The 288,358-nt window shown below is 41.4% G+C and overlaps 6 protein-coding genes across 15 annotated transcripts; 3 read left to right on the top strand and 3 right to left on the bottom strand.

The window, feature by feature from the left end:
• Positions 1–74,979: 74,979 nt before the first annotated feature.
• On the top strand, positions 74,980–86,214 carry LOC139944765 (E3 ubiquitin-protein ligase TRIM45-like). 2 transcript variants are annotated; one of them, XR_011787021.1, is made up of 5 exons: positions 74,980–75,104; positions 76,131–77,368; positions 78,145–78,230; positions 79,251–81,798; positions 81,947–86,214. XR_011787021.1 is itself a non-coding variant. In XM_071941870.1 (4 exons), the coding sequence occupies exons 2-4, from the start codon at positions 76,159–76,161 to the stop codon at positions 79,320–79,322; spliced, it is 1,368 nt and encodes a 455-aa protein (XP_071797971.1). In that variant the 5' UTR covers positions 74,980–75,104; positions 76,131–76,158; the 3' UTR covers positions 79,323–86,214. The 2 variants fall into 2 exon arrangements, 1 of the variants encoding a protein (XP_071797971.1); XM_071941870.1 differs by having other exon boundaries at positions 79,251–86,214.
• A 4-nt stretch (positions 86,215–86,218) lies between these two features.
• LOC139944764 (protein unc-80 homolog) lies at positions 86,219–210,795 on the bottom strand. 9 transcript variants are annotated; one of them, XM_071941860.1, is made up of 59 exons: positions 210,478–210,795; positions 207,093–207,141; positions 199,246–202,321; positions 175,394–175,573; positions 171,817–172,016; positions 170,894–171,039; positions 169,786–169,985; positions 167,959–168,092; positions 167,020–167,131; positions 166,344–166,540; positions 164,746–164,967; positions 163,984–164,119; positions 161,749–162,051; positions 161,242–161,349; positions 160,588–160,719; positions 157,981–158,097; positions 153,170–153,214; positions 149,717–149,916; positions 149,081–149,287; positions 148,442–148,663; positions 147,307–147,445; positions 146,566–146,747; positions 145,652–145,786; positions 141,955–141,996; positions 135,310–135,490; positions 130,334–130,495; positions 122,933–123,076; positions 121,651–121,751; positions 121,161–121,247; positions 120,543–120,695; positions 120,084–120,122; positions 116,149–116,208; positions 115,451–115,547; positions 114,696–114,817; positions 114,124–114,201; positions 113,170–113,280; positions 112,568–112,612; positions 111,674–111,858; positions 111,096–111,174; positions 110,499–110,549; positions 109,094–109,150; positions 108,274–108,381; positions 107,664–107,777; positions 106,832–106,989; positions 106,344–106,514; positions 105,092–105,308; positions 103,364–103,567; positions 102,502–102,597; positions 101,206–101,382; positions 97,711–97,734; positions 93,159–93,282; positions 91,878–92,120; positions 91,611–91,706; positions 91,352–91,440; positions 90,300–90,465; positions 88,895–89,020; positions 88,497–88,647; positions 87,518–87,735; positions 86,219–86,466 (listed from the first exon to the last, which is right to left on the bottom strand). In XM_071941860.1, exons 1-59 carry the CDS (start codon positions 210,567–210,569, stop codon positions 86,219–86,221), a joined length of 11,058 nt encoding a protein of 3,685 aa, XP_071797961.1. In that variant the 5' UTR covers positions 210,570–210,795. The 9 variants fall into 9 exon arrangements, with proteins under 9 accessions (XP_071797961.1, XP_071797962.1, XP_071797963.1 ...); XM_071941861.1 differs by having other exon boundaries at positions 106,344–106,511; XM_071941862.1 differs by having other exon boundaries at positions 167,959–168,077.
• A 962-nt stretch (positions 210,796–211,757) lies between these two features.
• On the bottom strand, positions 211,758–226,167 carry LOC139945058 (choline-phosphate cytidylyltransferase A-like). The gene is made up of 9 exons (XM_071942315.1): positions 225,977–226,167; positions 221,931–222,058; positions 221,587–221,685; positions 220,939–221,047; positions 219,932–220,048; positions 219,438–219,589; positions 218,423–218,650; positions 217,538–217,726; positions 211,758–216,510 (listed from the first exon to the last, which is right to left on the bottom strand). The coding sequence occupies exons 3-9, from the start codon at positions 221,674–221,676 to the stop codon at positions 216,334–216,336; spliced, it is 1,062 nt and encodes a 353-aa protein (XP_071798416.1). The 5' UTR covers positions 221,677–221,685; positions 221,931–222,058; positions 225,977–226,167; the 3' UTR covers positions 211,758–216,333.
• Positions 226,168–227,872: 1,705 nt separating this feature from the next.
• LOC139945369 (aristaless-related homeobox protein-like) lies at positions 227,873–232,585 on the top strand. The gene is made up of 3 exons (XM_071942718.1): positions 227,873–228,228; positions 230,600–230,645; positions 231,725–232,585. The coding sequence occupies exons 1-3, from the start codon at positions 227,873–227,875 to the stop codon at positions 232,292–232,294; spliced, it is 972 nt and encodes a 323-aa protein (XP_071798819.1). The 3' UTR covers positions 232,295–232,585.
• A 10,927-nt stretch (positions 232,586–243,512) lies between these two features.
• LOC139945023 (DNA polymerase alpha catalytic subunit-like) lies at positions 243,513–273,689 on the bottom strand. The gene is made up of 38 exons (XM_071942256.1): positions 273,605–273,689; positions 272,167–272,291; positions 271,674–271,770; positions 271,250–271,330; positions 270,219–270,265; positions 269,924–270,070; positions 269,540–269,595; positions 268,758–269,035; positions 267,498–267,624; positions 266,849–267,039; positions 265,671–265,783; positions 264,461–264,574; positions 263,877–263,951; positions 263,432–263,570; positions 262,655–262,809; positions 262,084–262,168; positions 261,084–261,145; positions 259,990–260,079; positions 259,179–259,295; positions 258,762–258,952; positions 258,391–258,520; positions 257,555–257,677; positions 256,558–256,660; positions 255,972–256,084; positions 254,943–255,089; positions 253,910–254,032; positions 253,280–253,312; positions 252,877–252,969; positions 252,280–252,368; positions 251,782–251,898; positions 251,379–251,511; positions 250,439–250,570; positions 249,501–249,675; positions 248,953–249,137; positions 248,269–248,400; positions 246,918–247,034; positions 246,003–246,096; positions 243,513–245,338 (listed from the first exon to the last, which is right to left on the bottom strand). Exons 1-38 carry the CDS (start codon positions 273,648–273,650, stop codon positions 245,175–245,177), a joined length of 4,539 nt encoding a protein of 1,512 aa, XP_071798357.1. The 5' UTR covers positions 273,651–273,689; the 3' UTR covers positions 243,513–245,174.
• A 294-nt stretch (positions 273,690–273,983) lies between these two features.
• LOC139945029 (emopamil-binding protein-like) lies at positions 273,984–278,806 on the top strand. The gene is made up of 5 exons (XM_071942266.1): positions 273,984–274,068; positions 275,866–276,058; positions 276,348–276,417; positions 276,939–277,121; positions 277,648–278,806. Exons 2-5 carry the CDS (start codon positions 275,888–275,890, stop codon positions 277,845–277,847), a joined length of 624 nt encoding a protein of 207 aa, XP_071798367.1. The 5' UTR covers positions 273,984–274,068; positions 275,866–275,887; the 3' UTR covers positions 277,848–278,806.
• The last annotated feature ends 9,552 nt before the right edge of the window (positions 278,807–288,358 follow it).

Raw genomic sequence — 288,358 nt, 5'->3', positions numbered from 1 at the left:
GGACATCTCTAGCAACTCTTAGCAACATCCCCAGTTGCCAATCCAGACATGGCCATGGCTCTGGCTACATCATCAACATGATAGGACAACTCTAGCAACTCTTAGCAACAGCCCAAATTGCCAGTCCAGACAAGGCCATGGCTCTGGCTTTATCATCAACATGACAGGACATCTCTAGCAACTCTTAGCAACAGCCCCAGTTGCCAATCCGGACATGGCCATGGCTCTGGCTACATCATCAACATGAAAAGGACATCTCTAGCAACTCTTAGAAACAGCCCCAGTTGCCAATCCGGACATGGCCATGGCTCTGGCTACATCATCAACATGACAGGACATCTCTAGCAACTCTTAGCAACAGCCCCAGTTGCCAATCCGGACATGGCCATGGCTCTGGCTACATCATCAACATGATAGGACATCTCTAGCAACTCTTAACCACAGCGACAACTGCCAATCCGGACATGACCATGGCTCTGGCTACATCATCAACATGATAGGACATCTCTAGCAACTCTTAGCAACAGCCCCAGTTGCCAATCCGGACATGGCCATGGCTCTGGCTACATCATAAACATGATAGGACCTCTCTAGCAACTCTCAGCAACATCCTTAGTTGCCAATCCAGACATGGCCATGGCTCTGGCTACATCATCAACATGATAGGACAACTCTAGCAACTCTTAGCAACAGCCCAAGTTGCCAGTCCAGACAAGGCCATGGCTCTGGCTACATCATCAACATGACAGGACATCTCTAGCAACTCTTAGCAACAGCCCCAGTTGCCAATCCGGACATGGCCATGGCTCTGGCTACATCATCAACATGATAGGACATCTCTAGCTACTCTTAGCAACAGCCCCAGTTGCCAATCCGGACATGGCCATGGCTCTGGCTACATCATCAACATGAAAAGGACATCTCTAGCAACTCTTAGAAACAGCCCCAGTTGCCAATACGGACATGGCCATGGCTCTGGCTACATCATCAACATGACAGGACATCTCTAGCAACTCTTAGCAACAGCCCCAGTTGCCAATCTGGCTACATGTTCAACATGACAGGACATGTCTAGCAACACTTAGCAACAGCCCCAATTGCCAATCCGGACATGGCCATGGCTCTGGCTACATCATAAACATGATAGGACATCTCTAGCAACTCTTAGCAACAGCCCCAGTTGCCAATCCGGACATGGCAATGGCTCTGGCTACATCATCAACATGATAGGACATCTCTAGCAACTCTTAACAACAGCCCCAGTTACCAATCCGGACATGGCCATGGCTCTGGCTACATCATCAACATGATAGGACATCTCTAGCAACTCTTAGCAACAGCCCCAGTTGCCAATCCGGACATGGCCATGGCTCTGGCTACATCATCAACATGAAAAGGACATCTCTAGCAACTCTTAGCAACAGCCCCAGTTGCCAATCCGGACATGGCCCTGGCTCTGGCTACATCATCAACATGATAGGACAACTCTAGCAACTCTTAGCAACAGCCCCAGTTGCCAATCCAGACATGGCCATGGCTCTGGCTACATCATCAACATGATAGGACATCTCTAGCAACTCTTAGCAACAGCCCTAGTCTCCAATCCGGACATGGCCGTGGCTCTGGCTACATCATCAACATGATAGGACATCTCTAGCAACTCTTAACCACAGCCACAACTGCCAATCCGGACATGGCCATGGCTCTGGCTACATCATCAACATGACAGGACATCTCTAGCAACTCTTAGCAACAGCCCCAGTTGCCAATCCGGACATGGCCATGGCTCTGGCTACATCATCAACATGATAGGACCTCTCTAGCAACTCTTAGCAACATCCCTAGTTGCCAATCCAGACATGGCCATGGCTCTGGCTACATAATCAACATGATAGGACAACTCTAGCAACTCTTAGCAACAGCCCAAGTTGCCAGTCCGGACATGGCCATGGCTCTGGCTACATCATCAACATGATAGGACATCTCCAGCAACTCTTAGCAACAGCCCCAGTTGCCAATCCGGACATGGCCATGGCTCTGGCTACATCATCAACATGAAAAGGACATCTCTAGCAACTCTTAGAAACAGCCCCAGTTGCCAATACGGACATGGCCATGGCTCTGGCTACATCATCAACATGACAGGACATCTCTAGCAACTCTTAGCAACAGCCCCAGTTGCCAATCCGGACATGGCCATGGCTCTGGCTACATTATCAACATGATAGGACATCTCTAGCAACTCTTAACCACAGCCACAACTGCCAATCCGGACATGGCCATGGCTCTGGCTACATCATCAACATGAAAAGGACATCTCTAGCAACTCTTAGCAACAGCCCCAGTTGCCAATCCGGACATGGCCATGGCTCTGGCTACATCATCAACATGATAGGACATCTCTAGCAACTCTTAGCAACAGCACCAGTTGCCAATCCGGACATGACCATGGCTCTGGCCACAACATCAACATGATAGGACAACTCTAGCAACTCTTAACAACAGCCACAACTGCCAATCCGGACATGGCCATGGCTCTGGCTACATCATCAACATGATAGGACATCTCTAGCAACTCTTAGCAACAGCACCAGTTGCCAATCTGGACAAGGCCATGGCTCTGGCCACATTATCAACGTGATAGGACAACTTTAGCAACTCTTAACCACAGCCACAACTGCCAATCCGGACATGGCCATGGCTCTGGCTACATCATCAACATGATAGGACATCTCTAGCAACTCTTAGCAACAGCCCCAGTTGCCAATCCGGACATGGCCATGGCTCTGGCTACATCATAAACATGATAGGACATCTCTAGCAACTCTTAACAACAGCTACAACTGCCAATCCGGACATGGCCATGGCTCTGGCTACATCATCAACATGAAAAGGACATTTCTAGCAACTCTTAGCAACAGCCCCAGTTGCCAATCCGGACATGGCCATGGCTCTGGCTACATCATCAACATGATAGGACAACTCTAGCAACTCTTAGCAACAGCCCCAGTTGCCAATCCAGACATGGCCATGGCTCTGGCTACATCATCAACATGACAGGACATCTCTAGCAACTCTTAGCAACAGCCCCAGTTGCCAATCCGGACATGGCCATGGCTCTGGCTACATCATCAACATGATAGGACATCTCTAGCAACTCTTAACCACAGCCACAACTGCCAATCCGGACATGGCCATGGCTCTGGCTACATCATCAACATGACAGGACATCTCTAGCAACTCTTAGCAACATCCCCAGTTGCCAATCCAGACATGGCCATGGCTCTGGCTACATCATCAACATGATAGGACAACTCTAGCAACTCTTAGCAACAGCCCAAATTGCCAGTCCAGACAAGGCCATGGCTCTGGCTATATCATCAACATGATAGGACATCTCTCTAGCAACTCTTAGCAACAGCCCCAGTTGCCAATCCGGACATGGCCATGGCTCTGGCTACATCATCAACATGACAGGACATCTCTAGCAACTCTTAGCAACAGCCCCAGTTGCCAATCCGGACATGGCCATGGCTCTGGCTACATCATCAACATGAAAAGGACATCTCTAGCAACTCTTAGAAACAGCCCCAGTTGCCAATCCGGACATGGCCATGGCTCTGGCTACATCATCAACATGACAGGACATCTCTAGCAACTCTTAGCAACAGCCCCAGTTGCCAATCCGGACATGGCCATGGCTCTGGCTACATCATCAACATGATAGGACATCTCTAGCAACTCTTAGCAACAGCACCAGTTGCCAATCCGGACATGGCCATGGCTCTGGCCACAACATCAACATGATAGGACAACTCTAGCAACTCTTAACAACAGCCACAACTGTCAATCCGGACATGGCCATGGCTCTGGCTACATCATCAACATGATAGGACATCTCTAGCAACTCTTAGCAACAGCACCAGTTGCCAATCTGGACAAGGCCATGGCTCTGGCCACATTATCAACGTGATAGGACAACTCTAGCAACTCTTAACCACAGCCACAACTGCCAATCCGGACATGGCCATGGCTCTGGCTACATCATCAACATGATAGGACATCTCTAGCAACTCTTAGCAACAGCCGTAGTTGCCAATCCGGACATGGCCATGGCTCTGGCTACATCATAAACATGATAGGACATCTCTAGCAACTCTTAACAACAGCTACAACTGCCAATCCGGACATGGCCATGGCTCTGGCTACATCATCAACATGAAAAGGACATCTCTAGCAACTCTTAGCAACAGCCCCAGTTGCCAATCCGGACATGGCCATGGCTCTGGCTACATCATCAACATGATAGGACAACTCTAGCAACTCTTAGCAACAGCCCCAGTTGCCAATCCAGACATGGCCATGGCTCTGGCTATATCATCAACATGACAGGACATCTCTAGCAACTCTTAGCAACAGCCCAAGTTGCCAATCCGGACATGGCCATGGCTCTGGCTACATCATCAACATGATAGGACATCTCTAGCAACTCTTAACCACAGCCACAACTGCCAATCCGGACATGGCCATGGCTCTGGCTACATTATCAACATGACAGGACATCTCTAGCAACTCTTAGCAACATCCCCAGTTGCCAATCCAGACATGGCCATGGCTCTGGCTACATCATCAACATGATAGGACAACTCTAGCAACTCTTAGCAACAGCCCAAATTGCCAGTCCAGACAAGGCCATGGCTCTGGCTTTATCATCAACATGACAGGACATCTCTAGCAACTCTTAGCAACAGCCCCAGTTGCCAATCCGGACATGGCCATGGCTCTGGCTACATCATCAACATGAAAAGGACATCTCTAGCAACTCTTAGAAACAGCCCCAGTTGCCAATCCGGACATGGCCATGGCTCTGGCTACATCATCAACATGACAGGACATCTCTAGCAACTCTTAGCAACAGCCCCAGTTGCCAATCCGGACATGGCCATGGCTCTGGCTACATCATCAACATGATAGGACATCTCTAGCAACTCTTAACCACAGCCACAACTGCCAATCCGGACATGACCATGGCTCTGGCTACATCATCAACATGATAGGACATCTCTAGCAACTCTTAGCAACAGCCCCAGTTGCCAATCCGGACATGGCCATGGCTCTGGCTACATCATAAACATGATAGGACATCTCTAGCAACTCTTAGCAACAGCCCCAGTTGCCAATCCGGACATGGCAATGGCTCTGGCTACATCATCAACATGATAGGACATCTCTAGCAACTCTTAGCAACAGCCCCAGTTACCAATCCGGACATGGCCATGGCTCTGGCTACATCATCAACATGAAAAGGACATCTCTAGCAACTCTTAGAAACAGCCCCAGTTGCCAATACTGACATGGCCATGGCTCTGGCTACATCATCAACATGACAGGACATCTCTAGCAACTCTTAGCAACAGCCCCAGTTGCCAATCTGGCTACATGTTTAACATGACAGGACATGTCTAGCAACACTTAGCAACAGCCCCAATTGCCAATCCGGACATGGCCATGGCTCTGGCTACATCATAAACATGATAGGACATCTCTAGCAACTCTTAGCAACAGCCCCAGTTGCCAATCCGGACATGGCAATGGCTCTGGCTACATCATCAACATGATAGGACATCTCTAGCATCTCTTAGCAACAGCCCCAGTTACCAATCCGGACATGGCCATGGCTCTGGCTACATCATCAACATGATAGGACATCTCTAGCAACTCTTAGCAACAGCCCCAGTTGCCAATCCGGACATGGCCATGGCTCTGGCTACATCATCAACATGAAAAGGACATCTCTAGCAACTCTTAGCAACAGCCCCAGTTGCCAATCCGGACATGGCCATGGCTCTGGCTACATCATCAACATGATAGGACAACTCTAGCAACTCTTAGCAACAGCCCCAGTTGCCAATCCAGACATGGCCATGGCTCTGGCTACATCATCAACATGATAGGACATCTCTAGCAACTCTTAGCAACAGCCCTAGTCTCCAATCCGGACATGGCCGTGGCTCTGGCTACATCATCAACATGATAGGACATCTCTAGCAACTCTTAACCACAGCCACAACTGCCAATCCGGACATGGCCATGGCTCTGGCTACATCATCAACATGACAGGACATCTCTAGCAACTCTTAGCAACAGCCCCAGTTGCCAATCCGGACATGGCCATGGCTCTGGCTACATCATCAACATGATAGGACAACTCTAGCAGCTCTTAGCAACAGCCCAAGTTGCCAGTCCAGACAAGGCCATGGCTCTGGCTACATCATCAACATGACAGGACATCTCTAGCAACTCTGAGCAACAGCCCCAGTTGCCAATCCGGACATGGCCATGGCTCTGGCTACATCATCAACATGATAGGACATCTCTAGCAACTCTTAGCAACAGCCCCAGTTGCCAATCCGGACATGGCCATGGCTCTGGCTACATCATCAACATGAAAAGGACATCTCTAGCAACTCTTAGAAACAGCCCCAGTTGCCAATACGGACATGGCCATGGCTCTGGCTACATCATCAACATGACAGGACATCTCTAGCAACTCTTAGCAACAGCCCCAGTTGCCAATCCGGACATGGCCATGGCTCTGGCTACATCATCAACATGATAGGACATCTCTAGCAACTCTTAACCACAGCCACAACTGCCAATCCGGACATGGCCATGGCTCTGGCTACATCATCAACATGAAAAGGACATCTCTAGCAACTCTTAGCAACAGCCCCAGTTGCCAATGCGGACATGGCCATGGCTCTGGCTACATCATCAACATGATAGGACATCTCTAGCAACTCTTAGCAACAGCACCAGTTGCCAATCCGGACATGACCATGGCTCTGGCCACAACATCAACATGATAGGACAACTCTAGCAACTCTTAACAACAGCCACAACTGCCAATCCGGACATGGCCATGGCTCTGGCTACATCATCAACATGATAGGACATCTCTAGCAACTCTTAGCAACAGCACCAGTTGCCAATCTGGACAAGGCCATGGCTCTGGCCACATTATCAACGTGATAGGACAACTCTAGCAACTCTTAACCACAGCCACAACTGCCAATCCGGACATGGCCATGGCTCTGGCTACATCATCAACATGATAGGACATCTCTAGCAACTCTTAGCAACAGCCCCAGTTGCCAATCCGGACATGGCCATGGCTCTGGCTACATCATCAACATGATAGGACAACTCTAGCAACTCTTAGCAACAGCCCAAGTTGCCAGTCCAGACAAGGCCATGGCTCTGGCTACATCATCAACATGACAGGACATCTCTAGCAACTCTGAGCAACAGCCCCAGTTGCCAATCCGGACATGGCCATGGCTCTGGCTACATCATCAACATGATAGGACATCTCTAGCAACTCTTAGCAACAGCCCCAGTTGCCAATCCGGACATGGCCATGGCTCTGGCTACATCATCAACATGAAAAGGACATCTCTAACAACTCTTAGAAACAGCCCCAGTTGCCAATACGGACATGGCCATGGCTCTGGCTACATCATCAACATGACAGGACATCTCTAGCAACTCTTAGCAACAGCCCCAGTTGCCAATCCGGACATGGCCATGGCTCTGGCTACATCATCAACATGATAGGACATCTCTAGCAACTCTTAGCAACAGCCCCAGTTGCCAATCCGGACATGGCCATGGCTCTGGCTACATCATCAACATGAAAAGGACATCTCTAGCAACTCTTAGAAACAGCCCCAGTTGCCAATACGGACATGGCCATGGCTCTGGCTACATCATCAACATGACAGGACATCTCTAGCAACTCTTAGCAACAGCCCCAGTTGCCAATCCGGACATGGCCATGGCTCTGGCTACATCATCAACATGATAGGACATCTCTAGCAACTCTTAACCACAGCCACAACTGCCAATCCGGACATGGCCATGGCTCTGGCTACATCATCAACATGAAAAGGACATCTCTAGCAACTCTTAGCAACAGCCCCAGTTGCCAATGCGGACATGGCCATGGCTCTGGCTACATCATCAACATGATAGGACAACTCTAGCAACTCTTAGCAACAGCCCAAGTTGCCAGTCCAGACAAGGCCATGGCTCTGGCTACATCATCAACATGACAGGACATCTCTAGCAACTCTGAGCAACAGCCCCAGTTGCCAATCCGGACATGGCCATGGCTCTGGCTACATCATCAACATGATAGGACATCTCTAGCAACTCTTAGCAACAGCCCCAGTTGCCAATCCGGACATGGCCATGGCTCTGGCTACATCATCAACATGAAAAGGACATCTCTAACAACTCTTAGAAACAGCCCCAGTTGCCAATACGGACATGGCCATGGCTCTGGCTACATCATCAACATGACAGGACATCTCTAGCAACTCTTAGCAACAGCCCCAGTTGCCAATCCGGACATGGCCATGGCTCTGGCTACATCATCAACATGATAGGACATCTCTAGCAACTCTTAGCAACAGCCCCAGTTGCCAATCCGGACATGGCCATGGCTCTGGCTACATCATCAACATGAAAAGGACATCTCTAGCAACTCTTAGAAACAGCCCCAGTTGCCAATACGGACATGGCCATGGCTCTGGCTACATCATCAACATGACAGGACATCTCTAGCAACTCTTAGCAACAGCTAGGTGCCAATCCGGACATGGCCATGGCTCTGGCTACATCATCAACATGATAGGACATCTCTAGCAACTCTTAACCACAGCCACAACTGCCAATCCGGACATGGCCATGGCTCTGGCTACATCATCAACATGAAAAGGACATCTCTAGCAACTCTTAGCAACAGCCCCAGTTGCCAATGCGGACATGGCCATGGCTCTGGCTACATCATCAACATGATAGGACATCTCTAGCAACTCTTAGCAACAGCACCAGTTGCCAATCCGGACATGACCATGGCTCTGGCCACAACATCAACATGATAGGACAACTCTAGCAACTCTTAACAACAGCCACAACTGCCAATCCGGACATGGCCATGGCTCTGGCTACATCATCAACATGATAGGACATCTCTAGCAACTCTTAGCAACAGCACCAGTTGCCAATCTGGACAAGGCCATGGCTCTGGCCACATTATCAACGTGATAGGACAACTCTAGCAACTCTTAACCACAGCCACAACTGCCAATCCGGACATGGCCATGGCTCTGGCTACATCATCAACATGATAGGACATCTCTAGCAACTCTTAGCAACAGCCCCAGTTGCCAATCCGGACATGGCCATGGCTCTGGCTACATCATAAACATGATAGGACATCTCTAGCAACTCTTAACAACAGCTACAACTGCCAATCCGGACATGGCCATGGCTCTGGCTACATCATCAACATGAAAAGGACATCTCTAGCAACTCTTAGCAACAGCCCCAGTTGCCAATCCGGACATGGCCATGGCTCTGGCTACATCATCAACATGATAGGACAACTCTAGCAACTCTTAGCAACAGCCCCAGTTGCCAATCCAGACATGGCCATGGCTCTGGCTACATCATCATCATGACAGGACATCTCTAGCAACTCTTAGCAACAGCCCCAGTTGCCAATCCGGACATGGCCATGGCTCTGGCTACATCATCAACATGATAGGACATCTCTAGCAACTCTTAACCACAGCCACAACTGCCAATCCGGACATGGCCATGGCTCTGGCTACATCATCAACATGACAGGACATCTCTAGCAACTCTTAGCAACATCCCCAGTTGCCAATCCAGACATGGCCATGGCTCTGGCTACATCATCAACATGATAGGACAACTCTAGCAACTCTTAGCAACAGCCCAAATTGCCAGTCCAGACAAGGCCATGGCTCTGGCTATATCATCAACATGATAGGACATCTCTCTAGCAACTCTTAGCAACAGCCCCAGTTGCCAATCCGGACATGGCCATGGCTCTGGCTACATCATCAACATGAAAAGGACATCTCTGGCAACTCTTAGAAACAGCCCCAGTTGCCAATCCGGACATGGCCATGGCTCTGGCTACATCATCAACATGACAGGACATCTCTAGCAACTCTTAGCAACAGCCCCAGTTGCCAATCCGGACATGGCCATGGCTCTGGCTACATCATCAACATGAAAAGGACATCTCTAGCAACTCTTAGAAACAGCCCCAGTTGCCAATCTGGACATGGCCATGGCTCTGGCTACATCATCAACATGACAGGACATCTCCAGCAACTCTTAGCAACAGCCCAAGTTGCCAATCCGGACATGGCCATGGCTCTGGCTACATCATCAACATGATAGGACATCTCTAGCAACTCTTAGCAACAGCCCCAGTTGCCAATCCGGACATGGCCATGGCTCTGGCTACATCATAAACATGATAGGACATCTCTAGCAACTCTTAACAACAGCTACAACTGCCAATCCGGACATGGCCATGGCTCTGGCTACATCATCAACATGAAAAGGACATCTCTAGCAACTCTTAGCAACAGCCCCAGTTGCCAATCCGGACATGGCCATGGCTCTGGCTACATCATCAACATGATAGGACAACTCTAGCAACTCTTAGCAACAGCCCCAGTTGCCAATCCGGACATGGCCATGGCTCTGGCTACATCATCAACATGATAGGACATCTCTAGCAACTCTTAACCACAGCCACAACTGCCAATCCGGACATGGCCATGGCTCTGGCTACATCATCAACATGATAGGACATCTCTAGCAACTCTTAGCAACAGCACCAGTTGCCAATCCGGACATGGCCATGGCTCTGGCCACAACATCAACATGATAGGACAACTCTAGCAACTCTTAACAACAGCCACAACTGTCAATCCGGACATGGCCATGGCTCTGGCTACATCATCAACATGATAGGACATCTCTAGCAACTCTTAGCAACAGCACCAGTTGCCAATCTGGACAAGGCCATGGCTCTGGCCACATTATCAACGTGATAGGACAACTCTAGCAACTCTTAACCACAGCCACAACTGCCAATCCGGACATGGCCATGGCTCTGGCTACATCATCAACATGATAGGACATCTCTAGCAACTCTTAGCAACAGCCGTAGTTGCCAATCCGGACATGGCCATGGCTCTGGCTACATCATAAACATGATAGGACATCTCTAGCAACTCTTAACAACAGCTACAACTGCCAATCCGGACATGGCCATGGCTCTGGCTACATCATCAACATGAAAAGGACATCTCTAGCAACTCTTAGCAACAGCCCCAGTTGCCAATCCGGACATGGCCATGGCTCTGGCTACATCATCAACATGATAGGACAACTCTAGCAACTCTTAGCAACAGCCCAAATTGCCAGTCCAGACAAGACCATGGCTCTGGCTTTATCATCAACATGACAGGACATCTCTAGCAACTCTTAGCAACAACCCCAGTTGCCAATCCGGACATGGCCATGGCTCTGGCTACATCATCAACATGAAAAGGACATCTCTAGCAACTCTTAGAAACAGCCCCAGTTGCCAATCCGGACATGGCCATGGCTCTGGCTACATCATCAACATGACAGGACATCTCTAGCAAGTCTTAGCAACAGCCCCAGTTGCCAATCCGGACATGGCCATGGCTCTGGCTACATCATCAACATGATAGGACATCTCTAGCAACTCTTAACCACAGCCACAACTGTCAATCCGGACATGGCCATGGCTCTGGCTACATCATCAACATGATAGGACATCTCTAGCAACTCTTAGCAACAGCACCAGTTGCCAATCTGGACAAGGCCATGGCTCTGGCCACATTATCAACGTGATAGGACAACTCTAGCAACTCTTAACCACAGCCACAACTGCCAATCCGGACATGGCCATGGCTCTGGCTACATCATCAACATGATAGGACATCTCTAGCAACTCTTAGCAACAGCCGTAGTTGCCAATCCGGACATGGCCATGGCTCTGGCTACATCATAAACATGATAGGACATCTCTAGCAACTCTTAACAACAGCTACAACTGCCAATCCGGACATGGCCATGGCTCTGGCTACATCATCAACATGAAAAGGACATCTCTAGCAACTCTTAGCAACAGCCCCAGTTGCAAATCCGGACATGGCCATGGCTCTGGCTACATCATCAACATGATAGGACAACTCTAGCAACTCTTAGCAACAGCCCAAATTGCCAGTCCAGACAAGACCATGGCTCTGGCTTTATCATCAACATGACAGGACATCTCTAGCAACTCTTAGCAACAACCCCAGTTGCCAATCCGGACATGGCCATGGCTCTGGCTACATCATCAACATGAAAAGGACATCTCTAGCAACTCTTAGAAACAGCCCCAGTTGCCAATCCGGACATGGCCATGGCTCTGGCTACATCATCAACATGACAGGACATCTCTAGCAACTCTTAGCAACAGCCCCAGTTGCCAATCCGGACATGGCCATGGCTCTGGCTACATCATCAACATGATAGGACATCTCTAGCAACTCTTAACCACAGCCACAACTGCCAATCCGGACATGACCATGGCTCTGGCTACATCATCAACATGATAGGACAACTCTAGCAACTCTTAGCAACAGCCCCAGTTGCCAATCCGGACATGGCCATGGCTCTGGCTACATCATAAACATGATAGGACATCTCTAGCAACTCTTAGCAACAGCCCCAGTTGCCAATCCGGACATGGCAATGGCTCTGGCTACATCATCAACATGATAGGACATCTCTAGCAACTCTTAGCAACAGCCCCAGTTACCAATCCGGACATGGCCATGGCTCTGGCTACATCATCAACATGATAGGACATCTCTAGCAACTCTTAGCAACAGCCCCAGTTGCCAATCCGGACATGGCCATGGCTCTGGCTACATCATCAACATGAAAAGGACATCTCTAGCAACTCTTAGCAACAGCCCCAGTTGCCAATCCGGACATGGCCATGGCTCTGGCTACATCATCAACATGATAGGACAACTCTAGCAACTCTTAGCAACAGCCCCAGTTGCCAATCCAGACATGGCCATGGCTCTGGCTACATCATCAACATGATAGGACATCTCTAGCAACTCTTAGCAACAGCCCTAGTCTCCAATCCGGACATGGCCGTGGCTCTGGCTACATCATCAACATGATAGGACATCTCTAGCAACTCTTAACCACAGCCACAACTGCCAATCCGGACATGGCCATGGCTCTGGCTACATCATCAACATGACAGGACATCTCTAGCAACTCTTAGCAACAGCCCCAGTTGCCAATCCGGACATGGCCATGGCTCTGGCTACATCATCAACATGATAGGACCTCTCTAGCAACTCTTAGCAACATCCTTAGTTGCCAATCCAGACATGGCCATGGCTCTGGCTACATCATCAACATGATAGGACAACTCTAGCAACTCTTAGCAACAGCCCAAGTTGCCAGTCCAGACAAGGCCATGGCTCTGGCTACATCATCAACATGACAGGACATCTCTAGCAACTCTTAGCAACAGCCCCAGTTGCCAATCCGGACATGGCCATGGCTCTGGCTACATCATCAACATGATAGGACATCTCTAGCAACTCTTAGCAACAGCCCCAGTTGCCAATCCGGACATGGCCATGGCTCTGGCTACATCATCAACATGAAAAGGACATCTCTAGCAACTCTTAGAAACAGCCCCAGTTGCCAATACGGACATGGCCATGGCTCTGGCTACATCATCAACATGACAGGACATCTCTAGCAACTCTTAGCAACAGCCCCAGTTGCCAATCTGGCTACATGTTCAACATGACAGGACATGTCTAGCAACACTTAGCAACAGCCCCAATTGCCAATCCGGATATGGCCATGGCTCTGGCTACATCATAAACATGATAGGACATCTCTAGCAACTCTTAGCAACAGCCCCAGTTGCCAATCCGGACATGGCAATGGCTCTGGCTACATCATCAACATGATAGGACATCTCTAGCAACTCTTAGCAACAGCCCCAGTTACCAATCCGGACATGGCCATGGCTCTGGCTACATCATCAACATGATAGGACATCTCTAGCAACTCTTAGCAACAGCCCCAGTTGCCAATCCGGACATGGCCATGGCTCTGGCTACATCATCAACATGAAAAGGACATCTCTAGCAACTCTTAGCAACAGCCCCAGTTGCCAATCCGGACATGGCCCTGGCTCTGGCTACATCATCAACATGATAGGACAACTCTAGCAACTCTTAGCAACAGCCCCAGTTGCCAATCCAGACATGGCCATGGCTCTGGCTACATCATCAACATGATAGGACATCTCTAGCAACTCTTAACCACAGCCACAACTGCCAATCCGGACATGGCCATGGCTCTGGCTACATCATAAACATGATAGGACATCTCTAGCAACTCTTAACAACAGCTACAACTGCCAATCCGGACATGGCCATGGCTCTGGCTACATCATCAACATGAAAAGGACATCTCTAGCAACTCTTAGCAACAGCCCCAGTTGCCAATCCGGACATGGCCATGGCTCTGGCTACATCATCAACATGATAGGACAACTCTAGCAACTCTTAGCAACAGCACCAGTTGCCAATCTGGACAAGGCCATGGCTCTGGCCACATTATCAACGTGATAGGACAACTCTAGCAACTCTTAACCACAGCCACAACTGCCAATCCGGACATGGCCATGGCTCTGGCTACATCATCAACATGATAGGACATCTCTAGCAACTCTTAGCAACAGCCGTAGTTGCCAATCCGGACATGGCCATGGCTCTGGCTACATCATAAACATGATAGGACATCTCTAGCAACTCTTAACAACAGCTACAACTGCCAATCCGGACATGGCCATGGCTCTGGCTACATCATCAACATGAAAAGGACATCTCTAGCAACTCTTAGCAACAGCCCCAGTTGCCAATCCGGACATGGCCATGGCTCTGGCTACAACATCAACATGATAGGACAACTCTAGCAACTCTTAGCAACAGCCCAAATTGCCAGTCCAGACAAGGCCATGGCTCTGGCTTTATCATCAACATGACAGGACATCTCTAGCAACTCTTAGCAACAACCCCAGTTGCCAATCCGGACATGGCCATGGCTCTGGCTACATCATCAACATGAAAAGGACATCTCTAGCAACTCTTAGAAACAGCCCCAGTTGCCAATCCGGACATGGCCATGGCTCTGGCTACATCATCAACATGACAGGACATCTCTAGCAACTCTTAGCAACAGCCCCAGTTGCCAATCCGGACATGGCCATGGCTCTGGCTACATCATCAACATGAAAAGGACATCTCTAGCAACTCTTAGCAACAGCCCCAGTTGCCAATCCGGACATGGCCATGGCTCTGGCTACATCATCAACATGATAGGACAACTCTAGCAACTCTTAGCAACAGCCCCAGTTGCCAATCCAGACATGGCCATGGCTCTGGCTACATCATCAACATGATAGGACATCTCTAGCAACTCTTAGCAACAGCCCTAGTCTCCAATCCGGACATGGCCGTGGCTCTGGCTACATCATCAACATGATAGGACATCTTTAGCAACTCTTAACCACAGCCACAACTGCCAATCCGGACATGGCCATGGCTCTGGCTACATCATCAACATGACAGGACATCTCTAGCAACTCTTAGCAACAGCCCCAGTTGCCAATCCGGACATGGCCATGGCTCTGGCTACATCATCAACATGATAGGACCTCTCTAGCAACTCTTAGCAACATCCTTAGTTGCCAATCCAGACATGGCCATGGCTCTGGCTACATCATCAACATGATAGGACAACTCTAGCAACTCTTAGCAACAGCCCAAAATGCCAGTCCAGACAAGGCCATGGCTCTGGCTACATCATCAACATGACAGGACATCTCTAGCAACTCTTAGCAACAGCCCCAGTTGCCAATCCGGACATGGCCATGGCTCTGGCTACATCATCAACATGATAGGACATCTCTAGCAACTCTTAGCAACAGCCCCAGTTGCCAATCCGGACATGGCCATGGCTCTGGCTACATCATCAACATGAAAAGGACATCTCTAGCAACTCTTAGAAACAGCCCCAGTTGCCAATACGGACATGGCCATGGCTCTGGCTACATCATCATCATGACAGGACATCTCTAGCAACTCTTAGCAACAGCCCCAGTTGCCAATCTGGCTACATGTTCAACATGACAGGACATGTCTAGCAACACTTAGCAACAGCCCCAATTGCCAATCCGGACATGGCCATGGCTCTGGCTACATCATAAACATGATAGGACATCTCTAGCAACTCTTAGCAACAGCCCCAGTTGCCAATCCGGACATGGCAATGGCTCTGGCTACATCATCAACATGATAGGACATCTCTAGCAACTCTTAGCAACAGCCCCAGTTACCAATCCGGACATGGCCATGGCTCTGGCTACATCATCAACATGATAGGACATCTCTAGCAACTCTTAGCAACAGCCCCAGTTGCCAATCCGGACATGGCCATGGCTCTGGCTACATCATCAACATGAAAAGGACATCTCTAGCAACTCTTAGCAACAGCCCCAGTTGCCAATCCGGACATGGCCCTGGCTCTGGCTACATCATCAACATGATAGGACAACTCTAGCAACTCTTAGCAACAGCCCCAGTTGCCAATCCAGACATGGCCATGGCTCTGGCTACATCATCAACATGATAGGACATCTCTAGCAACTCTTAGCAACATCCCTAGTTGCCAATCCAGACATGGCCATGGCTCTGGCTACATCATCAACATGATAGGACAACTCTAGCAACTCTTAGCAACAGCCCAAGTTGCCAGTCCAGACAAGGCCATGGCTCTGGCTACATCATCAACATGACAGGACATCTCTAGCAACTCTTAGCAACAGCCCCAGTTGCCAATCCGGACATGGCCATGGCTCTGGCTACATCATCAACATGATAGGACATCTCTAGCAACTCTTAGCAACAGCCCCAGTTGCCAATCCGGACATGGCCATGGCTCTGGCTACATCATCAACATGAAAAGGACATCTATAGCAACTCTTAGAAACAGCCCCAGTTGCCAATACGGACATGGCCATGGCTCTGGCTACATCATCAACATGACAGGACATCTCTAGCAACTCTTAGCAACAGCCCCAGTTGCCAATCCGGACATGGCCATGGCTCTGGCTACATCATCAACATGATAGGACATCTCTAGCAACTCTTAACCACAGCCACAACTGCCAATCCGGACATGGCCATGGCTCTGGCTACATCATCAACATGAAAAGGACATCTCTAGCAACTCTTAGCAACAGCCCCAGTTGCCAATCCGGACATGGCCATGGCTCTGGCTACATCATCAACATGATAGGACATCTCTAGCAACTCTTAGCAACAGCACCAGTTGCCAATCCGGACATGGCCATGGCTCTGGCTACATCATCAACATGAAAAGGACATCTCTAGCAACTCTTAGCAACAGCCCCAGTTGCCAATCCGGACATGGCCATGGCTCTGGCTACATCATCAACATGATAGGACATCTCTAGCAACTCTTAACCACAGCCACAACTGCCAATCCGGACATGGCCATGGCTCTGGCCACAACATCAACATGATAGGACAACTCTAGCAACTCTTAACAACAGCCACAACTGCCAATCCGGACATGGCCATGGCTCTGGCTACATCATCAACATGATAGGACATCTCTAGCAACTCTTAGCAACAGCACCAGTTGCCAATCTGGACAAGGCCATGGCTCTGGCCACATTATCAACGTGATAGGACAACTCTAGCAACTCTTAACCACAGCCACAACTGCCAATCCGGACATGGCCATGGCTCTGGCTACATCATCAACATGATAGGACATCTCTAGCAACTCTTAGCAACAGCCCCAGTTGCCAATCCGGACATGGCCATGGCTCTGGCTACATTATAAACATGATAGGACATCTCTAGCAACTCTTAACAACAGCTACAACTGCCAATCCGGACATGGCCATGGCTCTGGCTACATCATCAACATGAAAAGGACATCTCTAGCAACTCTTAGCAACAGCCCCAGTTGCCAATCCGGACATGGCCATGGCTCTGGCTACATCATCAACATGATAGGACAACTCTAGCAACTCTTAGCAACAGCCCCAGTTGCCAATCTAGACATGGCCATGGCTCTGGCTACATCATCAACATGACAGGACATCTCTAGCAACTCTTAGCAACAGCCCCAGTTGCCGATCCGGACATGGCCATGGCTCTGGCTACATCATCAACATGATAGGACATCTCTAGCAACTCTTACCACAGCCACAACTGCCAATCCGGACATGGCCATGGCTCTGGCTACATCATCAACATGACAGGACATCTCTAGCAACTCTTAGCAACATCCCCAGTTGCCAATCCAGACATGGCCATGGCTCTGGCTACATCATCAACATGATATGACAACTCTAGCAACTCTTAGCAACAGCCCAAATTGCCAGTCCAGACAAGGCCATGGCTCTGGCTATATCATCAACATGATAGGACATCTCTCTAGCAACTCTTAGCAACAGCCCCAGTTGCCAATCCGGACATGGCCATGGCTCTGGCTACATCATCAACATGACAGGACCTCTCTAGCAACTCTTAGCAACAGCCCCAGTTGCCAATCCGGACATGGCCATGGCTCTGGCTACATCATCAACATGACAGGACATCTCTAGCAACTCTTAGCAACAGCCCCAGTTGCCAATCCGGACATGGCCATGGCTCTGGCTACATCATCAACATGATAGGACATCTCTAGCAACTCTTAGCAACAGCACCAGTTGCCAATCCGGACATGGCCATGGCTCTGGCCACAACATCAACATGATAGGACAACTCTAGCAACTCTTTACAACAGCCACAACTGTCAATCCGGACATGGCCATGGCTCTGGCTACATCATCAACATGATAGGACATCTCTAGCAACTCTTAGCAACAGCACCAGTTGCCAATCTGGACAAGGCCATGGCTCTGGCCACATTATCAACGTGATATGACAACTCTAGCAACTCTTAACCACAGCCACAACTGCCAATCCGGACATGGCCATGGCTCTGGCTACATCATCAACATGATAGGACATCTCTAGCAACTCTTAGCAACAGCCGTAGTTGCCAATCCGGACATGGCCATGGCTCTGGCTACATCATAAACATGATAGGACATCTCTAGCAACTCTTAACAACAGCTACAACTGCCAATCCGGACATGGCCATGGCTCTGGCTACATCATCAACATGAAAAGGACATCTCTAGCAACTCTTAGCAACAGCCCCAGTTGCCAATCCGGACATGGCCATGGCTCTGGCTACATCATCAACATGATAGGACAACTCTAGCAACTCTTAGCAACAGCCCCAGTTGCCAATCCAGACATGGCCATGGCTCTGGCTACATCATCAACATGACAGGACATCTCTAGCAACTCTTAGCAACAGCCCAAGTTGCCAATCCGGACATGGCCATGGCTCTGGCTACATCATCAACATGATAGGACATCTCTAGCAACTCTTAACCACAGCCACAACTGCCAATCCGGACATGGCCATGGCTCTGGCTACATCATCAACATGACAGGACATCTCTAGCAACTCTTAGCAACATCCCCAGTTGCCAATCCAGACATGGCCATGGCTCTGGCTACATCATCAACATGATAGGACAACTCTAGCAACTCTTAGCAACAGCCCAAATTGCCAGTCCAGACAAGGCCATGGCTCTGGCTTTATCATCAACATGACAGGACATCTCTAGCAACTCTTAGCAACAGCCCCAGTTGCCAATCCGGACATGGCCATGGCTCTGGCTACATCATCAAAATGAAAAGGACATCTCTAGCAACTCTTAGAAACAGCCCCAGTTGCCAATCCGGACATGGCCATGGCTCTGGCTACATCATCAACATGACAGGACATCTCTAGCAACTCTTAGCAACAGCCCCAGTTGCCAATCCGGACATGGCCATGGCTCTGGCTACATCATCAACATGATAGGACATCTCTAGCAACTCTTAACCACAGCCACAACTGCCAATCCGGACATGACCATGGCTCTGGCTACATCATCAACATGATAGGACATCTCTAGCAACTCTTAGCAACAGCCCCAGTTGCCAATCCGGACATGGCCATGGCTCTGGCTACATCATAAACATGATAGGACATCTCTAGCAACTCTTAGCAACAGCCCCAGTTGCCAATCCGGACATGGCAATGGCTCTGGCTACATCATCAACATGATAGGACATCTCTAGCAACTCTTAGCAACAGCCCCAGTTACCAATCCGGACATGGCCATGGCTCTGGCTACATCATCAACATGATAGGACATCTCTAGCAACTCTTAGCAACAGCCCCAGTTGCCAATCCGGACATGGCCATGGCTCTGGCTACATCATCAACATGAAAAGGACATCTCTAGCAACTCTTAGCAACAGCCCCAGTTGCCAATCCGGACATGGCCATGGCTCTGGCTACATCATCAACATGATAGGACATCTCTAGCAACTCTTAGCAACAGCCCCAGTTGCCAATCCGGACATGGCCATGGCTCTGGCTACATCATCAACATGATAGGACATCTCTAGCAACTCTTAACCACAGCCACAACTGCCAATCCGGACATGACCATGGCTCTGGCTACATCATCAACATGATAGGACATCTCTAGCAAATCTTAGCAACAGCCCCAGTTGCCAATCCGGACATGGCCATGGCTCTGGCTACATCATAAACATGATAGGACATCTCTAGCAACTCTTAGCAACAGCCCCAGTTGCCAATCCGGACATGGCAATGGCTCTGGCTACATCATCAACATGATAGGACATCTCTAGCAACTCTTAGCAACAGCCCCAGTTACCAATCCGGACATGGCCATGGCTCTGGCTACATCATCAACATGATAGGACATCTCTAGCAACTCTTAGCAACAGCCCCAGTTGCCAATCCGGACATGGCCATGGCTCTGGCTACATCATCAACATGAAAAGGACATCTCTAGCAACTCTTAGCAACAGCCCCAGTTGCCAATCCGGACATGGCCATGGCTCTGGCTACATCATCAACATGATAGGACAACTCTAGCACCTCTTAGCAACAGCCCCAGTTGCCAATCCAGACATGGCCATGGCTCTGGCTACATCATCAACATGATAGGACATCTCTAGCAACTCTTAGCAACAGCCCTAGTCTCCAATCCGGACGTGGCCGTGGCTCTGGCTACATCATCAACATGATAGGACATCTCTAGCAACTCTTAACCACAGCCACAACTGCCAATCCGGACATGGCCATGGCTCTGGCTACATCATCAACATGACAGGACATCTCTAGCAACTCTTAGCAACAGCCCCAGTTGCCAATCCGGACATGGCCATGGCTCTGGCTACATCATCAACATGATAGGACCTCTCTAGCAACTCTTAGCAACATCCTTAGTTGCCAATCCAGACATGGCCATGGCTCTGGCTACAACATCAACATGATAGGACAACTCTAGCAACTCTTAGCAACAGCCCAAATTGCCAGTCCAGACAAGGCCATGGCTCTGGCTTTATCATCAACATGACAGGACATCTCTAGCAACTCTTAGCAACAACCCCAGTTGCCAATCCGGACATGGCCATGGCTCTGGCTACATCATCAACATGAAAAGGACATCTCTAGCAACTCTTAGAAACAGCCCCAGTTGCCAATCCGGACATGGCCATGGCTCTGGCTACATCATCAACATGACAGGACATCTCTAGCAACTCTTAGCAACAGCCCCAGTTGCCAATCCGGACATGGCCATGGCTCTGGCTACATCATCAACATGAAAAGGACATCTCTAGCAACTCTTAGCAACAGCCCCAGTTGCCAATCCGGACATGGCCATGGCTCTGGCTACATCATCAACATGATAGGACAACTCTAGCAACTCTTAGCAACAGCCCCAGTTGCCAATCCAGACATGGCCATGGCTCTGGCTACATCATCAACATGATAGGACATCTCTAGCAACTCTTAGCAACAGCCCTAGTCTCCAATCCGGACATGGCCGTGGCTCTGGCTACATCATCAACATGATAGGACATCTTTAGCAACTCTTAACCACAGCCACAACTGCCAATCCGGACATGGCCATGGCTCTGGCTACATCATCAACATGACAGGACATCTCTAGCAACTCTTAGCAACAGCCCCAGTTGCCAATCCGGACATGGCCATGGCTCTGGCTACATCATCAACATGATAGGACCTCTCTAGCAACTCTTAGCAACATCCTTAGTTGCCAATCCAGACATGGCCATGGCTCTGGCTACATCATCAACATGATAGGACAACTCTAGCAACTCTTAGCAACAGCCCAAAATGCCAGTCCAGACAAGGCCATGGCTCTGGCTACATCATCAACATGACAGGACATCTCTAGCAACTCTTAGCAACAGCCCCAGTTGCCAATCCGGACATGGCCATGGCTCTGGCTACATCATCAACATGATAGGACATCTCTAGCAACTCTTAGCAACAGCCCCAGTTGCCAATCCGGACATGGCCATGGCTCTGGCTACATCATCAACATGAAAAGGACATCTCTAGCAACTCTTAGAAACAGCCCCAGTTGCCAATACGGACATGGCCATGGCTCTGGCTACATCATCAACATGACAGGACATCTCTAGCAACTCTTAGCAACAGCCCCAGTTGCCAATCTGGCTACATGTTCAACATGACAGGACATGTCTAGCAACACTTAGCAACAGCCCCAATTGCCAATCCGGACATGGCCATGGCTCTGGCTACATCATAAACATGATAGGACATCTCTAGCAACTCTTAGCAACAGCCCCAGTTGCCAATCCGGACATGGCAATGGCTCTGGCTACATCATCAACATGATAGGACATCTCTAGCAACTCTTAGCAACAGCCCCAGTTACCAATCCGGACATGGCCATGGCTCTGGCTACATCATCAACATGATAGGACATCTCTAGCAACTCTTAGCAACAGCCCCAGTTGCCAATCCGGACATGGCCATGGCTCTGGCTACATCATCAACATGAAAAGGACATCTCTAGCAACTCTTAGCAACAGCCCCAGTTGCCAATCCGGACATGGCCCTGGCTCTGGCTACATCATCAACATGATAGGACAACTCTAGCAACTCTTAGCAACAGCCCCAGTTGCCAATCCAGACATGGCCATGGCTCTGGCTACATCATCAACATGATAGGACATCTCTAGCAACTCTTAGCAACATCCCTAGTTGCCAATCCAGACATGGCCATGGCTCTGGCTACATCATCAACATGATAGGACAACTCTAGCAACTCTTAGCAACAGCCCAAGTTGCCAGTCCAGACAAGGCCATGGCTCTGGCTACATCATCAACATGACAGGACATCTCTAGCAACTCTTAGCAACAGCCCCAGTTGCCAATCCGGACATGGCCATGGCTCTGGCTACATCATCAACATGATAGGACATCTCTAGCAACTCTTAGCAACAGCCCCAGTTGCCAATCCGGACATGGCCATGGCTCTGGCTACATCATCAACATGAAAAGGACATCTATAGCAACTCTTAGAAACAGCCCCAGTTGCCAATACGGACATGGCCATGGCTCTGGCTACATCATCAACATGACAGGACATCTCTAGCAACTCTTAGCAACAGCCCCAGTTGCCAATCCGGACATGGCCATGGCTCTGGCTACATCATCAACATGATAGGACATCTCTAGCAACTCTTAACCACAGCCACAACTGCCAATCCGGACATGGCCATGGCTCTGGCTACATCATCAACATGAAAAGGACATCTCTAGCAACTCTTAGCAACAGCCCCAGTTGCCAATCCGGACATGGCCATGGCTCTGGCTACATCATCAACATGATAGGACATCTCTAGCAACTCTTAGCAACAGCACCAGTTGCCAATCCGGACATGGCCATGGCTCTGGCTACATCATCAACATGAAAAGGACATCTCTAGCAACTCTTAGCAACAGCCCCAGTTGCCAATCCGGACATGGCCATGGCTCTGGCTACATCATCAACATGATAGGACATCTCTAGCAACTCTTAACCACAGCCACAACTGCCAATCCGGACATGGCCATGGCTCTGGCCACAACATCAACATGATAGGACAACTCTAGCAACTCTTAACAACAGCCACAACTGCCAATCCGGACATGGCCATGGCTCTGGCTACATCATCAACATGATAGGACATCTCTAGCAACTCTTAGCAACAGCACCAGTTGCCAATCTGGACAAGGCCATGGCTCTGGCCACATTATCAACGTGATAGGACAACTCTAGCAACTCTTAACCACAGCCACAACTGCCAATCCGGACATGGCCATGGCTCTGGCTACATCATCAACATGATAGGACATCTCTAGCAACTCTTAGCAACAGCCCCAGTTGCCAATCCGGACATGGCCATGGCTCTGGCTACATTATAAACATGATAGGACATCTCTAGCAACTCTTAACAACAGCTACAACTGCCAATCCGGACATGGCCATGGCTCTGGCTACATCATCAACATGAAAAGGACATCTCTAGCAACTCTTAGCAACAGCCCCAGTTGCCAATCCGGACATGGCCATGGCTCTGGCTACATCATCAACATGATAGGACAACTCTAGCAACTCTTAGCAACAGCCCCAGTTGCCAATCTAGACATGGCCATGGCTCTGGCTACATCATCAACATGACAGGACATCTCTAGCAACTCTTAGCAACAGCCCCAGTTGCCGATCCGGACATGGCCATGGCTCTGGCTACATCATCAACATGATAGGACATCTCTAGCAACTCTTACCACAGCCACAACTGCCAATCCGGACATGGCCATGGCTCTGGCTACATCATCAACATGACAGGACATCTCTAGCAACTCTTAGCAACAGCACCAGTTGCCAATCCGGACATGGCCATGGCTCTGGCCACAACATCAACATGATAGGACAACTCTAGCAACTCTTTACAACAGCCACAACTGTCAATCCGGACATGGCCATGGCTCTGGCTACATCATCAACATGATAGGACATCTCTAGCAACTCTTAGCAACAGCACCAGTTGCCAATCTGGACAAGGCCATGGCTCTGGCCACATTATCAACGTGATATGACAACTCTAGCAACTCTTAACCACAGCCACAACTGCCAATCCGGACATGGCCATGGCTCTGGCTACATCATCAACATGATAGGACATCTCTAGCAACTCTTAGCAACAGCCGTAGTTGCCAATCCGGACATGGCCATGGCTCTGGCTACATCATAAACATGATAGGACATCTCTAGCAACTCTTAACAACAGCTACAACTGCCAATCCGGACATGGCCATGGCTCTGGCTACATCATCAACATGAAAAGGACATCTCTAGCAACTCTTAGCAACAGCCCCAGTTGCCAATCCGGACATGGCCATGGCTCTGGCTACATCATCAACATGATAGGACAACTCTAGCAACTCTTAGCAACAGCCCCAGTTGCCAATCCAGACATGGCCATGGCTCTGGCTACATCATCAACATGACAGGACATCTCTAGCAACTCTTAGCAACAGCCCAAGTTGCCAATCCGGACATGGCCATGGCTCTGGCTACATCATCAACATGATAGGACATCTCTAGCAACTCTTAACCACAGCCACAACTGCCAATCCGGACATGGCCATGGCTCTGGCTACATCATCAACATGACAGGACATCTCTAGCAACTCTTAGCAACATCCCCAGTTGCCAATCCAGACATGGCCATGGCTCTGGCTACATCATCAACATGATAGGACAACTCTAGCAACTCTTAGCAACAGCCCAAATTGCCAGTCCAGACAAGGCCATGGCTCTGGCTTTATCATCAACATGACAGGACATCTCTAGCAACTCTTAGCAACAGCCCCAGTTGCCAATCCGGACATGGCCATGGCTCTGGCTACATCATCAAAATGAAAAGGACATCTCTAGCAACTCTTAGAAACAGCCCCAGTTGCCAATCCGGACATGGCCATGGCTCTGGCTACATCATCAACATGACAGGACATCTCTAGCAACTCTTAGCAACAGCCCCAGTTGCCAATCCGGACATGGCCATGGCTCTGGCTACATCATCAACATGATAGGACATCTCTAGCAACTCTTAACCACAGCCACAACTGCCAATCCGGACATGACCATGGCTCTGGCTACATCATCAACATGATAGGACATCTCTAGCAACTCTTAGCAACAGCCCCAGTTGCCAATCCGGACATGGCCATGGCTCTGGCTACATCATAAACATGATAGGACATCTCTAGCAACTCTTAGCAACAGCCCCAGTTGCCAATCCGGACATGGCAATGGCTCTGGCTACATCATCAACATGATAGGACATCTCTAGCAACTCTTAGCAACAGCCCCAGTTACCAATCCGGACATGGCCATGGCTCTGGCTACATCATCAACATGATAGGACATCTCTAGCAACTCTTAGCAACAGCCCCAGTTGCCAATCCGGACATGGCCATGGCTCTGGCTACATCATCAACATGAAAAGGACATCTCTAGCAACTCTTAGCAACAGCCCCAGTTGCCAATCCGGACATGGCCATGGCTCTGGCTACATCATCAACATGATAGGACATCTCTAGCAACTCTTAGCAACAGCCCCAGTTGCCAATCCGGACATGGCCATGGCTCTGGCTACATCATCAACATGATAGGACATCTCTAGCAACTCTTAACCACAGCCACAACTGCCAATCCGGACATGACCATGGCTCTGGCTACATCATCAACATGATAGGACATCTCTAGCAAATCTTAGCAACAGCCCCAGTTGCCAATCCGGACATGGCCATGGCTCTGGCTACATCATAAACATGATAGGACATCTCTAGCAACTCTTAGCAACAGCCCCAGTTGCCAATCCGGACATGGCAATGGCTCTGGCTACATCATCAACATGATAGGACATCTCTAGCAACTCTTAGCAACAGCCCCAGTTACCAATCCGGACATGGCCATGGCTCTGGCTACATCATCAACATGATAGGACATCTCTAGCAACTCTTAGCAACAGCCCCAGTTGCCAATCCGGACATGGCCATGGCTCTGGCTACATCATCAACATGAAAAGGACATCTCTAGCAACTCTTAGCAACAGCCCCAGTTGCCAATCCGGACATGGCCATGGCTCTGGCTACATCATCAACATGATAGGACAACTCTAGCACCTCTTAGCAACAGCCCCAGTTGCCAATCCAGACATGGCCATGGCTCTGGCTACATCATCAACATGATAGGACATCTCTAGCAACTCTTAGCAACAGCCCTAGTCTCCAATCCGGACGTGGCCGTGGCTCTGGCTACATCATCAACATGATAGGACATCTCTAGCAACTCTTAACCACAGCCACAACTGCCAATCCGGACATGGCCATGGCTCTGGCTACATCATCAACATGACAGGACATCTCTAGCAACTCTTAGCAACAGCCCCAGTTGCCAATCCGGACATGGCCATGGCTCTGGCTACATCATCAACATGATAGGACCTCTCTAGCAACTCTTAGCAACATCCTTAGTTGCCAATCCAGACATGGCCATGGCTCTGGCTACATCATCAACATGATAGGACAACTCTAGCAACTCTTAGCAACAGCCCAAGTTGCCAGTCCAGACAAGGCCATGGCTCTGGCTACATCATCAACATGACAGGACATCTCTAGCAACTCTTAGCAACAGCCCCAGTTGCCAATCCGGACATGGCCATGGCTCTGGCTACATCATCAACATGATAGGACATCTCTAGCAACTCTTAGCAACAGCCCCAGTTGCCAATCCGGACATGGCCATGGCTCTGGCTACATCATCAACATGAAAAGGACATCTCTAGCAACTCTTAGAAACAGCCCCAGTTGCCAATACGGACATGGCCATGGCTCTGGCTACATCATCAACATGACAGGACATCTCTAGCAACTCTTAGCAACAGCCCCAGTTGCCAATCTGGCTACATGTTCAACATGACAGGACATGTCTAGCAACACTTAGCAACAGCCCCAATTGCCAATCCGGACATGGCCATGGCTCTGGCTACATCATAAACATGATAGGACATCTCTAGCAACTCTTAGCAACAGCCCCAGTTGCCAATCCGGACATGGCAATGGCTCTGGCTACATCATCAACATGATAGGACATCTCTAGCAACTCTTAGCAACAGCCCCAGTTACCAATCCGGACATGGCCATGGCTCTGGCTACATCATCAACATGATAGGACATCTCTAGCAACTCTTAGCAACAGCCCCAGTTGCCAATCCGGACATGGCCATGGCTCTGGCTACATCATCAACATGAAAAGGACATCTCTAGCAACTCTTAGCAACAGCCCCAGTTGCCAATCCGGACATGGCCCTGGCTCTGGCTACATCATCAACATGATAGGACAACTCTAGCAACTCTTAGCAACAGCCCCAGTTGCCAATCCGGACATGGCCGTGGCTCTGGCTACATCATCAACATGATAGGACATCTCTAGCAACTCTTAACCACAGCCACAACTGCCAATCCGGACATGGCCATGGCTCTGGCTACATCATCAACATGACAGGACATCTCTAGCAACTCTTAGTAACAGCCCCAGTTGCCAATCCGGACATGGCCATGGCTCTGGCTACATCATCAACATGATAGGACCTCTCTAGCAACTCTTAGCAACATCCCTAGTTGCCAATCCAGACATGGCCATGGCTCTGGCTACATCATCAACATGATAGGACAACTCTAGCAACTCTTAGCAACAGCCCAAGTTGCCAGTCCAGACAAGGCCATGGCTCTGGCTACATCATCAACATGACAGGACATCTCTAGCAACTCTTAGCAACAGCCCCAGTTGCCAATCCGGACATGGCCATGGCTCTGGCTACATCATCAACATGATAGGACATCTCTAGCAACTCTTAGCAACAGCCCCAGTTGCCAATCCGGACATGGCCATGGCTCTGGCTACATCATCAACATGAAAAGGACATCTCTAGCAACTCTTAGAAACAGCCCCAGTTGCCAATACGGACATGGCCATGGCTCTGGCTACATCATCAACATGACAGGACATCTCTAGCAACTCTTAGCAACAGCCCCAGTTGCCAATCCGGACATGGCCATGGCTCTGGCTACATCATCAACATGATAGGACATCTCTAGCAACTCTTAACCACAGCCACAACTGCCAATCCGGACATGGCCATGGCTCTGGCTACATCATCAACATGAAAAGGACATCTCTAGCAACTCTTAGCAACAGCCCCAGTTGCCAATCCGGACATGGCCATGGCTCTGGCTACATCATCAACATGATAGGACATCTCTAGCAACTCTTAGCAACAGCACCAGTTGCCAATCCGGACATGACCATGGCTCTGGCCACAACATCAACATGATAGGACAACTCTAGCAACTCTTAACAACAGCCACAACTGCCAATCCGGACATGGCCATGGCTCTGGCTACATCATCAACATGATAGGACATCTCTAGCAACTCTTAGCAACAGCACCAGTTGCCAATCTGGACAAGGCCATGGCTCTGGCCACATTATCAACGTGATAGGACAACTCTAGCAACTCTTAACCACAGCCACAACTGCCAATCCGGACATGGCCATGGCTCTGGCTACATCATCAACATGATAGGACAACTCTAGCAACTCTTAGCAACAGCCCCAGTTGCCAATCCAGACATGGCCATGGCTCTGGCTACATCATCAACATGACAGGACATCTCTAGCAACTCTTAGCAACAGCCCCAGTTGCCAATCCGGACATGGCCATGGCTCTGGCTACATCATCAACATGATAGGACATCTCTAGCAACTCTTAACCACAGCCACAACTGCCAATCCGGACATGGCCATGGCTCTGGCTACATCATCAACATGACAGGACATCTCTAGCAACTCTTAGCAACATCCCCAGTTGCCAATCCAGACATGGCCATGGCTCTGGCTACATCATCAACATGATAGGACAACTCTAGCAACTCTTAGCAACAGCCCAAATTGCCAGTCCAGACAAGGCCATGGCTCTGGCTATATCATCAACATGATAGGACATCTCTCTAGCAACTCTTAGCAACAGCCCCAGTTGCCAATCCGTCTGGCTACATCATCAACATGATAGGACCTCTCTAGCAACTCTTAGCAACATCCCCAGTTGCCAATCCAGACATGGCCATGGCTCTGGCTATATCATCAACATGATAGGACAACTCTAGCAACTCTTAGCAACAGCCCAAGTTGCCAGTCCAGACAAGGCCATGGCTCTGGCTACATCATCAACATGACAGGACATCTCTAGCAACTCTTAGCAACAGCCCCAGTTGCCAATCCGGACATGGCCATGGCTCTGGCTACATCATCAACATGATAGGACATCTCTAGCAACTCTTAGCAACAGCCCCAGTTGCCAATCCGGACATGGCCATGGCTCTAGCTACATCATCAACATGAAAAGGACATCTCTAGCAACTATTAGAAACAGCCCCAGTTGCCAATACGGACATGGCCATGGCTCTGGCTACATCATCAACATGACAGGACATCTCTAGCAACTCTTAGCAACAGCCCCAGTTGCCAATCCGGACATGGCCATGGCTCTGGCTACATCATCAACATGATAGGACATCTCTAGCAACTCTTAACCACAGCCACAACTGCCAATCCGGACATGGCCATGGCTCTGGCTACATCATCAACATGATAGGACATCTCTAGCAACTCTTAGCAACAGCCCCAGTTGCCAATCCAGACATGGCCATGGCTCTGGCTACATCATCAACATGATAGGACAACTCTAGCAACTCTTAGCAACAGCCCAAGTTGCCAGTCCAGACAAGGCCATGGCTCTGGCTACATCATCAACATGACAGGACATCTCTAGCAACTCTTAGCAACAGCCCCAGTTGCCAATCCGGACATGGCCATGGCTCTGGCTACATCATCAACATGATAGGACATCTCTAGCAACTCTTAGCAACAGCCCCAGTTGCCAATCCGGACATGGCCATGGCTCTGGCTACATCATCAACATGAAAAGGACATCTCTAGCAACTCTTAGAAACAGCCCCAGTTGCCAATACGGACATGGCCATGGCTCTGGCTACATCATCAACATGACAGGACATCTCTAGCAACTCTTAGCAACAGCCCCAGTTGCCAATCTGGCTACATGTTCAACATGACAGGACATGTCTAGCAACACTTAGCAACAGCCCCAATTGCCAATCCGGACATGGCCATGGCTCTGGCTACATCATAAACATGATAGGACATCTCTAGCAACTCTTAGCAACAGCCCCAGTTGCCAATCCGGACATGGCAATGGCTCTGGCTACATCATCAACATGATAGGACATCTCTAGCAACTCTTAGCAACAGCCCCAGTTACCAATCCGGATATGGCCATGGCTCTGGCTACATCATCAACATGATAGGACATCTCTAGCAACTCTTAGCAACAGCCCCAGTTGCCAATCCGGACATGGCCATGGCTCTGGCTACATCATCAACATGAAAAGGACATCTCTAGCAACTCTTAGCAACAGCCCCAGTTGCCAATCCGGACATGGCCCTGGCTCTGGCTACATCATCAACATGATAGGACAACTCTAGCAACTCTTAGCAACAGCCCCAGTTGCCAATCCGGACATGGCCGTGGCTCTGGCTACATCATCAACATGATAGGACATCTCTAGCAACTCTTAACCACAGCCACAACTGCCAATCCGGACATGGCCATGGCTCTGGCTACATCATCAACATGACAGGACATCTCTAGCAACTCTTAGTAACAGCCCCAGTTGCCAATCCGGACATGGCCATGGCTCTGGCTACATCATCAACATGATAGGACCTCTCTAGCAACTCTTAGCAACATCCCTAGTTGCCAATCCAGACATGGCCATGGCTCTGGCTACATCATCAACATGATAGGACAACTCTAGCAACTCTTAGCAACAGCCCAAGTTGCCAGTCCAGACAAGGCCATGGCTCTGGCTACATCATCAACATGACAGGACATCTCTAGCAACTCTTAGCAACAGCCCCAGTTGCCAATCCGGACATGGCCATGGCTCTGGCTACATCATCAACATGATAGGACATCTCTAGCAACTCTTAGCAACAGCCCCAGTTGCCAATCCGGACATGGCCATGGCTCTGGCTACATCATCAACATGAAAAGGACATCTCTAGCAACTCTTAGAAACAGCCCCAGTTGCCAATACGGACATGGCCATGGCTCTGGCTACATCATCAACATGACAGGACATCTCTAGCAACTCTTAGCAACAGCCCCAGTTGCCAATCCGGACATGGCAATGGCTCTGGCTACATCATCAACATGATAGGACATCTCTAGCAACTCTTAACCACAGCCACAACTGCCAATCCGGACATGGCCATGGCTCTGGCTACATCATCAACATGAAAAGGACATCTCTAGCAACTCTTAGCAACAGCACCAGTTGCCAATCTGGACAAGGCCATGGCTCTGGCCACATTATCAACGTGATAGGACAACTCTAGCAACTCTTAACCACAGCCACAACTGCCAATCCGGACATGGCCATGGCTCTGGCTACATCATCAACATGATAGGACAACTCTAGCAACTCTTAGCAACAGCCCCAGTTGCCAATCCAGACATGGCCATGGCTCTGGCTACATCATCAACATGACAGGACATCTCTAGCAACTCTTAGCAACAGCCCCAGTTGCCAATCCGGACATGGCCATGGCTCTGGCTACATCATCAACATGATAGGACATCTCTAGCAACTCTTAACCACAGCCACAACTGCCAATCCGGACATGGCCATGGCTCTGGCTACATCATCAACATGACAGGACATCTCTAGCAACTCTTAGCAACATCCCCAGTTGCCAATCCAGACATGGCCATGGCTCTGGCTACATCATCAACATGATAGGACAACTCTAGCAACTCTTAGCAACAGCCCAAATTGCCAGTCCAGACAAGGCCATGGCTCTGGCTATATCATCAACATGATAGGACATCTCTCTAGCAACTCTTAGCAACAGCCCCAGTTGCCAATCCGTCTGGCTACATCATCAACATGATAGGACCTCTCTAGCAACTCTTAGCAACATCCCCAGTTGCCAATCCAGACATGGCCATGGCTCTGGCTATATCATCAACATGATAGGACAACTCTAGCAACTCTTAGCAACAGCCCAAGTTGCCAGTCCAGACAAGGCCATGGCTCTGGCTACATCATCAACATGACAGGACATCTCTAGCAACTCTTAGCAACAGCCCCAGTTGCCAATCCGGACATGGCCATGGCTCTGGCTACATCATCAACATGATAGGACATCTCTAGCAACTCTTAGCAACAGCCCCAGTTGCCAATCCGGACATGGCCATGGCTCTAGCTACATCATCAACATGAAAAGGACATCTCTAGCAACTATTAGAAACAGCCCCAGTTGCCAATACGGACATGGCCATGGCTCTGGCTACATCATCAACATGACAGGACATCTCTAGCAACTCTTAGCAACAGCCCCAGTTGCCAATCCGGACATGGCCATGGCTCTGGCTACATCATCAACATGATAGGACATCTCTAGCAACTCTTAACCACAGCCACAACTGCCAATCCGGACATGGCCATGGCTCTGGCTACATCATCAACATGATAGGACATCTCTAGCAACTCTTAGCAACAGCCCCAGTTGCCAATCCGGACATGGCCATGGCTCTGGCTACATCATCAACATGATAGGACATCTCTAGCAACTCTTAACCACAGCCACAACTGCCAATCCGGACATGACCATGGCTCTGGCTACATCATCAACATGATAGGACATCTCTAGCAACTCTTAGCAACAGCCCCAGTTGCCAATCCGGACATGGCCATGGCTCTGGCTACATCATAAACATGACAGGACATCTCTAGCAACTCTTAGCAACAGCCCCAGTTGCCAATCCGGACATGGCAATGGCTCTGGCTACATCATCAACTTGATAGGACATCTCTAGCAACTCTTAGCAACAGCCCCAGTTACCAATCCGGACATGGCCATGGCTCTGGCTACATCATCAACATGATAGGACATCTCTAGCAACTCTTAGCAACAGCACCAGTTGCCAATCCGGACATGGCCATGGCTCTGGCTACATCATCAACATGATAGGACATCTCTAGCAACTCTTAACCACAGCCACAACTGCCAATCCGGACATGGCCATGGCTCTGGCTACATCATCAACATGACAGGACATCTCTAGCAACTCTTAGCAACATCCCCAGTTGCCAATCCAGACATGGCCATGGCTTTGGCTACATCATCAACATGATAGGACAACTCTAGCAACTCTTAGCAACAGCCCAAATTGCCAGTCCAGACAAGGCCATGGCTCTGGCTATATCATCAACATGATAGGACATCTCTAGCAACTCTTAGCAACAGCCCCAGTTGCCAATCCGGACATGGCCATGGCTCTGGCTACATCATCAACATGAAAAGGACATCTCTAGCAACTCTTAGAAACAGCCCCAGTTGCCAATCCGGACATGGCCATGGCTCTGGCTACATCATCAACATGACAGGACATCTCTAGCAACTCTTAGCAACAGCCCCAGTTGCCAATCCGGACATGGCCATGGCTCTGGCTACATCATCAACATGATAGGACATCTCTAGCAACTCTTAACCACAGCCACAACTGCCAATCCGGACATGGCCATGGCTCTGGCTACATCATCAACATGATAGGACATTTCTAGCAACTCTTAGCAACAGCCCCAGTTGCCAATCCGGACATGGCCATGGCTCTGGCTACATCATCAACATGATAGGACATCTCTAGCAACTCTTAACCACAGCCACAACTGCCAATCCGGACATGACCATGGCTCTGGCTACATCATAAACATGATAGGACATCTCTAGCAACTCTTAGCAACAGCCCAGTTGCCAATCCGGACATGGCCATGGCTCTGGCTACATCATAAACATGATAGGACATCTCTAGCAACTCTTAGCAACAGCCCCAGTTGCCAATCCGGACATGGCAATGGCTCTGGCTACATCATCAACATGATAGGACATCTCTAGCAACTCTTAGCAACAGCCCCAGTTACCAATCCGGACATGGCCATGGCTCTGGCTACATCATCAATATGATAGGACATCTCTAGCAACTCTTAGCAACAGCCCCAGTTGCCAATCCGGACATGGCCATGGCTCTGGCTACATCATCAACATGAAAAGGACATCTTTAGCAACTCTTACCAACAGCTACAACTGCCAATCCGGACATGGCCATGGCTCTGGCTACATCATCAACATGAAAAGGACATCTCTAGCAACTCTTAGCAACAGCCCCAGTTGCCAATCCGGACATGGCCATGGCTCTGGCTACATCATCAACATGATAGGACAACTCTAGCAACTCTTAGCAACAGCCCCAGTTGCCAATCCAGACATGGCCATGGCTCTTGCTACATCATCAACATGATAGGACATCTCTAGCAACTCTTAGCAACAGCCCTAGTCTCCAATCCGGACATGGCCGTGGCTCTGGCTACATCATCAACATGATAGGACATCTCTAGCAACTCTTAACCACAGCCACAACTGCCAATCCGGACATGGCCATGGCTCTGGCTACATCATCAACATGACAGGACATCTCTAGCAACTCTTAGCTCTGGCTACATCATCAACATGATAGGACATCTCTAGCAACTCTTAGCAACAGCCCCAGTTACCAATCCGGACATGGCCATGGCTCTGGCTACATCATCAACATGATAGGACAACTCTAGCAACTCTTAGCAACAGCCCCAGTTGCCAATCCGGACATGGCCATGGCTCTGGCTACATCATCAACATGAAAAGGACATCTTTAGCAACTCTTACCAACAGCTACAACTGCCAATCCGGACATGGCCATGGCTCTGGCTACATCATCAACATGAAAAGGACATCTCTAGCAACTCTTAGCAACAGCCCCAGTTGCCAATCCGGACATGGCCATGGCTCTGGCTACATCATCAACATGATAGGACAACTCTAGCAACTCTTAGCAACAGCCCCAGTTGCCAATCCAGACATGGCCATGGCTCTGGCTACATCATCAACATGATAGGACATCTCTAGCAACTCTTAGCAACAGCCCTAGTCTCCAATCCGGACATGGCCGTGGCTCTGGCTACATCATCAACATGATAGGACATCTCTAGCAACTCTTAACCACAGCCACAACTGCCAATCAGGACATGGCCATGGCTCTGGCTACATCATCAACATGACAGGACATCTCTAGCAACTCTTAGCAACAGCCCCAGTTGCCAATCCGGACATGGCCATGGCTCTGGCTACATCATCAACATGATAGGACCTCTCTAGCAACTCTTAGCAACATCCCCAGTTGCCAATCCAGACATGGCCATGGCTCTGGCTACATCAGCAACATGATAGGACAACTCTAGCAACTCTTAGCAACAGCCCAAGTTGCCAGTCCAGACAAGGCCATGGCTCTGGCTACATCATCAACATGACAGGACATCTCTAGCAACTCTTAGCAACAGCCCCAGTTGCCAATCCGGACATGGCCATGGCTCTGGCTACATCATCAACATGATAGGACATCTCTAGCAACTCTTAGCAACAGCCCCAGTTGCCAATCCGGACATGGCCATGGCTCTGGCTTCATCATCAACATTAAAAAGGACATCTCTAGCAACTCTTAGAAACAGCCCCAGTTGCCAATACGGACATGGCCATGGCTCTGGCTACATCATCAACATGACAGGACATCTCTAGCAACTCTTAGCAACAGCCCCAGTTGCCAATCCGGACATGGCCATGGCTCTGGCTACATCATCAACATGATAGGACATCTCTAGCAACTCTTAACCACAGCCACAACTGCCAATCCGGACATGGCCATGGCTCTGGCTACATCATCAACATGATAGGACATCTCTAGCAACTCTTAGCAACAGCCCCAGTTGCCAATCCGGACATGGCCATGGCTCTGGCTACATCATCAACATGATAGGACATCTCTAGCAACTCTTAACCACAGCCACAACTGCTAATCTGGACATGACCATGGCTCTGGCTACATCATCAACATGATAGGACATCTCTAGCAACTCTTAGCAACAGCCCCAGTTGCCAATCCGGACATGGCCATGGCTCTGGCTACATCATGAACATGATAGGACATCTCTAGCAACTCTTAGCAACAGCCCCAGTTGCCAATCCGGACATGGCAATGGCTCTGGCTACATCATCAACATGATAGGACATCTCTAGCAACTCTTAGCAACAGCCCCAGTTACCAATCCGGACATGGCCATGGCTCGGGCTACATCATCAACATGATAGGACATCTCTAGCAACTCTTAACAACAGCTACAACTGCCAATCCGGACATGGCCATGGCTCTGGCTACATCATAAACATGATAGGACATCTCTAGCAACTCTTAACAACAGCCCCAGTTGCCGATCCGGACATGGCCATGGCTCTGGCTACATCATCAACATGATAGGACATCTCTAGCAACTCCTAGCAACAGCACCAGTTGCCAATCCGGACATGGCCATGGCTCTGGCCACAACATCAACATGATAGGACAACTCTAGCAACTCTTAACAACAGCCACAACTGCCAATCCGGACATGGCCATGGCTCTGGCTACATCATCAACATGATAGGACATCTCTAGCAACTCTTAGCAACAGCACCAGTTGCCAATCCGGACAAGGCCATGGCTCTGGCCACATTATCAACATGATAGGACAACTCTAGCAACTCTTAACAACAGCCACAACTGCCAATCCGGACATGGCCATGGCTCTGGCTACATCATCAACATGATAGGACATCTCTAACAACTCTTAGCAACAGCCCCAGTTGCCAATCCGGACATGGCCATGGCTCTGGTTACATCATCAACATGATAGGACATCTCTAGCAACTCTTAGCAACAGCCCCAGTTGCCAATCTGGCTACATGTTCAACATGACAGGACATGTCTAGCAACACTTAGCAACAGCCCCAATTGCCAATCCGGACATGGCCATGGCTCTGGCTACATCATCAACATGATAGAACATCTCTAGCAACTCTTAGCAACAGCCCCAGTTGCCAAACCGGACATGGCCATGGCTCTGGCTACATCATCAACATGATAGGACATCTCTAGCAACTCTTAGCAACAGCCCCAGTTGCCAATCCGGACATGGCCACGGCTCTGGCTACATCATCAACATGATAGGACATCTCTAGCAACTCTTAACAACAGCAACAACTGCCAATCCGGACATGGCCACGGCTCTGGCTACATCATCAACATGATAGGACATCTCTAGCAACTCTTAACAACAGCCACAACTGCCAATCCGGACATGGCCATGGCTCTGGCTACATCATCAACATGAAAAGGACATCTTTAGCAACTCTTAACCACAGCCAAAACTGCCAATCTGGACATGGCCATGGCTCTGGCTACATCATCAACATGAAAAGGACATCTCTAGCAACTCTTAGCAACAGCCCCAGTTGCCAATCCGGACATGGCCATGGCTCTGGCTACATCATCAACATGATAGGACATCTCTAGCAACTCTTAGCAACAGCACCAGTTGCCAATCCGGACATGGCCATGGCTGTGGCCACAACATCAACATGATAGGACAACTCTAGCAACTCTTAACAACAGCCACAACTGCCAATCCGGACATGGCCATGGCTCTGGCTACATCATCAACATGATAGGACATCTCTAGCAACTCTTAGCAACAGCACCAGTTGCCAATCTGGACAAGGCCATGGCTCTGGCCACATTATCAACGTGATAGGACAACTCTAGCAACTCTTAACCACAGCCACAACTGCCAATCCGGACATGGCCATGGCTCTGGCTACATCATCAACATGATAGGACATCTCTAGCAACTCTTAGCAACAGCCCCAGTTGCCAATCCGGACATGGCCATGGCTCTGGCTACATCATAAACATGATAGGACATCTCTAGCAACTCTTAACAACAGCTACAACTGCCAATCCGGACATGGCCATGGCTCTGGCTACATCATAAACATGAAAAGGACATCTCTAGCAACTCTTAGCAACAGCCCCAGTTGCCAATCCGGACATGGCCATGGCTCTGGCTACATCATCAACATGATATGACAACTCTAGCAACTCTTAGCAACAGCCCCAGTTGCCAATCCAGACATGGCCATGGCTCTGGCTACATCATCAACATGATAGGACAACTCTAGCAACTCTTAACAACAGCCACAACTGCCAATCCGGACATGGCCATGGCTCTGGCTACATCATCAACATGATAGGACATCTCTAGCAACTCTTAGCAACAGCACCAGTTGCCAATCTGGACAAGGCCATGGCTCTGGCCACATTATCAACGTGATAGGACAACTCTAGCAACTCTTAACCACAGCCACAACTGCCAATCCGGACATGGCCATGGCTCTGGCTACATCATCAACATGATAGGACATCTCTAGCAACTCTTAGCAACAGCCCCAGTTGCCAATCCGGACATGGCCATGGCTCTGGCTACATCATAAACATGATAGGACATCTCTAGCAACTCTTAACAACAGCTACAACTGCCAATCCGGACATGGCCATGGCTCTGGCTACATCATAAACATGAAAAGGACATCTCTAGCAACTCTTAGCAACAGCCCCAGTTGCCAATCCGGACATGGCCATGGCTCTGGCTACATCATCAACATGATATGACAACTCTAGCAACTCTTAGCAACAGCCCCAGTTGCCAATCCAGACATGGCCATGGCTCTGGCTACATCATCAACATGACAGGACATCTCTAGCAACTCTTAGCAACAGCCCCAGTTGCATATCCGGACATGGCCATGGCTCTGGCTACATCATCAACATGATAGGACATCTCTAGCAACTCTTAGCAACAGCCCCAGTTGCCAATCCGGACATGGCCATGGCTCTGGCTACATCATCATCATGATATGACAACTCTAGCAACTCTTAGCAACAACCCCAGTTGCCAATCCAGACATGGCCATGGCTCTGGCTACATCATCAACATGACAGGACATCTCTAGCAACTCTTAGCAACAGCCCCAGTTGCCAATCCGGACATGGCCATGGCTCTGGCTACATCATCAACATGATAGGACATCTCTAGCAACTCTTAACCACAGCCACAACTGCCAATCCGGACATGGCCATGGCTCTGGCTACATCATCAACATGATAGGACATCTCTAGCAACTCTTAGCAACAGCCCCAGTTGCCAATCCGGACATGGCCATGGCTCTGGCTACATCATCAACATGATAGGACATCTCTAGCAAGTCTTAACCACAGCCACAACTGCCAATCCGGACATGACCATGGCTCTGGCTACATCATCAACATGATAGGACATCTCTAGCAACTCTTAGCAACAGCCCCAGTTGCCAATCCGGACATGGCCATGGCTCTGGCTACATCATGAACATGATAGGACATCTCTAGCAACTCTTAGCAACAGCACCAGTTGCCAATCCGGACATGGCCATGGCTGTGGCCACAACATCAACATGATAGGACAACTCTAGCAACTCTTAACAACAGCCACAACTGCCAATCCGGACATGGCCATGGCTCTGGCTACATCATCAACATGATAGGACATCTCTAGCAACTCTTAGCAACAGCACCAGTTGCCAATCTGGACAAGGCCATGGCTCTGGCCACATTATCAACGTGATAGGACAACTCTAGCAACTCTTAACCACAGCCACAACTGCCAATCCGGACATGGCCATGGCTCTGGCTACATCATCAACATGATAGGACATCTCTAGCAACTCTTAGCAACAGCCCCAGTTGCCAATCCGGACATGGCCATGGCTCTGGCTACATCATAAACATGATAGGACATCTCTAGCAACTCTTAACAACAGCTACAACTGCCAATCCGGACATGGCCATGGCTCTGGCTACATCATAAACATGAAAAGGACATCTCTAGCAACTCTTAGCAACAGCCCCAGTTGCCAATCCGGACATGGCCATGGCTCTGGCTACATCATCAACATGATATGACAACTCTAGTAACTCTTAGCAACAGCCCCAGTTGCCAATCCAGACATGGCCATGGCTCTGGCTACATCATCAACATGACAGGACATCTCTAGCAACTCTTAGCAACAGCCCCAGTTGCATATCCGGACATGGCCATGGCTCTGGCTACATCATCAACATGATAGGACATCTCTAGCAACTCTTAGCAACAGCCCCAGTTGCCAATCCGGACATGGCTATGGCTCTGGCTACATCATCATCATGATATGACAACTCTAGCAACTCTTAGCAACAACCCCAGTTGCCAATCCAGACATGGCCATGGCTCTGGCTACATCATCAACATGACAGGACATCTCTAGCAACTCTTAGCAACAGCCCCAGTTGCATATCCGGACATGGCCATGGCTCTGGCTACATCATCAACATGATAGGACATCTCTAGCAACTCTTAGCAACAACCCCAGTTGCCAATCCAGACATGGCCATGGCTCTGGCTACATCATCAACATGACAGGACATCTCTAGCAACTCTTAGCAACAGCCCCAGTTGCATATCCGGACATGGCCATGGCTCTGGCTACATCATCAACATGATAGGACATCTCTAGCAACTCTTAGCAACAGCCCCAGTTGCCAATCCGGACATGGCCATGGCTCTGGCTACATCATCATCATGATATGACAACTCTAGCAACTCTTAGCAACAACCCCAGTTGCCAATCCGGACATGGCCATGGCTCTGGCTACATCATCAACATGACAGGACATCTCTAGCAACTCTTAGCAACAGCCCCAGTTGCCAATCCGGACATGGCCATGGCTCTGGCTACATCATCAACATGAAAAGGACATCTCTAGCAACTCTTAACCACAGCCACAACTGCCAATCCGGACATGGCCATGGCTCTGGCTACATCATCAACATGATAGGACATCTCTAGCAACTCTTAGCAACAGCCCCAGTTGCCAATCCGGACATGGCCATGGCTCTGGCTACATCATCAACATGATAGGACATCTCTAGCAAGTCTTAACCACAGCCACAACTGCCAATCCGGACATGACCATGGCTCTGGCTACATCATCAACATGATAGGACATCTCTAGCAACTCTTAGCAACAGCTCCAGTTGCCAATCCGGACATGGCCATGGCTCTGGCTACATCATGAACATGATAGGACATCTCTAGCAACTCTTAGCAACAGCACCAGTTGCCAATCCGGACATGGCCATGGCTCTGGCCAAAACATCAACATGATAGGACAACTCTAGCAACTCTTAACAACAGCCACAACTGCCAATCCGGACATGGCCATGGCTCTGGCTACATCATCAACATGATAGAACATCTCTAGCAACTCTTAGCAACAGCCCCAGTTGCCAAACCGGACATGGCCATGGCTCTGGCTACATCATCAACATGATAGGACATCTCTAGCAACTCTTAGCAACAGCCCCAAATGCCAATCCGGACATGGCCATGGCTCTGGCTACATCATCATCATGATAGGACATCTTTAGCAACTCTTAACCACAGCCAAAACTGCCTATCCGGACATGGCCATGGCTCTGGCTACATCATCAACATGAAAAGGACATCTCTAGCAACTCTTAGCAACAGCCCCAGTTGCCAATCCAGACATGGCCATGGCTCTGGCTACATCATCAACATGATAGGACATCTCTAGCAACTCTTAACCACAGCCACAACTGCCAATCCGGACATGGCCATGGCTCTGGCTACATCATCAACATGAAAAGGACATCTCTAGCAACTCTTAGCAACAGCCCCAGTTGCCAATCCGGACATGGCCATGGCTCTGGAATCCGGACATGGCCATGGCTCTGGCTACATCATCAACATGATAGGACAACTCTAGCAACTCTTAGCAACAGCCCCAGTTGCCAATCCAGATATGCCAATGGCTCTGGCTACATCATCAACAGGACAGGACATCTCTAGCAACTCTTAGCAACAGCCCCAGTTGCCAATCCGGACATGGCCATGGCTCTGGCTACATCATCAACATGATAGGACATCTCTAGCAACTCTTAGCAACAGCCCCAGTTGCCAATCCGGACATGGTCATGGCTCTGGCTACATCATCAACATGATAGGACATCTCTAGCAACTCTTAGCAACAGCCCCAGTTGCCAATCCGGACATGGTCATGGCTGTGGCTACATCATCAACATGATAGGACATCTCTAGCAACTCTTAGCAACAGCCCCAGTTGCCAATCCGGACAGGGCCATGGCTCTGGCTACATCATCAACATGATAGTACATCTCTAGCAACTCTTAGCAACAGCCCAAGTCTCCAATCCGGACATGGCCATTGCTCTGGCTACATCATCAACATGATAGGACATCTCTAGCAACTCTTAACAACAGCTACAACTGCCAATCCGGACATGGCCATGGCTCTGGCTACATCATCAACATGAAAAGGACATCTCTAGCAACTCTTAGCAACAGCCCCAGTTGCCAATCCGGACATGGCCATGGCTCTGGCTACATCATCAACATGATAGGACAACTCTAGCAACTCTTAGCAACAGCCCCAGTTGCCAATCCAGACATGGCCATGGCTCTGGCTACATCATCAACATGATAGGACATCTCTAGCAACTCTTAGCAACAGCCCTAGTCTCCAATCCGGACATGGCCGTGGCTCTGGCTACATCATCAACATGATAGGACATCTCTAGCAACTCTTAACCACAGCCACAACTGCCAATCCGGACATGGCCATGGCTCTGGCTACATCATCAACATGACAGGACATCTCTAGCAACTCTTAGCAACAGCCCCAGTTGCCAATCCCGACATGGCCATGGCTCTGGCTACATCATCAACATGATAGGACCTCTCTAGCAACTCTTAGCAACATCCCCAGTTGCCAATCCAGACATGGCCATGGCTCTGGCTACATCATCAACATGATAGGACAACTCTAGCAACTCTTAGCAACAGCCCAAGTTGCCAGTCCAGACAAGGCCATGGCTCTGGCTACAACATCAACATGACAGGACATCTCTAGCAACTCTTAGCAACAGCCCCAGTTGCCAATCCGGACATGGCCATGGCTCTGGCTACATCATCAACATGATAGGACATCTCTAGCAACTCTTAGCAACAGCCCCAGTTGCCAATCCGGACATGGCCATGGCTCTGGCTACATCATCAACATGAAAAGGACATCTCTAGCAACTCTTAGAAACAGCCCCAGTTGCCAATACGGACATGGCCATGGCTCTGGCTACATCATCAACATGACAGGACATCTCTAGCAACTCTTAGCAACAGCCCCAGTAGCCAATCCGGACATGGCCATGGCTCTGGCTACATCATCAACATGATAGGACATCTCTAGCAACTCTTAACCACAGCCACAACTGCCAATCCGGACATGGCCATGGCTCTGGCTACATCATCAACATGATAGGACATCTCTAGCAACTCTTAGCAACAGCCCCAGTTGCCAATCCGGACATGGCCATGGCTCTGGCTACATCATCAACATGATAGGACATCTCTAGCAACTCTTAACCACAGCCACAACTGCCAATCCGGACATGACCATGGCTCTGGCTACATCATCAACATGATAGGACATCTCTAGCAACTCTTAGCAACAGCCCCAGTTGCCAATCCGGACATGGCCATGGCTCTGGCTACATCATGAACATGATAGGACATCTCTAGCAACTCTTAGCAACAGCCCCAGTTGCCAATCCGGACATGGCAATGGCTCTGGCTACATCATCAACATGATAGGACATCTCTAGCAACTCTTAGCAACAGCCCCAGTTACCAATCCGGACATGGCCATGGCTCGGGCTACATCATCAACATGATAGGACATCTCTAGCAACTCTTAACAACAGCTACAACTGCCAATCCAGACATGGCCATGGCTCTGGCTACATCATAAACATGATAGGACATCTCTAGAAACTCTTAGCAACAGCCCCAGTTGCCAATCCGGACATGGCCATGGCTCTGGCTACATCATCAACATGATAGGACATCTCTAGCAACTCTTAGCAACAGCACCAGTTGCCAATCCGGACATGGCCATGGCTCTGGCCACAACATCAACATGATAGGACAACTCTAGCAACTCTTAACAACAGCCACAACTGCCAATCCGGACATGGCCATGGCTCTGGCTACATCATCAACATGATAGGACATCTCTAGCAACTCTTAGCAACAGCACCAGTTGCCAATCCGGACAAGGCCATGGCTCTGGCCACATTATCAACATGATAGGACAACTCTAGCAACTCTTAACAACAGCCACAACTGCCAATCCGGACATGGCCATGGCTCTGGCTACATCATCAACATGATAGGACATCTCTAACAACTCTTAGCAACAGCCCCAGTTGCCAATCCGGACATGGCCATGGCTCTGGTTACATCATCAACATGATAGGACATCTCTAGCAACTCTTAGCAACAGCCCCAGTTGCCAATCTGGCTACATGTTCAACATGACAGGACATGTCTAGCAACACTTAGCAACAGCCCCAATTGCCAATCCGGACATGGCCATGGCTCTGGCTACATCATCAACATGATAGAACATCTCTAGCAACTCTTAGCAACAGCCCCAGTTGCCAAACCGGACATGGCCATGGCTCTGGCTACATCATCAACATGATAGGACATCTCTAGCAACTCTTAGCAACAGCCCCAGTTGCCAATCCGGACATGGCCACGGCTCTGGCTACATCATCAACATGATAGGACATCTCTAGCAACTCTTAACAACAGCCACAACTGCCAATCCGGACATGGCCACGGCTCTGGCTACATCATCAACATGATAGGACATCTCTAGCAACTCTTAACAACAGCCACAACTGCCAATCCGGACATGGCCATGGCTCTGGCTACATCATCAACATGAAAAGGACATCTTTAGCAACTCTTAACCACAGCCAAAACTGCCAATCCGGACATGGCCATGGCTCTGGCTACATCATCAACATGATAGGACATCTCTAGCAACTCTTAGCAACAGCACCAGTTGCCAATCCGGACATGGCCATGGCTGTAGCCACAACATCAACATGATAGGACAACTCTAGCAACTCTTAACAACAGCCACAACTGCCAATCCGGACATGGCCATGGCTCTGGCTACATCATCAACATGATAGGATATCTCTAGCAACTCTTAGCAACAGCACCAGTTGCCAATCTGGACAAGGCCATGGCTCTGGCCACATTATCAACGTGATAGGACAACTCTAGCAACTCTTAACCACAGCCACAACTGCCAATCCGGACATGGCCATGGCTCTGGCTACATCATCAACATGATAGGACATCTCTAGCAACTCTTAGCAACAGCCCCAGTTGCCAATCCGGACATGGCCATGGCTCTGGCTACATCAAAAACATGATAGGACATCTCTAGCAACTCTTAACAACAGCTACAACTGCCAATCCGGACGTGGCCATGGCTCTGGCTACATCATAAACATGAAAAGGACATCTCTAGCAACTCTTAGCAACAGCCCCAGTTGCCAATCCGGACATGGCCATGGCTCTGGCTACATCATCAACATGATATGACAACTCTAGCAACTCTTAGCAACAGCCCCAGTTGCCAATCCAGACATGGCCATGGCTCTGGCTACATCATCAACATGACAGGACATCTCTAGCAACTCTTAGCAACAGCCCCAGTTGCATATCCGGACATGGCCATGGCTCTGGCTACATCATCAACATGATAGGACATCTCTAGCAACTCTTAGCAACAGCCCCAGTTGCCAATCCGGACATGGCCATGGCTCTGGCTACATCATCAACATGATATGACAACTCTAGCAACTCTTAGCAACAGCCCCAGTTGCCAATCCAGACATGGCCATGGCTCTGGCTACATCATCAACATGACAGGACATCTCTAGCAACTCTTAGCAACAGCCCCAGTTGCCAATCCGAACATGGCAATGGCTCTGGCTACATCATCAACATGATAGGACATCTCTAGCAACTCTTAGCAACAGCCCCAGTTACCAATCCGGACATGGCCATGGCTCGGGCTACATCATCAACATGATAGGACATCTCTAGCAACTCTTAACAACAGCTACAACTGCCAATCCGGACATGGCCATGGCTCTGGCTACATCATAAACATGATAGGACATCTCTAGCAACTCTTAGCAACAGCCCCAGTTGCCAATCCGGACATGGCCATGGCTCTGGCTACATCATCAACATGAAAAGGACATCTTTAGCAACTCTTAACAACAGCTACAACTGCCAATCCGGACATGGCCATGGCTCTGGCTACATCATCAACATGATAGGACATCTCTAGCAACTCTTAGCAACAGCACCAGTTGCCAATCCGGACATGGCCATGGCTCTGGCCACAACATCAACATGATAGGACAACTCTAGCAACTCTTAACAACAGCCACAACTGCCAATCCGGACATGGCCATGGCTCTGGCTACATCATCAACATGATAGGACATCTCTAGCAACTCTTAGCAACAGCACCAGTTGCCAATCCGGACAAGGCCATGGCTCTGGCCACATTATCAACATGATAGGACAACTCTAGCAACTCTTAACAACAGCCACAACTGCCAATCCGGACATGGCCATGGCTCTGGCTACATCATCAACATGATAGGACATCTCTAACAACTCTTAGCAACAGCCCCAGTTGCCAATCCGGACATGGCCATGGCTCTGGTTACATCATCAACATGATAGGACATCTCTAGCAACTCTTAGCAACAGCCCCAGTTGCCAATCTGGCTACATGTTCAACATTACAGGACATGTCTAGCAACACTTAGCAACAGCCCCAATTGCCAATCCGGACATGGCCATGGCTCTGGCTACATCATCAACATGATAGAACATCTCTAGCAACTCTTAGCAACAGCCCCAGTTGCCAAACCGGACATGGCCATGGCTCTGGCTACATCATCAACATGACAGGACATCTCTAGCAACTCTTAGCAACAGCCCCAGTTGCCAATCCGGACATGGCCATGGCTCTGGCTACATCATCATCATGATAGGACATCTCTAGTAACTCTTAACAACAGCCACAACTGCCTATCCGGACATGGCCATGGCTCTGGCTACATCATCAACATGAAAAGGACATCTTTAGCAACTCTTAACCACAGCCAAAACTGCCAATCCGGACATGGCCATGGCTCTGGCTACATCATCAACGTGAAAAGGACATCTCTAGCAACTCTTAGCAACAGCCCCAGTTGCCAATCCGGACATGGCCATGGCTCTGGCTACATCATAAACATGATAGGAAATCTCTAGCAACTCTTAGCAACAGCCCCAGTTGCCAATCCGGACATGGCCATGGCTCTGGCTACATCATCAACATGAAAAGGACATCTCTAGCAACTCTTAGCAACAGCCCCAGTTGCCAATCCGGACATGGCCATGGCTCTGGCTACATCATCATCATGATAGGACATCTTTAGCAACTCTTAACCACAGCCAAAACTGCCTATCCGGACATGGCCATGGCTCTGGCTACATCATCAACATGAAAAGGACATCTCTAGCAACTCTTAGCAACAGCCCCAGTTGCCAATCCGGACATGGCCATGGCTCTGGCTACATCATCAACATGATAGGACATCTCTAGCAACTCTTAACCACAGCCACAACTGCCAATCCGGACATGGCCATGGCTCTGGCTACATCATCAACGTGAAAAGGACATCTCTAGCAACTCTTAGCAACAGCCCCAGTTGCCAATCCGGACATGGCCATGGCTCTGGCTACATCATCAACATGATAGGACATCTCTAGCAACTCTTAGCAACAGCCCCAGTTGCCAATCTGGCTACATGTTCAACAGGACAGGACATGTCTAGCAACACTTAGCAACAGCCCCAGTTGCCAATCCGGACATGGCCATGGCTCTGGCTACATCATCAACATGATAGGACATCTCTAGCAACTTTTAGCAACAGCCCCAATTGCCAAAACCGGACATGGCCATGGCTCTGGCTACATCATCAACATGATAGGACATCTCTAGCAACTCTTAGCAACTGCCCCAGTTGCCAATCCGGACATGGCCATGGCTCTGGCTACATCATCAACATGATAGGACATCTGTACCAACTCTTAGCAACAGCCCCAGTTGCCAATCCGGACATGGTCATGGCTCTGGCTACATCATCAACATGATAGGACATCTCTAGCAACTCTTAGCAACAGCCCCAGTTGCCAATCCGGACATGGCCATGGCTCTGGCTACATCATCAACATGAAAAGGACATCTCTAGCAACTCTTAGCAACAGCCCCAGTTGCCAATCCGGACATGGCCATGGCTCTGGCTACATCATAAACATGATAGGAAATCTCTAGCAACTCTTAGCAACAGCCCCAGTTGCCAATCCGGACATGGCCATGGCTCTGGCTACATCATCAACATGATAGGACATCTCTAGCAACTCTTAGCAACAGCCCCAGTTGCCAATCCGGACATGGCCATGGCTCTGGCTACATCATCAACATGATAGGACATCTCTAGCAACTCTTAGCAACAGCCCCAGTTGCCAATCCGGACATGGCCATGGCTCTGGCTACATCATAAACATGATAGGACATCTCTAGCAACTCTTAACAACAGCTACAACTGCCAATCCGGACATGGCCATGGCTCTGGCTACATCATCAACATGAAAAGGACATCTCTAGCAACTCTTAGCAACAGCCCCAGTTGCCAATCCGGACATGGCCATGGCTCTGGCTACATCATCAACATGAAAAGGACATCTCTAGCAACTCTTAGCAACAGCCCCAGTTGCCAATCCGGACATGGCCATGGCTCTGGCTACATCATCAACATGATAGGACATCTCTAGCAACTCTTAACCACAGCCACAACTGCCAATCCGGACATGGCCATGGCTCTGGCTACATCATCAACATGACAGGACATCTCTAGCAACTCTTAGCAACAGCCCCAGTTGCCAATCCGGACATGGCCATGGCTCTGGCTACATCATCAACATGATAGGACCTCTCTAGCAACTCTTAGCAACATCCCAAGTTGCCAATCCAGACATGGCCATGGCTCTGGCTACATCATCAACATGATAGGACAACTCTAGCAACTCTTAACAACAGCCACAACTGCCAATCCGGACATGGCCATGGCTCTGGCTACATCTTCAACATGATAGGACATCTCTAGCAACTCTTAGCAACAGCCCCAGTTGCCAATCCGGACATGGCCATGGCTCTGGCTACATCATCAACATGATAGGACATCTCTAGCAACTCTTAACCACAGCCACAACTGCCAATCCGGACATGACCATGGCTCTGGCTACATCATCAACATGATAGGACATCTCTAGCAACTCTTAGCAACAGCCCCAGTTGCCAATCCGGACATGGCCATGGCTCTGGCTACATCATGAACATGATAGGACATCTCTAGCAACTCTTAGCAACAGCCCCAGTTGCCAATCCGGACATGGCAATGGCTCTGGCTACATCATCAACATGATAGGACATCTCTAGCAACTCTTAGCAACAGCCCCAGTTACCAATCCGGACATGGCCATGGCTCGGGCTACATCATCAACATGATAGGACATCTCTAGCAACTCTTAACAACAGCTACAACTGCCAATCCGGACATGGCCATGGCTCTGGCTACATCATAAACATGATAGGACATCTCTAGCAACTCTTAACAACAGCCCCAGTTGCCGATCCGGACATGGCCATGGCTCTGGCTACATCATCAACATGATAGGACATCTCTAGCAACTCTTAGCAACAGCACCAGTTGCCAATCCGGACATGGCCATGGCTCTGGCCACAACATCAACATGATAGGACAACTCTAGCAGCTCTTAACAACAGCCACAACTGCCAATCCGGACATGGCCATGGCTCTGGCTACATCATCAACATGATAGGACATCTCTAGCAACTCTTAGCAACAGCACCAGTTGCCAATCCGGACAAGGCCATGGCTCTGGCCACATTATCAACATGATAGGACAACTCTAGCAACTCTTAACAACAGCCACAACTGCCAATCCGGACATGGCCATGGCTCTGGCTACATCATCAACATGATAGGACATCTCTAGCAACTCTTAGCAACAGCCCCAGTTGCCAATCCGGACATGGCCATGGCTCTGGTTACATCATCAACATGATAGGACATCTCTAGCAACTCTTAGCAACAGCCCCAGTTGCCAATCTGGCTACATGTTCAACATGACAGGACATGTCTAGCAACACTTAGCAACAGCCCCAATTGCCAATCCGGACATGGCCATGGCTCTGGCTACATCATCAACATGATAGAACATCTCTAGCAACTCTTAGCAACAGCCCCAGTTGCCAAACCGGACATGGCCATGGCTCTGGCTACATCATCAACATGATAGGACATTTCTAGCAACTCTTAGCAACAGCCCCAGTTGCCAATCCGGACATGGCCACGGCTCTGGCTGCATCATCAACATGATAGGACATCTCTAGCAACTCTTAACAACAGCCACAACTGCCAATCCGGACATGGCCACGGCTCTGGCTACATCATCAACATGATAGGACATCTCTAGCAACTCTTAACAACAGCCACAACTGCCAATCCGGACATGGCCATGGCTCTGGCTACATCATCAACATGAAAAGGACATCTTTAGCAACTCTTAACCACAGCCAAAACTGCCAATCTGGACATGGCCATGGCTCTGGCTACATCATCAACATGAAAAGGACATCTCTAGCAACTCTTAGCAACAGCCCCAGTTGCCAATCCGGACATGGCCATGGCTCTGGCTACATCATCAACATGATAGGACATCTCTAGCAACTCTTAGCAACAGCACCAGTTGCCAATCCGGACATGGCCATGGCTGTGGCCACAACATCAACATGATAGGACAACTCTAGCAACTCTTAACAACAGCCACAACTGCCAATCCGGACATGGCCATGGCTCTGGCTACATCATCAACATGATAGGACATCTCTAGCAACTCTTAGCAACAGCACCAGTTGCCAATCTGGACAAGGCCATGGCTCTGGCCACATTATCAACGTGATAGGACAACTCTAGCAACTCTTAACCACAGCCACAACTGCCAATCCGGACATGGCCATGGCTCTGGCTACATCATCAACATGATAGGACATCTCTAGCAACTCTTAGCAACAGCCCCAGTTGCCAATCCGGACATGGCCATGGCTCTGGCTACATCATAAACATGATAGGACATCTCTAGCAACTCTTAACAACAGCTACAACTGCCAATCCGGACATGGCCATGGCTCTGGCTACATCATAAACATGAAAAGGACATCTCTAGCAACTCTTAGCAACAGCCCCAGTTGCCAATCCGGACATGGCCATGGCTCTGGCTACATCATCAACATGATATGACAACTCTAGCAACTCTTAGCAACAGCCCCAGTTGCCAATCCAGACATGGCCATGGCTCTGGCTACATCATCAACATGACAGGACATCTCTAGCAACTCTTAGCAACAGCCCCAGTTGCATATCCGGACATGGCCATGGCTCTGGCTACATCATCAACATGATAGGACATCTCTAGCAACTCTTAGCAACAGCCCCAGTTGCCAATCCGGACATGGCCATGGCTCTGGCTACATCATCATCATGATATGACAACTCTAGCAACTCTTAGCAACAACCCCAGTTGCCAATCCAGACATGGCCATGGCTCTGGCTACATCATCAACATGACAGGACATCTCTAGCAACTCTTAGCAACAGCCCCAGTTGCCAATCCGGACATGGCCATGGCTCTGGCTACATCATCAACATGAAAAGGACATCTCTAGCAACTCTTAGAAACAGCCCCAGTTGCCAATACGGACATGGCCATGGCTCTGGCTACATCATCAACATGACAGGACATCTCTAGCAACTCTTAGCAACAGCCCCAGTTGCCAATCCGGACATGGCCATGGCTCTGGCTACATCATCAACATGATAGGACATCTCTAGCAACTCTTAACCACAGCCACAACTGCCAATCCGGACATGGCCATGGCTCTGGCTACATCATCAACATGATAGGACATCTCTAGCAACTCTTAGCAACAGCCCCAGTTGCCAATCCGGACATGGCCATGGCTCTGGCTACATCATCAACATGATAGGACATCTCTAGCAAGTCTTAACCACAGCCACAACTGCCAATCCGGACATGACCATGGCTCTGGCTACATCATCAACATGATAGGACATCTCTAGCAACTCTTAGCAACAGCCCCAGTTGCCAATCCGGCCATGGCCATGGCTCTGGCTACATGATGAACATGATAGGACATCTCTAGCAACTCTTAGCAACAGCACCAGTTGCCAATCCGGACATGGCCATGGCTGTGGCCACAACATCAACATGATAGGACAACTCTAGCAACTCTTAACAACAGCCACAACTGCCAATCCGGACATGGCCATGGCTCTGGCTACATCATCAACATGATAGGACATCTCTAGCAACTCTTAGCAACAGCACCAGTTGCCAATCTGGACAAGGCCATGGCTCTGGCCACATTATCAACGTGATAGGACAACTCTAGCAACTCTTAACCACAGCCACAACTGCCAATCCGGACATGGCCATGGCTCTGGCTACATCATCAACATGATAGGACATCTCTAGCAACTCTTAGCAACAGCACCAGTTGCCAATCCGGACATGGCCATGGCTCTGGCTACATCATAAACATGATAGGACATCTCTAGCAACTCTTAACAACAGCTACAACTGCCAATCCGGACATGGCCATGGCTCTGGCTACATCATAAACATGAAAAGGACATCTCTAGCAACTCTTAGCAACAGCCCCAGTTGCCAATCCGGACATGGCCATGGCTCTGGCTACATCATCAACATGATATGACAACTCTAGCAACTCTTAGCAACAGCCCCAGTTGCCAATCCAGACATGGCCATGGCTCTGGCTACATCATCAACATGACTGGACATCTCTAGCAACTCTTAGCAACAGCCCCAGTTGCATATCCGGACATGGCCATGGCTCTGGCTACATCATCAACATGATAGGACATCTCTAGCAACTCTTAGCAACAGCCCCAGTTGCCAATCCGGACATGGCCATGGCTCTGGCTACATCATCATCATGATATGACAACTCTAGCAACTCTTAGCAACAACCCCAGTTGCCAATCCAGACATGGCCATGGCTCTGGCTACATCATCAACATGACAGGACATCTCTAGCAACTCTTAGCAACAGCCCCAGTTGCCAATCCGGACATGGCCATGGCTCTGGCTACATCATCAACATGAAAAGGACATCTCTAGCAACTCTTAGAAACAGCCCCAGTTGCCAATACGGACATGGCCATGGCTCTGGCTACATCATCAACATGACAGGACATCTCTAGCAACTCTTAGCAACAGCCCCAGTTGCCAATCCGGACATGGCCATGGCTCTGGCTACATCATCAACATGATAGGACATCTCTAGCAACTCTTAACCACAGCCACAACTGCCAATCCGGACATGGCCATGGCTCTGGCTACATCATCAACATGATAGGACATCTCTAGCAACTCTTAGCAACAGCCCCAGTTGCCAATCCGGACATGGCCATGGCTCTGGCTACATCATCAACATGATAGGACATCTCTAGCAAGTCTTAACCACAGCCACAACTGCCAATCCGGACATGACCATGGCTCTGGCTACATCATCAACATGATAGGACATCTCTAGCAACTCTTAGCAACAGCCCCAGTTGCCAATCCGGACATGGCCATGGCTCTGGCTACATCATGAACATGATAGGACATCTCTAGCAACTCTTAGCAACAGCACCAGTTGCCAATCCGGACATGGCCATGGCTCTGGCCAAAACATCAACATGATAGGACAACTCTAGCAACTCTTAACAACAGCCACAACTGCCAATCCGGACATGGCCATGGCTCTGGCTACATCATCAACATGATAGAACATCTCTAGCAACTCTTAGCAACAGCCCCAGTTGCCAAACCGGACATGGCCATGGCTCTGGCTACATCATCAACATGAAAGGACATCTCTAGCAACTCTTAGCAACAGCCCCAGTTGCCAATCCGGACATGGCCATGGCTCTGGCTACATCATCATCATGATAGGACATCTTTAGCAACTCTTAACCACAGCCAAAACTGCCTATCCGGACATGGCCATGGCTCTGGCTACATCATCAACATGAAAAGGACATCTCTAGCAACTCTTAGCAACAGCCCCAGTTGCCAATCCAGACATGGCCATGGCTCTGGCTACATCATCAACATGATAGGACATCTCTAGCAACTCTTAACCACAGCCACAACTGCCAATCCGGACATGGCCATGGCTCTGGCTACATCATCAACATGAAAAGGACATCTCTAGCAACTCTTAGCAACAGCCCCAGTTGCCAATCCGGACATGGCCATGGCTCTGGAATCCGGACATGGCCATGGCTCTGGCTACATCATCAACATGATAGGACAACTCTAGCAACTCTTAGCAACAGCCCCAGTTGCCAATCCAGATATGCCAATGGCTCTGGCTACATCATCAACAGGACAGGACATCTCTAGCAACTCTTAGCAACAGCCCCAGTTGCCAATCCGGACATGGCCATGGCTCTGGCTACATCATCAACATGATAGGACATCTCTAGCAACTCTTAGCAACAGCCCCAGTTGCCAATCCGGACATGGTCATGGCTCTGGCTACATCATCAACATGATAGGACATCTCTAGCAACTCTTAGCAACAGCCCCAGTTGCCAATCCGGACATGGTCATGGCTGTGGCTACATCATCAACATGATAGGACATCTCTAGCAACTCTTAGCAACAGCCCCAGTTGCCAATCCGGACAGGGCCATGGCTCTGGCTACATCATCAACATGATAGTACATCTCTAGCAACTCTTAGCAACAGCCCAAGTCTCCAATCCGGACATGGCCATTGCTCTGGCTACATCATCAACATGATAGGACATCTCTAGCAACTCTTAACAACAGCTACAACTGCCAATCCGGACATGGCCATGGCTCTGGCTACATCATCAACATGAAAAGGACATCTCTAGCAACTCTTAGCAACAGCCCCAGTTGCCAATCCGGACATGGCCATGGCTCTGGCTACATCATCAACATGATAGGACAACTCTAGCAACTCTTAGCAACAGCCCCAGTTGCCAATCCAGACATGGCCATGGCTCTGGCTACATCATCAACATGATAGGACATCTCTAGCAACTCTTAGCAACAGCCCTAGTCTCCAATCCGGACATGGCCGTGGCTCTGGCTACATCATCAACATGATAGGACATCTCTAGCAACTCTTAACCACAGCCACAACTGCCAATCCGGACATGGCCATGGCTCTGGCTACATCATCAACATGACAGGACATCTCTAGAAACTCTTAGCAACAGCCCCAGTTGCCAATCCGGACATGGCCATGGCTCTGGCTACATCATCAACATGATAGGACCTCTCTAGCAACTCTTAGCAACATCCCCAGTTGCCAATCCAGACATGGCCATGGCTCTGGCTACATCATCAACATGATAGGACAACTCTAGCAACTCTTAGCAACAGCCCAAGTTGCCAGTCCAGACAAGGCCATGGCTCTGGCTACAACATCAACATGACAGGACATCTCTAGCAACTCTTAGCAACAGCCCCAGTTGCCAATCCGGACATGGCCATGGCTCTGGCTACATCATCAACATGATAGGACATCTCTAGCAACTCTTAGCAACAGCCCCAGTTGCCAATCCGGACATGGCCATGGCTCTGGCTACATCATCAACATGAAAAGGACATCTCTAGCAACTCTTAGAAACAGCCCCAGTTGCCAATACGGACATGGCCATGGCTCTGGCTACATCATCAACATGACAGGACATCTCTAGCAACTCTTAGCAACAGCCCCAGTAGCCAATCCGGACATGGCCATGGCTCTGGCTACATCATCAACATGATAGGACATCTCTAGCAACTCTTAACCACAGCCACAACTGCCAATCCGGACATGGCCATGGCTCTGGCTACATCATCAACATGACAGGACATCTCTAGCAACTCTTAGCAACAGCCCCAGTTGCCAATCCGGACATGGCCATGGCTCTGGCTACATCATCAACATGATAGGACCTCTCTAGCAACTCTTAGCAACATCCCAAGTTGCCAATCCAGACATGGCCATGGCTCTGGCTACATCATCAACATGATAGGACAACTCTAGCAACTCTTAACAACAGCCACAACTGCCAATCCGGACATGGCCATGGCTCTGGCTACATCTTCAACATGATAGGACATCTCTAGCAACTCTTAGCAACAGCCCCAGTTGCCAATCCGGACATGGCCATGGCTCTGGCTACATCATCAACATGATAGGACATCTCTAGCAACTCTTAACCACAGCCACAACTGCCAATCCGGACATGACCATGGCTCTGGCTACATCATCAACATGATAGGACATCTCTAGCAACTCTTAGCAACAGCCCCAGTTGCCAATCCGGACATGGCCATGGCTCTGGCTACATCATGAACATGATAGGACATCTCTAGCAACTCTTAGCAACAGCCCCAGTTGCCAATCCGGACATGGCAATGGCTCTGGCTACATCATCAACATGATAGGACATCTCTAGCAACTCTTAGCAACAGCCCCAGTTACCAATCCGGACATGGCCATGGCTCGGGCTACATCATCAACATGATAGGACATCTCTAGCAACTCTTAACAACAGCTACAACTGCCAATCCGGACATGGCCATGGCTCTGGCTACATCATAAACATGATAGGACATCTCTAGCAACTCTTAACAACAGCCCCAGTTGCCGATCCGGACATGGCCATGGCTCTGGCTACATCATCAACATGATAGGACATCTCTAGCAACTCTTAGCAACAGCACCAGTTGCCAATCCGGACATGGCCATGGCTCTGGCCACAACATCAACATGATAGGACAACTCTAGCAGCTCTTAACAACAGCCACAACTGCCAATCCGGACATGGCCATGGCTCTGGCTACATCATCAACATGATAGGACATCTCTAGCAACTCTCAGCAACAGCACCAGTTGCCAATCCGGACAAGGCCATGGCTCTGGCCACATTATCAACATGATAGGACAACTCTAGCAACTCTTAACAACAGCCACAACTGCCAATCCGGACATGGCCATGGCTCTGGCTACATCATCAACATGATAGGACATCTCTAGCAACTCTTAGCAACAGCCCCAGTTGCCAATCCGGACATGGCCATGGCTCTGGTTACATCATCAACATGATAGGACATCTCTAGCAACTCTTAGCAACAGCCCCAGTTGCCAATCTGGCTACATGTTCAACATGACAGGACATGTCTAGCAACACTTAGCAACAGCCCCAATTGCCAATCCGGACATGGCCATGGCTCTGGCTACATCATCAACATGATAGAACATCTCTAGCAACTCTTAGCAACAGCCCCAGTTGCCAAACCGGACATGGCCATGGCTCTGGCTACATCATCAACATGATAGGACATTTCTAGCAACTCTTAGCAACAGCCCCAGTTGCCAATCCGGACATGGCCACGGCTCTGGCTGCATCATCAACATGATAGGACATCTCTAGCAACTCTTAACAACAGCCACAACTGCCAATCCGGACATGGCCACGGCTCTGGCTACATCATCAACATGATAGGACATCTCTAGCAACTCTTAACAACAGCCACAACTGCCAATCCGGACATGGCCATGGCTCTGGCTACATCATCAACATGAAAAGGACATCTTTAGCAACTCTTAACCACAGCCAAAACTGCCAATCTGGACATGGCCATGGCTCTGGCTACATCATCAACATGAAAAGGACATCTCTAGCAACTCTTAGCAACAGCCCCAGTTGCCAATCCGGACATGGCCATGGCTCTGGCTACATCATCAACATGATAGGACATCTCTAGCAACTCTTAGCAACAGCACCAGTTGCCAATCCGGACATGGCCATGGCTGTGGCCACAACATCAACATGATAGGACAACTCTAGCAACTCTTAACAACAGCCACAACTGCCAATCCGGACATGGCCATGGCTCTGGCTACATCATCAACATGATAGGACATCTCTAGCAACTCTTAGCAACAGCACCAGTTGCCAATCTGGACAAGGCCATGGCTCTGGCCACATTATCAACGTGATAGGACAACTCTAGCAACTCTTAACCACAGCCACAACTGCCAATCCGGACATGGCCATGGCTCTGGCTACATCATCAACATGATAGGACATCTCTAGCAACTCTTAGCAACAGCCCCAGTTGCCAATCCGGACATGGCCATGGCTCTGGCTACATCATAAACATGATAGGACATCTCTAGCAACTCTTAACAACAGCTACAACTGCCAATCCGGACATGGCCATGGCTCTGGCTACATCATAAACATGAAAAGGACATCTCTAGCAACTCTTAGCAACAGCCCCAGTTGCCAATCCGGACATGGCCATGGCTCTGGCTACATCATCAACATGATATGACAACTCTAGCAACTCTTAGCAACAGCCCCAGTTGCCAATCCAGACATGGCCATGGCTCTGGCTACATCATCAACATGACAGGACATCTCTAGCAACTCTTAGCAACAGCCCCAGTTGCATATCCGGACATGGCCATGGCTCTGGCTACATCATCAACATGATAGGACATCTCTAGCAACTCTTAGCAACAGCCCCAGTTGCCAATCCGGACATGGCCATGGCTCTGGCTACATCATCATCATGATATGACAACTCTAGCAACTCTTAGCAACAACCCCAGTTGCCAATCCAGACATGGCCATGGCTCTGGCTACATCATCAACATGACAGGACATCTCTAGCAACTCTTAGCAACAGCCCCAGTTGCCAATCCGGACATGGCCATGGCTCTGGCTACATCATCAACATGAAAAGGACATCTCTAGCAACTCTTAGAAACAGCCCCAGTTGCCAATACGGACATGGCCATGGCTCTGGCTACATCATCAACATGACAGGACATCTCTAGCAACTCTTAGCAACAGCCCCAGTTGCCAATCCGGACATGGCCATGGCTCTGGCTACATCATCAACATGATAGGACATCTCTAGCAACTCTTAACCACAGCCACAACTGCCAATCCGGACATGGCCATGGCTCTGGCTACATCATCAACATGATAGGACATCTCTAGCAACTCTTAGCAACAGCCCCAGTTGCCAATCCGGACATGGCCATGGCTCTGGCTACATCATCAACATGATAGGACATCTCTAGCAAGTCTTAACCACAGCCACAACTGCCAATCCGGACATGACCATGGCTCTGGCTACATCATCAACATGATAGGACATCTCTAGCAACTCTTAGCAACAGCCCCAGTTGCCAATCCGGCCATGGCCATGGCTCTGGCTACATCATGAACATGATAGGACATCTCTAGCAACTCTTAGCAACAGCACCAGTTGCCAATCCGGACATGGCCATGGCTGTGGCCACAACATCAACATGATAGGACAACTCTAGCAACTCTTAACAACAGCCACAACTGCCAATCCGGACATGGCCATGGCTCTGGCTACATCATCAACATGATAGGACATCTCTAGCAACTCTTAGCAACAGCACCAGTTGCCAATCTGGACAAGGCCATGGCTCTGGCCACATTATCAACGTGATAGGACAACTCTAGCAACTCTTAACCACAGCCACAACTGCCAATCCGGACATGGCCATGGCTCTGGCTACATCATCAACATGATAGGACATCTCTAGCAACTCTTAGCAACAGCCCCAGTTGCCAATCCGGACATGGCCATGGCTCTGGCTACATCATAAACATGATAGGACATCTCTAGCAACTCTTAACAACAGCTACAACTGCCAATCCGGACATGGCCATGGCTCTGGCTACATCATAAACATGAAAAGGACATCTCTAGCAACTCTTAGCAACAGCCCCAGTTGCCAATCCGGACATGGCCATGGCTCTGGCTACATCATCAACATGATATGACAACTCTAGCAACTCTTAGCAACAGCCCCAGTTGCCAATCCAGACATGGCCATGGCTCTGGCTACATCATCAACATGACAGGACATCTCTAGCAACTCTTAGCAACAGCCCCAGTTGCATATCCGGACATGGCCATGGCTCTGGCTACATCATCAACATGATAGGACATCTCTAGCAACTCTTAGCAACAGCCCCAGTTGCCAATCCGGACATGGCCATGGCTCTGGCTACATCATCATCATGATATGACAACTCTAGCAACTCTTAGCAACAACCCCAGTTGCCAATCCAGACATGGCCATGGCTCTGGCTACATCATCAACATGACAGGACATCTCTAGCAACTCTTAGCAACAGCCCCAGTTGCCAATCCGGACATGGCCATGGCTCTGGCTACATCATCAACATGAAAAGGACATCTCTAGCAACTCTTAGAAACAGCCCCAGTTGCCAATACGGACATGGCCATGGCTCTGGCTACATCATCAACATGACAGGACATCTCTAGCAACTCTTAGCAACAGCCCCAGTTGCCAATCCGGACATGGCCATGGCTCTGGCTACATCATCAACATGATAGGACATCTCTAGCAACTCTTAACCACAGCCACAACTGCCAATCCGGACATGGCCATGGCTCTGGCTACATCATCAACATGATAGGACATCTCTAGCAACTCTTAGCAACAGCCCCAGTTGCCAATCCGGACATGGCCATGGCTCTGGCTACATCATCAACATGATAGGACATCTCTAGCAAGTCTTAACCACAGCCACAACTGCCAATCCGGACATGACCATGGCTCTGGCTACATCATCAACATGATAGGACATCTCTAGCAACTCTTAGCAACAGCCCCAGTTGCCAATCCGGACATGGCCATGGCTCTGGCTACATCATGAACATGATAGGACATCTCTAGCAACTCTTAGCAACAGCACCAGTTGCCAATCCGGACATGGCCATGGCTCTGGCCAAAACATCAACATGATAGGACAACTCTAGCAACTCTTAACAACAGCCACAACTGCCAATCCGGACATGGCCATGGCTCTGGCTACATCATCAACATGATAGAACATCTCTAGCAACTCTTAGCAACAGCCCCAGTTGCCAAACCGGACATGGCCATGGCTCTGGCTACATCATCAACATGAAAGGACATCTCTAGCAACTCTTAGCAACAGCCCCAGTTGCCAATCCGGACATGGCCATGGCTCTGGCTACATCATCATCATGATAGGACATCTTTAGCAACTCTTAACCACAGCCAAAACTGCCTATCCGGACATGGCCATGGCTCTGGCTACATCATCAACATGAAAAGGACATCTCTAGCAACTCTTAGCAACAGCCCCAGTTGCCAATCCAGACATGGCCATGGCTCTGGCTACATCATCAACATGATAGGACATCTCTAGCAACTCTTAACCACAGCCACAACTGCCAATCCGGACATGGCCATGGCTCTGGCTACATCATCAACATGAAAAGGACATCTCTAGCAACTCTTAGCAACAGCCCCAGTTGCCAATCCGGACATGGCCATGGCTCTGGAATCCGGACATGGCCATGGCTCTGGCTACATCATCAACATGATAGGACAACTCTAGCAACTCTTAGCAACAGCCCCAGTTGCCAATCCAGATATGCCAATGGCTCTGGCTACATCATCAACAGGACAGGACATCTCTAGCAACTCTTAGCAACAGCCCCAGTTGCCAATCCGGACATGGCCATGGCTCTGGCTACATCATCAACATGATAGGACATCTCTAGCAACTCTTAGCAACAGCCCCAGTTGCCAATCCGGACATGGTCATGGCTCTGGCTACATCATCAACATGATAGGACATCTCTAGCAACTCTTAGCAACAGCCCCAGTTGCCAATCCGGACATGGTCATGGCTGTGGCTACATCATCAACATGATAGGACATCTCTAGCAACTCTTAGCAACAGCCCCAGTTGCCAATCCGGACAGGGCCATGGCTCTGGCTACATCATCAACATGATAGTACATCTCTAGCAACTCTTAGCAACAGCCCAAGTCTCCAATCCGGACATGGCCATTGCTCTGGCTACATCATCAACATGATAGGACATCTCTAGCAACTCTTAACAACAGCTACAACTGCCAATCCGGACATGGCCATGGCTCTGGCTACATCATCAACATGAAAAGGACATCTCTAGCAACTCTTAGCAACAGCCCCAGTTGCCAATCCGGACATGGCCATGGCTCTGGCTACATCATCAACATGATAGGACAACTCTAGCAACTCTTAGCAACAGCCCCAGTTGCCAATCCAGACATGGCCATGGCTCTGGCTACATCATCAACATGATAGGACATCTCTAGCAACTCTTAGCAACAGCCCTAGTCTCCAATCCGGACATGGCCGTGGCTCTGGCTACATCATCAACATGATAGGACATCTCAAGCAACTCTTAACCACAGCCACAACTGCCAATCCGGACATGGCCATGGCTCTGGCTACATCATCAACATGACAGGACATCTCTAGAAACTCTTAGCAACAGCCCCAGTTGCCAATCCGGACATGGCCATGGCTCTGGCTACATCATCAACATGATAGGACCTCTCTAGCAACTCTTAGCAACATCCCCAGTTGCCAATCCAGACATGGCCATGGCTCTGGCTACATCATCAACATGATAGGACAACTCTAGCAACTCTTAGCAACAGCCCAAGTTGCCAGTCCAGACAAGGCCATGGCTCTGGCTACAACATCAACATGACAGGACATCTCTAGCAACTCTTAGCAACAGCCCCAGTTGCCAATCCGGACATGGCCATGGCTCTGGCTACATCATCAACATGATAGGACATCTCTAGCAACTCTTAGCAACAGCCCCAGTTGCCAATCCGGACATGGCCATGGCTCTGGCTACATCATCAACATGAAAAGGACATCTCTAGCAACTCTTAGAAACAGCCCCAGTTGCCAATACGGACATGGCCATGGCTCTGGCTACATCATCAACATGACAGGACATCTCTAGCAACTCTTAGCAACAGCCCCAGTAGCCAATCCGGACATGGCCATGGCTCTGGCTACATCATCAACATGATAGGACATCTCTAGCAACTCTTAACCACAGCCACAACTGCCAATCCGGACATGGCCATGGCTCTGGCTACATCATCAACATGATAGGACATCTCTAGCAACTCTTAGCAACAGCCCCAGTTGCCAATCCGGACATGGCCATGGCTCTGGCTACATCATCAACATGATAGGACATCTCTAGCAACTCTTAACCACAGCCACAACTGCCAATCCGGACATGACCATGGCTCTGGCTACATCATCAACATGATAGGACATCTCTAGCAACTCTTAGCAACAGCCCCAGTTGCCAATCCGGACATGGCCATGGCTCTGGCTACATCATGAACATGATAGGACATCTCTAGCAACTCTTAGCAACAGCCCCAGTTGCCAATCCGGACATGGCCATGGCTCTGGCTACATCATCAACATGATAGGACAACTCTAGCAACTCTTAGCAACAGCCCCAGTTGCCAGTCCAGACAAGGCCATGGCTCTGGCTACATCATCAACATGACAGGACATCTCTAGCAACTCTTAGCAACAGCCCCAGTTGCCAATCCAGATATGGCCATGGCTCTGGCTACATCGTCAACATGACAGGACATCTCTAGCAACTCTTAGCAACAGCCCCAGTTGCCAATCCGGACATGGCCATGGCTCTGGCTACATCATCAACATGATAGGACATCTCTAGCAACTCTTAGCAACAGCCCCAGTTGCCAATCCGGACATGGCCATGGCTCTGGCTACATCATCAACATGATAGGACATCTCTAGCAACTCTTAACAACAGCCACAACTGCCAATCCGGACATGGCCATGGCTCTGGCTACATCATCAACATGATAGGACATCTCTAGCAACTCTTAGCAACAGCCCCAGTTGCCAAACCGGACATGGCCATGGCTCTGGCTACATCATCAACATGATAGGACATCTCTAGCAAATCTTAGCAACAGCCCAAGTCTCCAATCCGGACATGGCCATGGCTCTGGCTACATCATCAATATGATAGGACATCTCCAGCAACTCTTAGCAATAGCCCCAGTTGCCAATCCGGACATGGCCATGGCTCTGGCTACATCATCAACATGATAGGACATCTCTAGCAACTCTTAACAACAGCTACAACTGCCAATCCGGACATGGCCATGGCTCTGGCTACATTATCAACATGAAAGGACATCTCTAGCAACTCTTAGCAACAGCCCCAGTTGCCAATCCGGACAGGGCCATGGCTCTGGCTACATCATCAACATGATAGGACATCTATAGCAACTCTTAGCAACAGCCCCAGTTGCCAATCCGGACAGGGCCATGGCTCTGGCTACATCATCAACATGATAGGACATCTATAGCAACTCTTAGCAACAGCCCCAGTTGCCAATCTGGCTACATGTTCAACATGACAGGACATGTCTAGCAACACTTAGCAACAGCCCAAGTTGCCAAACCGGACATGGCCATGGCTCTGGCTACATCATCAACATGATAGGACATCTCTAGCAACTCTTAGCAACAGCCCCAATTGCCAATCCGGACATGGCCATGGCTCTAGCTACATCATCAACATGATAGGACATCTCTAGCAACTCTTAACAACAGCCACATCTGCCAATCCGGACATGGCCAAGGCTCTGGCTACATCATCAACATGATAGGACATCTCTAGCAACTCTTAGCAACAGCCCCAGTTGCCAATCCGGACATGGCCATGGCTCTGGCTACATCATCAACATGATAGGACATCTCTAGCAACTCTTAGCAACAGCCCCAGTTGCCAATCTGGCTACATGTTCAACATGACAGGACATGTCTGGCTACATGTTCAACATGACAGGACATGTCTAGCAACACTTAGCAACAGCCCCAGTTGCCAATCCGGACATGGCCATGGCTCTGGCTACATCATCAACATGATAGGACATCTCTAGCAACTCTTAACCACAGCCACAACTGCCAATCCGGACATGGCCATGGCTCTGGCTACATCATCAACATGAAAAGGGCTTCTCTAGCAACTCTTAACCACAGCCACAACTGCCAATCCGGACATGGCCATGGCTCTGGCTACATCATCAACATTAAAAGGACATCTCTAGCAACACTTAGCAACAGCCCCAGTTGCCAAACCGGACATGGCCATGGCTCTGGCTACATCATCAACATGATAGGACAACTCTAGTAACTCTTAGCAACAGCCCCAGTTGCCAATCCAGATATGGCCATGGCTCTGGCTACATCGTCAACATGACAGGACATCTCTAGCAACTCTTAGCAACAGCCCCAGTTGCCAATCTGGACATGGCCATGGCTCTGGCTACATCATCAACATGATAGGACATCTCTAGCAACTCTTAGCAACAGCCACAACTGCCAATCCGGACATGGCCATGGCTCTGGCTACATCATCAACATGATAGGACATCTCTAGCAACTCTTAGCAACAGCCCCAGTTGCCAAACCGGACATGGCCATGGCTCTGGCTACATCATCAACATGATAGGACATCTCTAGCAAATCTTAGCAACAGCCCAAGTCTCCAATCCGGACATGGCCATGGCTCTGGCTACATCATCAATATGATAGGACATCTCCAGCAACTCTTAGCAATAGCCCCAGTTGCCAATCCGGACATGGCCATGGCTCTGGCTACATCATCAACATGATAGGACATCTATAGCAACTCTTAACAACAGCTACAACTGCCAATCCGGACATGGCCATGGCTCTGGCTACATTATCAACATGAAAGGACATCTCTAGCAACTCTTAGCAACAGCCCCAGTTGCCAATCCGGACAGGGCCATGGCTCTGGCTACATCATCAACATGATAGGACATCTATAGCAACTCTTAGCAACAGCCCCAGTTGCCAATCCGGACAGGGCCATGGCTCTGGCTACATCATCAACATGATAGGACATCTATAGCAACTCTTAGCAACAGCCCCAGTTGCCAATCTGGCTACATGTTCAACATGACAGGACATGTCTAGCAACACTTAGCAACAGCCCAAGTTGCCAAACCGGACATGGCCATGGCTCTGGCTACATCATCAACATGATAGGACATCTCTAGCAACTCTTAGCAACAGCCCCAGTTGCCAATCCGGACATGGCCATGGCTCTAGCTACATCATCAACATGATAGGACATCTCTAGCAACTCTTAACAACAGCCACATCTGCCAATCCGGACATGGCCAAGGCTCTGGCTACATCATCAACATGATAGGACATCTCTAGCAACTCTTAGCAACAGCCCCAGTTGCCAATCCGGACATGGCCATGGCTCTGGCTACATCATCAACATGATAGGACATCTCTAGCAACTCTTAGCAACAGCCCCAGTTGCCAATCTGGCTACATGTTCAACATGACAGGACATGTCTGGCTACATGTTCAACATGACAGGACATGTCTAGCAACACTTAGCAACAGCCCCAGTTGCCAATCCGGACATGGCCATGGCTCTGGCTACATCATCAACATGATAGGACATCTCTAGCAACTCTTAACAACAGCCACAACAGCCAATCCGGACATGGCCATGGCTCTGGCTACATCATCAACATGATAGGACATCTCTAGCAACTCTTAACAACAGCTACAACTGCCAATCCGGACATGGCCATGGCTCTGGCTACATCATCAACATGATAGGACATCTCTAGCAACTCTTAGCAACAGCCCCAGTTGCCAATCCGGACATGGCCATGGCTCTGGCTACATCATCAACATGATAGGACATCTCTAGCAACTCTTAGCAACAGCCCCAGTTGCCAATCTGGCTACATGTTCAACATGACAGGACATGTCTAGCAACACTTAGCAACATCCCCAGTTGCCAATCCGGACATGGCCATGGCTCTGGCTACATCATCAACATGATAGGACATCTCTAGCAACTCTTAGCAACAGCCCCAGTTGCCAAACCGGACATGGCCCTGGCTCTGGCTACACCATCAACATGATAGGACATCTCTAGCAACTCTTAGCAACAACCCCAGTTGCCAATCCGGACATGGCCATGGCTCTGGCTACATCATCAACATGATAGGACATCTCTAGTAACTCTTAACAACAGCCACAACTGCCAATCCGGACATGGCCATGGCTCTGGCTACATCATCAACATGAAAAGGACATCTCTAGCAACTGTTAGCAACAGCCCCAGTTGCCAATCCGTACATGGCCATGGCTCTGGCTACATCATCAACATGATAGGACAACTCTAGCAACTCTTAGCAACAGCTCCAGTTGCCAATCCAGACATGGCCATGGCTCTGGCTACATCATCAACATGATAGGACATCTCTAGCAACTCTTAGCAACAGCCCCAGTCTCCAATCCGGACATGGCCATGGCTCTGGCTACATCATCAACATGATAGGACATCTCTAGCAACTCTTAGCAACAGCCCCAGTTGCCAATCCGGACATGGCCATGGCTCTGGCTACATCATCAACATGATAGGACATCTCTAGCAACTCTTAACAACAGCTACAACTGCCAATCCGGACATGGCCATGGCTCTGGCTACATCATCAACATGATAGGACATCTCTAGCAACTCTTAGCAATAGCCCCAGTTGCCAATCCGGACAAGGCCATGGCTCTGGCTGCATCATCAACATGATAGGACATCTCTGGCAACTCTTAACAACAGCCACAACTGCCAATCCGGACATGGCCATGGCTCTGGCTACATCATCAACATGAAAAGGACATCTCTAGCAACTGTTAGCAACAGCCCCAGTTGCCAATCCGTACATGGCCATGGCTCTGGCTACATCATCAACATGATAGGACAACTCTAGCAACTCTTAGCAACAGCTCCAGTTGCCAATCCAGACATGGCCATGGCTCTGGCTACATCATCAACATGATAGGACATCTCTAGCAACTCTTAGCAACAGCCCCAGTCTCCAATCCGGACATGGCCATGGCTCTGGCTACATCATCAACATGATAGGACATCTCTAGCAACTCTTAGCAACAGCCCCAGCTGCCAATCCGGACATGGCCATGGCTCTGGCTACATCATCAACATGATAGGACATCTCTAGCAACTCTTAACAACAGCTACAACTGCCAATCCGGACATGGCCATGGCTCTGGCTACATCATCAACATGAAAGGACATCTCTAGCAACTCTTAGCAACAGCCCCAGTTGCCAATCCGGACATGGCCATGGCTCTGGCTACATCATCAACATGATAGGACTTCTCTACCAACTCTTAGCAACAGCCCCAGTTGCCAATCCGGACATGGCCATGGCTCTGGCTACATCATCAACATGATAGGACATCTCTAGCAACTCTTAACAACAGCCACAACTGCCAATCCGGACATGGCCATGGCTCTGGCTACATAATCAACATGATAGGACATCTCTGGCAACTCTTAACAACAGCCACAACTGCCAATCCGGACATGGCCATGGCTCTGGCTACATCATCAACATGAAAAGGACATCTCTAGCAACTGTTAGCAACAGCCCCAGTTGCCAATCCGTACATGGCCATGGCTCTGGCTACATCATCAACATGATAGGACAACTCTAGCAACTCTTAGCAACAGCTCCAGTTGCCAATCCAGACATGGCCATGGCTCTGGCTACATCATCAACATGATAGGACATCTCTAGCAACTCTTAGCAACAGCCCCAGTCTCCAATCCGGACATGGCCATGGCTCTGGCTACATCATCAACATGATAGGACATCTCTAGCAACTCTTAGCAACAGCCCCAGCTGCCAATCCGGACATGGCCATGGCTCTGGCTACATCATCAACATGATAGGACATCTCTAGCAACTCTTAACAACAGCTACAACTGCCAATCCGGACATGGCCATGGCTCTGGCTACATCATCAACATGAAAGGACATCTCTAGCAACTCTTAGCAACAGCCCCAGTTGCCAATCCGGACATGGCCATGGCTCTGGCTACATCATCAACATGATAGGACTTCTCTAGCAACTCTTAGCAACAGCCCCAGTTGCCAATCCGGACATGGCCATGGCTCTGGCTACATCATCAACATGATAGGACATCTCTAGCAACTCTTAACAACAGCCACAACTGCCAATCCGGACATGGCCATGGCTCTGGCTACATAATCAACATGATAGGACATCTCTAGCAACTCTTAACAACAGCCACAACTGCCAATCCGGACATGGCCATGGCTCTGGCTACATCATCAACATGATAGGACATCTCTAGCAACTCTTAGCAACAGCCCCAGTTGCCAATCCGGACATGGCCATGGCTCTGGCTACATCATCAACATGATAGGACATCTCTAGCAACTCTTAGCAATAGCCCCAGTTGCCAATCCGGACAAGGCCATGGCTCTGGCTGCATCATCAACATGATAGGACATCTCTGGCAACTCTTAACAACAGCCACAACTGCCAATCCGGACATGGCCATGGCTCTGGCTACATCATCAACATGATAGGACATCTCTAGCAACTCTTAGCAAGAGCCCCAGTTGCCAATCCGGACATGGCCATGGCTCTGGCTACATCATCAACATGATAGGACATCTATAGCAACTCTTAGCAACAGCCCCAGTTGCCAATCTGGCTAAATGTTCAACATGACAGGACATGTCTAGCAACACTTAGCAACAGCCCCAGTTTCCAATCCGGACAGGGCCATGGCTCTGGCTACATCATCAACATGATAGGACATCTCTAGCAACTCTGAGCAACAGCCCCAGTTGCCAAACCGGACATGGCCATGGCTCTGGCTACATCATCAACATGATAGGACATCTCTAGCAACTCTTAGCAACAGCCCCAGTTGCCAATCCGGACATGGCCATGGCTCTGGCTACATCATCAACATGATAGGACATCTCTAGCAACTCTTAACAACAGCCACAACTGCCAATCCGGACATGGCCATGGCTCTGGCTACATCATCAACATGATAGAACATCTCTAGCAACTCTTAGCAACAGCCCCAGTTGCCAAACCGGACATGGCCATGGCTCTGGCTACATCATCAACATGATAGGACATCTCTAGCAAATCTTAGCAACAGCCCAAGTCTCCAATCCGGACATGGCCATGGCTCTTGCTACATCATCAATATGATAGGACATCTCCAGCAACTCTCAGCAATAGCCCCATTTGCCAATCCGGACATGGCCATGCCTCTGGCTACATCATCAACATGATAGGACATCTCTAGCAACTCTTAACAACAGCCACAACTACAAATCCGGACATGGCCATGGCTCTGGCTACATCATCAACATGATAGGACATCTATAGCAACTCTTAGCAACAGCCCCAGTTGCCAATCTGGCTACATGTTCAACATGACAGGACATGTCTAGCAACACTTAGCAACAGCCCCAGTTGCCAAACCGGACATGGCCATGGCTCTGGCTACATCATCAACATGATAGGACATCTCTAGCAACTCTTAGCAACAGCCCCAGTTGCCAATCCGGAAATGGCCATGGCTCTGGCTACATCATCAACATGATAGGACATCTCTAGCAACTCTTAACAACAGCCACAACTGCCAATCCGGACATGGCCAAGGCTCTGGCTACATCATCAACATGATAGGACATCTCTAGCAACTCTTAACAACAGCCACAACTGCCAGTCCGGACATGGCCATGGCTCTGGCTACATCATCAACATGATAGGACATCTCTAGCAACTCTTAGCAACAGCCCCAGTTGCCAATCCGGACATGGCCATGGCTCTGGCTACATCATCAACATGATAGGACATCTATAGCAACTCTTACCAACAGCCCCAGTTGCCAAATTTGGACATGGCCATGGCTCTGGCTACATCATCAACATGAAAAGGACATCTCTAGCAACTCTTAGCAACAGCCCCAGTTGCCAATCCGGACATGGCCATGGCTCTGGCTACATCATCAACATGATAGGACCTCTCTAGCAACTCTTAGCAACAGCCCCAGTTGCCAATCCAGACATGGCCATGGCTCTGGCTACATCATCAACATGACAGGACATCTCTAGCAACTCTTAGCAACAGCCCCAGTTGCCAATCCGGACATGGCCATGGCTCTGGCTACATCATCAACATGATAGGACAACTCTAGCAACTCTTAGCAACAGCCCCAGTTGCCAATCCAGACATGGCCATGGCTCTGGCTACATCATCAACATGATAGGACATCTCTAGCAACTCTTAGCAACAGCCCCAGTCTCCAATCCGGACATGGCCATGGCTCTGGCTATATCATCAACATGATAGGACATCTCTAGCAACTCTTAACAACAGCCACAACTGCCAATCCGGACATGGCCATGGCTCTGGCTACATCATCAACATGATAGGACATCTCTAGCAACTCTTAGCAACAGCCCCAGTTGCCAAACCGGACATGGCCATGGCTCTGGCTACATCATCAACATGATAGGACATCTCTAGCAAATCTTAGCAACAGCCCAAGTCTCCAATCCGGACATGGCCATGGCTCTGGCTACATCATCAATATGATAGGACATCTCCAGCAACTCTTAGCAATAGCCCCAGTTGCCAATCCGGACATGGCCATGGCTCTGGCTACATCATCAACATGATAGGACATCTCTAGCAACTCTTAACAACAGCTACAACTGCCAATCCGGACATGGCCATGGCTCTGGCTACATCATCAACATGATACGACAACTCTAGCAACTCTTAGCAACAGCCCCAGTTGCCAATCCGGACAGGGCCATGGCTCTGGCTACATCATCAACATGATAGGACATCTATAGCAACTCTTAGCAACAGCCCCAGTTGCCAATCCGGACAGGGCCATGGCTCTGGCTACATCATCAACATGATAGGACATCTCTAGCAACTCTTAGCAACAGCCCCAGTTGCCAATCTGGCTACATGTTCAACATGACAGGACATGTCTAGCAACACTTAGCAACAGCCCCAGTTGCCAAACCGGACATGGCCATGGCTCTGGCTACATCATCAACATGATAGGACATCTCTAGCAACTCTTAGCAACAGCCCCAGTTGCCAATCCGGACATGGCCATGGCTCTGGCTACATCATCAACATGATAGGACATCTCTAGCAACTCTTAACAACAGCCACAACTGCCAATCCGGACATGGCCATGGCTCTGGCTACATCATCAACATGAATAGGGCATCTCTAGCAACTCTTAACCACAGCCACAACTGCCAATCCGGACATGGCCATGGCTCTGGCTACATCATCAACATGATAGGACATCTCTAGCAACTCTTAGCAACAGCCACAACTGCCAATCCGGACATGGCCATGGCTCTGGCTACATCATCAACATGAAACGACATCTCTAGCAATTCTTAGCAACAGCCCCAGTTGCCAATCCGGACATGGCCATGGCTCTGGCTACATCATCAACATGAAAAGGATATCTCTAGCAACTCTTAGCAACAGCCCCAGTTGCCAATCCGGACATGGCCGCACAAACACAAGCTGTGCGATGCCTTTTTTTGTCAACTTAGAAAATGGCCGCCTGCACGCATGCTGGGTCGCATATATAGGCCAATGCGCCCTCTAGTTCTTATATATAACTGTATGGTGCTATACTACTTGTCATCAATTTAGTTATGGCCTCCCCTTTATCAGTAGGCCTGTGCAGGCAGCAAACATTTATACCTATTGTGTGAGGGCCGCAGTGATATCATATAGACCTTATTGCAAATACTCGGTACTCGGTACGCATGCATTAGGCGTGGAATGATGTGCATGCAGGGCCCAATTTTATAGAGCTGCTAAGCACAAAAATGTGGATTTTTTCCCTCGATAAGAACAGGATTCCAACCAAATTTGCACGTGATTTTCAGGATAAGCAAACAAAAGCTGAATACTACCAAGCAATATATATGCAACAAATGGAAACTTGGTTGGTAATCCTGTTTTTATTAAGGAAACAATTTCATGCTCAGCAAATTTTCGAGCTTATAACAGCTCTATGAATTTGGGCCCTGGTCCAGCAAGGAGTCAAGTTTGATCGCTCATGCAGCATGCATCTCGTATAGCCCTTGCACAATGGTATTTGCGAAAAAGCTCTGCAATGGGATAAACAGCAAGACACATGCTTGTACCATGGAGGTAGAACTACAAAAATCTTCAAAACAATCTGAATAATGCTTTATTATATCGAGAATTGTTTAAAATTTGCCTTGTACAATCATAGAGCAAGGAAGTAACAAGCATGGAGGTCTCCATGCTTGTACCACATCCATGCTTGTACCTTCCTTGCTCTATGATCGTACAAGGCAAATTTAAAACAATTCTCGATATAATAAAGCATTATTCAGATTGTTTTGAAGATTTTTTGATAAATTGCATTACTGGAGGTGTGTGTTTCAAACAAACATGCCACTTTTTCTTCACCACTTTCCAAGCTAAATCCGTGTAGTTCAACGTTCATTATAGCGTGTTGTTCAGATGAGTGTTTTTTGGCCCTTTTCGAAACAACGGCTTTGGCTTTGGATTCTGCTTCAAGCTCCTGAGCGCACACGCAAAACACGCGCAATTGTCAAAACAACCGGCTGGGCCAAGCTAGCCTGAGCTAAGCCGAATCCAAAGCCGAAGCCGTGGTTTCGAAAAGGGCCACATTCTTGCCACTTTGACACCAACTACACGTTTTAAAAATGATCTTCACTTATCACTAAAAGGAAGGGGGCGGTCGGCAACACGTGCGCCGCGCTCAATCTCTGTCATGCAGCAGGGGCTGTAGACGTGGTGTTCCGTGCTGGATTGTGCGTTTTGTATGTCAACTTTGACGACCAATTGAGCTCAAATTTTCACAGGTTTGTTTTTTTGTTCATATATGTTGAGATACACCAAGTGAGAAGACCGGTTTTTGACAATTACCAATAGTGTCCAGTGTCTTCAAGCAGAGAAAACAAAACCTGCATCGGGGATAAAGAATATTAATTTTGGGAGGGTTTTACCCATACACACTGAAGTGTGAGTTAGCACTGTTTACTCAGTACTTTCCCGAGCCCTGGGGTGGATTTCACAAAGAGTTAGGACTAGTCTTATCTCGAGTTAGGACCAGTTACTCGTCCTAACTTAGGACTATCCATGTAATTTGTATATCTCCTAGGACTAATCCTAAGTTAGGACTAGTCCTAACTCTTTGTGAAATCGACCCCAAAAAGTCACTGGCATTGTCGGGTGAGATTCAAACCAAAGACCTGTGCAATTCTAGAGCAGTGAGATTGCCCAGTAGATAGAGGTAGTTTGAATCCTATATTTTAGCAGTGGGCACTGCAACGATTTAATAGATGGAAATTTGCATCGGGGGATAAAGAACATTAATTTTTCATTCCCTATCCTTTGCCCCAGAATTCAAGGCAGTGGATACTACTCAAAATAATGATTATCATAAAACCTTTCTTGGTAACGAGTATTGGGGAGAGGTTGAATGATAGTATAAAACATTCTGAGAAACGGCTCCCCCTGAACTAATGTAGTTTCTGTGAAAGAAGTAATTTTCCACGAGTTTGATTTCGAGACATCAGATTCAGAATTTGAGGTCTCAAAATCAAGCATCTGAAAGCACACAACTTCATGTGACAAGGGTGTTTTTTCTTTCATTATTATCTCGCAACTTCGACGACCGATTTTGCTCAAATTTTCACAGGTTTGTGATTTTTTGCATATGATGAGATACACCAGCTGTGAAGGCCAGTCTTTGACACTTACCAAGTGTTCAGTGTCTTTTAAACGTTAAACTCTTTCAGTTGACTGTATAGGAAAGACTAACCATTTGATAAGTTTTTCAACACACTTTCAAAATTAATATTACAACACTATCTATTACATTACAGGTAGTTGAGGAGAAACAGAAACTCAAAGATGGCGAACTTCTCATCTTCAAGTTATGACGCTGCTAAGCTGGAATGTCCTAAGTGCGATCAGCAGTTTAAGGATCCGAAGATCCTACATTGTCTGCACAGTTTTTGTAAAAACTGTTTGTGTAAATCCGATGGAGCTACAAAAGTCATCGTCTGCCCACTCTGCTCTCGAGAAACCAAAGTTGATCATGTTGATAAACTCAAATCAAGTTCCCACCTTGTGGAAAAACTTAAAGGTTTTAGAATCCAGGAAGAAGTGATGAAAAGTCCAAAGACAGAGCTTATTTGTGGAGCATGTTTAGCCACGGGCAAGGTAGCATCCAGGTGCCTGGACTGCAGCATGTATTTGTGCATGAATTGTAAGATAGTTCATGGCAACATCCCTGCTCTGTGTCAACACAGAGTGGTATCTCTTGATGACCTTCGTGGCGGTAAGGGTCTCAAGACACCAAGGAAGGAGTGGGTACGCTTGTGCACTGAGCACCCCGGAGAGAAGTTGAAATTCTACTGCCAAACTTGTAAACAGTGGGCCTGTAGAGATTGCAGAATTGCCAAGCACGATAGTCAAAACCATACAGTTGTGGACAATGATCTGTATAACTCAAAATGTCGAAGTTGGATTAAAGAATGTACAGCAAGCCTTGAGAAAACTGTCACAAGGTTACAATACATGTCGGAAGCCTTTGCACTTCAAGCAGTCCCAGAATTTAAAAATCATGCTGAAATCCTGATTAAGACAGTGAACGAGTCTGCCAGCGAGTATCAAACGTTCATTGACAGCCAAAAAATGCGTCTCATCCAAGAAATTGACAGAGTGTACCAGGAGCAGAGAGTGACGCTTAATCGCTGTGCAGTGAAGGTCGACACTGCTATGTGGGAAATGCGTCATGCCATAGACACAGCCAATGAAGTCGCCCATGTGTCGTCAGACGAAGATTTCGGTCATTTACAGGCAATCGTCAAGGACGAATTGTCCACACTTCTTAAGAGAAAGCCCTCAGACTTCTACCATGGGCTACCCATCATGAAGGTTATAAAGGTACAGAAACGTCGAGTACCATGGCTATTTGGTCAAGTGGAGTTGGGGGGCAGAGTTGCCTTATTACCACCACCGACGAAGGTACAGGAACGAGGAACGGGGCTGGGGCATGGTCTTGGGACGATCGGATCCACTGTCACCTCACTACATCCAGAGAATGGAGCCAAGCAAGGTTGGTAGGAGTTGTATTTTATTCTCCAAGCCTGGTGACTAGTGCGACTAGTGTAGCAGTCGCGACTATTGATTGCTTAGTCCAAAATGTTCAGCCATGAGATCTGTTTATAGCACCCTATTAGAGTTTACTGTCAGCAGCCACTGCCAGAAACACCAGGGCAAATTCTTTTCTTCTCTTAAACTCTTATCGTGTATAGCCCCGTTCATACTTCCCGTGAAGGTAATACAAATTTTGACGTCACGAATTTGCAACAAATAATTTGCAACAGTTGAACTGCGCTCAACCCCCTGCGAAAAATTTGCTGCGAACATTGGCTGTGAAAACAGCCATGTGACTTCAAAATTCGTAACGCATTCGCATTTGCAGGAAGTATAAACCAGGCTTAGTTTTATTTCACTGACGATTCTTTTACAAGCATTGTGCCGTTTGCAACACAATTGGACTTACTGCTTTACGTCCCATCTGAAGGACAAAGCATTATTGGTTAAGTGTCAAGACTCGGACTTGAAACTATGCCCAGGGGTATAAATAGGTACCTGCGAGGGGTTAAGAGGTTGATATTGTGTATGAAGAAGCCTTTGGAGCGCTATGGTTGCTCGTAACTGTTTGTATAGATGTACTCCCCAAGGAGCTGAGAAAGAGTAAAGGGATGTTACTCTGGGCACTAATGTAAAGCAAATTGAGACGTTATAGTGAAATACGCTTTATAAGAATTAGTTTTTATTATTTTTAAATTATTATTATTATTTATGATTTTCTTATTTTATGCGCAGCTACTGTGGTAGACAACTCAATAACTTCCGTTCCAGCTTTTTTCAAGGAAAAAGATCAAGAAGTGCCAGGAGCCAAAAGAGAGCAGGTATGACACATCTTTAAAGGATTTGGGTACCTTTTCAGACTGTTCATAGATTTACATTAAACTTGACGGGTTTGAAGATAATAATAGTGGAAAGCTTCCCCTCAAATATTATTTACTGAGGTGCTGTAGTTTTTGAGAAATGAGTAAACAATGTCATGAAAATACATTTGTACATGCTTAAAATAATTTCCGTCTCGTGAGACGAAAATTATTTTCATGACATTGTTTTACTCATTTCCCCAAAACTACAGCACCTCAGCACGTAATATTTTCAGGGAAGCTTTCTACTATCATTATCTTCGACTTGTGTACGTTTAGTGTAAATCTGTGGACATTGTGTTTTTTGTCCTACAAAAAGTACATACACCCTTTAAAGGCAGTGGACACTATTGGTAATTGTCAAAGACTAGCCTTCACAGTTGGTGTATCTCAACATATGCATAAAATAACAAACCTGTGAACTTTTGAGCTCAATCGGTCATCGAACTTGCAAGATAATAATGAAAGAAAAAACACCCTTGTCACATGAAGTTGTGTGCGTTTAGATGGTTGATTTCGAGACCTCAAGTTCTAAATCTGAGGTCTCGAAATCAAATTCGTGGAAAATTACTTCTTTCTCGAAAACTATGGCACTTCAGAGGGAGCCGTTTCTCACAATGTTTTATACCATCAACCTCTCCCCATTACTTGTCACAAAGAAAGGTTTTTATGCTAATAATTATTTTGAGTAATTACCAATAGTGTCCACTGCCTTTAAGACTAATCTTAGGACTTAGGACAAGTCCCAACCCTGCACTGTAGACCTTATTAAGATTAATCCTAACTTGAGATAAGATGAGTCCTAACTCTTTGTGAAATCGACCCCTGTACCCAATCCTAACTTGAGATAAGATGAGTCCTAACTCTTTGTGATATCGACCCCTGTACACCAACTAGACCACAGAGATTGGCCAGTCAGTTTGAATCTTACAATTTGTTGTTTTAAATGCCTGCATCATTTCTCGTTTCGTAATTTTACAGATCGCCGACAGCAAAGCGTCCACGCAGGTAGTTGAAGCAAGGAAGGTGAAGCGTCGTAAAACAAGACGCTGAGGGAAAATAATGTACTGAGCCCCCTTCAGGAATCGCTGACGACGCATCAGTGGTATCAGTGGGGTTTCATACATGTACAGTTAAAGGCGCTGGACACTGTGGGTAATTGTCAAAGACCTGGGCCCAATTTCATGGCTCTGCTTACCGCCGAATTCTACGCTTACGATCACGATTCCCCGCTTAGTGCAAGCGCCGAATTTCTGCGCTAGCCTTGTAAGCGTAGAATGCCTAATAACATGCAGTGAGCACGTGCAGAAGCCAAAATTCACTGCTAACCCGTGAAATACGCTTGCCGTAAGCACATAATTCCCTGCTTCCGTAAGTGCTGATTCTGTGCTTACGGTAAGCAGAGCCATGAAATTGGGCCCAGTAATCTCACTTTGTGTATCCCAACATAAGCATAACCCCAAAAAACTGTGAAAATTTGAGCTCAATTGGTCATTAAAGTTGCGAGAGATAACTAAAAGAAGGGGGAAAAAAACTCTTGTTGCACAAATTTGTGTGTTTTCAGATGCCCAAACTACCTCTTTCTCAAGCAACTACTTCAGAGGGAGCCTTTTCTCACGATGTGTTACTATCAACAGCTCTTCATTGCTCGTCACCAAGTCAGTTTTCATGCTAGCTATTAATTGAGTAATTCATATACCAATAGTGTCCAGGGGTGGATTTCACAAAGAGTTAGGACTAGTCCTAAGGAGATATACAAATTGCATGGATAGTCCTAAGTTAGGACGAGTAACTGGTCCTAACTCGAGATAAGACTAGTCCTAACCATTGTGAAATCCACCCCTGTGCCTTTAACCCACTAGTACTACTTGTCATAGATGTTTTTGATGTGTAAGTTCACAGTGTCAAGCATTTTTGTTAAAATTGTCACACCAGTCCAGTTGAATATTGTTTGACGAGTTTAACTAAGTTTAGTTGCTAATTATTTGTTGTTAAGTGGAGTATGTGTTTGACTCAGGTTTATAGGTTTTTTTAGCCTGGTTTTTACTGTTTTAGATAGTTTTCATAATTTGCACAAATTTAGGACAATTTTAAAAAGTTACACCTCATGAGATATTTGCAACAATTTTAAGAAAGATACAATACAGTTGTGTGTGTATGTTGTTTCAAAAAGAAAACAACGAAAAATTTTTTTTAAAATTTTTAACAACAGCAAATCTATCCACTTTTAATGAGGGCAAAAATGTTGCGTTTTTATTTTACGCCTTTTTAAATGATGCAGTAGGTCTTACTGATGCCTTTTCGTAGCAAAATCTGTGTAAATACTGACATTTAAAGAAAAGGGTAAAACCGCAAGGCATTTTTCGCAAGGCATTTTTAAACAAAAATTATGCAACAACTTCAGATTTAAATTTTTACGCCCTGCACTAGTGCAGTAGGCCTTACAGAGGGCCTTTCTTAAAACTTGACCCATAATTTTAGAAAAACTTGTGCATGATTAAAATTGGGCCAAAACTGAAGAGAAAAAACCTGATCAAAATTGGGCAAAAATTTAACATTTTAATTTTACGCCCTAAAATTATGCAGTAGGACTTACTGATGCCTTTTCAATGCAAAATCTGTGAAAATATTGATATTTGGTAAAATTGGGCCAAAATTGAAAAACGACAAGGGGTTAGTCCAGCATTTTTATCAAAAACTTGCAAAAAATTTATCGTTCTGATTTTACGCCCTAAAATGATGCAGTAGGTCTTACTGATGCCTTTTCGTAGCAAAATTTGTGAAAACGTTGACATTCGATAATTTGGGGCACAATTGAAAAAACGACAATGGGTTAGTCTTGACAGCATTTTTTATCAAAATTGGGCGCAAATTTAACGTTTTGATTTTACGCCATAAAATGATGCAGTAGGTCTTACTGATCCTTTTTCAATGCAAAATATGTTGAAATATTGACATTTGATAAAATTGGGCCAAAATTGAAAAAATGACAAGGGGTTAGTCCAGCATTTTTATGAAAAACTTGCAAAAATTTATCGTTCTGATTTTACGCCCTTAAATGATGCAGTAGGTCTTACTGATGCCTTTTCGTAGCAAAATTTGTGAAATGTTATTTGATGCAAAATTGAAAAACCGACAAGGGGTTAGTCCAGCATTTTTGTCAAAATTGGGCCCAAATTTAGCGTTTTGATTTTACGCCCTAAAATGATGCAGTAGGGCTTACTGATGCCTTTTCAATGCAAAATCTGTGAAAATATTGATATTTGATAAAGTTTGGCCAAAATTGAAAAACGACAAGGGGTTAGTCCAGCATTTTTATCAAAAACTTGCAAAAAATTTATCGTTTTGTTTTAAGCACTAAAATGATGCAGGTCTTACTGATGCCTTTTCGTAGCAAAATTTGTGAAAATGTTGACATTTGATAATTTGGGGCAAATTTGAAAAAACGACAAGGGGTTAGTCCAGCATTTTTATCAAAAACTTGCAAAAATTTATCGTTCTGATTTTACGCCCTTAAATGATGCAGTAGGTCTTACTGATGCCTTTTCGTAGCAAAATTTGTGAACTATTGTTATTTGATGCAAAATTGAAAAAACGTTAAGGGGTTAGTCCAGCATTTTTGTCAAAATTGGGCCCAAATTTAGCGTTTTGATTTTACGCCCTAAAATGATGCAGAGGTCTTACTGATGCCTTGTCGTAGCAAAATTTGTGAAAATGTTGAAATTTGATAATTTGGGGCAAAATTGAAAAAACGACAAGGGGTTGTTAAACCAGCATTTTTATCAAAATTGGGCCCAAATTTAGCATTTTGATTTTACGCCCTAAAATGATGCAGTAGGTCTTACTGATGCCTTTTCAACACAAAATGTGTAAAAATATTGACTTTTGATAAAAATTGGGCCAAAATTGAAAAAACAACAAGGGGTAAGTCCAGCCTTTTAAAGAACAAAAAGCAATACCAAGGAGACATATGTTTTGTTATATTCAGTTGCGGTTTGTTTAAAGCTAAGGTTTGAACAAGATGTCGCCTTAAACACAAATAAGCAGTTACTACAGTAATTAAAATCATCTCCATTACGTTACAAAATTGATAAAATTAAATAAATATTGTAATCGATGTAATGGCACCAAATGAAATACATGCGTGAATAAATACGACCCTAAATCAACATTTCAGAAAAAAGCACATAATATAAAGTACTGTTAGCAATAAATAAAAATCTATCTTTCTCAACTGTTAAATATACTACTATCTTTGATCCATTTTCAATAAATAAATTAATAAATAAATAAATAAAGACATATTTAAATCAAGTCCTGTACGGTACTAACAGCAAAGGTTTTTTCTCAAACACAGCCCATACTGACAAAACCAAAACAAAACCAAAACAAAACCAAAACAAACGTTGACACAAAAGTTGAGATAACTCAGATTATGGTCTGCACAGCAGTCACTTCTAAGAATTATACCAGATCATGTCCTTTATAGTTAATCCAACAGTAATCAAGAAATTTTAAAACTGACCTTTTGACCCCTATTGACCCCTTGCACAAATGCCACATACGGCCACTGTCCGCCACAGTCTCCGTTTAAGGAGTCAAATTGCACGTATAATTTATAGTAAACGTGTAAAATGCTGCGTTGCTTAAAATGCACCCTACACTTTTTAACACCCAGTGATATTGTCTCCCAAAATGGCAAAACTAAGAATTGGGTGAATTCTGTAAATATTTTGGGCGGATTATCATTCTGAAACCTACTCTTTGTTTGAATTGAAAAAGACATGATGATTATGAAGTACAGAAGACAAATAACAGGATTTGTAGTTATTGCAAAATAAACCAGTTAATTTCACTTTGAAAGCTCAATGATTGTAGAGTAGTTCATACCAATCCTTAGGACTATGCGGTAAGTTTTCAACAACTCCTACCGAGTCCTTTGACTAGTCCTAAGATAGGACTCGCTTTGTAAAACCCGACCCTTGATCTGTGTGTATTAGCATGCAGGCCTTTAATTACCAATTAATAGTCACTATAAACAACACACTGACAATGTTTTCACTAAACACCCACAAATCAAGCTCAGCCTGCTCAAGTCACTAAGTAAAGATAAAAAAAACCATCAAATTAATATTAATATTAAACTATATTCATCGGCTGGTTATGAAAACCAAGGTAGCGACTAGCACTGTGATCTGGGCCCAATTTCATAGAGCTGCTTAAAGACACTGGACACTACTGGTAATTGTCAAAGACCAGTCTTCTCACTTGGTGTATCTCAACATAACCATAAAATAACAAGCCTGCAGAAATTTGGGCTCAATTGGTCATCGAAGATGCGAGAAAATGATGAATGAAAAAAACACCCTTGTTGGACGAATTTGTGTGCTTTTAGCTAGGAATAAAAGACTTCTAGCTAGAAGTCTTTTAATATTTTAGTGAGAAATTACCTCTTTCTCAAAAACTACGTTACTTCAGAGGGAGCTGTTTCTCACAATGTTTTATACTGTCAACAGCTCTCCAATGCTCGTTACCAAGTCAGTTTTGAAGTTCATATTTGTTTTGAGTGATTACCAAATGTGTACCTTCTCTTTAAGTACAAAAAGCAACTAAGCACAACAAAATTAATTATGCTTACCAGAATATACCAGCCAAAAATGCCATTTCTTTTTCACAATTTATGACTGGTATCCTGCTAAATTTTGCTTAGCAGAAAGCAGCTCCATGAAATTGGGCCCTGAAGGGACCTACACATTTGTATACATGTAGGCCTAGATGATGATGAAGAACTCTCGGTTCTAGTTTGTGAAAGTAACATCCTTGGGAAACGCACATTATCAGGTAGGGTTTGAAAACACAATCCACGTGCAAAAACTGTTTCTGTTGAATCCTCCATTACTTAGTGGCAGTGGACGCTATTGGTAATTAGTCAAAATAATTAATGGCATAAAACCTTACTTGGTAACGAGTAATGGGGAGAGGTTGATAGCATAACATGGAGTGAGAATTTGCTCCCTCTGAACAACGTAGTTTTCAAGAAAGAAGTAATTTTTCACAAATTTGATTTCAAGACCTAATATTTAGAATTTTAGGTCACGAAATCAAGCATCTGGAAGCACACAACTTTGTGTGACATGGGTGTTGTTTCTTTCATTATTATCTCTTAATGACCAATTGAGCTCAAATTCTCACAGGTTTGTCATTTTATGCATATGTTAAGATACACCAAGTGAGGAGACTGGTCTTTGACAATTACCAAAAGTGTCCATCGTCTTTAATCACTGGCCCCGAAACAGTTGATTGCAGCCGTGTAAAACGCACCCCTGATCCAATGAAATTAATGCAATAACCCCATATTGGATGTTACTTGTATGAATACAATAAATATGGCTATCAATTCTGTTTTACAATACATTACCTCACCTTGGGTCGGAGACCAGCTCCTTGTAACCCACGGGTGGATAAAAACATATACAAATTAGCTAGATATGAATATGCATGAGCTTTACAGTAGATGAGAATTAATGACTACTCCAGCAGAAACTAAAGCTAGCTGATTTGAATATGCATTAGCATTATAATCTAAATTAGACATAAGAACTATATGACTTTACTCCTGCATATTCAAATTAGCTAGCTGATATGAATATGCAAAACCTAAATGATACTAAGAATGTCTTTCATGACTATGTGAATCACAGCTAAGCATGAACAAAGCTGCACAGCGTAGGCTCAATAATACTCAAGACATACTTGGATTTCTAGGCTACAGGAAACAATATACACTCACGGACAACTCAACCAAAACAGTATGACCGAATTTAACAATGGCATTTTGACAACTCCCATAGCAATACTGTATAAAGAACTTTCCATTGCGAAACAGCGCCGTTTGGCTTAGATTGCCAAAAGATTTTGCATACTTAAAATAAAATAAAGTATCTCCCATGATTGGTTGCAAATTCAACACTATGACTGAATATTTGTGTAAATTGTTACAAACTGTGGCCATCTGTTTCCATAGTTGTCCAACCCCGGTTGGCAAAAATCTCGGGCAGCGACGTTGCAAAAGAAAGGTCTATATATAGTCCTCAAAGCAAAACAGGAGACTTTTTCAGACACTAGGTGGCAGCAGACTCACCAGAAGTATCAATTAATCTTAAAAATGTGTCAAGGCAATAACTGTGAAGCAATGGAACTTTTGCCTGGTAAGTCTACTGACACCCACCGTTGCAATGTCTCCCATAGCCCTGCCGTCTGGAAGCTCAAAATGTTTCACTAAACGGCGCACTGCACTTTAACCCCGTCTCAATATAATAAATTGTTTGTTACTTATAATAATTACTGTATTTTGTCATTAGATAAATAAATAATAAATACAACTGGCTTTCCACTATCTTCATCCATACATTATTAGATTCATATTATTTCTCTATTTACACTACACATTATTACTATTATCATAGTTCTTTGTAAAGTTATCTCGCATACATTCATGCATAAATGCCTTACGTTTTTTCTCCTTTTCCCCCATTTTAAAACTAAACATCTGCCTTTTTACACAATTTCTGAGAATTAAATCTGTATCAATGAGAAACATTGCACAAATGTTGTACCACAAGTTTGCTACAAGTAAAAAGCTTTGTGAGACTGGACCAAGTTTCGAAGTCCAAAGTTCCAACTGAGGATTCAAATGGATTACCATTGCCAATTTCATAGCTCTGCTTACCGTAAGCAAAGAATCGGCGCTTGCAGAAGCAGGGAATTCCTCGCTTACATCAAGCATATTTAACGGGTTAATGGAGAATTTTGGCTTGTGCGTGTGCATACTCCACGTTACAAGGCATTCTACGCTTACAAAGCTAGTGCAAGTGGAGAATGGTTATCATAAGCGCAGAATTCGGCGGAAAGCAGAGCCATTAAATTGAGCCCACATCTGCCGTCAGGATTCATACGCACGTATCATGTACCCCAGCGCTACCTCGTCGGTCGATGATCGTCGGGTCTACCGTCTTGGCCATATCCAACAGCCTTACTGTCTCCTGTATACCCTCCAGATCATCCTCTGTGTCTGTGGGTGCCATGGGGGCAGAGAAGCTGTGATGATCCCTCGGAGTGGCAGGCTGCTGGAGGAGGCGACTCTGCTCGTTTGTTCCATCTTCGATGTCGTCGTCGGACTTCTCGATCAGGGGGTCAACTGGAAAATTGGGAAAGAGAGAATATTTTATCAACTGGAAGCGGTCGCTGTAAAGGAGAAGACAGCAACTACGGTCAAGTTCTTGATTACGAACAACCAATAAATACTATTGACATTAATTTTAAGAATGAATTGGCCCTCCCTGGGGTTAAAAATCCCCAGTAATTGCCTGGGGTTTTACTGTACCTTGGCCTTGGCTTGGTAGTGTGAAACAGGCTCTAGTCCTGCCTTAATTTGGTTTTTGTTGCAGAAAACAGAAATATCTCCTGCATTTTGCTCAGCTCTTTCTGCTGAGCAACTGTGAGGATGCACTTGGTGATAGGCTCTAAAGGGTAACTGGTAGTCATGATCCAGCTTGACTTTATCAATAATTGATCCTATTACTAAGCGGGTATCCCACTGAATAGATCAATCGAGGTCGCAGCAATCAGTTACCTTCTAGAGTCTATCTCATTTGCAGGCGTGTGATTACTCAAGATTTTTTCCTGATTTCAGGAATTTACTCAAAACCTCCCAGGGCCTTTAAATTTTTTTGAAAGAGGAAAAGCAGTCTCCAAAACAAGACGGAAATAATCCACATTGAGTTCAAACCTTTGGTTTTGGTGATACACAGAGGCTGTAAACCTCCTGAATTGTAACATATTGGAGGCTTTGAGTTTAGAATTAAAGATGCTATGTCAGATTTTTGGTCGATTTGACCCAAGGTATTTTGATGGGGGTCAAGAAAGTTACAAGCTTTCATTTGAGCCATTGCTCGAAAAAGTCCGCCAATTATTAGTAGCAGTGAAATAAAGTGCTCAAAATTAGTTTTTGTCGGGATCCCGACAATATATCACATGACCAATTCTTATGTGTTTTATAAGAAACGTTTTAATTTTTTTTCCGTTAGAGCGGGTGATACTCTTTGAAATACCATTCACTCAAAAAAATCAATTTTTTAATGTTTGAGGCCAAAAATCTGACATAGCATCTTTACATTTGTAAAATCTCCCTGCAGTTGGTGTCGAAAACGGAGAATAACAACGAGAAACATAAACAAGACTCCACTCACTATGAATGACATTTTCTCTCGGCTCTTCGGGCGCATGGACCTCGGCCTCTGGGCGGACATGTCTTCGTGAGCTGGTGCTGCGACTTATTCTCTTGGTGTTGTGTCGACGTTGGAACGGCCTGAGTGGGGATCCCATCTCTTCTTCTTCTTCCTCTCGTTCATCGTCTGCCTCCGCGATGCAAGACGTATCCGCATGACGGACGCTTCTACGTCCGTACCTGAAAGCGATCAAGACATGGGTGCGGTTGTGAATGGATTGCATTCCTCTTGATGATAATGAATAATAACTACACTAGGTGTTCGGCTATCGTTCAGTGTTTGACTCAATGAAAAGAGTGTTGGTAAAAGCTCATCAAAATGCAAAGAAACCAAAACGAAAATGTATTCTTGATGTGTAATATGGTACATGTCAAGCATAAAAAAGCCATTAAATAATGCCTTTTCAAAGCATTTTACATGCCCTTCCGGTTCAGACAGGTTAAAAGGTTATTGTCTGCATGCATGCAAAGTTTCAACTTAATTCAAGCTTCGCAGCTATGCTTTTTCTTGCGGACAATCGACATCAAGAGGAAGAATAAAAACAAAAACAAAAACCCCAAAAAGAACAAAAACTAAGAGTTGTACGGGTTGTTGCTCGAACACCTAACAAAGAGTTGTTCGGGCTATTGCCCGAACACCTAATTGGTTCTTATATGGCGCTTAAGGGCGTCTCAAAGCGTTTCCAATATTATTGCCGCTGGTCACTGGGCCATTTAATTCATTCCTTAAACCATCTCAGCTACTGACTACTGACAACTCATCTTAAGATCAATCTTAGTGCTCTTTGAAACCGCCCCCAGTTGTTACTAAAAGGTAGAAATGGCATTATATCAAACTACTTTTCAAATATTTGGATCCTAGTTTCAGACTTTTTTGTCAGCATTGTCTCTCACCCCTGCAAAATCTTACTCGATTGCTTCATTACTTGGTTGTTACTTACCCACTATTTGATCTCGACAAGCTCCGCTGCTGATCCGAATTGTTGGCATTTTGGTCGGCTGAGTCGGCACTGCGGACAGACCCACGACGGCGAGTGCTGTTACGACGACTTGAACTCTGACGACTGGAGCTGCGACGAGACGTGATGGTGGCTGTAACAGAAACGTCAAGAATGAAGAATTATCAGTGTATGTGATAATACATTGGTATAGTAGTGAAATAATTTTTACAGCAAAAAAAAAGACTCAGATGGAGCCGTTTCTCACAATGTTTTATACTATCAACAGCTCCCCATTACTCATTAACAAGTAAGGTTTTATTTTGAGTAATTACCAATAGTGTCCATTGCCTTTAAGTATGCTAGCCCAATCTGGTCATAACTTTGAAGAAACTCTTTACCTTTCCTCGTGAGACGACTGATGATGGAGCCTCGCTGCTGGAACGGGGACGTGATTTCCATCTCCTCAAATACCTGAGCTCTCTGTCCTGTCATGACCGCTAGATCATCAGTAAACTTCACACGGTCTGCAAGAGTTTATCCCAAGAAATGTACATGAGTCAGAGACTGAGGGAAAAGTCTCACGAATTTCCAAAAAAATCTACTCCACGGTAGTAGAATATATTGCAAGACAAGTTCTCAAAAGAATGCATTAATCTACCCAGCAAGTAGATACATGTATACACATTGTCAGCAATAGGTCCTATGGCAATTAAATAAACATAATGATTAAAAGCTCCTTACATGAACAATTCGTAAAGATTTTTCAAAAATAAATCATGTCTGTCTTTGTTCTATTTGTCAGTCCGTTTGTTCTTGTCCCCATTTATTGTCTGTCCCCAGGGGTCGATTTCACAAAGAGTTAGGACCAGTCGTAACTTAGGACTAGTCCTAGGAGATATACAAATTGCATGTATAGTCCTAAGTTAAGATGAGTAACTGGTCCTAACTCGAGATAAGACTAGTCTTAACTCTTTGTGAAATCCACCCCAGGCATCCCTACATAAGCCTCAGCTTCCAGATGATGCCTCCATACTCTATGTATTTATTTTTCTCACCCTCATTAAACAGCTTTGTTTATTGGTTATTCCTTTAAAACATTGTTTGTACTCTGTTTTCATGAAGTATTAAAATAAATATAAGTTTGAATGAATGAATAAATAAATCAAATCAAAATAAGAATGTTTTACTTTGAAAACGGATGTTTCTTTTTGCCAAACAAATACTTTGAAGACCACTCTTGATCAATAAACTCCAACCACCAGGAGCTGCTTGTGCAAAAGCCATACTAAAGACTTTATAGGCAGACGACATGGTGTTACCGCGCTGTCGGTGAGGGCGCTGTTCGTTATGGAGGGTTGTGTTTTTGTTCTTCGTCTGTCCGTGTGCTTCAATTTGTCATCGTATTGTCGTCTTTTGTGTCAGTCCCGCCTTCAAGCGCCCCCCTTTTTTCCCCCCCCTTTTTTTTCCCCTTTCTTCACAGTGGGATGGGTGGTTTTTAACTATGGGGTGGGTATTAGGGGACATTCTTTGTGGCAGGACGGCTTTGAAGAGGTGTGGTAGAGGTGTGGGTCACCTGTTCCTCCTAGCCACTCACTGGCTTGGTATCTTAAGCTATTTTGCTTCTTTGTTTCTTTATGTATCGATTTGTATATTTATATTTTTTATGCCAGTGTAAAGTCTAATAAAACTAAAAGTAAATAAAATAGACATTGATACCTCAACCTGCAAGGCCTCAAATTCTTATAGAATGGGGAATTGTTTCTGAACAGACATTAGAACATGAAAGAGAAAAACTTGTAATACCTCTTGGGACGAACATGTTGTCTCGTAGATGGCGAAGCTCGTTCACCAACTCCAGCATGATCTCTGACTTGCACTTGGTTTGCGGTGTGTGGGTAGCGCGTAGTTTCTGTCCCACATAGCGTTGTAGCAGCACCTCATGCTCTGTCTCGCAAATCATTCTCATCATCTACACGTTTAAAAAAAATAAAAAATTAAAAACTTTAAAGACAGTTGACACTATTGGTAATTGTCAAAGACCAGTCTTCTCACTTGGTGTATTTCATCATATGCATAAAATAACAAACTTGTGAAATTTGAGCTTGATTGGTCGTCAGAGTTTTGAGATAACTATAAAAGAAAAAAACACCCTTGTCACACGAGTTGTGTGCTTTCAGATGCTTGATTTCGAGACCTCAAATTCTGAACTTGAGGTCTCGAAATCGAATTCGTTGAAAATTACTTCTTTCTCGGAAACTACGTCATTTCAGAGGTAGCTGTTTCTCACAATGTTTTATACTATCAACCTCTCCCCATTACTCGTTACCAAGTAAGGTTTTATGAAAATAACTATGTTTAGTAATTACCAATAGTGTCCACTGCCTTTAACATGTTTAAAGGAACTGGACACCTTTGGTAAATGTCAACGACCAGTATTCTCACACTTGGTGTATCCCAAAAGAAATAAAAAATATGTGAAACTTTTTACTCAATTGGTCATCGAAGTTGCAAGAAAATAATGAAAGAAAAAATACCCCTGTTGCACATTTGTACAAAAGGCTTCAGGCCTGAAGTCTTTAATTATTTGAGTGACAAATACCTCTTTCTCAAAAACTTTGTTACTTCAGAGGGAGCCATTTTACACAATGTTTTATACTATCAACAGCTCTCCATAGCTTGTTAACAAGTAAGTTTTTATGCTAACAATTATTTTGAGTAATTACCAAAAGTGTCAAGTGCATTTAAAGACCATACAAAACAAAAATGAACATGCAAAGCCCTGTCCTTCTATCGGATGTTTTGGGGGGTTAATGTTACTAGACCCATTTGAGAATACTACATGTACCCATTCCTACCTTGAATGCAATAAATGGCTTCAGCATCACAAAGAGTGGAGTACGCACAGTGATGACAAAATCCATGAAGCTCCATAGAGCTAAACCACCTGTAGATACACACAACAAATTCAAACATTAGCAAGATTTCACTCTTGGCTTAAAGACACTGAAAAGTCACACTATTGGTAATTGTCAAAGACCAGTCTTGTCACTTGGTGTATCTCAACATGCATAAATACCAAGCCTATGAAAATTTGAGGGTTTTATAAAATCTTACCCATCATTCCTGAACCGAGTTCCTTGACAGCTGAAGCAATGCGGAACCATTCCCGGGATAACTGGCTCTCAAAACAGACCATCATCATCTTCAAACCTGCAGGAAAAATACATTATTATTTTTATTGTTATTATTATATTTGCAAAAACAAAACCCCAGTACCTGACAAAATTTCCAAACATACCCCCCCCCCCAAAAAAAAAGAAGGCGGCGGTCTCTATAAAAAGAAGCGGGCAGGGACGCTAAGCATCCCTGGCCTTAACTCACCTAAGAATCCAGCCTCGTATAGTGAGTCTGGAATGACAGAGTTTGAGTCTCGGTAAGAGATACTCGTATGACTCGGCAGGTCTGTGAGCGATGAGTAATGATGCTGCTTTGGGGGGATTCCCCCACCACCACCACCACTCCCAGGCGCACCAGCAGGGCGGGGCTGACGCTTGGGTGGTAGGAGGGCATACAGGATCATGGTGAGTGCGAACGAGATGTCTGATGGTCGGATCTTGGGAGAATCTATGTAAGAAGGGAATGTAAACCAATCAATCAATAAATCCATCCATCCATCAATGAATGAATGAATCAATTAGTCAATCAGTCAAAACGTTGATTTAGCTGTAACTAATTAATTGTCAGCTTCAAAGCTAGTATACACTGGCTATTTATATGTGCACTCCAATTTCAAAGACTGCTTAGAAACCTGGAAATATCGTATTAAAGATGCTATGTCAGATTTTTGGCCGATTTGACCCCCAAATTTTGATTTAAAATTCAATAGGTATTTTGATGAGGGTCGAGAAAGTTACAAGCTTTCATTTGAGCCATTGCTCGAAAAAGTCTGCCAATTATTAGTAGCAGTGAAATAAAGTGCTCAAAATTAGTTTTTGTCGGGATCCCGACAATATATCACGTGACCAATTCTTATGTTTTTTAAGAAACGTTTTAAATTTTTGTCATGGTTCACAACCATTAAAAGTAAAAGTTAAACTTTTTTTCGTTAGAGCGGGTGATACTCTTTGAAATAACATTCACTCAAAAAAATCCATTTCTTAATGTTTGGGCCAAAAATCTGACACAGCATCTTTAAGGGTAAAATCTTAATAGAATACCGCTACTACCAGCTCCAGAACAATGTTCCCCTTTCAAGACGAGGTCTCGGCAACATATCAAAGATCACTGATGTCATTAAATGGATTCTGTAATTCTTTTTTCCCTTTTCCACCATGCTGTACATATGAATTTGCTTATGTGTTAAGATGTAACTTCAATCCAAGTATCTCGACCTGGTTTTTTAAAAGTCTTTTCTTGTCTTTTGATGAATTTTAAAGTTTTCTGTGTTTTTGTAAATTCTGTAAATTTTGTATCATTTCGAAAAGTAAAACAAAAGGTCAATTGATGAATCACTCAATTAATCTGTCAATAAATTGAAAATTAATGTGGCTTTTTACAACAGATTTAAACATCATGGGCGTGAGCCGTTGAGTCCAATTGAAGACCTTCAAGTCCAGGGCCTGACATACAGCTAGAGTTTACAAGGGTTGAACACGGACTGACCTTTTCTCCCACAGCCGACCCTCAAACATAGAGGCAGGACGAGGTACAACAAGATGGTCTCCGTCCGTTCTGCTGAGTTGAAGACAGGTGTGCCTCCGAACACTTGCTCCAGGGTATACAGGTCCTAAACATGGGAAAAATAGTCATTCCTAATCTTAGACCGGTGGTCTATTATAGCATAAATCAATCCTGTGGCAGCAGCAGCTTCAGGTAGCTGTTGGTAGGTGACTAGGCAATTGGTAGGCGATTGGTAGGCGATTGGTAGACAATTGGTAGGCGATTGGTAAGCGATTGGCGGGTGATTGGTAGGCAATCGCTAGGCGATCAGTAGGCGACCGATAGGCTATTGGTAGGCATTTGGTAGGCAATTGGTAGGCGATTGGTAAGCGATTGACGGGTGATTGGTAGGCAATCGCTAGGCGATCGGTAGGCGACCGATAGGCTATCGGTAGGCGATTGGTAGGCAATTGGTAGGCGATTGGTAAGCGATTGGTGGGTGATTGGTAGGCAATCGCTAGGACGATCAGTAGGCGACCGATAGGCTATTGGTAGGCGATTGGTAGAGTTTGGGGCAGCCCTGGTAGGAGGCAAGTCTTTCACTGCAATAGAGACTGACTAGGTGCAAGGGATTATACATTTGCTCAAAGTTCTTTTCAAAAGATTTGCTGAAAAAAAAAAAAAAAATGTGTGTTTTTATTCCGTCACATTGCATGGGGAAAAATTTATTGTGGGTAGCTTATTCTTCTGAAGGTTACAACCAGGGCCCAACTTCACAGAGCTGCTAAGCACACAAATTTGCTTAGCATGAAATTTCTTTCTTGATAAAAACAGGATTACCAACCAAATTTCCATTGTTGTATGTTGCTTCTTACTGGTATTCAACTGGTGTTTGCTTGTACTGAAAATCAAATGGAAATTTGGTTGGGAAAACCTGTTTTTATGAAGGCAAAAATTTCATGCTTAGCAAATGTTTGTGCTTAGCAGCTCCATGAAATTGGGCCCTGCTGTAAGGACCTCCTGGACAAAACTTTCTGCAAACAGAGATAAATAAATAAACATTCGCAGGGGCTTCGTCTTGTGGAAGAAAAAGCTTTTAGAAATCACCAGTTTGTTTTGAAGCAACACAATGTTCCCACATCTTAAAAAAAACACTAAAAACAATAGTATGCTTTGTTCTTAAAAGCTTTGTTAGTTCGCTGTCCAGAAGCGAAATGTGCATTTTAACAAAGCAATGTTCTAGAGGGCCTACAGCAGGCATCTAAGCCTGCCAACTTGCCTAAAAAAAGAAGAATAATATTTTGACACTCAAAAGTAACTTAATATCAACATTTTGATATTTTGGTTTGCAAAGTGATTCTGCAATTGTGAGGACTGTGGCCAAACAAAACAAATAAATAATAATTGTCGAAATTGTTGCAACTCCTACATCTACATCTATGATAATTCTTGTCAAAGACTGCTCAGCATCTTGAGCAAGGTGAGAAGACAAATTGAAGACATTTCAGTTTTAGATGTGGGAGGAAAACCCCAGAGAATTATTCCAGGGGAAAACCCACACAGTCGGGTAGGGACTCAAAAACCCAATCCACATGGTGCCCCTGGTAGGATTTGAACACTCAGAATCATCCAAAACGCAGAAGGGATTCACAAACAGTTTAAATTTTCTCAACTTGGAACCAGCTACCTGACCCAACTTTCCTGTTTCCCCCCCCCTACTTTTAGTGAATTGTCATGAGTGACAACATTACCACCATAAACCATTCCATTCCAGATCAGCCCCCCCCCCCCCCCCCCCCCCCCGTAAAAAAAAAAGATACCCCATAAAACAAAACTTTAAAAAACACACAAAATGTCACCCTTCCCACCTTTAACATACTTTTATGTACCCATTTCTTGTACACTCAGTATCGGATACTGCACTCCATCCACCTGTTGCATACCCAAAAGGGACCGATTTGAAATCCCCTCCGGCCATTATACACCCAAGAGGGAGTGCAATCCCTCCAACCAATTTTAACCCCAACTGAAATCCCATCTATCCATTGTAGGCCGATACTTAAACTCAAAAAGTGATACCCAACGAGCACCCAAATCTAAATTACATATAACATAAATGTACCCAAATGGGTACTGCAATGAAGGTACTGCATGCCCATTGGAATCCCAATCGCGTATTTTACAAAATGTATACCCAAACAGGTATTGAAATCCCACTCACCCATTATAGACAAAAACGGGTACCGAAATCCCATTCACCCATTAAATACCCAAACAGGTACTGAAATCCCATTCACTTATACCCAAACAGGTACTTCAATCTCACCCATTACATACCCAAATGGGTACTGAAATCTCATTCACCCAAATACCCAAACAGGTACTGAAATCCCATTCACCCATTAAATACCCAAACAGGTACTGAAATCCCATTCACCCAATATATACCCAAACGGGTACTGGAATCCCATTCACCCATTAAATACCCAAACAGGTACTGAAATCCCATTCACCCAATATATACCCAAACGGGTACTGGAATCCCATTCACCCATTAAATACCCAAACAGGTACTGAAATCCCATTCACCCATTAAATACCCAAACAGGTACTGAAATCCCATTCACCCAATATATACCCAAACGGGTACTGGAATCCCATTCACCCATTAAATACCCAAACAGGTACTGAAATCCCATTCACCCATTAAATACCCAAACAGGTACTGAAATCCAATTCACCCAATATATACCCAAACGGGTACTGGAATCCCATTCACCCATTAAATACCCAAACAAGTACTGACCAATCCCTTTCAACCTTAATAGTAATCCCAAACGGGTACTGAAATCCCACTCACCAAATCTGGTTACCCTTATTAAGGAAATGACTCGACTAATGGAGAACGGGAACAGATCACATGCAAGTGAATTAGGAATCCACAAAATGAAAAAGAACTGATTAATAAAACAAAGCCAGGGAGGGAGGGGGCGGGATAACTCCACAGGAGGACTCGAGACTCGACAAACTGGCCAAGACAACTTTATGCACACAATGATGCAACAATGGAATGTACACATAGAATCAATATTGTTAAATTGGGGATGCATATATAAGTCAGCACGGTGACACAAGGCACAAGGATTGCTTATAAAGAACAAAACGATTCATTACAGACACATAAACAAACGACACCCTTAAGTCACCAAATGGTGTGCTCCATATTTGGATATCTTTGACAGAATCAGGCAGTAAAATAAGCAATCGATTTCGGAACCAAATAATTAAGCAATATCCCTTTTTTATATTTGAAATGATGGAAAATACGTCTGGCAGTGAACCTGCTAGTGTTAAAGCCATTATACACTTTCGGAACAGAAAACAAAAAAAAAGTTCACAGATTTACAAATAACTTAGAGGGTTTATAGAAGGTAATGGTGAAAGACTTCTCTTGAAAAAAGTTATTCCATGAAATGCTTTACTTTTCGAGAAAACATTAAAACAATTATCAATTCTCGTTGTCGAGAATTACAGATTTATTTTAAACACATGTCATGACACGGCGAAATGTGCGGAAACAAGGGTGGGTTTTCCCCGTTATTTTCTCCCGACTCCGATGACCGATTGAGCCTAAATTTTTTATATTAGTTGTGATACACAAAGTGTGGGCCTTGGACAATACTGTTTACCGAAAGTGTCCAATGGCTTTAAGTGATCGAAGCAGAGGAACAAGTACTGAAGTACAACTTATATATGACATTCACAGACTGACATAATTTTCTCATCAAAAACCAGAAATGATACAGAAAAACTATTTCCAATGAGAGTATATAAATCATTCAGACAATCGTTTCTGCCAGTTTGGAATGTACTTCAATTTGTGATGAATGGCTATTTTTTTGCTTGCCTATTAAATTAGTAAACAAGTAACAATTGTCAAACACACACTCCAACATGGTACAAACACAATGGTGACTCACAGATGCTTTGTTTATCTTCAGTAATAAAAAAAACAATAAAAAAATTAAAAAATACTGATCACCAATTTTAAAACCTGTAAAAAGCAGGGGGGCAAAAACAAATTTGGCCTGTTCTTTTCTTTTAAAAAGTCACAAGAGGAGAGAAATTTTTAAAAATGAAAAAAGAGGAGAAGTTCTGAGAAAGAAAAAAGAGTTAAATTCATCAAAGTTTATAAAAGTAAAAAAGAACGGCAGCGGAGTGCCAAAGCAATGGCCAATTTCATAACGCCGCTCGTCACCGCTTAGCAGATATCTCCTCGCTAAGCATGGATGGATACCTGCTAAGCACATTTCAACAAGACAAGAAAGAAAAAATAACACCAGCACAACACAGATTTGGATTGTTCAATCAATAAAATAGAAATCTCATCTGGCAAAGTTTTGTCCACTGCGGTTTTGTGGCACTGCAACAACAACAAAAAAAGGATCGCACGGCGGCGGCTTTATGAAATTGGTCTGTTGAGGGCAGCAGATGAAAGAGGAAGGGGGGTAAGGGGAGAGGGGGGTGGGGGGGGGGAAGGCTCAGCGTAACTTGCCTTGGATCTCATCCAGTACTGATGCTGATGGGGGTGAGTGTGGCACCGTTGACGAGGCACGGAAAACAAGACCAACGAGAAACGAGAGTCAAAGACAAGTGATCACGTTTTAAAAAATGCACATGGCATGGCAGTACGGTGTGGAGGGGCGGGTGGTCATCGCTCAATTGGTAAACTGCGGTACTTTGTGACTTTTTGCTCAAATTCAGCCCGAACAATAAACTTGGAAGAAGACGGGAGAAAACTTTTGGATGCTGGATGGATCCTCATTTGGAGAAGTGGGGTCTGACCGGGGTACAACTGTATCCAAACTGGGATATTCCGGTTGGTAATTAGGAATGTTGGAATGCAAGGGTGACTAAACCTAGCACCCAGCGACCCCACAAAGTCACCCAGTAGGAATTCGGATAGATCCTCATTGGGAAAAGTGGGATCCAACTGGGGTAACACTGCATCCCAGCTGGGATGTTTTGGGTGGTAACAACCCTGCAAGGTAGAGCAGAATGCAACTGAACCTACCACCGAGTGACCCCCAAAAGTCACCCAGTTAGGAATTATGAATAGATCCTCATTGTGAAAAGTGGGATCCAACTAGGGTAACACTGCATCCCAGCTGGGATGTTTTGGGTGGTAACAACCCTGCAAGGTAGAGCAGAATGCAAACGCACCTCCCACCTAGTGACCCCCAAAAGTCACCCAGTTAGGAATTATGAATAGATTCTCACTTGGGAAAGGTGGGATCCATCCAGGGCAACACTGCATCCCAAATGGGATATTCGGGTGGTAATTACCCTGCTATTAGTGGACCGCAAGCGGCCCCAATTGTCACCTACATGTAGATGGGTAAGATCCTCATTAGGAGAAGTGGGGTCCAACACCTTATCCCAACTGGGATATTCGGATGGTAGTTACCCTGCTATAGGCACACATGTAGCAAAATGCAAGGCTGACCGACCCAAATAGACAAAAGAAATGACAATTCAACAATTTTTGGCAAAAAAGTGTTTGCAAGAGTTGAGATTGTCGATATGTATTTATAAGCAATCTGTTCACCAGTTTGCCTGCCGGTGCTGCATACTCACAAGGAGTTGAGATGATTTTGAAAAGGCTAACGGTCCAATTAATAGTGCAAGTTTTACAGTGTCTAAAAGCACTTATTAAAGGCTATCAATAGAAGGCTTCAATACTTTCAAACTTGATAACTACTTTAAAAGGTAAGTTCAGTAGTGGGTGCGTTCGTTTAGCTTCCCTGGGTCGACCCTGGTCTTCCCCGGTACGTTCGAATAGCTTTGACGGGGCTCACCCGGGTCAGCCCCCAGTGCCCTGCTTGTGGAGTGGGTCACTTGGGGGTGACCTGAGGTGCATGACATCACCACGAGAGGGCGAGTTTGGTAGTTCGATTAGCTCTTGTCAGGGGCTCACCCGAGTGAGCAACGCGAAGTCGACCCAGGGAAGCTAATCGAACGCACCCATTGTTGCTGGGTTGTTTGGGGCTGTTTTGGGTTTTGGGGGGGGGGGTGTTTTGGAGTTTTTGGTGTTGTTTTCTCTCAAACTATCTCATTTTCAAACCCCAACCGTAAATTTTCTTTTTGCCGCTACACAGTTACCAATTGAGCGCTGATGATGATTGTGCTGGAACACTCAGTTAATCCATAATCAATAACTGATAATCGATTGGGTTATAAAACTGCTATTGAACAGTTAGTCTATCTCTAATGGGGGGGAAAAAAAAAGATTTTTTTTTTAATAGAGTAGTAGTAGAGTAGAGGTTATCACTTCTGTTAACTGATGCAGATGGGATACAAGTCCAGAGGTAGTTTTCAAATGCACACGCTTTTCATAGCAAAGGGGAGAGTGTATCTACTAGAAAAAACGGGCAATTTTTTTAAAAAATTATTATAATTTTTTTTTTCAATTCAAAGAATTAAAAAAAATATTGTATGCAACTGTTTTTGGTCCTCTGTATCCCTTACTGGATCTCGTATTAATTTGTTGAATTAAATTTAAAATTGTTAGTAGTCAAAATGAATTATACACGCTGACATCTCAATAACAAGACTTGTTAAAAAAAAGAAAAACCAGTCAACGTAAAAATGACAAAACACATCGTCTCTGCACAGAGACAGACGGAACCCCAAAAAACAAGACGTTGCTGTCAAAAAATGAAATTAAAAAACCGGCACACTGTGTTGGATATTCAAAAGCAACAGGATGGTTTAGAAGGCTACAGTGCGGACAAAACGGTTCACATTGGCCAGTTTCATATAAAAATATCCGTCTTTAACAAACCATACTCGTTTCAACGACAGCATGACACACTACCATGGTGAGTGCCATAATCAGACTAATGACATCAGGAGACTGAGGGGTGGGGAAAATAATTAACGGGACAAAATTATTTCCCTTCAATAAAAAAAAACCCCAAAACAATCAGTTAATATTTAGAGTACTTGAGTACTGAGTATATTTGAGTAATGTTTAAGTAGCCTTGAGTAATGAGTAAATTTGTGAAATGATCAAGTAGCCTTCAGTAGCGTAGCCGTGAGTACTGAGTAAATGTGAGTATCGATTGAGCAGTTTCAAGTAATGAGTAGATTTGTGAAATGAAGTAGCCTCGAGTACTGAGTATATTTGAGTAATGATTGAGTATCCTTAAGAAATGAGTAGATTTGTGAAATGATCAAGTAGCCATGAGTAGCGTAGCCTTGAGTACTGAGTATATTTGACTACTGACTGAGTAGCTTTATGTATGAGTACAGATGTGTATTGATCAAGTAACCTTAAAGGAACACGTTGCCTTAGATCGGTCGAGTTGGTCTTTCAAAAGCGATTGCAACCGTTTGTTATAAAATGCATATGATTAGAAAGATATTTTAAAAGTATCACTCGAAATTGCGTACGTTTCCTTTTACCTCGTCGACAAACACGATCGGCCATTTATGCGAGTAAAATTTTTGACTCCCATAAATGGCTGACCGTGTCAGTTCGCAAAGTAAAAGGAAAACCACGCAATTTCGAGGCAAATGTGTGTGGATCATTGTATTCTACTTTTAAAACATCTTTCTAACCAAATGCATTTTATAACAAAGGGTTGCAAACGCTTTTCTAAGACCAACTCGACCGATCAAAGGCAACGTGTTCCTTTAAGTAATGAGTAGCCTTGAGTACTTAGTATTTTTTTAGTAATGATTGAATAGCCATGACTAATGAGTTTCCTTGAGTAATGATCAAGTAGCTGTGACTATACAGATTTTGAAAAGAACAAAAAAATTAAGATATTCCACTACACATTTGAACCAGCGACCTACTTAGAAAGCCTTGAGTAATGAGTTTCCTAATGATCAAGTAGTTGTGAGTACAGATTTGGAAAAGAAAAAAAATAAGATAACCCACATATTTAAACCAACTATCTACTTGGTCTACATTTTGTCAATTTCCCTCCAATCCCCCCCACCCCGCCATAAGGGAAAAACCCAACAAACTCCCATCACAAACCTTCATGCAATGCATCTGCATCGCCACCAGACGCACCACGGCTGAGCAGAAGACTGGTGGGGGAGTAAAGCGCATCCCAACTGACGGAGAGGCCATCGTGAGTAAAGACAGACCGTCCCCACCCCCAGGGGCTGAGCCGTCGCAGAGAAGCAGGGCTAGGCAGATGTTCAGCAGGGACTATAAGAAGAATATTATCATTTGGCATATGAAAAATCAAATGGTTTTTGCTCGGGTTGATACAAATTGTATCCTTACAGGCCTTGCTCTTAAGCGTTTTGTTAAAGGTACTGTACACATTTGGTAATTGTCAAAGACCAGTGTTCTCACTTGGTGTATCCCATCATAAGCAGAAAATAACAAGCCTGTGAAAATTTGTACTCAATTGGTCATCGAAGTTGTTAGAAAATGATGAAAGAAAAGACTTCTAGCTAGAAGTCTTTTATTATTTTAGTGAGAAATTACCTCTTCTCAAAAACTACATTACTTCAGAGGGAGTCGTTTCCCACAATGTGTTATACTATCAACAGCTCTCTAATGCTCGTTACCACTACAGTTTTTAAGTTAATATTTGTTTTGAGTAATTACCAAACGTGTACCTTTCCTTTAAGTAGCAAACCAGGCTAATAAACTATTGGTTCAACTTACCCCTGTAGTTTTAGTAGCCCTGATTTTAAACATGTATTGTCATACATAAATGTATCTTTTTGATGCATTAATGGTAGCAATCATTGACAAATAAGCAGTCACAATAGTGTAAATTTTACAGCATTTTGAACAGTCACCCGGTTCTGCTAAGCAGGATTTTCTGTGCTTAGCATTTTGATCAGTATGTTGTGATTGTCTTCAGTTGAAACCCAGACTCTATTGCTAAATGCTGCTCAAACTGTAATTGCATAGAAAATAAGAGCAGTGTCAATACCGTCATTAAAGCCCGGTTCGTACTTCCTGCTTATGCCAATACGATGCAATATTTTTTCGTCACAGCTCTGTTTTTCCTGCGAATGTTTCACAGGAGTTGAGCAACATTTCAACTGCTGCGAAATTCTCGTTGGGAATTTGTGACGTCAAAATTTGTATCGCCGGGCTTTAGACAGCATTTTGAATGACATCCCTGTTCTGCTAAGCATGATTGTCTCTGCTAAGCATGATTGTCTCTGCTAAGCATGATTGTCTCTGCTGAGCATGATTGTCTCTGCTGAGCATGATTGTCTCTGCTAAGCATGATTGTCTCTGCTGAGCATGATTGTCTGTGCTTAGCAAGTTTATTGTGCATACTCGTTGTATGAGTTTGATTACCTTAAGGTGAGGGAGATGGCTGATGATGCTCTGCCTGGTCAGAGTCACATAGATCCCCTTCAAGAAGTTGGCCGCAGACTCCCAATCCATGTGACGCTGCAACGGAAAACAGACTCCAAACAATTTGAAAATATACTTTTAGGGTTTGGGTACTTTTTGTACGACACAAAACAAAAAAAGCCCACAGATTTACAATAAACTTACACAGTTTAAAGATAATGATGATAGAAAGCTTCCCTTAAAATATTACTTGCCGAGTTGCTGTAGTTTTTTTGAGAAACGAGTAAAACCATTACACAAAAATTATTTTCGCATGTCCCATGGATTTATGCTACTCTCCAGAGAAAAATTGCTCTGTGAAATGGCTCTGTGTAGTTTTTTTTTCTAAGGGTTAACCTGGTTATGTCTGCTGCCATCCTAGCGTCCCAAAGTCTCCCATTGGATTTGAAACTGTTGCACTCCAGCCCCCTTGAGAGAAAAGGGGCAAGAATGTCAGCATATGATCCAGGCAAACTGGCAAAGTGAACATGAGACGCACTAGGGCCCGGGCAGGGCCCAAGAAGCCCAGAAGCTTTATCGCCGTATTTTTGACCACGTGAGTGCTCTCAAACGTATTTGTATCGCTTCCAGGGGTACATTCCTTCGTACCCAAAACAGTTAATAAAGGCTGGAACACATTACCACCAAAGATATCCCACCACCAAAGCAACTTAAAGCTACGGCGCAACAAAAGTAACAGAACACTGATTAAAACTGCGCAGGCAGAGTCGTGTATACCCTCTGGAGTATTTTATATACTATTAAAAACGCCCTCACGGGTCAAAAATACAGCGCATTAGATTTGAATTGTTGCACTCATTACCATGAGAGTTGGCTTCTTGTGAATTTTGTTGAAGAGTTTATCGAGTCTCTTGAGGATGAGGATGAGGGCTGGGCGTAGGTCTTGACTGGTCCAATCTGTCTGTGGGATCATCTGGGTGATGTACATCTGTAGACCCTTGCACCCCATGGTGATAGGGTCATGGGGGGCTACCTTCAGTAGGGTGTGGGCGACCTCCGCTAGCCTCTGTGGTTTAGTTGAGAGAGAAAATCAATAGTCCAAATCTGTTCTTTTCTAATGTGTCTGTACAGTGTTTAGAAGCTTTGGGCATATGTGGACCCTTGCACCCCATGGTGATGGGATCATGGGGGGCTACCTTTAGTAGGGTGTTGCCGACCTCGGCTAACCTCTGTGGTTTAGTTAAGAGAAAAAATCAATACAAATCTGTTCTTTTCTCCAGAAGACAATCAGAGCATACTGATCAAAACGTCGAGTTAAAAACAACAGTTCTTTTCAGAACCACCACAACTCATTAGAGATAGTCATTACGTGGTGTTACCGCAAACCTTTCCATATCATATTTCCACCATGCAAAGTTTCAAATTCTACTGGTTTTTTTCCTGTTATGTTTCTGTACACCAGTTTCTGTTTTGAAGCTTTCACCGCCTGAGGACCTTTGCATCCAATTTAGAGCCACCAAGGTAGCTAATCACAAACAAATTCTCATCTCTGCGTACTCTTTTCTATTCCATGCCCATTGTGTTTGTAAATTTTTGTACCAGTCGCTTTTCCATTGTTTTGTATGTATTTTTTCTCAATGTTTTAAAGGCAGTGGACACTATTGGTAATTGTCAACGACTAGCCTTCACAGTTGGTGTATCTCAACATATTCATAAAATAACAAACCTGTGAAAATTTGAGCTCAATCGGTCATCAAAGTTGCGAGATAATAATGAAAGAAAAATAACCCTTGTCACACGAAGTTGTGTGCGTTTAGATGGTTGATTTCGAGACATCAAGTTCTAAATCTGAGGTCTCAAAATCAAATTCGTTGAAAATTACTTCTTTCTTGAAAACTATGGCACTTCAGAGGGAGCCGTTTCTCACAATATTTTATATCATCAACCTCTTCCCATTACTCATCACCAAGAAAGGTTTTATGCTTATAATTATTTTGAGTAATTACCAGTAGTGTCCACTGCCTTTAATACGTGTACAGCTCAATCTTTTGCGTTGTAGTTCTTCAGCAATTTTTAACAAACTTTTTACCTTGTATTCAAGTGTATTTAATCCAACCGTTTTTGAAATTGAGGTTGCAAATAAAACTGCTGTTCTTCTTATTCTTCTTCTAAATAATGATTACCAGAGTAGGGTTAGCATTCAAAGGAGTTGTACAAGTCTTGACAAAAATAAGTTTTGAACCAATGAGTTTTCAAATTCCTCAATAATCCCTCTTTCAGCCTGAAAAATCTTAAGAGCCACCATTCATCTTCTTTCAAACACAATGTCGATTTCACAATGAGTTAGGACTCGTGTTATCTCGAGCTAGGACGAGTTACTCATCCTAACTTAGGATTAATCTTAAGGTCTGCATGCTACAGTGCAGGGTTGGGACTCGTCCTAAGTCCCAAGATTAGTCTTAAGTTAGGAAGAGTTTTGTGAAATCGACGGCAGGTCTTTTACCTCGGAGATGTCTACACCGAGCACCTAGTGTTTGAAAAATACAAAAAAACTATGTCTAGTTTTTTTTGGGTGGGTTGTTATTTTTACCAGATGGCATCTCTGATCCAGTAGTTCCAGTGATGAGGATGAGCTGTGTTGTCTGGAATCATTGTGGGGCCGGAGCTCCTTCAGCCTAGCCAGACTATGGCAGTAGTAGCCGGCTGCTATGCTCAGCAGCATGTCTCGAGGCTTGCAGAACTCATTCATAGGTTCTGCATCCTCGGAGTCGTCTTCGTAGCGTCTTCGTACTCTGTAGTCATTGTACCTGGTAAGGAATAACAAAAATATATGTTATGTTGGTGTAACGGGCCCCCAAAAATAGGGTAGGTAGGTAGGTAGCAACGAAAAACACATGTTTTCTAATTGTTTAAGCCGGTAGTATACACGATAACAAACAAAAATAAGGCAAATAGTATATTTTTAAACTCTTGATGATATTTGATTTTTATGTCTTTAATAGATTTTTATCATTAAATTTCTTCCCTTGAACAAAAACAAAAACACCCAGGGTCAGCCGTATTACACCATTTAAAAAATGTTTATGCCTAAGTGTGGGAAGGCAAAGAAGACAGTGCTCAAGTTTGGGTGTAAAAACCACAATTATGCAGAGAGCTTGCAGCTCAAATTCTTCAATGGAAAAAAAGTGTTTCCATTAGATTAGAATCAAAACCAGAAAAAAACATCTACATTTGACATAATTCCTTTGATCATCCGAAATGATAAAATGCCTTATGATGAGTGAATGGTTCAGGCATTTTTCTCACTGATTGTCTTTGCATTTTACCCTAATATAAATACATATAGGTCAGTGCGACTATTGTCGTTGCAACAGTTGACATTGTGCATCATCATCATTTAGCGGTCGCAACAGAGATTCCATGCACAAAGTCTCGCAGAGGTGTTTATCCCTCATCATGTTTGGAAGGTCCATGATTTCAGCCTCGATCACGTTGATGTAGTTAAGAGATCGAGGTCCTCTATTAGAGCACGGCAGTCTGACATTGTGCTATAAAGCAGGTAAAACTTTTAACCAATCAGTGCTCTGGGTTTAGCGTCGGTAGTACAGGTATGCAGAAATTTTCTCTTGGTCACAGTCAACTAAACTGTTTACACACTTTTTGACATAAACCATTCTTATTTGAACATGCACAAATCAGGAGAAGATTTATCCTTAATAGATACCTGAACAGAATTTTCCAATAAAATCTGATCAAGTGAAACAATTAGTGAATAATTTGAGCTTATCTCTAGTAGGATTAATAATTAGGATTAATAAGAGATTAGACTAATGATCAAATACCTGAACTGAAAGTCTTCTCTCATATCTTCTTCACCGAGTTCCATTCCTCCAATATTCATGGCTGACTTCCGAGACGCTTTGTGGACGGAGCTCTGCTGGGAGTTATTAGAACTCTTGAAGCTCGTCGTTGCGTTTACGTTTTCAATCTTGCGACTGGGTCCACTTGTACTACTGTCCAAACAAATGGCAAACAATATTTTAAAAACAACAATTCTTTGGCATTACAAAGAAGACACTTCACAGAAGACAAAAAGGGCAAAAAAAACATGTTTGGCATCCTACCTTTTTGAAAAAAGTGAAGACTTTTCTTTCTTTTTTCTTTTCGAAATGGCCGCCTACCACATTTGTTTAAGACAACTGACTAAGCTCTTTAAAAAAAGTAGACATATTTTGTGTGTGTTTGCAAAAGCAACTTGGTCTATATGAAATGGCAGTGTACATATATGTATGTAATGGACACTTTGTGGAGTTGTCTATTTATAACTCACCGTGCCAATGTCTCAGCTCCAATTATGAGGGACTTCATGCAGATCCCCATGCTGTTTATAACGGCCGTCTCTGACTTCGCCGCGCTGGGATTGTCTCTCTTCTTGGTCTGCTCCTTGACATGCTCCAGGTAGAGGGGGACAAGGTCTGCCAACACGGTCTGAGGAACAATAAAGGAAGTATTTTCAAGATTTGTTAGGCTGGGGTCTCCCCACACGCAAGGCCATCTACCCTTGGACCAAGGATTGTATGAGTACACTGGATCAAATTTCACAGCTGATAAGCGCAAAAAATTTTGCTGAGCAGAAAAATTCTTGCTAAGTAAAAAATTTTGCTTAGCGAAAAAAAAAAAAAAAAAAAAAAAACTGGCTTCGTCAAAAAAAATCCTGCTTAGGAAACAAAATTTTGCTTAACAGAAAAATTCTTGCTACGATAATTAATCTTGCCATCAAAAAAAATCTTGCTTTGGAAAAAATTCTTGCTTAGCAAAACAAATTCTGCTTAGCAAAAAAGTCATGCATAGGACAAACAACCTTGCTTTATAGCAGAAATGGGTTACCAACCAAAATATCACATTGTCAGTGGTTCCCTGGCATATTTTACTTGAGCAAAAAGATACTTGGCCAAACTTTGCTAAACTTGGGACAACTGTGTAGAGGTTTTTGATATGCAACCTGTGGTCCATTTGGTTTAGCGACGCTGCATACTGGCCGATACTCCTAAGGAGTTAAGGTAACTTCAGGAAGGCGTAAGCAAACATGGGGTAAGGCCTACATGTATGTACATGGCTTGATGTAGCAAAAAAGAAACAGAAATTATTACAAAGCCACTTACCAGCATTTGTGCACTCCTTATGGACTCGGGTGCGTATGCCACCACTATGGCACAGAGTCTGATTGCCTCACTGACGCTGAAAGTCGCTAAGTGATCATTGCTGTAGCAGAAATCCTACACAAAAATATCAATTCAAATTAGTTAACAATTATAAAAATAACAGGACCTCAAGAAATCCTTGAGTTTGTAGGCATTTCATTGAATAGTTTCTCGAAACATGACTGTTCGCAAGCCTTCATGCATGATATTTGGTCCTTGTAAAAAAGTAGGACCATTTTATTGGGTACAAGGGCAGACCTGCATATACTGTTGTAGTCTTACATGTAATAGACTTTTCAGGGTATTTAATCACAATTTTTCAGATTTTTCCAGGGGCATAACAATCAGACGTAATTTGGGAATAATATCATGCCTATAAACCTACCAGTGTCTTCATGTGTTTTTCACCGGTAACCAGCTCGAGAAATTGGGCCTCTGGGGTCGATTTCACAGAGAGTTAGAACTAGTACTAACTCTTGGAGATATTAGAAACGTGTGGCTCATCCTAACTCGAGACAAGACTAGTCTTAACTCTTTGTGAAACCTACCCTTGGACTGTTGGTAAACCTACCAGTGTCTTCATGGGTTTTTCACCGGTAACCAGCTCCAGAATGTCCAGTGAATCCTTGCTGTCTTTCTCCATGGAGAGAAGAAGACGGAACAGACACTTGGGAGAAATCTAACAAAGAAAAAAAAAGTTCATCAACATCAGGAATGTCTTTCCCAAGAATTTCTTAGGAAATTCCGAAGGAATCTCTAAAGAATTTCCTAGGAATTCCCAGGTATCTCCCAAGAAATTCCTAGGAACTTTCTAGGTATTTTGTCACAAGTTAATGGTTCTTGTTATGTTCATTTCTTTCTTCATTTGATTTATTCTTTATTTACAATAGGTAAACATCAGCTCAGCATGAGCGCTGTTTTCCACTGTTGCCCAGTCTGATCACTAAAAAACATACAATACTGTAGAATAATACTTTTACAAAAGTATAAAACCGAACTATAAAAGGAAAAAGGAAATTATACAGGCATGAACTGCCTGTTGAAAAAAAAAGAGGAAAATTTTCAAAGGCACAACGCAAGTGCGAAGCGAGGCAGCCGAAACGCCACGAGACATGATACCCACAATGGTACCCTAGAAAATGTTGAGGTTTATTATGCTCTTAGGTGCATTGTTAGCATGTACTAGTATAGGCTTATTTTACATGATTGTAGTTGTACACTGTTGTTGCCAGGCATATATTAGGCTAAAAAAAAAAAATCTGATTTATTTTTTTTAAAGGTTTTTGGGGTTTTTTTTTCATGTAAAAAACCCAACAAAAACGGGGAATTCCGCGGAAATGTGGAAGAATTGCATGTCTGATTATAAAATATTTTCTAGCTTTGTAGCGTACCTTTTGCGGGTTGATCTCCTCCTCCCCCTGCAGAAGGGGGGCAGCACTGCCGAATAACTACCGGGAAAAAAAGTGAAACAATAGGGTAAGTGGTTAAAACCTTTGTAGGAGCTTGAGATTTAACCAGTTCGCTTTATGATTACAAATAAATAATTTTCCTGTTACCCATGCAGAATTATTTTCACTTCAGTTGCACATTTTTAAAAGGAAAACCGAAAACTAAAATTGTTTTCTAAATAAAACAAGTGATCAACAGCTTTGCAGTGTAAGACAAAAAGCTTCTTTCTAGCCATTAATCGTTTTGTCAGTGAAACTCAAGCCCCACTTAACCACGAGTAGAGGGAATCCATGAAACATCTGCCTATGTGCGTGAATCCGCCACAGTGCCTCACCATACGTGTGGTGATGACATGAATACTGTTAAACATTATTATTATTATTTATATTAGGCCATTTCATAAAGAACAATAACAATAATTGTAATTGCAAATAAGATTATAGTAAAAGGAAAAACAAAATAAAAAATTATGTTGAACAGAACTACATAAAGGCTTACATGCTAAATAATGGCAACTAAAGCACTGGTCCTGAATGAAGAAGACTGACATAAGGTTTGGATACAACAAGAAACATGTGAAGAATAGATGAGAGATGAGGGTAGATTTGGAAAGGACAGGAAGACATGGTGGGGGAGGGAAGAGCAGGGAACTATGGACAGAGACAACCCATTTCAAGCTGGCCAGGATTAACAAAAGAGTACTTAAACCCTGTGACCCTAAAGTGCTGTCAATCCAAAAATTCACAAATACTTGAAAGCCATTGCCGCTGTGTGTTGCAAACAAGTTCTGAGTGATGCAGACATCGCTTTACCACCCAAAATAACCAGTGGTATAGAATACAGAACGTTGTAGCAGCCAGCCGTTTCGACCCTAGAGTAGTTTCCTGGAGCCTTTGAGGTAGACTAGGTTAGCAGTCTGTACTCAACATAAGTAGCTTAAAGATGGTGGACACTATTGGTAATTGTCAAAGACCAGTCTTCTCACTTGGTGTATCTCAGCATATGCATAAAATAACCAACCTGTGTAAATTTGAGCTCAATTGGTAGTTGAAGTTGTGAGATAATAAAAGAAAAAAACACCCTTGTCAGACGAAGTTGTGTGCTTTTAGATGCTTAATTTCGAGACCTCAAATTCTAAGATTGAGGTCTCGAAATCAAATTCGTGGAAAATTACTCATTTCTCGAAAACTACGTTACTTCAGAGGGAACCGTTTCTCACAATGTTTTTTACTATCAACCTCTCCCCATTACTCGTCACCAAATATGGTTTTATGCTAATAATTATTTTGAGTAATTACCATTAGTGTCCACTGCCTTTAATGCTTTATAGACAAAAAATGAACATACCTGCAGCACAAATGGCTTCATGTGTAGAACATACAGCTGCCGACAGACGTACTGAAAAATTCAAAAGACAAACAGTTAGTTATCCACTGTAAGTCCTCCTAAAAACTACAAGCATTGCCAATTAGAGTTTCTTATAAGTTCCCCATTTTAACTTTACTTCTTTCAAAAATATTAAAAAAATTGTTTTATCTTTAATTTTAATACTAAAAATCCACCTGCAATTACTGCCACTTACTGGCACTTCTTGTAAGTTCTCCATTTAAACATAAAATATGTAAAAAAAATTGTTTAATCTTTAATTTCAATAACAAATTTTACTGTGAAATGCTTAAGATCTTGACTGAGAGTACAATGTGTTTTACTATTCAGCTGTTCATATAAATGTCAGGACTTTTTTTCTTGTAGTTGTCAGTTTGTTGTGTATTTTCTTGGTTTTTTCAGCCTTGTTTTGTTGCTATTTCTTTATTTTTTTTGTACGTTTTGTTTTCTAGATAATATCTGTTACTCTTTTTAATTTGTACAGTGCATGGAGACCATTTGTTTTTTTGTGTTTCATAGATGGTTTGTATTTTATTATTAATGTGTTGAGCATCCTACCTCAATAGCTCTTCTAACCAGTCGATTGTTGCTATGATAGTTGTAGACTCTCAGGATAGTTGGCATTATGTACTGAAACCTGCATCAATAGAAAGAGAGATTTTTTTAAAAACTCTCTTCAAATCCTTGCCACTGTTTCTTTCTGGTATTTTTTCTTGAAACTCTCTTCACATATTTTGTTTTCAGGATCTTGTTTTCAACCCTCTCCTTTAGTCTAGTCAATCTGTGGTGTGACCTTGACAAAATTGCAACACAAATTATTATTTTTGCAATGGTCTTTTCAAACCCTCCAAAACAACATATCACAAAAGTAGAAAAAAGTAAAGTAAGCAGGGGGAAATATGCATAATTTGCATAAATTTAAAAAACTGCAGTTTTCGCCTCTATTTTCACTGATGTATGTATGCATACGCCCAGATAGTAGTAAAATTGATATAATTTTCAAATAAAAATCGTTCTTACCAGAATAAGGTTACCAGCCAAACTGGCCACGTCACAAGTACAAATTGTGACTGGTATCCTGCTCATTTTTTCAAATTAAAAAAAACAGCTCTATGAAATTGGGCCAATATTCTTACCCTTTGGTTGCAAACATCTGCTTGAAATGGCGTGAGATGTTAATGAAGGACGCTAAGCACAGACGCAGGATGGAGATGTCCTCGCAGTGAAGCAACAGACAACCATTCAAGACATTCAGGAAGAGTTGGATGTCCCCGCTCCAGGAGAAGTCTGACGACATGTTCAAGAAAGTCACTGCAGTAAACTGAAGGAGGACGCAAGGAGTGTATAAGATCATGAATATGATGTATCACCCTTTTTTTTACACTGATTTTTCATTCCAGATGAATGTATTTTTTTTGTTTAATGTTTTTAAGAGTTTCATCCTATTTGTATAAATTATTTGTAATTTTTTATTTATATTGCCAAATAAATAATAATAATAATAATAATCATTAAAAAATAAAATAATAAACCACGAGGGAAACTAACTAGGTAAATTATAAATGATTTGGGTTGAACAAAAAATTGTTTCTACAAGAGCGGGATTTGAACCAACAACCTTCGGCATGTTAATCCGGAGGCTGTTGGTTCAAATCCCGCTCCAATCATTTTTTTTTTAACTTTTTTTCCCCGCCAAAATCAAGATTATTAGAAAACAGACAATCACCTTCAAATGTGTTTGTTTGCTTGTTTACACAATGTTACTTGTAAGTAAAATAATTCATTTGATTTATCTTGGGGCGAACAATTTACAAATTGACTATAGTGGGATTTGAATGTGCAACCTCCATGATCTATGTAGCCCTAAAGTTGGTTGTCTCACTACTTGGTCATTATCTTTGTTTGTGGCTAGTTAGTTAGCTTAGTTTTTCTTTGTATTTGTGAACATAAAATAAGCATTTTTAAATAAATTGATGAAAAAAAAAACCATACATTATCTAGCTTTCAGATTTCTCAAAGACAGATCTTACCTTAACCCACATGTATTTGTGCACAACATCTAAACCAAAGAGTTCCTACGAAAGAAGAAAACAAATGTGTATTTTAAATGAATTGTCTCAAACATTTCAACTATTTTTTGGTTTGCGATAATATCAAATCTCTACTTGCTGTGAAGATTGTGTTCTTTTGACAAATTATCTTGCTACTAATTCTACTACCTAGGAAAGCAGGCAATTCCACAGGAATTTTATGTCTTTTTATGTCTAGCGTATTTCATGGGTTAGCATGGAATTTTGGTTGTGCACGTGCCTTCGCCTTGTATCTAGCCATCTGCACTAACTCAGCTAGCGCAGAAATTCAGCGCTTACACAGTAAGTGGAGAGTAGTGATCTTAAGCGCTGAATTAGACAGTAAGCAGAGCCATGAAATTGGGCCTTGGGGTGGATTTCACAAAGAGTTAAGACTATAGTCTTACCTCGACTTAGGACGAGTTCCTCGTCCTAACTTAGGACTAGCCATATGTTTTTGATATCTCCTAGGACTAGTCCTAACTTAGGACTAGTCCTAACTCTTTGTGAAATCCACCCCAGGTCTTTCTACTCTATGAGTTCACTATCCCTTAATGCTTTACCTTGCCCTGCTTGGGTATGGTGTAGAGCATGAACTCTGCATCCAAAGACTTGCGAGGGAAGGAAGGTAGCCTTATCAGCTCATCATGAAGAAAGGTGATGTGAGAACTCATCTAAACAGATAGAAACAATAGTATACAAATATTGAGTGGCTCAGAGTGGAATGGGAGGAATATTATCGCAAGGTAAAATTTTGACTGTTTCATTTCACGATTTTTGTTTTGTTACCCATTCTGTAACGTTCCTTTAAGTAGGAAGAATATTATGTCTGGGTTTAGAAGACTTTCAGACTATTTAATAAAATAATAAAATGTTGAGAAGATTTTACTGAGGGCCAAACAAAATCAGAATTTATACTAAAGTAGAAAGCATGTCATGCTTGGGGCCCAGGATAAACCCTTGTGGCACAGGAGGGTACCAACCAACAACTCTACTCACAGATGGCCCTAGCCAGGAATCGAACCAGGGCCACATGGTGAGAGATTGGCAGTTGACATTGATAAAAATGATTAAAGGAACACATTGCCTTGGATCGGACGAGTTGGTCTATAAAAAGCGTTTGTAACCGTTTGCTGTAAAACACATACGGTTAGAAAGATGTTGTAAAAGTAGAATACAATGATCCACACAAATTTCTATCGAAATTGCGTGGTTTTCCTTTTACATCGTCGACTAACATGGTCGGCCATTATGGAAGTCAAATTTTTGACTCCCATAAATGGCCGACCGTGTTTCTTCGTGACGTATAAGGAAAACCATGAAATTCCAAGGCATGTTTGTGTGGATCATTACATTCTACTTTTAAATTATCTATCTAACCATATGCATTTCATAACAAACTGTTTCAAATGCTTTTCAAAGATCTACTCCACCGATCCAAGGCAACGTGTCCCTTTAAAATCCAATGGTATATCTTCTTGTGAACAGCTCTTAGCTTAAATTGATGCAAAACTTACCAAAGGAGCAGGGGTGCTCTGCAGAGTGGCTAGAGCAAAATACACACGACCAAGCTCAGCAATCTTCAGAGTGAAGGCCTGCAGAATAATACAGAATAATACAGTATGGATTATCAGAACTACCTCAACATTGTCTCAAGGTCTTACACCGTTTTAAAATATTTGTTATGAGATATCGCCCAACTCACAAGGCTGGACGGCCACTTCAAGGTGAGGGCTATCAACCCAAATCAACTGCCACCAGGGGCCATTGCCACCAGGGGCACGTTGCCACCAGGGGCACGTTGTCACCTACTTCTGGGTCTGAAAGAGGGATGCATAAGGATGTAGGCATGGGTACCATCCACTAGGAGCCTGGCTGGTAGAGCAGAATGCACTACCTTCCCACAACTTTTTCATGGACAAAGCTGTAAGGTACACTTGACATATTTGTAAATGGTTTGCAGTGTAAATTACACAAAACGCAGGATTGGAAAAGTGACTTCATTGGAGCCACAAGAACTCAGTACAACCATTGTGGCAACATAAGGACAGAGCTTTAACAAGACCTCATTATTCTGGAGGGTACATACCTGTCTCTGTAGATGCTCCAAACCTTCCATTTGGTCCATCTTCTTCAGGATTAGCTCAGGGCACTGTGATCGCTTGTAGGCGTAAAAATCCCTCACGTACGACTTCACATCCAACATTTGGTCTGCGGTAGTGAGATTCAACAATTCATTGTGTTTGTAACTTACTGCTGCTTAATGATAATGTTTATAAAATGAATCCTACTTAAAGGCACTAGGGTCAATTTCACAAAGGTAGTCCTAACTTAGGACTAGTCCTAAGCAATGCTAAGAGATAGGACCAGTCCTAAGTTAGGACCAGAAACTCATCGTAACTTAGGACTGGTCCTATCTCTTAGCATTGCCTAGGACTAGTCCTAAGTTAGGACTACCTTTGTGAAATCCACCCCTGGACACTATTGGCAATTGCCAAACACCAGTATTCTCACTTGGTGTATCCCAACATGCTTAAAATAACAAACCTGTAAAAATTTGTCATTCAAGTTGAAAGAGAATAATGAAAGAAAAAACACCCTTGTTGCACAAATTTCTTTGCTTTCAGATCCATAATAAAGACTTCTTTGGGTGCGAAATTACTTCTTTCTCAAAAACTACGTTACTTCAGAGGGAGTCGTTTCTCACAATGTTTTAGACTAACAACGGCTCTCCATTGCTTATTACCAAGTAAGTTTTTACGCTAATAATTGTTTTGAGTATTTACCAATAGTGTCCATGCCTTTAATTACCCAACCAATCAAGCATCTGTAAAGCACACTTACTAGTCTTCTTATCCACAAGGAAGTGAGAGCAGTGGTCCTGGATAGGAATGTTGAAGAACTCCAGACAGTCTTGGTGGATCTCCTCAAACTGCATATCCTGAATGATGAAAAAAAGGTTGCAGAATGATAAAATAGGTTGCAGAATGATTATGAGGTACAGAATGATAAAAAAGCTGCAGAATTATTAAAAAAGGTTGTAGAATGATAAAAAAGGTTGCAGAATGATAAAATAGGTTGCAGAATGATAAAATAGGTTGCAGAATGATAATAAGGTACAGAATGATAAAAAAGCTGCAGAATTATTAAAAAAGGTTGTAGAATGATAAAAAAAGGTTGCAGAATGGAAACAAAAGTTGCAGAATGATAAAAAAGGTTGCAGAATTATTAAAGGTCACAGAATGATTAAAATATGCAGAATTATAAGAGAGGTTGCAAAATTATTCAAAGTTTTAGATTTAGAAACGAGAAGTAGGCCTATTAGAATGACAAGAAGTTGCAAGAGAAAAATATGAGATTACAGAATGATACAAAATGTCTGATTAATAAAGGAGGAACTGCAGACTGATGAAATAGATTGTTGAATAATAATAACAGGTTGCAGAACAACAAAAGAGGTCGGAGAATGATTAAGAAGGTTGCAGAATGATAAAGGTGTACTGCGAGTATTTCAACTACAGAGTCAAATAAAATGAGCCTACCTCACTGATGGGAAGCTGAGTAGGGATGTCCGTTTCATTGGGTCCATGAACAATCAGTTTCTGTGTAGAATTAAAAAACAAAACATGTTAGGCCGAGTAAAAAAAGGAACATGTTTAGCGTCCGGGTTTCTTAAAAAAAAAGGAAGGAGTCGGGGCCGCCATTCTTTTTAAAATGTCAAATATACATTGTTTTATGTACTGCTCAAACACACAATACATAAATGAAACATTTGGGTCAAGACATTCAGACAAGACATTCAGATTGTTTTTGTTTTAGCCATAACAAGCTTAATATTTATCTGAGGGGGTCCAAAATCAATAGGCTTCTAAGGGATCCCATGACCAATCCACAAACCAAGTTTGGAGTTGATACGCCAAGTCTTTCTTGAGATAATGCTCGTACAACATTTCTTTTGTTTTAGCCATAACGAGCTTAATATTTATCTGAGGGGGTCCAAAACCGATAGGCTTCTAGGGGATCCCCTGACTGATCCACAAACCAAGTTTTGAGTTGATACGCCAAGTCCTTCTTGAGATATCGCTCGGACAACATTTCTTTTGTTTTAGCCATAACGAGCTTAATATTTATCTGAGGGGTCCAAAATCAATAGGCTTCTAGGGGATCCTATGACCAATCCACAATCCAAGTTTGGAGTTGATACGCCAAGTCCTTCTTGAGATATCGCTCGGACAACATTTCTTTTGTTTTAGCCATAACAAGCTTAATATTTATCTGAGGGGGTCCAAAATCAATAGGCTTCTAGGGGATCCCATGACCAATCGACAAACCAAGTTTGCAGTTGATATGCCAAGTCCTTCTTGAGATATCGCTCTGACAACATTTCTTTTGTTTTAGCCATAATGAGCTTAATACTTATCTGAGGGGGTCCAAAATCGATAGGCTTCTAGGGGATCCCATGACCAATCCACAACCCAAGTTTGGAGTTGATACGCCAAGTCCTTCTTGAGATATCGCTCGGACAACATTTCTTTTGTTTTAGCCATAACGAGCTTAATAGTTTTCTGAGGGGGTCCAATATCGATAGGCTTCTAGGGGATCCCATGACCAATCCACAAACCAAGTTTGCAGTTGATACGCCAAGTCCTTCTTGAGATATTGCCCAGAGCGGCTGCACACGATAAATTAACCCTCTAGAGATAGCGGTTGCAAGCGGCTTTTACCAAAATGCCCAGAGCGGCTGCAAACAATAAATTAACCCTCTAGAGATAGCGGCTGCAAGCGGCTTGTACCAAAATGCCCAGAGCGGCTGTGAGCGATAAGTTAACCCTCTAGAGATAGCGGCTGCAAGCGGCTTGTACCAAAATGCCCAGAGCGGCTGTAAGCGATAAGTTAACCCTCTAGAGATAACGGCTGCAAGCGGCTTGTACCAAAATGCCCAGAGCGGCTGCAAACGGTAAGTTAACCCTCTAGAGATAACGGCTGCAAGCGGCTTGTACCAAAATGCCCAGAGCGGCTGCAAACGATAAATTAACCCTCTAGAGATAGTGGCTGCAAGCGGCTTGTACCAAAATGCCCAGAGCGGCTGCAAACAATAAATTATAAATTAACCCTCTAGAGATAGCGGCTGCAAGGGGCTTGTACCAAAATGCCCAGAGCGGCTGCAAACGATAAATTAACCCTTTAGAGATAGCGGCTGCAAGCGGCTTGTACCAAAATGCCCAGAGCGGCTGTGAATGATAAATTAACCCTCTAGAGATAGCGGCTGCAAGCGGATTGTACCAAAATGCCCAGAGCGGCTGCAAACGATAAATTAACCCTTTAGAGATAGCGGCTGCAAGCGGCTTGTACCAAAATGCCCAGAGCGGCTGTGAATGATAAATTAACCCTCTAGAGATAGCGGCTGCAAGCGGCTTGTACCAAAATGCCCAGAGCGGCTTCAAACGATAAATAACCCTCTAGAGATAGCGGCTGCAAGCGGCTTGTACCAAAATGCCCAGAGCGGCTGCAAACGATAAACTAACCCTCTAGAGATAGCGGCTGCAAGCGGCTTGTACCAAAATGCCCAGAGCGGCTACAAACGATAAACTATCCCTCTAGAGATAGCGGCTGGAAGCGGCTTGTACCAAAATGCCCAGAGCGGCTGCAAATGATAAATTAACCCTCTAGAGATAGCGGCTGCAAGCGGCTTGTACCAAAATTCCCAGAGCGGCTGCAAACAACAAATTAACCCTCTAGAGATAGCGGCTGCAAGCGGCTTGTACCAAAATGCCCAGAGCAGCTGCAAACGATAAAGTTACCCTTTAGAGATAGCGGCTGCAAGCAGCTTGTACCAAAATGCCCAGAGCGGCTGCAAACGATAAATTAACCCTCTAGAGATAGCGGCTGCAAGCGGCTTGTACCAAAATGCCCAGAGCGGCTGCAAACAATAAACTAACCCTTTAGAGATAGTGGCTGCAAGCGGCTTGTACCAAAATGCCCAGAGCGGCTGCCAATGATAAATTAACCCTCTAGAGATAGCGGCTGCAAGCGGCTTGTACCAAAATGCCCAGAGCGGCTGTGAACGATAAATTAACCCTTTAGAGATAGCGGCTGCAAGCGGCTTGTACCAAAATGCCCAGAGCGGCTGTGAACGATAAATTAACCCTCTAGAAACAGCGGCTGCAAGCGGCTTGTACCAAAATGCCCAGAGCAGCTGTGAGCGATAAAGTAACCCTCTAGAGATAGCGGCTGCAAGCGGCTTGTATCAAAATGCCCAGAGCGGCTGCAAACAATAAATTAACCCTCTAGAGATAGCGGCTTCAAGCGGCTTGTACCAAAATGCCCAGAGCGGCTGCAAACGATAAATTAACCCTCTAGAGATAGCGGCTGCAAGCGGCTTGTACCAAAATGCCAAGAGCAGCTGCAAACGATAAATTAACCCTTTAGAGATAGCAGCTGCAAGCGGCTTGTACCAAAATGCCCAGAGCGGCTGTGAACAATAAACTAACCCTCTAGAGATAGCGGCTGCAAGCGGCTTGTACCAAAATGCCCAGAGCGGCTTCAAACGATAAATAACCCTCTAGAGATAGCGGCTGCAAGCGGCTTGTACCAAAATGCCCAGAGCGGCTGTGAACAATAAATTAACCCTCTAGAGATAGCGGCTGCAAGCGGCTTGTACCAAAATGCCCAGAGCGGCTGCAAACGATAAACTAACTCTCTAGAGATAGTGGCTGCAAGCGGCTTGTACCAAAATGCCCAGAGCGGCTGTGAACGATAAATTAACCCTCTAGAGATAGCGGCTGCAAGCGGCTTGTACCAAAATGCCCAGAGCGGCTGCAAACGATAAACTAACTCTCTAGAGATAGTGGCTGCAAGCGGCTTGTACCAAAATGCCCAGAGCGGCTGCAAACGATAAATTAACCCTCTAGAGATAGCGGCTGCAAGCGGCTTGTACCAAAATGCCCAGAGCGGCTGCAAACAATAAATTAACCCTCTAGAGATAGCGGCTGCAAGCGGCTTGTACCAAAATGCCCAGAGCGGCTGCAAACGATAAATTAACCCTTTAGAGATAGCGGCTTCAAGCCGCCCGTACCAAAATGCCCAGAGCGGCAGCAAACGATAGATTAACCCTTTAGAGATAGCGGCTGCAAGCGGCTCGTACCAAAATGCCCAGAGCGGCTGCGAACGATAAATTAACCCTCTAGAGATAGCGGCTGCAAGCGGCTCGTACCAAAATGCCCAGAGCGGCTGCGAACGGCCGCAATGTTTGACAAACTTTTGCTTTTAAACAAAGAGGTAAAAGGAAAGGTTTGGGACTGAATTGGCATTTTCAAATGTTTCCTGATAAAACATAGAATCTAAACTCAAAAATAAAACCATGTGCTTCTGTTTCTTACTGGTTTTTCTATCATTTTAGCTGAGTGAGCAAAAGTTTTCAAGATTAAACTTTGTCGTTACTGCAGTGTACCTCAACTACAGATTGAAAATGACTTACCTTTGCACATGGCACATTAGCACTGATCAGAATGGTCGGCTGTAGAAAGTAAAAGAATATGCAGAGTTCATTTGGCAGAAAGAAAAAAAAATGGGTTAACTTCCGATAAGGTCTGGAATTTCTCATCCAATTTATAGAACAAAACCCAACTTAAAAGCAATAATAAATGCGATAAAAGTTTTAGAACCAGCAATGTTACTCCATTTTTAATGTTTTTAAAACAAGCAAAGAGTTGATCTGCTTAATGAATTGTTTCTCTGGTTTTTGTTGTCCTTTTCGCTAGTTTTTGCTAGTTTTTCTTGATTTTAACTTTTTGTTCTTGTTCAATGGCTAGTGGCTTACTTCCCCCCTTATTTAATTTATAAAGTGTAAAAATGTCATAATTTAGTCTTTGTGCTGCGAGGACAGTATCTATCTATCTACATGTACATATCTATTTATCTATGCCGAGCCACTTACGTCACACTGTTCTTTTTTGAGAGTCTGTTTGAGGTCCTTGAAGGAGATGCCAGACACGAAGGGGATGATGTGCCACAGGACGGTTAGGGTGTTGGCTATGGCCTCGTTGGCTCCTTCATGGGGCGCTCGGCAGTGGTACACAATAAAACCAAGCTGTGGTCATGGACAGAAAATACTCAAGTTATTTAAAGTTTGGGAATGACCTTCAGCACAAATTTTCTATTTTAAACCTAAAGTTTGTCATGTTTGCCCCTTCATGTGGCGCTCGGCAGTGGTACACAATAAACCTAAGCTGTTTCACAGAGAGAAAATATTCAAATTGTTTAAAGTTTGAGAAATTACCTGAAAACAAAATATATATATTTTGAACATAAAATTGTTGGTTGTCAAGCTGGTGTCAAGGGGAGAAAAAGTTCAAGTTGTTTAAAAGTTCAGGAAATTATCTGAAACACAAATTCTATATTTTGACCCTAAAACTTTGTGTCTTCAATAAAGTTCAATCGTTTTTTGTCAGTTTGTAAAAAAGACTTAAGGAAGATGATCTAGGACTATCAATCAAGTTACACTTGTTTCTATGAGCGCACTGTCTTCCAATCACTCAATGTGTTGATAACTCACCAGGTAGTTGAAGAGACAGTGGGCAGTCTGGGCTGGTAGCTCTCCAAAATGAGATACCATCTTCTTCATCAGAAGAATGAGATCCTCCTATAGACAACATACGAATGGGGAATGGAGACCTGGTCAATTAAGTTAAGACTATAAATGCTTTAATCACATAGCCAAAGACATTTCCCTCAACCATCTCAAGTCTTTTGGAATCCAAAGTGAGCATTACCATATATAAAATGAGACCAGGATTACGCCGGATCCCACTGGAATTCATGATTTCTTACCAAGGTCCCGGTTTAGGTCATTCAGAAGAACTGGGATTCCCAGCGAGATAATTCATAACTGGGTTCCCCATTGTTTTTTTTTTCAATTTGATTTTTGTGTTTAGAAATTTTTGCAATACTTTGCATGACCAAATGGCATGAAGCCCATTTAAAACACATCTATACACACTTCAAATTTGCCAAATGGTATCTACCAGTAATTCAACGGAACCTACCTGCTTGTCTTTGGCTGTGATCTTCTCCAAGATGTAACGGCAGATGAGAGCGGGCTCTTCCACAAGACATGCCCATAAGACCTTCTCTGCAACCTCACACACTGGAAAAAATGAGATTGCAAGAGATTACTTTAAGAATGCATCCAGAAAGTTAAAAACCTAAGCCCAATGTTACAACGAGTCCATCCGTTGATTTCACCAAACTCTTCATCTTAGCAGTCTACCCGCAGCCCATGCGTTAATAACCCGATTTGCCGGGTTTTATCTGCAGGGGTTGGTGTGGTTTTTCATGCGTGACCTCGGTTTGAATATATAATGTTCAATCTTTCAGTTCTTTTAGTTATTGCAGTAATGAATTCTGAGACCCAGTTGTTTTCAAGGTGCCACGGCACATTAAGCACCTTGCTCTGGGACACAAGTGTCACGACTGGGATTTGAATCCACACTCTCCTGGGCCCAATTTCATAGAGCTGCTTAAGCAAAAATTTTTGCTTAAGCAAAAAATTCATTGCTTAGTAAAATCAGATTACCGGCCAAGACTCCACTCAATTGTAATGCTAAGTAAACAACAGCTTAATACTAGTCATAAGCAATGTATATAGTAGGAAATTTTGGCCAGTAACGTGTGTAAAATAAGCGACCCATTTTCGTGCTTAAGCAAATTTTTTGCTTAAGCAGCTCTATGAAATTGGCCCCTGAACATAAACAGCAGAGCTTGAGTTTGGTGCTCTGTTCGGCCACGAGCGGATAGGTAAATGTAGCCTAGTGCCTCTAGTTTTGGGTTGACAGTTAAAGCTATTGGACCCTTTCGGTAAACAGTATTGTCCAAGGCCCACACTTCGTGTACCACAACTTCTATATCAAACAACAAACCTGTGAAAAGTTAGGCTCAATCGGTCATCGGAGTCGGGAGAAAATAACAGGGAAACCCGCCCTTGTATCCGCGCGTTTCGCCGTGTCATGACATGTGTTTAAAATAAACCTGTAATTCTCGTTATCGAGAATTGATATTGTTTTACTGTTTTCTCGAAAAAGTAAAGCATTTCATGGATTAATATTTGAAGATAAGTCTTTCACCACTACCTTTTGTAAACCCTGTAAGTTATTTGTAAATCTGTGAATTTTTTATTTTTTTTTTGTACCGAAAGGGTCCAATGGCTTTAAATGTATAGCCCTAACCTAAAGTGTCTGTCTATGGCTTTGTGACATTAGACTATCTCTCATAAAAATTATATAAAAATAGACAAACCAACAGGACAATACTTGATGTAGGTGGACTCACCTGCGACGCCTTCCTTATTGACTTCAGAATCATCCAGCAGCGCCACCAAATGAACAATAGTGGTACAAATACAGGACGGGAAGAACACTCCAAAGGTAGGCGGACTGTGATGAGTACGCTCAGTCACCAATCCCTCATCATCACCTAATTAATATTCAGAGAAGGTCAAAGGTCACAGACGGCCAACATGGCCACTTGGATGTTGTACAACCTTTACTATTTGGTGATTTGAGGGTCTAAGGTTTTTCGTTTTTGTGTTTGTCTCTGAAAATGAGTCATTGTACAAATTTGTCTCCTGGAAAAAAAATTGACAGCAAAAAAATAACAGAACGGGAGACCAAAAAAACCAAAACGATACAGCCACAGACTTTTTTTCTGTTCAGATTTATTTTGTCAAGAAACGGTTTCACATGTCACATGACTTTACGGTGACAGTTGGACACCAACAACGATTTTTTTCAAACACAGAACTCGTGAGTCTCACCAAAATTGAATGGAACGTAACTTCATAGAAAAACGGCACAATTTTTAAAAATTCAAACAGAACGTTTTAGAACAGAAACGAAGCAATGTTTTTATGGGATTGTTAATGTGAGAATTTAAAACACAAGTGCTACCAAAGTTCCTAAAAATGGAACCTAAAAATTAAAAGAAAATAAAATGATTTAAAAATAAAAATGGAAAAATGGTGATGATTGTGATGAATCGGAACAAAGAAAGAAACACAATAAGGTGGGAAAGTAATCAACTAAAAATACTGGGTGACAAAATAAAATGAATTAAACAAAATAATAATAAATGAAAAAAAGCTGATAAAACAAAAAGAACTAAATACACACAGTGAGAAGCCGTTTTAAAAGCGGATGTTATACTACAAGAGTTAGTTTGTGGGGAATTAAAATTTGCTCACAATGGAAAGCCCTGTTAGATTATGGCTGGGGAGTTTTTTTTAAAGGGATTTCACTTCATAATGGTTTTGCAATCCTCAAATTTGTATACCTTTTTTTCTCAGCACAGATGAACCATGCAGATTTACAGGCCACATTTTGGGTAAAAAGCGTTAGCTTTACATGAAGCCATTTGCAAGTTAGATTTGAATAATGTCTGGTACAATGACTTGCTTAGTCACAATGTACCGCTTGAATTTGGATGCCTCGGGCTACAGAGAGAGTCGCTATGTCACATGACTCGAGCCATTTTTATTCATATGACAACCTCCCGATGGACAAACCGTGGTTTCATTGTGCCTTATCACATTCGTTCAGATATGACTGTTTAGTGTCTCCTTCGTAAGTTAGCAAAAAAACTTGCCTTGAAGCTCGAACCATTCGACATAGCAACTGTCTCTACATATAGTCTAAGGAATTCCAAAGTAAGTGGTAAGTTGTGACTAAGGGGAAACTTGTCACTAAGCTGGAACTTGTAACTAAGCGGTAACTTGTCACTAAGCAGTAACTTGTCACTAAAGCAGTAACTTGTCACTTAGCTGGCACTTGTAACTAAGCGGTAACTTATGTCATTAAGCAGTTACTTGTCACTATGCAGTAACTTGTAGCTAAGCAGTAACTTGTGACTAAGCAGTAACTTGTCACTAAGCTGGAACTTGTAACTACATGTAAGCGGCAACTTACGTCACTAAGCAGTTACTTGTCACTAAGCAGTAACTTGTGACTTTAAGCAGTAACTTGTGACTTTTAGCAGTCACTTGTCACTAAACAGTAACTTGTGACTTTTAGCAGTCACTTGTCACTAAGCTGTAACTTGTGACTTTTAGCAGTCACTTGTCACTAAGCTGTAACTTGTGACTTTTAGCAGTAACTTGTCACTAAGCTGTAACTTGTGACTAGGCAGTATTTTGTGATATTTAGCAGTCACTTGTCTTTAAGCAGTAACTTGTGACTAAGCGGTGTGACTAAGCAAGTCACCCTAATAGCAGAAATCATTCAAAACTAGTTCACAAATGGCTTGTTGTGATTTGTGAGTTTGGATCCAACAGGAGGGGAGCCTCAGCTTATTTCAGTCTTTTCTGTTCAGTTATTGTCTGTTCTTGGTTCAAAACGTCTAAACCTCTAAGATGATATGTGTGCTCTGAAAAGATCATTCTGGGCTAAACAAAAAAAAATTGACTAGAGCAGGATTTGAACTAACAACCTCCGTGTTAACATGCCGGCACTCTACCAACTGAGCTATCTAGCCCTAAGTTGGTGGCCTCCCTATTTTGTCAATATCTCTGTTCGGAGGTGCCAGTCGGTTTTTCTTCTTTCATCAGAATCTAGACAAAATGCTCTAAATGGTTACATGGAAATCTCAAATTGGTCACTGGGTCAATAGTTGTGATCTGTCCATGGTCTTTACGCATCATGGTAAATTCCGAGAAGTTTAGGGTTTTGCAAGGGCGGGTCTTGTACATGTATATATCCCAAAGCAACTTAAATGTAAAAAAATATCAAAATGTGTTTCCAAAGTTTGAGTCTGATTTAAAAAAAAAAAGGGGGGGAGTGTAGTACATAAAATTAATAAAACAATTTTAATAATTAAAATCAACCAGGAGTGCTCAAAAGTGTTCTCTAAAAGTATGTAATAATGGAAAATTATCGAACTGAAATAAGTGTTGAGATCAGGAATGAAAAAGAGAAATTTGTCAAAAATGGATAAGGAAAAAATTCAACCAATGAGAAGATTAACAGAATGCAGGAAAAACTAAGGCTGAGGTGGAAGTTGGAAATAGAAAGTTCTGATTAAATCATGTTTTTCATAAGGACAAAATAAACAAAAGTAAGATATTCCACACAATTGAACTTGGAGAAAATTTCATTAAGTTGGTTGAATATATTGTTTGTTCATTATTTTGTAGCATAACGTATTTTTTTAATTTTAAAGAATCAATACCTTTTTGTATTATGATCAACATAGTTGGGGAAACAGTTTCCATAGTCAGAGAGATGTTCAAGTATGAACATGGAAAAATAAGTTTATTTTCAGGGAACTTTCTGCAGAATCAGGGAAAATTTGCAAGGAGGGTCATCCAAATCCAAAAAACATTGAACCAGGAGCTCTGGTTTTGTTTTACTGGGTCGTTTGCTTTTGCCAAGTTGTTGTTAATTGAAGGGCATCTAAGTTAGGGAAGTTGACTTAAGAGCTGTAATTCAAATGTGTTAGTTCGATCTGCTACTAAATAAAAACAAAACTGATCATGTTTTTTAAGGGGTTATTTAACTAGAAATGAAGCATCTCTACTACAATGTTAAAAGAATCAAAGTTAAGATCTCTAGAAATGGACATGCTTGATGTTATGAGAAAATGCAAGTCTACTTTCCGTACATTGGACCTTGTTGAAGCATGATTTGTTTTTCATCAATCAAGAAAGCAAATGTTGGTATCCAAGGCTACAATTTATTGTTGATATACGGGCAAGACTGGCATAGTCTATGCGACTAAATTTGTATTACTACTTTACACTACTAGATATTAAAATCAACTACGAAATAGTATGAAAGATGGCGAGGAAAGAAGTTAATATATTTGGCACGTTCAGAAAAAAAAAGAGAAAAAAAAGTCAGGAATAGGTGTATACGAGTAATGAAAGGTGAATCAACAAATATTCAGATATCATTTTGAGTATCTGAAAGCCTTGCTTTTTAGTGCTGGTGAAGTTTGTTTGTGAGATGCAAAAAAGTTTGTTGAGGACACCGCGTGGATGAGTGATAATTAAAGAAGAACTGTGTCATGCTTGTGCCAGCGTTTTAAGTAGTGATACATTTGCATTTTAAGGTTTTGGATTCATGTGCGCTTTACTCTCCAAATCATCTTTGCTGCTTTGTGTACATGTGTGGTGATGTGTAGCTTTAAACAGTGCACAGAAAGTGAAGTTAAAACATTTGGTATAGACCGTATTGAATATGATGTCACCGTTCAAATATCTGCCCTACAAGATGGCGTCTGCGAGCGTGTGGGTGGGTGTGCGTGCTTGTGCCGTAGACATCAAACCGAGAACATTGCGTGCTGCAGGTTTCTTTGATGTACGCTTTTAGACGCGCATACGGTTCAACCTACAAGATGGCGACTTTCATAGCAAAAAGGGTGTTATTCAATACGGTCTACTGTGAGGTCTCTTCAAAGCGCAGAATTTTGTGGTGTGAGATGGCTAACTACAATAAATTTTTAAATAAAAGAGAAAATTTTTCCCGTCGACTAGTTTTCATGGAATGTTTTACCGAAACCAACGATTGGAATTCTCTGATTTTAAAGACATCATTTTGGTCGACCACAAACCTGTGTCTTAACCTAGATTTTATAAATTTAAAACAATGTTGATATTCTAATAAACGGAATATAGGGTGTGATAAATGTATTTGAACAAAAGAGTGAGTGAAATTATCATGTATGAAGAGTTGAAGGTTGATGTGTATTTAGGTGATAAAGTATATGTGTGGAGTAAGTTTCGTGTGGAGTCAGTTTGGTGATGAGTTGATATTGTGTGGATTAACTCACTGGGTGACAGTGGATAGAAAAAGTGGTGAGTGGATAAAACTCATGATAACAAAAATGTGCCTGATTTGAGTGTTGAACATGTTGCGAATGAAGTCCAATGATTGTTGAGTGTGTTGCTTTACTCGATGTGATATATTGTGTGGATTTACTCACTGGATGATAGTAAATATAAAAAGTGGTGAGTGGATAAAACTCATGATCACAAAAAGGTGGATGATTGAGTGTTGAACATGTTGCGGATGAATTCCAAGGATTGTTGAGTGTGTTGCAATACTCGATGTGATATATTGTGTGGATTTACTCACTGGATGAAAGTAGATATAAAAAGTGGTGAGTGGATAAAACTCATGATAACAAAAATGTGCCTGATTTGAGTGTTGAACATGTTGCTTGCGAATGAAGTCCAACGATTGTTGAGTGTGTGGCATTACTCGATGTGATATATTGTGTGGATTTACTCACTGGATGAAAGTAGATATAAAAAGTGGTGAGTGGATAAAACTCATGATAACAAAAAGGTGGATGATTGAGTGTTGAACATGTTGCGAATGAAGTCCAATGATTGTTGAGTGTGTTGCTTTACTCAATGTGATATATTGTGTGGATTTACTCACTGGATGAAAGTAGATATAAAAAGTGGTGAGTGGATAAAACTCATGATAACAAAAATGTGCCTGATTTGAGTGTTGAACATGTTGCGAATGAAGTCCAACGATTGTTGAGTGTGTTGCTTTACTCAATGTGATATATTGTGTGGATTTACTCACTGGATGAAAGTAGATATAAAAAGTGGTGAGTGGATAAAACTCATGATAACAAAAATGTGCCTGATTTGAGTGTTGAACATGTTGCGAATGAAGTCCAACGATTGTTGAGTGTGTTGCTTTACTCAATGTGATATATTGTGTGGATTTACTCACTGGATGAAAGTAGATATAAAAAGTGGTGAGTGGATAAAACTCATGATAACAAAAATGTGCCTGATTTGAGTGTTGAACATGTTGCGAATGAAGTCCAACGATTGTTGAGTGTGTTGCTTTACTCAATGTGATATATTGTGTGGATTTACTCACTGGATGAAAGTAGATATAAAAAGTGGTGAGTGGATAAAACTCATGATAACAAAAATGTGCCTGATTTGAGTGTTGAACATGTTGCGAATGAAGTCCAACGATTGTTGAGTGTGTGGCGTTACTCGATGCGATATATTGTGTGGATTTACTCACTGGGTGATAGTGGATAGTGGTGAATGGATAATATGATAACGAACATGTGGATAATTGAGTGTTGATTGTGAATGAAGTCCACCAGTTATTGGGTGTGCGGTGTTACTCGGTGGTGGATTTGAGTTACCTGATATGAGTTGAGTATATAGTTGTCGGTTCAATCGTGGTGAGCCTCCACGTCTACCACTCATAAGTGAAAACCCTTCACAGTATGAGCTGTCGGGAGTGAGGCCCAACGACTGCCAAGAGGTTTCTGATAAATACCAGTGTGGGATTGGATTAGAAAATTGGTCAGAACAAATATATTGATTCGGGGTTGAATAAAGAGAAATTTTACATCAGTGAACTCAAGAGTGAACCAATGACCTACAGATTAAAGCTCGGTTCATACTTCCTGCGAATGCGAATAGGAATAAAAGACTTCTAGCTAGAAGTCTTTTATTATTTTAGTGAGAAACTACCTCTTTCTCTAAAACTACGTTACTTTAGAGGGAGCCGTTTCCCGCAATGTTTTATTCTATCAACAGCTCTCCAATTCTTGTTAGCAAGTCAGTTTTTAAGTTAGTACATGTCGTAGTTTTGAGTACCTTCCCTTTAAAACATATGATTTTTGTTAACATGTCAATAATTTGGAAAAAAAGTTTTGTACTTTTTGGGTTAAAGATTTAATTTTATTTGAAGAGGTTTAAAAACTTTGAGTCAATTAAAAGTATGGTAAAACTTTGGCAATGATTCTAAAAAAATAACATGTGTATTCTTTATCCGAAACCCTACTTTAATATTATGAAGATGGTAATGGTAGTAAATATTGTGTCTGGTGTCCATAGAGTAGGAGGGTTAACCCTGCCTTGTTTGTATCTCCAAGTTTTAACACTGATGGAGTGAATTCTTTGACAAGAAAAAAACCTTATAATGTCACTGAATATCTGGAATGGCAATTTACTTTCGAATCCTCAAATTTGTTGCTTTTAATTTATGTAAAAAAAATACTTCAGAAAAAGGGAGTTTGTGTTGTTAAATTGAAGCAAAAATTTGTATACCCATGTTTTGTTTTGCTACTGGCTTAATATACAGATGTGTGTGTTTTTTGTAAAAAGTACATTTTTTCTTTACCTTATTGTTAGGGACTTTTTTGATTTGGGTAAGTATAGAAATGAAAAAAAAAATCAATCTGTTTGAGTTAAAAAATATACCTCATGCAAGGCCCTGTGTTTTGGTACAAGAAGTAAGTACCAATGATCATGCACTCTGTAGGAATCTACAAACAGAAGGGAACAAAAAATGAGGCAAAAGTTTCTAATTTAAAAAAATAAATAAAAAATAGACTGGTGACTCTATGTGATCACCAACTAATCACTACTATGACCATCAGGGAACCAGAAAATGATCTCTATAGAAAAGAGAGAAAGTCAAATTGTAATGATGGGGTGTTTAGATTGGTGTAAAAAGAAGTGTTACTATGGCTGCATGGATAAAAACATGACAGGATAGAGCATTGAATGATGATAACAACACATGAATAGTAAATCTGAAATAAGCTGATTACTTAATCAGGATTAGGGAAGGGGGAAGAAGGGATTGGAAAGAGGGAGGGGTGGGAGGGGTCACAGACAGGCGATTAATGAGAAGGGGGGATCACAAGGGGGGGTGTGTTGGAAACAGAAAACACCAACCAAAGGGATACCTGATGCGTTGCCTGTTGAAGCTCCCCCAGACCAGAGTGAAGCCCGACGAATGGATAAATTCCGGCCCCGGTTCAGACCGCATGCTGCGGCCATGGTGGCAGGCGGGGCAACGGACACACGACGCGCTGTCATGGATACGGTCACGGGCATGGGCGTGTCGTCTGAACAGGGCGGATAAAAAATGTGGAAGCAGACGCGAAATGGGCAGCCGGCAGGATAAAGGGGGAGGGAATGGGGGAAAAAATCATGGGAACGTGGTGTGAATATGAAAATGCATGTTAGTGTGGTAAATATCAGTTAAAAAAGCCACACGACAAAACACAAAATGCAACGTTAAAGAAGCTTGATACGTAGTCAGTTTGGTTTCGTCACTAAACCCGTTTGTGATCTTACTTTATGAAAAGAGGGGGGCGGGGCTAGACTGGATGTAATTATGCTGGGCATGCACTGTCGTCCCCGACACCCCCCTCCTCAATGAGAAGAATGGCTGTGTTAATATTGTCACCCACACTAATTAGTCAGTTTGATTAATTCATTAATTGATTAATATTAATTAGCCACATTGTGCGAGGTTAGTGATGCACGGCACAATGCATATATAACAAATGCAATGTCATGCCTTATAGCTTGGGATTTCAAACACACTGGAGATGGGAGAAAATGAACAAAAGAGATTGGTGTAAAAAAAAATGTGAACAATCTGTCATTCACCATTGAACTGTTTGCTAAAAAAAAAAAGAGAGAAAAAGACTGATACAAGTTTATCATACTTTCTTCAGGCATGTACAGTATTTGGTCCTTGAAAAAAGTATGAACATTTTATAGTAGGCTCTGATAGACTTTCAGGCTATTCTACCGTAATTTTTCATACTTTTTTTATAGAGCCCCCAAAATCGAATACCAGACTAAAGCAGGAAAAAACATCATGCCCGCTTCTTAATACAAGACTGAATGTCTCAAGAAGTTATCTCAGAGGAGTACCTAAGCACTTGTTCAAGGTGGGTTACTTTAGAGTAGTGCTTTAGCCAAGCACTTGATTTAATGTGGGTTATATGAACAAGTAGTACCTGTAAGCACTTAGTTTGAGCCAGGGATATCAAACTATCTGAAATTCATCTTCTTAGAGGAGAGTGAAATAATAGTGTTGCTCTTCCAGGTCAAGATTTAGGGAAAAAATTAGGGTCATTTCATGATTATGAACATAACATGGAATGTCTTCTTGAGGTCATCTTGTGGAATTTGGGCCAACTTTGGTTTATAAAGCGTAAATTTGACTCAGTTGGCTATCAACTCAATTCACGTGAAAACTTCATCACTATAATCTTAGTTGTGCCACTTTTGGACTGCGGGTTATACACACTGTAGTGCACATTTTAGGCAAACATGGTGAGCGTAGCTGACATTGAGCGACCTTTATTCAAGGAGTAAAAAGGAAACAAGTTTGAGCAGAGGCGTTCTTGTGCCCCTGTCTGGGCTTTGATACCCTTATATGGGCATTGGTACTCTTTTCAAAAAGGTCACCTCTTTGCCCAATTTCACTAATCTGTTTAACCAGACAACATTGCCCACTCAACTTATTTGCTGAGCAAAAATAGGCAGGGAACCTGCATATATATGTACATAGAATAGAATTTTAGCTGGTAACACATTTTTCACCAAGTAAGATTTGGTTGTTTAGGCTAGACAAAATCTACCCTAACAGATGATTTTCTTCTTTTTTTTTCGGTGTAACTATCAACCCCTTTCTTTATTTATCAGGTGTTTCTTGCTTTTTTAATAAATAAAAAACCCCAACAGTTTGGAGACTTTTTTCCTGAACCCAATTTCCACAAAATGACCTCGGCATGATATCAAACGATGGCATTTCCTGTGAAGATGAGTGGGGTGCTATAATGAGTCTGAGAGCTAATAAGAATTTGGGGGGGGGGGATATACAAAATATATATTGACACACGCACTGACAACATAACCAGTCATAACTCGATAGTAATGCTATAACGAAGAATACATACTAACACTGAAAAAACCAATATAGAACGATGCCCTACAAACATACATATACTCCAAGACTAATTTTTTTTGGTCTCATACACAAACACAAGCTCCTGTTTAAAAACCAAAGAAATGTACACATTTATAAGTATCTTGTGAACAGTGGAAATCAAATATTGGTCAGTTTTAGGGCCTCTGTTGCCCTGGTCTTGACCTTGGGGCTCCTTAAAAAATTTCCCATAGACTTTAAGGTTTTCCTATTGGAAGTGTTCGTTGTTAGAATTAGGAGAAGGCTTTGCCCTGTTCAGAACTGAATTTTGCATTTATGAGGATTTTCATGTTATCTCAATGGTGATCAAAATTGTAGGAAAAGATTTCAGTTGACAATAACTGGTCCTTGAGGTGTCACAATTAAAAGAAAGGATTAAAAAGCGTCACTATTTAAAGTGATTCCATTAAGTTTCTTCTCTTGTTCTTCTATTGACGAGCATTGTGCACAATCTCTGATCTCACTTGCTCAGTGAGGGGGACAAATACAGACACCCTCTTTTAGGTCAGGGGCACTTTCCCAACTATTTCTCAATGTCTTTCATTATGCAGGTCAATTTATTTAAACCATTATTTTTTTCAGGGAAAATATTTTAACACAAAAGAGAAAGCTTATTATTAGCCAGTTGTGTCAGAAGAAATGTATAATTTCCGTTTGAAATAGGACACATTCCAATTAAAAAATCAAAACAAATCAAATCAAACTCTATATCCTAAAAATAAATCAAAACAATATCAATCATATTTTTTTTTTAACATTAACAAAAATATAAAATAATTGCATAATGAACAGAAAAACATACATAAGAAATAAAACCAGCAAACAAAATAAATAAAGTAAAAGAGAGGCTGGCTAAAATGTTTTGGGAAAATTTGAAATAGACAATGAAATGTTGGTCCATAAAGATTGATAAAAAACCTTTCTGCAGAGATCAATCCATCTCGTCAGAAGGTTATTTTGAAGACACTGGACATATTTGGTAATTGTCAAAGACCAGTCTTCTCACTTGGTGTATCTCGACATATGCATAAAATAACAAACCTGTGAAAATTTGAGCTCAATTGGTCGTCAAAGTTGTGAGATAACTATGAAAGAAAAAATACCTTTGCAACACGAAGTTGTGTGCTTTCAGATGCTTGATTTCGAGACCTCAAATTTTAAATCGGAGGTCTTGAAATCAAATTCGTGGAAAATTACTCCTTTCTCGAAAACGACTTCACTTCAGAGGGAGCCATTTCTCACAATGTTTTATACTATCAACCCCTCCCCATCACTCGTTACCAAGTAAGGTTTTATGCTAATAATTATTTTAAGTAATTACCAATAGTGTCCACTGCCTTTAAATACTATATTGCGACTTCATCCTAAGTTATTTCTCTGGTGGTTCTTCTCATTAAAACACAACTATTGGAATCAAGCAGATGTATCCTTATCAACCACTTTAATCTTGAGGATCTTTGAGGATTTGTTTTCTTCTAAAAAAGGCGTCTTGTAAAAATTCTGCCCAATTTAAAAATGGCTCACAACATTTAAGAAAAAAATATATCAAAGTTTGACCGTAGTTTGTCTTGATTTCTATTTCCTTAGGAACCCCAACTATATAAGAGCATACATTTACATTTTTACATCAACAGAAAGAAAGAAAGAGCATACACTGTCACATGCAATGCTTGTCGGGGGCTAGCCACATCCCCAGGTATTAACAGTGAAACAAAAAATGCTTAAATTCATTAATCTGTGCTGTGTTTTTTATGCACAGTCATCAAGAGGTGCGAAATAAGTGGGGGAAACTTTAGCTCGGACACTAGGTGGCAGCAGACAGGCCGAGTAATTTTCTGAGCATGCGCTCATTTTTGAGAGCAATGGAATTGACTCGGTTCAAGTCTGACATCACTAAGTGGCCCCTGTAAGTCTCCCATTGGTCAATGGCTGGCACAATCCCAGACACACACAGTGCTATTAACGTGCACTGATTCAAACGTATTGGGCAATTCAAATTTTTAATTCATATTAATTCATAATAGTCAGATATTTTTCTGTAAGATGTGATAAAGGCATTCCCTTCTAAGGCAAACAAATTCAAAAAATTGTCTATATAAATGGAGGAGTGTTCAATTTTAAAACAAATCTAAACAAGAAGAATTTACAAAACTTCATATACATACATTCTACCCGAACCAGAATATTTTTTGGGTAAAAACCCAAGATATTTCCAAAATTTGTATATCATACATGTAATTTATTATATTTCAATATCACCTTTAGATTGCTTCATCCAAAAGTTGATTAATCAAGATGTAATGGTCCAGGCTTTGGAACTCTCTTCGGGGGAAATTTTGTATGGTTTGTGGTACACCATGTACATGAAATATCTAAGAACTGTAGTGGCTCTACTGAAAAGAACCTGTGGCGTAACTATTCGATGTTTCAATCAGTATGCTTGGATCGTCTTCAGAAGTAATTTTGTAAGGTCGGTGGTAACACTGTGTTCAATCAATATGATCTGATCATCTTCGTTAAAAAATAAATGTATTACATGATGGTGTGCTACCCCTTTATATCCGATTTAATTTTGAGCCAAAAAAACTTATTTTTTGGTATGCGCACCCAATCAAGTAATTGTTGAGATCCTTTCAGGGAAGAACTCACGATCAATGCAATTATTGGAACAGCAAGATGTTTCCATCTCTAAAAATTAAGCTATTATAAGTGACAGGTGTACTCGTCAGTCAAATCAAATTAGATGCGCAGTTTAATATTATTGCAAGATAAGACACGCATTCCTCTAGGTTCTGGTTTCAAGTTTTGTTTATCTATAGTTTTTTTTTTAATGGGGAAAAAGGGGGGAAAAAATTAGCCCAAGACACACTCCAGACAAACATGCGACAGCGCACAGATGCCACAACCACTAAATTCGTTTTGGATCAAGCTTACCTTCGTCGTCTGAGGTGACGTGGTGTGAGGGTTCGTACGCAGCCTGTGTCAGGATGGGCACGTTGGTCATGTGGAAGGTCTCGCGAGCCGCTCGCTTCTTCTCCTGCTCGCGGAGGAGCGTCTTCTTGATGTGCTCACGGCGCTGGGTGGTACGGGAGACTGCCACGGCAGCGAAGGAGCGCTGTTGAAAAACAACCGCATGCTTGATTAGTAATATGAATTGTGATGGCAGCATTTGCAAGGCTCAGATTCCGCCGAGATTCTGCCCGGATCCCACCGAGATTTAGCAATACCGGCAATATCTCGGTTTCTTACAGGATCCTGGTTTAGGTCATTCTGAATAACCGAGATTCTCGGCGGGATAGTTCACAACCTTGATCCCAGTGGGATTTCTTGAGGGAAAACTCACAATCCTTGTGGGATTTTTGTTATTAGATTTTTGTTAGTTGACAGTTGGACTTGTTCATATAATGTTTGTAATTTTTTTTAAATTTCAACCTTCAGGGAGAGTCAAGAGTCAAATTGATGTTAGAGAATGCAAGCGCATGTTTTGAGTTACTGCTGGAAAGACATTCTTATAAATTTTCTTTATTGATTAATTTTGTTCTTTTCAATTAGTTTTCAGAACTCAAATCAAATCACAAAAAGTTCAAGTTACATAATGCACATAATGGTTACTACTAAACATTAACAACCAGTTACAACCATATGTAAATATCTTTTGGTGGGAGTGCTGGCTTTGAAAGGTTACTTGTGTTTTTAAATCAGTTCAGATGTACATGTTCATTTTTTACTTTGTTAATTTGTTTATGTTTATTACGTTTTTAAAATAATCTTGAAAACACTCTATTAATGGCAAAAACTGGAGTGCCTAGTTTGTGAGACCAATAAGGGCATTTTTTTTAACCATTTGCTGAAACATTTAGAAAAAAAACAAAGACATCTGAAGTGCAAAAAGAATAAAGTGGAACTTGTTAATATTATAAGCGGATGAATTTGTGACATTTGAATCTTGTGATTTGTGATTCATCACTTTGCAAGAAGTTTGATTTAGAAACTAACACGAAAAAAAGATGTTGAAGAACATAAAGATTCCAAAATTCTGTTTCTATGAGGTCTTTTGAAATAAGTTTGTGCCTAAATGCAAGTCTGTAGAGACAACACAACAAAACTGGTCTCAACCTTTGATTTATGTGCCGAAAGTGAAACTTTTAAAAAGCATTCTATGTACAGAACTGACACTAGAGATCTCACTATCAAGTGATTTTAATCTCCGTCAGGCCCATTATGTGTTGGAAGGGGGGGGGGGGGGCAGAAGCAGCGGACTCAGACCATAATTTTAAAAATCATGTGTGAGTAAGTTCTCTGTTTCGACTCCCCTGCTTTAGTATTTAAACAAACACTACAGCAAGAGCGATTGAATACATGTATCTTCCTAAAACCAGATCAGTTCTTGTAAAAAATGGTAATGACAAACTCACACTTAAACGTGGGAGTAGATTAAATCAGTGTTATTCTTCATAAAATCTCTACAAATCGTGAAAATAAAAAGGGGGCGATGACTCGTTGGAAAACTCTAGTATGAACATGCAGGAGGAGAACAAAAAAGAGCACCTGGGGGACACCATGAGATTTGAGTAATGATGACCACCCACAAAACAGTAACTGACTATTTCTATCTTTGGAAGGGATCTTGTCATTGGCTGGTTGTGAAAGAAATGGACAGAAACCCAAAAGACTGGCCAATAGGAGAATAGATGTCATCCAATGCAGTTAGACATGCATTAGATTTCTTGTTACCGAGGTTATAGAAAAGATATCACAACACACATCCTAGTGTTAACCAAGACTGGTTTCAAAGCTATGTCACTCTGTTACAGAAAATTTAACAGGAAATTATTGCAAAACAGCGCAAAAGAAGATTCCATACACACTTTTCATTATTAAACTAACAGACTAACAGACTAACCACTGTTAAAAAAAACAGGACGTCAAAAAAACCATCATACAATATTTTTCCCACTTCTTTGGAACACTGCACTCCTCTAAAACATAATCAGAGACATGCGTCTTAAGCCCAGTTCATACTTCCTGGGAATACTTCGTGCGAAGCAAGATTCCCTGCGTCACAATAGGAAAAACAGTGCGTACTGAATATTGCGTCATCAAAATTTACTTCACATTCGCAAGAAATATGAACCAAGCTTTTGTCGGGCCTAAGTCACAGATGAAATTCATACATGCTGATTTTGATTAGGTGAATCCAAACAAGAAATTAAAGTGTTGGGACGCTGTTTTCTATAAAGTGGCTGAATTTCATATGTGAATATTTTTTTATGACAATTGTTACTGTTTAATACCTTATACACATACCATTTATGATAAGAGTAAACCAACACTGCTTTTGATCAGAAGAAGTTACCAACCACACATACTAATAGTGTCCAATACATATTACACACACACCATTTATGGCTGTGTTTCCTACTTTATTTTGAATAGTAAAAAAATATTTAGCAAGATTTTCTGCTAATGAGCTCTGTTAGAATGCTAGGTGGCAGCAGACTTACTAGGTCAACTTCCATTGTTCACATTGATCTGAGGCTGCGCACAATTCTGAGAACAACGTATTTACCTGGTAAGTCTGCTGCCACCTATCCTTTTGGGCCCTGTTATGTTACTAACCATTATGCTAATTCTTTTTATTTATGCATATGAGCTGTTTAAGTGGCACATGAATTTTAAAATGCTACACAGATGCACCAAACTGCACTGCATACAAAATGAAAACTTCTCAAAATACTCAAGACCTTCTGTTGGCAGTGTCTAACAACCCCAGAAAATTAAGTCAGAACAAAATTGAGTATTTCCGTTGGTTGCCTGTAAATTGCCTCATGTGACTTGGCCCAAACTGTGACATAATGGGTGCGTTCGATTAGCTTCCCTGTGTCGACCCCGCAGTGCTCACTTGGGTGAGCCCCTGACAAGAGCTAATCGAACGATTACACTCGCCCTCTCATGGTGATGGCATGCACCTCAGGTTACCCCCAAGTGACCCACTCCACAAGCAGGGCACTGGGGGCTGACCCGGCTGAGCCGCTGGAATGACTTCAAAGCTATTCGAACGTACCGGGGGCAGACCAGGGTCAACCCAGGAAAGCTAACAAAACGCACCAAATATGTCACACCAGGTCATTTTTGAAACTAAAGATCATTTTTGAATCTAAACTTCAATTTTGTGATGTAAGTTTCCCAATAGATAGAGTCCTCATCTAAAACATCCGATGCCATCATTCTGAGAAAAATTGGGTCAGTAAATTTGGTCCTGACTTTTAACGATACTCTTTAAAAACAGCCTTAAATTTGACATTTTGACTGTCTAAATATTCCTCTTTGGAATGTAAAGACCCATAGGCGTCATTGTTTCAAATATCACTCTGAAAAGTCAGTAATGAAGTTTTCTCAGTCTGATGTCATCAGATATTTTAGATGGGAGGATAATGAATGCGATGGCATTTTACACCCTTTTATTGTGACGATAGAGACTTGTAATTTGTTCTCCATTCACATACGTAGCTATTGGAGTTTACCACAAAATTGAACTTAAACATTTCCCTTTTTTAAAGGAACACGTTGCCTTGGATCGGTCGAGTTGGTCTTTGAAAAGCGTTCTTTTAACCGTTTGTTATAAATTCGGTATGGTTAGAAAGATGTTGTTAAAGTAGAATACAATGATCTACACAAATATGCCTCGAAATTGCGTGGTTTTCGTTTTACCTCGTCGACAAACACGGTCGGCTATTTATGGGAGTCAAAACTTTGACTCCCATAAATGGCCGACCGTGTTAGTTCGCGACGTAAAATAAAAACCGTGCAATTTTGAGCGATACTTGTGTGGATCATTATATTCTACTTTTAAAACATCTTTCTAACCATATGCATTTCAAACGCTTTTCATAGACCAACTCGTCCGATCCAAGGCAACGTGTTCCTTTAAACTGTCAGCAAAATTTAGATGACTCTGTGGTGAAGCTTGAAAAACTGCATTGGGTTTTCCACACAGACAATCACACCATGCCTGGCAAACTCTGGAGATCTTATTTGCATGTTGCTCACATGCCGCATTACCCTCGGCAGATAAAATGGCGCCCCAATCTTCGCCTCTTTTCAAACGGGTAGAAGTCAACCGATATGCATTTGACAGTTACTCAAACAGTAGGGCACAACAACTGCGTTGGCATTTTTAGTCCAAAATGCTGCACAAATTTGGTGTTAGGAAAGTGTGTTTTATGTGATCAAATTAGTAAATGTGCAGTTTGTGATAGTTAAGCCTCAAGTGAGTTAGATTTGAATGGCGTTTGGTGTCCTTTGTTCAGTAAACCAGTGAATGCCAAATTTAAACTCCCCAAACCTTAAACACCGTTGCTACTCGTACATTGCATTGCTCAGGGCAAGCTTTTATTATCTTCCAAATGAGCACTTAGCCGGGTATTTTAATGATATTTTTTTGTACGTGTGCTTGTTGTTTCTGGGGTCGATTTCACAAAGAGCTAGGACTAGTCCTAACTTGGGACTAGTCCTAGGAGATATACAAATTGCATTGATAGTCCTAAGTTAGGACGAGTAACTGGTCCTAACTCGAGATAAGACTAGTCCTAACTCTTTGTGAAATCCACCCCTGATGTATAAGTAACTTAATCGTAAAGCTTATCCCTAACCATGTGACATAGCAAATAACTGGATATAGTCTGAGGAATTTAAACTGAGCATTCACTTATGACTGAAGAAGGCAGTGTACCAGACACCATTCAAATTTAACTGGCCAATGGCTTGTTGCACTGTGGCATGCAGTCACTCACTACAACAGCCTGTTGCAATAAATGTTCCACTTGGTGGTCATGGGAAACTTTTGGAAGGTCCTTTTCAAAGTTCTACTGAGTAGTTTACGTGCTCAGACCTACCCCCCGCGCAATACTGAGCATGTGCGCGTACGCTTACAGCTGCAAAAAAGGACCATTATTTATGTCTGCTGCCGCCGACATCTCAAAAGTCTCCCATTGACTACCGGGCTTGGTGACCGCGTTCTTCAAAGTTGGTCGATCATCGCCCCTAAATGGTCTACTGATATGAAGGTGATGATTTCCGAAACCCTTATAGCATTTAACCTGTTCCATGATGCAAACACATTGTGGCCAATCAACCTCTATCATGTCCAGAAAAACCATGCTCACTCTGTAAGGACCCCTGGCAGGCAGAAAACACCGATCCCAAAAAACACACATGAGCAGTCGTCTTGCTAGAGTGTAATACAGCCATGACATGCAACACTAAAGGTCTCAAAGAGGACGATTATCTAAATGTAGTTCTAATAAACTCTACACCATGTGTGTTGGATTCAATGTACTAGTCACCATGTGTTGATATGGAGTGAAAGTCATAACAGTGCGTGTGATGCCCAACTGATACCTGGACATTTCTGAATCAGATGTGAGGGCACAGATTTTATAAAAGGAGTACAGTACATGTACATTCTCTGCCCAGAAAGACTCGTTCAAAAATGCCACGAAACGGTCAATAATGTGCTATTGCCACTGCCATTCAGTCCCAATAAAGCTTTTTTTTTTTTTTTTTTTTTTTTCATTTTTTAAAAATCGCTTTGAACCTCTAGACATGTTATCAAAGGTGTACACATCCCACTTATACAGTAAAGCCAATAGCAAGTAGCAAGTTAGATTTTAATATTGTCTGGAATAATGACTTGCTTAGTCACTGCTTAAACCTGAATTCCTCTGACTATATAGAGACAGTCACTTTGTCGCATGATTTGGGGCAAGCTTTCGGGAGTCACATTAGCGACGGTGATCACCAACACACAATTTTGTATGAATGAGTATGCCACAATGGTACCAGGGGTGGACTTCACAAAGGTAGTCCTAACTTAGGACTAGTCCTAGGCAATGCTAAGAGATAGGACTGGTCCTAAGTTAGGACCAGTAACTCATCCTAACTTACGACTGGTCCTATCTCTTAGCATTGCCTAGGACTAGTCCTAAGTTAGGACTACCTTTGTGAAATCCACCCCCAGGGTTTGCTTATCTGGAGGAATTGTTTTTCAACAGCTTGCCCGAGTCCCTAGTCATGTGACATAGCAACTGTATCTATAGTCCAAGGAATTCAAACTTCAAGCTTAAACTTGTGACTAAATAAGCCAAGGTACCAGACACTATTCAAATCTAACTTGCAAATGGCTTATTGATCTCAAGTGTGCGAGAAACACTGTGATGAAAATGTATAAACCTGCGACTCCGGCTGTGACTTCCTGTCCACCATTGTGAAGCCATAAGCTATGCCCAATGTACTGTATCAAGCCATAGCCAAAAGCCACAGCCATGGTTTCACCCCCTGAAGTTGTCCCCGCTTTCACAAATACCATTTCTGAAATCACTAAAACACTATGACATTATGACCTGGGAATTTGTGGGAGTGATGAAAATGAAAACTTAGGGGTAAAAAAACAAAAACAAAAACCTGACAGTACTCTTTGTCATTTTTGGGATGGGTGTATTTCTGCAGTCAGTACGGGGGGACCTAAATGCAACACACCGGGCAAAACTGGAGAGGGCCGATTAAGAACTCATTACTTACTGCAAACTGCCAACACTTAGACCCTGTCCTAAAGAATCCCGGCTGCAGAAATGTTATAATAGAAAGTACATGTTAAAACTTGTGACTTTTAACTCAAGATAAGTAGGATTTGAAACTTTGCATGGTGGAAATACGATATAGAAAGGTTTGTGGTAACACCATGTAATGACTATCTCTAATGAGTTGGGGTGGTTGTGAAAAGAACCGTTGGTTTCAACTCAACGTTTTGATCAGTAGGCTCTGATCGTCTTCTGGGCGATCAGTATGCTCTGATCATCTTCTGGAGAAAGCTTTCTCCAGAAGACAATCAGAGCATACTGATCGAAACGTCGAGTTGAAACCAACGGTTCTTTTCAGAACCACCCCAACTCGTTAGAGATAGTCATTACAAGGTGTTACTGCAAACCTTTCTATAACTCAAGATAGTAGGAAATATTAACTGCCCCTACATCTTACTGTTAACCTTAAGCACACCTTCAACCTACAATGATTAAAGAGTTTTCGTACCATTTGTAGATCAAGTTTTTGGCCATGACATGAATCCCGACTCACTATGAATGAAGTATGTATGCAATATAATTTACCTGTAGAAATTTCAGCTTCAATAGTCGTCACATTTTGAGAAAATCCAAAAGCAATATTTCCCAGGAGTATCGCATAAATCCGTTGCACATGTACGTGCTAGAATTATTTTTTGCGACATTGTATTCCTCAGTTCTCAAAAACTACAGCACCTCAGCAAGTAATATTTTAAGGGAAGCTTTTGACAATCAATATCTTTAAACCGTACAATTTGAATGTGAATCTTTGGAAGTTTGTGTTTTGTGTTGTACAAAAAGTAACCAAACCATTTAAGTTGTTTACTGGTAAACAAATTTGTGTGCTTACTACAATGTATACCAGAGAAACCTGTAGGGACATTATGTTTCATAAACGCTTTAAAAAGGGTCTATGTAACTTTTGTAGGACGAAAAACACAATGTCCACAGATTTACACTAAACTTACACAGTTTTAAGATAACGATAATAGAAAGCTTCCCTGAAAATATTACGTGCTGAGGTGCTGTAGTTTTTGGGAAATGAGTAAAACAATGTCATGAAAATAATTTTCGTCTCATGAGACGGAAATTATTTTGATCATTTACAAACGTATTTTCAAGGCCTTTTTTTTACTCTATCTCAAAAACTACAGCACCTCAGTAAGTAATATTTGAAGGGAAGCTTTCCACTATCATTATCTTCAAACCCTGTAAGTTTAACGTAAATCTATGGACATTTTGTAAAGGTACCCAAATCCTTTAAGAAGAATTGACAGCATATTATAGTGGCTGTACGGAATACCTCAGGCAGCCTTCTCCTCTGTACTCTAGTACACACCTCCTTGGGCAACACATCAATAAGGGCAATGGACCCTTCCCATGAAATATGCTAATCACATTCACGCATGCGTACATACCCTGTTGGTTGGCAAACGCCATAGAGTTGTGCACTAAGCTGACGCGCAATCGCGTCTACATCACGCACCCATTCGCCGTGTACAAAACAGCGCGATGTTCCCTCATTTTGCCAACCAAATCGTTAGTGCGCACGCGCTATGTGCAATTTACATATTTCATGGGAAGGGTCTATTCTAGAGTTACTCACTCAGCACAGTCCACTGACCAAAGGTATCAGAAATAAAGTTGCTCTTCTTTTCAAAAACATTTCGTAACTTGACATGGTGAACACTTTTTCATTATTAAAGGAACACGTTGCCTTGGATCGGTCGAGTTGGTCTTTGAAAAGCGTTCTGTAACCGTTTGTCTTAAAATCTGTATGGTTAGAAAGATGTTTTAAAAGTAGAATACAATGATCTACACAAATATGCCTCGAAATTGCGTGGTTTTCGTTTTACCTCGTCGACAAACACGGTTGGCCATTTATGGGAGTCAAAAATTTGACTCCCATCAATGGCCGACCGTGTTAGTCCGCGACGTAAAATGAAAACCGTCCAATTTTGAGCGATACTTGTGTGGATCATTATATTCTACTTTTAAAACATCTTTCTAACCATATACATTTCATAACAAACGGTTTCAAACGCTTTTCATAAACCAACTCGTCCGATCCAAGGCAACGTGTTCCTTTAAACAAATTTCAACAATTTAAATGAGTTCCTACCACCCAGGCACAAAATTATTGAGAAACAAGAATTTGTGTTCCCATATGGACAGTACCACTTGAGTAACTGTAGAATGACCGGGTTATAAAAATCAGTTTTCTTTATTTATATGTACCTAAATCACGACTTGTACACAAGATCACCTTATGTTATTAGTGGGATGTGTCAGTGACAACTTCATATCCAAAAAAAACTACTCTTCAGTTTGTGAATGTTTAAACCATTTCCCACCACCCCTGTGACTTCAAATGGAATGGTCATTACTTTTCCTTCAGGTTAAAACCTATTGCAGTATGGGTCGCGCTATTCTACTCACAGGGGGAGGGGACTCAAAAAAAATCTATGAGAGAAACCCAATGTCTGTAAAAAAAAAAAGGAAAAAAAAGAAGATTTTTCTTAAAGCAGCGTTTGGGAAGTCAATTATGTCAGGAGTCTGAAATGGAATCTTATAGTGTCGAGCAAAAACATATTCTCAGAAGTATAATACCTCCTTAATACTTCAACAGAAAATTCGCATCCACAGAGTTTGCAAACACAATAAAAACAACGTGATCGGCCAAAACAAGTTTTGTGCAAAGTTTTTTTTGAAAGAACAAAATCCAAAGAGAAAAAGAAGCCAAATTAAAATAGAGCTTTAGTGTCGATGGCGTCACAGTTTGTTTACCACTTTGCAGAAGAAACAAGAAAACAATTTTGTCTCTGTTCTTGTCAGAATTGCATGACACAGTTACAGCAGTTAAAGGGTTTTGATAATTTTTTGGGCATGACATGAATCCCTACTCACTGTGAACGACGATGTATGTAACATAATTTAACTGGTGAAGTTTCAGCTTTACTAGTCTTCAAGTTTTTGAGAGAAAACCAAAGTGAAAATCAGAGCAATGTTTTCAGGAGAGTCACGTAAATTAGTGCTAAATTTATTTTTGTCTCACTGAACCAAAAATTATTTTTGTGAAATTGTTTCACTCATTTCTCAAAAACTACAGCACCTCAGCAAATATCATTTTAAGGGAAGCTTTCTACCATCATAATCTGTAAAACCATGCAAGTTTTGTGTCGTACAAAAAATACCCAAAACCCTTTAAGTCATGCAGTAAACAAACCATGACGTCATCAAGAAAGGGTTCTATTAAAATAAAACAAAAGTTATAACTGAATTAAATACTTGCCATTTCTATACATCTACATCACCACAGACTGTACCAAGTTAAACCAAGTGGTTAGTGTGGACTAACAACAGGGCCCAATTTCATAGAGCTGCTTAAGCACAAAATTTTGCTTAAGCAAAAAAATCCTTGCTTGGTAAAATCAGATTACCGGCCAAGACTCCACTCAATTGTTATGCTAAGTGAACAACAGCTAAATACCAGACACAAGCAATGTATATGGCATGAAATTTTGGCCAGTAACATGTGTAAAATAAGCAAGCTATTTTCGTGCTTAAGCAAATTTTTTGCTTAAGCAGCTCTATGAAATTGGCCCCAGTTGTTGAGAGTGGACCGTTTTTGAGAACTTGTAGCGATTTCGCAAACTTACTGTTTCTTCTTCGGTTGAGACCTTCTCTTCAAGGTCGGAGGTCGTGACCGGCATCCAAGGTGGGTCAATGACAGCGAGATGGGACAGCCCAATGGTGGGTGACGGCACAGTGAAGTCGATGCTAGGCGGTGGAACCTAAGAGGAGAAATATCCTTTTATTTTTCATAGTATTTCGGTTTGGTAACCAGTTTGAAGACCTTTCTATTGCAACATCATAGCTCAAGTTTTTGCCAACCGAGGTTGAAACTATGGAAAGCCAAAGATGCAAATGTTACACAAATATTCAAAAATTTAGTTGAATTTGTTGGAAAAAAAGCAACCAATCATTGAAGGTATTTTTATTAACTGAAAGTTTGCAGAAAATATTGAAGTTTGTTAAATTATCTGTTAACATGATTGAGTGTTTTACTAACATTTTGCCGTACATGCCAACCGTCCATGCCAACAATTGAAAGGCTAATGAAGTCACACTCTCAAAAAACGCCCTCATTGAGGCCGAAGGAGGCAAATGGTCTAGCCCCTAAATATATCTCAGAATTACTCATTCTCAAAAAGCAACCAACAACTCGTGTTCTCCGATCATCATCTACCGCCCACCTGGAATTCAACTCTGGTCCTTTTCCCCCGGCACTCACTATGGAAAACCGCTCCTTCTCAATCGCCACTCCCACCCTTTGGAACAATCTTTCCGTTCATATCCGTGCCTCCCCTACACTGGACTCATTTAAAACTGCTCTAAAAACACACTTATTTAAATCCGTCTAGTCTGTTCAGTTTCTGCTATTTCATCCCACTTTTAGTTGTAATTTTTGGTTATCGTACACTTCTTGTTCAGCGCTTAGAAACCTGGTATAAAGCGCTATATAAATGCATGTTATTATTATTGTTATTATTAAATCATTGGTGTTACTTACCCTGAAGATCATAGAAGCTTTTTCTTCCATGCGTGGCCAGACTTGATGCCTGAACCTCCAGAGAACGGCAAACCGCTGAGTGGCGTCTACTCGCTGGCCGGGCTCCTGGTGGTGCATCTCACTAGCAATGAGCTTACTGACGACCTCCGGGATCTTGACGGCACAGATGAGGACCATGGCAGCTAGTGGAAGGTTGGAGAAATTTGTTAACATGTTTCTGTCTTTTCAGAACTGAGAAGTCTCACAAGTTCTGAAAATCTACTCCTCGGTAGTATATAAAGCAATTAGACAGTTCTCTAAAGAACAAAATCTACCTGGCAAGTAGACACACACATTTTTTTTTTTTGGGGGGGGGTGGGGGGGGGGTTGGGAGGGCCATGATGGTTTTTATGTTATGAGCCATAAACTATTCTGAAGACCTTGATGATGTTGACAGTACAGATGAGGTCCATTGGAGCTAGTGGAAGGTTGTGCGACATTTGGAATTTATAATTGATAATGGTTCTCACAGACTGTGCAAGTTTCACATTCAAACAATAGATAGAGCACCAGGGGTGGTGGATTTGACAAAAATAGTCCTTAGTTAGGGACCAGTTCTAGAGCTCTTTAGGAGTTATTCAAAACTTAAGGCTAGTTTTCTAGACTAGTCTTAACTCTTTGTTAAATCCACCCCACTTCCTCATCTTCTTTTATAATCTTTTATAATCATGTAGTTCTTTCATATTTGGAGAGAGAGGTTACCTGCAGATCCAGCCAGCTGCTGACTGCTGTCCAGGAGTAACTCCCAAGCAAGCGTCAGGATGTCTGAGAAGAGATCTTCAGTCAGGATTGGAGCTGCCTTGCTCAGAAGACTCAGAGGGCTGTGCCACAGGTACATAGCCTAGGTTTGGGGAGATGAACATAATAAAAATATAATCAGCTTTTGTAAAACTAGAAACTACACCTGGAAGGACCAAAGTAAAATATATAAATTTGACGTAACACCATGATTAGTGATGGATTAGCCCTTGCTCGTCAGCCCTTACTGGTCAGCCCTTGCCCGTTAGCTTTTACCAGTCAGCCCTCCTGGTCAGCCCATACTGGTCAGCCCTTACCGACAGCCCTTACCGGTAACTCCTGACAAGTCAGTTCATATCGCTCAGCCCTTACCGGTCAGCCCTTACTGGTAACTCCTGACAGGTCAGTTCTTACCGGTCATTTCTTACCGGTCAGCCCTTACTGATCAGTCCTTACCGATCAGCTCTTACCAGTCAGCCCTTACCAGTCAGCCCTTACCTGTCAGCCCTTACCTAGCAGCCCTTACCTGTCAGCCCTTACCTAGCAGCCCTTACCTGTCAGCCCTTACCAGTCAGCCCTTACCAGTCAGCCCTTACCAATCAGCCTTTACCGGTCAGTCCTTCCCGGTCAGCCCTTACTGGTCAGTCCAAAACGGTCAGTCCAAAACGGTCAGTCCTTAACGGTCAGTCCTTAACAGTCAGCCCTTAACGGTCAGTCCTTACAGGTCAGTCCTTACCGGCCACCCCTTAACGGTCAGTCCTTAATGGTCAGCCCTTAATGGTCAGCCCTTAATGGTCAGTCCTTACAGGTCAGTCCTTCCCGGTCAGCCCTTACTGGTCAGTCTAAAACGGTCAGTCCTTAATGGTCAGCCCTTAATGGTCAGCCCTTAATGGTCAGCCCTTAATGGTCAGTCCTTACAGGTCAGTCCTTTATGGTCAGCCCTTACCAGTCAGTCCTAAACAGTTGGTCCTTACCGGTCAGTCCGAAACGGTCAGTCCTTAACAGTCAGTCCTTAACAGTCAGTCCTTACCGGTCAGCCCTTACCGTTCTACCCTTACCGGTCAGCCCATATCGATCAGTCCCTACTGGTCAGCCATACCTGTGACTTTAGATACTTCAGTTGAGGAGAATCTTCCTTCCTAGGCCATTCTAGATCCACAGGGAAAGATCCACTGGTCAGGGCTACGGCAGAATTAGTGCGGCTGGTGGAAGTGTTGGCCTGGTGACGGAAGACGCTGACCTGCCGGTCCAAGGTAGACGAGGTGCTCTCTCGCCTTAGCTCACGGAAGCTGCGTAGCGTAGAGTGGCCCTGTCCCGACTCCTGAAAATTATAAAAGTAAAAACAAGTCATTTAATTATGCTCGTTATTAATATTAACCCTCCTACTGTCTGACCATTCGATATCATTCAATGTGGTTTTAATCTATAGTTAAACTATGCCACTGTACTTTAGTACTCTGTGGTGAACGAATCTACACAGCACACAGTCAACCCTCCTACTATCTGACCAATCAAAGTCATCCACTGTGGTTTTGGATGATACTACGCAAGCCTGCAGAATGATATAATTTGCTGAATGCACTTATGCCAGACACCAGGCATCCTCATTGGTCTATCTACCATAGAATGCAGTGGTACTGATTTCAAATCCCACCCGATTAGTAGATTTTTTTTTCTAGAGGACTCGGGAGTACTTTACACATCTTTATCTCAGATGCAATTAACGAAACCCGCCTACCTTGCGTTTGCCTTTGCCATCAACCCTCCTCATCCTATCATCCGTGTCATCATCCTTTGGTCTCAGGAGACTTTCCTCACCGTTGATGTACCTCACTGCCTTCATCAGACGATAACAGTTACGTTTCTGGCGCTCAAAGCAGTTCGGGTGGCAGCATCGCTGGTGATTGCAGATGAAGTTGGTTTTGCTTGCTATCTCAACAACAATCTGATGTATATAAACACAAATGGAGATATTCATTTTTTTTTTTTCATTTGCAAAACAATGCAACGTGTGGCATATTAACTCAACCGACAGGGCTTGAATGTGAATCAAAAAGATGACAGGGCTGCTCTAAAAAATTTCAGAATGATTTTTGCCAAAACCAGAAAAGAAATGAGAAAAAAAGTATATCTAGTTTCTACTACTTTAATTACAATAAACTGTATGATGTGATCAATGGTTTGTGGGCTGCCACACCGCACAAATTCAAGCTGGTAGCTTTGATACTATAGAGAAACAGGGCGTTACAACCCCAGCCAGTATGATCTGACAACTCAGCCTAAACTTGACCAGAATCAAACAAGATCACCGTTGATCTTCCCCCTTATCTGAGGTTAAATTTGAAGGGAATCAAACAATTTTATTTTCCCTTACCGGAATCCAAGGCATATTCTTGCTGAGATCAATCTCATCCAGTCCCACGGTGTCCGGGGTTGAAGCCATCTCAGGAACATGCTCCGGTTCCTGAGGGCTGACCTGCTCGCTGAAGACGCTACTCGTCTCCCCGGTGGAATCCTCATCCACGGAAACTGAACTGATCTTACGGCTCTTGATGCTACCTGAACGACCGAGCACTACAAGGAGATCAGGCGGATTGCAGGGATTAGTTTAGCATCTTAAGAATCAGCGTTCACAAAGAGGAGAGATGAGGTTCAGGGAAAAGGTTCAGAGAGGCAGCGACGGGACAGGACCAAGATTCTATCAACCAGCATTTCAGCAGGAAACACTGCTTTTAAAACAATGTCAAAAAACGTTTTAGGGATTAGTGTTGCGTCTTAAGAATGAATGTCCAAGGAAGGGGAGAGGTTGAGGAAGATGGGAACAGATTCAGAGATGCAGTGGCAGGAACAAGATTCAATCAAACTGCATTTAGCAGAAAACACTGCTTTTAAAACAAAGCGGCACAGGGTTCAGGAATTGGTGGAGTCTGTGTTGTAGGAAGGTGTTTTGTTCATCCATTGGGCATTGGGATAGATGAGAGGAATTTAAGTACAAAAAAGGGCAACAGGTCTCAATTTCATAAAGCTGCTAAGCACAAAAATAATTGCTTAGCACAAAAAAACAAATCTTGCTTTGAAGAAATGGGTTACCAGCCTAAACAGTGTAATCTTCATGATTCCCAGCTACTTTTTGCTAAGGAAAAACAATTGCTAAGCAAAATTTGTTCTGCTTAACAGTTTCATGAAATTAGGCCCAGGGCTAAAACAACGATTAGGGTTAAGAGATGCATGATGGAGGGTCGGTGGTTGATGTTGGGGGGTCAAACGCAGCTATTAGTAAGTTAGTAAGTCAACACATCTGGGCCCAATTTCATAAAGCTGATAAGCAGAGAATGCTGCTAGGCAAACTTCTTTGCTAAGCAAAATAGTGAGAGGAGCACCAGCAACAACAATGTAAACTTATAATATTTTTGCTGGTAACCTGTTTCTGGTAAGCAATACTATTCTGTGCGTAGCAAGTTTTTGTGCTTACAGGCTTTATGAAGGTTTGCCCTGATTATTCTACATGCTGCTTACCAAATAATTTTGCGCTTAAAATGGCTTATTCATAGAATCCTGTGCTCTACAGAACATGGTAAGCGCATAATTCCATGGTAAGTAGTGTCATGAAGTAGGGCTCTGAAGTGTATCTTTTGAATAATGCAGTTAGTGGCTAGTAAAAATTGCCTCCACTATGACTAGACCCTCAGCATTTAGGAAGTTCGGGTGTGTGACTAGACTTGACCAGTAACTGTGATGTACATGTAGCTCTTTAATTGACCCATAGAGTTATATATAAGAACTAGAGGGCGCACGAGTGATGCTTCGTGCACAAACGCCACGGGACCGCAAGATGACAAGCGCATCATTCTGCACGCGCGTTGAATATGAAATACACGTTTGAGGTTTTTTTTGTTGAACGCTCACGCGATGCTGTTTGTTCAACTTACAAAAAGGCCACACAAACACACGCTGTGAGATAGCTGTTTTGTCAACTTAGAAAATGGCCGCCTGCTCGCATACCGGGGCGCATATATAGGCCAGTGCCTGCTCTATTTCTTATATATAACTCTATGAATTGACCATATCCGACCATGCTCCAATGCATGGTTCGATATGTTTTTGTTTTTGTTTTATCTAATTTTAGTTCTCATAACGTCTCTTTTGACTATGCTCTTAATTTTTAAATTTTTCTTGTGTATAAATTTTCTCCTCTGTTTTTAAAAATTTTATATAAAAATGTAAATCTGTATTTTAATTCAGTCTCTGGACTGCGACGAGCAGATGTTTTTTACAATAAACCAGTAATAATATAATAGTCAATCTCCCTTTGCTCCATGATTTTTTGGTTAATAGTCCAGCCAGTCTAGTCAAGTCTAGTCGTCACTCGAGCTTGCTCATTGGTGTAAGCCATTGTTTTATTCTGTCACACAATGCAATTCCAGGCAACCTCCACCATGAAATAACATCAACTTTTCCATTTAGTCATAATCAGGCATGATATTAGGCCCTTTGAAAAAAGTAGGAAAGCTTTTTTTTTTTAGCACAAGGGCTGGAAATGTAAATTTGTAGTGGAACAATGCAAAGAGCACCACAGCCAAAGAACATGGTATCACTATGGGTTAATTAGAGGTCCAAGTGTTTCTCAACAATTAAATAATTCAGAAATCACATCACACTGAAATCAAGGCTGATATTTCTGTTTTCTTGACTTCTCATGCCATTTTAGTATTTCCAAGATGTGTCCAATTCTTTGGTGGAGCGTCACATTTCGAGACAGCAAACAAATTATCAAATAGGAAAGCAGAATGAAGAATGCTGTGAATGATCTATACGAAGGTAATGTTCACTTTTAGGAAAGTGTCTGTAAAATTTGAGGTAGTTTTTACCTTTAATGTGAACAAAGACAAATTGACAAATCCGGGGATTTGAACCAGCAATCTTCAAGATTTATCTAAGGCAGTCTCCCTGTTTTATCAGAATCTTTGTTCTGGGGTACCCCAGTCAGAAGTCATACAACTATATACTATATTTGTATGTGTAGGGCTAATGACATACAATTTGCATGTGTTTTCGATCTAACACCACTGGTTTGAATTTATGCCAAAATAATTTACCAATGATGCCTTTAAATTCTTTTACAATCAAACTTGAAATTTTACACACACATTACAGAACAGAACACTTCCTTTGAAAATCAATGAACAAATATCACCTGTGACATCTCATACCAAAAATGGATGGATTAACAGTGAAATGAGGTATGGATGATGGATCGGGATTGGAGGAAATTCCACTCGAGAAAAGAAATGCAAGAAAAGAAATGCATTGCTGGATAAAACACGAATAACTGCTTCATGTTAAATTATGGTTATGTAGAATGTGTATAGTGAAGTCAGAAACGAGTGATCATTGGATTAGTGAATAGAAATAGTCCATTGGTCAGCATCCTCATCAAAAGAAAATATATTTTTCACTTTTATTTTTTCATTTTCAACACAAAGCTTTGGGATGTTTATTGAATAAACATTGAGTATTTTTATATCAAATTAAATCCAAGATTCGAAAAAGAAAGTTCCAAATGTAGAATTCCAAATGTAGACTTTGAGGCATTGATTCAATCTCACAAGTTCCTGACTTAATAAATTTGGTTTACCGAGCAAGTGGCTATCATAGGTTGAACAAGGACACTAAACAAGCACCATTTCTTTCCATAACCTACTCTACGTGTTCCACATCATCTTATAAGAAAAAAGCACCACAAAAAAACATCACTTTAAAAGGAGGGAAAAAATGCTGCAATGTTGTAAACTAATCTTTAACAGTGCGAGACAATCTATACACTTACACGAAGACAAAAAGGAGGATGCTATGCCAAACATGGGGTGTTCATCTGTGTATATAAAGCAAACATAAATAACATGTACAATGCCTTTTGCAAAAAAAAGTGGGTTAAGCCGGGTTCATACTTCATGCGAAGCGAATTTGACGTGAATTTGTTGTCACAACCCTCCTTTCGCAGCGACATTCGCAAGTGAGTTGAGCAGAGTTGAACTGCTGCGAATTTTTCGTTGCGAATTTGTGACGTCGACATTCGTATCGCAATCGCATTCGCAGGAAGTATGAACTGGGCTTTCCTCGCGTTACATTGATCACAAGAGCCACAATTCTGGTTTTCTGGTTTTTAAGTGTGATTTGTTTGTATTATTTGGTTTTGCCCTTACACCGATGTGTGTGTGAGTTCAGTGAAAAAATAAATCACAGGCTTACTCGGGTGGATAGTTTTTTTGTTGTTATCGAAATTCATTATAAAAAACAATTTTCTTATAAACATGTGTACTTATGTTGTTAATGTATCGCGAGTTACCAAAACAAAGGTTACTCGCATGACACTATTCACATGAGTCACAATTCTGGACTTGAGAATGATTTCAAAGACAGTATTGAGTTTTTGTTACATGTATTTACAAAAGATTTTTGATATTGAGTCAACAAAACTCAGTTTGAAAACCAGATTTCTGAAATGAGGCCAATGTAATGTGAGTAAACCCAAACAGTTACTCACATTACACTGGTCACATGAGTCACAATTCTGGACAGAAGATCTCTTGATATTGAGTCATTAAAACTCACATTGGAAACCTGATTTCTGAAAAGTGACCAATGTAACGTGAGTTACCATGCAACTGCTCCACGGAGCTCTTCTCTTATTTTTCTCTCAAACATATTTAACAAAAAGTTAATTTTTCGCTCAAACGTTTTTAACACAAGTAAATCGGTATAACTCTTAGAATTTTCATTTTAAAGGCACTGTACACGTTTCTTAATAGTCAAAGACCAGTGTTCTCACTTGGTGTACATGTATCCCATCATAAGCATAAAATAACAAGCCTGTGAAAATTTGGGCTCAATCGGTCATCGAAGTGGTGAGAATATGATAAAAGAAAAAAAAACCTTTTTGGATGAATTTGTGTGCTTTCAGATAAGAATACAAGACTCTAGCTAGAAGTCTTTTATTATTTTAGTGAGAAATTACCTCTTTCTCAAAACTACGTTTCTTCAGAGGGAGTCGTTTCCCACAATGTTTTGAGTAATTACCAAACGTGTACCTTCCCTTTAAAAATCTTCAGAAAATCGATAAAACTAGCTTGTGTTTAGTTCCTGTCAAATGGCTACATAACACAACACTTGAACACTTCTTCAGATAGAAATTTCATTTTTGAAAGAGGCGCCTCCCAAGATTAAAGAGGCGCCTCCCATAATTAAACAAAAAACTTTGACTCGTTATCAAACAATCTGAGAGAAATATAAGAAGAGCGAGGAATATGTTTTTAAAAAAAAAACTTTTAGACACACTGTTTTAAAAAAAGAAGCAAAACATATACACACTGCAGAATACAATATATTCAAAGCAAGATAAAACTATGCGTGTTGGAAAAATACTAAGTAAGTATAGTTTGCATTGACACCATGTAGAAAAAGAAGCCACTACTGCTCATAAAAAAATATGTTTACATGGTGTCACCGCAAACCTTACTTACTTAATATTCAAAGCGCTTTTCTATGCAATCGATTGTCCTATGGTAGCTATCCACTAGCTGAGAAAACTAATACATGCTAAACTGATAATTTTTCCGGGGGAGTAAAATTTCACAAAGTATTTCTTCTTGTAATTTTATCTTCCCCCTTTTAGATCTCAAAAGAGTCTATTATCAAAATATGTATAATCACCACTCAAATATCTAACTCTTTGTCAAGTTAATTAAACCAACACATTAATTCAAGAAAATTAACAAATGTCCGAAACAACAAATTGAGGGCGTTCAACCGGAGAAAATCATGCATAAGAATGTTTATGTGTGAACAGGTTTTCCTTTCACAAAAAGCTAGGATTGATCTTAAGATAAGCATCAATCTTAAAGGCAGTGGACACTATTGGTAATTATTCAAAATAATTATTAGCATAAAACCTTACTTTGTAACGAGTAATGGGGAGAGGTTGATGGTATAAAACATTGTGAGAAACGGCTCCCTCTGAAGTGACATAGTTTTCGAGAATGAAGTATTTTTCCACGAATTTGATTTCGAGACCTCAGATTTAGAAGTTGAGGTCTCAAAATCCACCATCTAAACGCACAAAACTTCGTGTGACAAGGGTGTTTTTTCTGTCATTATTATCTTACAACTTCAACAACCAATTGAGCTCAAATTTTCACAGGTTTGTTATTTCATGCATATGCTGAGATACACCAAGTGAGAAGACTGGTCTTTGACAATTACCAATGGTGTCCACTGTCTTTAACTGGAGAAAATCATGCATAAGAATGTTTACAGTATGTGTGAATGCGTTTTCCTTTCACAAAGAGCTAAGATTGATCTTAAGATAAGCATCAATCTTAATAGCTAAGCAAAGTGTGACTTAGTTCTTTGTGAAATGGCGTCCTGTAAATACATCTTAACGATAACCAAAGGACATTCAGAAAAATAAAACCTCTAAAAAAGCAGCTAAGATAGTCAGTGATTTCAATGATTTGTTTATTTCTAATTATAAGCATCTGCCAGCAGAACACTCCTGAGAAGTTATTGGTCAATCGGATAATTGCATAAAACATTTGCCTGTTTTATACGGGACCACAATGGAACATTTTCTTGGACTGCCCGGAAACAAATCAAGATCAAATATCTACAATTCTACGTCTAGTTTGCTCTCTATATACTCAGGTGCACATAGCCTTTTGTTCACAAAGATGCTTCATAAAACACTGTTCACTAAAAAGCAGAACCAGATGTCCAGATCAACTAACAAGAATTGAAGATTTATTAGATGTTGAAGATGGCTCTAATAATCATTTCAATAATTTATTTTCTCAATTTAGTTTGATCATGACTGTCCATTAAATCTGTGAAACTTTTCATAAAAAAATGTGTCTGGTTGAGGCAAGTCAGATGTTAAGTTGAATCAGGCACTAACGTGCAAAGATATGATTCTCAAACTAAAGGGATTAGTTCAACAGTAATTGTAAAAGTTAACGTTTTCACAAAAGGTCAAACATTTACCCTCAGGGACCAACTTGAGATTTCCATGTCATCATTTAGAGCATTTTCTCTAGAGTGACAAAGAAACATTATGAATTGGCGGGTGTTTGGAACATTGTTTATTTTCAAGACATGAAATTTTTGTCACAGGGCAACGGCAAGAGCCAGCCATATTTTTTTTATGACAGCACCTTCACATGAAGTTCAAGAGGACTATAGGATTTAAATCAGTTTGAAATCACTGTTGTACTTTCCCATGCCATTGGTAATAATACATTGTACATCTTCATTCCTTTCAAATATGCAGCAAGATGCTTAGTAAGACTACAAGATGCTTAATAACATAAAGTGACCAAGAAAGCGACAGCAGGACCCAATTTCATGAAGCTGCTTAAGCAGAAAATATTGCTTAACCAATTTCTAAAAAGCATACATTTGTGAAAAACCAGTCATAATGACACTACATGGCAGTTTGCAAGTAACTGTTTTCAGTATCACAATTGTTTTACAATATTAATTTGTGTGTTAATTTTATGTGCACATACAGCTCTGTGCAATGGGCCCATGCTTGTTTGTGCATGTACATGTACACGTACAATATACCGGTATGAGTGTGATGATTTATAGTATTGAATCTGAGGCCCAAATTCAATAAGCTGTAAGCACAGAAAATGTGCTAAGCACAGAATAGTCTTGTTTTGCAGAAAAAGGTTACTACCATGTAATGGTGACGGTTTGATGACTGGTTCCCTGCTCATTCTTGCTCAGGACAAATAAATGTTTAAGCTTGATGAGAATGGGCCCAGACTTAAAATCTGGAGTCAGTACTTTAAAAGGTAAAGCCTAATTTCAAGCAATGATTATATTTGTTTCTGATCAAAGCGCATTCGTGGATAGCTATCACAGACTGAAATACACAATCAAATTAAGAAAACTCTATAAATGTTCCGTACTCACTTTGCAAACTAAAACAAATGCAACATGGAGGAAACTAGCAAAGCAAAATTACAAATTAAGCGCTATTACAGTGTACAATTTCAGAACTGCTGCGAGGGAGTTGTGTACACCACTGGTAAATATGACAAGAAGATCGTGGCGCTTTACCAAATTTAATGACGCTGTTTTATTACTACATGTATTTCAGTTATTTCTATAAATGGTAACAGGAGACTTTGTGATTTAGGTGTAAATGTATGTCAGAGGTAAGCAAGACCTCATTTTGTGGGTGCTTACTTCCTAGCATGACTGAGGACTTCTCGCTTACCAAGCAAGACTAAAGACTTATTGTGAACCTAGCATGAATTTGGTTGCCTCGCTTACTGACAAGAGGAAACTTTCAAGCAAGCTTGGCGGAGGGGGCACATTATGCACATGATTTTGTATGTGATTCTGTACATCCACTAGAGTGGTAGTCCAAAACATGGCGCATTAGCAATGAAATGAAAAATGCCCACATTAGAGGTGACATGAAATGGGCTTCTGGCCCAGTAAACAAAGCTTGAACTTTGCTGTCTTTCCACCAGAAGTGCACACGGACGCCTTTCATTAAAAAAGAGAACGTAAAACAAAAACCAAAAAACACAAACAATGAAGTTTTTTGGAAGCCATTGGCATGTTTTCTACCTGCGGTGGCGCTGTTGTCATGAGACATGCCGATGATAGTTGGTTGACTCTCAGCACTGAATTTAACGTGCGGTGTAGTATCTGCAACCGGCGTGGCCTGGGAGCCGGCCTGGGATCCTGGTATATAGGGGTGGGATTGTAACACTGTTATACAATCATGCAAAGGACTCTTAAGAAGGCACTGGAGACACTATTGTTATTACTCAAGATAATTGTTAGCATACACTGCTGAAAATGGTATTCTTGAAATAAGAAAAACATCTTATTTTCAGAAAATATCTCTTGTGTCACTCCCTAAAAAAAGTTTCTAGGGAGTTACACGAGAAGTATATTCTCAAAATAAGATGTTTTTCTTGTTTCAAGAATACCCTTTTTAGCAGTGTATAGCAACCAACTTGGTAGCGAGCAATGGAGAGCTGTTAATAGTATAAAAAATTGTAAGAAATTACTCCCTCTGAAGTAATGTAGTTTTTTAGAAAAAGGTAATTTCTTACTCAAATATTTTAAAAGACTTAACTGAAGCCTTTTTAGGCATCTGAAAGCACACATAATAAATTGGCCCAAAAGGGTGTTTTTTTTGTCTTTTTTTTTTTTTTTTTTTTTGTCTTGCAACATCGTTGCCCAATTGAGTAAAACAAAATTCACAGATTTGTTATTTATGCAATGTTGAGATACACCAAGTGAGAATACTGGTCTTTAACAATTACTAAAGGTGTCCAGTGCCTTTAAAAGGAATGTATACATTTAGTTATCACTCTTAAAATGAATGGTAATAAAAACTTATGGTTAGAAGCCTGCAGGGCATAAAGGGAAAATTTCACTTCGGAGTAATGTGATTATGTAAAAAAATATCAGTTTTTATGTCGCAACATTTATGTAGTGGAAAAAACAGGGAAACTTCTCGAGAAAGCTTGTAAGAAGGTGTTGAATCACTGATTAATAAAATAATAGCATGCATTCCTCTGCACATCCTCTTTGGACCCTCAACAAAAACTACAAAAAAAAAAAAATAAAAAAAAAAATAAATAAATCATAAAAAAAAAGTTTTTTAGTAAGTAAACAGAATAAAACAGTGCCTTCTAATACCAGCCGGAAGAATCTTGTAAATATGTGAAAGTTTTCAAAGAATTTGGATGATAAGTTAATTTTTCAAACTAATTTAAAGAAATACACATCTTACGACAAGGAGTGATTTACAAATAGGAGCTGGTTTGTCGCACAGTGCAAACCTCTTCAATCGATTTCTTATTCATATACAGGAAAGATGTTTGGTTTGAAAAAAAAGTAGGAAAATTTTATCCAGTACAAGGGCTGATATTCATTCACACATGGTGTAGGCTGTAATAGATATTTCAAGCCTTAATAATAAATATTTTCCTGATTTTTCTAAGGGTATCATGCCAGTCGCATAAATAAAAAATAAATGTGTGTCAATATTCATGCTTTAACAAAAAAACATTGGTTTGGTTGTTTATGTTCACTTCAAGCTATGAAACTTATCAATGATGAATATTTTTGAGCGTTTTAAAAAAAAATCATTCCATAAAATGAAATGTGTTAAAAGTAAGTAGATATTTACTGCTTACACAAGCAAGAATCCCTGTTAACACACTAAAACAAAATGACAACAGCCTTCTTCAGTAAAAACAAAAGGTGGCTTTAAATAATTGTTTATAGACAAAAATCTGGTAGAACAAAAAATAAATAATGAACTTTCATGCAGTGTTAAAAGCTTAAATATTCATGAAACTATTTTTGTGTGTTATCAATGAAATAAAACCACTCAGAACAATCAGACTAAAATACTAATGAAGAAACTTCGAGATTGGAGATCCACAACTCTTAAACTAGAAAAAGAGTTTTAACAACTTTTTTTCCCCTTTAAGTTTTAATCCAGGAGTGAGAATCATTGCTTGAAAAGGGGTCTAAAACTAGAACCCAAATAAACTAGAACCCGAATAAACTAGAACCCAACCAAAACTAGAACCCAACCAAACTAGAACCCAAATAAACTAGAACCCAACCAAAACTAGAACCCAACCAAAACTAGAACCCAAATAAACTAGAACCCAAATAAACTAGAACCCAAATAAACTAGAACCCAAATAAAGAAGAACCCAAATAAACTAGAACCCAAATAAACTAGAACCCCAAAAAACTAGAACCCAAAAGTTAGGAGGTATGGTGAATAGATGAACAATATTTTAGGACCAGTAGGCTATCCTGTGCTCTAGATGTTTGACAAATCTGAAGAAAACAGAAGCTCTTTTTGTACCAAGCAGTTATTAAAAAAAAATCTTCTTTCAGATAAAAGTCTAGACATTTCTCATCCATTTAATAATCCTCTACTCCACAAACCCACACTGTGGCATTTGATGGCACCATTCCAATTTGCTTTGAACAAAAGCAAAGATTACTTTGAACAATTACATTTCTGCAAAAACTTTAAAAGGCCATTTTCATATTTGTTTGAATAGTCTGTGTAAATATTTTGAAGGGGCATCAAGGCAAAGAGCAGGGGCAACAGAGGCAAGGTCGTTCCAGGTAGTTCTAGCTTTGTGTTGGCAGAAAACAATCCTTGGGATTAAACTCTAGCGACAACCTTACCGAATAGCGAGTCCGGTCGACTACGATGACGGTTACGGAAGCTATGATTATGCTGATCCCTTGCAGCCGGGGATGAAGGGACGGGATGACGGCGTAGGAGTCCACCACGACTCTGTTTCCTACCAGGGGTGACTGAAAATCAAAACAGTATTACAGACTTCATCAATTGTCACGGTAACACCATGTGTCTATCTACTTGCTCGGTAGATTTTGTTCTTTTGAGAACTTGTCTGATTTATATTCGATTACCGCGGAGTAGATTTTTCGGAATTCGGGAGACAAAGAGATGTCCTGCTTTTTACTACCTTGGCAGAAGGTAGGAAATCGGCCGGGACTAGTACTTTTGCTTTAGTGAATCAAAGGGACTTCTCGTTATTAACTTCACTACCACAAGGTGAGTTCTTCATTGGTCTCAATATTTCGACTAGTTTGCTCTAGTCAAATCCAAGAAACATACTTGTAACACTTAATCTGAGAGTTCATTATATTAACTACATAAAGAAGTGTGTACAAGAACATTTTTTTTTCAGACACGCAAAAGGAAAATCTGATGAAAAAAGTTTTCGAAAAAAATGTCCAGGGATGACATTGCTCTTAACCACTCGGCCGACCACTTCTACGACACTTCCACTTCCATGATCAAATGACTAATACCTTTTTTGTCGTCCTGCTGTTGATCCACATTGTTGAGCTCAGTGTTACTGCTATGTTGGGAATCATCATCACCTCCAAGAGCAAAGCTGATCTTCCTCTCACTCGTTCCTGTCCAAATTATTTAATAATTCATTGACAAATAAATATAACGCTTTGCACAAAGTGCAGTTGGCTGCTTTCAAAATGCTTGTCCAAATATTTACCAGGTGTCTCAAGTTAGTAGGATTTGAAACTTTGCATGGTGGAAGAATAACAAGGTGAGGTTTGCGGTAGCACCATGTGTAAATCTCTTTTGAGTAGTGTTAATTCTGAAAAGAACCAGTGGTTGACAACCAACTCATTTCAGAACAAACACTAGTTTAAAGAGATTTTCACATGGTCCTCAAGTTGAATCTATGTATATCATTGTATAGGCCTACTTGCTTTTGCATCTCTTCTGCGCCAGGAGTGTCTTTAAGACAGACATGGCGCATTATAAATGGCCACTATTATTTTTGTTATTATTACCAGAAGGACTGTCCACCACAGTATGCGGCGCGCTGTGCCTTGGTGGGGGAGGGCTAGACGTGACGCTTGACCCAGCGCTAGCCTGCCGCTGTACCGTCGTCATGCTGGGCGCCGACGACGAAGGCAACTCAAGATACTCAGAGTCCCGGGTGGGAGCTCGGCCGAAGCCGCCCCGGTCAACCTTACGGGGTTTCGGAAGGTTCTGGTAGGTCTCACGTAAGAAGGACGTGATCTCTAGAAGAAGCTGACAGGCGACCATCTTTAAGGCGTGAGGGCAGGCGGTGCCGGTTGGGTTAACGGTGGCTAGAGGTAAACAAATAATAAGTAATAATAACAGTTTGCAATGATGATATTTTTTATAAAGAGGACTTGAAGCTTTGAATGGTGGGAGTATAATTAGGTGAGGTTTTCGGTAACACTATGTGAAAATTTCTTTTCTAAGTAGTGCACTACTATAGTGTTGGTTCTAAAAATCACCAGGGGTCGGTTTCACAAAGAGTTAGGCTAGGAGATATACAAACTGCATGGTTAGTCCCAAGTTAGGACGAGTAACTGGTCCTAACTCGAGATAAGACTAGTCCTAACTCTTTGTGAAATCCACCCCTGAACCCCACCCAAGTAAAATGCCTGTGATTTTTTTTTCACAGAACTCGGGAAAGTACTGAGTACACAGTGCTAACACACACCGGTGTAAGGGTAAAACCAAAATTAATATTATTTATCTGATAAATCTATCAGAACTCAAAACCAAGACCAAAACTAAAACCAAAACCACCAGTTTGTTTTCAAAACCAAATCTACTGACAGGAGATTTTCACATGGAGTTTCTATTTTGTATAGTCTCTTTACAGTTACTTTGAATCCCAAGCCGTTACACTTGTGTCCTTTTAAAAGCAAGACACTTAACCATTGCTTTGTCCTTCGGATGGGACGTAAAGCCGTTGGTCCGATGTGTTGTGTAACGCATGTAAAAGAACCCAGCCGTCGATTTCACAAAGAGGTAGGACTCGTCTTATCTCGAGTTAGGACGAGTAATTCGTCCTAACTTAGGATTAATCTTATGGTCTGCAAGCTACAGTGCAGGGCTGGGACTCGTCCTAAGTCCTAAGATTAGTCTTAAGTTAGGAAGAGTTTTGTGAAATCGACGGCAGTGCACTTATTGAAAAGAGAAGGGGTTCGCCATGGTGTTCCTCGTTGTGGCTGCTGTATGCGCCGTAGCACGTTGTAAACCCTTACAAGGTGCTAACTAATTGGGTCTCAAAATTCATCACTGCAATTACCTATCTTTCTGAAAGTTTGTATATACCTAGCACCTTGAGTACTTTGGTAGATATGTGCGCTATATATATATATTATATTATTATTATATTACTTTGTTTTCTTCTTTGCTGTGCAACATTTTCCAGGGAGTTGACCTACCACTCAACTGCCTGGTTTGTGTTGGGTGGAACATCTGGCAGCAGCTGTGCAAAGATCTATCTGTGTATTGTGTGGATGTATTTATTGAATATTACATTGCAAGCTGGCATAGGTTTATTTACACGTGTTGTTCATAGATACAGTGGGCAGTATTGAATGGTCAGGCAATACGAGGGGGTTGACTGTGTATTGTGTAAATCATTCATAACATGTTATCATATTGCAGGCAGGCATGTATAGTAATAGGAATAGCTAGTTGTTTTAAACCACAGAGGACAATGTACTGAGTGGTCAGAAAATAGAACAGTTTAACGTTTTTGATTGAACTGTACATTTCCCGCCTTTGTGCATCACCGCTGATCCACCGCCTAGTACTTAAGCAGCATGCAGCATCAGAGTCCAGCATTCTCCAGAAGACGATCAGAGCATACTGATCGAAACGTCGAGTTAACCCAACGGTTCTTTTCAGAACCACCCCAACTCATTTAGAGATTGTTATTACATGGTGTTACCGCAAACTCTTCTATATCTTTTCTCCACCATGCAAAGTTCAAATCCTACTGAACTGTAACTAACGGTAATCATCAAAACTTGGGTTATTTGTTTGAAACTTTACATGGTGTTGAAAATAAGATAAAAATTGGCCACAAATAGTAAACTTGTGGGTAAAACCATGTGTAAAATCTCCCTTGGAAGAGCGATGGCTCTGAAGTGTTTGGCTCTGAAAAGAGCCAGTGTGGTCTCAACTCTTTAAACAGTAGACATCTGCTCGTCTTCAGGAGAGAAAACCTTTTAAAATATCTCCCATCTTCCTACCTTCATCTAAGAAGTCCTCCTGATCGTCCTGTTCCCTCAGTCTTTTCCTGACACTCTCGTCTTTGACTTTACCGATAACCACGGTCAAGTCTCTCGCCTCCTGTCGTTCAATCTCCTCCATGCGAGCTCCAATCGCCTGCAAGGGGAAAAGATAATCAGGAATCTTGTTTTTATTATCTCAAAGGATAAACTTTTGATTTTATGAATGCGTTTTGTTAATAGAACCCTATAGATTGATTCTATTAGATTCCAAATTGAAAAGACATGGGGCCAATTTCATAAATCTGTATAAGCACAAAAACCTGCTCAGCATGGGAAAATATTGCTTAGCAAAAGCAGGTTACCAGCCAACATTCCATACAGTTTACATTGTTGCGACAATAGTGTCCCACTTAGTTTTTGCTTAGCTTGATTGATTGATTGATTGATTGATTGAATAATTGATTGAACTCATTGGCCAAGTAGAAAAATTAGAACACTTGACACGGATCAAAGCCAAAACCCAAGTTGCCCATAAATTGTGCTGACTAACTATAGACCTTTCCATAGTTGATAAACAAACCGCGCTGGTTGGCATGGGGTGCCGAATGTTCGCAAAACATTTAATTGTTTAACAGATGACATGAATGATTTTGACCCTTTCTTCAAACTCTCATGATTGGTTGCTTTGTTTCCAACCTCGGAAATTTTTCAACCTCGGTTGGCAAACACTTTGGCAACGCCACAGCCCGAGTATTTGAGAAAACTAAAAACGGTCTGTACCTCAGCCCAGAGATAGAACATCTTGGCGGCCATCCGTTGCAGCGAGGCGTTCTTCCTATAGCAGGAACCCATCGTACGAGAGCTGAAGACATTACTAGAGACACGCCCTCGCTGGTAGGAACGGCCGCTCTTCATCCACTCAGGCCAGTCACCATGGTTACAACGATAAACAAAATGGCAGCACTCTAACAGCAAGGCTGCCCTCGCAACCACTGGTGCATTCTGGAGAGGATAGAAAAACAAATTGTGAATTTCTACTAGGCTATGATGACAACTCAAGAACTTATCTCATTCATAGGAGAACTGAAGAAGCAGGTCTCTAGATTGCATATGAGGAATGTGAGCACAAATTGCTCCAGGAGAGTATTGTGTGTACATTTTACATCCATAAACCAGTGAGTGTTAGTAATTTTCCTCTATTCGATAACATAACAGTCTGCAGGCCTGTATGCTTTGTTTTTGAAAGGTCAAGGGCACCAAGGCATTTTCTCCTTGGAATGGTATAACAGGCACCCTATGAGGACATTTTAAGTTTCTACTGGAGCATTTCAAGGGGACCAAGGTATGGAGGCATTGCCTTCGTTGCCTCTGTGAGGTATCAGGCCTGATGAGGCTGTCTTACCAGGTCTAGAGCAGCGGCCAGGAACTCAGCATCAGGGAATGTCCCTTTCTCTTCTTTTCTATTTCCAGCGCTTTACATCCCCTGGTTAAAGGCACTTTTGAATGTCCTTTGAATGTTTATTAATATTATTGTTATTTTAAAACCCCACTAGGTATGAAATTCGCATATCCGTCTCCTTGGAAATGTTAAGGGCACCCTGTGTTTATCATTATTATTTTTGTTATTATTGTGAGGTTATTACTGTGAGGAAATTAATTCTACTGGAGCATTTCAAGGGCACCAAGGCAATGACCAGGGGGCATGGAGGCAATCGCCTTCGTTGCCTCTGTGAGGTATCAGGCCTGTGAGTCTGTCTTTAATACCAGGTCTAGAGCAGCGGCCAGGAACTCGGCATCAGGGAATGTCCCTTTCTCTTCTTTTCCTTTTCCATCGCTTTGCATCCCCTGGTTAAAGGCACTTTTGAATGTCCTTTGAATGTTTATCATTATTATTTTTGCTATTATTGTAATTATTATTAAAGGGATGCTGCAGTGAATTAAAACAAAACAGTTAATTTTGCTGTCATTTATTTCTGATATATGTATTGAAAAAAAAAAAAAGTGTTTTGTTTATTCCCGACATATATGACTTGCGTAATGAGCGACATACCGCCCCTACCATCGACGTCACGTCGGGAATTCAAACATATCGTCGGCAAAAAGAGTCTGGTCCCTAACTACACGCGCCTAGGTACCAGGCCACACAGTGCACACATCTCTATATGCACACAGCCAGGGGGCCCGACGGCTCGGGTTACCGACATGATGCCACGTTTATGCAAACGTTTAATCTCTCGAAAACCATTTTTAAAATACTTGCGCATTTAATAAAAAATAAAAATAAAATATTTCAGGTTTAAAAAGTCATGTTTAATCGTTTAAATGAATAAAAAAACACTGCAGCCACCCTTTAAGTAAACATGGAATGTCCATCTTACCAGATCTAGAGCAGCGGCTAGGAACTCAGCATCAGGGACTGTCCCTGGATTACAGCAATCCATCAAAAGATTAAGTCTCTTCATCCCAGCGGCTATGACTACTCTGTCTACTGGCTTCTTCTCCTTCTCAGTGGGGAGGTCCAAGGAGTCCGAAGCGGCTTCCTCTTCATCTTCCATGGAGCGAGGTGTGTCACATTCTGTAGGGTTTGATTGGTGGGAGGTTAGGACTTGAAGCTTTGTATGGTGTAAGATCAGACTTGTGACTCACTCAGGTGGGATTCCAACCCACAACCTTTGCCATGATAGAGCAGAGCCCAATTTCATGGCTCTGCTTACCGACAAATTCTACGCTTACGATCACCATTCTCCGCTTACATGAAAGTGCCAAATTTCTGTGCTAGCTGTGTAAGCGTAAAATGCCTGGTAACGCGGAGTACGAACGTGCACAAGCCAAACTTCCCTGCTAACCCACGTAATACGCTTGTCGTAGGTGCAGAATTCCCTTACCGCAAGCGCCAATTCTTTGCTTATGGTAAGCAGAACCCTGACATTGGGTTCAGATTTCTTACCAACTAGACTACCAAGATGTTAAATTTCCATTGAGGATAACAAAACAATTAATTTTTACCTTTACAGTGAAGCAAAACTAACATCGAATTAAGCTTTTATTTCTCACCATCTCTTTCCTCATTTGAGGATGGGTCTCGTTTACTCTTCTTGCGAAACTTGGAGAGGAAGAAAGAGTGATCCTCTACCTTCTTGCGGCTTGAGTAAAGGTTGCCAGAGTCCTGAAAGAAAAGAAGGGCAGGAAAATGATGACATGATTGAAATAAGAAAATGTCTTTAAAATATTTTTGGTCTTGTAACGACCGTCTTTGTACTTTGTTTCCTGTAATTTCCAGAATGTAAAGTGCTTTGAGATTTTATGATTTTATGTTGTACGTGATATCAAGAATAAGTTTTTATCATTATTATCATGGTACCATCTTAACATCCTTCAAAAACATGATTTACAAAATATGCATTCTCATAATCTGCAAATTCTGTTTACTCAGTAATTTCCTGAGTTATACATCTTGCATACTACTTGGGTAGGATTTGAACCCACAATCTTTGCCACTCTACAGGCATGGAATCCTACAACATCAAAAACTGCACTATAGTATCCTACATAATTATATAACTTCAGTCTCCTGACGATGACTAGAGCAAGCTAGTCGAATTGTTGAGACCATTTCAAGAACTGACTCCGCGTTAGTACAGTTAATTACGATCCTATAAGCTAAAGTAGTAGTCCCAGCCTATTTCTATACCATCTGCCCAGATAATAGTTAATAAGCAGGCCAGTTCTTTTCAGAACTGAGAAGTCTCCCGAACACCCGAACAATCTACTTTGCAGTAGTAGAATAAATCAAGACAGTTCTCTATGAACAAACTCTACCTGGCAAGTAGATACACATATGGTGTTACCTTCTGTTACCAGCAGGGTGGATATGTGCCATTACAAGTCTTTTATTATTACTATTACTACAGCAAACCAAATATTTATTGATACCTCACCATGCAATGCCTCAAATCCTGTATGCAATAAAGAAGAAATAATTTCTGAACTCACAGTGTGGACGTGAACCTTTTTCACTCTGGGCGTCTCTGTTGGTTCGGGAATCTCTGCGCCGTCATCGGAGCCGAGATTTGAGCGTATTGCCCGGTTGCGCCAAGTGGTCACAGCTTGGGCTGTACGCAAAATATCTATCAATTAGTAAATTTATTCTGAAATCACCATATAAAACATTATATCTGCACACGAAAAACCACACTATTTCTACATTATTTCAAAACAAATTTAAAGGCAGTGGACACTATTGGTAATTACTCAAAAATAATTATTAGCATAAACCCTTTCTTGGTGACGAGTAATGAGGAGAGGTTGATGGCATAAAACATTGTGAGAAACGGCTCCCTCTGAGGTGATATAGTTTTCGAGAAATGAGTAATTTTCCAAGAACTTGATTTCGAGACCTCGGATTTAGAACTTGAGGTCTCGAAATCAACCATCTAAATGCACACAACTTCGTGTGACAGGGGTGTTTTTTTCTTTCATTATTATCTCGCAAGTTCGATGACCGATTGAGCTCAAAAGTTTCACAGGTTTGTTATTTTATGCATATATGTTGAGATACACCAACTGTGAAGGCTAGTCTTTGACAATCCAATAGTGTCCACTGCCTTTAATGAAACTTTCTTAGTACCTAACTGGCACTGGCATAGAATCAGAACAAAAAGTATTTTTTATTAACTTTTTTTTTAAATTTGCAAAACAAAATTAACGGCTGACAGTCGACCCTATCAGAGTCTTTCTGAGAAAGACTCTGCTAGGGTTGAAGTGTTAGGCCATTGACTATTTTTTGTATTTGGTAGTTAAGCTGTTTGCAACAGCTAGTTCTCTCAAACTCAAAACAAATGTCAAAACTACTATGCACAGACATTATGCAAGCGGCTGCTGTCTTGCCATTTTGGGAGTCAAACTGCATGTAAAGATATGGGCCCAATTTCATAGAGCTGCTAAACAAACAAATTTGCTTAGCATGAAATTTCTGCCTTGATAAAAACAGGATTACCAACCAAATTTCCACATGGTTTTCAGGATGAGAAAACAACAGCCGAAGATCGGTAAACAAGCAATTCGCAATAAATGGAAATTTGGTTGGTAGTCCTGTTTTTTATCAAAGAAGAAATTTCATGCTAAGCAAATTTTTGTGCTTAGTAGCTGTATGAAATTGGGCCCTGGTCTACATCTAGCAGTGTGTGTCACCTGAAATGCGCACTTCAAAAATGGCTTCTCTAAGATTTAACATAAGTTTCATTTGATTTGGGTGAATACCAGAGTATGACGTCAAGAGCTTTAAAATTTTCAAATTTCACCGGCTCCCGAGGCCAGTGATTTTAGTGTTTTGACGGTAAAGTATGGACAGAAGTATACTTACCCATAATAACAATGAGATAGATCTTCTTTTTAAGGCACTGGACACATTTTTTTGGGTGTTTGGTCTGTCCACAGTAATGGGGGTCTGACATTTTTATATAAATGGGTGGTAAAAATAAAAAAGAAGAGTTGTGTAAAGCTTTTTTCCTGTTCCAAAACACTTAAGGATTTTTCTTTGCAAAGAGCAAGACAAATTTCTCTGTAGTTACTGGGGATCATTTTCCAAATTATTATATTTGCAACATGGGAATGTTGTTACTTACAGTGCTGTCCCAGTGAGGAAAATTTCCAGGCAAAACCAATAAAATTGCGAGAGTGTTCAAGAAACTACCGAGAATTTCTGGTTCGGTACAACTTTTAGCTACAAAAAAAAACCCCAAGCCCTGTAGTATCGAGGAATGTCCCCCAACCTTCAAGCCCTGCAGCCATCAAGTCATGCATTACTCTGGTATTCCTCACCGAACTGAAAGACACTGAACCGTCTCTTCCCACCGGCTCCCTCTGCCAATCTCTCATCATCCAGGGCGCAGTCCGTACTGCGGAACTTCTTCCTGAAGAGGTGCCGTCTGAGGCGGGTACCTGGGCTGACATCTCCCCCGTCCCCGCCGTCTTTACCCGGTGGTGCCGGTATGTTCCTGTCGGAGTCATGCTTGGTCTCACTGAAATGAAAAGGATCCATGAAGTTTGGACTCTATATGTTGTTGAATCTATGCAGTTGCTAAGTAAACCTTCATTTGGAGAAAAAAAATTAACCTGATGCAATTACCAATATTTCTGTGCATCTGACCCCAAGATAAAACATCTATAAAAAAAAATGAATTTTTCTGATAAGAGTCTTAAAAAAACATCTTTTTTCTTAGTGTCTGTTTATTGCTTTATTGTTCACTTGTTGTATTATCTGCATTGCTATTGTTTGTCTAAAGCACTGTGGTCTAAATGAAATGGCGCTATATAAAAAAACACCATTGTATTGTATTCAAAGGGCATTTGAAAATAATTTGGAAAATCAACAATCATGTAACATCATTGCCATCGAGTTGGAATGGAGCTGACAGAGTGGAAATACTGAGCAGTATTAAAATCTATACCTAACTAAGGCCGTATCCGAATTAGCGGCTACGGCTATGACTACGACTGGATCGCAGCGTCGTCATGTATTGAAGTATAGGACGCCCTTAGCAACACCCCTGGCAACGGTCGTAGCCGCAGCCATAGCCACCAATTCCCACACGGCCTAATTTGGATCTTAGGCCGTATCCAAATTTGCAGGTAAGGCTATGGCTAGTGCTAAGGGTATTGCTAAAGACGTCCTATACCTAAACACATAATGATGTAGAACTCCAGCCGCCAATTCAGACACATCCTTATTTTCATTCATTTGGCTTAAGTATCCCTTTCAAGCAAATGATTCTAGTGTAAAGTTCGAGGTAGAAACTGGATGAATTATTGATGCCACTTAAGCTCTTTTTAAGTTTATCGATAATAAACCACTTAACTTGCATCTAAGGTAGTATCGGTATAAGGAATCTTGTATTTGAAGTTAAATATCTTGGAACTCCTGTCTTACCCTTGTTTGCCGGCTTTGTCTTTATCTTTCTCATCTTGCCCCTTCCCCGAGGAGTCGATGAGTCCACTCAGAGCCACTCTTCTAAACACTCCGCCATGAGCCTCACGGATGTAGTGAAGAAGCTGACGGACATCACCGTACAAGGCCTGAAAGAAATCATAGCGTCACATAAAAAAGTTATAATAATAATAATAAAGACTTGCAGCGCGCACATACGTAAAAAAAAAGTCAAAAATAAAAAATAAAAATAAAAACAGACACAACTAAATTGGTCCTTGAAAACCTGTGAAATAAGATAAGTTTGAGAAGAGATTTGAATTTTGTGGTTCAGAGACAAAATCTAAGATTAAGTGGTAGAGAGTTCCAGATGCATGGCGCAGCTGAAGAAAAAGACCTGTCACCCCAGGAGTGTCGAGACTTCGGGTTCATTGAAGAAAAAAGTGGAACTGGTTCGAAGATTCTTTTACAAAAGTGCAAGATTTACAGTAACACCATGGTTTGTAGTGGGGTGTCGTGGCTGAGGCAGTGGACTCTCTCAAGTTCTGTAATTTACAGAATGTAGGTTAGAACCCTGACATGTCCTTGAGTACGGCACTTTATCATAACTCTCCACCCAGGAGTACACATTGGTTCCAGCAATTTCACGAAAAAAAACGAAGAGCTTGGGGATCAATTGGGCTCATTGGTTTCTTTACCTGCCTTTCGACTCTGTTGACCCCGGTTCAACTCCCACCTCAGACTGGAACCTTGCATGTAGATTAGGTTTTTAGTCCCTACCTGATTGCGTGGGTTTTCCCCATTTTGGGTTTCCATCCTACATCTAGAATAAAATTTTCTTCTCGTTTTCTATCCATCCTGTAATTGGCCGTAATTGTACTGTTGGGTGTGTAATAAATAAATAAAATAAATAAATAAATGTCTACCGAATTCTCCGGGATGTTTAACTCTTCCCTTGAATTGGCCAGTCTGGTGACAAGCGCTTTGAAGATGCTACCGACGATGGTCCCCTCCACTCCACGTACCCCGGTCCCGGCAACGCCACTGCCGAAGTTGGTCGCGAAGCCCCCTCTAGCGATCCCTTCATTTGGACCCGAGCTTGGACCTGCATTGTAGAAAGGAGAACCTACATGTACAGGATCGTGTACAGTGTAGGGGAGACAGGGGTAGGGGGGACAGGGTTTAGGGGGGAGACGGGGGTAGGAAGGAGGAGCAGACAGGAGTTTGGATGAGATAGGGCGGGGGGGGGGGGGGAGAGAAGACAGGTTTGGAAAGAGACAGGGGTGGGCGGAGATAGTAGTGGGAGGAGAAGGGTTGCACAACAAACATCACTGGATTAACATTTGGGAACATAGTTCAGGGGGACAGGGGGATATACGTATCTAAAGGTTGTGTACACCTGGGGGTTTTGGGGTGGGGTTTTTTTCACGTAAAAGAAACCCCAAAAAAAACCACAAAATTCCGCGGAAATGCAATAGAGTTGCAAGCCGGCGTGACCAGTTGGCGATTTTGGAAATCTTTACCCGAGTGTGTCATTGCCAGTTGGTGATTAGGAAATTCTTATTTTTAAATCTTTTTGGATGTTAATGGAAAAATACAAAGATTTTGTATGTGTTTGATTTGTGTCATTATAGAATTAAATGTTAGAAGTTGGCATCAAGATAACCAGTGCATTGCGTTTTGGTTTGATTTAGAAATGGAAACAAATAATTACACAAATGGTTTTTTTAAACATTTAGAATGGAGTAATGCTAAACGCCTGGCAAACCAGAATGCTGAATGAAAAGATCCATTTATATCTTTTATCAGTACTTTTTACACAAAACCAAATCAGCTACTACATGTACATGTACTTTTCAGGACCCATATTCATTCAGCTGCTTAAAGCACAAAAAGTAGCTAAGCATAACAAAATCATGCTTACCAGATTACAGTAAGCAGCCAAAAAAATATGTACATGTGAAGTGAGTCAGTGTACCACCATTGTGACTGGTAACCTGTTTATTTTTGCTAAGCAGACCACTGTTAAAGACACTGAACAGTGGACACCTTTGGTAATTGTCAAAGACCAGTCTTCTCACTTGGTGTATCTCAACATATGCATAATAGCAAACCTGTGAAAATTTGAACTCAATTGGTTGTCGAAGTTGCGAGATAAAAATGGAAGAAAAAGCACTCTTGTCACATGAAGTTGTGTGCATGCTTGATTTCGAGATCTTGAAATCAAATTCAAATTTTTAAGTGGAAAATTACTTCTTTCTCGAAAACTACAGAGGGAGCCGTTTCTCACATTGTTTTATACTATCAACAGCTCTCAATTGATAAGTATCAAGTAAGTTTTTTTGTTCCAATTATTTTGAGTAATTACCAATAGTGTCCAGTACCTTTTAAAGCAAAAGATTGGTCTTTAGTATGCCTTGTTTGAATGAATTCTATGGGTAGGATGAATTAGGTTAAAGTGTACACCTCCTTTACTAAAGCATGCAAGGTAATGCTTCTAAAAACGTGATGGGGAACTACTGACAAGCAGAATGGGTCACTCTTGGTCACTCTTGCGGTCACTCTTGCCACATCTTTTGTATCATTTTCCCAAGAACAACTTTTGTGTTTTATCTGTTTTAAAAAAGAAAGCGGGGAGGCCCACCCACTAATACTTTGATTACAGAATTGGCGCAAGAGAAATTGTGTTTAAAAAATTGTGGTTCGGGAAACAAATTAAAAAAATTGCTGCTCCTAAAAATATACTTTTGTACTTATAAAAAACACCAAAAAAACACACAACCCTTACGAAAAGATTTCCGCTTCCTGCCACCACTTTTTCATTCAGTTTTGAGTAAATTAGACACTAATTTATTTCATAACGAATGAAACTTCAACCTATCAAAATCCATCAGAAATGAGAACTGTAACTGATTATGATGGAAAATTCCCTCAAAAATGTCTCAACAAATTATTTGCTAAACTTCCGTGTGTAGTGAACACACATCAACAGCAAATAGTAAAGCTGGACAATTCCTACTAAGCACGATTTAGTTGTGCTTAGTTGTTGACCAGTTGATTCAGTTGAGAATGTTTGAAGACTGAGGGAGTGTCGTGGCCGAGCAGTTAAGAGCACCAAATTCAAACTCTGGTGTTTCTGATCAGCAGAGTGTGGGTTCGAATCCCCAGCCGTGACACTTGTGTCCTTAAGCAAGACACATAACCATTGCTTTGTCCTTCGGATGGGACGTAAAGCCATTGGTCCCATGTGTTGTGTAAATGCATGTAAAAGAACCCAGTGCACTTATCAAAAAGAGAAGGGGTTTGCCCCGGTGTTCCTGGCTGGATTGGCAGAATATTGCACCACAGCACCTTGTAAACCATTACCTGGTGCTTAAGGATTAGGTCTTATATCTCAAAACTCGCCCTACCCCTTGCAGTAATAATACCTGGCGCTTTGTATCCTTTGGCAAAAGGCGCGTTATAAATACGGTTATTGACTGGGGCACATATAAAGGAATTAGTCTATTGGGCAGGTGAACGTTGGGCAAGGTACTTACATGTACAAGGTTCAGTGCATGCATATATGTACTGGCAAGAGGGAATATTTGTTCTAATCTTACAAACTGTAACCCCTTTTTACACCAGACCAATTTCTCAGAAACTTCCCTTGGAAAATTTGGTTAGAATTTTCATTCAGGCAAAATTCCCAGAAAATTTACCAGCCTGTCTCAGTGAGGAACCCACAAGGGATAACACCAGGGTTAACATTTAGTTCAGTGTGAAAGGAACACAGGACGGCAGGGGAGGTTGAAATTCCCCAGGTAATTCCTGGGGTTTATTCCCAGAAATTTCTTGGGGTTTTATTTCCAGGGAATCATATATATGCAGTAAGACAAGGGCTTCATTAGACATATTTTGGTTCAAGTCCTGTCTGATCAAAAATGTCAAAATTCATCAGCATGAAGAAACAAGCCACAGCTCCATTGGAATTTGTCCCAAGTCTTTTCATTTTTACAAAAGGGCACTTCCATTTGAAACTTTGTTAGAAACTTTTGAAGGGGCACAAACAAAGGTCAAGATAGGGGCAACAGGGGCAATGGCCTCCATGTAATGCCAAGCCTTATATAAACTTTGTTTAACTACCATGAAAATGTGGTGCCTGACTATATGAGGACTTCAAAATTAAAGGTAAGGTCATCTTGGCAAGATAAGCAACCTTGCCCCTTCCAATTGTTTGACATCCCTTGCCACTGCCTTGGCGCCCCTTAACACTCCCACATAATGTAGAGGTGCCCCTTACTAAGGAAGAAGTCCTGCCTTGCCCTTCAGAATCAGAGTTTACCTGCACATCTTATTGCATACCATACTCAAAAGACCTCAATACTATTCCATTTGCAGTTTCTCAGCCAATTAAAGTTGAGCTCTAAGAAAAGCATCACCCTCTCCTTATGGTCAAAATCCCCCAGCCCCCATCCTCCCACTTATGCTTGCCCTCCTATGGCTATCTATGCCCGTACTCACCAGGCCTGTGTGGTATCCTGACTGGGTCTTCACAGAAGCCAAGCAACGCATGCAAGAAATCCAGAATGTTCTCCAGTGGATGGGTGCTGATCATGAAGCGCAGATAGCGGCGGAACTGAGACGGGTCGATCTTGAACATGCGGTTCAGGCACTGCTGTCCCATCAGCCGTAACTTGTCTCCTAGTATATCAAAAGATTAAGATAAATTGGTTTTCAAATTTAAAGTTCAATTTCAAATTCACTTTATTATCCCCAGAAATTCATATCGGCTTTTACAACAATAAGTTATGATGCATAAGAATTACAATCCATTAATTTTTATGTTTTGTTATTCTTGTTTAAGTACATTAAAAACCCTCTTGCTGTCTGACCATTCAATACCATTCACTGTGGTTTTGAATGATAGATAAGCTATGCCAGCCTTGCAATGTGATACCATGAGGGAATGCATGTACACTGTACACAGTTAGTTCTGTACACAGTTCTGTCACCATACACAACTCACTTGAAAATGTTGCGAACAGTAGGAGGGTTAAATACTCACAAAATTACAAAAACTTTAATGTGCATGTATAAGAGGACACAAACATTTCAAAAAGTAAACCTAAAAATGAGTTGTGACAATAAATAAAAAAAGTGTCAATGGTAGGTCAATTATGTTAATATCCTGCAGGTTTTCTGGCATTACAGGTACACATTTATGTGCGCTCTTGCAAGTGTGGCCTGTAGGCTTACATTCACATCATGCTTGCATTTGTTATATGTAGCTATTTTTGTATCACAATTTCGACCACATAGAGTTGAGATGGGACACTGGTCTGGTGAAGTATTACAAAACTTGCTCGGGGAAACAAAAACAAAATCATTTTTTGCAGTGTTGCCAGGCATTTTCTGATCTTCTTGAAATTCACATTTTTGGCACAAAGTGACAGCTCCATACTATCCGATGTCTTACAGTAAACCAGACCACCAAGATTAATAAGGGAATCAAGGTGTGGTGAAGAGGTTTTCAACTAGTGGTTTAATCCCAACGAGGCCTGGTTCGTGATAATTTACCGAGACGAAGTCAAGGTAAATTGTAAAGACCAATAGGAATAAAGAAACTGTCTTATAAGAACAGGTGCAATCTTGCCTATGAATTAACACTTTTTTCCGGTCATTAACAAAAGGTTTATGCACACCCACGTGACGCGTTCTCCACCAATAGGAGTAGTGAAACTGTCTAGGGTATTTATGAATAATTTATTACAAAGACCTTTATGTTTTGGTTCATTATATCAATTCAACATCTATTAAAAAGATCTCTTTGATTTAGGTTCATATATATCCTCTCCCTCATCCTCAACTACAAGATGACAATTTAATTAACTTTTCATGCCATCTCTAATCTCGTTAAAACAGCCACTGTAGAGTTCGCACACAAATGCAGTCAGGTGACTGCTAAACAGCGATTGTATTAAATTAATAATGAACAACGCAATATCACAATCTCATTACACATCCCAGTTTACCGTCTCAGAAAATATGCAAGTAGGAAATTAACGTACCACCCCCATCATCGCAGAGGTGTTTTAATTATTCACGGAACGTTTAATTTCTTAAGAGCAGACATCAATTAGCGTTGCTTTGTTGTCCACACCTCCATTTAGGAAGTCAAGCGTTGATTATTGATTTCTATTATTGATTGGTCTGTATGAAATATGGAGCTGCCCTATTGCTCAGGCTAGAGAGAGAGAGAGGGGTTTGTGTGTACACAGGCTGGGTAGGGCTCTAGGAGAAGACAGGTTCTGAACCCAGGGATTGATGTCATTGATGGCAACATTTTAACTTAAAGGCACCTTTGGTAATTACTAAAAATAATTAGTTGCATAAAAACTTACTTGGTAACGAGTAGTGGGGAGCAGTTGATAGTATAAAACATTGTGAGAAATGGCTCGGAGTAGTTTTCAAGAAAGAAGTAATTTTCCACGAATTTGATTTCGAGACCTCAGGTTTAGAATTTGAGGTTGAAATCAACCATATAAAAGCACGCAACTTCATGTAACAAGGGTGTTTTTTCTTTCATTATTATCTCGCAAATTCGACGACCAATTGAGGTCAAATTTTCACCGGTTTGCTATTTCATACATACATGTATGTTGAGATACACCAAGTGAGAAGACTGGTCTTTGACAATTACCGATAGTGTCCACTGTCTTTATAGGCACTGTACACCTTTGGTAATTGTCAAAGACCAGTCTTCTCACTTGATGGCGTGTCACAACATATTCACAAATAACAAGCCTGTGAACATTTGGACTCAATTAGCCGTCGAACTTGTGAGAGAATAATGGAAGAAAAAACACCCTTGTCGCACAGTGCTTACAGATGCCTTGAATTTAGACATCATCAGAGGTCTCAATTCAAATATTCTAGTGAGAAATTAATTCTTTCTCAAAAATCTAAAATGTACAGGACAGTTAATACAAAAACTTACATTGGTAACGAGCAATGGAGAGCTGTTGATAGTATCAAACATTGTGAGAAACGGCTCCCTCTGAAGTAATGTAGTTTTGAGAAAGAGGAAATCTCACACTCAATACAAGATTTCAGCTAAAGCCTTTTATTATGCATACTGATGAAAGAACACAAAGTAATGCAACAAGGGTGTTTTTTCTTTCATTAATCTCTTGCAAATTTGAGCCCAAATTTTCACAGGTTTGTTATTTTATGCATTATGTTTGGAGATACACCAAGTGAGAATACTGGTCTTTGACAATTACCAAAGGTGTCCAGTGCCTTTAACTTGAAATATGACATAGATCTTTTAAGAGATGACAAATTATTTGATACATTGTGAAAAGATGGGTGTCATATGCAGCTCTGCACTTTAAGAGAGGATCGTTAAAATCCAGGGTTTTTTTTCTCCCGTACTTCAAACCCTGGGTTTGAGAAGACAGCTTGAATCCAGGGATTGATGTCACTGCTGGCAACGTGACAACCCGCAAAAAACTTTATCTTGAAATATGACATGAATCTTTTAGGAGACGAGAATAAGGTCACGATACGATATTGAAAATAATATCGCCAATGTCAGTGTTGGTTTTGAAATTATGTAAATATCGTTTAAAAAAAATATTTTTTTCAAAGAGGATATCTTCCAGAAAACATTATTTTAAAACCGCCTTCGCGTCTTTTCCCAAGGATTTCTTATAATCTCACAGGGTCAAGCAGACTTGTTTAGGAACACGTTGCCTTAGTTCGGACGAGTTGGTCTTCAAAAAGTGTTTGAAACCGTTTTTTTAAATAAAATGCATATGGTTGGAAGGATGTTTTAAAAGTAGAATCGATGATCCACACAAACTTGCCTCAAAATTGCATGGTTTTCCTTTTACTTCACGAACTAACACGGTCGGCCCTTTATGGGAGTCAAAAATTTGACTCCAATAAATGGCCGACCGTGTTAGTCGACGAGGTAAAAAAACATGCAATGTCACGTTCAGTAGAATATAATTATCCACACAAAAATGCCTCGAAAGTGCACGGTTTTCATTATATGCCGTGAACTAACACGGCATGCCATTCTGTGGAGTCAATTATGGCTAACGTGTTAGTCCGCAAAAAGTGTATTGTACTGATGAGTTTTTAATAGATGTTAAATTTGCATCGGGGATAAAGAATATTAGTTTTTGGTTTTTACCCATATACACCGATGTGTGTAGCACTGTATACTCAGTACTTTCCCGAGTCCTGTGAAAAAGAATCACAGGCATTTTACTCGGGTGGGATTCGAACCCATGACCTTTGCAATTCTAGAGCAGTGTCATACCAACTAGACCACCGAGATTGCCCGGTAGCTAGAGGCAGTTCGAATCCTATGTTTTAGCAGCGGGTACTGCAAACGATTTAATAGATGTGATGAGTTTTTGTGCATTACATGTTTTAGTTATTTGAAAACTGCAGGTTAAAGTCCCGCCCAAGTCACTCTTTAAAGTCATTAAAAATTTACCAAGTCTGGTTTCCCCTGTGGTTTCCCTACTTGATGTTTAATCATTATTTCATAGTTTTAGAGAACTAAATAAAAATGGTATTACTGACGCCAAAACATTGTATTACCGCTGCCAAAACATAGGATTCGAACTGCCTCTAGCTACCGGGCAACCTCGGTAGTCTAGTTGGTAAGACACTGCTCTAGAATTGCAAGGGTCGTGGGTTCGAATCCCACCCGAGTAACATGCCTGTGATATTTTTTCACAGGACTTGGGAAAGTACTGAGTATACAGTGCTAACACACATCGGTGTATGGGTAAAAACCAAAAATTAATATTCTTTATCCCGATGCAAATTTAACATCTATTATGTATTACTGATATTGTGTATGGTTTAGTAATGGGGACCTACTTGTAGTATTTGCTGGTAGTTTTTAATAATGTCTACAAGAAAATTATGGTAGGGTTTGATCTGACAGCTCTTTAAGCTATTACAGTACAGTTCATCTCACCAATCTAGTTTTTGTTAAAAGAAATGCAACTGTCCCAAAATATGCACAAGATTTACAAATCTGTGAAAAATGTGGACTCATTGGTCATTGATTTGAGTTGCAAGAGAATAATGAAAGATGAAACACCCTTGTTACACAAATTTATGTGCTTTCAGATGCTGATTATAAATGGCGTCAGGCCCAAATAAAAGGCGTCAGGCCTGGGGTGGATTTCACAAAGAGTTAGGACTAGTCTTATCTCGAGTTAAGACCAGTTACTCGTCCTAACTTAGGACTATCCATGCAATTTGTATATCTCCTAGGACTAGTCCTAAGTTAGGACTAGTCCTAACTCTTTGTGAAATCGACCCCTGAAGTCTTTTAATATTTGAGTGGGAATTTACCTCTTCCACAGAAACTATGTTACTTCAGAGGTAGCCGTTAAACAAAATATGTTATACTTTCAGCAGCTCTCCATTGCTCGTTAAACCAAGTCAATTTTATGCGAACAATTATTTTGAGTAATTACCAGTGCCTTTAAGAGATTTTGTGAATAATAAATGATGCTGGCCATGCAGTCTGTGAGCAACATGTACAGCTGATTAGACTTGTGGACAAGTCGTTAATGGTCTGCCGTGGTGAGATAGTCGAGATGTGGCTGTGTCATAATGATTCAGGTTTCTGCGATCGAAGACTGCTCTCGCAAGATCACAGCTCTTGCAAGATCACTGCTCTCGCGCGAACTGCTGGTTGCCGACTTCTACTACCCAATAAGGTTTATCGCGATTCAGAAACGCAATGCATTGTGGGAAGGAATATGGGGCGGTTTCTATGCAGTTTCTACGACTCGCGCACGCAACGCCTATACCTTTGTGTGGGTTCAACAGCGCCCTCTCTTGATATTTTGATATTCGTGATAAACCTTATGGGAACGTAGCCATGAGAGCAGTAGTCTTGCAGGGCCAGCAGTCTCGCGAGAATACCGCGGGAATCGCTGGAAGATTCGGAATAGAGATTCGGAATGCTATCACCACGACAGACATTAATGACTTGTCCACAAGTCTAATAGCTGATTGGCGTACCAGCTGTGGCTAGTTGGGGCGCTACCTATGTGAATGATTTATCAACCAGTGCCATGTAGGTGTTACATCAGAGTAAGGCACCATACAGAGTCATACTTGCTTCTCTGGTCTAAGTCAGCCAGCTAGTGAAAAAAATATGTACCTGCTTGTGTGAAAACATGCTCAGGCTGTGTCTGAATTGGCGGCAACAGCTAGAGCTACAGCTTGATTTCTGCGTCATCGTGCGTTGAGGTATAGGACGTACTTAGAAACGCCCTTAGCAACAGCCGTAGCCGTAGCTGTAGAGGCCAATTAGGATACGGCCCTATTAACCTTTTTGAGATATGGTGGATACCACAGGAGTGCACTGGTTGGTTTAAAGACACTGGACACTATTGGTATTTGTCAAAGACAAGCCTTCTCGTCAATTCTATGTGTTTTTTCCGGAGAAAACTTGTTATTCAAACCTTGAACTCCTCAATTTTACAAAAAATACTGAAAAGCGATGGCAATAAAACAAAATATAAAGCCAATAAAAATTCGCAATAAATAAAAAATTTAACAGTTAACCTTGAAACAATAATTAATTAATAAAGAAGTCCCATTTTATGTTAAATTTTGAAGTAGAATCAGTACTTGTAATAGAGATTTACTTTTCTTAAGTACATAGTAAATCTATAGTTGAAGGTTGTTCAAGGTTGTTTCCCGCATGCAGTTGGTCCCCATCAACTCCCCAGAAAGTTGAAGGGTTGATCATTTTAACTTAATTGATTTAGAATGATTTAATATTGCATGGTGGAAATATGATAGGGAAAGGTTTGCGATAACACCATGTAATGACTATATCCATAGAGTAAGGACAGAGATGAGTTGGGGTGGTTCTGAAAAGAACCGTTGGTTTCAACTCGACGTTTCGATCAGTATGCTCAGAGTCTAATCGTCTTCTGGAGAAAGACTCAAAGGCAGTGGACACTATTGATAATTGTCAAAGACTAGCCTTCACAGTTGGTGTATCTCAACATATGCATAAAATAACAAACCTGTGAAAATTTGAGCTCAATCGGTCATCGAACTTGCAAGATAATAATGAAAGAATAAAACACCCTTGTCGCACTATAGTCAAACGAAGTTGTGTGCATTTGGATGGTTGAATTCCAGACCTCAAGGTCTCGAAATCAAATTCGTGGAAAATTACTTCTTTCTTGAAAACTATGGCACTTCAGAGGGAGCCGTTTCTCACAATGTTTTATACCATCAACCTCTCTCCACATTACTTGTCACCAAGAAAGGTTTTATGCTAATAATTATTTTGAGTAATTACCAATAGTGTCCACTGCCTTTAATTAATGTTTATGAACCATTATCAGATCATTTACAGTTTGAAACCTTTATCATTTCATTATGTTTAAAACAGAAGCTGAGAGAATTTCTGTGTTGATATTGATTCAAGATATGACTAAATAAACAAAGATTAGATAAAATTTACATCTGGCCTGCCTATCACACACAGGCCTTTCTGTAGGGCAACCTTTCTATAAACACCTGTCTCTGTTGAATCCAATTTTGTATTGTATTGTTAGGATTTGAGGCATTGCATGGTGAGGTACCAATATATATTTGGTTTATGCTGTAACACCATGTGTACTTGCCAGGTAGAGTTTGTTCTTAGAGAACTGTCTTTCTTGATTCTTCTACCATATTGTCTTAATTCTACTTCGTAATGTATTTGATTGTCCAAACCAACAGCAAACGAATGACCAGTTACAGGAAAGGGAGAAATAAAACTAATAAACAAATCTTTAAATTTACCAGTAAAAAAACTAAATTCATGAATGCTAAATAGAATTGCATTTAGAAAAAAATATTTATAAAAAATAAAAAGTATGATCAAGCTATAGGCCGATCACTGTGCGTAATTTTAACTGTACATTTATGTACATGTATGCGATGATCGATACGAATATAATATCTTTACTGTACCTAAAATTATATACTTATGTTGTGCAAAATATATTTTAGGCCTATACAAACTGTTTCTGAACAAATTTTTGTTATCGAGTTTGATAACATCAAAATGAAGTTAGCAGTCATAGTACTTATTTTTCAAAACTCATTCCAGCCCCGCGTGCCCCCCCCCCAAAAAAAAAAAAAAAAAAAATGAAAATGAAAATTAAATGAAAAAAAAACCAACATTCTCGAGCCCTAGTTCTTGTGCCACCATTGAGCAAGGGACCAATTCTAATTTCTAACGGCAAAAGTCCATAGCAGTAATTCTTGTACTTAGATAGAAGACACTATACAGATAGAAGACACTAGATTACATAGCTCATGGTAACATCTGAGGTATGTACAACCCCATCCATCTGAGCTTATCCCTGGCCCTTCAAAATATGTCAGCAATTATGTGAGTCACAAGCTTCTGAGACGACCCCTTGCAGAGGAATGTCCACTTAAGACATCCAGTGATCAGTAAAAGACCATGGAGAGTTCCTTGAGGAGGAGCCTTGATGCTGCAAGATGACTCCATCACATCATCATTACACTCTTAAAGGAGCAAGTGTGTTCGTTTTCTTCTTGGAAGGGTAAATTAATTTCCCATCCTGTGACTTGACCCCACCACAAAAACAACTCTTAGCAAATGCCATCTAGACTGAAAATGGGTTCATAATCCAGGTTCCAATTTGATAGAGCTACTTAGCATAAATAGTCGCTAAGCACAATCATAATAATGCTTACAAGAATAAGGTTACCAGCTAAAATACAAAACGTCTTAGAGGCAAAGCCCTAATCTTCAAATAAAAATGTTTTACCGGTATATGAAATATGTAGGTCGTGGAATATTTTTGTTTGGCATATATCGGGCTGATGTTAGACATCGGGGCAAAGTTTCATACAGCCTTAAAACTTGCTAAGCACGAACAATCTTGCTAGGGGAATAAAAAAAAACCTGGAAATTCCTGGAGAGTATTTTCTTTCGCTACCATCCCATGTTTGTTTCGTTTGTGATTTGTGATGTAACTTTTCTTAAAAGTATGAACCCATAATTATCTTGCTTTGATCACCCCACTCCCAAGCAGAAAGCATTTAGCCCTACTCCAAAGCAAAAACATTTCTGGTATTTTTGGGGAGAAAATTGATTTAAAGGGAGGGTACATGTTTGGTAATTGTCAAAGACCAGTCTTCTCACTTGGTGTATCCCATCATAACCATAAAATAACAAGCCTGTGAAAATTTGGGCTCAATTGGTCGTCGAAGTTGCGAGAAAATGATGAAAGAAAAAACACCCTTGTTGAATGAATTTGTGTGCTTTCAGATAAGAATAAAAGACTTCTAGCTAGAAGTCTTTTATTATTTAAGTGAGAAATTAGCTTTTTCTCAAAAACTACGTTACTTCAGAGGGAGTCGTTTTCCACAATGTTTTATATTCAATTTTTTTTTCAATTCAATAGGGCCAATATACATTTATTATCAGCAGCTCTCCAATGCTAGTTACCAAGTCAGTTTTTAAGTTAATATTTGTTTTGAGTAATTACCAAATGTGTACCTTCCCTTTAAGGCCTGACGTTTCGTCCCTATAGAGTCCTTTTCATAGACTAGAAAACAAGGACTGCAAATTTACAAAATCAAATCTGGTCCAATAAAAAAATTGAGCTACATATCCTGATATGTTATGGATTTCCCCCAAATTGGAGCACTGCACCCTCCCCCCCCCCCCCTCCCTATGTAACAGTGAGCTAGTATATTCAGACTTTGAAATATCAGACATTGTATTTTATTTATTCATTTATTTGTTAATACTTTTTATTTATATTTTTTAATTAACTATTTATTTCTTTATTTATTTATTTGCTATTCGCTTGTCTAATTTCTGGTTTTGGTTTTGTTATTTTAAATTGTGCTTTGTGTATACAGATTGTTTATATTTATATTTGTTTCAAATTATTATTATTTTCCAAAGAGAGTATTTTATATAGTGTGTTTGCCTCCCTATGTGACTGGATTAACAGACTTTCGAGTTACAGTGTTTAATTATACTTTTGTTGATCCTGGCCATCACATTAGGGTTGTTTTGTAATTTCCTGTGCCCTTACTGTTTTTCTTGCTTTGTATTTACTTTTGTACATGTACTCATAATATCTATTTGACATACTGTCTGCTTGTATTTGTAATTGTCTAATGGCCAAATAAAGAATAAGAATAAGAACAAGAATAAATTAATACAATTAATCATAAATTTAACAGACGGTTGCATAACACACACGCGAGTAGAGACCACGAATACACGAACAGTCAACACGCATACCACCATGCTTTCCACTTTATACAAACAAACCAAAGATTTCAAATTAAACAGAAACATTTATCGCCGCACATACACCCGGTACGTGTGTCAAACTCCCTCATTAAATATTAACGCTGAGCAACATCGCATTTTCCAATCCACGAGACGAGGACAACAAAAATAGGGGAAAAAATGAGGGGAGGTAAGAAGAAGAAAATATTCCCCCGGCCCAAGACCGTTACTCTGGCAACTTGGCATTTGAATGCTTCGGTCGTCGAGGCGGACTCTGCAGGGGAGAATGTCTGGCCATCCCCTTCTATTATTATATTACCTTTTTTTTTTTTTCTTTCTGTTATAGCGGCCTGGGTTTTCAATCAAGATTTTATCTGAAATTCAGTCAGCCATCTCTCTCTGTGCAGCAGCAGGAGAATACTCCCCGTAGAATTTTCAAGGGAGAGGCAATTTACTCGGCAGCCTCAGTGTGAGAGGCTGTTTGTCGTGCATGCAGGTTTCTGCAGTATGGATAACATCGGTTTATGCATAATGATCAAGAGGAGGGCTTACATTGCTGGCTTTTGGAGACAGTGAAATACCTCTCCTCCTCTAGTTTGAAATAATCAACATGAGAAAATGTTGTAAGATAAGATGGTGTTTTTTTTAAAGAAAGATAATAAAACTACAACATTTTTAGAGCGATTAATATGTTTCTAAGCGCTATAACCAGACATAAATCAGATTGACAAAACAGATGGGTTTTAAGGGCACTGGACACTATTGGTAATTGTCAAAGACCAGTCTTCTCACTTTTGTTGTATCTCAAAAAAATGCATAAAATAACAAACCTGTGAAAATTTGAGCTCAATTGGTCATCGAAGTTGCGAGATAATAATGAAAGAAAAAACACCCTTGTCACACGAAGCTGTGCGCTTTCAGATGCTTGATTTCGAGAACTCAAATTCTAAATCTGAGGTCTCAAAATCAAATCCGTGTAAAATTACTTCTTTCTCGAAATGTACTCCACTTCAGAGGGAGCCGCTTCTCACAATGTTTTATATTTATATACTACCAACCTCTCTCCCCATTACTCGTTACCAAGTTAGTTTTTATGCTAATAATTATTTTGAGTAATTACCAATAGTGTCCACTTCCTTCAAGTAATGATTTAAAAGTATCCAATGAAGGTGTCGCTCAAACGAGGGTGGGTAGCTTGCTCCAAAGTGTTGGAACTATGACAAATATAAACTAAATCACGATTAACATTTGTTTTTATTTTTCAGGGGTTTTGTGCACCTTTAAACGGGCTGGCTTCTTTCGATTTCTAAGCAATCTGTGATTTTAGAGGTTCTTGCCAATTTCTAACGGCTATTCTTTCAGCAGTTAGCATTTGTATCTTTACAATCAGGAAGCTACCAGACTAGCCCGGTTCATCTTCCCTGCGAATGCGAACGCGATACGAACTTTGACATCTCACATTAGCAACTAATAATTTGCGTCGGTTGACTTGTGCTCAACTCCTGCGAAACAATCGCTGAGAAACACAGGGTTGTTAAGTCCAAATTTGTATTCACAAGAAGTATGAACCAGGCTTTAAACTATTACATTTTATTTGTCACAATGAACACCCAGACCGAAGCTTCACCTTTAGTAAACCGTAATTCTAACCATTTCGTTTCACGATCCATATGGTTCAATCTCACCAACACTGGATACGTCTAGTGACAGCTACATGTGTAGATCAAATTAAAAACGACATAGAGAATGATATTTTATATACCACAGCGAGAACGATTTCACTGGGATAGCAGAGGAAAATGCTTACACAAAATGTGTCAGTTGCTACTAGAAAATCGACATTTGCAATATTAGCATAGTGCGCACCAACAAATTTGTAGTCTAAATATTCTGCTATACAAAACTGAGGGATGAAATTTTTAACTGGTCTAGTTTGGGGCTAATATTTTTATAAGACCTGGATTATTTATCATCAGAGCTAAATGCTACACAAAATGTGTTGGTTACTACTAAAAAATCATCATTTGCAACTCAATAGTAGCATTCACTGTGCACAAAAAATAAAACTTAAATAAAACAATATTTTGCTATACAAAACTGCAAGATGAAATTTTTCATTGTACCAAATTGGGGCTAATTTAATTTTTAGACCTGGAATGTCTATCATCACAGCAAAATACTACACAAAATGTGTCGGTTGCTACTCGCAAACTGTCATTTTTCTACTGCAATATTAGAATTTAGTGTGCACACAAAAAATGCAATTTAGTCTAAATATTTGCTTTACAAAACCGCACAATGAAATGTTTAAGTGTACCAGATTGGGGCTAATACTTTTAAAAGACCTGGATTATTTATCATCAGAGTGGAATGCTACACAAAATATTTCAGTGGCTCTTCGAAAATCATCATTTTTTACTGCAATAGTAGCATTTAGTGTGCGAAAAAATGCAATTTAGTCTAAATATTTGCTTTACAACACTGCACAATGAAAAGATTCAGTGTACCAGATTGGGGTTAATATTTTTAAAAGACCTGGATTATTTATCATCAGAGTGAAATGTTACACACAATGTGTCGGTTGCTACTCAAAAATCATCATTTTTTTTCCTACTCAATATTAGCATTTTTTTGTCATTTTTAGTCTAAATATTCTGCCATACAAAACTGCTGCATGAAATTGTTCCCCATACCATACCAGACTGAGGCTAATATTTTTATTAGACCTGGATTATTTATCATCAGAGCAAAATGCTACACAAAATGGGTCAGTTGCTACTCAGAAATCATCATTTGAAACTCAAGCATTTACTGTGCACACAAAATTAAATTTTGTAAAAAAATATTGTGCTATACAAAACTGCAAGATGAAATTTTTCATTGTACCAAATTGGGGCTAATTTAATTTTTAGACCTGGAATGTCTATCATCACAGCAAAATACTACACAAAATGTGTCGGTTGCTACTCGCAAACCGTCATTTTTCTACTGCAATATTAGCATTTAGTGTGCACAAAAAAATGAAATTTAGTCTAAATATTTTCTTTACAAAACTGCACAATGAAAAGATTCAGTGTACCAGATTGGGGCTAATATTTTTAAAAGACCTGGATTATTTATCATCAGAGTGGAATGCTACACAAAATGTGTCGGTTGCTACTCAAAACAATCATCATTTCTTTTCCTACTCAATATTAGCATTTTTTTGTCATTTTTAGTCTAAATATTCTGCCATACAAAACTGCTGCATGAAATTGTTCCCCATACCATACCAGACTGAGGCTAATATTTTTATTAGACCTGGATTATTTATCATCAGAGCAAAATGCTACACAAAATGGGTCAGTTGCTACTCAGAAATCATCATTTGCAACTCAATAGTAGCATTTACTGTGCACACAAAATTAAATTTTGTAAAAAAATATTGTGCTATACAAAACTGCAAGATGAAATTTTTCATTGTACCAAATTGGGGCTAATTTGATTTTTAGACCTGGAATGTCTATCATCACAGCAAAATGCTACACAAAATGTGTCGGTTGCTACTCGCAAACCGTCATTTTTCTACTGCAATATTAGCATTTAGTGTGCAAAAAAAAAATGAAATTTAGTCTAAATATTTTTTTTACAAAACTGCACAATGAAAAGATTCAGTGTACCAGATTGGGGCTAATATTTTTAAAAGACCTGGATTATTTGTCATCAGAGTGGAATGTTACACACAATGTGTCGGTTGCTACTCAAAAATCGTCATTTTTTTTCCTACTCAATATTAGCATTTTTTTGTCATTTTTAGTCTAAATATTCTGCTATACAAAACTGCTGCATGAAATTGTTCCCCATACCATACCAGACTGAGGCTAATATTTTTATTAGACCTGGATTATTTATCATCGGAGCAAAATGCTACACAAAATGGGTCAGTTGCTACTCAGAAATCATCATTTGAAACTCAAGCATTTACTGTGCACACAAAATTAAATTTTGTAAAAAAATATTGTGCCATACAAAACTGCAAGATGAAATTTTTCATTGTACCAAATTGGGGCTAATTTTATTTTTAGACCTGGAATGTCTATCATCACAGCAAAATACTACACAAAATGTGTCGGTTGCTACTCGGAAACCGTCATTTTTCTACTGCAATATTAGCATTTAGTGTGCACACAAAAAATGCAATTTAGTCTAAATATTTTCTTTACAAAACTGCACAATGAAAAGATTCAGTGTACCAGATTGGGGTTAATATTTTTAAAAGACCTGGATTATTTATCATCAGAGTGGAATGCTACACAAAATGTGTCGGTTCGGCTGCTCAAAAATCATCATTTTTTTTCCATTTTCAGTCTATATACTCTGCTGCTATACAAAACTGCTGCATGAAATTGTCCCCCATACCATACCAGACTGGGGCTTAATACTTTTTATTAGACCTGGATTATTTATCATCAGCGATAATAGTTCTCCATGTGAATAAAATGCAAAACTGTGCCGTGCGTCTGCTTGTTCATTTGATGGTAATAATTACACATTTGTATCTCATGCTTCAATGCTTTTTAGTCAGTGCTTTTTCACGGCCCATCTCACATTACTTAAGACTTGGAAACAATGGCGTATGATAATTACGTTATCACACACACACACACACACAAATTTTATCAATTTTTCAAATTTAAAGAGCACATGCTCTTTAAATTTTAAAAATATTCCGCCTAGAATTAACCATAACATGGAGGGGAATTTTATCTTCATAACTAAATATTACCTTGCATGTAATAAATACCACAGCACAGTTTATAACCGAGGTAGTGATCAGACTAAACAGCAGGTACTGCTGTTAAAATGCAGGCCTGACACTTCACGGAGGCAACGAAGGCGACTGCTTTCATGCCCCCCTGATGGTCATTGCCTCGGTGCCCTTCAAATGCTCAAGTAGAAATTTACAGTTTTTCTCATAGGGTGCCCTTTACCAAGGAGAGACTGCTTTGATGCCCTTGCCCTTTCACAAACGAAGCAAAAAGGCGGAAAACGTGTACAATGACTACATATTTTAGTACTTAATTTGAGCCTTGTGACATGTTGGTAATTAAATAAGGTCTTATGAGGTTCAATTTTCTTTTATTGCCAAGCATTTTAGGCAAATAATTTACTAGGTAAGCGGAACTGGAGTGATTATTTAGGTGTTATTTGCAAGCTCGATCCTTTCAACATATTTTACAAATAAACAAATTTTCAGCAGAAAGTGCTAGGTTCTGGCATGTCACCATAACATGCACATTTATAAAAACATTTCATTCCCCACAGGTTTTTAAAACAATTGGTTAACTTGTTTTAATTGTATTTAATAGTATTCCCTAGTTTACAATTATATAACTAAATTTACCTTCATCATCCAACTCCAGTCTCAAAAAGTCTGTAATATAATAGTTAAATTCATTTATTTCATGCCTCGAAATTTAACACTCAGTATGAAAATGTTTTTTTTTTATAAGTTGATTTTTGTTTGCTTGATAAGGATGCTCTTTATTTAACGACAACATTTGATAAATTTCAGTGATTTACAAATTACAAACTATGGATTTGATTTGCCTTCCTTCTTCTCCTTGTTGCAATTGTGTATTATTAAGCATGCAGTACCCGTCCTCATTTGATCAATAGATGAATCAGCTTGATGAATAATACACTACCGCCACTCAAGGGTAATTGTGCAGACTAATTAGGCTCATATTGCAACCAAATGCTAGCCAATTGGACACTATATGCACACTGCAAAATATAGTACTTCTGTATTTATTGTTACTGTAAATGCAGGTCTCTAACGTAAAACCAGTATTAACTGATCTGGCACACTGCCATTTAGTACTTGTATTTTGCTGTATTCTATTATTTTCTACTCAAATTGACTGTGCATTATGCATAAAATGCAGTAAATTTATCATATTGGGGCTCTAATGTAAACCAGTTTCAACTGATTTGGTATTCTCCGATTGGATACCAATGCACACTGCAGCATTTAATACCTTGTATTTTTGTTATCTATTCAAATTTAACTGTGCATTTAAATGCACAAATGCAGTAGATTTATTGTTCAATCAGGGCTCTCATGCAAACCAGTTTCAACTGATTTGGTATTCTCTGACTTAAATGTGAGGTCGTTTGTTTGTTGTCAAGAGAATGCTGATTACTAGGAAAACCACAATAAATGTCGCCTGTAAATGATTCATTTTAATAAAGTGACAACTTATTGAGAAAGGAAGAATCTGCTAATTCTGAATTTAAGGCCTTTAATTTGTCTACAATTTTATATAATATTCATCTTTTCAAAACTCTATTAGTGTTTTTATTGGATCTTCAAACAAAAAACATGTGATACATTCCGATTACAATCTAAACAAAATAATGCTTAGATCTTTTTAAAAAGGGGGTATTAAAAGAAATATTGAATAAAATTTAATTTAAATCACACACTAAAATGCATATTTTCTGCTGCCTATTATGAAGCTGTCTTATATTTCAAAATTGTTGTTTTCTCTAAGAATCTCTTCCATTAAGTGGGCACATGTACGCTAACCCTGATTGATCCATCCATCAGATCACAAAAATGTCCTTCCCCGAACGTCTCCTTAGTCTCCGTAAAGGTCAGTTCTTAAAATAACAACAGACCCCTACTATCAAAACAAGCGTCAACATGCTGAGAGTAACATGTATAAAATGCTAACATAACAAGACAAACTGGGCACGAGACTACACAACGTATGACTACAGGTCTGATACTTCACCTAGGCAGATAGAGCTGCTTTTAAGCACAAAAAGTAGCTAAGCACGAAGAAAATTATGCTTACCAGAATACGGTTACCAGCCAAATTACATTGTCACAATTTGTGACTGGTACCTTGCTCATTTCTGCTAAGCAGAACATTGTTAAGCAATATTATGTGCATTATAAGCAGCTCTATGAAATTTGGCCTGATACTTCACGGGGCGGAGGCAACAAAGAAGGTTGCCTCCTTGCCCCATGGTCATTGCCTTGGTGCCCTTGAAATGCTTCAGATAGAAATAAAAAAAATTCTCGTAGGGTGCCCTTTACCAAGGAGAAAATTAATGCATTGGTGCCTTTGCCCTTTCAGAAACGAAGCATACAGACTATTTTATACGTATGACACATTACAGCACGAATCTGGTCCCAAACTTTGTGTATTGCAAATCAAAAAATTGTCGAGCCGTGAAGCGTTACACCATCATTCATGCATCGTGTCCGTAGCCAGCATTTCAGCGCTCTATTATTTAATTAATCATTCGGGGGGGGGGGGGGGGGGGTACACGGCAAGCGAGTAGGGATGTGCAGTGGACCGACCGTTGCTTAATTTAAAATGTATTACGCTGGGAATATGGGGACCGGTCGAAAGTGTGCTCTAGTGTTAAATGCAGGTTTGAAGGAGAAGTGCAATATACAATGTATAGGTTTGAATAAAATATGTCTGGGTTTTTACAGGATTAATGAGGGTTACGCATCTTCAATGGATGTTATAGACACCTCTATAGCTCTTATTTATTTTGTACATCATGTTCGTTTTGAATGTTAGTTTGTAAATGTTCATTTTATTTTGTATGTTATTTTTGTAAATGTTCGTTTTGTATGTTATTTTGTAAATATTCGTTTTGTATTTTCATTTGTAAATGTTCGTTTTGTATGTTATTTTGTAAATGTTCGTTTTGTATGTTATTTAGTTTTGTTAGGTTTTTTGTTTGTTGCCTAAAACATGTTTGATTCACACAATTGAATGCTCGAATTTTGTATCTACTTAAAGTTTACTGTTAGTTTTTCTGTGTTGTTTCCTATTAAACTGTGTTATTTGGCGACTTTATTTTTAGTGCTTTTAAACATTTTTAATGCACAGTACTAGTAGAGTAAATTTAAATATTTTAAAACAATGATTTTGTAATTACATTCTTGTAGTGAGTGCATTATTATTTTGAATGTAACTGATGATATGGTCCCTACCTTCTACCCTGTACTGTAATTTTGTTAGAGTACCTTCGCACAGGCATTTATTCCAACTTTGTAAACTAAAATTAAAACCTGTGTTAATATCATCAATCAGGGTTTCAAACTGAAAATGGACTGCATTTTTCAACTGAATACTACATGTATTACCTCACCGTGTAAATAATTACACCTTTTTTGCATTTATACCATCGTCCATTTGGTTGGTAAGTTGTTTACAATCAGCTAATTCTATTTTCTCTAAATAATTAAAACTGTAATTCAAAGCAAAAATGTCTTCTCATGTTGACTTTCAGTCCGATCAATATGTTTCAATTCTGTTTATGACAGTATACTTGCCCATAACTAAGAATAATTAATTTGATCAATGTTAAAGGAACACGTTGCCTTGGATAGGTCGAGTTGGTCTTTGAAAGGCGTGTGTAACCGTTTGTTATAAAATGCATATGCTTTGATAGATAATTTGAAAGTAGAATATAATGATCCACACAAGTATCACTCGAAATTGCGTGGTTTTCCTTTTATCTTGTCAACTAACACGGCCGGCTATTTATGGGAGTCAAATTTTTGACTCCCATAAATGGCCGACCATGTTAGTTCGCAAAGTAAAAGGAAAACCACGCAATTTCGAGGCAAATTTGTGCGGATCATTATATTCTACTTTCAATTTATCTTTCCAATCATAGGCATTTTATAACAAACGGTTACAAACGCTTTTCAAAGACCAACTCGACCGATCCAAGGCAACGTGTTCCTTTAAAAACAGCTACTCAAAACAAAAACAAAATAAATAATAAAAAAAAATGGGGGAAAAAATTACAGGACATTTGGAAGACTGTTTATTGAAACAAGGAGGAGTCGGCATAAGCCTTTTTGAGGTATGGCGGACGTGATACGTGCGTCACACGCCGCGACTGATGCCACGATCACCATGTTGGTGATCTTTAGGTTTACATGTAAACGCCGCGTCGCCTAAAATGCGCACTTCATTGAATAAACATACGTTCTGTTTCTATGGTCAATACGCACAAATTTACCACAATTTACAGTGTTGTAGCATTGTGTCCGCCATATCTCAAAAAGGCTTATGTAATTTTGTAAGTGTTTCAGAAAACTGTTCAGAAACCAATGAAAGAGTAAAATTACATGTGGAATATCCTCTAATAATTTGATGAACTGCAAAAAAATAATCAGTTGCCCGATAGTTCAACCCTCACAGAGTTTTCTCTAAGGCTACATGAAAAGACCATTATCATAAACAGATTCACAAACTTGTGTAATAGAAGAAGTCAAGTGGAAATAGATGCTATATATAAATGAAAGCGTACAGAGAAAGCAGGGGATGAACAAAAGGGAAGAAAGGTAACAAAAAGTTGTTTTCAAATGTACTATGCCTTTGAGCTTAAAGACACTGGACACTGTTGGTAAATTTGTCAAAGACCAGTGTTTCTCACTTGGTGTATCTCAACATATGCATAAAATAACTAACCTGTGAAAATTTGAGCTCAATTGGTTGTCGAAGTTGCAAGATAATAATGAAAGAAAAAAACACCCTTGTCACACGAAGTTGTGTGCGTTTAGATGGTTGATTTCGAGAGAAATCAAATTCGTGGAAAATTACTTCTTTCTCGAAACCTACGTCACTTCAGAGGGAGCCGTTTCTCACAATGTTTTATACCATCAACCTCTCCCCATTACTCGTTACCAAGTGAGGTTTTATGCTGATAATTATTTTGAGTAATTACCAATAGTGTCCACTGCCTTTAACAGTGTACAACCTGTATATTAATGAGTCAACTTCAAATGTAATAAAAAATAAATAGGAGATAATGTTCAATTTACATCACTGCAAGTGATATTAGGCTGTATATTGACTGCGCATCGGCCATGTTTACTTGAATTAAAATATTATAATCTTATTTGCATAGTCTATGAGATATCAATTACAGACGCTAGGAGGATTGAATTCATGTCAACTGTACTGTCTTAAAGGTGTAGACTCATCACATTTTTCTTTAAAGGGGCTGGATACTTTTTACACAATGTTCACAGATATACAATAAATTTTAACAGTTTGAAGATAATTATGGTAGAAAGCTTTCCTTAAAATATTACTTGCTGAGGTGCTGTAGTTTTTGAGAAATGAGTAAAACAATGTCACAGAAATTATTTTTGTGACTTGTTTTTTTTCCTTCTCATTTCTCAAAAACTACAGCACCTCAGCAAGTAATATTTTAAGGGAAGCTTTCGACTATCATTATCTTCAAACCGTTGTAAGTTTAATGTAAATCTGTGGCCATTGTGTAAAAAGTTGTTTTTTTACCAGGTTTTGAATTTGCTTTTGTTTTCATATTTCACAGTTGTATGATTTCATTAGCCTTTTGTGTGCAATCTCCATTTTTTTAATAATTATATTTTAACGAAATTTGTATTGTTTGCAGGGATCCGGTTGTACACCTTATTCGATCTCAGTATTTTTTTTGCTTTGTATGGCGAGTGTACTGCACAGATTTTGTCTGCGTACATGAAAAAATGTCTCATCCCTCCTCCCCATCATACTGTCAGAATCCACACTAGACAGCAGCATCCCGGCTGACAAGAAGAAAATGGAATGAATTAATGCTCCCGCTGACAGCTCCAGCCACACTGATCAATCTCCATGTTAATGGCGTGAGCGTCGAGCCTGTCAAAAAACCCGTGCTTAGTCGTCTTGTTTTACGCTCTGTGGCGTCAGCTTGGCTGAGGGTGACGTGTGAGTACAGGTACTTTATGGTGGGGTAGACACCTAGGCCTATCCTCCTATAATCAATTCAACACACAGGGGTTTTGAGCCAGAATGATATTCTCATTGTTTTTGCAATCTTCACACCTCGTGTGTATAATGTAATACGTGGACAGTGTGAGTGAACTTTATATTGTTCTTAATATACAAAGGCGTAATTGACCATTGATTTCCCATTTATAAACCTAACCATCTGGTTTTTTTTCTATAAACCTGATCAAAAAAGCAACTGGTGTTGTGTATTTCATTAAAAAAAAGGTTGTTTTGGGTTCAAGAGAATATATCAGTTAAAATTGTAAGTTATTTTTTCTCCAATATCAGAGCAGATGCAAACTGAAATAAAAATAAACTTAACTTTTTTGAAATCTAAAATATTGTTTTGAGTTGTTTTGATATTATCAGAAAACCCTTTTTTTAGTAGATGTTAATTTTGCATAAGATCAGGGGATAAAGAATATAATTTTTTTTTTTACACTTACACTGATGTGCATTGAGCACTGTATACTCAGTACTTTCCCCATGTATTTTTATCAGCAATATCCTTACGGTATTTTTTCAATAAAAGTACATTCAAGAGACTCATGAAGTCAAGTATTCTTCAAGAGGCATATCACCAGCAAAACTACCAGCAGCTAACTGGGTTCAATCCAGAAATCCAGAATGATACTCTCATTTTCTGAGGGTGACGTGTTAGTACAGCTGTCGATTTCACCAAACCTTAACTTAGGATTAATCCCAGGACTTAGGACGAGTTAAGTTCAGTATTCTAAACATTAGAACGCATTGAAACCATCCTAAGTTAGGCAAGTTACTCGTCCTAACTCGAGACAAGATTAATCCTAGCATTTCGTGAAATCGGCTGCAGGTACTTTATGGTGGGATAGACACCTATCCTCCTCTAATCAATTCAAGGCACAGGGGTTTCGAGCCAGAATTATATTCGCATTGTTTGCGCAATCTTCACACCTCGTGTGTAGAATATAATACGTGGACAGTGTCAGTGAACTATTGTTCTCTATAAAGGCGTAGTTGACCATTGATTTTCCATATATAAACCTAACCATCTGGGTTTTTTCTATAAACCTGATCAAAAAAGCAACTGGTTTATTATTTCATCATGAAAAAAAGGTTGTTTGGGTTCAAGAGAGTATCGGTTAAATAATTTATTGTACTTTGTTTTTGCCCATATCAGACATTCAAGCAAACTGAAAAAAAATCTAAAATGTTGGTTTGTTTTGAGCTGTTTTGTGATTATCTTAAAACAAAAAGAACTCCTATTCCCCCCCCCCCCAAAAAAAAAAGGAAAAAATAATGGGAAAAAAATAATGAATAAAAGATTTTTAGTTTGAATTTACCATTAAATACAGTGAATCGACTCCCTGAAAAAAATTACTGTAAGTTTAGCTCATAAATAAATACAGAGAAAAATACAATAATATTTTAAAATTTGACGAACCGCTATCACTGTATTACAGTAATGGATTTGTAGTTTTAAAATGAGACTACAGCTGCTTACTATAATAGTTGTTCATAAAAATCCAGGGACAAATTTAACGAGGCTGAAAGCAGAAAACACAAAGCAGGGCCTTACATGTAGGGCCATTCCATAAAGCTGTTAAGCAGACAACTCTGAAATGAGTTGGGTACCAGTCACATCAATGATAAATGTACGGTATTGTGACTGGTAACATATTTTTGTTAAGCACTAGTTTTCTGTGCTTAGCACATTTTGAACTTAAACACTTTATGAAATTGGGCCCTGTTTGCAAGAATTTGAACTCTATGGCATTTTTGGCTGGTGATTTGTTTATGCTTGAAGCAAGATTCTGAATTTGAACTCTATGGCACTTTTGGCTGGTAATATGTTTTATGCTAAGCAAGATTCTACATTTGAACTCTATGGCATTTTTGGCAGGTAATATGTTTATGCTAAGCAAGATTCTTCTGAGCTAAGCAAATGTGTGCATTTACAATGTATTTCTGACAGCTGTGTTTCCCTGACGAACTGTGACAGAGATGGTACATGTTAAAATTGACAAGCAAAGCTAAATTTATGCAGTCTGCAAATTTAAAAGAATGCAGCCCTATCACAAATGCATGACGCTTCCGTGTACAAATCCAAATTGTGAGTTCTCTTTGGAATTTAAGCTTGTAAATGACATGGAATAATTTTATTTTTAGATCTGTACTTTTCTTACAATGTAATGGCAAATCTTCACATGGAGGTGGTACATTTGAGGAAAGTGCATTCAAGACTTTGGAGATAACCCTGAAGTCAAATCTATGTCAAGAGGCATTCACCAGCAACTACCAGCAACTAACTGTTTGACCTTTAGTGAGCCTATAATACAGAGTAAATCAATTGTACTTTGTAATAAATGAATAGGTTTAGATGAACTCAAAATCCAATTTGAAAAATGTTGAAAATGAACATTGATAACAAAATTTAACGTAAAGGTCCGCCTTTTTAAATGTCTTATTAAGCTGACATTCAAATGCAGGTCAGGTTCTTTTAGTGGTGTCTTGCATTGCCTTCCACGCCTGGGGCCCAAGTTCGAATCCCACCGCGGGCACTATGTGGATTGGGTTTTCAGTCCCCACTTGACTGCAGAATGGGTTTGCCATGAGATAATTCTGTGGGGTTTTCCAGCCACATCTAAAACTGAAATTTCTTTATTGGGTTCTCTCTTCCGGTTTGGCTCTTATAAAAGCAATGAGAACTAATCCAATCACATGTACAGTGAATGTACTGCTCAATGTATAGACCTAAATAGTCTGGCATGCATTTAAAAGCCAATTTCAGCTCAAACAGTTTTCACCGCGTTCAGTTTCATTGTAATTGCTATTATGACTAATTGGACAGTATCAGTGTTCAGCGATGACGTATCCATGCTGAAGCCAGCCAACAAAAACAATAACAAGAAATAAAGCTCAGATAAATGATTTCAAATCTAAAACAGGAAATCCATGTGTACGTCATGTGTTCAAAATTAATATTCTTTATCTCCGATGCAAATTTCCATCTGTTAAATCAGTGCTGTGACCCGCTGCTAAAATATAGGATTCGAACTGCCTCATTAGCTTCCAGGCAATCTTGGTGGTCTAGTTGGTATTAGACACTGGTCTAGAATTGCAAAGGTTGTGGATTCGAATCCCACCCGAGTAATATGCCTGTGCTAACACACTTGGGTAAAAGCAAATTATGTATACAAAAACAGTTATTTTTAATAAAATAAAAAGAAAGCACTCACCAGAATGTCCTCTCAGACCCTCGCCACATCCATGATGACATCCAAGAGCTCTAAACACTTGAATCAGTGTCTCCATCACCAGATTATGTACAGTCATGTCCTCCAGGCTCTTAGACGCTACGTCCCCTTCGCTGTCCTTGTCTGGAGCCTTGACCTTCTCTCCTTCTACCTTGATGACTGGTATCTTGGCCTGGGAAGGCTTCTCACTCTGCTTGATCACCCGAAACTCTAGGATAGTCTCGATGATGTGCAGGGAGGTGTCGCAGATCTTAGCTGAGGTGTCCTTTGTGATGATCTTATGAAGCGCTTTGATGATGACGTTGTAGTTCATCTGTCCATCCTCTTGAATGTAGTAGGTTGACCCGGCAGCCTCGGTGATCTCTTCTTCTTCGGCGGTATGGTAGTTGACGAAGGTATCGGACGCACTGCGAGGCAGGAATGTTGGGATGTCCAGGGTGGACATGTTGGAGCTTGAATCATGGTGAGAGGTCTGATCCGGCGAGTGGGGAGACTGAGGTTGAGGAGGTGGTGGTGGTGGTGGCTCGCTTATCTCCTCTGAGAGTGGAATCAGGAGAGATCCGGAGCTAACCGATGACGGAGACTTCTCAGGGTAATACTCTTCTGGCGATAGAGGAGGCGACTTGGAATTGGTCATGGTGGTGATTGGAGTAATTAAAGGGGTTGCTACCTCAAAGGTAGTGTCATTGGTCGGTAGTGCCTCGAGTGACTGAAGGGGCACTTCAAAAACTGGAGACTGTCGCTGGAGCATCGGGCGATTGATTACAATAGGGGCTTTGTGCTGCACTACAGTGGCCTTGTGTGTGACTTTGGCAGGCTGAGGTTCGATCTTGATTGGCTCGTCAAAAATTAGAAGTGGCCGGTCGTGGACGTCAACTGAGACAGGATTGTGTAAAGTCATAGCATTATTCTCTGCCCTGACAGCTCGTCTTTCATATAATTTTTCTGACCTGGATGAAGTTGAATTTGTATTTTCTGCCAGGAAATCAGCTCTGGCCATTCGAACAGATGTTGATTGCACACTCGTTGTAGTCTTGGTGACTGTGAAACAGGTTGAGGACTTCTCCGTTTTTAACGGTGGGATGACTTCCATGGGAGAGACTTTAGACATCGCCCCGAATGGCCTGGTTTGTGTTGTCATGACAGATGGTCGATGTGCAGCATCAGCACCAACTTGGACGAAAGACGTCAACTTTGTTGCAGTAGCTGAGAAGCTCTGTTGATATGGTAGAGCTGTAGGCCTTGAGACATATGAGGAGGCGGTGGTCACCCCGGTATAAGGTCTCTTGGAATCCAAGGACCCGGTTGAGTAGAGCATTGGTGATGTTGGAGAAGTTGTCTTAGAAAGTTCCTCTGGGCTCATAAGTGCTGGAACTGTTTTCAACTGCACCACGTCAATTTTAAACTTGAAAGGCTCCAGCTTTGGGGTTCCCGCGCTGGAGCTCTTTGGCATCTCCCCGAGAGTAGGTGGTTTAATAGAGCCTGACTCTGAGGTATGCACTATCTGTTCATCACTCCCAGAGCCTTCCATCTCTTCCTTAATGAGTTTAGGCATAAGAGCACCAACTGTTTTGGACAGACTTGAAGTACGTCTGAGATTTCGATGAGATTTTCCACGGCCCTGGTCTACAAAACTGGCGCGTTTCGGAGGACTTATCTTTCTCAGAGGTAATGGCTCCACTCTCTCAAATTTCATCTTCTTTGGGGATCCGCTCAAGGGGTAGGAGTCCCTGTGCCTACCTTCATCTTTGGACGATTCAGAGCCTCCCATGCAGCTCATTGGGACGGAAAATTTTTTTGGTGGCAGTCCTGGCACAGGAGAAAACAAGGATATGGTGATTTGCGGAATCGGCGAAGAGTTACTTCTTTGCCGGACTCTTTCAGCTGCCATGGTCTCATCAGCAATTTGTCGAAGTCTATTCAGTAGATAGATGAGTGCCCACTGCACCCCCTCCTCGGCCCAGTGTGGTATAAACAGACATCGCATCACACCTACATCAAAGTAGGTGGCAGAGAAGACATCATTGATTCGTTGTGGGAGTCTTCGTTTGGGGATGTCTGTCGGGCTGGTTGAAGGTGGTGGAGGTCTTGGCACCGAAAGAGAAGCAGCAAGCTCAGCGTGGTCAAAGCCCTCATTGAGAGGGAGGATACTTCTTTCAATGAGTGACTTGGGACGTTCCTTTGCTCTGTTTGGCTTCAGTGGTTTTGTTTCGTCCTCGGAACTGGATGAGCTGATCTGGTCGAAATCAAACCTGGTCTTAGCAGCCATGTCGCCCTTCAGATTTCCACATCGACACACATTGTTCTGTGTCACTGTTGTGTTACAGACCTCACACATTATCTCAACATTAACAGACGGCGGATCTGGGGTGACTATACCGCTGCTGAAACGACTGACTTCTGAGATGTCTGCAAGGGGTACAATCACTCCCGGTGGTGTCTCCGGCAAGGCCACTTCCTCCTTCTTTGGTGATTCCGCCTTGACTTCCTCTTCTTTTTGAACCTGTTCTTCCTCAACCATCTCGTTCTCCTCTTCGACCTTCTCGCTCATTTCAGGTTCCTTCCAGATTCGGCGAGCTAACCTGTAGCACCGTTTGGGCTTCACCATGGCATTGAAACTTGAGATATCCGGCAGTTTATGCTCCCAAAGCGATCGCCAGAGCTTCAACCCATTGGCCAGACGGAAAGTGAGGTCCGACTCCTTGATGGAGTAGACAAGAGGAGCGAAGAGGTAAACGAAGAGCTGGATAGTAGTCAGGCCATGCTCTGAGTTTCCTGGCAGCCGCAGGAAGTCCAGCTGGCTACTGTTCTCCTGCATACACTCATCCAGGGACTCTATCAGGACCCAATGGAGGGTGTGGAGTAGCTTGGTCTCGGCCACACCCAGTTTGTCTGCATGGCCGAGCTTGGCACGGTTGCTGAGGAGGGCAGCAGAGCAGTGCATGAGGTGTGGTAAGGAAGCCTGAATCAACTGCCATCTTGTGATGCTGTTGATCGCATCGGAGAGGCTTGGAGATAGACCGTGGAGTTTGTTCTCGACGAGTACTCGTTCAAATGACTGCAGAGGAAAAGAAGAAAATATCATTATTAAAAAAACTGAACGAACCATTCCACAGAATACAGATTTATTAAAACAAGCTAAATAATCTAAAACATCCTTGAAGACACTAGACTACTTGAAGAGATAACACATCTTTTGTCTTTTTAAAGAGTATTAATTTCAACCCATCCTCCAATTCTTAATAAGGCACACCATTCCACCAATCTGTGTGATGTCTGTCCCAGCAGGTGGCCATTTTTTAATGAACACACAAACAAACAAAAGCCTGACCGTTTTTCAGGGATCCTGTGCAAGTTTACTTTATTGCAAATGTACACAAATTGATATCTAATTCTTGATGGTATGTAGGAGTTTCGTATATCATTTCTGATAATAAGTCAAGGGATGTACAGTACATAATGTGTTACCACACATTATAAATAATTTGTTAAATGTTTTGTTTCATTGACAGTGTGCTATGTAAGACTTTTCCTATACAGTTTTACATAAAAATGGCACACACTGACTGCACAAATCATAAGTAATTTAACCTTGTGTAAGATACACAGAACACGACAATGTAATTATAATAATAATGATTTCTCAAATAGCGAACAATTCTGTCAGGCAAAACACTCATGGCGCTCACTGCAAACAGAAAAAAAAAACTAATACAATAACAAGAAAATGAAAATAATCCAAACTTGGAAATTCATGAACAAATTGGTTTGGAGTGATTTTGTTTTTAAAGATCTGGCTAGGGCCAGCATAGCAAAAGCTGCAGCCACTCTAAGAGAACAGAGATCTGGGAATTTGAAGAAGGGAGAAGTCTGATAATCTTACTCTAAATGAACGAATGTTGGATTGAATTCTGCAAATGTTTACTCTTTACCAAAAAAAGAAGTACTTTTTAATCTCAGTTAAAAACTCATTTGTATTTCATGCATTTTTTCACTTATTGTAATGATTGTCATTTTCCATACGTGTAAATTTTGAAGCTTTTTGTAAGTATGTTGTATGTAGGCACCTTAGGCACTCTATCAGTGGAAATGGGCGTGTTATAAGTTTTGGCTGATCAGTTTCCCATGCGGTTTATTATTTGATTTAAATCTAACTACAAGTATCTTCATGCTGAAACAACACAGCATTGTCAAATTAAATATTTAAACTTTCACAATTACACATGTTGTGTCCATGTATTGCGAGCAGCCTGGGCAATTGCTCCAATAAACTCGGCTCTTTCCCATAACAAATAAAGCAAATACATAAACTAGGCTTCACCTGTTTTTATTGTTTTAAATCATTCAGGAGAAGTCATAAAAATTGATCGACGGTACAATGTCAAGCACTGCTTGAGTCACTTTGATTGCGCTAATAAAATGTTATATTCATTGGCTGTAATCATGAACCGGAAAGTAAAATTGCTTATAAACAAGAAAATGCCACCTCAGGAAAAACAGGATTCAGGGGTGCGAGTCAATTCTGACAAAAATGTCACTTTGGTATTTTCAATTCTTCATTCAATGAACTGTTTTATGGAAGTGTTTTTCTAAACAATAAAAAAAAAGTAAAATGAAAGAAAAAGAAGTATGCATATTAAATTCATTACATTTGCCGTTTTAAATGTCAAACTGAGTCAAGCTAGAAATCTTACATCTAAAGTAACACACTGCAGTGCCTTCAGTCACGCAGAAGGAGATGGGTTGCCATGGTGACAAGACAGAATTTAATACTAAATGGTATGTCCCGATTAAACTGCTCCATGTAATCTGTGCATGCAGTGAATAGCGTTGCAAACATTGCATGGATCCAGATTATGCCATCAGATTACAAAGCTCTTTACCTCCGCAAGCCGTAATATTATAATGTAACGTATAAGGTCATCGAATACCCCGTACAGTGTATTTCATTAGACGTTAAAGCAGAGGTTTTAACCTTTAAAGATGTGTCTTATAACACCATCAAAGGTATAAACCTCTGCTTTAAGGTTTTCAGATTTTTTATGCATTCAACAAAATCACAGGGGAACTTTCTGCAGCATTTGGCGTTAATTACACAAACGTAACTAATTGCATTTCAATAATTTTCTCAGATTATTTTTTATCTCTTGGTGTCTTCGGATTAATTTATTTTTATGCATGCAATGCTTTTCTTTTTTAAAAGTCTGTTCATTACACAAACCAATTTGATTCACTTAGCACTTTTCTTAAAATACAAATATTTAGGCATGAATTTGGACCTGGGAACATTTGTTGTTGAGTACATGTACATACAAGAAAAGGGCAGTGTCAAAGGCTTTAATAAGACTTTTCATTCTATTGATTTTGCAGATCTTTCTGAGGACCCAAAATTAGAAATCAGACTTAAGTAGGAGGAATATCAATGCCTGCAAATTGTAAGAATTCCACAAAGATATTATTCCTGGCATACTAGGGTACTCTGTGACTAACATGAGAAGTTTTGTCTTTAATTGTACTATACAATTCAATACAATACAACAATCTTAATTAGATCCCAAAAAGGGTAATTCAAATGCTCGCATACAGTAAAAACATTGACACATTAAAAACATTACAAAACAGACAATGGCTATAATATACAATTACAAGAAAAAACACTAAAAAGCGATAGCGAAAGAAAATTTTACAATAAATTTTTTAAATTGAGAAGAAAACTACTGGAGCCTGGGCGATAATTTATAATTAACATTTAAAATTGAGACTGTGGTGTGTTATTGCACGAGGGATAAAGGAGGATGGGTAGTGGTTTGTCGCAGAATATGGCACTCGCATACGACCAGACCTAGGGATCAACTGGCTGGCAAGCGCACCATGAAGCGGATGGTTAGCGTCATTCAGTAGCATGCTGTGTCAACAAGCGACTCTATGTTGAACACTCCTTGTACATTTAACGAGCAGTAGTACAATTAATTAAAAAATCCATTCATTAGGTTATTATCATCAAGCAGGCTCTGGGCCCTTTTCAAATCTGAAAATTTTGAGCTCATTAGCACTGATGAAAAACATTGATTTCCGATGATAACATTTTGGTTCTAATAATCGCGGGCTTTGAGTCCTTTTCAAACCTGAAATTACTTATCTTATCGCTGTTTAAAAACATCAATTTCTTATGGTAAAATGTCACTGATTGACAATTTGGGTAAAATACCTGGAGTAATTGAACCCAAATTTGGCGGAAAATAAAATGTCATTTTCATTTCCAGTTAAAGTAACTATTCCTTTTAAACATCAAATTATTTAGGGAGAACAGTGGACAGTGTAAATATATCATACACTTTTTGTTTATGATAGGTGTACACTTATGTGAAACAAATCAAATACAATACACCAGATGTAGCCAACTAAATTCTCACACAAGAAATTATTTTCTCTATAAATCAAGCGATGGACCATACCCTGACCCAGATTGTGCATTTTGCCCTGTACATTTGCAACCAGCCCAAGGCTCACTACAGCCAGATTAATTTAGGCTAAATTAACATTTTAATCACATTACAATTGCCCGGCTCAATCGTGCACACGAGAACAGTTATTCCGACACTCCACCGACGCTACCACGCCACATATGGTACAGAAAATGCGCGACTAAACAGCCAGCTCGCCTGCTGCCATGCGATGCCCTGGCCCCTAACCACGGCGAAAAAAGGTTCCTCATAAATAATTGTCAATGATAATCACCCTGTGTGTACTTAATCAATAGGCTTGAATCTTGCGTTGTAAGCTAGGGCAAAGAGGACGACCACGGAGGAGTGAGATGCAGACAAAAGGGCCTGCCAATGGTTGGCGATTGGAGGGATAAAGTCACCAGCTGTTGCGGATGTTTGGACCCCCCGAATAAATCATTAAAATGATTGCAAGGAAAGGATGTCCCTACTTTACTGTGCACAGATTAAAATCACAACCGTTATAGACTGATGAAATGCATACTGAGTGTGTGGCGGAGAGGCGGGGGGTTCTGATTTCACATTATACATTTAATGTCTGTGGAGCAGACTTGCATAATGTGACGAGCTGTTTTGGCATTGTCGTTAGGCAAGGATTCATGCAGAGTCACAAATCTCGATAAATCATTTTTAAAATTATGCAAAATTTCTAATAATAATGTAAGTGCTTCAGGCTTTAAAAAAGCAATATATAGGCCTACAACTTGTAATTTGAATTTAATTTAAAAAAACAAAAAGTCTACATAAATTAGGCCTATGTTTTAAATTATGGAAATTTCTAATAATAATGTGAAAATAATGTAAGTGCTTGAACATGGGCTTTAATTTTTTTGTTTTTAATACAACTTGTAATTTAATTTTAATTAAAAAATAATAGCTTTAACCATTTTTGAAAAACAATTTCAAACAGCAACGTTAATTTTTGCATTCTATCTAATTTCAAAGAAAGCATGGCACAACATGTATTATGACAGTTTTTTATTTAATTTTGCTTTCTTTGTGTTTCTACTAATTGAGTGAGAAACATTGTGCAAATCAAAGTGAGAATTCAGCTTCTTTTTCAGATTTCTATTTCAGCCATAATATTTGGTCCTTGGAAAAAAAGTACAACAATTTATCGAGTACAGAGGCTGGCCTTGATAAAATATACACAGTATGGTGTACAATAGGTTTTATTAGACTTTTCAGGCCATTTTAATAAACCAAATTCTGATTTATCTTAGAGCAAAACAAATCAGAAAACAGACTCAGGTAGGAAAAACATCGTGCCTGGTATTTATTGGTTGGTTTGCTTTAAATTTAAAAACAAAATTAATTCCTACTCACCACACAGCTGGCCTCATAGAGTCGTCCCAGCTTAGGTCTTATGAAGGGGCTGTAATTAAGAGAACAAAATGTACATTAATTTTTTTAGTAAACAAATTGTGTGAAATAAATGCAAGAGCTCAACATGCTGTGAAACCCACCCTAAATTTGTTTTTCATTTATCATAAACAATAAGCCAAAAAATAAAATATTTGTATATATATTTTTTTTTTGTATATTTCTTTTAAAGGGTCTATGTAACTTTTGTAAGACCAAAAACACAATGTCTACAGATTTACACTAAACTTACACAGTTTGAAGATAATGATACAGTAGTAGAAAGCTTCCCTGAAAATATTACGTGCTGAGGTGCTGTAGTTTTTGGGAAATGAGTAAAACAATGTCATGAAAATAATTTTCGTATCATGAGACGAAAATTATTTTAATCATTTACAAACGTATTTTCATGACATTTTTTTACTCATTTCTCAAAAACTACAGCACCTCAGTAAGTAATACTTGAAGGGAAGCTTTCCACTATCGTTATCTTCAAACCCTGTAAGTTTAATGTAAATCTATGGACATTTTGAAAAAGTACCCAAATCCTTTCATGAAGTTTGTGAAAATCTCCATTCCGAATCTCAAAAAGACAAAGTACGACTTTGTGTAAAACCTTTTTAAAACGTCTCTAGTTCGACAGAAAATGTCAGGGTCTTGTTAGATGAACTATCATGGCTTCATGATTTAATTACATGTCATGCGAGATGGGCTGGAATAGGCTACATGTAGTTATAATGTATGAACCGTTCTATTTTCTTATTCTCTTGAGTAAACAAACATAATTTTTATGTTAATTTTGTTGATGTAATCTCACTGTGAAATATGTATAACATTATTTATTTACGCTTGACATTGATAAGAATCTGCCTGAAAAATTAACTAACTAATTAATACTACTTACACTCAGTAGCTGGTCACATTATGGTAAGAAAGGCAAAAATGCAAAGTTTAGGCAGGGATTCTGTAAATTATATCAGACTTTTAAACATTTTCCACTCAATTAAAATAAAGCAATCAATTTGGTGTTTTTTTAGTGGGTTTTTTTTTCAGATAAAAATTTTGTCTCTGGAAGTTGGTAAACTGTAACAATACAATTTATTTTGTTTGGTCAGTATAATTAATTAAGCTTTCAGATTAAAAAAATTAAATCAAATATATCTCAAATTTAAAAATATTTTACTAGGCCTATAGAAATTAAAGAAAAACTAGATTTTTTCTGAGCTGCAGAGTTCTACACAGGTCTGCGCTTTAAAATACCAATTTATGTTTTCAGATTCAATTATAGAAATTTCCTACTAAATTACTCGGAAGAATCTGTAATGGACAGAGATGGTACACTTTGGTATTAATTTCAAACTAATCAAATGATATTTCTCATCAATCAATTATTGTCTGAGATAAACTTCCGCTGGGAGTATCTCTGATATAAACAATCTGATTTGTAAAAATGTCAAATTAATTTACAGTTTTTAACCATTTTGACCGTTTTGAAGTTTATTAACAACAATCTTGTTGAGTCTAAAAAATTATAATACATTAATTTACCTTGTATTTCAATGTAGGCCGAACCCGAAAATTAATTTTAAATGTAAACACTTTTTTGTAGTACAGGCTTACTTGTTGTTTCTTTTAAATGTTTTAGACTGAACATGGGAAGGATTTCCGGTATGCACAGCAAGGACAAGTAGGCCATGGTCTTGTGACAAGACCATGGCCTTAATTGCATAAAGCCTGTAAGCACAAAAAATTTGCTTAGCATGAAATTTCTTCCCGATTACCAACCAAATTTTAATTTGTTGCATATATTGCTTGTTGCTGGCATTCAGCTGTTGTTTGCTGAAAATCACATGGAAATTTGGTTTGTAATCCTGTTTTTATTAAAGGAACACGTTGCCTTGGATCGGTCGAGTTGGTGTTTGAAAAGCGTTTGAAAGATGTTGTAAAAGTAGAATACAATGATCCACACAAACATGCCTCACTCGTCGACTAACACGGTCGGCCATTTATGGGATTAAATAATTTTAGTCAAATGAGATATTCCTTTTGGGAAATAAAAGTGATGGCAGGATATTGACAGTTTTCCTTTGTTTTATTACAAAAACACAATGTTCGGCTAATTTAGTTGTCACAAATTAAAATGCTGAAAATGTGAGGTTTTCCAGTTTCCACTTAATACTTTCTCCTGACCAGCACAACAGATAAATCCCAAATTCTCACAGGTTTGTTCATGGTTGATCACTTAATACATGAACACTGTCTGTCAGCTCTACCAACTCCTGGTAAATAAACACTTCAGGCCCTAAAAAATGCAAGGCCTTGTCACATCATGCTAGCTCTATGGTCACTGAAGACACAGAAACCCAATCAATGCAGCACTGTACAGTGGGCCTGCTGTATGTGTGTGTCTAGTTTCACTTTAACTACAAATAAACATCAGCTAATGAATGAAGTGATTAGCATCTTAAATAAATCAACCTTGTTTCCTATGCTTATTGCTAAAAGCTATGATACAAAGTTTGACCATGGAGGTATTGACCATGGTATGACCATAGTGTGACAGGTGAAAAATGTATGGTTTTGTTTCAGGGGTTTTGTTTAATCTGCTTAATTTGTTTAATCCCCTTTGATTTTTAACAAAGAGACACAGACCTCCGCAGTTTTAATCTAGTATTATTAATACAGTGCGCAGTTTCCACTGTGGAAAAATATAAAATAAAACACAGTAAAACTACATATAAATTGCTTTTTTCCTGACTTGTGTTTGAGCCTACAATTACAATATTTTTTAACAGCTCTTGTGATTTAACTTGTACTGTACGTATGTATGAAAGTCAGTGTAAGAAGAGATCTTCTAAAAGTAAATATTTAACAACAATAAAAATTGTAATATATTCGTAAAATTTTCACTCCAAAAGTTTATTACTTGCATCCAATTTCTTTAGTTGATTCTGTATTTAATTATGGCCTATTTTTTTATTATTTTTCGTTTTAAACTAGCTAATATTAATTATAAGCTCTATACCTAGTGCTTGTTGAATCTGGTCTTTGCTCTTGATTCTTGAAAGTCAAGTGTCCAAATCTGACAGATACTACAACACTTCAACTTGCTTAACCAAATTTTCATTCTCCTATCAAAAATGTCCTCCATAATTTTTGAGAAGTGCACCACTCAACAAAATGCTCTATTAATATCTGACCAGAAATTGCACCAGCGGGATTCAAAATATTCCAAGAATGCAGACCATCCTAAATCAGCGCACGGCAATCTCATTAAACACCACAACAGAGAAACTGAGCAGACAACCGCACGGGGAAAAAAAGTGACAAGAAGAAAAAGAGAACGAACCTCGTTTGCCTCCACAGGAAAATCTGCAACGGCAACGGCACAGATCGGGCAAGAATTTTCGGGTCATCGTTGCAACTTTTCCGTTTGACCATCTTGGAAAAGCAGCTCCTGCCGAAGGAAGAAACTGTTGGTTTATGTCCACATCTTGAGCAGAAGAATTACGTTGTTTTTAGGAGGGAGTTATCATTGTTGGAAAGTAGAGGAACAGTCAAAAATTGTGTCCAGGTTGCTGTGCATTTCATCCAGCAAAAGGCGAGTCGATCAGCTGGTTGGCCGGCTAGCTAGCTGCTGCATGCTGCATGCTGCATGCATCACGTAATACACACAGTCATCAACGATGCGCGGCCGGTGTTGTGTTGTGCATAACATCATGCGGCGCTATACGATCTTTGATCATGACATTAGGCAATCGCGCGTGTGTACGCAATCTGATGCATCACCACGCACACGGCAGTTGACACATGTAAACAAAAAGAGCTGCATGCGGATGAAGCCATGCAGCTTTCGGACGTGAACTGCGTTCGGCACACTGGAAGTATTAAAGCGCCCTCTTTTGATTAATTGAGGTACATAAAAGGGGCCCGGGACAATGCATTCTTGATATAAATACTCTCTGGTGCAATATCAGGCCAATTTTGAGAGGAAACTCTTAAAAAAGTGGTGTCATCCGTTGCCCCCAGGTTGATGCCGATGGCGGGACAAAAGGTTGGGTTTTACAACATATAAAATGTGACCCGCTACGTGAAAATGAGTCAGATGTCGCCCAATGCATATTGAGTTATGGACAGTTTAATGTGGGAAAAGATCTTTTTAAGATCTATGTTTAGACTATTACTTTTAGGTAATAAAGCTATGAATACAACAATTTTGTGATCATACTTATGTCTTATTTGTATCCTTTAGCGCAAAATGGTAGTTTAAAACATCACTTCACTTGTAATTCGTTTTTCAGAAAAAAATTATGTTTTGTCTAATTTCAAACGGAAGTAACTCGGCAACGCAATACACCCCAAAGCTTATAGGCACCAAATTACTGCTGTTGGTGTGTTCTTTTCAGACACGCATATAACTCAATCCTTGAAATTGTCAACATCCGACTCATTTTCACGTAGCGTGTCACAAATACTTGAGCTTCATAATAAAGGTGGTCAAAACGAGGGGAGGGGGGCTTTGTCCCCAGTCTTCAGAAGCTGGGGGGGGGGGGGGGGGGACTTGTAACTTTGATAAACGAGTCTGATAACAGAAAAAATGGCTTATACACAAATTGTTGTGCTTAAAATATTAATAACAATAACTTCACCACAGTTATTTTATGTGTTTTTTAATGCTTTCTTCAAAGTATCAGCACCTCCCATCATCATGCAACATTATTGTTAAAGATTTATTCTTCCAGAACGCACGTTGGAGATAAATACACAATTAAATAAATTCAAACATTTTTTCTTTCCTTCAACCTAATCTCAAAATAGAAAATAAATCTCCACAGAATTAACAAAAGGCAAGTTGTTATACAAACAAAAAATTATCTTCATGCAGCTGTATCCATGAATGTATTATAACAACAATAAATCATAAACTTTACATAAAGAACAAGCTTTCCCTTCAAGGAAAAGGAATCATGATTATCCCCATTTCGTTTTTGTGTTTTTAATTTGCAAACTTTATACTGGTTTTACCATTCCACCAGGGAAACATTTACATCTGAGATACTTCAAAGAAAGTCCGGAAAATAGCATTTAACTGAGACCCGATACCACAGTTGCTTATTTTGATTGTCAAAATCGAAATAAGCCTGGTATGATCAGACATAAACCTCTTCACAAAACAAGTCAAGAAGAATAGCATTTACTGAGACCCCGAACATGAGCCCCTCAACAAAACAAGTCAAGAAAAATAGCATTGACTGAAACCAGATACCACAGTTGCTTATTTTGATTGTCGGAATCGAAATAAGCCAAGTATGATCGGACACGAACCCCTTCGCAAAAGTTTTTTTTTTCTTCATAATTTGACTAGGTCAAATGAATGGTGTCATTGTTGAAAACAAACTTGAACACTTAAATAATTAATTTACAGTTTCACAAAAACCATGATGTAAACTTGGCCTTAACAGCATTTGCAAAACCCAGCATGAAGTACGACTACATAATATAAATATAATTATCAGTCGAAGAAAAATATCACATTACTTTTATGAAATTATACATCCAAGTGATCATCTTGAAAAATTGTCATTTCATTAAAATAAGGAAGACCTGAAATCATTAGTTGTTATGGTCGCCTTTATATTTAGGTAAATTTAGACTTCGTTCAAGACATCACTACTACCTTTCTACTTGGTTCGAAAGAATCGGTTAGTCTTGGTGCAAGTTGTTCTGTTTGAGTTGTTGGTAAAACCCAAAGGCCCTACACCAGATTGCAACACACATTACGACTATTCCACCGATAAAGGGCGTTTCTGGCCTGTTGCCCTTATCACAAATAATCGGTACGCACGCTTTATGCATGGAATGGGGAGCATGCTCGCCTAGCTTAGCTTGATCGTTAGCTAGACCAGCATGCACCTCATTCCACAGTTATCGCTTGCATAATGGGTACAAATATAATTGCAAAAAAGGTCTTTGGTGTTGGATGATCCGGAAGATTTCCAACAGCACCCGCCAGATCGTGAGAGTTGAGGGATAGTGAATAATGTCTTGCACCAAGACTACAGAACGGTTTGAATTGTACAAATTCAAATTTTGAGTGTTCGACCCAAAATTACATATATCAAAATAAATTGAAATTGTTTGCCCTTGGTGAAAGGATTTGTATTGTTACTACCTTATTTAAATTTCTCAGGCATGTTATTTGGTCCTTGGAAAAAGGTAGAACAATTTGATTGAGTACAGAGCCTGACCTACATGTACATGATGCGATCAAGCTAAATGAGTCTTTTGTCGACCCTTGTAAAACAATTTTTTTTAAAAATCTATTTGAAAGAAGTACAATCTCAGCTTGAAGGACATGAAAACTCCGTGTTGATATCACCTTTGGTTCAAAAGTTATAGAAGTCGAAACACCAAGAGATGTATACATAAAAATGTACACCCATGTCGACCTATGTTGGCCTGTTATGCAATCATGCATTTACCGAAAAACGACTCATTTAGCTTGATCGCATCACATACAAAATTATGGTGTAGGCTTTAATAGACTTTTCTCGCTATTTAGTCACAATTATTCTGATTTTTCCAAGGACAAAACAACATCGGAAATCAGACTAAAGTAAGAGGAATATCATGCCCAATTACTGCTAAAAAAACGAGACTTGTTTACTGCTACATTTAATAACATGAAGGCACCAAGTTGAACTAAATTGGCACATATTTTCCAAACTAAATGATCAAATCAATTGAACACTGGGAAAAACAAAAACAAAACCAAAACATAATTTACCACAATGTAACATTACATAATATAAAGAAAAAATAACGGGTATATTATTTTTCTTAAAGCTTTATTTACTTTTTCAATATATATATGTTTTTCTTATATTTTTATAATCCATTTAGTTTAATTTCATTTGGTTCAATCATTTTTAATGTTTTGTAGGAGTTTACAAAATAGGACCCAAGCGATGGGTTTTATATAGCTGCAATCACTAAAAATTTAGACAAGCAATTATTTATTTTAATGTTTAGAGTATTTGATGAAAACAAAAAAAATCTGAAAGTCAAGTTAGGATCCACAGTTTAGGCAAAACGAAAAAAAAGGTGAAAGATAAACCACAATTTTTGTTGTGCCATTATTTATAGAATCAAAAAATTGTATGTGTATTTCACAGGTTAGCAAGAAATTTAGGGCATTCACCATGGATTTGCACTGGGACGTCTTTTCATTTTCATGCAGTAAAGCGCCTGAAGGTAAGCAGGTCTTTTCAATTGCATATGGTTGACAGCGCTATGAAATGAAAATTAAACAGTAAACACAAAATCCGTTGTTAAGCAGAGCCATGAAATTGGGCATAGAGCTGCTAAGCACAAAAATTTGCTTAGCAAGAAATCTCTACCTCGATAAAAACAGGATTACCAACCAAATTTCCACATGATTTTCTGGATGAGCCAACAACAGCTGAATACCAGTAACAAGCAATATGCAACAAATGGAAATTTGGTTGGTAATCCTGTTTTTATCAAGGAAGAAATTTCATGCTAAGCAAATTTTTGTGCTTAGCAGCTATAGGAAATTGGGCCCTGGTCTTAAACACTAGACCACATCCTTTGTATTAACCAAAGATCGACACTAAACCACATCGTCTATGTTAATCAGAGATCGTGTCTGGCACAAACAGTGCCCTTAAAATTGCAAACCACCCACAAATCTATAACCGAAAGGTAGCAAAACAACAACTTTGTTTCACTTTGGACAAAAAATACATAAATGGGCAACTACATTATGAGTTGTTACAAATGTGGAATTCACAGCATCTAAGAATAATGAAGGGACTTAATAGTGAATTAACACAGAACCAAACTTTCTTTGGTGATTGTGTGCCGGTGATTTAGGATAACAATTAAAAATTGTTATTCATAAATACCTCAGACAGTTTCGCTATTCCTATTTGTGGAGAGCGCGTCACGTGGGTGTGTATAAACCTTTGCTTATGACCGGTAAAAAGTGTAAATTCATGGGCGTGACACGCGACCTTGCACCTGTTCTTATAAGACAGTTTCTTCGTTCCTATTTGTCGAGAGCAACGGCTTAAACAGCTGTGCCACATCACGCGATTTGCGCGACGCGCACAGCATTCCCTTATAAGGAGTTGTTTACCCGAGGGCGGCGGAGGGCTTTACCATTTCATAGCTGGAGGGGTGTTGTGTTGAAAGAAATCATTTAACAATTATAATTTTTGCATTTATTTTACTTTTTGAACAAAAAGTGATGATGTTTTTGACTGAAAAGGTATTTATGAAGGGGAATCAAAGTGTGTTGAATCGGTTTTCAACTAGTGGTTTAAACCCGCCGAGGCCTGGTTCTTTATAATTTACCTCGACTTCATCTCGGTAAAATTATCAAGAACCAGGCCTCGTTGGGATTAAACCACTAGTTGAAAACCTCTTCACCACACATTGATTCCCTTATTAAAAACAGAAAACCAAAACATTACTTCTTTCTTCTTCTCTTGGAATGTGAGGAATATGACAACCTGATTTTCAATAGTACTCAAAAGATTTGAAGTAAATTATAACTGTATTATCAATTCAAAAATACAAACTAATCAGAAGAGTTGTTTTTAACATCAGTGGGTGCCACTCACCCTGTAGCACCTAAAGGATTTGGGTACTTTTTTAAAATGTCCATTGATTTACATTAAACTTACAGGGTTTGAAGATAAGGATAGTGGAAAACTTCCCTTCAAATATTACTTACTGAGGTGCTGTAGTTTTGGGGAAATGAGTAAAACAATGTAATGAAAATATGTTTGTAAATTCTTAAAATAATTTTGGTCTCATGAGACCAAATTTATTTTCATGACATTGTTTACTCATTACCCCAAAACCACAGGACCTCAGCACATAATATTTTCAGGGAAGCTTTCTACTATCATTATCTTCAAACTGTGTAAGTTTAGTGTAAATCTGTGGACATTGTTTTTTTTGTCCTACAAAACGTACATACACCCTTTAAAGGTTAAATAATCACACCAACCAATCACTGTGATGCGTTCTGCCATATGAACCAATCGGTACATCTGTTATAAAACAATGGTTTCGTGTTCAAAAGATGCATTTTTGTGTGTGCTCATCACCACGAATCAACCAATCACTGCAATTTATTTAAAAAGAATAGCCAATCAGAGGGTCTGTTGTATACTTAGTTATCATCATTTTCTTCTTCATCTTTGTCTTCTTCTTCTTCTTCTTGATGTTCTTCCTCCTCGCCTAATTCATCTCCTGAAGAGTAGTCGTCTTGGTATGAGGCGGAGCTTGGACTGGCCGGAGGTGAAATGGCATTTCTCAGACGACCTGTGCCGTCCACAAAAATCTTTTTCTTAAAAAGAAAAAACAGCAAGATTTAGGTCTCAAATTAAAAAACACCGTCATGTTTTTCCTGTTTTTTTTTTAGAATCAGTTTAAAGCAAAAAATATATTGGGTTCAACATATTAAAATTGACTAGAACGGGACACGGCAGACAACTGTGTGAATACGATCAAAACGGGAACTTCTTAACGTTGGGAGCTGCATTATTTAACAAAAATGACGGATTTGTGAGGAATATATGACGACCAAAACCCAAAACTAAAAAAAAATGTATGCTGCCATGGAATGTGATTGTGTTGAATTTAGTGGCTTCTGGCAGGCAAGTTTGAGTTATGAAGCTTTGGAAATTTTCTACCCCAGAAACAGGCCCTAATATTTAGGACTCTGTATCTGCAATCAGCACAGAGGAAGAGTCCTATATACATGTAGGGCTAGGTGTTGTGGTGTCTTGCCTCGCCTTCCACCTCTGGGACCCTGGTTTGAATCCCACCGGGGGCACTGTGTAGATTGGGTTTCAGTTCTTACTCGACTGCACTGGTTTTCCCTGGAGTTTTTCTGGGGGTTTCCTCCCACATCCAAAACTAAAATTTCTTCATCATCTTCTTTTCTCGTTTGGCTCTAATTAGAGTGTTGAGAATGTTTAATAGCACTAATAATAATAATCGGTTTTTATAAAGCACTTTTCTAAACCAGGTCTCACACGCTTCCAACATTATTACCCCTGATCACTGGGCAATTTCATTCCTTAAACCGTCTCAGCTCCCTGGGGAGTATACGGCCTGTGCTGCCAAATATGTAGCGCACTGAGCTAAATCAATCACAAGAACCATCTCTGCCCTCACAGGTACCCATTTACCCCTGGTTGGAGAGCAGCAATTATAGCTAAGTGTCTTGCTCAAGGACACAAGTGTCACGACCGGGACTCGAACCCACACTCTGCTGAACAGAAACAGCAGATCTTGAGTTTTGTGCTCTTATCCGCTCGGCCACGACACCCTACATGTTTGTCCAGATCCAGACAAACCAAGAAACTTACCAATGGCCCGTCCGATCCAAACATGTCCAAGAAGTTTCCGATCATCTCTCTGGATTTCTCTTCCCATCGCTGGATTAATTCCCTTCCTTTGTCTTCCACCTTTTGGACGAATTCTTTGGACTTGGTCTCCACCCTGGTGACCTTCTTCTTGACCTTGTCAACTCGGTCCTGCAAACTCAGGCTTGTTTCCTTCAAACAAACAAAAAAAGGCAACATTAAAAGGGTTTGGTACCTTTTGTAGATCAAGTTTTTGACCATGACATTAATCCCTACTCACTGTGAATGAAGATGCAAGTAATATAATTTAGGCCTACCTGTTGAAGTTTCAGCTTCATTAGTCATCAAGTTTTTGAGGGGAAAAAAAAGAGAAAATCACTGAGCAATGTTTTCAGGAGAGTCGCATTAATCCATTGAACATGCTTAAATAATTTACTGTAAAATCAGGGAGTGTTGGCAGCCCTGCTAGTAGTGTGCCCTAAACGGTGCAGCTTGCCACAGTTTCTATCATTGCAAACCACATTGGACGATAAATAAGACTTTGCATTTCTGAACTACTTTAAGTTTACACTCCATCAAGGAATCTTGATCAAGTTCCATGCTTCTCCTCATTGAACCCACGTCTGGACACTCATGGGGTGTGACAGGTCTTTTTCTTCAGCTGCACCACGCATCTGGATCTCTCTACCACTTTATCTTAGATCTTGTCTTTGTACCACAAAATTCAAATCATTTCTCAAAACTTATCTAATGTGTGACAGGTTTTTGAGGACTCATTTTGTTGTGTCTATTTTTAATTGTTTTTACTGCGCCTTGAACACCCAGCAGAGTGGATATTTGCGCATTACAAGTCTTAATACTACTATCCCCTCAGACTCGTCTTCTTACCTTGATGAAGCTAACATTCATCTCCTTAGCCGTGTAACCTCTCGAGAGGTTTCTTCTGACGTAAATGTCATAATCGCGGACCAGCCTGGCGATGATGTCCGACGTCGAGATACCTTCGGTTCGCTGCGTCGGGACAAACTTCCCAGCCGCCTTGATGTCTTTGTAGACGTCGTTCATCTGGACACCGGGGGTGTTGTATGGAATGTCATCGTGTGCCACAAAATCAATCTAAGAACGTAAAGAAGATTTCAAACCTTTTGACAATATCATCTTATTAATTTTGGTTTTACCCTCACAACTAAATTGGAGCCCACGACCTTTGCAATGCTAGGCAGTGTCTTACCAAATAGACCACGGAGATTGCGCGGTAGCAAGAGGCAGTTCAAATCCGATACTTTAGCAGCGGGTACCACAACGATTTAATAGATATATATTTATTTGGTTGCAGTAACACCATGTGTGTATCTACTTACCAGGTAGAGTTTGTTCTTAGAGAACTGTCTTGCTTTATTGTACTACCGCAGAGTAGATTGTTCGGGTGTTCGGGAGACTTCTCAGTTCTGAAAAGAACTGTCCTGCTTATTAACTATTACCCGGGCGGATGGTATAGAAATAGGCTGAGACTACTACTTAGCTTATAGGATCGTAATTAACTGTATTACCGCGGAGTCAGTTCTTGAATTGGTCCCAACATTTCAACTAGCTTGCTCTAGCTAGTCATCGTCAGGAGACTGATAGATGTTAAATTTGCATCGGGATAAAGAAAATTTATGTTGGTTTTACCCCTACACCATTTTTGGTTTTTTCCATCAGAAGCCTGGTTGGTAGGGCAGAAAGCACTACCTCCCTAACTTTATGAAGCAATCATGGTTAAGTGTCTTGCTTAAGGACATAAGTGTCAAGACTGGGACTCGAACCAATTCTCTGCTGATCAAACACCAGAGCTTGAATCTGATTCTCTTAACCACAACACGCCACAACACGCCACAATATTATTGATATTATTAAAACTGACCTTGTGTTCATCGAGGTATTCTGGAGTAATGACCCATGGTGCGTCACAGATGATTTCGTCAACATAACGACAATGTCTGACGCCTTCATAGCGTTCCCATTCATTCAGTACTGTGTTGCCTTTTAACCTTCTTGTCAACTCATCATTGCAAACTAAAATTTGAAAAATAAAAATAATAACTGGATGAGAGAAAACTCAAATGGTCCTCATCGAGATTTGAACCCAAGACCCCTGACACTCTGGACAGATGCTCTTTGGGGCACATAACCACATTTTCCTCTTTGTGTTGCATGGGTACACAACTGGGCAAAGTAACAAACACAATATTTGGTATGGTACTCATTCATCAATGAGTACACATCAAGATAAATGCAACATTGCTGACACATCATCAACCATTTCTTTGCGTTTTTTGTTAAATAAAACTACAGATTTGGTTTCAAAGAAAAAACATATATTTAACACCTTTCTTTGGACATGAAAAAACAACTTACTTCCAACTATGAGATATACGTTCGGTAGACAGTTCTTGGCTTGCATGAGCGCCCTCGCATGACCAGCATGGAAAAGGTCGAAGATGCCATCTGCGTAGACCCGCACCGGTCTTGAGCCTGTCGTACAAAACATACGCAAGAATACAGCGAAAGAATGACTGGTAAGATGACTGAGCCAGTCTACCTAACCTTCACCTTCAAAGAGAAGGTGTATGGAAGTGTTGTGGCCAAGCGGTTAAGAGCACTGAATTCAAACTCTTGTGTCATTCAAACTCTTGTGTCCTTAAGCAAGACACTCAACAATTGCTCTGCCTTCGGATGGGACGTAAAGCCGTTGGTCCCATGTGTTGTGTATTAATGCATGTAAAAGAACCCAATGCACTTATCGGAAAAGAGAAGGGGTTCGCCCCGGTGTTCCTGGTTGTGGCTGCTTAATGCGCCGTAGCACCTTGTAAACCCTTATAAGGTGCTAAATAATTGGGTCTCAGAATTCATCACTGCAATAACCTATCTTTCTGAAAGTTTGTTTATACTCGGCGCCTTGAGTACGTTGTTTGGTAGATACGTGCGCTATATACTTCGATATTATTATTAAAAAGAGACTGAAACCCAATCTACATGCGAGGCTCTGGTCCAGAATTTTAATCAGGGGTCTACTAATGTGAAAGACAGGAAACAAAACCCCAAGCCAACCAGGGCCAATATTCATGGCTCTGCTTACGGCAAGCAAAGATCCAGCGCTTACGGAATACGTCAACGGTAAGCAAGGATTCAACGTTTACAGAAGCAGGGAATTCAGCGCTTACGTCAAGCGTAATGCTAGGAATTTTTGCTTGTGTGTCAGGCGTACTCCACAAACTAGGCATTCTACGCTTTCACAGCTAGCGTATAAATTCAGCACTTGCCAAGAATAACGATCATAAACGTAGAATTGGGCGGCAAGCAGAGCCATTCAATTGGGACTTGATCTAGTTTTGTGCATGAGGGACAACATTCTGAGAGTTTACCGTGGTCACCCTTCTTTGCTTGCTCAAGAGTGAGTGGGTAGAATTGCCACCTTTGTTTCTCTCTTGCTGATTCCACTGATCCTCCAAGAATAGCTGGTTCTAGAAGACCCTGCTCGGAAAAAATAAAAAATAAAGAGTAAAAACATCATCATCTCTAAAGGTACTGGACATATTTGGGAATTGTCAAGACCTGTATTCTCACTTGGTCTTTAGTACCATTACTGGTAAATACGTTTGTACATGCTAAAATGATTTTCGTCTTGTTGAGACAAAAAGTATTTTGTGACAGTGTTTTTCTCTTTTCTCAAAACTTAAAGCACTTAAGCAAGTAATATTTAAGGGGAAGCTTTCTACCACCATTTTCTTCAAACCGTGTAAGTTTAATGTAAAGCCGTGGAAATTGTGTTTTGTGTTACAAACACTTTAAACCATCTCAGCTTCTTGGTTAGTATACAGCCTGTGCAACAAATATGCGTAACAAAGCTGAATCAATCACAAGAACCAGTTAAGTGTCTTACTCAGGGACACAAGTGTCACATTTGGAACTCGAGCGAGTACTCTGTGGAACAGAAACACCACAGCCTGAGTTCGGTGCTCTTATTTGCTCCGCCATGTTTACCCACGGCAACATTTCTTTGGAATACTCACCATACAGTGGACCTTGTGTGGTGTTGCATCCAAAGTCCCACTCTCTGCATCTTCTAATGTGCGTTTTCTTTTTGTAGAAGTTGATGCCATGGCTGGTATCTAAGATCAATGGTTGAATATGACACCCAGTTAAAAAATCTACAGGGGCAAGAGTCGTTGCTGACTTTAAAGTCTGAAACCATGCTCTAAATTTTAGGAGGTATTTTGATATGATGGTATTTCCACCTTTGGTAACCCCTGGAGTTATAGATTGACTGACAGGCGTGAAGTACATTGTACTTTCTACAGAAGAAAGACACAAACCCAAGACAACTTTAAGACTTTCAGATCCAGCCTTTTCTTACCTTTTTTTAGTTGATCACTTTTATGCCGGCGGTTCGTCAAACCAGTGGTGCTGGAATTTGTGAACTTTGTTTCTATATCACCGATGACTGAGATAAGATTGTGAACCAGGTACGAAGTTCAATTTATTCTATGAACAATAAAACAATACAAAACAAAACTTGTAAGATTGATTGATTTTTCGCAAACATTTGTATAACAATCAGTGAATTATGACAATTCCTGATTACTGGCTTGCAGGCTTGGCCCCCTCCCCATCATTTCTAGACCCAAAACCTTCTCCCAGATGTTACAATCCAACAAGTTTGCAGATTTTGTGGACCACTTGAGATACAATACTAGACAGGTTTAGTCACTATGTGGGCTACTTCTTTCTCTCTTAAAGGAACACGTTGCCTTGGATCGGTCGAGTTGGTCTTTAAAAAGCGTTTGTAACCGTTTTTTATAAAATGCATATGGGTAGAAAGATGTTGTATAAGTAGAATACAATGATCCACACAAACATGCCTCGAAATTGCGTGGTTTTCCTTTTACCTCGTCGACTAACACGTCGGCCATTTATGGGGGTCAAAATTTTGACTCCCATAAATGGCCGACCATGTTAGTTCGCACAGTAGAAGGAAAACCACGCAATTTCGAGGCAAACTTGTGTGGATCACTGTATTCTACTTTTAAAACATCTTTCCAACCATATGCATTTTATAAAAAACGGTTACAAACGCTTTTGTTTTGACCAACTCGTCCGATCCAAGGCAACGTGTTCCTTTAAGTGGCTGTTTTGCTTCTTTCAAGACCAAAGGCTCAGAGAGGTTTGAACAAATTCTAAGTTTAAACAAGGATAAATCCTTCAACAGGAGAATCAAACACATGGGCAGGCAGTCCTGATACTTCACAGAGGCAATGAAGGACATTGCCTTGATGCCCCTGGTCATTGCTTTAGTGCCCTTGAGATGCACAGTAGAAGAAATTTACAATTTCCTTATAGGGTGCCTGTCCTGCCCGAGCCTTCTTTGACCAAGGAGAAAATGAATTTGTGCTCTAGCCCTTTGAAAAAGAACCTGAAGCATGCAGGCCTGAATGGGCCAAATTAAAAAAAACACATTTAATTAAAGGAACACGTTGCCTTAAATTGGTCAAGTTGGTCTTTGAAAAGCGTTTAAAACTGGTTATAAAATGCATACAAAATTGTTAGAAAGGTGTTTTAAAAGTAGAATATAATGATCAACACAAATTTGCCCCGAAATTGCGTGGTTTTCCTTTTACTTTGGGAACTAACATGTTCGGCCATTTATGGGAGTCAAAAATTTGACTCCCATAAATGGCCGACCGTGTTAGTCGACCAGGTAAAAGGAAAAGCACGCAACTACGAGTGATACAAATAACTTGTGTGGATCATTAGGCCCCTATATTCTACTTTTAAAAAATCTCTTTAATCATATGAATTTTATAACAAAACGCTTTTCAAAGACCAACTCGACCGATCCAAGGCAATGTGTTCCTTTAAGCCCGATTTCAGAAGTTAACAACTTATTGTGGTAAGCAAGGCTCTGCTGAAAGTAAGAAAAGAATCGGCGCTTACTGAAGCAGAGAATTCTGTGCTTATGGCAAGCCTGTTTCCAGGTTAGCGGCGAATTTTGGCCTCTGCGCGTGCATACTCACGGTTACTAGGCATTCTACGCTTACAAGGCTAGCACAGAAATTTGGCGCTTGCAGGTAAGCAGGGAATCGTGATTGTAAGCGCAGAATTCGACGGTAAGCAGAGCCATGCAATTGGGCCCTGGTTGTCTGTACATTTCAATGCCTCGCATGGTGGCACAGCTCCATGCACATTATACAAAATCTAGACAACATCCCTACATTCAAACTGATTTACATTGTACCACCTCTGCTTCCCAGCAACAATAGATTGATTGCATAATTAAAATAGCTTTATCATGCTTTCATTTCTTAGAACTACCGTACAATACAACTACACGCCAGTCTGATGCATGCACAGAATGTGTGACAATGGACCAAAGTTCATTTGCTGATCGCAGCTCAAAACATTTACTTAAAAAACTATTTTGTTTACTTTAAAATCATATATTTACACATTGCAAATTGTGCACACAGAAATTGATCTTGTTCAAAGTCTACAAAAGTGTGCATTAAACTTTCATTATTGTAAAGTTAGACTTTCCTACAAAAAAGAATTTGGGAGAAGAAAAAAGGTAGCCTACAACTCTCTGGCTGGAAATTTTTTTTTCATCAAGATCAATCCGGCTGTTGGCTTTAGAATTAAAAGCCTGGTGTTGAAGCTTGAAGCCAGTTAGATTTTTTTCAAGCTGTTTTCCTATTTTTGAGCTGCCAGCCACAAAAAAATGCCGGTCGTTTTTTAAAGTTATGGCTGGGTACTCAGAAAATCAATTCATAGCCAATGCCTAACTGCTGCTTGCATCATTAGGGACAGGTTCCCTCCAATTCGTTGTACTACCTAAGAATAAGATGTCAATTTTTTAAAGGAGTACAGCAACCCCCTGCCCACCCTAGTAATTTACTGGGTCTAGCTACTTAGTTTACTATAAAAAAAAAAATTAAAAAAAAGCAAGCAGTGGACCACCACCAGCCAGATCCCCCGCACGTCTAATTTGTCATACGACTGACAAACCTAATGACAAATTTCCAAAACAGAGTACAGTACAGCGCCCCAGTCTCAGACTGGTTGGGTCATAACCACGGAAGTAGCTAGTTGCGGTAACGCAACCCTCCTCTTCGCTGTCGAGAAAACTTGAGAATGGGTTACATTATATCGCAACCTGGAGGTAGCTAACAAAAACAGGTTAAAATAACAATTATTTGTGTTTTTCTTTACAAAAATTAACAATTTCTCAGGTGATAATTTTAAAGGAAGAGTACAGAATTGGTAAAAAACAAAAATCACGAAGATCACAGATTTACATAAAACTTACACGGTCTAACTCTAATGATGATGATATTAGAAAACATCCCTCAAGCTGTCAAAATATTTCTGTCTGAAATGTCATATTTGATGAGAAATAAATCATCTAACTAACTGCGCGTTTGGAGTTTATCGCTCAGCAGTGAGCAGGGTGAACGTTTTATTTTTTTTTATTTTGGCATTGATGCAATGCAAAATTTGTAATCGGTTTTTCACTGTTCTCTCGTGACCAAGACGGCCGATCGATCTCAAAGTTCTACTAGTACAGATTTGTCAGTTTATGCCTATGGCCGTGTCCGAAGCGGCGACTTCGGCTACAGCTACGGCTAGATCGCGCGCGTCTGCCTATTCTTCAACACTGACAGACGCGCTGATCTAGACGTAGCTGTAGCCGAAGTCGTCGTTTCGGACACGGCCTAAGATGCCTTATGCCTTTATACCTCCATGCTTTATGGTAGGGTGGATTACATAAAGTGCTTACAATGCCAGCAACTGTTTTGTTAGCAAAAACCAATTCTGTAATGTTCCTTTAAAATTAAAGAAGAGCTTCCAGTACTATCCCCAGTCCCACACTACCACCGACTATCGCAGGCAGCAGCATAGTAGTTAGTACCACACTATCCACCACCAGGGCCCAATTTCATGGCTCTGCTTACCGTAAGCACAGAATCGGCGCTTACAGAAGCAGGGAATTATGTGCTTAAAGCAAGCGTATTTCACAGGTTAAGCGGCGAATTTGGGCTTCTGCGTGTGCGTACTCCACGTTACCTGGTTACTAGGCATTCTACGCTTACAAGGCTAGCGCAAAAATTCGGCGCTTGCACGTGAGCGGGGAATTGTGATCGTAAGCGCAGAATTCAGCAGTAAGCAGAGCCATGAAATTGGGCCCAGTTCCCCACAGCAGTCAACATTAGATTTGTGTGCCTTTTGCTTGTATGAAGAAAAAGACTATGCAAGTTGGTGTGTTGTCTTTTAATTATTTTAGCTACAAAAGTTCAACGACACAACTAATTAAATTATTCCTCCATGTTAAAATTAAAATTAAATAATTAGGTAGGCCTAGTTACGAACTTACTTCACATTGCATTATAAATATAATAACATATTTACCTCTCCAAATGTGCCTTTAAATTCAGCAAAAGCTACTGCCCATCAACTATTTGAAAAGTCTGTCGAACATCGTAAAGTTGTGATAAATAAACGTTCGAAAATCTCTGGCAAATCTTGCAATCGCATGATCTATTTTTGGAGGTCATCAGCAGTCTCGGGGTCATCCAGTGCAGCTTGTTGAGTGACCCCTCAAAATGTACACATCATCATCACGCGTCACAAAATCACATGTGAACTGCTTGTTTGCAATGCCGCCCTCACTCGGCAAGTGTTCGAAATGTTGGACCGGAAAAAGAAAATAATAACTTGTTATATAAAATAATAACTGATTCAAAACACAATCAGCTAACAAAAAAATACATGATCTTAAAACTATGAACATTCTGCTAAAATATAATCGTTATATTTTATTTTTAAATTATTGTCGTTCGTTTTTATATGGAGAAATTATATGGCCAACCGATGTAATTGCCTATTGAGGATGATTAAAGTTGTTTGAATTGATTGAAGTGAATTTAATTTTATTTCACTTGGTCACGCGACCTAAGTTTTTGTTTTAAAATGCTCAAAAACGGCAAAATTTGATGATTTTTTTTAAGGCTTTAAGAAATTGGGCCAATGTCACAATACAATTCACTATGAAACCATGGATGAAATAATTATTACCGGCTCATTTTGCAAAAATAGACGGGACAACAAACTGCAACTGCCGCGAAGAAGCCGGTGTCCAAGTGAATTAAATTAAATTCATTCCTGGAAGACCGTTGAATTCATTTCTTAGTCTATTTTGTCGCCCAAATAGCCCAAGTCGGCCGGTGTGTCCCTTTATTAAACTTTAGTCATTCGCTGTATCACAAACATTGCCCATAGTTTGTGTTGTAGCGCCTCTTGATAACAAACTTTGCTACAAATATCACAGAAGAACTACTCGGCCTTGTCACTGATAACCAATTAAGCCAATAATGGTGCACGGTTCACCACACACCATCTTATTGTGTTTTAAGTTGTCTTATCCCGTCACCTAAATAATATCTCTTTGGCTAAATCAAAACCTTGATCAAACAGTCTGCCGTTTGTCCATCACCGTTATATACACCGGGACAACTGATCCCTCTTGTCTCGTGCCGAAGTGACCATTGAACAAAGATGATGGGGTCTGCAAGAGCGCTGAGCCCCATCACTTCTCTAAAGCGTGAAACCATCAAATGTGGATTATCTTAGGCCGTTACAATCCTATCACGCGCATGACGTGAGCCGAGACAGAAGCCCCCCTCATCCGCCAAGCTTCGATGAGTCTTTTCCCCCACACTCGACCGGGGAGAGATTTCGCGTACTGTTTTTATTTTTACCGCGACCACTTAGAGTCGCTCCAGACGTCTGCAGATTTCGGAAACAATAACCGAAAATCCGATTGCGGCTCACTGGCCATTTTCTGTGACCCCCCCCCCTCCTCCTCTCCCAACCCCCAACACACGCACAGACCGGATAATCAGAGTTAAATTGGGTCTTGTCTGCAGTCGGGCCCCAAGACGAATACATTGTTTCTTTTATTTCGAGACAGACTGTTGCAAATGAACGAGTAGGCCAATTTCAATATCTCTGAGTTCTGAATTTTACTGGTTTCACCATCATGGTGTTGCCTCCTAACCTATGAGACAACTTCACGTTTGCATGATGCATCTGCTGCCAACGTTACGGATTGTGAAAAATTTACTTAAAGTAGTTTTCCACGCGGAGCGAAATTGATCCCGGTATGATTTGATAATGATGTTGTTATGGAAAGTAAAGCGTGCAAAGAAAGCAAGCGTCATGCAGAAGTTCTGAGGATAACATGCGATGCTGGCCTAAACAAGCAGTTTGGAAACTAAAAACATCGATCTGTGTCATTGTTTGGTGATGAGTCCAACTTCGGATGACGAGTCGGTCGATTGCCCATCACTCCTCACGAGGCGAGTTGGTAGGAGCCACGTCGTCCTCCCAAACGACACAGGAGTTGAAACTGATCGTACGAGTAACCACCAGTGGACATCACCGGAGCTGTCAGACGCGGAGTACGGGGCGAGCGCTCTTCCACCACCCACCATCGAGTGCTCTGAAGACGGTGATAGTTTAGCCGGTGGTTACGTGTACAGGCCGGGGATGACGATGGCCAAGAGAACGCAGCGACGTTACCGTACGACGTTCACCGTCGAGCAGTTGGAGGAATTAGAGCGGGCATTTCGCAAGACGCACTATCCGGATGTTTTCACAAGGTGTGTTGTTTGTTTGTTTGTTTGTTTGTTTGAGCAAATTATCACAGGTATAGTTTTTATATGGAGCTTGCTCACCCTAAGCCTAAGCCTAACCGAGCTGGCCAATGTAATTGCTTATAGGCCTATAACGATCGATACAGTTTTTTAAAACTGAATTTTACTGAATATTATTACTCGGTGGGATTAAAACCCACGACATTTGCAATACCAGAGCAGTGCATTACCAATCAGACCACCGAGATTGCCCGGTAGCTATACAGAGACAGATTTCCACCAAAGAACTCGGGAAAGTACTGGATAAGGGTAAAACCAAAATTAATATTCTTTATCCCCGATGCAAATTTAACTATACTAAATAAAGGATCAGTCGTGAATACTGGGGATGACATGAAAAACAAGCAATAAACAAAGTTTCTAGGAATTTTTTCTCACACAGGCGTAATTTCCCTACTAACAAATACAAACACTAATGTGTGCGTTGACAATGCGCTGTAGCTTCGTACTTTCAAGTAACTTTGGGGTCAGCCTTAAAATTGTTGCATTTATTAGGATAGGTGTGATGTGATTATTGAATAATCACATCTATCCTAATGATTCCACGTCACTGTCCCATGCCAATTCGCTTCTCATTGCAAACAAAACCTGTTTTATTTTCGGACAATCACGAAATAGTGCCGATTCCGGCAGGTGTAATTTGTCGAACATTAAAAAATTACAATAAAACTAAGCAGCTCCAAATTTAATAAGTGTAGTCAATCAAAATGTAGAAAAGAAACCTTTTAAAGGGGCCTGGAATTTCTTATTTAAAAGAGGGCAACGCTATTTTCTTTTGGAACAGGGCACGAACGATCCATTGGAAAAGGTTTGTTATTATCTTGTCGCAGCCCATCAAGGGCTAATTTTGTGAACGCTTAACTATAAGTGTAAGTTATGAAACAGTAAGCCTATATATGTATACAAGGAATAAATGTCATAAACCCAAAAGGAAAAGGAGAATATCGAATGCCACATGATATAGCAATATCAGAATACAAACAATTAATTTTTCAGTAAATAAAATTATGCAACACTTGCGTCGCGAATGGAGGAAATTAAGTTTGTTAGATACGAAACATTCCAAACATCAGATATCAAAGTGGAAAGTATCACTAAAGTATACTTTAATTGCTGAGACAAGTCAAACAGAAACTTATTCTTGGTGTTGTTCATCCGGTGGTGGCCATCTTCATCTTGAGTTTTTGTTTCTATAAACTATCGGTTTACGAGCAATAGCCCCAGGCGCCACACCCGAATAATTCAAAATAATTACACGCTGAATTGGCAGACAGCCGGCTTTTCAATCCACGCTCGCAATGTGAGCATTTACACTGGTTAGAAGATGCTCAGACAAATCTCTTGAGCACCAATCAACACAAAAAGTACACCATCAAAACTAAGCGTTCATAACATCTACATCATCTACATCTATTCAATTCTATAACATAGAATTGTGGGGTAGGTATGTCTTACAATGTTAAAAACATGTGTCCTTGAGGTTTTTAAATCGGCCTACGAGGTGAGCCTACTGTATGAAATCAACCAGACAAAATAATAGGATACCTTAAGTTTTACGCTGATTTCGACTGACTAGCAAACGAAGCCGGCGAATTGGACAGATTTTTGTTGGTTAATTGAGGTTTTGGGAAACCTACGGCGCGGAAGCGATCAGGGGATAAAAAGCACAAAGACGAGGCCGGGGAGATCCGTGATATATCTCCCGTGGGGATTCACTGATGTCGACCTGCTCGCTTCTCCGTGCTTCGTCGTGAAATCCAACGTGAAATCAAATGAATTGGGCCGCCAGTAGAAACCCCTCCTCATGAATAATAAGAAGGCAACATTGGTCTAACCTATAGCTAAATGCAGTTAGGCAGACGTGGATTACTATGGCACAGTTTTGAATTACGTAGGCCTAGATACATAATTTGTAGCAGTTATAAAAAAAACACCCATTATTCTTGATGAAACGGGTATTTGGGAGTTATATTTTTCCACTTTGGATAGCGTGAGTGAAAGTTGATGGGCTGATTTGAGTCAGAGGAATCTGCCGCTATTGCCAGGGCCAAATTTTATAATGCCCGTTAGCACAAAAACTTACTAAGGCAGAAAAGCATTGCTTAAAAAAAATGGTTTCCAGCCAAAACTCCGTATAAAGTTTATTGTTACAACAGGTGCCCCACTTATTTTTTGCCTAAAATAAAGTTGGGCCCAGATTCTTTGGGTTAATTGCCAGAAATAATACTACACGGTAGTGACACACATTTTTTTCAAAGACTCTCTAGAAATGTTATGCAAAACACATTATTTTGTTGTCTCTGATTAATCCACACAGGGAGGACTTGGCAGTACGAGTCGATTTAACGGAGGCACGGGTTCAGGTAAGCTGTTAGATGGATCGCTCATGACGTCATTGGCCGCCATCTTTGATTACACTCAACGAAAAAATGCACGCGTGTACGCTCTGGGCAGAACTCTCTGTCTTTCACGCGTAAATGTTTCATGAAAGTTGACGGCCAATGCAAGAGTTGTAGTAGTAAAGCCAAAGCCTAAACCGTATTATAAACGTCCTCGTCGGCAACATTTTATCCGTTAAATGCAGCGGACACTATTGGTAGTTACTCAAAATAGGCACTTGGCAACGAGTAATGGGGAGAGGTTGATGGTATAAAACATTGTGAGAAACGGCTCCCTCTGAAGTAACATAGTTTTTGAGAAAGAAGTAATTTTCCACAAATTTGATTTCGAGACTTCAGAATTATATTTTGAGGTCTCGAAATCAATCATCTGAAAGCACACAACACGTGTGACAAGGGTATTTTTTCTTTCACCATTTTCTCGCTAACTTCGACGACCAATTGAGCTCAAATTTTCACAGGTTTTTTTATGCATATGTTGAGATACACCAAATGAGAAGACTGGTCTTTGACAATTACCAAAAGTGTCCACTGTCTTTAAACAATCAGGAAACAACATATTATTTTTTAACTAATAATGTAAACCATTCTCTAGTAAGCAAACGTACTGCAGGACCTACACTCACAAGGTTGTGTGGGTTCGAATCCGGTTAAGCTTACCGCTGATTTTCACAACGACAATAAGTTTTGTCGTCTAGTTACTGAATCACAATATCTTGATTTTATTTTGTGCAATTCATAATCATAGACGTGAAAACAAGAGGTTTGTATGAGAGAGATTGGCTGCTGGCAGCTTGGCATTTTATATTCCCTTGTATCTTGGGAGCTTTACCGAGTAAAGTTGTTGGAAAGATCTTTTAAAAAAAAAACCACCAAACACAAACAACAAACTATCAAACATCACATAATCTGAAAATTAACGCCTCATGGTTGCAAATAAGTTGCGACAATGGACTAACGGTTTCAATAAAATCCGCTCCTCGGGGGGTAAGCTTAAGTTTGGCAAGTACAATTCAGATGTAAAATTTCCAATTTATCAACAGGTTTGGTTTCAGAATAGACGAGCCAAATGGAGAAAGCGAGAGAAGCAGGGGATCCATCCTGCATCCACATCATGCGGGTATAACCACGGACTGCCCAGCGGGCCACCACTCCACACCCCGACCGTACATCCCTTCGCACAGCCTCGTCTAGATTTACGAGGGGTCGCGGTGCCCCTCTCACCACCAGAGCAGTCTAGCTTTGGAGTGGCGGCTGCCATACTCTCCCGTTTACCAGCTTCTTCGCCTTTCACGTCGCTGTACTACCCACTACTCCAACCTGGTTTCACGCCCTACCGTCCGTTTGTTTCCCCATCCTTTGCCCAACCCCAACAATTCTCGCCGTGGTGCCCAGCTACGACTTTGGTACCGCAAAAGAAGCCCGAAGAGAGAAAAGTATCCAGTTGTAGTAGTCCAACAACAAGTGATAATGACAATGAGAAAGAGCCGTCGGATGCACTAACAGACAGACGCTCGTACAGCATTGCGTCATTGCGTCTGAAAGCGCGCAAGCATCAAGCAAGCATGGGAGAAGGAGTGTTGAAGGTGTCTCGATGTGACGTCACCTGCTAAAAACCATTGGTATCTATTATATTATTTAGAGATCAATGCTAAAAACAATGACATTCGAAAACAGCCGTCGGATGCACTAACAGATAGACGCTCGTACATCATTGCGTCTTTGCGTCTGAAAGCGCGCAAGCATCAAGCAAGCATAGACCTTTTCGCAAATACTGGGGCGCGCGCGTAAAGCTTTGAATTAGGTGCATTGTGGTCTAGCTGGTAGCAAAATTTGATTCATATCTATCCCACAATGCACCTCATTCAACCATCTGCGCTTGCGCATTGGTATTTGCGATAAGGTCTATGGGAGAAGGTTTCAAGGTGCCATGGTGTGACGTCACCTGCTTATAGATGGAGTACACATGACGTCATCTTTCATTAAAAAAACAAAAGACTTTTATCATGGGACGGCCATCTTGTTTGTTTTTCTTCCATTCAAAGCAACGTAACCAAAGTGAAGCTGGAAGGGGAGATAGTCTGGTTCCCTGTTGAGAATTGAAACTGCACTGAACATGCCATTGTGTGTACAGTGAATCTGAGCAAAAAAAAAAAAAAAGCTGCAGTGTGACGGCAAAAGGTCCGTCGCCGAAGCATTTCGGCGTGAATGAACACACCATATTTGGAGTGAGGTTTACTATTTTTGTTTTGCATTGGGGATAAAGAAGAATAATCCATTATTTAAGACGTCGTGTGAAAAGAGCTATTTTTACTTTCAATGCACTGGTTTGGTAATTACTCAATACATATATTCACATATTAGCATGAATACTTGCTTCAAGCACAACATGTAGCTAAAGACACATCAATGCTTACCAGAACAATTTTACCAGCCAAACCACAATGGCACACGTACAATTTGTGACTGGTATCCTGCTCATTTCTGCTATGCAGAATATTTTTAAGCAGTATTTTCTGCTTTATAAGCAGCTCTTTGAAACTGTGCCATGTCCAGGAGTGCATTTAAATCTACAAGCAACCAGAACTTTGTTGTAAGTTGTTTTCTTCAACTTTATGATTTTTATTTTGCTTTGCATTACACTTTAAATACTCTATACAAAACTGTCAAGTTTGTCTACTATAAGTAAAATATAAACAGACTGCAGAAGGTAAACATTTGTTTTTTGATCAATTTGTAGTTCATTCAGAGTTGTGTGTATACAAAAAATGGAACAGCCTTGTATTAGTCAACAACAAGTAGTCTATTTCGAGACACGGGAGGTCTGAAGTGTCAAGAAATCGATGGGGTGGGGAGAGCCGGAGGACGGTATGGGTCTAGGTGAGCGGGGCGATGGTAATCGGTCTCTTATGAATTCCGTAGTCGCTGACCTGTCGCTGAGGGCCAGAGGACGGTGATGGGTCTGGGTGAGAGACGGTGGTTTTCGGTCTCTTCCATGTAGTCGCTGAGGTGTCAAGAAACCGATGGGGTGGGGTTGGAGGAGGGTATGGGTCTGGGTAAGGGGCGGAGGCATTTGTCTCTGCGTAGCCGCTGTCGTAACACGAAACCTATGGGTGTGTTCGTTTAGATCCCCCGGGTCAACCCCGGTGTGTGGCGGGTCTTTTTCCCAAGACGAACGTGTGCAGATATCTACCCACGTTCGTCCTGGAAACACAAATGGCCACACATCGGGGTCGACCCAGGGAAGCTAAACGAACGCACCCTATGATGGGGTGAGGAGGGCTGGAGTGACGTCATGGGTCTTGGTCGAGAAACTGTGGTTTTCGTTGTCTTTTTTCGTAGTCGCTGACATGTCAAGAGTTGTGTGTAGTATTTGTCAAAAAAAGTAGTCCTTTTTGAGACACGGGAGGTCTGACGAGTCAAGAAACCGATGAGTCAAGGAGGACCGCAAGACGGTACTGGGTCTGGGTGAGGGACGGTGGTCTTCGGTCTATCGTCTATGTAAGTCACCTTTACCACAAGCCCGTCATGACACCCGAGCTGAACATCTTCCCATTTTTGACAAATGACACCAATTCCAATCCAATTATCACTACAAAGGTTCGGGGTGCGTTTACTTTGTACATTCGATCTCCCCCTAGGTGTCAGTTTCAGACAGTCTGCTATTATCAGTGAGGTAATTTATCATAGCAAGGCTAGTTTCTTTATTGATTACCGCATTTCGAATTAAACACACCTTGATGACTCGGAAGGTCAGACCCTTCTTTAGAGGTCATTTGATTGCATTGGTGTTACTACGTATAGTCTTGATACAAGAATTTTCTTGTGAACGAATCGCGCTGTACATAACCGACTTAGTAGTCCAACATAAAGTGCAATGTTCAAACAGAGGAAAGAGGAACCGCACAATAACGTCTTGCACCGAGACTAACATGGCTAGCTCGTGTAGCCGCGCATCGTCAAGCACTCTGTACAAGAACTATTTTCTTTGGTCAATATTTTAACGAGGCATTGTCGGAGAGGGACGCGTCTTTTGCTACGGCTACGGTTAAATGTGTTCTGAAGTCCAGTATTTTGTTTATAAGGCATTTCTATATTGCTTTATACTAGACTTTGTCTTTTGAATATGCCCCCATATTTGCCTCTTTTTCTTTGTATCTCCTTTAAATATTATTCTAGCAGTTCTTTATACCCCAATAGACGTTCTTTATAATTATGTGTATGTTCATTTTGCAATAACCTGGAAATAAATGCAGAGATGAATCGAGTTGAAATAGTTAGAGAAGGATTTTAACAGCGAATGGGACAGCAGGACCATTTTGAGAGACCATATTGACTAGTGTTTTGGCTGGCTTAGATGTACTGTTAGTATTAATGATAATTCACTGCTTGGCTGTATAGTGTGGTTGTTGAAAACCAGAGGATGGAAATAAGTGCACTCTTCCTCAAAACAGTAATTCATTGTTTCTTTCTGAGCTAGGTGGAGAGATGAGTCGAGTTGAAATAATTAGAGAATGATTTTAACAGCGAATGGGACAGCAGGACCATTTTGAGAGATCATATTGACTAGTGTTTTGGCTGGCTTAGATGTACATACTGTTAGTATTAATGATAATTCACGGCTTGGCTGTATAGTGTGTTTGTTGAAAACCAGAGGATGCAAATAAGTGCACTCTTCCTCAAAACAGTAATTCATTGTTTCTTTCTGAGCTAGGTGGCGGTGAAGAAGACGGGCTCAGGTGTCGGGGAAATGACCTGCCATAAGATTATTTATTACTCTTGGGGTTAATGACAGTAGTCAATCGAACCAATATTGGGTTCGATTACACTATTTACAGAGCCTTTCTTAACCCTTAATGGAAATTAATCGAAGCAGCATTGTTGGTTAAGCCAGTGGGTGATTACGCTCGGATTAACGGTACCATGATACTCCCAGCGACCGCTATAGTTGCATCCTTTGTAAACATGTAGAACTAACTCATCATCAATTCAACAGGGGGGATAATGACCCGACAAAAGTGTGAAGTAAAGGTGCTTCTAGTCTCGTAGTCTGGTCCTCATGGAACAATGTTTTGGAGGTGAGGCTTGATAATTTGGCTTCCCAGACGGTGTAAGCGTCATCCGTTTCCCCATGGGAAAAGTAAACCCGATTGGTAGAAACTGTTTTGCAATGAGTTTAAAAGATGAAGCCTGTCGATAACACAGAGTGGGTGTTTTTTTATATTTTAAGATTTGCGAAGTATCTCCAGGGTCACCTAAAGCCCTTTTCGGAACCACGGCTTCGGCTCTGGCTAGCTTGGCATCACGTTTGTTTTGTGAACGTGCTCAGGGCTTCATACGAGAGGACGGAGCCTGAAGCCAAATCCAAAGCCGAAGTTACGAACAGTGGACACTATTGAATTAAATTAAATTATCAAAGACCAGTCTTCTCACTTGGTGTATCTCAACATATGCATAAAATAACAAACCTGTGAAAATTTGAGCTCAATCGGTCATCGAATTTGCGAAATAATAATGAAAGAAAAAAAAAACATCCTTGTCACACGAAGTTGTTCTGATGCTTGATTTCGAGACCTCAAATTCTAAACTTGAGGTCTCGAAATCAAATTCGTGGAAAATTACTTCTTTCTCAAAAACTACGTCACTTCAGAGGGAGCTGTTTCTCATAATGTTTTATACCGTCAACCTCTCTCCATTACTCGTCACCAAGAAAGGTTTTATGATGATCATTATTTTGAGTAACTACCAAATAGTGTCCACTGCCTTTAATATTGTACACGATATTCAAAGTTGTTTACGGCTCATCCCATACAACTTTTTCCAATCGTGCAAAAAAGGTACAACAAACAGCAGCCTTTACGCCTATATGGATATAACAACAAGCTGGCATTATAGTGACCTTTCCATTGGGTGCAAATAAATAATATAAAAATCAAAGATGGTCCAAAGCAAATAAAAACACTGTCAACGAAACAAGTGTGTCGTCAACAATTTCCTGATATGATTCAAGTGAGGTTGCATTTCTGCAGCTATCTTGTAGGGAGTTCCACAGGGCTGGGCTCGCATTAGGCTCGGTCTCCTTCTTTACTGTTTGTTCCATGCCCGAAAAGAAGGTTGCTCGAGGAAGAGCGTAGGTTGCAAAATTATCCCCAGAGCGAACTAAAAGAGCAATCCCCACAAACATAGACAGACATTCAAACAGACAGAAAACAAGGTCGTCACACCTAACTTGGGTCGACGGAGAGAGAGAGAGGGGATGCAAGAGACAGCCCAGTGGGAGGGCTGTAACACCCGGGGAGCGGGGGAGAGATCTGCAACAATCAGAAAAGTCGAGGGAGAATGAACGCTCTGGGTAAAATCTAAAAACTTCGGGTGAATTTACTAGGATCTAGGTCCTGGGGGAGGTTTACAAATTTTTGTGTCAGTATGACCCAGAATCATGTGTCAAAATGATCCAGAAATGGGCCAAACTGTATCAGAATCCTATTGTTACCACTTTCTGTATCAGTCTGACCCTCTCATGGGTCAGCCTGACCCTCACATGGGTCAGACCCACTACGGGACTCTGAATATCGAAATCGGGTCAATTGGCACAGGAATTTTTAGAGTGTGTGTTTTGTCAGGGTTTATAACCAACAATAATATCATAAAGCCTGTAAGCACAAAATATTGCTAAACACAGAAAAGTATTGCTTAGCAGGAGCAGATTATCAGCCACTATTAGGTTAAGGGGGCAAGAAAATTTGCCATAGTGCCCCACTCAATTTTTGCTTAGTAAAGACATTTGCCAAGCAGTCTTTTTCTGCCTAAAGGTGTTAAAAAATTGGTTCAAGCAGTGCACACGATTGCTGCAAACAGAGATAAGAAACAGTGGTTCCTGGGTCTACATCTGTAATTTCCTCAACTGACTGAATTTCAGATTGAAACATTTCTCAGACAGATTGGTCGGCCAACTGGCTGGAACATTATGTACTGAGCATTAATAAGATTAAAAACTATTAATTTGTGCTTCGATAACCATCAATAATTTGACCTTCCAGAAGGCCTCTTCGTTTCTTTCCCCAAGAACAAAACAAAAATGAACCCATCACAGACTCCTTCGCATCTCCCCGTCACAAAGGCATTATGTCTTGGGAAAACTCCTAAAATAATAATCCCAGAGGAGGCCCTTTGCGACACTATCCGCCAGCCTTGTCACTTCTGGTACCTAAGATTAGTCCGGCCAAGCGTTAGGGGATGACCCATTGACAATACATCGCCACCAGACTGGAAAACGGCATTAACGCAAAAAAAAAGAAAGAATGTGATGCTCTCCTCATTTATCAAAGGCGGGCGCAATCAGTCCCTAGTCTCTCGGGGTCTTTTATCTCCAAATAAGGATCCATTTACAGAGCCTTCAAGAACCAATGAGGGGAGCTAATTCGATGGGGACTCTGGCCAGGCCCCCGACATTTTACTGGCTGGTCTCAGAGACGGAGCAGGGGGTAGTGGGGATCGGTTCACCCCTTTTGTTAAAGACTGCAACACTTGCAAAGTTTTACTTTTGTGTGGTGGAACAAGTGTGCTCTAAATGCTTTGTGATTGTTTAGATGTAAGGGCTCGATGTAGAAAGCAGCTGGGATGGGTGCGTTTCCATAGTACGAAAAAAAAACCCCTTAAAGATGCAGACAAAAAGGAGAGGAAAACTGTAGTGGTTCGGGAAAGTTTTGAAAGAAAATAAGTGAGAATTTGAACAAAAGCAAATAATTTGGATTTAAAGTTTGGGATGTAAAAAAAAATTCAAGATGCCAACAGGAAAAATATGTATACTTTTCGAGAGGTAAAGATGGACAAAACCAAAATGAGATTCTGATGAATAGCAAAGATTTGGATTTAAAGTGTGAATGTACAAATACAAAACAGTGCCTTCGAGGTATCATCCAAAATAGTAAAAGAACAACTTACAGTAACTCAGTGACGGCTCAAGGCGAACCACGAAAGATAGAAATGCAAAGAAATAGGCAGATGAGTAAACGAAGAAGTATTTGATGTAAATGGATCACGCTACCGGGTAGGTCACGTTTTACAATAAAAGTAAGTAAATGATTTTGTTTACCTGTCAAGAAAACTATGAATAAACAGTCGAGTAAATGGAAGAACAACACAATGTTTATATACTATGTAGCAGGGGGTGAGAGTCATATACTAACGAAAAAGTCTGAAACTTTGATACAAATTCAAAGGTATGTTGAAATGATGCCATTTCTACTGTTTGGTAACCCTGGGGTTATAGATTCCAAGAAGCTTTTGGAAACAATATCCAAAGCACTAGAGAAGTAGACCAATTAGCAGGATTTCTTTATTTGTTGGAAAAAATATTGTCCGATTTTCTTCACAAGGCCGACATAAAAAGTCTGAATTCAGCTAAAAGACGGAGCAATCTCATTCCCGATGTTGAGAATGGCTTTTGACAGAACATCCATAGAGACAGAGGATAATGGGAAAACCATGGGTGAGATTAAAAACGAAATTTCCCGAACATTGGAGAACAATTTTCTTTGAAGTGCCCGAGTTCACAAGATCATGATGTTACAGATCCTCTTTACATCATTTCAACTAGATATTTAGTGGGTCTCTGGTCATGACACAGGCAAGACTTTTCATCTCTTTGAAGAAAATCTGAAGGCACTGGGAGATCATTAAAAAGTCCTGACTGACAAGTCACACTGCAGCAAAAACGATCACGACGCAAAGAGAACGCATTCTATTGGTTGAATTGCTCCACGCAGAATACGCACACGCTCATCCAACCAATGGAATGCGTTCTCTTTGCGTCGTTATCGTTCTCGTTGCAGTGGGGGCCTCAAGTCTCTCATGCATTCACATAATGACCGCAGCCATTCTGATGACAGTGCAAACACATATAAGTTAAGAAATCACACATCTCTGCAAAAACCTAGTCCTGTGTCTAAAAAAGAAAACCCAAAACACAATACTGCACAGAAAAAAGAAGATCACATACAGCAAAAAACACAGACAACTCTTATTTTTACAGAGACAAAACATTTCAAAACAAAATCAAAATTGAAACGATAAGTTTGTAATAACCATTTATTAGAAAAACTTACTCTTCAAATTGTGGATTAGATATTTGTTACACGAGAAAATTCCTGTCATGAAAAACATACACAACTGAAGTCAAGAGTGAGTCACAACTGTGTCATGACAAATTCTCCTTATTTTTCTTCATTAGGTGTTCGGCCACAAGCCGAACAACTATTGTTATTGTTCTGTTTTTTTTTTTTTTTTTTTTTCTGCGTGTTCTTCTCCTCGAACGTTCTCGCGCGATTTTCGCAAAAACTAAAGCTTATATGAACCTGAAACTTACCATATATATTGATCTTAATGAGTAGACGAAACAGCAACATTTTTGGAATGATGACGTCATTGATGACGTCATTACGTTCAAAAAAACGCTAAAAATTGGAGAGTTCATATCTTGAGAACTACAAATGCCACACACAAGATATTTGGTGCATATAAAAGGTCTTGTAATTAGCTACAAAAGTCGTGCACAACGTGACCTCATGTGACTTTTACTTCCGGTTGAAACCGGAAGTACAAAATTTCAAAAGTTCATATCTCAAGAACTATATATCATATTCGCAAAATTTGAATATCAGTTTGAAGATCAGTTATCCTGCTCAAACTTTTGCACAAACATAATGCCAGTTGAATTTTGCCTTCTGGTCGTAAAAGCGCGCGTTTGTGTTGACCTCCATTCATTACGCGTAGAAACCAGATAGTATCGCCATTCATGTATGTGAATGCTACTATTGTATTGTGGGTGTGTGGGTGTGTGTGCGTGTAGTTCATGTAGGCCTACATTGTATCCATGCTCTACGACAAAACAGCACTGCGTGGCTGTGGGCATTACGGGTTGTGTATACACATGCAGACTCCGTTGAAGGCGCGCGTAATTCAAATTCCACTACGCTGGGATTCGCCTCATCTTTCTTCGTGCGATTTTGAACAAAATGTTAAACTACTATGAACTTGAAACTTATCATAAACATGAACCTTCATGAGTAGATGAACCCGCAACTTTTTTGGAATGATGACGTCATTGATGACGTCATTATGCTCAGAAACACGTTAAACACTAGAAAATTCATATCTTGAGAACCTCAAATGCTACATACAAGATTCTTTCACTACATGAAACCTCTTGTAATGTTCTACAAATGTTGTACACAACGTGACCTCATTTGACCATTCACCCGAACACCCTGAGTTTGTACACAAACTCTCAATTTCTAGTTCTGCGTGTTCTTCTCCTCGAACGTTCTCGCGCGATTTTCGCAAAAACTAAAGCTTGTATGAACCTGAAACTTACCATATATATTGATCTTAATGAGTAGACGAAACAGCAACATTTTTGGAATGATGACGTCATTGATGACGTCATTACGTTCAAAAAAACGCTAAAAATTGGAGAGTTCATATCTTGAGAACTACAAATGCCACACACAAGATATTTGGTGCATATAAAAGGTCTTGTAATTAGCTACAAAAGTCGTGCACAACGTGACCTCATGTGACTTTTACTTCCGGTTGAAACAGGAAGTTCAAAATTTCAAAAGTTCATATCTCAAGAACTATATATCATATTCGCAAAATTTGAATATCAGTTTGAAGATCAGTTATCCTGCTCAAACTTTTGCACAAACATAATGCCAGTTGAATTTTGCCTTCTGGTCGTAAAAGCGCGCGTTTGTGTTGACCTCCATTCATTACGCGTAGAAACCAGATAGTATCGCCATTCATGTATGTGAATGCTACTATTGTATTGTGGGTGTGTGGGTGTGTGTGCGTGTAGTTCATGTAGGCCTACATTGTATCCATGCTCTACGACAAAACAGCACTGCGTGGCTGTGGGCATTACGGGTTGTGTATACACATGCAGACTCCGTTGAAGGCGCGCGTAATTCAAATTCCACTACGCTGGGATTCGCCTCATCTTTCTTCGTGCGATTTTGAACAAAATGTTAAACTACTATGAACTTGTTGAACAAAACTAACGCTTGTATGAACTTGAAACTTACCATGAACATAAACCTTAGTGTGCAGACGAAACCAAAACTTTTTTTGGAATGATGACATCATCGATGACGTCATTAAGTTAAATAAACGGTAAATAATTGAAAAATTCATATCTTGAGAACCACAAACGCTACGTACAAGATTCTTTCACTACATGAAACCTCTTGTAATGTTCTACAAATGTTGTACACAACGTGACCTCATTTGACCATTCACCCGAACACCCTGAGTTTGTACACAAACTCTCAATTTCTAGTTAGGTGTTCGGCCACCAGCCGAACAACTATTGTTATTGTTCTGTTTTTTTTTTTTTTTTTTTTTTTTTTTTTTTTTTTTTTTTTTCTGCGTGTTCTTCTCCTCGAACGTTCTCGCGCGATTTTCGCAAAAACTAAAGCTTGTATGAACCTGAAACTTACCATATATATTGATCTTAATGAGTAGACGAAACAGCAACATTTTTGGAATGATGACGTCATTGATGACGTCATTACGTTCAAAAAAACGCTAAAAATTGGAGAGTTCATATCTTGAGAACTACAAATGCCACACACAAGATATTTGGTGCATATAAAAGGTCTTGTAATTAGCTACAAAAGTCGTGCACAACGTGACCTCATGTGACTTTTACTTCCGGTTGAAACAGGAAGTTCAAAATTTCAAAAGTTCATATCTCAAGAACTATATATCATATTCGCAAAATTTGAATATCAGTTTGAAGATCAGTTATCCTGCTCAAACTTTTGCACAAACATAATGCCAGTTGAATTTTGCCTTCTGGTCGTAAAAGCGCGCGTTTGTGTTGACCTCCATTCATTACGCGTAGAAACCAGATAGTATCGCCATTCATGTATGTGAATGCTACTATTGTATTGTGGGTGTGTGGGTGTGTGTGCGTGTAGTTCATGTAGGCCTACATTGTATCCATGCTCTACGACAAAACAGCACTGCGTGGCTGTGGGCATTACGGGTTGTGTATACACATGCAGACTCCGTTGAAGGCGCGCGTAATTCAGATTCCACTACGCTGGGATTCGCCTCATCTTTCTTCGTGCGATTTTGAACAAAATGTTAAACTACTATGAACTTGAAACTTATCATAAACATGAACCTTCATGAGTAGATGAACCCGCAACTTTTTTGGAATGATGACGACATTGATGACGTCATTACGTTAAATAAACGGTAAATAATTGAAAAATTCATATCTTGAGAACCACAAACGCTACGTACAAGATTCTTTCACTACATGAAACCTCTTGTAATGTTCTACAAATGTTGTACACAACGTGACCTCATTTGACCATTCACCCGAACACCCTGAGTTTGTACACAAACTCTCATTCTGCGTGTTCTTCTCCTCGAACGTTCTCGCGCGATTTTCGCAAAAACTAAAGCTTGTATGAACCTGAAACTTACCACATATATTGATCTTAATGAGTAGACGAAACAGCAACATTTTTGGAATGATGACGTCATTGATGACGTCATTACGTTCAAAAAAACGCTAAAAATTGGAGAGTTCATATCTTGAGAACTACAAATGCCACACACAAGATATTTGGTGCATATAAAAGGTCTCGTAATTAGCTACAAAAGTCGTGCACAACGTGACCTCATGTGACTTTTACTTCCGGTTGAAATCGGAAGTTCAAAATTTCAAAAGTTCATATCTCAAGAACTATATATCATATTCGCAAAATTTGAATATCAGTTTGAAGATCAGTTATCCTGCTCAAACTTTTGCACAAACATAATGCCAGTTGAATTTTGCCTTCTGGTCGTAAAAGCGCGCGTTTGTGTTGACCTCCATGCATTACGCGTAGAAACCAGATAGTATCGCCATTCATGTATGTGAATGCTACTATTGTATTGTGGGTGTGTGGGTGTGTGTGCGTGTAGTTCATGTAGGCCTACATTGTATCCATGCTCTACGACAAAACAGCACTGCGTGGCTGTGGGCATTACGGGTTGTGTATACACATGCAGACTCCGTTGAAGGCGCGCGTAATTCAAATTCCACTACGCTGGGATTCGCCTCGTCTTTCTTCGTGCGATTTTGAACAAAATGTTAAACTACTATGAACTTGAAACTTATCATAAACATGAACCTTCATGAGTAGATGAACCCGCAACTTTTTTGGAATGATGACGTCATTGATGACGTCATTACGTTAAATAAACGGTAAATAATTGAAAAATTCATATATTGAGAACCACAAACGCTACGTACAAGATTCTTTCACTACATGAAACCTCTTGTAATGTTCTACAAATGTTGTACACAACGTGACCTCATTTGACCATTCACCCGAACACCCTGAGTTTGTACACAAACTCTCAATTTCTAGTTTTTAATAACTTTGTACATTTACAAGCTATAATTAAGTTTTCATTTAAGATTATTTTGTAATAAGACAGTAGAAAGATTCAGCCATATTTAGTTATTAGTAAAATATTTGATTTTATATAATTTTCATAGACAACTTTTGAAATAGGAGATTAAGATAGAACTTCGCCAGGAAAGTTTTAAAATATTTAAAGATTACCAAAACCACGTCCTCTTAAAATATTTGATTTGTATAATTTAACAGACAACTTTTGAAAACGTTTCCACCTTTTTGTAACACCTGGAGTTGTCATAGACAACTTTTGAACTAGGAGATTAAGATTAGAACTTCGCCAGGAAAGTTTTAAAATATTTAAGATTACCCAAACCAAGTTCTCTTTTTATATTTATATAATTTAACAGAATTTGTTTTGAAAACGTTTCCACCTGTTTGTAACCCCTGGAGTTATAGACTTTAAGGAGGTCTGGGAACAGTGCCCTCGGTGCTAGAGAAGTAAACCAGAGACTACGATTTCTTTATCACTGAAGAAATATAGCAGCAATTTTCTTGACCATGCAGACTAAAAAACCCTGAACTCCAGATAAAAGTCAGAAATCTCTAATCCCTGAATTCCAAGCTTTGCAACCAGTACGTCCTGTTCAGTGACTTCATGAAAATTGTAGTGATTTTCTTCACAATGCAGACAAAACAAACCTGGAACTCCAGATAAAAGTCTGAAATTTCTAATCCCCGAATTCCGAGCTTTGCGTCCAGTACGTCCTGTTCAGTGACTTCATTAAAATAGCAGTGATTTTCTTCTCCATGCAGACATAAACAAAGTCTGAACTCGAGATAGAAGTCTGAAATTTGTAATGCCTGAAATTTGCGCTTTGCAACCAGTCCGTTCTGTTCAGTGACATAATGATATACTAAAAGTAATAATACCCAAAACAGGCACAATAGGAGTTTGGTCTCTTTTCAATGCAAAAAGTAACCAGTGACCATAACAAAGTAGTCACATTATTGTATAAAGTCTATACACAATTAAATATTACACACCCAATCTGCTTGTATGGAGACTAGCTCATTCTTTCTTTATGGAATGCCCGAGTACCATTGTCGTCAGCCCTGAGAAGAGTCTAGTCAAATCCACCTCAGAGTACTTGCTTTGTTTTAGTTTCTTGTCTAAGAAGGTCCGGAGTCGGGCGTAGTTTTCTAGATGATCCCTCACAGCAGCGCTGGCAAAACCTTAGGGTTGAGGAGCAGATTGTTAGTAGGATTGGACCTTTTGCATGGTGGGAGTATAATTTGGAGAGGTTTGCAGTAAGTACGCTTGGGCGATACCACGATGTTATCGAATATCGCGATACTAATTTGGAAACAATTTCGATATCGGGTCTACTTGGTTTTAATCGAAATATCGCGATATCGATTAAGTATCGCGATGTATTTCCTAGCCAAGACATCTTGCATCCCATAGGTTTGGAGTAAAACCAGAAGAATAGGTCATTAGAACACCTCTCTTATGATATTACCGTCTCTTCTACAACTTTCACTGGGAGTTTGAAGACTGATGATGTCAAATTTAATTAATCGCGATTATATCGAACATCGCGATATATTGTAAACGATGTATCGTGAATAAAATAAATCGATATCGCCCAAGCTTAGCAATAAGCACCATGTGTAAATCTCTTTTGGGCAGTGTTGGTCCTGAAATCAAGCAGTGGTTGACAACACTTTGCTCACAACGTTGAGTTGTCATTTTGTGAAACACAGGTTCATTTCAGAACCACCTTCACCCAAGAACAGATAGTTGGTAGTACTAACTCTATCAGAATATTTTGATCAAATAATAAACAAATTTAGGGATGTTTTCAAAAGCGATGAGATTGCGACGAGATGTACTTACTCTTTTCACCCTCTGACAGTTTCTTGATAGCTCTGTCGACGTCGAAGATGGACTGAAAGAAGGAAAGCTGGTAGTAAAGGGACTTGTCCGTGTACTGCAATCAACAAAATTAAAACTATCTTAATCATGGGAGGGAATTTGTTAAAAACAAATGTCATCATGTACAGGCAGCAATATTTGGTACAAATTTGCTGGAAACTTTAAAACTGGGTGTCCAAACATGTAAATGATTGATAAAACCGGGCGTCCAAATTCAGGACGTGGTGTCCAAAAGGCACACAGACACCCCTCTGGTTAACACTATGCTGAAGATTGCACCTACAACAACCAGAGGGAGAATTTACCAGCCAGGACCCAACCACCAATAACTAATAACTTCATGCATCCGCCGCCCAGTGCTTAAAAGCAGCATGCAGCATCAGAGTCCAGCATTCTCCAGCAGTCGATCAGAGCATACTGGTCGAAACGTCAAGTTAATCCAACGGTTCTTTTCAGAACCACCCCAACTCATTTAGAGATTGTTATTACATGGTGTTACCGCAAACTCTTCTATACGCCAATAACTAATTAATCGAATCAAAAGAAAGCCAGGATAAATCTAAAGAAAACATAAATATCACAAACAAAATAGTAAGTGGCCTGATGTTTTGACCCTACCAGAGTCTTTCCTAAAGGCAAACATATATTGCACACAACTAGTAGTTAACCCAAATTGCCAAATGAACTATAACAGATGGAAAGCAAGATCACTACAGTAAACGAAAGCACAGTGACTTTAGCTGGTCATTCGTTTTCCCCATTTGCCTCAAAACCTAAATATTGAAACTTAAAAACTTTGAACCTAAATGTTGAAGGTGAACTTCAGCATCAATCGCCCACAAAGTGACAAAAACTTCATCACGCTAACTGTCTTACCTCTGGTTTCAAAACGGCTCTTTGACACACTGGGCAGATGAAGCCCTGCCGTTGGGGATTCAGAGGGGTTCTCCTGGTCTTGTGTGCACAGGAGGTATCCTCACACACCATCCACCCCTGGAAAAAGAACAGCTTTACTCATTATACTCGAAATTTAATAAAGTAAAACAAGGAATTTTTTTGACGTAAACTACTGGACGAATTTGCCCTAATTTTGTCGTCCTGAATTGTGGACTGGCCTCTTTAGCCAGATGTAAGTTTGAATAGCACTTACAAATTTCCACAAGCGCCCAAAGCAACAAACAAAAATCACAAAACTCTAACAAGCTGCATTCACCTCATGAATTTCAAATAACATATTTTAGGTAAGTTTATAGTTTAAGAAGCAAATATACAATATAATACAATATATACATGTAACAATAAAGACCTATAATGTCCTAGTTTGGTAAATTTCTGTGACATAACGACACACAACACTAATATTTTATAACTTTTGACTGGCCTGCCTAGGAACCAAATACAATACAATACAGTACAATATAATACATTAAAATACAATACAAAAAAACCCACTATAATTTCCTTGTTAAGTAAATTTCTGCGACCTTTAACATAAAAATACACAACACTAAATTCTGAAATCACAAAGGATACAGTACAATAATAAAAGAGTAGGCCTAAAATAAAAACGTTAAAAAGCAAACCATAGAAAGATTAAAAAGGCAGATACTAAAAAATGTACACAATACATCAACAATAGCAAAATGTATAAAAAGAACAGTAGAGTTAGAACATGGGTGGAATTGCGTTACACCGTTCCCACTGCCCATTGTACAACTCAATGGCAGCTGGTGTGTGGTGTCCGAAAGAAATCTGTCCACTGAAGATTCTGTCCCCAATATAGACAATAAATATGGGCTGGATGAGGTCAATTCAAAAGATGGCGCTATCCGAAGAAGTTAGTAAACAGTTATTATTATTATTTATTTATTATATAAAAAAGCAGAGTAAAAGTGAAACGATAACTCAACGAACCAATCAAAATAATAATGAACACAATAATTATTCAAGCAAAAAGCACAAAAAAAATAATTATACAAAAACGAGTAAAAGAACATGATCAGGAGGTTATTAATGAGCAACAAAATTAATGAATAGAAGTTCGCCAACTCTGGGCTGAAAAGTGCCCTCAACTGATCACCGTTAAAGCTTCAACCAATCAATATTAATAAAATTTCAAGCTTTTGATGTTTGTTGTTGCTGTGCACCTCTGAAAAACAATGTTTCACTGAGAGGTCTCCACAGGGTAAGTAAGAAATAAATAAATAAATCAGCTCAATTTACTCACCGCGTAATATCTCTGTATATATCCCCTGATGAGTAGGTTGAGTCGATTACTCATGAGTCTCCAGTGATTGGACAAGACCGTCTTACACTCGGGGTTTGCGCACTCGTCCAACGCACACCGAACCAGCTTGTCCTGAAGTAGGGAAATCATTCAATTTTAGAATTTTTTTATTTGCCAACACTAAACAAAATTGCACAATCAAAGAATCACATCGAACATTACATTTTTTTTAAAAAGAAGATTACAAAAAATGTTAAAACAATTACTGGGCAGATATATTTAGGAACATTCTCCAGTGGGGGATGGTGTAATGAAACAATTCGAAGACCCCACCCCCCCCCCCCAAAAAAAAGAACCCTGGCAGGAAAAGCTAATTTACAAAGAGTCACTTTAAAAATGGCTGACCATAGTGCTCAACAGAATGATATGAAAACGGGACAGAATGTCGGTGTGTATAGTTGACTAGTCTGGGTAACCAGCTTTAATTGCTATTTGAAAAAGGTTCAAACATTGTATCTTGCTGAAGTCTACCAAAATGTTAACTCCAAATGGCATTGAAATACAAAGATTGCACACAGCCTCTGGTGCAACACTTCACAAGGTAAAAAATTAGCATCTAAAAGGCATCTTAAAAGGAATACTGCTGCAAATGCTATTTTTTATATTATTATTACAAAAACTTACTCCTCCAGTGAAGACGCTATCGATAATGTTCTCTTTACCGCATCCAGGGCTTGGGCAGATAAACTTAAAGCGATCAGCATCTTTGTATTTCTCATCGTCCGCCATGGCCGCATCGCCTCCAAGCATGGCATCAGCCTCGTCATTATGCTGGCGCACTGCGTGACGGTAACCGGCCGGATCAAGTCCTACGAATCAATTGTTAACACATGAACATTGATAAAATTTACAGGCTTGTACGCTTCATGTTTGAAAGGGGAAGGGCACCAAGGCATTTTCTCCTTGGTAAAGGGCACCCTTTGAGGAAATTGTAAATTTCTACTGTAGCATTTCATGGGCACCAAGGCACTGACCAGGGGGCATGGAGGCAATCGCCTTTGATGCCTCCGTAAAGTATCAGGTCTGAATTCAAATATAGAGTTGCCAAGCATTGCTTAGTTGCTGGCGGACAACCAAGAGGGAACTCTTTTATTGAAGCAATCGCCATGAGCACTTTTGGTTAAGACGTCATTATTCCTAGTTTGACCATCCTAAAAAATAGAAGTTCTTACCAAGACATTCAGCGATTCGGGCAGAGTCCGTGCCCTCGATGGGATCGCAGAGACGCGACACGACCGGGTGAACCTGGTGCGCTAGGTAGTACTTGTAGTCAATCTTTAGGTGGTCTTGCTTCTGGACTTCATCTGGGTGGTATGCACGCTGACTGGCTGGCAACACAGAGCCATCCTATGAAAAGAATAAAAGAGAAACAGTTTTGAATGCAAGACCAATTTTCACGGGGCTTCTTACCACAGAGTTTTCTGCTTAAAACATTCAGACCATAACAGCACTTTTCAAGGCCAACACTCCTTCCCTTTTTTTTTTACACATCATGGGCTTAATTTCATAGAGCTGCTAAGCACACAAATTTGCTTAGCATGAAATTTTTGCCTTGATAAAAACAGGATTACCAACTAAATGTCCACATGATTTTCAGGATAAGCGAACAACAGCTGAATACCAGTAGCAAGCAATATGCAACAAATGGAAATCTGGTAATGTTTTTTTTATCGAGGAAGAAATTTCATGCTAAGCAAATTTTTGTGCTTAGCAGCTCTATGAAATTGGGCCATGGTTGTACTAACAAATAACCCTTTTGTGAGTTGGATTTGGACAAAGTCCTGTTCAATGACTTGCTTAAGTCACAACGTACCGCCTAAATTTGAATTTAGAGACAAGTGCCATGTCAAATTGGATGGGCAAGCTTTTATACAGCAACCTCAAGATGAGCAAACCCTGGTACCATATTGTGTATGGGTGTTTGTCGTCTCTAACATAATGTTTCTTTCAGGGTGATTTTTAATCCATCCAAAGCGTTTTTTTTATTATTATTTCTATTTAAATAAACGCAGAAATCCGCGCAAAAAATTGCATGCCTCAGGTCTCAAAAAAGAGTCTGAATTCAGATGAAAGTATGCAGAGGCTTCTCCCTGTCCCTTTATCCACTCACCTCACAGATGATGTAAGACACCGTGTCTCCAGCTCCAACCTTCTTGCCTCCCTGGCTGTTGAGCCACAGAGCAACGTGGACATGAGGAAGACTCTTCTTATCGGGGTAGTCCTGAGGGGCTTTCGTCAGACTCTGCAGATTAAAGACATGGTAGAAGATTAATGGGGATTACAGAAAACCCACATGGTAAGGGATTAATCAGGATTATAGACAGATACATGGCAGAGGATTAATGGGGATTAAACTTACTAATGAAACATCTGTTAACATTAAGCGGGCATGATATTTGGCTGTTGAAAAAAAAAATAAAGTGTTCATTGATAACAAATGCATGAGGCATGTAGCAAATTTTCGCAATAACTATAGCAGAAATTTTTTTGCGTAAGAGTATTCCTAAAGAAAGAGGAAATTACAAAATGTCAATGATTTTGTATGGTATTTTTCAATGTCAAATGGTAAAACTGAGAACAAAAAATAAAGGAAATTAGCTGATTCGAGGAAAACTTGCATGCCTGGTATTTAACAGGCTTGAAAGAAATTTTCAACCAGCTTGCGCATACACCATGGATTTGTATTGTTACGTAATTCATGTTCATACAGTCAGCACTGTAAGGTTAGCCTTTTCGTGTACCCACGTTTAGCAGCCCTATAAAATAGAATTCTGCGTAGCAAGCACAGAATCAGCTGTGAAGGGGCTCTACATAAAGCTTATAAGCAGAAAATACTTCTTGAAAAATTTATTTGCCAAGCAAAAAGTGAGTGGGGCACCAGTCACAGCAGTGTAAACTTAATATAATTTGGGCTGGAAACCTGTTTCCGTTAAGCAATACTTTTCTGTGTTGCAAGTGTGCTTACAGGCTTTATGAAATTGGGCCCTGGTCCCAACTGAGGATCAATGACCCCAAATTGATCACTTGACCCTTTTGGGGTCGACACTGACCTTGTTAATCTCATACATCTCCAGAGGGACTTCATTCTTCATGACCTTCTCACCGACCTCCGTCAGCTTGGAATGAATGTTCTCCACAATGGTTTCTCTCAGGTCAGCTGATAAGATCTGACCAATCACATAGCTGCAAATAACATATATGCAAAAATTCAACTATCCAAGTTGACACTGAAGTCCAAATAAGAAGAGAAGCCAACATAATAATATACAGGAATGAGAGTTTCTTCCTAACAAAAAAGTCTGAAACTACGTTCTAAACTTTAGGGGGTATATTGGAATGATGGCATATCCACCTTTTGGTAACCCCTGGAGTTGAATATTTTTTCAAGGAGTGATCTTTTGTGAGCAGTGTCCTTAAATACTTCATCAAGATGAGGTCAAAGGTTAGTCTTACTTTCCAGCCTCCTTTGCCAACTCGCTCCAATCTCTGCGAACGATGTCCAGGCCCTTCAATTCTTGCTTGGTTGTTATTTTTCCATCAGCGTGACGCTCAACGGCTAGTGCTGCATACCTGGTCGGAATTCAAATTCAAAAAGTTTTATTTACTTTCAATTTCAACATTTTAAATTTTTATTTTGGATACAAGTTCGCCCCAAACATGGTAAAAAGCCACTCTTGGTATGGGGCTACAAGAAAAATTATTATTTTAAGTGAAAATAACTCAGAGGTGCTGAAGGTAGGAATTGATATTCCTCTTAAAACAGTGATTTTGTCTGATCACTGTTTTGTTTGCTTGTACTTTTGTACAAGAGGAAAAGAGCGTGTTGCAGGAGGGGGGGGGGGGCACACCCACTGCCATATATGTGGCACGGTACGTGTGACCATTTCCTTCTTTTTTTCCCCTCTTGAACACCCCCAAACAAAAACCCAAATTAAAATTCAAAAATCTTACTTCTTCTTCTTTAGAAGCAACATTGACTGGAAGACACCATCAATGTCAATCTCCAGCAGACGGTATAACTTGTTCACTTCAACCTTGACCTGGCGGCAAAATAAACAAGACATTTAGGAGAATTCAACCACCAAGAGGGTACAGCCTGCCTATTCCCATATTCTATAACTGCACAACAATGGGATGAAGGTCGGATATTTTGCCTTTACAAAGGGATATTACAAAGGATGTTTTCCAGAACCTGTTGTTGCTCTTTGTATGGGCGAAACAAATCGTATTACAGCGGATGGCCTGCCTAAATGCAAGCTACACAAAACTGGAAGTTTTTCAAGGGGTCAATTTCACAAAGAGTTAGGACTAGTCCTAAGAGATATTAAAAACGTAAGGCTATAGTCCCAACTCGAGATAAGACTAGTCCTAACTCTTTGTGAAATCAACCCCAGGTGATAAAAAACAACTGCTGTTTAAAAAAGTTGGTCCAAAGTTTTCGTTGGAATCTTGGGTAACATATACCCCTAGAAAGAGATTTTACAAGGCATGTGAAAAAATGTTCGTGTGTAAACACATCGTCCAACATGAAGTGGTTAACACTCTTACCTTATTGCCGACTTTGTAGACCTGGTCTAGATCATTGGTGTTGGTGTTGATCATAATAGAATCTGTGTCTCCATAGATCACATCAAGATTCATCTGAAAAACAACAAAATCAGACCTTAATAACAATTAATAATAGTGGTTTATTGAATTTACATTGCGCTCTCTCCAGGACCAGCCTGTTCGAGAAAATTACACAGAAAAAGTTTCAGAAAAGATACACAAGTATAAATCAGCAAAAGAGAAATCAAAGCCTTAAGGTGCATGTACACCGTAATACAGTAAAAAAAATTGCAAATTAGGTACAATAAAGCGTTTACAAAGTTCACAATAAAAATAATATAAACCATAACGAGACGACAGATTCAAAACTCAATACATACACAAAATGTAATTTTTAACTTACCTTTTGTACAAGGTCTTTTGTTTGCAGAAGAATCTGAGACACAGAAACAAATTTTACGAAAATGTTGTCATTTACAATATTTAAGATTATCAAGAAGGTTTGAATTTTGGAATTTTTCTTCTTTTTCTTTTTGTTTTCTTTTTAAACTATTGGGTTATTGATTGAGTTCACAATATTTTTCAAAACTGGAGTTGATGTAAAATCAAACTGTTCAGTAGGTTCTTCACTAAGAAGGAAACTGTAAACAGTACAAATGTGTTTGGTGGTATTATGCTAATTTACTTTTTGTACAAATCACAAATATTACTAGGGTTATCAATGTTCGTTTTTTTTTTCATTATGAAAAGATTTTACTTTTTTAAGCAGACAGGATTTGAACCCAAAACCACCGACCCTCCAGGTAGATGCTCTACCAACTGAGCTATGGGCACAGCGGTCCATCCCTCAGGTTTTCCTTAAGAACCACATTTTTCTCTCCGTGTTGCATGGATGCACAAAGTAACAAACACAACATTTGATTTGGGATAGTGCCTATCACCATAGAAGAGAAAATAACCAAACATGGGATGAGAGAAAAATAAAACAACAATACAGTGTATATCTTAAAACAGAAATAAATTTGAGTTTTACCTCTCTTCCTTTGCCAGTCACCAGGGCAGCTAGGGGCTTGGCGTAGAATCTTGAGTGTGAGAAACCTAGGCAACCGTACATACTGTTAGCCGTCAACTTCAAAGCCTTCTGACGAATGTCATACTGTAAGTCAAAAGTGATAAATAAAAACACAGTAAGTGGGATTTACAGGTTAGGGTATCATACGCAAGCAGTTTAAAGTATCAGGTTCAATGACCAGGGCACTAGGCCTGGGCGAATTATTCGAATATCCGGTTAATGGCGAATAGGTTTTCCTATCCGTAACCGCGAATGCCTTTTTTTTCTTAACCGGATATCCGCATAGGACGCGAATAGCTATTTATAAACCGGATAGTTCTGTAATTACAACAGAGTAACCGGATATTCTTTAATATCCAAATATCCGCGGACGTCGGGCGACAACTGATATGAATGATTTGTCTGAATCCTTATGAAACTTCTATTGAGACAGCATCAAACAGCATAAATTAAGTATTAAACTATGCTCACCTCCAATGACAAAACAATGACATTTCTGACGTAATTTGTTCAAAGATTACAAAAATTTTCCTTCACGTAGAGTCAATCACAATCAAAAGAAAAAGCAAATCGCCATCTTTAAATTAGATCCGGTCATTTTTATGAATGAACCGAGTGACACTGTCTAAAACTAATATCAATCCGCCCATAAGATCTCATTCACAAACGAACAGCGCCCTCTAGCGGCAAAAAACAACAAACAAACAAAACATTTTTTTAATTTTTTTAAAATTTTTTAATAGCACCCTCTAGCGGCGAAAAAACTATTCAAATATTAATTTTGGATAGTTGGCCAGCGGTATCCGAATAACAAAATTTCACTATTCGCCCAGCACTTCAGGGCACTCAATGTAAAGTACATTGATACATTATTGTATAATGCTTATGATAAAAGCAGACCGGAACGAGGTTGAGATTAGTTGTTTTGTAAAAGTCCGAGTTCTGCCAAAAGGCAGAAGAATCTCAGCCCTGATTCTTTAAAATAAGTACTTACCTGAAGTTTGAGATCAGGATTGAGGTCTGCTTGTTTCATGAGCTGCTTCACCTGTTTACGTCTGTCAACCAGCCTACGGATCTCAGTTGGTAGAATTCCAAACTCGACTGACTTGTCTGGAACCTCTGGTATCCATTCTTCGTCAGTCTGCAAAAAAACACAAATCAAACTTAAAAAATTATCCAGGCCTGAAATCTTTGAGAGGGCAAGGCCATTTTCATGTATTGAAAATAGGGCACTTCCATTGGAAATTTTATAGTCTTTGGGAAACTTTTGAAGGGGCACCAATGACAAGACCGGGGCAATGTGAAACTCCAGGCCTGATAATCAGGGGTTGAGATTCGGAATCTAGGATCACACTTTCAGGGGGTATGTTGAAATGATGGCATTTATACCTTTTTGTAAACCTCTTGGGTTTAGATTTCACAGAGCTTTGAGGAACAGTGTTCTCAGCACTAAAGAACTAGCTCAAAGAGCAGGATTTCTTTACATGTGGAAAAATAATGGCTGATTTTTTTTTCCAAGGCAGACCAAAGAAGTTCGACTTATATGTCATAATAATAAAAGTCAAATAACAAACCACAAGGGAAATGTTATGTCCTAATTCCTTAAATGACTGGCGCAGGTATTGATGTATGTTTATAACATTCAATGTAAACTTCTTGGCTCCATGGCTGGAATTAACTCTTCCTCACAACTCAACTCTTAAAAATGATTACAACAACTCAACAGCGCGTGCGCAAAGCTTAAAGTGGCACGCGACTTAAAGTGACTACACTACAGGACATTTACTGGATAAATTCTAAATGATTTTGGGTTGGAGAAAGACAAATTGACTAGAGCGTGATTTGAACCAACAGCCTTTATACTAACGACAAGTCTGAAATCTCTCATCCCTGAATATTAATGAGTACTGTTTTGACAAATTTTACGACGCACAGAGCAGGACAGTTGGAAGGCAAGGAGGATCTTTTACTGACAGTCACTTGATTCAAAGACTGAATCGCATCTTAAAGGAGGTACTCTTACCGTTTCTTCTGGTTGTGTTCTATTGATGGTAGTGAAGCAGATATTATATTCCTGTATGATTGATGGATACAGACTGTTGAAGTCCAGCAGTAAAATATACTTGTCATAAAAACCTGAAAGAAAACAAAAGTACAAAAAGGACAATTTAATTCATTGTCATAATTTCATTGAGGTCAAAGGATAACATTTGTGTTTAACCCTTGAATTGAATGCAGTACTGCAAACAACAGATTTCAAAATGGCCTCTCATCACCACGCAATAGCCGTTAAGACATCTGCTCTAGAATAGTGGGGGTCAGAGGGGGTAAGCATTCTACTCTACCAGCCAGGCTCCCAGTGGATGATGTCTTTGCCTACATCATTACGGACTGTGAAGGGGGTAACTCTGTTTGAGCCCCAGGAGTAGGTAGCAACGTTCTCCTGGTGACAGTTGATTTTGGTCAATAGCCCAAATCAGTGAAGTGTAGCCCTCACCTTGAAATGGTCTTCCATGGCCCTGTGATGCAATCCCTTATAAAAAAAATAATTCCTTTACCCTAAATTCCTTTAGGGTCAAATATAATGAGAGAGCGGACTCAATATTTACCTCGTTTTGGCTCCAGTACTAAGCCTCCTGTATAGGCTGGTTTCCGTCTTGACTTTGTAGTCGCTTGCCTCTCAGTCTGGTTCTCGTCTCCATCATCATCATGCTGAAAGGTTCATCAATAGGAGGATTCATTTCACATTGACTCTTTAACTCAGATAGTAACAGACACTTTGAGAACATTTTCAACTTTGATGTATGGCCATACGTGTACATGTAGATTGGTTTTGTCACTTTTGCGCTAATTTAAAGGCAGTGGACACTATTGGTAATCACTCAAAATAATTATTAGCATAAAACCTTACTTGGTAACGAGTAATGGGGAAAGGTATGAAACATTGTGAGAAACGGCTCCCTCTCAATTGACGTAGTTTTCGAGAAAGAAGTAATTTTCCACGAATTTGATTTTGAGACCTCAAGTTTAGAATTTGAGGTCTCGAAATCAAGCATATGAAAGCACACAACTTCGTGTAACAAGGGTATTTTTTATTTCATTTATATCTCGCAACTTTGACGACCAATTGAGCTCAAATTTTCACAGGTTTGTTATTTTATGCATATGTTTAGATACACCAAGTGAGAAGACTGGTCTTTGACAATTACCAATAGTGTCCACTGTCTTTAAAGGCAAGATTACAAAGAAAGATATGATGAAAAACACAAAACTTCCGCTGAATACAGTGTCTGCTTGACGAGAAAACAGCAAGAAACTGTCATTATATTTTCACAAGACTGTTGAATCCAGTCATGTTTAGCGAGATACCAACCGCATCCCCGGCCCCAGCAATTTCGAACTAACACCACCCTCCAAAATCTGAGAAACCATGCATGAGTCACTTATGAGATTTAAATGTTATTGGGTGAACAATCAGTCAAACCAAATTACTTTTATGGGAATCCTTTCTCAAAATAATTTGTACAATAAACAGCCGCTCACCAAGTACCTTTTTATGGTCAAACTTTTGTATCTATGACCCTACTATAAACAAAAGCAACTTACGGTATTTGCTTGAGGAGTTTTCTTCTTGTATTCTTTGTCCGGGCAGAGAAAGTTCTTCTCAAAGAAGGCGTGAAGGAGCAGATACTCGTTCCTCTCAGATCTACCTCCCATCAGAGTCCTCGACTAAACAAAGGCCAAGAATTAAATTATTTTGTTGTGTTATTTATCTTTAACTTCATACTCAGGTTTGCTCAGTGGTTTCTTTCCCTGCCATGCACCTTTTTATGACCCTGGTTCGAATCCAACCCCAGACCGAAGCCTTGGGTGGGGTTTAAAGTCTCTACCCGATTGTGTTGACTTTTTGATAGTGGGATTTTTCCTCCCAAATATTTGTTCATGGTCTCCTGTTCATCATGTTACTGGCGCTAGCTGTCCTGTTGAATGTGTAATCAAATAAAAGACTTCAGCCGAAGAAAAACGCAAATTGAGTTTCCATGACAAAATCAGTCTGTACACATTTTATTTTTTACTGTGACACAAGAAATAATGGCCGTCTGTAGAATCACTCACATACAGGATCATTCGCAGATGTCTGTAGAACCACCCACAAGATAACCAGACTTGCCGGCAACTCTTGGGTGTCTTGCTGGCAACTCTTGGGTGTCTACCCAGCAGAAAAAAGTCCAACTTAGTGACAATCTCAAAACATTTTTGACGATACAATCCCTGCCATATCTCGCTGGGCCCCCCACCAGGGCCCCTGTGCCCCCTTTCAATGTTGGCTTTCATTGCGCGGTCTTTTGCGCTCCCATCAACATTGAACAGAGGGACGGGGGAGATAATGTTTACTGTCACAGGGAAGTGGACAGGGAATGTTTATTGCAACTAAAACTTACCATGATATTACCGCAGATATTGGTGATCTGCAAGGATAGAGGTATGACGTTGAGTTCACACATGATGCCCAGAATGTACGATGCATCCATCCACGTATTCTCCACGAAGTACATCAACTGACGAGAGGTGCTGAAAAGTTTAATAAAATAATTAATAAATAAAATAAATGTCTGGTTCAAGTTCGAAATCCTAAAGATAGTTTTAGCTGTCTATACTGTGTTGAGTTATAAGGTAATAAAAAAAGAAGAAGCTGCCAGCACCTAATTTCATTACTAAGCACAACAAAATCTTGCTTAGGTTACCTGCCAAATTGCTGGGATTGGTACCCCACAATTTTCTTGCTAAGCAACGAAAATAAATTCTCCCCTACCTGTACATATTCTTGAATTCTTCAAATGGTATCTGAGTTCTCTCACTCTTCAGGACCTGCTTAGTCAACTCTGTCAGGTCATAGCTTTTACATCTCATCAACTCCTTGGAAGAGATCTTGATATCGCAGATGATGCGACCGCATGTTGATTTCTTCTCGGCGAAAGTTCCGCCTTTTCCACCATAACCGCCCTGTAAAATTGAACATACAGACAGAAATTCCACTGAAATTAGACAATTAGAAATTAAACTTTTCTTAACTTGTTCACGAGCAGACTGGTTGCTAGTGATCGGTTTAAATCCCTTAAAAAAAGTTGTAAAACAAAAAATCTTAAGGGTTGTATTGTGATCTGTTTTTGGGGGGTCACCGTCGGCAATTTTTTGTTTAAAACAATTTTATCACTGAAATTATTCTTACCGTCAATTTGGGCATAATGGATCTCTTTAGTCGTCCAATCCGAGACCAGTGTGGAACTTTGTTAGCGTTGATCCTGTGCAGCAGGACATCCAAGTCAAATCCAAAGATGTCATGTCCCTGAGAAGAAAATCAAATTCAAAATATAAATAACCACTTTGAGGAAATAAGCTTAGGTTTCAGTCCCTACCAAATTGCGAAGGTTTTCCCTTCTTTTTTTTGGTACTACTTCTTAAACAGTATCTTCATACTCCTCTTGACAAGTATTTTCAAACCTGAAGGTCACAGTGCCAGGCACTTTTGAGGGTCCCGCAGTTTCTTTACCAGAAAGATACAAGTCGTAGTAAAAATATAGAAATCTAGACACATGTTTTGCAAGTTTGGCCAAAAGTTGAATTGAAATGAGTTCTATTGATTGTTTTATACTTGATATTTATGTTTAGTTTTAGAAGCTCTACTGTGTCATCTGGGACATTTTAAATGATTCTAGATGATATTTGTGAGCTTGATCTAAAATCTTTTACTGAAGTATTTTTTGGTCATAGTTTTATTTCAATTTGATGTATCTGCCAAAACCCAATAGACCTTAATCACAGTGTGGCCATCTTGATTTTACTCCATTCCAACTCATTGTAACCAAACTGAGGCTGGACGAAATAATAGTCTGGTGCCATGCTTGCGCAATGAATGTTAGCATTCATTACTGTTATGGAAACAGGGAACATGACCAAGATAATGACAGCGTGATAAAAGTCTATACTCTAGCTTGTGTATAAAGAAAACCACCCTTAATATTCCCAAGATATTGACTCACTACTATGATGTCGGGGTCGATCTTGTGCACTTTGGCCAGGAAGAATCCAAGCAGTGCTCGCTCAGTTGCCATTATCTCAACTTTGGATTTCTAAATGGGAAAGGAAACAATGTCCGTCATACCAATTTAATTTTAATGTGAATTTGGTTTGCAGTAACACCATGTGATGTGTGTATCTACTTGCTGGGTAGATTATGTTCTCAAAAGAACATATGTAATCTATCCGGCAAGTAGATTATACACATGGTGGGTGGCATGGTTGGCGTGTGCGTAAAGCGCTCGCCTCTCACCAAGGTGACATTGGTCCCGGTTCAATTCCCAGTCGGGGCCATATGTGAGTTGAGTTGTGCGTTGGTTCTCTGCTGTGCCACGAGGGTTTTCCAGAACATCCCGTTTTCCTCCCTCGGGAAAAATCAAACACTTTCGATCTTTGGCTGTGCTCCATGGGTCATAATGGGTTGATGTGGCTGGCAGCCAAAGGCGCCCTTGCATGCCTGCTTCTCGAACATGTTGTAGCCGCGTCATTCGCAATTCAGCTCTTAGCTGCGAGTAAGGATGATTAGCCCCCCAAATTATTATTATCACTGCAAACCAAATATACATTGTTGTCTCACCATGCAATAGCTCAAATCCCATATATTTAAGTTCAAACAAGAACATGTGTACATACCGCCTTCACAGAACTCAGTATACAGCTATTTCATGCTTAATTTGAAATCAGTTTTTCACTATTCTCTCGTGACCCAGATGGCAGATCGATCTCGAACTTCAACAGGTTTGTCAGTTTATGTATATTGTAGACTACATAGAGTGCTTACACTGCCAGCAACTTTTTTGCTAGCAAAACCAATTCTGTAATGTTCCTTTGGAGATATATTGAAATGATGGCATTTCCACCATATGGTAACCCCTGGAGTTATAGACTCAAAGGAGCTTTTGGGAACAGTATCTATCAGCGCTACAGAAGTAGATCAAACAGCAGGATTGATTTATTATATCTGAGGAAATAAAGGTCTCTTTTCCCAGAGCCAAGACTGTTTTAGAAAATTCACATGAGCGGTACCCACAAACTTCTAACATGAAATGATAATTACCTGTTTACCGAGGGCATCTTTGATGTCAAAGGGAAACACACAATCACTCGGCTTAGAGATGGCTGTCCAGAACAAAGAAGAAATTTAAAGCAGATATTAATCTATAGGTCAAAATTACTTTCATGCAATTTTTTAAAATGTCGACCTAGTGACACCTTCCATGTTGGAAAATAAATACATTGTTAATGGATTGTGCTAAACCCAAATCCTTGTAAACATATGAAAAAGTATCTGCTGTCACCTAGGCCCAATTTCTGGAAGCCTGTAAGCACAACAACTTGCAAGTTAGCAACAAAACATTGCTTAGCAGAAACTGGTTACCAGCTAAAAGTCCATAAAGTATAGATTGTTGTGACTGGTGCCCCACCCATGTTTTGCTTAGAATAGAAATTTGCTAAGCAGTATTTTCTGCTTATGAGCTTTATGAAATTGGGCCTTTTAGGAGCTCCGTCGCCAGCCCCCCCCCATCGTTGGAGCTGAACTTCTTTTCAGAGGGCTGGTTTTGGTATGGTATAGGTTTTAATTCATTCATTTATTCCAACTTGGAACACCCCCTTAACCCCCGGAGGGTTACAACAACATTTTTAAACCTGAATTATTTTAATATACATTGGCTGGAGAAAAATAAAGTCCACAGAGGTAACCAGACATTATGTTCATAAATAAAAAGACGAATTTGGCGACACAATTAATAATAGATTCATCTATAGAACTCATAAGAAGTTCAAAATTTTCACTGTTGGTAAACAGCTGAAAATGTGCATTATTTCCACTCACAAAGTTAAGCATTTGTTCCATAGAGCACTGTTTAACGGACAACTGAGTAAAAAATGGATCTCAGTTTCAACCTCCAAATTACAATGAGGGCAAATTCGCTGTTCATATTCGATTCCTATATACCTTCCAATTTCTATAAAAAGCTTGTGTGCAGAACATCTAAACCGGGAAAGTTGAGTTCGATGTAAGGAATTATTTAATATAGAAACACATTTCAGCTTACCACATAGATGTTGCTGGAATGGAGGCTTGGGTGGAGCTTTGTCCATTGGGAACTTGTGGTGTATGAGAGCTGCTATGGCAATCACCTGACGCAAAGGAAGAACACAAGAAATAGTTAATGGCATGACATTTCAAACCTAGCAGAGTCTTCCCCGAAGGCCCAATGACAACACAACAATCATGAACGGGCAACTAAGGAAGAACATTCATTTCTTAAATGATACGCTTGTATGGCAAAATGATCATCGCGTGACACGCGTGTATGGCAAAATGGCATCGCATATAGACTTTTTTTTATACATGTTTTCATTGGTCAATGTTCATGATGTCTACCGTATGGCAAAATATTTTGCAATACAAGCATAAAAAAAATGGTGCAAGCGCTTCAACAAAAATCGTCTCACAACGAAACCGCATGCACAATGACGCGCTCAGCATTCTCCGGGTTCTATTGCTATGGCTGATGTAAAAGTCTGAATTCAGATAAAACTCTGAAACTTCTCACCCCTGCACAACTTGAGTCTGTCACCATACTCTACTCATCTCAGTAAACAACAAAATAAATAACTTGCCTCATTCTGATGGGTCTTCTGATTGAGAATCGTGCGTAGACTTATCGTCATGACAACCAAGGGAGGAGGGGTTATGTCCTTCACAACAGTGATGTGGTCTTGCTTGTTGACGACCGCTTCAACTTTGCACCAGCTTATTGGTTGGTTTGGAACCTCTGTCAACATTAATAGAAAAAGACACAAAATGCATTTTATAACAAACGGTTGTTACAGAACGCTTTTCAAAGACCAACTCGACCGATCCAAGGCAATGTGTTCCTTTAACCCTTTAGAGACCACAGCAGCCTCAAGCTGATTTTATCAAATTACCACAAGTGCCCGCAAGATTTGCTAAAGTGCCTTGCTCAAGGACACAAGGGCAGTGACTGACCAAATCAGGATTCAAAACCACACTCTGTAAATTACAGAACTCCGCCTTTCGTCCTAAGCTGCTCAGCCACAACACCCTTGATTATAGAGCTACAGAAACTGTATTTCTAATTGTAACAATGCAGGAAGCATGAAAGGGTAGGATTACAAGGCAAGCTGCATCATCGTCTGTGGAATCCACAACTGCTTGACCTCAGAACATTCAACAATCTTTAAATCTTCAAACGACAGCTCATAACTCGTCTCTTTTAGACTAGCATTTTAAATCCTGGACTTTTGACTTTGCGAACCGCGCCCTTAAATGGAATTTTTTGTTCCATACTGTGTGCTTTATAAATGCAATTAATTATGAGTTGTATATTATCAAGATAATATAACCATACAAAAAACATTACAACAATATCTTACGAGGCATTTGGATGTCTAGCCAGCTAGGACCCTTGATTTTTCTCTCCATGAGTAACTGCTCCAAGCTTGAGGTGTTGGTTCCAAACACACGACTGAATGTACTTCCTTCTAGATCGCTGGGAAGCTGTGGAAGATCAGCCTACAAAAAACCCAAAGAACAGACAGACATTGTTTCATAAAAAAAGAGGCTAAAGTGAAACATCATTTGCATCCTTCAACTCACACCTGTCATCTTAATGCAATTTCTTTTGAAAATCACTAGAAAGCTGTGGAAGGTCAGCCTGCATAAAAAAAAACAAGACACGCAATGTTGTATTGATCCACAAAAGGTACCAACACCCTTTGTCTTTGATAGAACAAAAACAAAAAGAGTAATTTAGAGCTTAAAATTCGTGGCATTAATACAGGAAAGAAACAAACAAACCACATTCTTTTGGGTACTCACCGCGTATCTAACTTCCAGGTACTCTGATTCGGCTGGTACCCCTTCCTTCTCAAAGCAGTACTGCTTGGTCACTTTCTGTAATTAAAAGCAATTTTTTTAGGGTTGACTTAACCATTATAATATAGACGTGAGTGTGTTTCAACTTGGAAGCTTTGAAGCTCACTGATTATAAAGTTTAAACTGTAGTTGAAATAGTTCACTTCAAGTCTGGAAAAACTGTAAAACCTTAGAAATTAGCATTTGCAAAAAAATCTTCACAGGCTTGTTGAAGGTGCATGGCCTGATGGCTTTCTGGCGTGAATTTCGCGCAATTTGTTTGTACTTGGCTGATGGAAGTGAGATAGTGTCAGGATCTAAACAATAAATAACTTTTAGTTTTAACTTTATATAATACCTTCAATGAAAGATCTAAACTTTCTTGAATCTAAAATAGATAATTTAATCTTAATTTTCAGGTAAGATTTGTCCAAAACATTTTCTTTGCTAATTTATGTGATGTTGTGAAATTTCGCCCGATGCTGAACAATTTTCCAGCAAACCGGATTTCATATGATCTGTAACAATGGCTTATTGTATTTACTGACCTTTGACCTGTATCTCATGATTTTGTACTTGTTGGTGAGCTCATCAAATTCATGATAGACATCCGTCATGGTGACTTCCTGCCCGGTGTTTTGTTTTGTCTTTATGTCTACAGCCTGAAAAAAATGAAAAATAAAAAAACATTCCAGTTGATATGGTAGGATTTGATTGGCTACCAAAAGTTACTTTTAAGTCCAATATGTGACTGACAATTAAAGTCCAATATGAAACTGACAGATTAAGTCCAATAAGTAACTGACAGATAAAGTCCATGTAACTGACAGATAAAGTCCAATAAGTAACTGACAGATAAAGTCAAATATGTAACTGACAGATAAAGTCCAATTTGTAACTGCCAGTTGAAGTCCAATATGTAACTGACAGATAAAGTCCAATATGTAACTGACAGTTAAGGTCCAAAAGGTAACTGACAGTTTAGATCCAATAAGTAACTGACAGTTGGCGTCAATGATCATAGAAACCTACATGTACAACCGTTATGACCTGCATGTGTCGTCAGTCCTGAAAGTCATATTGCTGGCTCAATGTAATCCTTTTTATAACGAGTTTTTTTTTTTATACCTGTAGTTTCTATTCACTGTAGGGCAATTTTCATGTTTTTAACGTGATGTTTATAATAAATTGAATTAAGTTCTAATTCTGCCTGTTCAAAGCTGACCTGGAAGCTAAGGTCAGAGACAAGCCTATCGGCTCCTTCAGTCCAGCGGAGTTTCTGTGCAAGCAGCTTCTTTCAACATTTCATGTACAGGCCAACTTTTTGTATTATGAAGCACAAGATCGAAAGTTAAAGCCAAGTCACACTGCAGCGATAACGATAAAGATGCAAAGAGAATGCATTCTATTGGTGCAAGTGCTCCAAGCAGAATACGCCCACGCTTATTCAACCAATCGAGGGCGTGTATTTTGAAAGATCTCATTTTTATTCTCGTTATCGTGGCCTGTGTGACCGGGCCTTTAGGAGGCTTTTCACACCTTGGCTTGAGCTCAAGCTTTGGCTTGGAATCCGGCATCAATTTTAAAAACAGTGAACACTTTTTTTCACGATGTTTCCTACATAAAATGGAGTTCAGAGTTGGCGCCCAAGACAAGGTTGGGAAAAAGCCACAAGTCTCTTATGATTAAGTAGCTCTCTGTGTGTAGTTACAATTCCGATTTTAATCAAGCATATTTCAAAAACATTTCTTGACGTACCGTTTCTCTCGGCAACAAGTAAATAACTCTCTCAAGATTCTTGACCGTGAGGCAGCAGCTGACGTAGATCTTGGCCGATTCAATCCATACACGCCCAAACAGATACACAGTCCCTAAACAACAAACAAACAAACAAACAAACAAACAAACAAACAAACAAAATCAATATGTGTTTAGATTTGTATTAATTTTGGTTTCACCATAATATCGATGTGTGTTAGCATTGTAAACTCACTACTTTCACAAGTTGTCAAAAAAAAAAAAAAAATTAAAAATTAAAAAATACTGTAAACAAACATACGTGTGATATAATTTACCTGTAAAAGTTTCAGGTTCATTAGTTGTCAAGTTACTCAAGCATTTGAGAAAAAAATGAAAACCACAAAGCAATGTTTTCAGGAGAGTAACTAAATCAATTGCACATGCTAAGGGAAACTTTTTTATTCTAATTATCTTTAAACCGTGTAGTAAATGTACATCTGTGGATGCTTGTGTTTTGTGTTGTACAAAAAGTACCTAAATACTTTAAAACGAGTTGTCAAATTTGCCATCGGTATTTGTATTGTGACATCACACTTTGCTTAGCAAATAAGGTTGATACAGGATAAAGATAAAAATCAATCTCAGCTATTTGTGGAATCAGCCCCTGGAAACCAAGCTAGATTCTGTTTTACTAAATGGTCACTGGAGCCATTGATCAGACAGTCATGATTTGTAAGCTTGGGCGATATCGATTTATTTTATTCACTATATATCGCCGACAATATATCGCGATATTCGATATAATCGCGATTAATGAAATTTGACATCATCAGTCTTAAAACTCCAAGTGAAAGTTGTAGAAGAGACAGTCCTAGTATAAGAGAGGTGTTCTAATGACCTATTCTTCTGGTTTTACTCAAAATCTATGGGGTATTAGCTAGCAAATACATCGCGATATTTAATCGATATATCCCAATTATCGCGATTATCGCGATATATCGCGATATATCGATATTTCGATTAAAACCAAATCCATCCGATATCGAAATCGTGTCCAAATTAATATCGCGATATCCGATAATATCGCGATATCGCCCAAGCTTAATGATTTGCATGGTAACCAACTTATGATAAGCAGGATTCTTCTGTGCAAAGAAAAAGACCTTTAGGAACTCATCCACTGTTAACAGACATACCAGGTTGTTTATAGGGATCCTCGTAAGCATCCAACCAAAAGAACCTCAACACCTGGTCCCCTGCTTCATTGGTTGTCATCGGTAACGATGCACTGTTGACCTGTATATCCATGGCAACCGCATCCTTGTTGTCTTCTGCCTCTTCTCGAATCGTCTCCCAGCCAGTGCTGGAGCAGGCGTCAGGATGAACGCTTTAAAATAGAATAACAAACGGTTTTGATCAATCAAATATTTAAAAAGTGCCTTCAGCAAAAATCACAGTCAGATTCCCTTGTGACTCCCCTGAATATTTGAAACAAAGAGTTGTTTCCCCTGTCGCATGCAATTATGTCCTCTATCTAAAACTATCCGGCGGACATTATTGCATATGCAATTGTGTCCTGCTTGTAAATTGTCAGCAGTCGATTTCACCAAACTCTTCCTAACTTAGGACTCTTCTTAGGACTTAGGACGAGTTCAGTTCCGTATCCGAAGACGTTCGGACACATTGATCCCATCCCAAGTTAGGACGAGTTACTCGACCTAACTCGATATAGGATTAATCCTAGCGTTTCGTGAAATCGGCTCCAGGTGTGACTGGTACGATCCATGAGGCCAGCTTTTGCATTGAAACAACATTATATCGTGCAACCATTCAACCCACACTTACTAGGCTTTCTTCATTGGCTGAGGCTGGCTAACTTGGGCTTCCTTTTTGACTGCCTGCTCTTCTTTCACTGGTTCTTTCACGTCTTCCAAATCAAACTCATCTATTTCGTTGTCAAAATCCACATTTTCTGATGGAGAAAAAGAATTATATACATTATTGGTTGAAAAAGACATTGTTTGCATTTTAGAAGTGGTCAGATTTTTTTATAGAACATATTAATCTGACACAACAAAATTGATTAAAAAGAGACCTATTTTCAGGGTTTGCCTTTAAGGCCCGGTCCCACTGCAGCGATAATGAGAACGATAACGACGCAAAGAGAACGCATTCCATTGGCTGAATGAGCGTGTACGTATTCTGCATGGAGCAAGTAAACCAATAGAATGCGTTCTCTTTGCGTCGTGATCGTTATCGTTTTCGTTATTGCTGCAGTGTGACTTTTAACTTCTTTTTAAAAAGTTTCTGACCAGCAGGACCAGCTACCTTGTAATTTCACTAGTCCACCAACTTTTTCACTAGTTCTTATTATTTGTAACATTCCATATGGGACTTGATTTGAGTTGGAAACCATAAACACACCAAGCTTGCAGTGTGGTTCTACACATAGCTTTTGGAAGCAACGAACTAACCAGCCGGACCCCATGGACAGAATTGTGATTGATCCTCAGAAGTTATTTGCCAGTGGACCACTGTTCGGGGAGAAATGGATTTCCAGGCCAATTTTAGGGTGAAGTTAATCTTAGTGACAGTGGTTTCACATAGCTTCTGTAAGCCTGTATGTTTAATTTTTGAAAGGGAAAGGGTTCCAAGGCATTTTCTCCTTGGTAAATGGCACCCAATGAGGAAATTGAAAATTTCTACTGGAGCATTTCAAGGGCACCAAGGCAATGACCAGGGGGCATGGAGGCAATTGCCTCCATTGCCTTCGTGAAGTATCAGGCCTGCTTCTAGAACCAATAGACCGATCCAGTAGGCTCCGCCCACGACGTACGTGTGTGCAATAACACACGAGCCTCTCCAATGTCTTTCTGCACAACTCTGCCGCGCGCGCCAAGCAAACGCGCACGCATGTCGGACTTGATTTGTCGGACCTTCGTTGCTTTGTGATTGGTCAATACGCAATGGGGCTGAGCTTAATGGATCGGTCTATTGGTCAGCAGACTGCTGTTGAGTTAGACTGCTGATTTTGAGACAGAAAAAAATAAAAAAATCAAAAAAAGTCAACATGTCTCACTCAGTGAGATGAGAAAAACGTCTTACCAAAACCATGTTTTTGATCATGTGACACTTCTGAATATTCCTCGATCTCATCCATTGGTTCCTCCTTGACAACGACCTCCGACCTTTTCACCTTCTTGGCTGGTTCCACATAATCCTCCTCCGGCTCCTGTTTGACCACCATTTTTCTCACAGGAGGGCGCTGCTTATGTATCGCGGTGGGCGGAGTTGCGTCGTAGCCCATATTTCGAGGTTGCGATGGGGAGGGGTGTGGACGAGTGGGAGTTTTGGAGAAAGGATTACGACTTGTTGACGACATCCTGCAACAAAAGTTATCAACAGATTAAAAATAATAAACAAATGGCTTTAGTTAAAGAAATTGGACATTATTGGTAATTACTCAAAATAATTGTGAGCATAACAACTTACTTGGTAACAAGAAATAGAGAGCTGTTAATAGTATAACATATTGTGACAAACAGCTCCCTCTGAAGTAACGCAGTTTTTGAGAAAGAAGTAATTTCTCACTAAAATATTCGAGTTGAATTTGAGACCTCAGCTGAGGTCTCGAAATTCAAGCATCTGAAAGCACACAACTTGAGCAACAAGGGTGTTTTTTATTGAATTATTCTCTCCCAACTTGGATGACCAGTTGAGTTCAAACTTTCACAGGTTTGTTATTTTATGCATATGTTGAGTTACACCAAGTGAGAAGACTGGTCTTTGACAATTACCAATAGTGTCCAGGGTCTTTAAGTATTTTTATTTGGCCTATTCATTAGGTTAGCCTGGAAGGTCAAAGTTCACTCAGTCATAATGCTCACCCAGAAGTTGGCGTTTTCATTTTCTTTTTGATGGGCATTGGTTTGATTGCTGGTTTCTGAAAAGAATAAGTGAATAATAATAATTATAATAATAGAAACAACTTTATTAACTAAGGACCAATGTGAGGGTAGCTTCGTTACAGAATGCAGTTTAAGAAACGGATCTCCGTATAAAAACGAAGAAATCACATCCCTGCCTGGAGCTTGGCCCTTGGGGTCTGGCCTTTGGAGGCTGCTCCTTAGGGGCTGGCTTCGAGGGCTTGGCCATGGGGCTGGCCTTTGTGTCTTGGTACTTGGAGAAAGCTTTGAGTGAGGCATAAAGAGCATTTTTAATACCAAAGGATTCCGGTAAATAAGGAAGTTAGTGTAGTTTTATTTCCTTACATCACTATGCAGATCATTCAGAATGTCTCCAAGAAGTTCGTCGTCAGCGATGCTGGCGTCCTTCTCAGGTTTACGCTGTTTTGACGCTCCCATCTTGAACATGGACTTGATGTCATGTGACTTTGAAACGGACGGCTTCTTCACATTCTATGTTTAAGAAAAATCAGAAGCAATTTTAAGTGGAAATTAAAAAACTATGGGCAGAAATAACAAAAGTTTTAATATAGTGCTTTTCATGAATGTGGCCTTGTCTGTTTATTTCTAAATAAAGAATTTAAAACAGATTCTGTCTTACCAGTTTCTTTGATTCTTTTTCACTGGCGGCTTTGGTGTCCTTTTTACCTGCAGAAAAGGAATGTCGAATAAATTTAATCTTTCAATAAAAATATACTTTACTATAATTGCTTAATGGGTATCTGCGAGGGTAGAGTTTGATATTGTGATATAAACTGTTGTCGAGGTAGTATACTCCCAAGGGAGCTGAGAAACATTTAAAAAAGATGTTATTGGCCCTATGACCAGGGCACTAATGTAAAGCGCATTGATACGGTTATTGTGAAATGCGCTATATAAAAATTTGTTATTATTATTATTATAATCTTCAAAGGACGTTATATGCAAGGGCTCCCACTCCCGATGCTACGACCCTTGGGCACTCATTTTTTCAGTATGAGAACTCAAGCTTAAGTTCTAAGGACAATGTCACTTAATATAATTTAAAGGCAACCAGTTTCAATGAATTCTCAATGCCGCATGTTGTGGCATTATGCCTGCAGACTGTGCACAATATACTGCCTTGGAGGAATTCTAATAACATGGACATCTTTTGCCAACAGAGGGCGTTGCGGGGCAAAGTTCATTGAATTATTTCTCGATGTGCATTGTTGACTGATTGTTGATTCATGAAGATTTTGTTGCAAACGGAGTTCAAAACATGTTCGAAACAACCGACCCCCTAACCACGAAGTCATTAAAGTTGTTGTTGATGGAAAAGGGATACTTTAAGTTATGAACTAAAAGATAAAGTCCTCCAAAAAGCAATTTTAAGGGCTTCACTTCCGTGTTTTTTTTTTTTTTTTTTTCGTTTCAAAAATTTTGCGTTAAATACATGCGGGCTAGTGAAAAAACCTGCGGGTGATCGAGAATTTTGGTTGACTTGCCCGGCGGGCGATTGAAAAAAAAGTTAAGGGAAACCCCTGCTAATTCCAGCCCGGAGGAGAAATTTCAGGTATAAGATGTCTTGTTTGTTAATACAGTGTTCATATTACAAGAAGTATAGTAGTTAGTTGGTCACCAATAGTTGCACAACGATAGAATCCAACCCACCTTTTGCTGATTTCTTTCCTTCCTCTCCATAAAGATCATCGTCGAATATTTCTCGTCCATCTTCCACGTATCCTCCTCCATCTGAAAAGAAATTTGGGAGGGTAAAGCTGCTAGATTGGTTCACTATATATCTTTACATCAGGCCTGTATGCTTTGTTTTAGAAAGGGCAAGGGCACCAAGGCAATGTTTCCCTTCGTAAAGGGCAACCTATGAGGAAATTGTAAATTTCTACGGAAGCATTTCAACTAAGGGCTCGTCCTAACTCGAAATAAGAAGTCTTAACTCTTTGTGAAATCCAATACAGCAGTCTTTGATTTCTAGCCGGACTTTAAAAATGTCTGAATTCAGATAAAAGTCTGAAACTTCCCATCCCTGCTTTTTACTCCTGAAATTGTCAGTGTGTTTGTAGCGCTGATAATTTACCATCGTCAACAATCCAGTCATCGTCTTGACGATCCCGAACCATTCTTGAGTATTCGTCTTCATCCACTTCATCGTACACATTCTGAAGGTCGTCCGACTGATAGCAAAATTTTGGGAAAAAACAAAAAACCATTACAAAATCGTTTAGAATTGTAGGATATGAAACTTTGATTTGAAAGATATGGAAAGGTTTGCGGTAACACCATGTAATGTAATCTCTAAATGACGATCAAAGCATACCGATCGAAACGTCGAGTTGAAACCAACAGTTCTTTCCAGAACCAACCCAACTCATTTAGAGATAGTCATTACATGGTGTTACCACAAACCTTTCCATATCATTTAGAATTGTGCTGCAAAGCTGAGACAGCCTCCGATTGAGAGGAAAACAAAAAAAATCAAAGAGTGAATATTTTGAAGGCGTTTAGTAAAGTGAAACTACCTACCATGTTTTGTGTTTTTTAACCGATATAAATAACTTAATAAAAATTACCTCAAATCTGCTTTTGGATCCTGTTCCTTTCTTCGCCTCTTTGAGTCGTTCCAAAGCTGCAAGTCGACTGTTCTTCTTGCTGCTTACCGCTCGCTTGCCACGTCTCTGAGCCAAGCTGCTTGACACTGAAGAAAATATTTAAGGAAATATTGATTAAATGTATACAAAGGGTCAGCGACAATCGTTAATCTATTCTTGGGAAAAGTGACAGAAACAGGTGGAATACAGAAGTTGTTATAAATTTGGCAATTTCACACATAAATACAAAATTACAAATAATTTATACGAATAGGATACAACTCGGTGTTCCTCTTGTTGACGGTGCATAGCACAACGAACTACTACGCAGCAACCAAGCTGTGATAAGCTTTTTGTCTAACTCTAATAGAAGGAAGGAGCAAAAATGAAAAATCTTTCGCCAAGATAAGGACCCAAGTGTCAAGATCGGAACTCAAACCCACATCACATTCTGCTGATCAGAAGTACAAGAGTTCTAGTCTATTGCTCTTAACAGCAAATTTAGTTTGCAGAGTTGGTTTTCTGTACCGGTAACGCGCTCAAAAGAACACACAGAAGCTAATTTTTGCAAGATCTAATTTCATGAAGAACTGTACATCCTGAAAATGTGAAGGGCAGAACGTTTCGGATAGGACTGAGTAGGCCTAGCTGACACTGACAGTATTTAGCTTACGAAAAGGGGAGATAACTTATTAAATTAATTTATAATCAATTGCAATATGTACGTTAAATTTTTTAATATGGAAAAAAAAAGAGAAAAAAAAGCAAATAACATCCATTCAACATGTCATGCATGTTCAAAGCAAGATCCATTCTTTTCATTCAATCTATTCAAATTTCAATTTTATTGTTCAATAAATAATGGAAAAGTTTCCGTATGGCGCCACCACTTTTTCATTTGATATGAAATAATATAGGAACTTATTTACCTGATTGATATATCCCTTTTTCTAAAAATGAGTGAAAAAGTGGTGGCGCCATGCGGAAAGTTATCCTAAATGGAAAATTAAAAATAGGCCTAGCTATTTTCCTTTATTTATAGAAATAGAAGAAATCGAATATGGTCCATGACATTATTTCCCCGATCACTCATATGTATGTACAATCACAAAACTGTTCGAAACTGCTAAAGTTGCACTATAAAATCAAATCATAGAGTCGGATCAAACCACCTCCATGATCAAACAAAGAAAGAAAGAAAGAATGACCGTCAATTGAAGGTGACACAATACAAAACATGTCAAGTCTGAGATGTTAGCATGCAGTTGTGTTGTGTCACAGTCACACAACACACGAATACGGTCGCATGTTCCACTAACATTTACTTGTTTTTGTACTTCTAGTTTATAATCCAAAGATATCCCAGCCCCCAATTTAGGGTCTAAACGATCGAAATAAAACAAAAACAAAAATATCTTACGATCATCTTCAGGAACCTTGTCTGGATCGTCAGAAATCGGTGCCATTTTTTCGCTCCACTTCGAAAAATCATCAAATGGCGCGAAACGTATCTGAGGTCAACAAATAGGATTGGGGGGTCAATAGACTGAGGCTGTACCAAAAGCACCAAGGGGTGTTCTAAAATCGGGGGTTGTGTGTATATTTTTTATACACCAAATTTTAACCAAAATATTTAAAATTATTTTAAATTTTACCTTATAAAATTGTATACAAATAAATTTCAAATAACTAAGTGCACAATTTTGATATTTTTTCTTAAGCTTGAACATTCATGGATCGAGCAAAGCCTCATGTCATGAATGAACTTGCCCGAGAACGTAAACAGTGATTGTTACACCCCATGTGTGTGTGTACGTACGTGTTGTATTTTCTCGTTAGCTGATTGTTTTTGCTGGTGGTGCTTTTTGAGGCTCGTGATAAAAAGTAAGTTATTTTTTTGAATAGTATTACTATTATTATAAAGATTATTGAGCCCTATTTAATCCCTCTGAATGATCTTACCACCTCCTTTCTCCAAAACGAGATCGAGGACACAAGTCTTGAAGGTTCAGTTGATTCCTTTGTTTGTGTTATTGTTCCTACCATGTTCCTATCCAACCATAAAACTGTACCTCCAGAGTCCAACCATGGGTCCTGGTAACATGGTGGTAGCAGTTCGCACGATCCAAACTGCCAAATTGAATACGGTAGTCACGTAGTAGGCCTACGGTAGGCTACGTGACATGATGTGATGTGGTAGGATTTGATTTGAATCTGTGCACGGGTGGGAACATAACCCATAGAGGTTTGCAGAGACTCAGTGTTTGTAAACATGAAAATATTTTGATGTGTTGTTATAGTTCTGAGAAGAACTGTTGAACCACCAGAGAGACTACTTTCAATTGATCTGCTTACCAGGGCGAAGTGTATAAGCATGGCAAGCAGCAAGCAATGTTGTGGGTCCGAATCCCCCAGGGGCCCAGCTAACCGCTGATTCACAATGACTAGTGTCGTCTAGTTAATAATAATAATAATAATATCGAAGTCTTATATAGCGCACGTATCCACCAAACAAGGTGCTCAAGGCGCTGAGTATATACAAACTTTCAGAAAGATAGGTTATTGCAGTGATGAATTTTGAGACCCAAATATTTAGCACCTTATAAGGGTTTACAAGGTGCTACGGCGCATTAAGCAGCCACAACCAGGAACACCGGGGCGAACCCCTTCTCTTTTCGATAAGTGCACTGGGTTATTTTACATGCGTTACACAACACATGGGACCAACGGCTTTACGTCCCATCCGAAGGACGAAGCAATGGTTAAGTGTCTTGCTCAAGGACACAGTGTCACGGCTGGGGATTCGAACCCACACTCTGCTGATCAGAAACACCAGAGTTTGAATTCGGTGCTCTAAACCGCTAGGCCACGACACTTCCACAAGTGAATCACAATGTCTTGATTTGTGCAATTCATAATCATAGATGTTAAACCAATGTTTGTATGAGAGAGATTGGTTGTTGCCAGCTTGGTGTTAATGTCCCCTTGTGGGAGTTTGCCGAGTTCCCTTGATGGGAATATCATCTAGACAAACAAAAACAAACAGGAATCTCCGTATTTGGAAGCAGGGAATTCTGAGCTTACGCCAAGGTATATGACATAAAGGTGGTTTATAGCACTAGCAGGGGAGGGAGGAGGGTTACGTTATTGCAACTACATAGAAATGTTCTTGTTTGCATAACGCTACTTTAGGCTCACACTGTTAGCTCAGAAATTCAGCGCTTGCCCTGTATAGTACGGAATGGTGATCACAAGCATAGAATTTGCCGGTAAGCAGTCATGAAGTTGGGCACTATTCTTCTGGTTTGACCCAGGAATGCCATTCTTCAACATGCCCAGTTAAAAAATATCACAAGATAAAAATGTAATTGACCAGGGCCCAATTTCATAGAGCTGCTAAGCGCACAAGTTCGCTTAGCATGAAGTTTTTGGCCTTGATAAAAACAGGATAACCAACCAAATTTCGATGTTATTTTCAGGATAAGCAAACAACAGCTGAATACCAGTAACAAGCAATCTGTAACTAATACAAATTTTGTTGTAATCCTATTTTAATCAAGGAAGAAATTTCATGCTAAGCAAATTTCTGTGCTCAGCAGCGCTAGGTCCAGATTGTATCTTAAGCGTATTGATCTTTTGTCAGCAGTTCATTGTTAGGTACTCCGATTATTTTTGTTGTAGTTTGACACTCATTCAAACCGCGATGGAGCCTACTGCATCCCTATCAGCAAGCACCCTTCCAAGCCTTGCCTTTGCTGCACTTCTCTTTATTGTGTCCATCGTTGTTGGGTACGGACTTGGACGAAAGCTCCCCACCGTTGACCGCTTGGTTGTTGTATGGCTCGTGTATGACGCCCTTACACATTTCATTTTGGTGAGTATGTAAGAAGAGTTGAAGGGGTATAGGTATTTTTTCGCTGATAAACATTAAAAACGGAAAGAAAAAGTTTTGAAAATGTTTCCAAATCGAGAGTAATTTTTGCGCATCGGGGATGAAGAACATAGTTTGTTTTACTTTCCCGACCTCTGTGGAAAAACCCCACAAGCAAATACCACTCTGGTTGGATTCGAACCCAAGACCACATTGAATTGCTAGAGCAGATGTCGTACAACTAGACCCCATAGCTAGCCTGTTTTCATTTTCTTTTCTATTCTCATTTAAGGAAGGTGCGTTTCTCTATTATTCCATGGTTGCTACTGTGCAGACATCAGATGGGTTCCTAACTGATTTGTGTAAGTCCCATTGAAAAGTTCACAGAAACTTTGAAATTTATAAAAAGTAAAAACATGGTTCAGAATGAACAACGGTTGGCCTGTATTGTGCGTCAGCGTTGCAGGTACATCTTACATGTACCTGAACTGGTGTGTGTGGAAACTAGTTTGTAATCACTACATCAAGAAATACTACCACGCCCCAGCACAGGTTCAGTTATATTTTTAGAAAATGTTAACAACCAACAAAACAGGAAGAAACTTTATAACAGTAATGAGTAAATTTGTGGGTACAACCATGTGTAATTCTCTTTTGTGTAAGTGTTGGCTCTGAGAAGAGCCAGTTTTGGTCTCTACGATTTGAACAGTATTCTCTGCTCGTCTTCAGGTTGTAACCGCATATTTACTATTTATTTCTTCCTATTTCTACACACAATGCAAAGCATCAAACAATTCTAACTAACAAAACCTTATTATTGGAAACAAAAGTGACGTTTCATTGACAAAATAACTTTGAGTTTTAATCTGTTATTTTTTTATAGGGAAGGAATATTCCAGGGCCGATTCTCGTTGGGGTGAGTCGGATCCGACAATCGTCTCGTTGGAAATACTGACGGTGGTTGTAGATGGAGTTCTAGCTGTTGTCTTGATTTACGCAATCCTAGCCAAGAAACACTACAGGCATTACGTACAGATTGTACTCTGCGTGTGTGAAAGTTACGGCGGTGAGTACAATTAAGTTTGAGCAGGGTTGTACGCTCTTTATATGTACAAGAGTGAAAATGTCACTCTCTTGTCCGTTGTGAAAGTCGAGCTGTGTCACTCTTTTTAAGTGAAATTGGAACGAACTTCACTCTAAACCGAGTTGAAAGTACCCGCCTTCACTATAAAAAGGCTTGTCCGCCATGTCATATGGCCCATATGGCTCTTTGCAAGAGTGATGGGGTTCAAAACGAGTGGTTTTTCAATCTTTAACATTAAGGAGTAGCTAGACAAATCTTAGTGGCTGGCAATAAATCCGTTCTTTTTATAGTCCACTAAGGGTGAGCAGATCAACAAAATTATTGCAAGCTTCAGGCATGATGCCAGGTTTCCAAACTGTTCGTGTTTAATATTGGGACCATGTAAATGGTCTTTTGACTGTTCTTTGACTGTGACATTTTGATACTCCTTGAGTAAAAACAATAACCAATCTAACAAACAACAACATGAGAGAAAAATAAGTGAAACCACTTTTGTTCAAATCAACAGGTTGGATGACGTTCTGTCCAGAGTGGTTGACCGGTAGCCCGAGCCTGGACACCAGCAATGCACTGTTTCTTTGGGTCTACCTGGTCTTCTTCAATGGCATCTGGGTTGTGATACCCGGCGCCCTCATGTGGCAGTCCTGGGTTAGTCTACGAGACCAGCACGCCAAGCTTGAGGGGCGTGCCAAGGGAAAAAGAAAGTAGCTCGGCTCTATGTATGTTTTGTTCACTTAAAGGCACTGGACACTACTGGTAATTACTCAAAAAAATTGTTAGCATAATCATACTTGGTTATGAGCAATTGAGAATCTTAATTTCCAAAAGCACAGTAATTCGGAGTGAAACGTTTCTCAAAATGCATTATACTTCAAAGCTGCTGTACTTCTTTACCAAGTACGTTTTTATTTGCAATTTATGTTTAAAGTCAGACCATTTATTTTAATGTCTTGGGAAATATTGCCATAAAAGTACAAGTTCCTTTATCCCCTGAACATTTTGAGAGATAACTTCAAAACAGAATCATGTCTCAGGAATAATTTGACTGAGAAACGTGGATTGATATTTTTTTTTAAATCGCCTTGGGAATGATATAAGTTTGAGAAGTATGAAAAATCATAGATTTGTATATTTTTATGCAAATATTTTGTCCATATCTTAATAGACACTGCACATTAAAGCCATTATACACTTTCGGTACAGAAACAAAAAAAGTTCAAAGATTTACAAATAATTTACAGGGTTTACAGAAGGTTATGGTGAAAGACTTCTCTTGAAATATTGTGCCATGAAATGCTTTACTTTTTGAGAAAACATTAAAACAATATCAATTCTCGATAGCGAGAATTACGGATTTATAATAAACACATGTCATGACATGTACGGCGAAACGCGCGGAAACAAGGGTGGGTTTTCCCGTTATTTTCTCCCGACTCCGATGACCGATTGAGCCTAAATTTTCACAGGTTTGTTATTTTATATAGAAGTTGTGATACACTAAGTGTGGGACTTGGACAATGCCGAAAGTGTATAATGGCTTTAAAGTAATAAGTTAAGTGATTGATGTAATGCAATTAAAGTATACATTAAAACAAGTACTAAGTACTATTCTGAAAGATTAGGAATTCATTAGAATTAAATAAACTTTAATCATTTCAATTTATAAAGGGTTAGACAACAATCAGTGAGTTTGTAATTTCAAAATTGTATTCAAATCAGTATGGGGCACCGTTAGCAATTAACTGTTTGGCACTTTAAGACATGTTTTTACCACGGTAGCAATTAGATGTAAACCATAGACAGTGCTGCCAAATCCTTTTTATGGTTTACATACCAGTTGTATTTGTTGTGTGTAAGTTTATGGTTTACGAACCATGAACATGCAATAAACATTTACAAATCATGGTTCACAAACCATGAAAATTTACGCATCTTAAAAACATGGTTTATATAAAAATTGAAGCATCAAATTCATGGTTTACAAATCAAGTTTTATAAACCATGAAAATTGCAGCATCAAAATCATGGTCCAATCTTAGCTGATTAGCAGAAAGTATTGCTCAACACAAATATAGTGGGGAACCAGTCACAACAATAACACTTATATAAACTTAGTGGAATGTTGGCTGGTTACCATGTGTTTTGCTTACAGGCTTCAGGAAATTAATTAGCCTTTAGTCAAGGCGCACGCTGCACACCGGACGGCACGCACAACCCCAAAAATGTAACGCACGAAAAAAGGGGTGGGGAAGTTCAAGGGCCGGTGTCCCAGGAAATACTGTCCGCGAGGATTCTGTCCCATATTATGGGAAATTAACATGGGCTGAACATGGGGGTGATTTAAAAGAGGGCGCTATCGGAAGACTTGGTACAAAGTTGGGGGGGGGGGGGGGGGTCTCTCCTGCCATACAGGAATTCGGTACCGTTGGATTGGACCTATTAATATTAATACAAGACGTATACACAAAACTAACATATTTCGCAGTTATGAGTTATATCCGAAAATCTGGAACGGTTATAATATGTCCAAGCAGGAAAATAATCCCCAAGAGAAATACACAATCTAAGATTACAGTCACGCACTCAGATTCAAATTGTGGCATACAAATAATTGATATATTTTTTTGTATGGGCCTAAACCACATTACAATAAAATGGAATGTTTATCAAAATGATACTCTATCATACGCTGATGTAAGCATCAAACCAAAGGTTTTATTGTCATTAAGTTTAAGAGTGACTACCAAACGTAGACCTCCCCTTTAAAGAGATTGGCGATACGGATATTAACTCGATTTCTTTTGAATGATGTTGAATTTTTGTTTACATTAAGTGCAGACTGTACTTTTGACACTGGTCCAAAGACTGATGTGACGTTGCAATGGTTGTGTGGCCTTTTCGAAACAATTACGGCTTCGGGTCTAGAGTTTGACAAAATTGCGCGTGCTTTCCGTACGTGCTCGGGGTTCAGACGAGAGAATGGAGCCTGATGAAGCCGAATTGAAAGCCGAAACCGTGAACTCGAAAAGGGCCTATGAATGAAGAGCCATATGTTGAATGGGTTTCGCCATTTTTTTTCCTGCATGCCTAGCCTATAGGCATTACTGCTGTACCCTTGTTTCGTATACCATTCTAGTGATGGCCAATCACGGAGAGTTAGAGCTGCCCGAAGGAGGACATCAAATCACGCATATCAAAGTTTATTTATCCAAGAAAGCTCAGAGCCGAAATGGTGAAAACGGAGATGTCCGTTTTTCTCATGTGCCCAACCACGGGTTTAAACATAATCTGGTGTATCCCCGCCATGATGATGTGTGTACTGAGATACGTAGGCTGTTTAAACTGCATATCACCGACTCTCTACAACTATCCTGGCCAGGTATGTTCAATGGTATTGCCAAATAGAACACGATGATAATAATAAATACAAAAGGTAGAGTTGTCGGGATAAATAATGCAGCCGATAGTATACATTTTACGAAGCTATAGTTAGGGCTATTTAAAGGCAGTGGACAATATTGGTAATTACTCAAAATAACTATTAGTCACAACACCCCCCCCCCCCATCGGGGATTTTTCTAATAAGGTCCAGAAAAAATTGTCCTTTGTTGCTCACAATAAAACATTGAGAAACGGCTCCCTCTGAAGTAACGTAGTTTTCGTGAAAGAAGTAAAGAAGTGAAACCACACATTACAATTACTTCGTGTGACAAGGGTGTTTTTATTTCAATATTATCTCGCAATTTCGACGACCAATTGAGTTCAAATTTTCTCAGGTTCGTTATTTTATGCATATGTTGAGATACACCAAGTGAGAAGACTGATCTTAGACAATGAACCCTTCCCATGAAATATGCTAATTACATTCACGCATGCGTACAGACCCTGTTGGTTGGCAAACGTCATAGAGTTTTGTGCACTGAGCAGACGCGCGATCGCGTCTACGTCACGCAGCCATTAGCCGTGTACAAAACAGCGCGATGTTCCCTCATTTTGCCAACGAAAACGTTAGTGCGCACGCGCTATGTGCAATTTACATATTTCATGGGAAGGGTCTATTACCAATAGTGCCCAGTGTCTTTAACATCTACTTTATGCTTTTTACTTTTTAAGATCCGGGTGAGGAAGGTCTGGTGAAGTTCAACACAGATGATGAGCTGTTTGAAGCCATTCCTCGAATGGAAAGAGACGGCCAATCTTTGATCATATATGCAGAGGCAAGAAGTACAAGAACCATATTGGAAAGCATTTTGGAGGAATCTTTCCATTGCCATGGCGAGGCATTTTCGACGGGATTGTTTTTTGGGGTATATGTTGCATTCATGAGTATGGTGATCCTTGCAATCGCTGCAAAAAATAGTGCAAGTGGTCTGAAAAGATGAGGGCTGTAAACCTAGGTCTAGGTGTCAAATTAAAGGAACACGTTGCCTTGGATCGGTCGAGTTGGTCTTTGAAAATCGTTCTGTAACCGTTTGTTGTAAAATGTATATGGTTGGGAAGATATTGTAAAAGTAGAATACAATAATCTACACAAATATGCCTCGTAATTGTGTGGTTTTCTTTTACCCTGTCGACTAACACGGTCGGCCATTTATGGGAGTCAAAATTTTGACTCCCATAAATGGCCGACCGTGATAGTTCGCGACGTAAAAGGAAAACCGTGCAGTTTCGAGTAATACTTGTGTGGATCATTATATTCTACTTTTAAAACATCATTCTAACCATATGCATTTCATAACAAACGGTTTCAAACGCTTTTAATAGACCAACTCGACCGATCCAAGGCAATGTGTTCCTTTAAGCTCATAATTGACGTTAAGCTTTGCATGGTGTGAAGGATATACGACTAAACAATAATAATAGTAATCTTTAGGGTACAACCATGTAATAATTCTCTTTTGAAGGAGTGTAGCTCATAAACATTTGAAAACTAAACAACAAACTGCTTACTTTATAGTTGTTAACATGTTATGTATAAACTGATACTACGTGTAATTTGACCACCAAAAATGGTTGGCGTGGCAGTGTGTGTAAGTTTATGGTTTACAAACCATGAACATGCAATAAACATTTACAAATCATGGTTTATAAACCATGAAAATTTACGCATCTTAAAAACATGGTTTATATAAAAATTGAAGCATCAAATTCATGGTTTACAAATCAAGTTTTATAAACCATGAACATTGAAGCATCAAAATCATGGTCCAATCTTAGCTGATTAGCAGAAAGTATTGCTCAACACAAATATAGTGGGGAACCAGTCACAACAATAACATTTATATAAACTTAGTGGAATGTTGGCTGGTAACCTGTGTTTTGCTTACAGGCTTCAGGAAATTAATTAGCCTTTAGTCAAGGCGCACGCTGCACACCGGACGGCACGCACAACCCCAAAAATGTAACGCACGAAAAAAGACTACCAGCGCGAGCAGCGTAAGCCGCGAAGCGCCTTTAGGAACTCGTTTTTCTTTACATTTTGCCAACGATTTTGGTTGGAGAAAATGTAATGCATAATGCATTCGAACGTTCTAGTGACATCATGCAAGTAATTGTGGCTTCTTATTGGCCAGCAACTCACCATTCTAATGCATTATACTTTTATAGTATCTTTGGTATGAATGCTGCTTTTAGGAAAAACATGCCTTCATCGAGTTGGACTTATGTTATTAAAACGAAGAACTCTGAGCTATACATTTTTATGTAAAATTTGTAAGTATGAAAGTTAATATGGGGTTTCCCGACGTTCATTTTTAAAACAAATTATGTGTTAAACTTACAAGGCAATCATTTACAAAGGACAAAGTTTAGCGAATAGAAAGAAGAATAATTAATTCTAAAAAAAAAGAAAACAAGAATGTGACTATCTTTGAGTAGCTTCACGCGAATTATGTTAATGAGATGTTTGAGTTTGCCGCTTGCTTGCAGGAAAGCCTAGTTAGTGGTATATATATTAACTACTTGAAACTATAGAAAAAAGTCTCATCCCCTATAAATAGAAGGTGACCGGGGCAGAACCAAATGTTTTTATTGGGGGGGGGGGGGGGGGATCCGAACGACGGCGTTCCAAGGATTTTGTGTGACGTGCGTTTAACCCCCCCCCCCCCACCCCACTCCCGGGGGTGGGGAAGTTCAAGGGCCGGTGTCCCAGGAAATACTGTCCGCGAGGATTCTGTCCCATATTATGGGAAATTAACATGGGCTGAACATGGGGGTGATTTAAAAAGAGGGCGCTATCGGAAGACTTGGTACAAAGTTCGGGGGGGGGGGGTCTCTCCTGCCATACAGGAATTCGGTACCGTTGGATTGGACCTATTAATATTAATACAAGACGTATACACAAAACTAACATATTTCGCAGTTATGAGTTATATCCGAAAATCTGGAACGGTTATAATATGTCCAAGCAGGAAAATAATCCCCAAGAGAAATACACAATCTAAGATTACAGTCACGCACTCGGATTCAAATTGTGGCATACAAATAATTGATGTATTTTTTGTATGGGCCTAAACCACATTACAATAAAATGGAATGTTTATCAAAATGCTACTCTATCGTACGCTGATGATGTAGGCTTCAAACCAAAGGTTTTATTGTCATTAAGTTTAAGAGTGACTACCAAACGTAGACCTCCCCTTTAAAGAGATTGGCGATACGGATATTAACTCGATTTCTTTTGAATGATGTTGAATTTTTGTTTACATTAAGTGCAGACTGTACTTTTGACATTGGTCCAAGGACCAGTCTCTCAAAAACTAATGCGACGTTACAAAATATAGGCATATGGATGGGAGCCCATGTGTTTGAATGTGTCCTCGCCATTGATGCTGCAGCCTTAAAGGCACCGCACACTTTTGGTAATTACTCAAAGTATTGTTAGCATAAAAACTTACTTGGTAAAAAGCAATGGAGAGCTGGGCCCAATTTCATAGAGCTGCTTAAGCAGAACATTTTGCTTAAGCAAAACAAAAATCCTTGCTTAGTAAAATCAGATTACCGGCCAAGACTCCGCTCACTTGTTATGCTTAGTGAACAACAGCTTAATACCAGTCACAAGCAATGGATAGCATAACATTTTGACCAGTAACATGTGTAAAATAAGCGAGCTATTTTCGTGATTAAGCAATTGTTTTTGCTTAAGCATCTCTATGAAATTGGCCCCTGTTGATAGCATAAAACATTGTGATAAATTGCTCCCTCTGAAGTAACGTAGTTTTCGAGAAAGAAGTAGTTTTCCACTAAAATATTTGAAGGTTGAATTCGAGACCTCAGAATTAGACTTCGAGGTCCCAAAATCAAGCATCATTCTAAAAGCACACAACTTCGTGTGACAGGGGTGTTTTTTCTTCCATCATTAGGGCATATCACGCAAATTCGACGACTAATGAGTTCAAATTTTCACAAGTCTGTTATTTTGTGCATGTGATAAGATACACCGAGTGAACTGGTCTTTGACAATTACCGAAGGTGTCCTATGCCTTTAAGCTGCAAGCCTAGTTTATCCGGGTTATCAGAGTCATACGTTCATTAGTCCATAGTATTGTTGCTACACCGTCACGACGGTTTACAGCAAGAATTCTTTTGACACTGGTCCAAAGACTGATGTGACGTTGCAATGGTTGTGTGGCCTTTTCGAAACAATTACGGCTTCGGGTCTAGAGTTTGACAAAATTGCGCGTGCTTTCCGTACGTGCTCGGGGTTCAGACGAGAGAATGGAGCCTGATGAAGCCGAATTGAAAGCCGAAACCGTGAACTCGAAAAGGGCCTATGAATGAAGAGCCATATGTTGAATGGGTTTCGCCATTTTTTTTCCTGCATGCCTAGCCTATAGGCATTACTGCTGTACCCTTGTTTCGTATACCATTCTAGTGATGGCCAATCACGGAGAGTTAGAGCTGCCCGAAGGAGGACATCAAATCACGCATATCAAAGTTTATTTATCCAAGAAAGCTCAGAGCCGAAATGGTGAAAACGGAGATGTCCGTTTTTCTCATGTGCCCAACCACGGGTTTAAACATAATCTGGTGTATCCCCGCCATGATGACTTGTGTACTGAGATACGTAGGCTGTTTAAACTGCATATCACCGACTCTCTACACCTATCCTGGTCAGGTATGTTCAATGGTTTTGCCAAATAGAACACGATGATAATAATAAATACAAAAGGTAGAGTTGTCGGGATAAATAGTGCAGCCGATAGTACACATTTTACGAAGCTATAGTTAGGGCTATTTAAAGGCAGTGGACAATATTGGTAATTACTCAAAATAACTATTAGTCACCCCCCCCCCCACCCATCGGGGATTTTTCTAATAAGGTCCAGAAAAAAATTGTCCTTTGTTGCTCACAATAAAACATTGAGAAACGGCTCCCTCTGAAGTAACGTAGTTTTCGTGAAAAAAGTAAAGAAGTGAAACCACACATTACAATTACTTCGTGTGGCAAAGGTGTTTTTCTTTCAATATTATCTCGCAATTTCGACGACCAATTGAAATCAAATTTTCTCAGGTTCGTTATTTTATGCATATGTTGAGATACACCAAGTGAGAAGACTGATCTTAGACAATGAACCCTTCCCATGAAATATGCTAATTACATTCACGCATGCGTACAGACCCTGTTGGTTGGCAAACGCCATAGAGTTTTGTGCACTGAGCAGACACTCGATCGCGTCTACGTCACGCAGCCATAGCCGTGTACAAAACAGCGCGATGTTCCCTCATTTTGCACGCGCTATGTGCAATTTACATATTTCATGGGAAGGGTCTATTACCAATAGTGTCCAGTGTCTTTAACATCTACTTTATGCTTTTTACTTTTTAAGATCCGGGTGAGGAAGGTCTGGTGAAGTTCAACACAGATGATGAGCTGTTTGAAGCCATTCCTCGAATGGAAAGAGACGGCCAATCTTTGATCATATATGCAGAGGCAAGAAGTACAATATTAAAAACCATATTGGAAAGCTTTTGGGGGGAACCTTTTTGTGGCGTATGCCATGGCGAGGCATTTTTGACGGGATTTTTTTTTGGGGGATGTGTTGTACTCGTGAGTATGAGGATGATCCTTGCAATCGTTGCAAACAATATTAAAAGTGGTCTGAAAAGATGAGGGCTGTAAACCTAGGCCTAGGTGTCAAATTAAGCTCATAATTGACGTTAAGCTTTGCATGGTGTGAAGGATATACGACTAAACTATAATAATAGTAATCTTTAGGGTACAACCATGTAATAATTCTCTTTTGAAGGAGTGTAGCTCATAAACATTTGAAAACCAAACAACAAACTGCTTACTTTATAATTGTCATCATGTTATGTTACTGATACTACGTGTAATTTGACTATGGTTGGCGTGGCAGCCACAGACAGTAATTGTGTGTAACGGTGTGTGTAGTAATGAAAGGGATCATGGTTATGCAATATGGCTTATAGCTACTGTCAAGTTTCAATCTTAACCAGCAGACGAATTCGGTAGCTGCAACTAAAGGGAATTCGTGGGTTTTTCCTGAGAAAGAACGAGAAATTCCAAGCATTTTTAGGTTGAGAGTATTTTAATGATTTGTAAAGATTAATGTTTTTACTATCACAGTTTTTCTTTGAGGAGGAGAACCAATGGACCGTTCAGGCTTTCCACTAAGCTCCGCCCACCGCGCACGTGAGCAAGACACGTGTACGAACACTCCCAATGACATTCTGCACGATTCTGCCGCGCGTGCCAAATATACGCGCACGCATGACCGAGTTTGTCCAACCACAATCATTGCTGTGATTGGTCAAATGGGTGAACGCGCACAGTTTGAATGTCAGGCCGGATCGGTCCATTCAGGAGAACGAGCCTCGTTGTACGAGGTTCGAAAACTATGCTTCGACCCCGCTGTATCAAGTATTATAACACCCCTTGCAGGTATTGTGCCTGCTCATTGGTTTAGAGCGCGTCACATGACATGTCTTAGTTTTGCTAGACGACGGCCGTGTGATAGAGCGTCGGTTTGCCATGCGCTAGTCCGAAGACTAGCACATGGCGCCGTGCGCTAGTCCGACAGACTAGCACACGGCGTGCAGTACCCAGACGTCCGTTGCGTGTACGAGGATGATAAATTAATAGTCTGTAACCATTTCGGATTGTCCGACACTACATGCAACACAGTAGGTAAAAGTGTTTGCAATCTGTGTTCGCGTCGTCCGTGGAATGTAGCATTCAGGTCTGTAACTTAATAATAATAATACAGGTTTTAGAAATGTTTGGGGTGTTATAAAACAAATATTGACTGCTTTTACTCGTGCAATGGTTAAAAACTATGACTCCCTCGGTGATCCCCGTAACGTTCTATTTTCCCTCGGCTTCGCCTCGGGAAACTAGAACGCTCCGTGGATCACCTCGGGAGTCATAGTTTTAACCATAGCACTCGAAGCAGTCAATATATAACACCCCTTGCAAGTATTCTGCCTGCTCATTGGTTTAGAGCGCGTCACATGACATGTCTTAGTTTTGCTAGACGACGGACGTGTGATAGTGCGTCGGTTTGCCATAGACCTTATCGCAAATACCAATGCGCAAGCGCAGACTGTTGAATGAGGTGCATTGTGGGATATATATGAATCAAATTTGTAATCAGCTAGACCACAATGCATCTAATTCCAAGCTTTACGCGCGCGCCCCAGTATTTGCGAAAAGGTCTATGCGCTAGTCCGAAGACTAGCACACGGCGCCGTGCGCTAGTCCGACAGACTAGCACACGGCGTGCAGTACCCGGACGTCCGTTGCGTGTACGAGGATGCTAAATTAATAGTCTGTGACCATTTCGGATTGCACGACACTACATGCAACACAGTAAGTAAAAGTGTTTGCAATCTGTGTTCGCGTCGCCCTTGGATTGTAGGGTTCAGGTCTGTAACTTAATAATAATAGTACAGTATTTAGAAATGTTTGGGGTGTTATAAAACAAATATTGACTGCTTTTACTCGTGCAATGGTTAAAAACTATGACTCCCTCGCCTCGGGAAAATAGAACGCTCCGGGGATCACCTCGGGAGTCATAGTTTTAACCATAGCACTCGAAGCAGTCAATATTTGTATACTGTGTGCCGTGCGGTATAGTATATATATGCAGTTCGTGAATTCAGAACGGGCCGGTGCTTGCTTAAAGAGCCTTTATAAGGCTACACAGTACCCTGACAATGAATCGACTATCCTGCGTCACGGGTAAATTTTACGCCCG

The sequence above is a fragment of the Asterias amurensis genome, chromosome 12 (genome assembly GCF_032118995.1).
Source record: "Asterias amurensis chromosome 12, ASM3211899v1".
NCBI lineage: Eukaryota > Metazoa > Echinodermata > Asteroidea > Forcipulatida > Asteriidae > Asterias > Asterias amurensis.
Note: the sequence above shows the minus strand (reverse complement) of the source record. Positions and strands in the feature narration are given on the sequence as shown.

What these genes read in the sequence shown, in the direction of transcription:
- LOC139944765 (XM_071941870.1), top strand. Translation starts at nt 76,159, where the DNA reads ATGGCGAACTTCTCATCTTCAAGTTATGACGCTGCTAAGCTGGAATGT. An exon ending in AGAGAATGGAGCCAAGCAAG is followed by an intron (nt 77,369 to 78,144) that starts GTTGGTAGGAGT and finishes TTTTATGCGCAG; the next exon opens with CTACTGTGGTAGACAACTCA. An exon ending in CAGGAGCCAAAAGAGAGCAG is followed by an intron (nt 78,231 to 79,250) that starts GTATGACACATC and finishes GTAATTTTACAG; the next exon opens with ATCGCCGACAGCAAAGCGTC.
- LOC139944764 (XM_071941860.1), bottom strand. Translation starts at nt 210,569, where the DNA reads ATGGTCAAACGGAAAAGTTGCAACGATGACCCGAAAATTCTTGCCCGA. An exon ending in CGTCACCTCAGACGACGAAG is followed by an intron (nt 130,496 to 135,309) that starts GTAAGCTTGATC and finishes CGCCCTGTTCAG; the next exon opens with ACGACACGCCCATGCCCGTG. An exon ending in TGAAGCCATTTGTGCTGCAG is followed by an intron (nt 109,151 to 110,498) that starts GTATGTTCATTT and finishes TTTTCCCGGTAG; the next exon opens with TTATTCGGCAGTGCTGCCCC.
- LOC139945058 (XM_071942315.1), bottom strand. Translation starts at nt 221,676, where the DNA reads ATGGCATCAACTTCTACAAAAAGAAAACGCACATTAGAAGATGCAGAG. An exon ending in CGTATATCTCATAGTTGGAA is followed by an intron (nt 219,590 to 219,931) that starts GTAAGTTGTTTT and finishes TTCAAATTTTAG; the next exon opens with TTTGCAATGATGAGTTGACA. An exon ending in TTGGATCGGACGGGCCATTG is followed by an intron (nt 216,511 to 217,537) that starts GTAAGTTTCTTG and finishes TTTCTTTTTAAG; the next exon opens with AAAAAGATTTTTGTGGACGG.
- LOC139945369 (XM_071942718.1), top strand. Translation starts at nt 227,873, where the DNA reads ATGAGTCCAACTTCGGATGACGAGTCGGTCGATTGCCCATCACTCCTC. An exon ending in TATCCGGATGTTTTCACAAG is followed by an intron (nt 228,229 to 230,599) that starts GTGTGTTGTTTG and finishes TAATCCACACAG; the next exon opens with GGAGGACTTGGCAGTACGAG. An exon ending in TAACGGAGGCACGGGTTCAG is followed by an intron (nt 230,646 to 231,724) that starts GTAAGCTGTTAG and finishes ATTTATCAACAG; the next exon opens with GTTTGGTTTCAGAATAGACG.
- LOC139945023 (XM_071942256.1), bottom strand. Translation starts at nt 273,650, where the DNA reads ATGGCACCGATTTCTGACGATCCAGACAAGGTTCCTGAAGATGATC. An exon ending in GGATCCCTATAAACAACCTG is followed by an intron (nt 265,784 to 266,848) that starts GTATGTCTGTTA and finishes TTTGTTGTTTAG; the next exon opens with GGACTGTGTATCTGTTTGGG. An exon ending in ATTCCAGCAACATCTATGTG is followed by an intron (nt 261,146 to 262,083) that starts GTAAGCTGAAAT and finishes TGTTCTGGACAG; the next exon opens with CCATCTCTAAGCCGAGTGAT.
- LOC139945029 (XM_071942266.1), top strand. Translation starts at nt 275,888, where the DNA reads ATGGAGCCTACTGCATCCCTATCAGCAAGCACCCTTCCAAGCCTTGCC. An exon ending in TGGGTTCCTAACTGATTTGT is followed by an intron (nt 276,418 to 276,938) that starts GTAAGTCCCATT and finishes ATTTTTTTATAG; the next exon opens with GGAAGGAATATTCCAGGGCC. An exon ending in CGTGTGTGAAAGTTACGGCG is followed by an intron (nt 277,122 to 277,647) that starts GTGAGTACAATT and finishes TCAAATCAACAG; the next exon opens with GTTGGATGACGTTCTGTCCA.